The sequence below is a fragment of the Ochlerotatus camptorhynchus genome, unplaced genomic scaffold (assembly GCF_037179485.1).
Source record: "Ochlerotatus camptorhynchus isolate MF236.1 unplaced genomic scaffold, CSIRO-AGI_Acam_v1.1 ptg000041l, whole genome shotgun sequence".
In the NCBI taxonomy this organism is placed as follows: domain Eukaryota; kingdom Metazoa; phylum Arthropoda; class Insecta; order Diptera; family Culicidae; genus Ochlerotatus; species Ochlerotatus camptorhynchus.
In genome coordinates this window covers 2,014,481-2,223,837 of record NW_027040532.1, presented here as the reverse complement: position 1 = coordinate 2,223,837, position 209,357 = coordinate 2,014,481, and the positions used below count along the sequence as shown (strand labels likewise).

The 209,357-nt window shown below is 38.8% G+C and overlaps 6 protein-coding genes across 15 annotated transcripts; 3 read left to right on the top strand and 3 right to left on the bottom strand.

The window, feature by feature from the left end:
- Nucleotides 1–11,427: 11,427 nt before the first annotated feature.
- unc-104 (kinesin family member unc-104) lies at nt 11,428–178,435 on the bottom strand. Of its 9 annotated transcripts, none has more exons than XM_065236750.1 (21): nt 178,150–178,435; nt 63,857–64,086; nt 63,355–63,779; nt 62,970–63,225; nt 51,614–51,777; nt 51,401–51,540; nt 50,910–50,951; nt 43,015–43,407; nt 42,486–42,943; nt 42,309–42,423; nt 42,081–42,247; nt 41,801–42,006; nt 41,052–41,354; nt 25,975–26,112; nt 25,445–25,906; nt 25,293–25,383; nt 24,560–25,225; nt 24,295–24,484; nt 23,100–23,946; nt 22,928–23,029; nt 11,428–11,966 (listed from the first exon to the last, which is right to left on the bottom strand). In XM_065236750.1, the coding sequence occupies exons 2-21, from the start codon at nt 64,037–64,039 to the stop codon at nt 11,852–11,854; spliced, it is 5,463 nt and encodes a 1,820-aa protein (XP_065092822.1). In that variant the 5' UTR covers nt 64,040–64,086; nt 178,150–178,435; the 3' UTR covers nt 11,428–11,851. The 9 variants fall into 9 exon arrangements, with proteins under 9 accessions (XP_065092822.1, XP_065092814.1, XP_065092840.1 ...); XM_065236742.1 differs by lacking the exon at nt 178,150–178,435 and adding an exon at nt 109,400–109,820; XM_065236768.1 differs by lacking the exon at nt 178,150–178,435 and adding an exon at nt 109,400–109,820 and having other exon boundaries at nt 24,304–24,484.
- Nucleotides 178,436–183,840: 5,405 nt separating this feature from the next.
- LOC135713434 (protein Son-like) lies at nt 183,841–186,962 on the top strand. The gene is made up of 3 exons (XM_065236549.1): nt 183,841–183,925; nt 183,985–184,718; nt 184,784–186,962. The coding sequence occupies exons 2-3, from the start codon at nt 183,985–183,987 to the stop codon at nt 186,798–186,800; spliced, it is 2,751 nt and encodes a 916-aa protein (XP_065092621.1). The 5' UTR covers nt 183,841–183,925; the 3' UTR covers nt 186,801–186,962.
- A 5,757-nt stretch (nt 186,963–192,719) lies between these two features.
- LOC135713502 (zinc finger protein ZFP2-like) lies at nt 192,720–194,818 on the bottom strand. The gene is made up of 3 exons (XM_065236636.1): nt 193,712–194,818; nt 193,613–193,649; nt 192,720–193,314 (listed from the first exon to the last, which is right to left on the bottom strand). Exons 1-3 carry the CDS (start codon nt 194,679–194,681, stop codon nt 192,747–192,749), a joined length of 1,575 nt encoding a protein of 524 aa, XP_065092708.1. The 5' UTR covers nt 194,682–194,818; the 3' UTR covers nt 192,720–192,746.
- A 5,951-nt stretch (nt 194,819–200,769) lies between these two features.
- LOC135713519 (superoxide dismutase [Mn], mitochondrial-like) lies at nt 200,770–202,065 on the top strand. Of its 2 annotated transcripts, XM_065236653.1 has the most exons (5): nt 200,770–200,798; nt 200,871–200,931; nt 201,089–201,191; nt 201,262–201,637; nt 201,707–202,065. In XM_065236653.1, exons 2-5 carry the CDS (start codon nt 200,894–200,896, stop codon nt 201,847–201,849), a joined length of 660 nt encoding a protein of 219 aa, XP_065092725.1. In that variant the 5' UTR covers nt 200,770–200,798; nt 200,871–200,893; the 3' UTR covers nt 201,850–202,065. The 2 variants fall into 2 exon arrangements, with proteins under 2 accessions (XP_065092725.1, XP_065092728.1); XM_065236656.1 differs by lacking the exon at nt 200,770–200,798 and having other exon boundaries at nt 200,854–200,931.
- Nucleotides 202,066–202,083: 18 nt separating this feature from the next.
- On the bottom strand, nt 202,084–203,127 carry LOC135713511 (protein Son-like). The gene is made up of 2 exons (XM_065236643.1): nt 203,041–203,127; nt 202,084–202,975 (listed from the first exon to the last, which is right to left on the bottom strand). Exon 2 carries the CDS (start codon nt 202,960–202,962, stop codon nt 202,087–202,089), a length of 876 nt encoding a protein of 291 aa, XP_065092715.1. The 5' UTR covers nt 202,963–202,975; nt 203,041–203,127; the 3' UTR covers nt 202,084–202,086.
- Nucleotides 203,128–204,564: 1,437 nt separating this feature from the next.
- LOC135713424 (superoxide dismutase [Mn], mitochondrial-like) lies at nt 204,565–205,241 on the top strand. Its single transcript, XM_065236539.1, has 2 exons — nt 204,565–205,018; nt 205,084–205,241. Exons 1-2 carry the CDS (start codon nt 204,637–204,639, stop codon nt 205,239–205,241), a joined length of 540 nt encoding a protein of 179 aa, XP_065092611.1. The 5' UTR covers nt 204,565–204,636.
- Nucleotides 205,242–209,357: the final 4,116 nt, after the last annotated feature.

Sequence of the window (209,357 nt, the reverse complement as noted above, 5' to 3'; positions counted from 1 at the left end):
AACAAGTGCAATTACAAATCGAACAAATCCCAAACTAGGCGTTAAGAATGAAAACAACGGAGATTACAACACACTGCAATCCAATTAAATTTGGGAACAACAAACAAGTGATAAGTGCTATGATGTGTGATTATAGTAGAAATTTTGTGTTAATAGGCAAGTGTTAATTTCTGTTCAATGTTGTGGAGAAACAGGAATCACATTCCAATCTTGCAGAGCAGAGATTCCATTTCATGATAATAATTTTTTTAAACAAACGGAAAATCAAGACAAGCTGCTACCGATTGATATTGTTTCAGACGTTGTTGTCCAGTTATTTGAAAAGCAAAAAAAAAACTGAGCCAGTAAAACCCTCTAGATAATTGTTTTGTTTTAAGTGTTAAGTTAGTTTAGGTAGTTTAAACGGTAAGGTTAGTTAGAAAAGTAATTAACACACAAGATTGTACAATGGAACCTGAGTACGCCAGTAAAGTGAACGATTCGAAAGAGAAGATGGAAAAAGCGCCAGTATTTTACACAGTATGATGATTGTTTTTAGACTTCTCCCTCCAGCCCCTTCTTCTTCGAGCAAGAATCTCCCCCACACGATCTTGCAGCAATAGTAGCCAGTGTTTTGTTGAACAGTGTTTTTAGAGCAATTTTTTACTATAGTATTAAGGAAACCTTTCGAAGCTATTTTTTGTAATCAGAAAAAAGGAAAACAAATAAAATTTGATTTTATAGAAAAAAAAAGAAACGGCAACTGAGTTTTGTGTTTTATTACTTTTTTTTTATTTTACTTTTGTCCAAAGCATTTTCATAATAGAATGTGTAGTTTCAATAGCATGGTTGTTTTTTTTTCTTCTTCTGTTTTTCCATCTTGTATATATACTATCCTTTTGTGTTTTTTATTCCTTTCTTTGTTGTTTCTTGTTTAATTTTAGTGTACCTTTTTTATGTTCAATAAATAATGGTATAATAGTTTGCTGCTCTTTTGCCTTTTTTATATATAATGCTGTTCGTCTCGCTTTGCCAATATTCTCACGCAATTGTCAAAACCGCCCTGCGTTTCAATGGTTTGTCTTGGTTTTTTGTTGTAGTTCTTGTTGTTGTTGTTGCTGTCAAGGTCATTCATTTTATGCTGCAGCTCGCTCCGAAATTGTAAGGATAATACAATGCATCATTTTTTTTTTTCTTTTGCAAATATAGATTCTTGTTGATGTCTGCTTCTTGTTTTAAATACTTTTTTTTTTAAAGATTGATTTTACTTTTTTTCTTCGGAGAAAATTTAAATATGCATTTGTTTTCCATTCATAAATACTTTTACACATTTGTTTGCATTTGTATTAGTTGTTGGGGGATTTCTGACAATAATGTTTGCTTAGCGTTTGTATTGTTTGTCTGTTTTGTAAGAGATGTTCGAAGATTATTTTTTCCTGAAATCAGCTGAGAGGAACAAATATGGGATGCATATAACAAAGATGCGAGACGTTTTCTCGCCCGCCAACAGAAGGATTGATAGTTGCTGTTTTTAAGGTGCAAGAGTCACTATTGCTATACATTTAGAGAATGAGTTATGCATGTGTGTCTTGTGTGTTTGTATATGTTGTTTCTCTGCTCGATAAAATTGAAGTCCTACGCAGTTCAGTAATTATAGTACATAAATTTATGAAGAATGGAATGTGATCATACACGTGCTTCTTTATTTTTGCGCACCATCTGTCGGTCCTTCCAGCGTGGGAGAGCGTCAACAGAGGCCCTCACTGTTTCAGAGCAGAAAGAGGAGACCATTTTCCGTTTCGCAAGCCTACATTTGGAGGACTTCCACTGAATCTTAACATCGAAAAAGTGACATTCGAGCATCACTTTATGCAAGATTCCCAACGGTCGGTGTGAGATTCAACTTTGCATATATATAAACCGCTAGTTAACCAAAAAATATAGCAGAAATTGTTCAGGTGTAAAGCGTGTCATGAAAGATCGGGTTTAAAGTCGCATTCACTGTGTCTAATTCTATCTTGCCTCAAGCAGCATCATTCTTATCGCTATCTGTTTCCGATCTGGTTCCACTTGTTTTTAACTAATCTTTGGTATATATTTGCCTTTTGCCCGCTTTCTTTCTGTCAATTGTGTATTTCATCAAATGAAAGATTCGAATCAAGATTAAAAAAAAAAACCTCAGCATAACCAAAATCAATCACACTACCCTACCGCGGTCTGGTCTGGGTTTACTTCGATTGTCGATAAAGTAGAGTTGCTCGCTACTGCTCTCTGAAGCTGAACGACAAGCAGCGAAGGGAAATGTGGGATAAGAAGAGCATGAAAGCTAGCGCGAAGAGCTTTCGCATGCGCTTCGATGAGACAATTGTACAGTCTCGTAGAATACGAGGGGTTCGTCGATTTTTTTATTATTTGAAAATTGAAAGTTTTAAAAAAAATTTACAAGAAAGATAATTTCAAATTCAGATGCAAAATATTGCGTTATCCATACAAATATTATTATGTAAATAATTATTCTAAACAGTAAGCAATGGTTGCGTGAATCAAGCGTGTATTTTCTCTTCAGATTTGAGCAGTTCTACGCCAAATGACGAATCGATCTGCTGCAACCTTCTTCGATTTGCATGAAACTTTGCATAATTGTTTGCTATTGTCAATCATTCACATATGAGCCATTTTTTCTCTTAAAAAACGTCAAAATTACATATTTGATATGTTTCAACAAATCATAACTCGAAAACGTCACTTCCAGTCGAAATGACGCCTGAGACTAAATTGTTGGAAAAATAATTCCTTTTCAGTAAAAATATGCACAGTAAACAATTTGAAGTAAATTTGGGTAAAAAATAAAATGTTGAAGACTTAAATAACAAAAACAATTACTCTCGTCAGTATTTCAGTGTCAACATTCCAAAGGGGCGTAATTGTATTTGTAAACAATGACTATAGACGTCGATTTCTCTTGAATTAAAACTTACTCATAAAGTTTAATGACACCAGCAGGTAGAGTAATGCTTCCTTTACCAGCTAGCATTGTTAATTTGGAGGGAAGGACTTTTCTTTGCAAGAAAGCGATAGCTAAAGCCATTGTTTACAAAAGCAATTACGCCCCTTTGAAATGATGGCACTGATTTATTGAATATGAATGTTAACGTATAAGTGTCCAATAAGTGAATAATGATTTTTGTTAATGTATAAGTGTCCAACTTGAAAATTCCACAGCTAATGAAAAATACTCAAGAATTATTGAAGCGGGTTTAAACAAAATTTTGTTAATTTTTTACCCAAATTTACTTGAAATGTTTTACCGTGCATATTTTTTTGGAATTTAACTATATTTTCCCGCAACTTTGACTCAGACGTTATTTCAGCTGAAAGTGACGTTTTCGTGTTATGATTTTTTGAAAAATGTCGAATACGCAAATTTCAAGATTTTTGTGATATTCATAATGGTTGAATTTCAACTTAAATATGAATGATTGAAGATAACACACAACTGTGCTAAGTTTCTTTGCAAATTTGAGAAGGTCAATTTGGTTTCCATTTGACCTGGATATGATATGCACATTTCGCTTCACAAGTTCAGTTGCCAAAAACGAAATAGCTTTCAAAGTTAAAATATTTGACAGTTGCCAAAAACGAAATAGTTTTCAAAGTTAGAATATTTTAATATTTTAACTTTGAAAACTATTTCGTTTTTGGCAACTGAACTTGTGAAGCGAAATGTGCATATCATATCCAGGTCAAATGGAAACCAAATTGACCTTCTCAAATTTTCAAAGAAACTTAGCACAGTTGTGTGCTATCTTTAATCGTTCATATTTAAGTTGAAATTCGACCATTTTGAATATCACAAAAATCTTCAAATTTGCGTATTCGACATTTTTCTAAAAATCATAACACGAAACGTCACTTTCAGCCGAAATAACGTCTGAGTCAAAGTTGCGGGAAAATTTACAGTACTAAGCTAAAATAAACCAGCAACATTGTTGAATTAGTTTACATTCACCCAGCAGCGTTATTTTACCTATTTAGGTGGTTCGGTGGCAAACTTTGAGGGCACCTGCATTTCATGATGAAATTCTTTAAACCTAGGGAATCGGTTGAAATTTTCAAAGCAAGTTCACAAGATCCTTCCACAACAAAACAAATCATAAGAGCCTCAGATACCAAAGCAACAGTCGTTGACCAAATTCGAGAAAGTTAAACAGATCTTCCTTAACCATAGTACGGTGATAGAGGGTATGCTTCACCAAAGCGGCTGATCACCGTCCTAGTGCCAGTATGGTACTCTAAACAGAGCAGTGCACGATGATTCCCAAGCAACATAGGGGGTTAGGGCCGCCGTTGAAAATTGTTGACGTAGGACTACGTCTGTTATTTCTATATGGAACATGTAACATGTAACAAAATTATGAAAGATTTTGAACGTTAATAACTCAGCTGCCCCTGGGTCAATTTCAATAATTTTATCACCAATCGATCAGCAGCGAGCGAGCTGCAGCCGACATGAGCATCCATAGAAGGAGGAAGAAGCCGCACCCCTATTGATCGGAATCAGTAGCTCTTCGTGAGTCATTATAGGCCATCAGCTAGTATGTCAAGCGCGTCATACTAAAGAGTATAAACAGAGAGAACCCCGCTCAAATTCCTATTCCTACACAAAACACAAGCTCCTGCTGTAGCTAACAAATAAGATTTATTATATAACCCCACGTAGTCCTACGTCACCATTGTGTACAACCCCATAGGGCTGTACCTTGTAGTTTTTAAGTTGCAAATAATGAAGAAGGGAATACGGATCGGAACAATCGAAAAAGACCTACGCGATAAAAAAAAGCCTATGATTGGAAACTCGAAACATAGAACTGCAAATCCGCTCGGCTTCCCGGGTTACCGGTAGGTTAATCTATGACGAAATTCAACTACGCAACTTCGAAGTCGTAGCACTGCAAGAAATTTGTTAGACGGGACAAAAGGTTTGGAAATTTGGTATCGAGCGGCACCTTTCTACCAGAGCTGTGACCCCACCGACGAGCAAGAAACCGACTTTGTAGTGCTGGGTAATATGCGCCAACGCGTGACGGACTACCCATGCATCATTTGTTCATCGATTTTCAATCGACCAGCTATGGCAGATTATGCACGAATACAGTGACGATGGCTCGAGTGATGTGCGTTGTTCGAGTATCGGGGACGCTCTCGAGTTCCTTTGAATCTCAAAGGGGGTGACGGCAAGGTGATGAACTTTCGTGTCTGCTATTTATCATTGCCTTGGAAGATGCGATAAAAGTGCGGGCATAGACACGAGTGGCACGATCTTCAGGAAGTCCATTCAGCTTCTTGGCTTCGCCGATGATTTGGACATCATGACACGGAACTGTGAGATGATGGCGGAAAAGTACATCAGACTGAAGACTGAAGCCAGGCCGATTGGACTTCCATCATCACATCGAAGACGAAATACATGATAAGAAATCTTGACCTGCCCTGAGACTCTCACTAAACGTGTTTTGATTTTTTTTTCCGGAATGACTTCCAAGTTCCGTGAACCAGCCGTTAAAATCTCCTAAGCACACCGCAGCATCTATATTTTGAAACCCGAAGTAATAATAGTTTTTCGTAATGGGAGCTATAAGTCTTACGATAAAAATGCACTAAGTTATCGAACTTGAAGTAATACCGGATGTGTTCTTTAAGTCCAATGAACCAACGATTTTCAAAACAGGGCTACTTTGGCAATTTCGTGAAAGAATTCTTGTGCTGTTTTTCACAACATTTTTAGTATGTTGTGTATATGTTTTTGACAATAGTCCTTCGCACAGCTTTACTCATCACTGACATAAAGAACAATTTCATCACTGTCGGTTTATGCAACTGATTCGATAATTTAACAGTCAACCCTTCTTGGAAGCATTTTACCACCAATTTTCAATATGATAAAGGTGATCAATGGCTCATTGGAAGAATCATTGTAGATTTCTACAACAGCTAAAATTATTGAACAGTATTGACACTCGATTTAATATTTATATTGGTTAATCGATTTCGTCGGTGTGTTGAGAAATTTCTTCCACCGGGACGATACGAGTTGAATATGGAACAATCTAATGGCATCCCTTAATTCCAAATAATTTAAAAATCCATTGGATTTTCAGCATGGTTGATGTTCGCAACAGATGCCGCTAGTAAAAAAAATTACGGTGATTTACTTCGAATGCAGGAAACCGGACAATTTTGATGAGTGATACAAAATATCATTACACTCACGTGACACTCGTCTACGCATCAACCGACTATCACCAGTAATGGTCGCTGCTCACAAGCAAAACGTTACACTCGCTGCTGATGATGAAAAGCACAACGAAAACAGTGACGACTTCTGCAGTACGATCATGAGAAAAAGCGAAACGCCAGAATAAGATGGAAACAATGCCTACGCATTCCAAGTTCGTCTCGGCAGGCGCGAGTGTGTGAGTTACAAACAAAGCAGGCAACATTAAACGGAAGCTGATGGGCTCACTCACCAACACACTCACATAAGCAAACAAAGCAGCAACTGTTTCAAAACGAGCATAGATGAGTGTCGTGACTGTCGAATGACCAGATCGGTGATGGATCACAACCGAAGACGACATTCACCAGTTGCTTTTTACTTCTTTCGTCAACTTGATGGATGGTCATGGAGAGAGCTTCGACGAGCACATTGATAGGAATGTACCAAGCGTTACTACCATAAGCTGTTTGACGATCGTGATTGTGATAGGTCGCAACTCTGATTTTTATTTTCGTTAAATTAGATGCTTTTTCGAAAATAAAAATACATGGAACACCTAATAGCTTTAATTTTAACCGAACTGGCAATCAACCGAGGGGGACGACTCTATTTACGATGTAGAAAAGATTGTGTTTTGCTGTGGCTAGCTGCGCGCACGCTGAGTTGATAGAAAGAAGATTGATGACGATTCTGAAGATTTCCTGCAAAAAGATGATGCTCGATGCAAGTAGATGCGACAAATGAAAGAAGATTTTTCGAAGATTGATTCGCTAGTGTGAGATTTGTTGAGCATCCTAACTTGAGATTTAGGTGTGTCGCCCCCCTCGCGATCAACAGATGTTTTCTGTTTTTGCTTCTAAAGTCGATATTTTTGGAAATATGGTCAAATCTCCATACATTTTGTTTGTATATCTTTTAACCCATAGAAAGGTGGCACAACTGACAGCTTACATTAATCCATTATCCAATATAATAAGCATACATTCAGAGTACACACTCAGAATGCAAATTAACAGTATAAAACAATTAGGAACCTTCTGAGGGGGCACAAACCAAGCTGAAGCGGGTGCAAAACATCCCTGCCTCCCTCAAGGCCCAAGCGCAATGACGGCGGAAGCGGAACGGCAACGGCAGCGGAAAAGCCCGATCTGAGTAAGCCTATTTGCCGGATTGAAAACTAGTTAGATCCAAATCGACTTCGGTTAGGCATCTTGATGTCATTAGTGACAACTGTCAAACTTTCCGTTTCCGTTCCGCTTCCGCTCACATTGCGTTTGGGCCTTCACTTCTTATGCCAATGAGTGCGTTTCAGAAACTATCAATTGATTACCGTAAGCTGTCAGTAATGGCCGCACAATTATTGACAGCATGGCACCACCTTCAAATGGGGAAAATTTCTAGACCACAATTGAAATAGGCGGAACAACCAAACGTAAACAACGATAGAGTAAGTTTGCTCTTTCAGATGCTGGTGTTAGATTGCTTGAATGCGTTTTGGTTATCGAGAAATTTGCGTTTAAAGCCATTGTGTACGTTTGGTTGTTTCGCCTATTTCAAATGTTAATCTAGATTTTATTCAAAAAAAAAATGTATGAAGATTTTAAAAGTTTTGCAAAACCATCGATTTTAGCAGAAAAAGTAGAAAAAATATAAGGTCTATCTATTCTTCTTCTTCTTCGCTTTTCAAGCTTATTACATATCGCAAATTAGCTTATTGCGTGTTCTCAACTTAGTTTTCTACTAGATGCACTTCCACAGTTATTAATTGAGAGCTTTCGATGCCTGTGCCATTTTTGCATTGGTATAATTGTGTGGCAAGTCCAATCATACATACTTCTATGCCCAGGGAAGTCGAGAAATTTTCCAACCCGAAAAATACCTAGACCGGACCGGGAAATTGAACCCAGCCACCTCCAGCATGGTCTTGCTTTGCAGCTGCGCCTTTGCCGACTGAGCAAAGGGAGACCCCAAGGTTTATCTATATAGTTGGGTAAAAATTAAATCTATAAGTGTACCAAATATTTTTTTCGAATAAGGTCCTAAATCAATCACCGGAACTTTTTGATTTACTAGCGACATCTGTTGCAAAAATCAACCATGCTACTATTCCATTGGAAAGCAGCGAAAGGCGAAAATATGCTCGATTTTTGAAGTTAGCATCAATTAAATCCTATGCTCTCAAACTTCTAGAAGAAACTACTTCACCTATGTTGCCAAAAATGTTTCACAATTTAGTGCAAAAATGACCTAACAATAAGAATCAATACTCCCTAAGTGAATCCTGTTAAAAACTATTGAAAAAAATCTGTTTTAGAATATTTGCAGAGAATTCCTCGACGTGTGGTAAAAGGACGAAATATCATTTACAAATACCTCCTAGCGTGTAATTTCATCAAATGTAGCATAATTTTGAAAAAAAAAATATTATTTTGGTATACTTTCAGAAAATTTTAATCCAAGCATGCCAAAACCGCAATCCATCTGCGATAATTCCGGAGTGATTTGAGATTTGGGTGTAATTGCTTTTGTAAACAAACACGTCAATCGCCCATTTCTCGCGAATGAAATCTCAATTTCGAAAATTAATAGCACTATAAGGTGATGGAATTATTCCTCTTTCATTTGGCATAGCTTGTTTAACAGAGTGAGGCTTTATTCACGAGAAATCGGCGGTTGACGTGTTTGTTTACAAAAGCAATTACTACCAAATCTCAAATAACTCCGGAATTTCGGAAAACTTTGAGATTTGCACGTAATTGCTTTTGCAAACAAACACGTCAATCGCCGATATCTAGCGAATAAAAGCTCAATTTCGCGAACAAACTATACCAAATGAAAAAGGAATCATTCATATACCTGATTGTGCTATTAGTTTTCAAGATTGAGTTTGTTAACAAAAGGAATAACGCCCTAATCTCGAAATTATCCGGAATTCACAAAGCACATTGAAGTGTCTACTATTCGAAAATGAAATGAAAATGAGATTTACCATTTTTCAGTATTGAAAATGACGTAACATTTGACGACCCCTCGCCGATTGCAGTGAGCAGAAAGAATTCGCGTATGCATGAAATCCTATTGGAATTGCTGCATAATCTAATAAGATCGCCAATCGAAGCCAATCGAGTCAGCCAGGAATCGAGAGAATTAAATTGCATAACTTTTCTCCCACACTGATCGCAAGCTTTCAGCAACACTCAGTAACAGCACGTTGTGAATCACTTCACTCTTGAAATTGAAACCTTCCTTCAATTTGAAGAGTAGTTTATACTCAATTTTCGAAACCTCACCGACAATCGAGATAACACCGAACGTTCACACCGTCGTCGGTACCTGTCTATGTACATGCCATATTAAATGTAAACCGAAACGATAACGAAAATAAAAAAATTCTCAGCATAACTCAACAAAATCAACGAATCGAACCTTGATTGCTTTCTAAACGAAAACCCTATGCACTAAGCAATAATATTTACAGATTCTATACAGAGGAGATTCTTCTAGCTTATAGCTCATCATTCGTGAAAAACCCTATCCGTCAGTTGCTGACATTTTTTTTCGATTTTCACTTCTCCGACCTCCGATAAGAGCCACCCTAATATGTATTAATACGCACGCGTACGTTTCGCAAATTGCAGCGTTAATCTTACGTTATCGTCCCTATAAGCCATGTGTTTAAATCGAAGCGTGTGTGTGTGTGTGTATTAACTGTTTCGTACGTACGTATGTGTCTCTGATTTTGGTTTGAACTTGAAAGAAGCGCGTTTGTCTGCTCTCTAATAAACATTTGCAACAATTTGCCCACGCATGTTCCACGGGGTAAAATACGCATCGGTTAAAAAACTTACACAATCCAACATGAGGCAACTGTCGTCATTTCAAAGCATTTTTCTAAAGTTAGTTTTGGGTTCCTTTTCGGGCTTCCACTTCTCTCCCGCTGAGTAATACTTAGGTTATAACTAAAACATATACGAATGAACTGTCGTCTTTATACAATTTTCGGGTCAATTAAACACAACTCGCACTTTCTTAAAACTCGTTCCAATGCACTAACAGTTTCACCGATCCTGTGCAATTTTTTTTCTCCCTCCACTACCTTTCATTCTACAGTACTTGTCCTATAGGGTCCATTAGATATCGGGGGAGAGAAATAGTTTTGAATACTGGAGTGTTTGCTTGTTTGCAAGTGTTGGTATGTATATGTGTATGTTTGTGTTTGTGTAGGTTGATTTGTATGTGTGAATGAGTTTCCTTTCAACTATGTCACGCTGTTGAGTATTGGTTTAGTCCTTAAAATTTGTTGGTAATTAGCATTTTTGTTTTTAAGTTTCCTTTGCCTTGCTTGATTTGGTTTTAGAGAAAAGATATACACATATGACTATTTGAAGTTTCCTTCGCTTTTTTGTTTATACGTTGAATATTTTTTCTGTCTTTTTTTTTCATTTTTTGATTTATTTACTTGATCTAATTATTAAACTTCTATAATTAATATCAATTTTATTGTATTATTTCCTTCATTAATTTTCTGTTTTTTTTTTCGCAAGTAAACTTAGCTAGTCCGATAATAATAGTACAACGGAAAACGAAACATGAGAAGAAGAACGAACTTAAATCATCACCTACGGTCGATTGCATTTTCCGCGCCATTCTATGTGTCTGTGTGTTTGTATGCCTTTGCCTTGATCACTTCGGAGGGTCTTGAGCACCTGGGAACTTGTGGTAGTGTAAAAACTATTGACGAATTTCACCCGTTTTGAACTTTTAGTAGTCACCACTGTGAGTTGCATTGAAATTTGTTTTTTTTTTCTTGTTATTCACGAAATTCGGTTTCATTTGCTTTAGCCGAGGAATATCTTGATCGAAAAGGTTGCAATTTCCCTGAATGGTCAGCGCATTTTTCCTGATGCTATTGAAGTACCAATTTCAAACAGGTGTTCCCATTTTCCTTTGTTTTCAGAACCAAAATCCGAATAACTATCTACACAATTTGGTTAAAATAAAAAATGTATAAAAATATATATATATTTTCTCTAAAGTTCAAAAAATACTTTAGTATTAGCAGTCAATGTTTGCTGTATACAAACATTTTCAAAAATAATGCTAAGCTTCTCCAATCTACAGTCATAGTAGCATAGTAAAGTCTGACTTTTACTATTGTTCATTTGTCGCAATGTTTGCCTACTTAAATCTCCGATGGAGCCCCGTGTGTGTGTGTGTCTCTCGCTCTCTCTATAATATGTAGTTAGTAATACTCACTAGTCTGGATCGCTTCCCAGAAGCAGCTTCAACGTTCGTATAGCAGTTGGAAAACAAACATAAACAAGAACTCATTGTTGAGCCTGGTGCAGAACCAAACCAGCTCGTTAAAGTAACCGTAAAAAAGCACCTTCAAGCTGCCCGCTCGTCCGCCGGTGTTATTGGTGGTGGTGGTCCGACGGCGGCCGTAGTCGTTATCATTCGGATCGTACCCCAGCAGACGCCGCCGTCCTCGCAATCGCCTTGGTAGACGTGTGCCGTCGAGATAGAGATGCGATGATCTTCTTCTACGCGATTTGTGACTTAGTACACCAACACGGACTCCATCGTTATCGTATCTCATTTAGCAGAGCCCCCACTGTTGGCATGGTTCTGCTGCGACAGGGTCAACGACGACGAGTCGACGATACTGCTACCGCTACTGCTGGTGCCGGTTCGTCGTGCCAGGCGGGATCTATGCGAAGGAGATTATGAGAAAATTAGTAAGATGAAAAACGGTTCTCAAATCCAAATAAAAAATGAAGACCGATCGGAATGAATCTTCAGATGATTTTGTGAAAACGACTGAAAAAAGAAGCGACATTTATCTGAAGATTTAATTCACAGACGAAAGATATTTAAATAGGATGGCAATTATTTTTAAATCTTTGATTTTCCAAGGCCTGATAAATGAACCGTTGCGCGATAAAGTAATACATATCCATGGACCAAGGCTGAAAGCCCCCCTAATAAAGATAAATTAATTAAATTAATACATATCCACCTGAATAAATGTTACAGCAGACGCAATTATTCAAAATAAAGGGTGATACGGTCAAAATTTGGTCAATATCAACTTGACGTATTTCTTTCAATTTTGCATTTAAAAAACCTGAACACCCCTCATTTTGAAGGTGTGTGTGTGTAGAATGTTGCTCCTATTTTGATTTTGGAATTCACTCTTCAGTTGTCAAAATGCCGTCCAAGCAAGAAGAGAAGCGTATCAAAATTTTGCTCGCGCATCGCGATAATCCGAGCTACTCGCACGCAAAGTTGGCAAAATCGCTAAAAGTTGCCAAATCAACCGTTACAAATGTAATTAAAGTGTTTGGGGAACGTTTGTCGACAGCCAGGAAGTCTGGATCGGGGGGAAATCGAAAACCGGAAGCCGCTGAGGCGACAAAGAGAGTTGCCGGTAGTTTCAAGCGAAACCCTAACCTCTCTCTCCGAGATGCCGCAAATAAGCTGGGTGTATCGTCTACAACCGTGCATCGAGCCAAAAAACGAGCCGGACTATCGACTTACAAGAAGGTAGTGACTCCAAATCGCGATGATAAACAAAATACGACGGCCAAAGCGCGATCCCGGAGGCTGTACACGACGATGCTGACGAAGTTTGACTGCGTGGTAATGGACGACGAAACCTACGTCAAAGCCGACTACAAGCAGCTTCCGGGACAGGAGTTTTATACGGCAAAAGGAAGGGGAAAGGTAGCAGATGTTTTCAAGCACATGAAACTGTCAAAGTTCGCAAAGAAATATCTGGTTTGGCAAGCCATCTGTACCTGTGGCTTGAAAAGTAGCATTTTCATAGCTTCCGGGACTGTCAACCAAGAAATTTACGTGAAAGAGTGTTTGAATAAACGTCTGCTGCCTTTCCTGAAGAAACACGGTTGTTCCGTACTGTTTTGGCCGGATTTGGCATCTTGCCATTACGGTAAAAAGGCCATGGAGTGGTACGCCGCCAACAACGTGCAGGTGGTTCCCAAGGACAAGAACCCTCCCAACACGCCAGAGCTCCGCCTAATTGAGAAATACTGGGCTATTGTCAAGCGGAACCTAAAGAAGACCAAAAAAACTGCTAAGGGCGAGCAGCAGTTCAAGGCAAACTGGCTTTCTGCGGCGAAGAAGGTGGACAAGGTGGCTGTACAAAATCTGATGGCAGGGGTCAAGCGTAAGGCCCGGCAATTCGGATTTGAAAAAGCGGAAGCCTAACTGAATATTTTCCCTGAATTTTATACTAATTGAACTTGAAAAAGAAATTTAATTTGATTTTTTAAATAAACGATTTCACCGATTTACACGCGTTTTCCCTTGACCAAATTTTGACCGTATCACCCTTTACTCGAACAATTGATTATGTTCAACAAATTTCCCCAACTAAATTGGACCAATGTGATTACGTTGCGTTGCGTTGCGTGTGTAACGGAGTAATTCGTAGATTACATACTGGTAGCTGTCATGTATCAACTTTAACGTTCTTATTTCGATTGCTTAAGGAAAACTATTTGGGAGTGAACAGTTCTCCAATCAAAGTTCAGAACAGGAAAAGCATGACAATTACCATTGCCGGCCACGCCCATCTTCTCCGCTACGGGGAAAGCAAGGATCTTGTTGATGTACTTAACGGGAGGTCAGTGACTCACCGACGCCCCCATAGATGCTACGGAGTTGGGTAGTTTGGTAGGAGATGGGTCAGGATTCGCTTAAGCAGGCGATGCGACCAGTAAGCAATAGTGGTAGCCGCCAAGCTAGCCTGGGCTATAAAATGGTGAGTGACAATCTGGAAGGAGCGATATACCTTGCTCCGGTCCTCACAAGTTCCTACCTCCCGCCTCCACGAGTCATATGATCACAAAAGACTGCCAGCTGAAACATGGACACAGCTGGTTGGCGTAGCCTGGGCAATAGTGTCAATCCGACAATAGCAGAGTGAGGAGGTGCGACGCGAACACTGGCGCGGTAACCATAGCACGGTGATAGAGGAAATGCTTCGCCAACCCGAGCGTCTGTTCACCATGGAGGTGCGGCTCAAACAGCGTCTGACTGGCATCCAGCGGCTGAATAAGAAATGCTCTTCCCCGGAAGCTACACCTAAGATGACAGCCCCATCACGGCGGATAGGAGACCTTAGGCCAACCACCTACTGTCTCTGAAACCTTTACAATTGTTACAGAAACCAACTGAGAAAGACATCGAACTGATTTAACGGCAACGACTTTTAGCGCAAAACAACGGACACGAATTGGATCATGGAATGTATTGACGTTAGCCCAGCAGGGTAAACTGGCACAGCTCGCCAACGAGGCGCGACGCATGAAGCTAGAAATCCTGGGACAGAGTGAAGTTCGTTGGCCAAACTTTGGAGAACACAAACTGCCGTCGGGACAGATACTACTATACTCTGGTATTCGAGGTGAAAACGCTCCCCGCCATCGTGGAGTTGGTCTCCTACTTAGTGTTCAGGCAAGTGCTACGCTCATCAAGTGGGAGCCTGTTAATGAGAGGATAATCGTTGCCAGATTTAGAACACGGGTTCGTAACCTTACCATAATCCAATGTTATGCGCCAACCGATGCTGCCGAGCTACAGGACAAGGAGAATTTTTACAGTCAACTGAATGCCGTCGTGGATAAGGTTCCAAAGGGTGACATCAAGATCTACACTGGCGACTTCAATGCGAAGATCGGCTCCGACAACACGGACTATGAGCGTGTCATGGGACGCCATGGTCTCGGCGAAATGAGCGAGAACGGTGAGCTGTTTGCAGAATTTTGTGGCAATAACGACATGGTGATCGGGGGCTCGCTCTTCCCCCATCAGCCAGTGCACAAAGTCACGTGGGTTTCCCGTGATGGACATACCGAAAATCAGATCGACCACATCTGCATCAGCCGAAAATGGAGACGGAGCCTTCTTGATGTCCGGAATAAACGCAGCGCCGACATCGCGTCTGACCATCACCTTCTAATCGCGGATCCAGCGACGGGAGGAGAGACTCGGGCGGCAGTTCAACACACGCCGACTTGAAGATCCAGCGATAAAAAGGTCTTTTGTTGAAGAACTTGAGACTCGAGCTGCGGGCGTTCCAGAAGGTGGCAGCGTAGAAGAACAATGGACGGCCATCAAGAATGCCTTAATAGAAACAAGCGAGAACAACTTGGGTGAGCTGCGCACCCAGAGGAAAGAGTGGATCACAGATGAAACCTGGCGGAAGATTGAGGAGCGTAGAGAAGCAAAAGCCGCGATAGAGCGGGCGAGAACCAGAGGAGCCAAGAACGAAGCCCATCAACGGTGCTCGGCTCTAGAGAAGGAAGTCAAGCGCTCTTGCAAACGGGACAAGCGAGCGTGGGTGAACTCCCTGGCCGACGAAGGGGGGAAAGCCGCAAACACTGGCGATATACGCCTCCTCTACGATATCTCACGACGGCTGAGTGGAACAAGGATGAACCCGAGGATGCCAGTGAAGGACAAGACTGGACAATTGCTTACCGACCCCACTGACCAGCTGAAACGCTGGGTTGAGCACTTCGAACAACTTCTTCAAGTTTCGACGGCCAACCAGCCATCAACATCTCAGCATGATCCGCCTAGGGTGCGGCGCATCACTCGCGTCAATTCCGAGGCCCCATCACTGCAGGAGATTGAAGCAGCTATCCGAAGCATGAAATCCAACAAGGCTCCAGGGGTCGATCGCATATCAGCAGAGATGCTCAAAGCTGACCCCATGCTATCCGCACAAATGTTGCATCAACTATTCTGTAATATCTGGGACACCGCGACTTTTCCGGCCGACTGGATGCAGGGCATCTTAGTGAAGGTCCCAAAGAAGGGGGATCTGACTGTGTGCGACAATTGGCGAGGCATCATGTTACTGTGTATTGTTCTCAAAGTTCTGTGCAAAGTTATCCTGAATCGGATACAGGAGAAGATCGACGCGACTCTCCGACGGCAGCAGGCAGGATTCCGTGCTGGAAGATCTTGTGTGGACCATATTGTCACGCTCCGCATCATCCTGGAGCAGGTCAATGAATTCCAAGAGTCCCTTTATTTGGTATTCATTGACTACGAAAAAGCTTTCGACCGTCTCAATCACGAGAATCGGTGGGGCGCCCTGAGACGCAAGGGAGTCCCGGATAAAATCGTCAACCTCATCGAAGCGCAGTATGAGGATTTCACGTGCAGAGTTCTGCATAACGGAGCCTTGTCCGACCCTATGTAAGACAAGGATGTATACTATAACCGCTACTGTTACTCATCGTAATCGACGAGATCATGGTAGGTGCAATTGACCGTGTACCGAACCGTGGGCTGCTTTGGCAGCCTAACACCATGGAGCATCTCAACGACTTCGATTTGGCTGATGATGTTGCTCTACTAGCACAACGGCGCTCTGATATGCAGAGTAAGCTCAATGACCTAGCAGAACGCTCCTCTGCGGCGAGTCTCACCATCAACGTCAACAAGACCAAATCGTTGGATATCAACACGGGGAACCCTTCCAACTTTACGGTAGCGGGGCAAGCAGTGGAGAAGGTCGAAAGTTTCCAATATCTTGGCAGCCAAATAGCGTCGGACGGCGGGACCAAGAGCGACATAGGTGCACGAATCAAGAAGGCTAGGGCTGCCTTTGCGAGTTTACGAAACGTATGGAGATCCAACCAGATAAGTCAACGCACCAAAATTCGAACTTTCAACTCGAACGTGAAATCTGTGTTGGTTGTTATACGCCAGCGAGACGTGGTGTGTATCAGCCGAGAACACTCAAAAGCTGCAGACTTCTTTCTTAATTGTATAACTCTAGGTCACTGTCTGTGACATAATGTGACGGCCCATTATAAAATGCAAAACATGGAACGGGGGCCGTCTCAAGGTCTTCATTAACCGATGCCTGCGGTATATAATTCGTGCCTGATCGCCTCACAACTGGATCTCGAATGCCGAGCTCCATCGTCGATGTCATCAGAAGCCGATAGCAACAGAAATTCGAGAGCGAAAGTGGAGGTGGGTCGGCCACACACTTCGACGGGGCGGAAACGAAATCTGCAAACAAGCGCTGGATTGGAATCCGGCAGGACATCGCAGCAGAGGCAGACCCAGGGGCTCATGGCGGCGGAGCCTCAATAAGGAAATTAAGCAAGTCGATAGGAATCTGACCTGGGCCCAGGTCAAGGCAAAAGCGGCCAGCCGCCCAGGATGGAAGTCTTTCACGTTGGCCCTTTGCACCGCTGGTGGTGCACAGGACCCTTAAGTAAGTAAGTAAGCCAAGCTAGCCGAGTTCCTAAATTTAAATTCCAATCCAGTTTAAAATAAAATTAAACAAACAAAAAGGAACCGTCTCACCCGAATGATTCAATTTACACCCGCCATGTGTGATAAAAACACTGATGCCCTTTGGGGGGTCACTTCTGAGAACGGTCGATAGTCATGGAGATTAATTCGCACTCGCTGACACAAAACTATTGAAACTAAATTGGACTAATGTGATTACATAAAAAAAAATAATGAAATTTGGATGAGGAATTCGAAATTGTGAATTCCTGATGACCATGAACCACTTGTTCGCAGTAAATCAAAATGTTACTGTAAACGTTGAAGATCATATGTTACACATTTGTGATACTTCCAGCACGTGTATATCGATGATATCGTGAAACTGGCCATATATTCGGAAAAGGCCTTCCGGATGTTGGACAGATTACTTCGAGAACTTCGTGTATATGCAATATCTATACATCCTGACCGTTAAAGAAATTACTGTCTTCGGAAAAGTGGTTCAGGTGACCAAGGCCTTTCAAAATGCTAGACAATTTCTATTTTATACCACCCGGTCGCATGCCATTGCAGCGCTGCCAAGGTTTTTTTTTAAATAAAATTCATATGAATGAGTGTCGTTTCCCCTGTTTTGAAGTAATTTTTTTAATGAGCTATATTTATTCGAGACTTAGAGCCAGGCCTTAGTTCGGGAGTATTGCCGGATTCATCTACTTGAGAACTGTGGCGCAATTTTTGCTGTACCACTGTTTGGTGGAATTTGAGTAGTGGCAGCATGCCATGTCTATCCAGAATAGGCTATCCACCTTATGCTGCTCCAGAAAAGGCAGTAGTATTTTCCGTAGGCACTCCTCCTGGTAAATTTGCTGGTTCATGGTCCCAGAAAAAACGAAAGTTTCGCTTTTCACAACTGCAGATTGCTTGCCAGACAAGGAAGTTTTTGGGGAATTTCGACTTCTTTTTGAATTTATATTCTTCCGGGGCACTCTTCCGGTCAACAGAAATATGAAAACTGCCAGGAGCGGATAGACGGGATTTTTCGTTTCAAGCGTGCAGGATCGAATCGCGACGTGCTTGCTCCGGTGAAGCCATGATGTAAACAAATGAACTTATCCTGACTACCAATGCCTACTGTGATTCTATACACTCTTAGCTTGATTCAGTGAAATTTTGAAAAAAAAAATTGAAAAAATTTTCTCTTAAAATGCTTTAATGGCAGCATTTTTAATGTATACGGATTTTTCCGTGTTCAACCTTTACACACCCGTATTTTATTGGAAATACCTGCACAGTAATTTCTGGCTTCTCACGTTTACTCCATTCTGAAAATATCCATATTGTAAGTTATATGACGTTAGTCGGTTAATGCTGGGTAATGCGCAATACAGATCCCATTGAGATCACTAGCCTCTTCCCAGCAACTCCTATCCCTACCTCCCCGTGGTACCGGTCGGGAACTGTGAGCAACCTTAGGGAAGATCGGGTAACCAACCCCGGTGGGAACTTTGGTCATAGGCTGACAGGGAAGGGGGGGGTTTGCTTCGGCAAGCCTGAGCGTCTGTTCTCCAGGAGGAGCGGCTCACAACAGCGTCTGTTCCCCATGTTAGGGGCAGCTGTTCTTCGTCCGAGTGACAGTGAAGGACTCTAAGCACAACTGTGCACCTTGGTCCTCCGGAAAGTTAGAGGGTTGGTGTCAGGCCCTGCGAGCCAGCCGTAAAAAAAAAGCATTGCAACGGAAAATCAGCAACAGAGGAATACGAACCGAGACCAACGGCAACGACCCCAGCAACGAAATAGGACTTGCGATTGGAAACTCGGCACGTGGAACTGTCGATCTCTCAATTTCATCGGGAGCACCCGAATACTCGCCAATCTACTGAAGGACCGCGGATTCGGCATCGTAGCGCTGCAGGAGGTGTGTTGGACAGGATCCAACAAGATGGGCCCAGAAAAGTTGGCCACCTGCCTGCACCGGATGATAGTCAGGATCTGGGAAACAGAACAGCTAGCGGAGGAGTGGAAGGAGGGGGTAATCTGCCCCATTCACAAGAAAGGCGACCATTTGGAATGTGCGAACTTCAGAGCGATCACCATTTTGAATGCCGCCTACAAAGTGCTATCCCAGATCATCTTCCGTCGTCTATCACCTAAAATGACCGAGTTCGTGGGAAGTTATCAAGCCGGCTTCATTGACGGCCGATCGACAACGGACCAGATCTTCACCGTACGGCAAATCCTCTAGAAATACCGTGAATACCAGGTCCCAACGCATCATTTGTTAATCGACTATAAGGCGGCATACGACAGTATCGACCGCACAGAGTTATGGAAAATTATGGACGAGAACGGCTTTCCTGGCAAAGCAACGATGGACGGTGTGCAAAACTGCGTAAGGGTTTCGGCTGAACTATCCAGTTCATTCGAATCTCGCCGGGGACTGCGACAAGGTGACGGACTCTCATGCCTACACATGCCAGAACATTTGGAATGGTGGCAGAACTATACACCCGCCTGAAACACGAAGCAGCAATGGTCGGACTGGTGATGAGTGCGTCAAAAACAAAGTACATGCTAGTAGGCGGAACCGAACATGACAGGATTCGTCTAGAAAGTAATGTCACGATAGACGGGGATACTTTCGAGGTAGTGGAGGAATTCGTTTGCTTTGGATCCTTAATGACGGCTGACAACAATGTGAGTCGTGAAATACGAAGGCGCATCATCAGTGGAAGTCGTGCCTACTACGGGCTCCAGAAGAAACTACGGTCAAAAAAGATTCACCCCCGCACCAAATGTACCATGTACAGAACGCTAATAAGACCGGTGGTCCTCTATGGACACGAGACATGGACTATGCTCGAGGGGGACCTGCAAGCACTCGGAGTTTTCGAGCGACGTGTGCTAAGGACGATCTTCGGTGGTGTGCAGGAGAACGGTGAGTGGCGGTGAAGAATGAACCACGAGCTCGCTGCACTCTACGGCGAATCCAGAAGGTGGCCAAAGCCGGAAGGATGCGGTGGGCAGGGCATGTTGCAAGAATGCCGGACAACAACCCTGCAAAGTTGGTGTTCGCTACTGATCCGGTTGGCACAAGAAGGCGTGGAGCGCAGAGAGCACGATGGGCGGACCAGGTAGAGCGTGATCTAGCGAGCATTGGGCATGACCGAGGATGGAGAGCGGCAGCCGCAAACCGAGTATTGTGGCGTACTATTGTTGATTATGTCTTATCTTAAATGTGATGTTGTACAAATAAATGTATGTATGTTATATGACGTTACATTGCAAACCGGGAGTTGCCATACTGGATTCCAAAATGACATCAGACATCGATTTATGGCATCTACTAGTTGACACAACAAGTTAACAGCTTCGCAGTATTATAAAACCTATGTTTATTTTTAAATTTGTTGTCTTTATTTAAATAATTAATAGTTAAATTCAGTTCGAGTTCACAATACTTAAATATGCTAGTAGCTACCTATCTACATTCATCAAGGAACAATCAACAAATGTCAAAAATTTCCCGAATTCAGCGTGAAACATTACTCGTTTGTTCCATCTCATCTCTCTTAACTCTTTCTTGAAAATAATCAAATAAGACTCGTGAACCCTCAAGTTGAAAGAAACCGCTCTAATCATCAGCCACAAAGCAGCTTTGAAGAGTTTTGAATCTTCAATTGAAGAATATCTTCGATATCCTTTACCTTAACCTTCACCCGTTCTATGATGATTTGCCTGCACCAATCCCAGATTATTTTTGACTTCGTGCATTGCTTGATCCGATGTTCATTAGTATCACAATTAGTTGATGCAATATGGCCAATATTGTAAAGCTTGAGATTTTCCTTATTTAGAACAAGATCTTTTACAAAAAAGAACAATTTTGCACGGTCTTGAAGAGGCACAAAGTTAAAACTTAAGTTCTCCCATACAAGAGATGAACTAGCCCCAGGCTAAAAATCTCTATAATAAAGATTAAAAAAAAAAAAAAAAAAAGTTCTCCCATACGGTTACCCAATCAAATTGGACTTTTGTTTTCTACTACAGACACATGATTATTTCTAGCAATAAAGAAACCATTCAAAAGCTTTGTTCTTTCAAGATTATAATTGCTCTTTATCAAGACTCCTTCCTCTATCCACTCCCACATTTCATTTATCTTCTGGATCCACAAGGCGGAGTCCTAATTTTAAATAATCCATGTACAATTGATTCCTGTTCAGTTTAAAAATGAAACTGTTCCAAATAAACTTCCCGCAGGCGGACTTTATCTGGTCTAGATGTCGATTTGAAGGCGGAATAATCTGTGCGACATACCATAGTTTTGATAACACAAAGACATTCAAAATTATACTACGCTCAAAAATATTCAATAGACGAACATTGTGGATTTCTAGAATTGCTTTAATACTCGAAACCAAACTACCATAGTTTGAATCCACCATAGAACTCCAGTTCCTTTCAATACAAACTCCTAAAATTTTAAGATTATCAGCTTCCCCTATTTTTGAGGACCAATCCTAGCATTATTCAAACGAAGGAATTCTGACTTCTGCAAATTGAGTCGAATGTGAGCAAACCAGCTATGAGAATCAACAATTGAAAATAGACGATCAAATTCCAAATCATTCTTAATAAAAACAACTATATCACACTGATGAACTTGTCATAGACAAGCACACCAGGAATGTTGTCTGCAATTTGTCTTAACAAGGGCTCATTGTAAAGAACAAAGAGCACCATGCTCATGGTGCATACCTGACGAACAGAACTTTTAATTTTAATTTCTTGAGAAAGAAACCCATTAATCAAAATTCGAGAGGAAGCAGCCTTGTAAATGTTTTTCAAACAATCAACAAAAGTTTGCAGGAACCCATATTGCCCTAAAACCTTCCACAAGTAATCGTGATTTACTTTGTCCTACTTTGAGCGTAGGATCCGTGTACCGCTGACTTTATAATTATGTTTATCATTTTTCTCTTAACTAGCACATTATAGCAAATGATGATCAATGATACTACTGGTATTAATTGTAATTATACTATGTATTTGTTGTTATTCTATGTAACTAATGATGATACATATGCAGTGAGCGAGTGAAGGGAGCATGACGGGAGCATGAACGGTGAATGGCGACCTTACGTAAACAGTTTATCTGGCAACGAAATGGCCATTATGGAATAGTGCATAACATGTGTTTAAGTTACCAAATTTCAATTTTTTGATATTATTCTAATAAGTCCTTGCCGTTAATATAAAAAACCCAAAAATGACATAAATAGCTTATGTACCACCTTTAACTCTCAACGGAAAGCTTTAGCAGTCTCAGGCATTGGAAAATCTATCATTTGAATAATATTAGTAAAAAACACTCTCACTCACCTGATTTGACCAGCCAGCAGTGGATTGATGGCATACAGCCAATCGTGCACCTCCTTATCTCCAAGAGTCTGCAGCAAATATCCACGGTGCTTTGTGACAACGCTGGAAGCATAACGGAATTATTTTCAACTTCCTTCTTCCTCACCTGTGCAGCAATCCAAGATCTACTAACCTAAATGTATTGGGCACCTTCACCATCGCCGCCTGGTCCTCGCTGCATTCGACTTGTGCGGTCGCTAGATTCAACACCGCCCGCTCGACCGGATCCTTGTCGGAGCGGAAGATAAACACGTACGGACGACGCACCGTGACCCAACGCTTCTTCCAACCGGAGCCACCATGTTCCAGTACGTTCAAATAGCCCTTTCGCGCAACGACAGGACTCACCCGGATCTCTTCCAACTCCGGAACATATAGCCTCAGTGATATTTCCTGCGATTGCGGAGCCGGTGCAGGGGCTTCCCAGCCATTCGGGATATCCACCCGATCCGGTGAGCACAGCTCGATAGAATTACCCGACATGTAGCTGGCATTCATATCAGCACAACCTTCATCACCCGGCGAGGCATCCACCGCAAGCTGATTGCTGGTGTCGGTCGGGTCACCCCTGGCACCGATACGTCCCTGGACCAGTTTGACACACTTCCAAACCAGTTCCGTTTCACGTGGGTTAAGTTCTCGTTCGGGCAGGGTCGGTGTTTGCTGATCTTTAACCGGTGTTTGCGGGGAAGGTGAAATGACCATGTGAACCGGCGAAGCGCTTGCTCGCTGGGCTAAATTGCATACGTCCTTCTCGGTTTTGGTGGTCGGGTTCGGCGTTGTGTCCATGCCGAGCCGCTCGCGGAGCATCAACAAGTGTCTGACTCGACCGACCTCTTCGAGGCGGGTCAGTTTCTCCAGCTCCCACTGATGATCGAAGATAAGCGAGTCTCCACGTGGACGCCAGCCGTGCAGGTTCTCTTCACCGCGAACGTAGGTCGAACTGGTGTCCAGCACGCGTCGTTGACGTCTTTGTACTCCTGTTGGCAATAAGATAGTTGTTTTTTAAGATACAACCTCGTTCAAACATGCAATCAGTTTTTAGAAATAGTGCGAAAAGTGGAACCCGTATTGGTCGAAATAAAGAGCAGACTAAATGCGTCTGCAAGCAAAGCAAATCTCAATCCCAATTCCAGTTGAAACTACCAATAAGCATTGATTTTATTTGCACTGGTGCATGTTGTAGTTACCATATATGGAGAAGTATTCTGATAACTCTGGAATAGTGTTCAAAGGCAAAAATCTAAATATTCAAACAAGTTTGTGCATAGCGACTTATTTTTTTTTTACTTGCAATATTAGCTCTCTACACACTAGCACATTTCTACCTGGACTACCTGCTTCGGAAGCTCTCCGCAGTGACAGTTCATATACGCCGGACAGTCGGTTTGCCTCCGGATTGCGGTACTGGCCCGAGAAAAGATGCTTGAGCGAGCGTGGTCCTGTGCGGGCATCTCGGCCGTAGATGATCATACTCAGGTCCTTTGTGATGATGGCCGGACGGGCGCAGTTTTCGAGCTATTTTAAAACGAGATATTCAATACTCCGTCCAAATTCAATCCAAGACTACGATTAAAGCGAACTGATTATTACCTCTAGATATGCACTTAGCGTGATAAAGATCTGTTCGCCGGTTTGTGTGACACGGTTGAGCAATGCCGAGTTGTGTAAGCTGGAATCCCAGGCGGCTTCGAAGCGGAAGAACGACCGATCATCACCAGGTACTTCCAACACTTCGCCCGGGAACAGTCCCAACGACAGAACGCAAGAATCCGTATCGTCCAGTTCATCCGCCGGTTCCGGCTGATTACGGATACGTCCCACAACCAATTCCCGAATGTCTTTCCACTTTACTTCCGGCGTCGGTTCATGCACGATGGTTATCCTTATTCGGCGTTGAATACCCTGATGCAACAGGTACAGGCCTCGACACGGTAGGTCATCGCTGTGATCGACGACTGCCGGGACGTATTCACCATTCGGAGCCAGCTCGCAAATTTCAAACCAGACCAGCACGTCGTGCTTGGCTAATACTGTTGACGAAGGGGGACACGGCAGCGGACCGAACTTCGGACTGCGTACCGGTTGGCTAATCGGAATGCTCGGAGGCAGCATACGTCGCGGAGGTGGGCGCGTAATCTGACAATCCTGTTTAGCGTCCTTGTGCAACGGGTGATGCTGATAGTGACCGAATACTTTGAATACGATCGGCTGTGTCTTCAAGTATTCGATGAAAGATTTTGTGACCGGAACCGTAATCTGTTAAATAGATGTGAAATGCCATTATTAGAATCAAGTCTGTCATCACACCTGCACTTCAACTTACATTCTGTACATGATAAAATCCGAGTGGTGCTCCAGAGCCTGAATTCTTGACCGGTTCCGTAGAGAATGCTTCCTCGTGGCGATGCAAAAAGCTACAAACCACACATGTTTGATTAATACCGCAAATTTACCCAAACATTGCCCCAAACTTACTTAAACTGACAGAAAATATCCGCATATTCCGCCGCAATTCCAGTAGCCTGTAAAACCGTAACCCGGAAGGTGAACTCCTTACCCGGCTGCAGATGCTCGCCCGGTTCCTGTTCGTTCGATTCATGCAACTCGGAAGCCACACTCGAGTCACCGCGACCCGAATCGGCATCCTCCTGTTCCAATTCCTCCAGCTTCATAATATCGTTCGATCCTTCAATGTACTTTTCATCCTTATCGTGAATTGTACGGATCTTGGGAATCTTGTGCCCGCCGTTCTGCTCCTCGTCGAATACAATACGAGCCGATTGTTTCACACCATTGTTGAAATCGGCATTCTCTTCATCCATAACCGGCTGAACGGCGACCCTTAGGTATCCTCGCACATCGCCACGTTCGTTTACAATCGCTACCTTGTGCACCAACGGAACCGGGTAGAGCAAGTTGCTCAAGTATACGAATGATCTGCAGACAGACAAAAAGTTTCCTCGAAATAACTTCCCCAACGATTGGGACAATGCCAAAGATCTTACCTTCCTACCATGCGGAACCACGGGAAACGATCGTAGAATGGATCTCCTCCGGTGAGGCTTTCCACGTTGTAGTCTGGCGATGTTGGGCTAAGTTCAGCCTCGTTGTGATACATTTCGCGCATCAACTCCAAACGTTGCCTGGAACGTGAGAAATTCAAATAAAACTAGTTACATTTCACTGACTCACTGCACTGAGTTTCCACTATATGTGTGTGTGTTTAAAGCTTTGCTACACCAAAAAAATTGCGCAAGTAAATATTATAAAACCGAAAAAACATATCCACATCTAGTAACAAGCGATATTGCATATTTCTTAGATAATATTTGCTGGGATTTCCATTCAATATCATCTTCCAAAGACTTAGTGCACGCGGTGTTAAAGTGGGAAAATAGAGGCAATCGCGGATTTTACGAAATGGACAAAAGCTATTATGCAAAACGCGCACTACTACATATTATTACGTGGAGACACACTATCCTCAAAGGCGTGGAGTTAGATTTTTTTTTCCGAACGTTCAAATCTAAGAATTCCGAATTTATGTTCTGTGAGGTTGATGAATGTGAGTGTATGAACTTACTGGGGAAAATGTAACGAAGGAAACTATTTTGTTTCCGAATGTATCTAAATAAATTGAGACTGAATTGAATGGAAATGAATATGATTATAATATGTGATTAAATATGCTTAACTAGAGTAAGTTTTTATATATAAGATAGGAACACCAAGAACATACGAAAATATAACAGAAATGGTAAACAACTGAGCATGAGTTTAAAAAAAAACAATGAGACATAATTTAAATTTGAACCCCAAAAATTCTATGAAAGAATATATATTTTTATACAAAAAGTTTCCCAAAAATGTCGAAAAATTCTGGTAAATTATCTTTTTAGGCCACTAAAATAAAAAATCAACATATTTGTCCCGGTTTTATATAAATATCTAAATATGGTAAGAAGAGGAATATGGTTGATTTTAGCAATTGATGTTACTGGGAAAAAAACTACATTTTATTTTGAATGAAGAAAACCTGAATAAAACCCTCATCCAGTCCTCTATTAAGTAACAAAAATAAATTTTCAGAATTTTTATTTCACATTTTTATTTTTTTTTTTAAGTTTTAAAATAGCATCAAATTATCAAATTATGTTTCATAATATAGATACTTTTTTAAGTTTGAAATTTGAAAAGTTTTTATAAGCCTCAGAAATATTAAACTTATTAAGTTACATATAAATTAATCACAGGGCACTCGGCCGAATTCATAGATTGAGCTTTGAAATTCTATTAGAAACCAATTCTCAAAACTCTACTGAAATTTTTTTTGACGATTATATGAGAAAATTTTCAAGATTTTGGGGCTAGACAAGTTTTTTACATTTTTGAGCTTTGCGAGATTTCTGACTTCAAATAGGTCGTATTTAAAAGATCTCATATAAAAAAAATCAGGCCTTTGGATTCTGATACTGAATAGCATGAAATGATCATGAGAATACCAAATAAATTGAGAAGAATCGTAGAGGAATTCCACGGATAGTTTGACTAGAAATTTGACGGAAAATCGACTAGAATTTTTTTGTATATTTTAGTTGAATTTCAAGAAAAGTTATGTCAAAATAAATATGAATTCTAAACTACACACTTAGAAATAACTAAGTTTACACATGACGGAATCCATCTTTGACATAAGATGAGACGTAAACAAACATGTCATGTAATACGAAACTGAAACGAGACTGAAAAGTTCGTTACTCGACGAAAAGTACGTTTGATTGAGCTATATTTCGCGTCTGTTTTGACTCAAATTTATGTCAAAATTGACGCTCCTATATATCACTCTCAGAGCACCTAAATTTACATTAATTTTTCTAAGTGTTTAGTTCTGAAGACTATTATGGAAATTGTGACTAGAATTCGCGGGAACTCTAAAGAAAATAGGAAAGAAGGCCAAGGAGCATTATAAGGATTCAAATTCAAGTAACCTTATGGCTGAAACTTAATGATGACGTAACTCTACAATCTTGAAAGTATGACAAATGATCACGTACGTTTGAAAATCTCTTTAATGTTGATAAATCAATTTAATCAAAGTGAAAATTCTCTTGGAAATGCTGAGCTAAGGTTCAAAAAAGCAAGCTTTGAATCGATCTTGTAAATCATGATTTCTTGCGTCACTTTTCAACAATGTAACATATTCGCCTTTTTGATAAAATCGAAGTTAAAGATCGACAGATTATTATTTTAACTGTTTAGAAACAATACATTTTGCAATACCATTTTTAATGCAGTCAGTAAATGAACAACGTCGATCGGATTCATATCAATGTTGTTCATTTGTCAACTTGTCACTCCCAACACAGTTTACCCATTTTTGGGTAGGTTCACTTTTGACATATCTGGGTGGATTCTACCCAAATTTGGGTAGTTTTGAAATAGCGTGCGGACATTTGTTACTTAGGACCTTTTGAAAAGTGACGTGAGATTTGTTCAAACCTATGCAATTTTTTTCAATCTCATCATGCATGATTCACTTCACACAGAAAAATTCTGTATTGTAACTATCTATTGCGTAAAATCTACCTTCGTTTAATTTTAAGCTATACTTGGCATAAACAGCGAAATCGTTTACAAGCTTGCATACAATATTGCTAACCTATGCGATATTGCGCTTAAATTTACACGAAATATCGCATAAATTTATGCCAAATCTAGCGTTAATTTTATAAATAATATAATCTCGCAGACATTCATATGAATTTTTCAAACGGTGCATGGATCCTATCATGGTTCCAATTAGAGTGGGTCTAGTAGAAGAGAGAAGCGGATTAAAACAAAATGCATTAACAAGCTATGCCTAAGTTATTTCTAGCAACACTGCCAATGCAATCAAGATAGGCGCTGCTCGATTGGCTCTGACTTTGACAGTTCGTTTGGGTCAAAACCAGCCAGTCCACTAATCTCTTATAGCGAATTCGTTTATTATTCAGTCCAACCTGGATCGGGTATCAAGATTGGGTCTGCTTGTTTTCTGATAAACGTCAGTTTGATCATTTGTTTTAAAAACCTACCTCAAGTTGAGGTTCGCACTGACAAAAAGCTCGGTTTCGCACTGGGTTGGAACTAGTTTCAACCCCGATAATAAACGAATTCGCTATTATGCTAGACTCTCTCTAGTTCCAATGTAACTGCTTTACTGCCGGTGGAAGCATAACTGTCCCATGTAACAAAATACAAAAATGAGAAAACTGCAGTTAAAGTTTGAACAGACGTTTTGCTGTTATCGTAAAATTTCACGGAAAAATTTGGTTCTACTTCGAAAAACTGACGTAATATAACTATTCCATAGAAAGTTTGTCAAAATTTAGCAAAAAAAAAATATTTTTTCCATTAAAAAATCTTCTGTGACATTTATGCCGCGAATTTCTCTGACGAGTTGAAAAATGTACGCATATCTGTCCCACTGTGAACAACTTCTCAGTTGCTGCCACTTCGTGGGTGACGATTGGAGTTTTTTCTTAAAATTGTTGATTTCAGTGCCAACATTTCAAAGGGGCATAATTGCGTTTGTAAACAATGGATAGCCGTCGATTTCTCGCGGAAAAAGCTCACTCATTAAAATTAATGACACCACAGAGACACAGGATAAGGAATGTTTCATCGACCAGCTAGCATTGTTAATTTGGAGGGGTGAGCATTTATTTGCGAGATACCGACGGCTAAAGCCATTTTTTTACAAAAGCAATTACGCCCCTTTGAAATGTTGACACTGATTTAAATGTGGGCCGGAAACGTTTGCCATAGAATATTTAAAGGAGTACGGTGGTTCCAGTGATAGTGATAGCTATTAGTCTTTACGAAACATTTGCTCCTGTTGGCGCATACGCACGATCATTTCCAGTGTCTGCATGTATTAGGCCCGAGTCGATCAGTGGTCGCACTGCCAATGACATTCTTAGTTGTTTTTTTTTTCAGAGTAATTAATAAGCATGCTCACCTTAACAAACTTACATTTTGGTTGGACAGTTGCTCATCCCAAAACAAGAATTGGAATTTGTTTCAACACATCATCCTTCTGACAAACAGTACGGAAATTCAAGCTGAGTCAAGTTTTTTGAATCAAGTCATAAAGGGTGTCCACGATGAAATTGCCACACACAAAATTGATTCGCAAAATTCGAGTTTTCATTCGATTGCCATCAAATTTTCAGGGATTGAGAAATAACTATTAAACTTCATTTTACCATTTTACTCGTATTTTATTTACAGTCCATACGCAAATGCCCACACCTTGGCCTTAACCCCGGCCATAAGATTCTGCACAACCTGTGAATCAACCGTTTTTTGCATGTAAACCCATACTTTCTTCAGTTCCTCGACTGTCTTCACTACCTTAGGTCGTTTAAGAAGGTGCTGCTTCATAATCGCCCAGTACTTCTCGATGGGGCGGAGATCCGGAGTGTTGGGAGGGTTGAACATTTTCGGCACGAAATTGACCTTATTGTCCGCATACCACTTCAGCACGTCCTTGGAGTAGTGGCATGAGGCCAAATCCGGCCAGAAGATTGTTGGGACGTTGTGGGCCTTCAGGAGAGGAAGCAGCCGCTTCTGGAGGCACTCTTTTATGTACACCTGTCCGTTCATCGTGTCCTGGGTCACGAAAAGTGCACTCCGCTTCCCGCACGTGCAGATGGCTTGCCAAACCAGGAATTTCTTCGCAAATTTGGACATCTTCTGAGTGCGGACATGCTCCGGAACGCTGAACTTATCCTTGGCCGTGAAAAACAGGTTGCCGGGGATCTGTTTGAAGTCGGCCTTCACATATGTTTCGTCGTCCATGATGCAGCATTCAACTTTCGTCAGCATGTTAAGGTACAACTTCCTGGCACGGGTTTTGGTGGACTTGTTCTGCTTCTCGTCGCGATTAGGGGCCTTTTGTACCTTGAACGTTCGAAGCCCAGCCTTAGTTTTGGCCTTCTGGACAAAACTTCGGCTTAGGTGCAGCTTCTTAGCCACATCCCTAACGGAGGCGTTCGGATTTCGGTTGAAGGCCCCAACTACGCGGTTGTGATTTTTGGTGTTGTACGGAATACTTTTTCCTTCACTTCTGGGCTTCCGATCGGTGGTCAACCGTTCCTCGAACCGCTTAATCACTCGCGACACCGTGGAATTCGCGATTCCCAACGTTTTAGCGATGGAACGATGCGAGAGATCCTTGTTCTCGTGATGAATGCGCAAGATTTTATCACGCACGACCTGTTCTTTCGACTCCATTTCCACGAGTTTTGATCACAGGACTTTAAAACTTGCAGGATGTAAATAATGTACCATGAACTAAATCCACCCAAATTTTCATTAAATTCTACCCAACGGTTAAAAAGTTAGAGCAATTTCATAGTGTGGCAATTTCATCGTGGACACCCTTTACTTTAATGGCCGCTCATTCCTTTCACGCAGCGGTTGAAAAAAAAATGCGTCTCGAACGTGTCGTTCCAAGCCAAGTTTAATGTCTCACAGTACACGTTGAACTTATTCAAGCCATCGTGGACATCATGAGAAAATTGGTATTTCAAAAAGGACGTTATGAGCTAGGATACGCAAGCAACATCAACAGTGAGGACCTTAAATACTGCAAACTGTTTTCCAAGAAACAACTCCAGCTGATCGAAAAGGATACGTTCTCTACTGAAGCTAACGTACTCTGGCAAAAGTCTTCTTGTTGAATTGAAGTAGATAGGCAAGCCTCTCTGTTGGCAGTTGTCGTACCTGTTATTGGAGAAGACGAAACATCATTTTTAGTTGGCCTTCCGACCAAGCAACATGCATCGGAATGATAGTCCCACACATTTAAGGTTAACCGTTGTATGCATTTCTTTTATTTTTTAAATATCTCATCATTTTACTCCATAGTTTTTCAATACCAAATAATAATATGTGTCACAAAAAGGTAAAAATAGGGTAAGGTGTTGCAAGTTGATTAGTACATTTTTTAATTTGTTTGTTTGTAAATAGTAACAGCATTCTCAGTTCTGTTTCCTTAAAAAAGTGTTAATGTGCTTACGACGTTATCGAGGTATCATCCAATTAATTAATTGATTAATTTTACCATTTGGGCAATCGTTTGGAGCTTGTAATATGTTTATGATGTATTATTTGGATAGCAGACTGTATTTTTTGAATAATTTCTTATACGTATTAAAAATTGGAGCAGTGGGACAGATATGTGTCCATTTTTGCAATGGGACAAAACGATTTCACATTTTTTTTTTCTAGAATAAACAGCATGCTTGAATATAATATTTCAAAAAAATGAATTGATTTATCCCGTTAAGCATCATAATCCCAAAAAAGTCAAAATATCACATGGGACAGTTATGCTTCCACCGGCAGTTTATTAATGGGTGATTATTACTGTAATGAATTTCTTTAAGCATTGAACCCATTAAAAAATCCTCATCCTTTAAGTTCCTCAAACAGGTATAAGATTGAGATTACTGAGAAATTAATAACATATCACTTATTCTTGTACATTTTTCGGCAACAATTTTTTTTCTGGGAAAGCTATGCTGAACACAGAAAATCAGGAAATTCATTATAATTATCAGCATGTAGATTTCTTTCTTATTAGAAAAACGCATCGATAAAGGGTAAAACAAGTCAAAACGCACCCCGGCGTAAAACGCACGATGCGGTTTTCCGTAGCATTTACATTCCCAATTAAGCGATATTTTGGAGAGAAATGCTAGTTTAAGTACTGAGTAGGTCCTTACTGTTTGTTAAATTCACGAATTTGGAATGGAAATCCCGTGAAAAACCGCATCGGGCTTTAATCCCCATCAAAAAGACATCAACTGGCTAGCAGGTCGGTTTAGTTATCCGGCGCCAAACCACCACCGACGATGATTGTGCTACATTTCCCCGAATGTCGTTTCCCCGAATGTCACTTCCCCGAAAGCCATTTCCCCAAATGCCATTTCCCCGAATGCCGTTTCCCCGAATGCCATACCCCCGAGAAAAAAAAAGTTAGGAAATATCCAACCCTAATTGCTGGCAATTTTCATACTATATTTTGAGCATAGTGAGCAGATTGCAAACCAGAAAGCCATGTTAATGGAAGGTTTATGAGATTAACCCAACAACCAATTAATTTGCTTCGAGTAGCTAGAAACCCATTGCCAAAGCACAGGATGCTCACTATGCCCCTCTTTCCACTATATTAATGTATTGAGCCGTTAAAAGCATTTTCATGTTTATATATAGAACAATAATCCAAAACCAAAAAGACAGACCAAAACCAAAAAGCACAAAAAATTTGGCAAAATATCGTCGGTTTGACAAATTGGTTATAAATTTTAAGGAGATTTTGCCTTCTTTTATTTACGAGCAGTTCTTTCGAGAACTTTGGAAAAACATGTGAGATTGATGGTTTGACAAAATAGCAAAATATTTTTAATCCTACTTTTTCACATAAGCAGTTCTTTCGGGAAATTAAAACAGAAATTATGGTGATTTGCTTTGTATGCAGAAAACCGTAAAATGTTTATTTTATTAAATTAGAGCCTTTTTCTTGGCCCTTTAAAAACAATATTGGTACAGAAGGTGGCTAATATTATGGCGCAACATCCTTACCAAATATTTTTTCTCGTTTCGCCTCCACAAATGATAATTTAATAAAAATGTTGAAATCTGCATACATTATTTTTCGGTTTAATTTTTTGTCCATAGAAGGTTGTGCAATGCTGTCAGTAGTTGTGAGTGTAAAACTCACAGCATTCCTCGATTCATTTGTCAAATCATATATCTCACAAATTTTGCCAAGTTCCTCGATTTGAATTTATAAAAGAAAAAATCTCGTAAAACAATATTATCAATTTTAAAATCCATCGACCTCACATATTGTCTAAGTTCTCGGAAGAACTGCTCGTTTATAAAAGAGGGAAAAATTTCATCAAAATACATTAGCTATTTGTCAAACCGTCAATCTCACAAGTTTTGAGAAAGTTTTCGATAAAACATTTATAAAAGAAAAAAAAATACGGCCTTCGGCTGAAAATCTCCTAAATAAATTTAAAAAGAAGGGAAAATCTCCTAAAAATATATTAACAATTTGTCAAATCATCGTTATTAGTTTTGCCAAAGTTCTCGAAAGAACTGCTCATGTATACAAGAAGGGAAAATCTCCTATAAATATATTACCAATTTTTACACTTCCACTTCTGGTACTGCCACCGCCTCACTAAAACTCTCGCCCCATTGATTTACTTTGAACAGAGATTTCCCTTCTTTTAATCATTAGCTGTTCTTTTGGGATTCGTGGAAATGGCATTCGGGGAATTGACATTCGGGGAAGTGACATTCGGGGAAGGGACATTCGGGGAAATGTACCACAATCCCGACGATACCACCCTTCAGGGCATTTTAAGCAACAATGCATATATTCAGTCGTGAAGGAACGTACCACTGAAAAAATACACTATTTTGCAGATTAAAACGCAAAAAATCATGCCAAATATCCAAACGAACACAGATGAAAGGTAACTACCTTTAGTTTGAACTCAGTATCCCATTCTTCATTTATCATCTAAACAAGGAAGACGCAAGAGGTTCCTTCAAGTTCTATGGAATAAAATATTCCAATGAACTTTAAACGCAAACCCTAATAGTAAATTCATTTTCTTTCGACTCAAACACAAAGGGTGGTAGTTTTGAAGCATCTTTTGACCTAATTTTCAATCAGGATCATAATTCCTAGAACATGGAAGTGATGCCATGAATATTTTAAGCTGAATATGGGAGATGGAAAAAATGAAAATTGAAATTTCTTAGAAAATTGCATTTCTTTCGACTTAAACGCTGGTGGTAGTTTTGAAGTATCCTTTGACCTAAATTTCAATCAGGATCATTATCAAGGACCCATAGGACAATTCCTGGAACATAGAAGTGATGCCATTAATATTTGAAGCTGACTATGGGAGATGGAAAATATGAAAATTGAAATTCCTAAGAAAATTCCATTTCTTTCGATGGATCGATGAATGAGATCGATCATGATCCGACAAAAATGAATCCAAGCTGTTCTTTGCATGATATTTTTTGAAGACTGATTCTGAGAAGAGCTCTGATAGGAAATATTGGTAATAGTACCAATGGAATTTAATTCTTAATATAGCGCAAACAATTTATTGTAGAATTTCAAGCTAGTTTCAAGAGAATTGATAGGAAATTTGAGAGAATTTCAACGAGTTTCCAGGAGGGTTTCGAAGGAAATTTTAAGCATATTTCTAAATAAACTCTGAGTAGTTTTGACGGGCTCGGTAGCTTAGTAGTTATCGTTTCTATAGACGCTATATTCTTAGTCTGGCGGATAGAATCTTGAGAACCAATTGAGTAGCGAAGCTAAGCGAAACCAAGGCTCGCCTACGTAAACTAACACCATCTTTGGGTTGGGGAAAGTTTCCCCTATCTGATGATGCCGGTAATTTGCGTGTGATTTGCGAGGAAAGAATTATCAACGTTTTTTATAAAAGTTGATAGTATGCACTTATAAAAAATCATGTAAATTTAGGTGCTCTGAGACTGACATATACGAGCGTTAATTTTGACATAAAATTGAGTCATAATGGATGCAAAATTCAGCTCAATCAAACGTACTTTTCGTCGAGTAACGAGCTTTTTAGTCTCGGAGCACTTAATTTTACATGACATGTTTGTTTGGGGCCTCCCTTAGCTCAGTCGGTAAAGGCGCAGCTACAAAGCAAGACCATGCTGGAGGTGGCTGGGTTCAATTCCCGGTCAGGTCTAGGAATTTTTCGGGTTGGAAAATTTCTCGACTTCCCTGGGCATATAAGTATGATTGGACTTGCCACACAATCATACCAATGCAAAAATGGTACAGGCATCGAAAGCTCTCAATTAATAACTGTGGAAGTGCATCTAGAACACTAAGTTGAGAGCACGCAATAAGCTAATATGCGATATGCAATAAGCTTGAAATGCGAAGAAGAAGAAGATGTTTGTTTACGTCTGATCCTTTATGTCAATGATGGATTCCGTCACGTGTAAAATTAGGTATTTCTAAGTGTGCACTTTTTCAATTGTTGGTCTACAATATATTGGTTCCGATTTTTTATAGATTGAAATTCTATCCGCCAGACTATAAATATAGCGACTATAATCGTTTCTGGTTACTGGTCAGACGGTTGGGAGCACGGTTTACATATACCAGGCTAGCTACTCCGCTCTTGTCATTTTGTGTGTGACGTCATTAGAATCGGTAAAATAAACAAACAAGTTTTCATTGTCAATATACACGGCGAATGAGAACGACCAAAATTTGAGTTTAGTTAACTCATAAATCACTTAAAGTGCAGAAACTCAATGATGAGTAAATTTGCCTCATGTTTCCCATATATCCCGAATATGAGAAAAGTAAAGATTGGATTCACTTAGTCGATTGGTCTATTGGTACTACTCCTAGACTGAATAAACTTTTCGTCCATTCCCTCATTTTCCGGCAGATTTTTAAGTTTTTCCATAGGAAACCCTGAGGCAAATTTACTCTTCGCTGAGTTCCTGCACTTTTGGCGATTATGAGTGAACCAAACTCAAATTTGGGTCGTTCTCATTCGCCGTATACATCCATTTTAAAACTTTTCTAAGGAAAATTATACATCTGTGGTCTAAAAATCAGATAAACTTTATGAGTACCACATTAAATTCAATGGAAAATAAAGGGCGAACACGAAATTATTGCAACACATTTAATTTGCTCTAATTTTTTACGTATTTATCAGATAAAAAATCTGGTTGACAAAACCTACAAAAGCTCTATACATCATTTTGCGGAATGCTGTTGAAAAAAAAAAGTTAGAGGCAAATGACTGTAAATGAATACACGAAATGAATGCAAATGATTTTCCATGCCTGGTTGTAAGTGTTGCAATAATTTCATGTTCGCCCTTTACAACAATGAAATCGCCGGTTTAAAAAGCAATCGGATTGTTGCCTCTTGCCTTCGAATGTGGCGACCGTGGTGACTCGGCTTTCCACCCCTTTTCCCACCTCGTAGGATCTCATCGGGTACCACCCGAAGCGAGGGACCGGCTACGATACTCAACCTTGTGTTGGATATTCAATGTCAAAGAAAGAGAACTGCTGCCGCCCAAATGCTATTTCTTAGAGCTGCTTGAGTTCCGGGTTTGCCACCATGTGCCAAAACCCTGATGAATTCAAATCCCGTCTGGTACGTCTAAAAACCGAGAGCTGTGAAACAAATGTATCCTTATCTATTTACTTTAACGATTCTGATGACGTCACTTCGGCCTACTTCGGTTTATGTTTACTCTCTAATTAGCTAGCCTGGTATATGTAAGCCGTGGTCGGGAGTTCAATCCCAGCAGGCCAGGTGTTTTTAGAAAAAATCTTCATCGAAATTGGCAAACTGTCTTCAAATGTCTTCCCTACTAAAAATAACCATAAAAGAGAGGCTAACAACGTGTTCGGGGTATCATCCAAACCATTTTTCGGATGGTTTACCCATCCGGGATACAGTTTATTTATGGTATTTGCTTATTAGGGTTAACTTCTACTTGTCAAACTAACGTCCAGGATTTGGAGGCGAACCAGCCCAAGGCTGAAAGCCTCCTTAATAAAGCTAAATAATAATAATACTAACGTCCAGGTGGGAGTTGTCTAGATTTATTAAATATACAGATTAATAGAAGTTCAAGAAAATTAAGGAAACATCATTTGATTTCAGGGAAATCCTTAATAGTTTGGGGAGCATCTAATAGTTCGAGGAAGATCGTAAATGTTCAGGGAAACTCTCTAAAAGTGCAGCAAATTTAGTAGCAGTTCATCTAACTTTTTAGAAGCTCATCGAAGTACTTAGAAGCACTTCAGTTAACTTCGTAGAAGTGCACGGAATGTTGTAGAAACTTCGTGGAATTTCGCGAAAAAAAACAACGAGGAACGTAAAAATACAGCAAATTTCGTAGAAGTGCCACAAACTATTTGGAAGTTAAGCAATACGAGGAACTTCGTGAAATTTCATTGATGCTCAGCGAATTTTGAATAAGTTCTGGGGATTTCGTAGTTCAGCCAGCTTTAAAGAACATCAGCGATCTTCGTTTCAGGTTGGGAGCTTTGTAGCAGTTTGTCATAGATTTTAATTTAAAAAAAACTCAATGAACTTCGTTTATCATGGAACATTCCAGATGTTCAGTAATATTCGTTGAACATTTAAGCGTTTTGTAGAAGCTCGGTTAGCGTTGGAAGAAGTTCAGGGAACTTCGTAGAAGTTGAAAAAATCTTTAAGAACTTTGGAATTTTGCAAATGTTCTGGGAACGTTGCAAAAGTTATAGGATATTCTTTAAGATATTATCCATAAATGGCAGGTTGATCAGGAAATATACAACAGATCTCCAAATAAACGAAGATTTCAGTAAAGTCCTGTAGATATTTTTTTGAAAACATTGTTTGCATTATTGATAATTAACATCCCGACAGAGCTTAAACTTTGAAGTCAAAACCTTCATTTTTATACAACAAAAATGTGGATGAATATTACACAGAAACAGATGCACATACGTCATTCCATCGGATGTGTAATATTACGTTGTATGGTGTACACAGAATTCGCGAACAAATTTACATTCATGAATGTAATATGGTTTTTGATTTTTACAATAACATGAATATGTTATGCGTCAACATGAATTACGTTGTTACATATTATGATATGCTTTGCTGTGTATAGCAAAAATCTTCACTTATCTGCTTGAAATTAAAAAAAAAAAATTTCGGAATTCTCCTTCGATTTCAACAAGTCTTCAACAATCTTCACAAATCATTGAATGTCGTCAAAATGTTGAGGGAAATGACTTCACAGAATTTCAAAAGTCTTTAAAATGAAGACATATCTTCAAATCTGACATCCCTGAATCCCAGCCCGCCCCTTTCGTGCATTTTTTTCACTATGCCTTATTTATATCCCCATTGCTATTATAAATCTACCAGCAACGTTTACTGAACGTATCCTATGGCTTTAACCTGCCCACTAACAAACATCCCAACTCCTGTAACACTTATGAGACGTCGTAGAGTTCTCTGCATTTCTCTTAAGTATATGTCCAACTAACACTCCTTCCCATCCCCACCCAGGTAACAATTTGATGCTTAACTAGTGTTGTTTCAACGATTTTAATTCAGCCGTAGTTTGGGTAATTGTTGTACATAAACCACGTTTACCTTAGTTCAGCTTTGAAACATCTAAATCTGGTGATTTTTATCCACCGAAAGCCAAGCAGCTCTCAAGTAACAATTCAACCTGAACAGTAAGAATAGAAGCTGATTATTGGTTAATTTAAGGTGAACAAAGCTGATTAACACCAGGCTGAATATATAGTTGATTAGTAATGCATAAGTGCATAGTCTACATCTTCCTGAAGATATTCCTAAAAAGCTCATCTTCCTTGTCTCTACTGTTAGCTTTGCTTGGGATGAGAAAGGTAGGCAGTGAATTTAGAAGAACTGAAATGCCAGAATTGCTACGCATGACACTGACGACATGGAACAATATTGTGCAATAGATTCTTATTGTTCTGCCATGCTATAACAATATTTGTAGCGCATTGCTGATTTGTGGAGTAGTGTTAGGCTTAAATAAGTCTTTAGTTCAGCTAACTTAATGAGGTCAAATTATGGGGATACTCATACTATTCGCTTTATGTACTACTGTTTAACTATATATTCAGCCTGGTGTTAATCAGCTTGGTACACCTTAAATTAACTAATAATCAACTTCTGTTCTTACTGTTCAGCTTGAATTGTTACTTGGACAGCAGTTGCAAGGACGTGATTTTTCCGGTGGGTGGTTACCCTGATGCTTACATTCTGTGATTGACTGGTTCAATCAAATTATTAAATAATTGGCGATTTACAGCACAGAATCGATCATTTTAGAACATTGTAATGAAAAATAGTATCCTTAAAAGGTTACAAGATTTTCAAGCAAATTGAAACCAAGCATAGAATAATAAAAATTCACGGAATTAGTTGCATTAATGAGCGGAAATACCAACATTGCTCAAATCAGTGCGCGGAATTGTGTGTACCGTCAGTGTGTACGGTCCGTCACAATATTTCTCAAGACAAATTTTGAAATGTTGGAACTGATTTTTTTTAAATCTTATACATTTTTTCAACAAAAATACGATAACAAAACTATTTAATGACTTTCTCTTCGTCTAGAATTTCTGAAGAGATAAAGTACTCTCGCCTTAGGAGCACGGAATAATCCACCTTCACGGCAATGGAGAAATGAAGTCTTGAAATATCAACGAATCGTGCATAGCAGCTAGGAAAGCGTCCTTTTTGCTATCCACCCAAAACCAACGAAGTGCAGAAAAATGATTCATCTTCCTCACATCCAAGAGACTCTTTTGTAACATCAAAGAAACTTTTCAAATGGGATTTTCTGGAACAAACAAATCCACAGATAGCATTTCCAACCAACTCTGAAAATTCATTGAATTTAGATGTCATATGAAAAAATTATAATTGATTTGGTATGCTTCATGGAGTCGCGTGATGTTCCATGCAACACTTCGATGTAGGTGGACACAATGTCGCAATGTGCAACTGAAATATAATCGGTTCGATCAGTTGGTTTTAGGTGTTCGTTGAGTGAATAATGAATAAACAATTAAACTGGATAAAAATACATATAAATGAAACACCTATTGAATAAAATATCAGACGGAGTACGGAAGGCAAAAAGAAAAAAAAAATCAATACAAAAATGTGGAAAGTATCACAAAAAAATAAACAAAGAAAAACACCGAAATGCAACTTTTAGCGTATGGCAAAGCTTGCGTATATCATTGATTGGTATATATTGATAGAAAGCTGCAGCTGATGCAACGCGGACAGACTGGTTTGCACGTGCTCTATTCAATACTCTGTACAAATCCCTATCTGCCGTGACTGTATCGGTTGCTAAAAATTCGACTGATGCGTGTTATATACTCTCTCTCTCTCTCTCTCTCTTTCTGAGGGTGACACATGTTCGCTTCTAACCTAGAGGGCATTAAATTCGCCAGCATAAGCCGTCCACTGTTACGAAATCCATTGTTGCCGCCAGCATTCGCCAGTGACGTCAAACAGTCCCCGGAACAATCATCGTCCGTTGTTGACCCTAGCACATTATGAACGTCGCAATTTGGCACAAAAGCAGCAATTGCAGCCGATTGCTGTCGTTGGTAATTGTTTGCACTGTGTCCGATGGTGTCCTGTCCGGGATGCTCTAGCATATTGTAGCGCAAAATCTCCGGTGACGATTCAGCGGAATTGTAAATCTGGCGCATCAGCTCGAGACGATAGCTAACGGGGAGGCGGGAAGCCAGCCAAAGGATTTTGTTTGGGTTCGATCGGTTTGGATTTAGTATTGTTCGGTTTTTTTGTTTTTTGATTATAGGATTAGTAGTTAACAGTGATAGTGATACAGATGAGTGGAAAGAAAAAAAGTAGAAAAGAAAATCAATCAATTGCTCTCGTCTGATTCTAATACAGAGGATACAGGATGAAACGAAGAAAACTAAATAGAATTCGAAGAAAATGTACAACTGAAAATGAGCGATAGTGTACAATGAGATTTAGAGAGAAATGTTTCAAGTTTTGCCTTTGAGGATTTTTGCATGCCAGTATACGCGTTCCAAGCACAACTGGCGTACGGAAGAATGTGAGTGATTTTTTTTTTTATATAAATAAATCAATCTAGAGACGAAACACATAGAATGAGTGGAAAAAAGATTGCTGGTTAATCATACCGTAGCTTATCCAAACTCCAGTGGTGCGTTGCCCCATTCTTAGTGTCGGTGACTTCAACGGCAACGATAGTGCGCGGAATGGGTGCTTGGCCAAATTCATCCTCTTGGCCGTTGGTGAGAGCTCCGCCGATAATCGGAGACGGTGCAAGTTCCGGCGGAAGGGGTGAGTACAATGTGTCGGTTAGCAGAGTGAATTGGAATTGAACCTAGAAGGAGTGCAACGTGTAAGCTTTGTTAGTGACACTTGGATTTCAAAAGATTTATTTTTCGTTAACCCTACCTTCTTCTTCAATTCCACAGAGATGGCATTTGCTTCTTTCAAGAAAATCGCATTTCCCCAGAGATCATCTCGAAGAGATGTAAACTGATGGTAGCGCCATTTGCGGAAGGCCCAAGCTGCCAAACCAGCTTCACGAGCCGTCCAACATGATTCAAATAATGGATTCACTATAGAAAAACAATGTTTGTTACTAATCGGAAACTCTACTACGCTAGTATGATTACTTACCAAAAATATCTTCTTCCTGATGGAAGTCCTCCGGACTATAGCTGCTGTACATTGACATGGTCATCGATTGCTCTTCAACTTGCTTCTGCAGAGCATTGATGCGTGCTTCGTATGTCTAACCATTTGAAAGAAAGCATTAGAATTCATCTCATTCAGTTACCCCAGCTGACTTCTTACCTTGCGCTGCTCTTCAAACTCCTGATCAGCCGCCAGCTTTTCGCGCTTGAATTGCTCTTCCAGTGCGCACAAACGCTTTTGCATTTCTGCCTTCAAGTCAATGCCTTGCTTCTCCAGCAGTTCACACTGGGCAAAGTTCCAATCGGCCGCTTCGCCATTGCCTCCCGGATTTTCGCCAACATCCTTGTCCTTCGGTTTTTCGCGCTTTTCGCGAGCCTGTTCCGGATGAGTAAAACGGAAAACATGGTTTTTGCCTAAGATGACACGGGATCCCGTTTGCAAAACTTCCGGTTCGACAAGTTTTCTACCGTTCAGATAGACCAATGCATCCTTATGTGGGACCAACGTTACGACGCCATCCTTATTCTCAAACACGCAGTGCTCCTTTAAGATGTGTGAACCCGACAGCTGTATGTCCTGGGGGACATTGGCTTCCGATGTGCCGAGGCGTGTTAAACCTTTATGAGAAAAGTTACATAGAGTGTAATTACGTTTCCCAATTTATGCACACAACGAGAGATATTTTTACCATCTTTGATGTAGTACAGCAAACACTCCGACAGCGTTGGGTCCTCATTCAAGTTTACCAAGTGGGGTGATTTCTTCGGCGAGAATACGCCCACGGTAATGCCATCCTCCTTGACGGCAACACCCATCTCGGCAAACACGGCTTCCCGCTGCAGACGGATCTGTTCGGTGCGCTTCAGCTTCTCCTCCCACGTTTCGTTCAGCTCGGCAATCAGCTTTTCGCTGGCCTGTAGCTGATCCACAGCCATCTCGGTGCTGGAACCGGTACGTTTGCGCAACCGATTGGGTGAGCAGATCTTTTTCTCCATTTCAGCCGGGTCGCCGTCGGCGTTCGTCTCCGTCGGTCCGTTGCTGACACCGTTTTCGCCTTTTTCCGCTTTGATGCATTCATCTTCTGGAAAGTGAAATATTAAAATATTGATTCCGATTTGTGCCGTGGCCTCACATGTGTGTATTGACTTTGTTAGCAATGTGGGAGAGCGTGTACTGTTCGGAAGTGGAAACCAATTTGTTCAGCTGCACAGTGATTCATGGAAGGGAAAACATGTATTGTTTCGTTTATGCAGATTCATGAATCTGAAACATTCGTGGATATTTGGAATTCCGGTATATTTCAAAAGGGATGAGCTACTTGTTCCTAATGTTTCCAATCCGATATACCGTGGCATTGCACAGTTGGACGTTATTAACAAATAAGACAGAGACAAAGGGTTAAATTAATTTCAATGCCTAACTTAATTTGCTTTTTTCTTTTTGTTGTTAAAAAAAAAGGCATTCTGGGAGTTATTTGTAGAAAAATTTGTATGAACAACTGTCTGGCTTACTTAAAAATATCTACGTAGTTTATGGACACCCTTCAAGATGTATAGGGAGTTTAAAAAATGCTTTGAATTGTCCAAGAATCTCCGAATTTTCGGGTATTACCTTCAAGTTTATTACATACCATTCCAGCAATTCTCTGCAGGCCACTCGTTAAATTTTCTAAAGAAATTAAAGAATTCACTCTAGAGCAGTTCCACGCCAAATGACGATCTGGAAAAACTTGACCATTTTCGATTTGCATAAAACTTTGCACACTAATTGTGTGTTATGAGCAAAAATTCACAATCTTTTAAATTTTTCGAACCTCTTAACGGAATCCCTTTATGAAGAGCTTTTAGTGTGATGAAGTCTGCAAGTAGTAAACGAAATACGCGTATCTGTCAAAAGATAAGCAAATATAACGGAGTTTACAGGAAATAAACCAACACACTCAAAGCTCTTAATAATTCACATTTTTTACAAAAATTCAGCCATTTTGGATGTTGTACTTTTTTCAAAATGGCGTCTTTGTCATTTTTCAATAAATTGTAGCACGAAACGTCACTTCTGATCAAATCGACGTCTGAGACAAAGTTGTAGAGAAAAATAAAGTTTTTTTTTTTTAATATTCCAAGTACTTCTGGGATGATCCGAGAATTCTTCAACTATTCAAAGATTTTCAGGGAAGTTCCAAGAATGCTATTCTTAAATTTTCAGCGAAGTTTCGAGAATTCCTTTTTATGCCTGGAACTTTAGGGGAGTGTCGATAAAATTAGAAAAGTCTCGTGAGCCTCAGGGAAGTTCCGTATATTTGAGGAATGCTATGGAAACTTGTGGTAAGTTACGGATTCTTCAGTGGAAATTTACGAGAACTTCAGGCACGTTCATGGAACTCTTAACGAGTTCAAATACGGCCAAGATTTTTAAAGACCTTAAAAGGGGTTTTGTAGAGAGCTTCGAATACTTCTGTAAAATTACGGGAACTTAAGGAAGTTCCGAGAACTTTGAGTGAGTTCTTAGAAGGTCATTTTATTTGGTAAAATGCTAACCTGCTGTTTCGAAATTTAACTTAAGTTATCGAAACTCCCCTAAAGCCTCGCCTTAAGCTTCCTGAAAATCAATGACCTTGAATTATTCTTAATTTCAATGGTTTTTTCGGTATTTCTTTAAATTTCTTGCAACATTTTCAAGTTCTCGGAACATATCTGAAAATTTCAGAATAATCCAGGAGTTCTCGCTTTCCTGAACTTCTCGGAGCTTCCCTGAATTTCCGTCAAATTTACAGTACATCTAGCATTTTAAAGTTTTGAAGAACCGAAAGTTGCCATATTGGATTTCAAAATGGGGCCATACAACGATTATCGACCTCTACACGTCATCACAGTTCTTAGAATATCCATATTGTAGGATACTTAACAGGTTTTTAGAGCCGGAATTTGTCTCTTTGGATTCCAAAATAAAGTGAAATTTCCGGCCTTTACACATGGTCCGCTCCCGGAATATCCATATTGTTCAGTTTAGAAAAAATATCTATATTGTCAGTTTAAAACAGTCTGCAAGTCGCCATTTTGGACTTCAAAAATCTGGAAGTCGCTATTCTAGATTAATAAAAAAAAGCATCTAACGTAGATTATCGGTCTCTTGATGGGTATTTAATTTTTTTTATATTAACCGGACGATGCTATTTTAGATTCCAGAATGGCGCCAAACATCGATTTCTGGCCTCTGTACGTCGTTTTCGTTCCAAAAATACCCATATTGGAAGTCACCATCTTGAATGGCGTCACACACCAATTTCCGCGCTTTTCTCGTCGTCCCCGTTCCAAAAATACCCATTTTGTTGTTTCACAGTTCTAACAAACGATAGTCGCCATTTTGAATTTCAAAATGGCGTCAAACGTTGATTTCCGGCCTCCACACATTGTCCCCGTTCTCAACATATCCATATTGTTGTGTCACAGTTGAAAGTTTTCCACAAACCAGAAGTCGTTATATTGGATTTTAGAAAACCTGCAGTCGCCATATTGGATTCCAAACTGGGATCAAACATCGATTTTCAGCCTCTACACATCGTCTCAGTTTCGAAAATACCCATATTGTTTAGTGTTTGACAGTTTTCCACAAACCGGAAGTCGCCATCATGGAATAAAGAAAACCGGAAGCGTGAATAATGTTATCATTAGGTAGATAATTTATAATCTGACAACTTTGTAGAACATTCCAAAGCTCTATCTATCGATCGTCTAAGTCTTTTAATTTTGTCGAACCTCTTAACGGAATACCATTATGAAGAGCTTTTTGAGTGTGTTGATTAATTTCCTATTAATTCTGTTATAATTGCTTATATTTTGACTCGCGTATGTCTTCCACTACTAGTTTGTAGACTTCATCAACTGCTCAACACCTCTGAAGAATCTATCTTTTATCTACGACTTTTATACTAATCATTAGGTACTATAAATCAACAGGTATCCAACTGCCATGTCACATTTACCTAACCAGTTTGGTTGGTACCTTAAATTTATATCCCCATGTATCCCCCTTCCTGTCTGAACCTTTCATGGCTAACTTGGAGACAATCCTGAAGGAGAAAGGACTATTACCAAACCGTTGGTGGAGGTTTGTCGATGATATCTTCAGCGTAGTTAAACGGGAAACCCTTCCACAAATTTTAGACGAGATGAACAGAATTCACAAGGATAGACGTAGAGGTAGAAAAAGACAGAAATCGATCTTCTAGTCATCAGGGAATCGTCATCATCTTCTTTGCTTCAATACGAAATTTACAGAAAACCAACAAGCACCAAAAAAAGTTATCCCCTATGCACGTTCCAGCAGAAAATGGCCGCCTTTCATGATTCATCGGATACAGACTCTTCCACTCAGCGAAACGGGAAAGGTTAAGGAAATACAGTATATCTTCGAAACAGCGAACCAACGACACTCATTTCTTCCCTCAATTGTGCTCGAGCTGGGCACTCCACCAATAGATGATTTACATCTAAAACCGCACCGCATCCCTGGTAGTAGGCCACACTGCCGCTAAAACGAGGTCCATGAGTGAGCCGTGTATGACCAATCCTCAGCCGAGTCAGAACTTTCTGATCTCGAGAATTGGGTACATCTTTCCACTCTTGTGTAGTGTTCTTGATTCTACGCAGGAATGCATCACGGTTGTTATGCCAAGATACATTCCATGCGTATCGCGAAGTCTGCTTCACCTAGCGGGTAGCGTCACTAAAGGGCACCGAAGTGACCTCTAGCTGAGCAAGACGACCCTGATTAGCTAGTCTATCAGCAGCCTCATTCCCTGGTATACCTGCGTATCCAGGTACCTATACAAAGGTTATGTTAGCGTACCGGTGCACCTCCAACAACCACGGGTGTCCAACCTGCCCGTGCTCAAGGGCAGAAAGACAACTCGCAGGTCAGAGAATACAACGGCCTGAGACCCGTTTGCTAGCAGGAGAGCATAGGCCTCAGCTGAGAAGATACCACAGAGAGCAGATAACCAGCCGCAGCGGCTTATGACCTCCCCAGACACCCCATAGCCAACTTCCTCGTCGAACAAAGAACCGTCCGTGTATAGCATTGGTCTTCTCTCGAATGAGACAGCAACCTTCCTGAATGCAACTTTCGCCACACCAGAACTGGCCCCCACCCCGCACATAGCTTTAACCCTCCAATCAACTTTCGGGGCAGTAGCATCCCATGCCCGTTGCCACAACCTAACTCGCTGGGTTAACGTGGGACAATCTACTCCTGTTAAGTCGCTTCACCATCCTCTCACCCTTGCAACCGTGGGCCTGTCATTGAGGATGGGATCACTTTCCAATAACTTCAGCGCCTGAGTGGCCAGGTCTTCGGTGATAACATTCACCAAAGGTACCTTGCCATTCTCCACCAACAGGGAAGGTATTGGTGAAGACCTCAACGCGCTGCAGCGCTTCACTACAAATTATGTACGCCTCATTGTACTGAGGTTCCAGAATCTTGAGCAGGGAGACACCACCCCTGCTCCACAATTCCGCACCGTAAAGGATGCTAGGGACAACCAGAGCCCTAGCAACCTTGGTCAATGTACGACGAGAGGCTTTATTTCGAAAAACATTTTTTATAGCGAAGTGAGTGGAAGTAACCCTGCTACCAGCCCTGTTTTTACCTCACTTGTTTACTAGAGCTCTCTGTTGCAAGCTCAATATTTTATGAATATTGTTTTTATAAAAACAGTAGTAGTAAAATACAAAGCGTAAACCACTTACTTCATTGCTTACCTAATCTAATACATAAATGTGGGAGTCCACGTTTCTATACTGATCGCAGACTGTGCATGATTTGTCCCGTAGCATTAACGTGAAGATTTTTTTGAGTGTAAATATCATTCTTTGCGTGAATTAGGAAAATATTGCGTGTGGCAGGATAATTTCTCAGAATGGGATTATACCACATGCTTTCTATTTATGGCCGTACGACTGCGCCCATTGATTTAACACACGGCGGCTATTTATCCAGGATTCGCTCCTCAAGCCGCTGCCATAAAATACTATCTAAGTTACACACCTGTGTATAATTCTTATGGGCGGGATTTCATCGCACTTATGAGCGGCGCGTTTCGACCGTCACCAAATGACATAAGCGCAATAATAATAAGTGTGTTCGAAACCGACTACTATTATAGATCATTGCACGATGATGTCATCCCGACAGTTTTGACAGTTCAGGGAGCTTGTTCCACAGGGACTTAAGCTTTTTTTATGGCATCGCTAGAAATGATCTAAATTCAAGTATTACAACCTGAGGACATCCACAATTGCAAATTTTACAAGAGTTTCAAAATCAGTTCGACCATAATCTGAAAAAACGACAATGAAAAAAATTCTAAACAAAATCTGTAAGCAAGCACTCAGAACTGTCAAAAAGGTGAGGTTAAATCATTCCGTGCCATTAACTATTACTTCTCAAAAGCGATGTAGTAGGGGAATTTACGTATTCTCGGCAACCTAAGCAGCGACTTTCTTTCTATAGCCTTTTTCTCTAAGGAACGCACACATATGCAGTATTGGTTTGTTTACAATCTTTTGCTGCCAGCTGCTCTAACAATTTCAGTCGAAAGAATTGACAAAAACTGTTTTGAAACGCTTTTACAAAGCTCCAATCTTCTCTAGTGAGAGCGAGTATTGTCGGCAACCAGTTTTTCTTCGGCAACCGTTCCATTTGAACTGCATGTAAATCTGCTGTTCTATTATCGGCAACTCGAAATCAGCTACAATTTGTAGTGCGTGTGTTGCATTTCAAGAAAACCTTGCTAGATTGCTTTTTCTCAGTGGTAAAAATATAGTCAAATTGAAGCTGAAAGCATAAAGAATCGTTTGCATGCATTCAGCGAAGTGTTTTCATAAGAAAATCCAGTGAAAATAGTGTTTCAATTTGGGTTGCCGAAAATAGTCTGTCATGCCGAAGCCGTCATTTCCCCTATAATGACTTGCATTAATAAAATACACCGGTAGGTATCTAAGAGGAAGAAGAGACAACTGGCTTCTTACTCTTTTGAAAAGTGGTTCGTTTTCGCCCCCGTATTGTCTCCTCTTCTCTTAGGTAGTTATCAAAATAGAACGCAATGATTATGTCCCGAACAGAAGCAGGAAACGCATCCTCGAGAGCTACGATAGCCAAGATAACATTACAAATATTCTATGTGGTTTCCATTGCGACGAATCACTGTGCAGCTCTCGGATTTACGCGACCCTGTATGTAATTCAAACAAATAGTGAGCCTAATGGAAGCCGTGTAACCATGTGATTTTATATCGGAAGCATGGACGATGCAGCGGAAATTGGCAAAAAGCATGTAAAGCCACATCCAGTTATGTACGTATGTCTTTATTTTATCATTTGCGTGGGTATTTATTTGAATAGGTATAGAGTAAACGATATTTATGGCTATTTATAACAAATAGATAAACAAAAATGGAGAATAAGTAAAATGAAACCAAAAGCCATCATGTTAGCCGTGAGGCGATAATAGTCTTTGATTGCGCCAAGCGCGGAACAGGGAGAGGAACAACAATAACAGAAATGATAGAAACAGACAGGAAATTAAGAGCTGGAAATGACATCGCCGATATAGAAAGCGAAATGAATCCTTTACGAAAGCTAGAGTATACCTTAATTATCATTCTTATGTGTTCAGAAAGCGTAACGTAATCATAGTTCAATGCTATGTGGTTGGATTATCAACCATAATATTTGATTTTTTGTTTCGACTTATTATGTACGCAGTTAGGGTTGATCAAAAATCTAGCATTTATTATTAGAAATGATTTGGATCGGTTAAATTTTGCGAAATGAATGCCAATAATTGTTGATCGCGTATACTAAGCAATAATTTGGAAATGAACCAAACATTTTCAAATCGATATGTGCGAGGGGATGAAGCTGGAATTTTTGTCCAACCCTGATTGTGATCGGTTGCTGTTTATCTATATTGTTATGGCTGATCGATATTTTGTTTTGTTTTCGGAAACAATAAATTATGTGTTTATGCGGAAGGAACACCGATTAAAAACGTATGAATGATTGAGTATACGATAGCCAAAAAAATGATGGTATTGAATAATTTACAAACACAAACTTGCGAAAATTATAGCGCTTACGGTACGGCATGAAATTGTTTATTAACATTGACAGCATTGGTTATTGTTATGAAGATATGATCGAAAGCTGAAAAATAAGATAATTTTCCAGCAGAACGTCGATAATTCTAATATTGCTAGTTTCTGCAGAATAATTTAACCATAAAGTTGTTTTTAAATTGGCAAACCTTCAGGTGTTTTTATATTATAGCAATTTCCTGAGTAAGTTGACCAATCATTTATTGGTAGCATAAAAAAAGCATACCGACAATAAACGCGCTTTGTTAAAACCAAATAAAAAACAACATATGATTATAGTACTGTCGAATTGTACTTTGAAGGATGACATAATAAATAAAAGTATACAAAAAAAACAAAAACTTTGTGGAAGCGAAACCAACGAGAATGTATAATAGTTGAGTGGTTTATCGTGTGATTTGCTTAGCATTCGACGTTCTACTTACTATTAGCATCTCGCTTTTCACAAACCACTTTAACGTCCGGTCCTACAGGAAAAGTGTACGTCAATGTGTTTAATTCGTTTGAAATTTAATAATTTACTTTGAAATTACGTGTTACTGAGTGAACCCTAACGAATTGAATTTTGCTACCAATGAAAAATAAAATAAATTTATTTTTTCAAGTGATCGGTGATGGTAACTCATAAATAAGGAAATTTTAGGTGAGCGATTCGTCCGGAACAAACAAACAAAAAGGAAAGGGCCGAAAAACAGTCAACAAGAAAATAGAACCAAAAGTTTGAAAAGAGGTTTCAGATTCCACTACCGCGTGTCTCGATCAGATCTGGAAACGTTCCAGCCCGGACCGAGCATGTTCGGTTGGTGGATGGATGGGTGGATGGTGGTAGTGGTTGGTGATTCAAACTAATAGATTTTTGATTGTGATTTTGGGTAACATGACTCCAAAGAGCAACGATCAATCAAAAGTCACTTACCTTCCTGCACTTCGATGCCCTCGGCTTTGAGCAGTTCGCGAAGCTTCAGAATCTCCTCTTTGAGTTCGCGGATAAGTTTCGCATTGGCGTCCTCGTTGACGACGGCCTTGCAGACAATCTGTTTGGCACGGTCAGCATATCTGTCAGGATGGCACACAAATGGAAAATGTATTACAATCATCGATTGATTTTCCACTTTTCCGACTGACTCACCTCAGCGTGCTCAGTGTTTCGTCGTAGTTGATATCGGCCGGCGATATCGCGGCAATCATGGCCGTTTTCGAGTTGCCACCGAGATTTTCCCTCAGCAGCCATGTCAAGACTGAGTCACGGTAGGGTATGAAGTCGGCCTTTTTGGATTTCTTGCTCTTGGAAGCCTGCGGTTAGCGATTGGCACGTGTATTGATCGAAGAAGGTAGGAATGTCGATTAGAATGGAACAGGTTTCAACATCCACATACAGAAATGAATTGATAGGTGAGTGAAGTACACGAAATACATAAAGCGCGAAAATTTTCCTTTCCGGTAGGAGGCATGAGTGATTGAGAGCGGGCGAATGATGATGGTGATTTGGATGTGAGTTATGTGGACGTGACCACAGTTTGCGTTTGCATTATGGGGAAGCGGCTTTCTGCGTGCTTTTGTTCAAGGTTATGCCTTCGTTTGATTTGGAAGCGAAAAAAATGGCTATAAATATCGGGCAAAGATTGGAAGCCCACCGTTTCATAATTAATCAGGTTGAAATGGAAATGATGGATATTATGGCATGCATAGCTTTGTTACCACTTGCGGCGATCTGAACTGGATGATGTAAATATAGCTTGGAATGAATTTTGTATAGATATTTCATAAGATGTCGCCATAAGACTAAAGCTCAACGAAAGTGAACTTGTTTAAGTTCTTAAAATTATGTTAGCTACACTGCCGTTATACGCATAACTGTCCCATGTTCTATGCAATCCTTAAGCACCGTGGGACTCTTATGCGTATAACGGCAGTACAACTGTTTCATAAAATTCTCAAATGATTATGATAGTGATAGTGGTTTACCACCTAAGCCCGACAACAGTGGGCTCTCTTCTTTGTTTGTCTTAATCAAGCTTAATAACCTCTGATTGTCCTGAACATGCCGCTGCACAGTGGTCTAGAACTGTGAAAATATGGTCAAAAGTCATTATTTCATGATTCTTGCATTTTAGACTAGTGGTGTCTTCAGCAAAGTTTCTGGATATAAAAGGCCCTTCTTTTGACATTGACAAATCAATGATTAATTCTCCTAGAAGTGATATTCAAAATTTATTTTTCCAAAACTTCCATATTTCGGTTCGGTGTCTTCGGCAACCTGTTAGAAAATATCAAAACAAGAAAGTTTGCTGAAGACACTAGGTGGCTATTTCTTCATCTCATTGAAATAAGGAACGTTTTTGGTGGAAAAACTCCTAATAAAAGTTTCTACTTAATAATTTATTTCTTTAAACTTCTACTGGTTTGAAATGTTCTACAAAATTGTTCAAAACATTAATACACATAAGTTTGATGAATATCATATCACACTAGATCGCTAAGTAGGTAAGTTATTATTGGATTTGCTCCAAAAATATAATTTTTTAGCCACATAATTACGATTTACTACCATTTCCCACCACATCCCACGATTAGAAGTATATAAGTATGTTTTCTTAAAAACATTCAAAATTTCTTGCAGAAACATGAATTATATGTGAAATACTGCATGATTTTGGATGTTTTTTTTTTTATGGAAAATCCCTTAAAAGTGATTTTTCCTAGATAAAATATTCTTTGAACCGCTTCGAAGTAGGGTCCAACTCGATTTTTTTTATGCATTTTCCCAGTTGTGCGATATACATTAATATTATGCAGAATTTTGAATGTAATTTGACCGAAAGGATCACAAGGTTGAATGAGTCATTACAAAGGCAGCAAAATTTGTCTAAGCATTTATTACCTTGAAAATTCGTATAGAACTCTCTTTATAATTTATTAAGAATTGTCACACGAATTTACTATAAAACCATGATTTTTCACAAAGTTCTTTAAATCCATTAAATCCATATATTCAGTCTATAAAATGCAGAACACTTCTAAAAAATCATTAGATTCATCCTAAGATTAACTTCGAATTTTTAATAATTGTGTCAAAAATTCAGTGAAGCTTCCTACCATAATTCGCTTGACTTCCCCATCGAATTTTAATGAAATTTTCCTGAAAATGTATTGAAACGTTGAACAGAATTATCTATATTCTTCTCGAAATGCCCTTCGAATTATCTTCGGAATTCCCATAAAAATAAATATAATTTGTAAGCTTCAATTCGATTGCCGTGGTAATCTCTTCAAAAATAACTTGAAATTATTTTTAGAATTACCTTGGAATTTGTCATACATTCAATTTGGAGCTATCTTCAGAATTCAATACCGTCGTAATTTTCACTAAGAAAATATTGACGTGTTCGGTACATCTTAACAACAACAAAATTAACCTTCATGTTAAAGCGTACCCAAGTAACCATCAAGCACTTATAGGCTGCACATTTTCAGCATTACAGGCGCATTTTTCGTTCATTTACAGCCGTCCAACTTTATAAAATTCTCAAATGCCGGTTAAAGTCCGAGAAAGGAGAGAAATGTCAAACCAAGAAGAAGTAAATGCATGCTTTTGTTTTACCGACATAAAAAGCAGCAAATCAAAACAAAAAAAATTGGTGGCTTATCCCTCCATCTCTTTCATTCATACACTTGCTGTTTGGTTTATATAGATTTTTTTACTGTATTGATTTTAAGATTCGAACAGAGGACCAAAGTTTAGTGATTATTTTTAGCTAGGTCAATGAGATCGCTGTCTATGATCGTACTAGATGATATTAAAGAGTGATATTGATGTTTGCTCTTTGATAGTCAGATACTTGGAATGGGAGAAGATGCGATGAAGGCTGTTTTAGATTGGCGAAAAGCATATATCAGGTTTAATTAAGGCGACTTGATGGAATTACGCTAAACAAAATAAAGAAGGATAACATCGAACACGGAGATCCCACCCGATGATGTTAAATTCTTCTACCGGCAAACCGCAAAACTCCTACAGCAACGAGTTATCGAATCCAAATCATTCCGATCCTTCGGCTCCGTTACCGGAAGACTTTTATCCACCCATTCTAAGGAAACTCCTTTCGCCACGAGTTTCGTTTCCACTTTTTCTAGACGGCCTTCCTGCTGAAGTAGTGATGATCTGTTCCTGGTTTTCTCCTTTTTTAGCGGTGGAGATATTCTGCAGTTGTGGTTTTCCCTATGATTTGTTTTCAGAAAAAATGAACCCGACTTGAAATGACAGATCATAACATCAACTCGGTTTTATAGAAAGCTTTCAAGCAACAAAAGTTCTCTGACTTCTAAGCCTCAATTACTTGCATTATATGTGATTATAGGGCCAGAAAAACTACTTGGCGGCACTTGATTAACATAATGCTTGGTGGCATTTGTCATGCTGTGAAATTGCTTGTAGTTCAGATAATTGCTGATCTACGGTTTCCGGGTATAACGAATGCTTGATTGAAGTTGATATACAGTTAATTATTAATGCTTATGGTTACTTGGGTATTTTACTCAAACATAATTTCAAAACACGTTCAACCTTATTCAAGTGAAAAAATCTTGCCATGGAGTTTTAATTTTGTGTAGCCGTAAAACAATGGTGACCAGTGAATCCCAATTGTAAATTTCTCTGGTTTTTCCCGTTTTTCCCAGAAATTTGGAATTTGAATTATTCTTCAGAATTATTTTTAAAGAAATAGGGGAATTTACGTATTCTCGTCAATCTAAGCAGCTTCCGCACTTCTATTAGCATTTTCTCAGTGTCACGCACACATATGACGTGTCTGTTTGTTTACATTCATCTGCTGCTAGCTATTCTATCCATTCCAATCAACAAAACTGTTCAAAACGGTTTGAAAACGTTTTTAAGGCGCTCCAAACTTCTCAGGTGAGTGTGACTATTGTCGGCAGCCTCTTTTACTTCGGCAACCTTTTCGTTTAAACTGCGTGTTAACCAGCTGTTCTATTATCGGCAACTAGAAATCAGCCATATTTTGATGTGCTTATGTTTCTTTTGAAGAAACACCTAGCATAACAGGTTTGCTGAGTCGTAAAAATGTATTAGGATTGAAGCTGAAAGACTAAGGAATCGTTTAAATACATTCAGCGAAGTGTTTTAGTGAGAAAATACTTCGAAATTAACGTTTAAATTGTGGTTGCCGAAAACAGTCGATGGCTGCTGAAGCCATCATTTACCCTATGAGATTTTCTCATATAAAATATAAAATTTCATTTTAACAATCCAGAAATTCTCTGCGGAACAATAAAAAAAATCATTAAATTAATCCTTAGATTTTCATTGAATTCATGACTTCTTGGAATTAACGGAAGCTTCCTTAAATAATTCTATTTAAAATTCACTTGAATTTGCTTTAGAATTTTCATGCCATAGTCTAAATTCTTCCAAAAATTCACTTCCATGAATTTCGCCAAAAACAATTCTTCCCGAGATGCCCTTGAAATTATCCTCGGAATTGACTTAAACTTTTCTCAGAATTCTTTTGTAATTGTACCCTCAAAATTCGATTCCATTGGTATTTTCACGGATCCTGGAATCCTCTTCACTTGAAATTTTTCATGGAGCTACTAAAAACTCTACTCTAAACTCACACAATTCACTAGGAGTTCTAGTCAAAACTATATTAGAGTTCTTCCCTAAACTCTCTTGGAATTTTTACCTTGGTGTTAACCCTAGAATTAATTCCAAAATCTCATCAAATTTCTTTTGAAAAACATATCCAAAATTTTAACTATAATTCTTCAAAGAACATCTCACACATAGATAGTTTTACTGGAGACATAATTTTCACTGGTTTTTGCATAGCAGAAAAAGTTTGTAGAATTTCAAACTCTTTAATGAATCAATAAAATTGACATATTTTACCGAACAGTTCAAGTGCTGCAGTGTTAACTCAGCTGTCGACAGAAGCAGACCACTATCGATGTGTCTCACGTGATCGTCTGTTTACTCGGCAGCAAGCATTGTGTGGTCCGTCTCATTGTTCTCCATCAGCAGTTCTTTCGATCGATGCGTCGTCGACTTTGGAAAGCAACCGTTTAGTGATGAGTAAGTGAGTACTGACCACGTTTTGCGTCTATTGCTGCAATGGTAGTGCTCTGCCCCCGTTTGCGATACTGCCATACAATGAAACCACTAGAAGCTGATCCCGTTCTGATGGAGGAGGCTTATTGGATAGCGGAAGATAAAGTGTTTATTGTGTTGTACCTTTTGACTATAGTTTTAAGATGTTTTGTATAGTGAACAAGAATCCTTGGCTCTGTAAAGTTAATTCGATTGAGCCTTATCAAATAAATTAATTAACAAGTTCAGCTGTTGAGATTTCGGTAAAAATTACTGAGGTCCGCGATAATTTCCAAATGTGCAGATCTCTGTAGCAATTCTTCTTAGAACTTATTTGGAATATTCATTAGATTCCAGTCTAAGGAGAATAAGAGCTTTATTTTTTTTTTGAAGATCCTAAGAATAATAATAATTTGCGTTAGAATTTTTAATTAACCTGGGTGTTGGAAACTAGTAAGCCGTGAGGAAGACTTCTATCAAAACATTTCATTATCGTTACAACCACTGTTGATTCAAGTTCAATAAAATCTGTTATCCGATAATTATCGCTGTGTTTGATTCTCCGTTTATAAGTTAAATAAAAAACCAGTATCCTTTCAAGAACCTTTAAAAAAAAGAGTTCCTATATGGTAATTCTTGCGAATAAGATTCAGTCACGTCCCCAGGTGAGCAAACTGTCTGTGTGATTCCGAACCAGCCGCCTGAAACATTGGTCCTTCTTCCCGTCCTCAGGTGTGCGAATTGTCGGTGTGATTCAGAACCAGCCGACTGAAACACTGGGATTCGAGAAAAAAATACAAACAACAGTAAAATCCAGCTCAAGAAATAAAATATTTTTTACAATTCAATGACTTGGAACAAAGTTTCAATTTTAAAACTCTAGTTTACCATGTACCATGTTTAAGGTGTTTCCTTGTAGAGTCCTTTTTCTTATCAAACTTCGAAATTTCAAGAGCACAATTCAAACATTCCTTGCTTCTCCGCAACAAACAACAAGTGGTAGTTACAGCTACGTGCATTCACAAAAACCTTCATGTATTGACTTGTGAAATTGCGAAGTGTAATCCCTAATAAAATGTGTATGGTTATTTTGCTTAACGACGTGTTCAGAGTATCATCCAAATCATTCGTGGAATAGTTCAATCATTTGGGTTATCGTTCAGGTATGGTATTTTTATATAATGGATGTGAAAAAGGGCGCTATAAGGAATCACCATAAGAGTAACACCACGAAGAACTAAAAAAGGCTTATCGAGGCATTACGGGCTCTTATAAGCAGAGTCTTGAATTAATTTTAATGTTGATAATCTTGTTAATTCTCACAAATTATTCTTGTTAACTCTTACACATTCAATTCAGTATGCTTTGATTATTTTATTTTCTCTAAATGACATATTCCAAAAAATTTTCTTGGTAAACTTCTGTTATTCTGATCTTGGAACACTCAGTAGAAATTCTCTTGAAATGAACTGTATTTGAAAATTGCTCTGAATTTCTGATCTTCCTTGAAAATTTTCCACAAAATTTGAGAAAAATTCTTCTCAGCTAAGTATTGTTCCAAATTCGTTTGAAATTATCCTCAGAATTCCATGAATTAGATATGATCTTAGAATTTTCTTTAAATTCTTTTCAGAATATGCCACTCCTTGAATTGTTTTGCTCCCAGAGATTTTTTTCAATTGCTTATCAGTAATTCTTCAAAAAATTTCATGTAATTCGTTCTCCTAGAATCATTTTCATTTGTTTAACAAGTCTTGGAATTCAGTACCCTTTAAATTCTTTTTGGAATGCTTTCGAATAATCTTTAGGATTATCTAAGGTTGTTTCCAAGTTTTTGATTTTATTTAACATCCAGATGATTGGTAGTGAATTTCTTCAAGCAATTGTGTGCTTATTCTCAAATTTACTAATTTGCTAATGCCAAAGAAAAGGATATAGACAGAGGCAGGCTTGCCAAAAGCTCCATCAAGAGTCATCAATAAGCTGAGCTCAAGCATATATTGATGATGATATATTTTGCTCTCTCAAGCTGGGCTCTTGCCAACCCGCACCGCTGAGAGAGATGCGGAGCTCGTTCTCGGGTGTACATCGACTCTGCCTACCGAGCAGAAATTTTAGCTTTGTGATGCGCTCGCGCAAAGCAGTAAACTTGGAGCTTCGTGATGTGTTCGTAGAGGCCTAGGCTATTGATGGCTTCTCCCAGTGCGCATGAATGAGTGATTTTGTATTGTATTCAAGAAAGAAGTGCACAACCAAGAAAAGAAAAAAAAACATTATGGAACGAATGCATATATGCATAAAATTTGATTTGCGTTTCTGCAACATCTTGTAACCAACTGAACGGCTATGAATGCTGAACCAACAATTTAAATAGGCGGTACAACCAAACGTAAACAATGGCTTTAAGGGGAAGTTTAACGCCCCGAAAAAAAAAATCGACACGTTTTTATTTTTCTTAAAATGTTGGGAAACATTATCAAAAATCCAAGAAAATCAGTTTCTTCCTTAGATTCTGGAAAAAAAATTACATGTAAACATATTTTTTCTATCTCATCATGAAAAAAAAATGGAATCTCAGCAAAACGCAAAAGTCGATGTTTTGTGGTTTTTTGAGTCCAACTTTATGATGACTTAAAAATATATTTTTTTACCTGAATTTTCATTAGAAAATTAGAAAAAAAATGATTTTTTTAGATTTTTGATATCTTTTCCAAATTTTAGAAAAATCGAAACGTTATTTTTTTCGGAGCCGTAAACTTCCCCTTAAACACAAATTCCTCGAAAATCAAAGCACATCCAAACAATCTAACACCATCATTTGAAAGAGCAAACTTCCTTTATTGAATGGCAATTTTAGTTTACGGGGTAGTGTTTTGATTCTCGAGAATTTTATGTTTAAAGCCATTGCTTAGGTTGGGTTGTTCCACCTATTTCAATTATTGATCCAGAAAGATTTTCGAGCTACCGTATGTGCAGCGAGGGCAGCGAATTGAATCAATGACATGTTAAAAGGCAACAGGAGAATACGAAAACATCACCAAGGGATAATCGATAAACGGAGTAATTAGTGCTTTTACTTGTTTTTCCCTCGCATATTCTAAGTCAGAAATATAATTTAGTTTATCCACTCTTAAAGCACTTAGCGGAAAAAACGATCAAAGATTTTTGTGACTAAGTTTGAGTAACCCAAAAAGTGATCCCCAAGTAAACAAAAAAACATCAATATGTCAAAATGTTACGTTCTCTGGGAATGGTCCTATAGTCCATTGAATGTATTGTTCTGTACCATAATATTGAATGGAAGAATCGGGCATCAATCATAGGCCGTGCGTGCTCTCTCCGAATGCATAACGAAGCTCTATATTTACGGTTTCATCGAGTCCATGCCGAAGTTCAAAATGTTGTTTGGTGAGCAGAGACGAAGTCATCGTGATGCTTGTTTGTGGAAGTCCAGCTTGAGCATCAATCTGAGCTCGAGCTCTTTTGCGCTCTTTGGATTTGACATCATTGCCCTTTATATGTGAGGGATGAACTAGCTCACGATGAATGAGCATCTATACGGCATAATCCCAGTTCTAGGAGTTTAGACAAGCCTGGACAGAGGAAAACAAGCTGAAGATTGTTGATCGCATAAAAAATAAAAAATTCTCTTATGAAAGCCTAAGAAATTATCGCTAGAATTCACCTAGATTTATCCTTATAATTATCATGAGTACTCTTCAGAACTATCTTGAAATTATTTTTAGCAGTTATGTGCGAAACTCCCGTGGATTGATTTTTTCACAATCCCTTTGATTTAGTCCACGAATCGTTTTTTAGTTGTCATCAAAGTTCGCCTGGAATTTTTCTCAAAACTTCTAAGAAAATTCTTCAAAAAACTACGTGCTTGAAAAAACTTAAAATTCAAAAAATTTTCAAAATATCCGAAAGTCTAGATTCTTCTATTCCTATGTTTAAAAATGCAGTTTCTTTCCTTTTTTGCAATGTCAGACACCTGAAATATTTCTCTAAGTCGCAATTCTTGGAAAATTTTAATAAACCCCAGAATCTTGAAGATTTTGTCTGCAAAATGTTTTTTCGTTGTCCGAAGTATTGAAATGCTTTTCCTTAAATTTTTATGAAGAGCTGTGAGTGTGTTGGTTTATTTCCTTTAAATTCCGTTATAATTGCTTATCTTTGGTCAGATACGCGTATTTCGTCTACTACTTGCAGACTTCATCAGTGCCAAGTACTCAACATCACCAACACCAGTGGTGTTGAGTACTAGGCTCTAATGAGGTCTGCAAGTAGTAGACGAAATACGCGTATCTGTCAAAAGATAAGCAATTATAACGGAATTTAAAGGAAATAAACCAACACACTCAAAGCTCTTCATAAAGAGATTCCGTTAAGAGGTCCAACAAATTTGAATTTTTTAAATTTTAATTAATTTCAAGTATTCCAAAAAATATCTTAGATTTATCTATACTATAATTAATCACACTATAATTATTTCACTTGCAAAGTTTTGAGTTAAAGCTTGAACATTTGTCAAGAATATTGAACTTATAAAAAAAAAAACGTGTTGATGAGTTAAGGGAGGGGGTGCCGTGGCCCTCCCCTGTCCTCTCTGACTGCGCCTATGCAGGTATTTCTGAGTAAAAGTCCATGAAAGCTTTGATGAAAATTCTAAGGGAGTGCTACAGAGAATTAAATGAAAATTCTGAGGATAATTCCAAAACAATTATGTGGACTATTGAAAAGCAATTCTGAAGAGTTAAAAAACCGAGCCGGGGAGTTCAATGAAGAAATGCCAGCGAAATTCAAGGAGCATTTCATAGAATTTCTGGGAGCATTTCGAAGGAATTCTAAGCAGAAGTTAAAGGGAATTCTGAATATAATTCCATGAGAATTATGGAAAAATACTTGTTGGAAATGTAATGACAATTTTCATGAAAATTCTGAACAGAATTCTAAGAGTCATATTAAGAAAATTGAAGAAAATTATTACGAAATTAGAAGATAACAATAAAGAAATATGAATAGAATTGCAAAGTGACTTGGAATAGATTTCTGTAGAGAATTTCTAGAAGCTTATGAAGAACATTATGAGGAAATACAAGCAATACATTAGGTAAACGAAAAACGCGACGGGGGGTTTGACTTCCCTAAATCTCACGTGCCGTACTTAATGCATGCTCCCTATTGGAAATTCCTAGATGCTGTTTGATTTAATGATTCAGATTTATGTTTACAGCGAATTTGTTTTTCCTTTAAAGAAAATTTCGAATTTCATTATTGTATTTACATCAGCGTAATTAAATGTCCGATCTGGATTCAATTCAATAAAATTCTGAAGCACTCTGTTACCGATAAACTAGGACCGAGAGGTATAGGTATATTTTCATAGGTATATCCAAGAGGGATGATTTCAGCATTGGATTATTTTTACCATACAAGTAGAACAGAATATCATTCTTATTTTCAAATGTATAAGCTTTATTTGTATATGCTTAATGTCCCTAATGTCAGTCTAAGTATCCTTAATATTGCGCCAAACCTAAATTTCGAAGGATAGCATTTTTTTGTTTTCAAATATTAATTCGTACTATCCAGATGACGTATTTTTCTAATACAAATTTAAGAGCAGAAGATTTTTATCGATGGCCCCATCGATAGATCCATAGGTCAACATTAGAGCCGTTTCCCCTATATATCAATAATTGTTAACAGCATAGCAAAGCAAAACAAGGCACAGAACATGTCGCACCTCAACACTTCTGAGCTCTTTTAATTGCTCTCGCAGTAGGTACCAGGTTTCCCGGTGCAAAAGCAATTAATTTCACGCAAAATAAAAGTTGTTCCAAATAGCAAAAAAAACCAAATGTCAAAAGCACGGCAGAAGCGATGGTAAAAGCCAAATATTTGCCCATTTGCACAAAAAAAAAACAGTCTGCATGATGCAGCTTTTGACTTTTGCTTGTCCAATTTCTCATTTTTGTGCTTCTGTGCAGTGCGGCCCATGGACGTCAACGAACTTTTGCCAGAATGGAAAAAATAGGTGGATGTCTCTTCCGGATACTTACCGACTGCAGTAGTCATCGGAAGAATGATTCATGATGGTTGGGTAAAGTTTTTTTTTTAATGTGTTTATGTGGTGATGGATTGATTTTTTTTTGGTTGGAGCAAATTGCGGGCAAAAAGAGGGGATAAAGTTGAGAAATTGTTAAAACATGTGACCGTAGGTAAATTGTTTGCATCTATGTATGTGAAATTAATTGGAATTTTGAATGAATGAAGTGATTGTTTTACTGCTTGCCACAGTAAGTAAATGGCGAATGTACGATTTAAAACGGAGAAAATAACATCTACATAAATGGTAGCAGGACGGATGACTCACCATTTCAGCAAGAGCGGAAATGACCTTGCCTAGGGTGGTCAAGCTCTTGTTGATGTTGGCACCTTCCTTGAGGCGAGTGCCCTTGGCACCGGTCGAATCCGCCCGCTCGGAGCCGGCCAAATCGACCAAACTGATTTTGGAGACCTTTTCCGTCTCTAGACTAGTCATCTTATCGAGACGCCTTTGTGTAAAGAATATTGTAAACACAGCATGCGAACGGGAGCTCGTTTCATTCATATTGGTAGCAGCAACAGTTCTGTTACGTTACCATTTCGTAGTGAACCAGAGTGAGAGCAGGAAAAGAAACATCAAATCACCATTAGTCGTTCGTTAGTTCAGTTAGTGGATATAACTCAAACGACAACGCCAGAGGATGATTAATTACCTTGCTTTGTTGCCTTCGTCGATTAGGTCGTGTATGTCCTCATAGGATGTCACAGCTAATTTCGACAAATCCTCTACATACGGCCCGAGTAGTGGATGTTCACGCACTTTCAGGTTTCCTTTATTCTTAGGGTTCAACAAATCTCGCACCCTTTCGCAATAGATCTCCATATAGGACACTTCAACCGAATACTTCAGATCTACGGTTTCTGTGTCCTGTATCCGATAGAATAGGTCTTTGCAAATCATCGGAATGACACCCTCTTGATTTTCCTCCTGCTTGCCCATCATTGTGTAGGACTTTCCAGCACCTGTCTGGCCGTATGCAAATATACATACGTTGTATCCATCGAAGGAATGCTGAAGCATCTCTTCACCGATATCGGAGTATACCATTGCTTGGGTCGAAAAGTCTGAATCCCGTGGCTGAAAACAAGGAAGGGAAAAACACTCATTAATTCCATATCACCGGAGGCACACCTCTTTCCCTTGTTGAAACCTACATCATGTGACCAGTACGAGTAGTCGTAGTTGAACCGTTTGACCGATTCGCTAGTACCCGGTGGGACCTTTGGGTTCGTGATACAGGTCGTATTTCCGGTCATTTCGATGATACATTTTGAATCCCGAGTAATCTCACGAGAATTGAAGGGTCGCACTCGGACCGCCACCTTTACGGACGACATGACGGCGAGAGGGCCCCTCCTAGGCCCGCTAGGACTCCTTTACCGAACTGTAAATACAATAATAAGAAGAAACGGACAAGATGAGTAATACAATTATATTTGATTGAATTTGTAGACATAGAAGATTTCATCCTGTTGGAAGAACCACGCTGCTGCTAGCCAACCGTGTGAATAATTAGATTGAAACTTTTTGTGTCCGGTTGCAGCTATTTTTAGCCGCTTGATGGGAGCCTGTAGCCAAATGAAATGAGGATAAACAGACAGCGTAGACTCCATGTCTGATGGAAGATTCGATAGCGTAGACACATGACGTAATAAATTAACCATAGGAGATATGTTGCCGCTCAAATTGACAGCGATTGTGTGGAAAGTGGATCCCCAATGTGGAAATTCAATCAAGGTAGCCCATCTTTTGTTTGCTTTCCATTAATTCTATGTTTGCGCGAACAGTTTCGCAGACTGGACCCAACTGAGATGGTATCGATTCGACCCGAAACGGAATGAGAATGCTTTCAGAAGAACTGTAGTGAGGTTTGAAATTATAGGAATCGTTTGAGAAAAATTTGATTTTTTTTTATTTCAGCCAGGATTAGGTACTTACTCGGTTAAATTTCTATCCAATCTTTTATATTTTACGGAAAATTACAAGACAAAAAAAAACAACCAAAAAATCAATCAGACAACCCACACCGTTCGTTTTTGCTCACTCTCTCACATATTTAATAGTCGCTATCGACCGAACTGAGCGAGATTTGAAGACTGTGATTTTAGATCCATTTAAAAAAAAACACCGGTCAGTTAATAACACAAAAGAGTAGCCAATAGTCAAAACAAAAATAGTTACGTTACGCATTTCTCACGATCTATAACCTGTGAATTTTTCTTGGAATTGATGTATTTCTTTTAAGCGTTCATCACTGTTGGCTGACATGAAAGAGAGAAAGGTTATTATGTTGAAAACCAGACAAGTGCTCTTCTGTAAACAGTTTCTTATTTTACCGTTAGAATAGTGCGATTGGACGACTACGAAGAAGAAAGATCTGAAAGTACGGATCGGGATTACCGCTAGGAGAGTGCGATGGGCCGTCCATTCGAAAAGATCTGAAAGGCCATAAGGCCGTTAGAAAAGAGCAATGATACATACTATACGACGTCCACATGAGTGAGTCAGCATGACCACTTCAAGAGTGCGATACGTCGTCTACTAAGAAAGATCAAAAAGAGCGAACCAGGATGATCGCTAGACGATTACAATGGGATATCCATTTGGAATGATTTGAAAAAGCGGATCGGGATGACCGCTGGAAGAGTGCAATTGGACGTCCACGAGAAGGATTTGAAAGATGGACTTCACACCAAGAGAGTGCGACGTCCACTTAGAAAGATCTGAAAGGGCGGATCGGAATGACCACTAGAAGAGTGCGAAAGGACGTCCACTAGCAAATATTTGAATTAGCGTTTTGGGATGACCACTTGAAGATTGTGGAGAGACTAAGTCCCCAGCAAGGTGACAGATAATCTTAGTTTCATCTTAGTGGGTACTTGCAAATAGTAGATGTCGCCACACAACGCAAACAAAGGGATTGTCCTTCATTGTATTTCTCTATGGGAAACCAATTTTTTGTTTCACCATGTGTGGATGACAAGACAGCAGGCAAGAATACTATATGAAAAGAGCGAATTTATGATTTTCGTGGTGAAATGAAATAAATCCAAACGAATTTAAACAGATTGATGGAGGTTCATTTTCTTATAATAGAACGTCAATAAAAACACTTAGCTGTCTTCTATTTTAGTTTGCTCTTGAATATAATCCGTGCTGGAAGATCCTGTGTGGACCATATTGTCTCGCTCCGCATAATCTTGGAGCAGGTCAACGAATTCCAAGAGTCCCTTTACTTGGTTTTCATTGACTACGAAAAAGCTTTCGACCGACTCAACCACGAAAACCTGTGGGGCGCCCTAAGGCGCAAGGGAGTTCCGGATAAAATCGTCAACCTCATCGAAGCTCAGTATGAGGCTTTCACGTGCAGGGTGCTGCACAACGGAGCCCTATCTGACCCTATTCGGGTAGTCGCTGGAGTGAGGCAAGGATGTATTCTATCACCGCTACTGTTCCTCATCGTAATCGACGAGATAATGGTTGGTGCGATCGACCGTGTGCCGAACCGTGGGTTGCTCTGGCAGCCTATTACAATGGAGCATCTAAACGACCTAGATTTGGCGGATGACGTTGCTTTAGTATCACAACGGCGTTCTGACATGCAGAGTAAGCTCGACGATCTCTCCGAACGCTCCTCAGCGGCAGGTCTCAACATCAACGTCAGCAAGACTAAATCGTTGGATATCAACACGGGAAATCCATCCAATTTTACGGTAGCTGGTCAGGAAGTGGAGAAGGTTGAAAGTTTCCAATATCTTGGCAGCCAGATAGCGTCGGACGGCGGAACCAAGAGTGACATAGGTGCACGGATCAAGAAGGCAAGGGCTGCTTTTGCGAGTTTACGAAACATCTGGAAGTCAAATCAGATTAGTCTCCGCACGAAGATCCGAATTTTCAACTCTAACGTGAAATCTGTACTGCTGTCCGCTAGCGAAACATGGTGCGTATCAGCGGAGATCACACAGAAGCTGCAGGTGTTCATCAACCGATGCCTGCGGTATATAATTCGTGCTTGGTGGCCTCACAACTGGATTTCGAATGCCGAGCTCCATCGACGGTGTCACCAGAAGCCGATATCGACAGAAATTCGGGAACGTAAGTGGAGGTGGGTTGGCCACACTCTACGGAAGAGCGGAAATGAAATCTGCAAACAAGCGCTGGATTGGAATCCAGCCGGACATCGCAGCAGAGGCAGACCCAGGGGCTCATGGCGGCGAAGCCTAAACAAGGAGATTAAGCAAGTCGACCGGAATTTGACCTGGGCCCAGGTCAAGGCGAAAGCAAACAATCGCCCAGGATGGAGATCTTTCACGTTGGCCCTTTGCGCCAGAGATGGCGCTCAGGACACTTAAGTAAGTAAGTCTTGAATATAATCAGGCTTCGCATTAATTTTTTTGATCATAGTTGTGTGATAAAGGCTTTCCATGAGACGTATGAATAAAAATAGTTTACTTTCCCGTGTTTCTATGTTCTTGTGTTCTTCTGATATGCAAGATTTCTGAAACTGAACTGAAAATACTCATGAATCACCAAAAAAATTTCAACGTTGAAAAATTTTCTGAACGGCTTAAAAATAGCATCCTTTAAGCATCTGCAGCATACATCAACATGTTTTTTGTAGCTATCAGGACATATTTTGGAGCAGGAGGCAGTAAACAATCATCGCAATATATTGATAAAATTGTGCATCGATTTTTATTTAAAAAAAAACCGGCTTGAGGAATATGCCATAAACATAGGAGGTATTAAGAATTCCATCCGTAACAAAATTACAAAATTGATTTTATTTTGCGGCGAGTAGCTGGGTGAAGACGAACATTTTGTAAATCCATTTAAAATTGAAGAAATAAATAAAATTATATTATCTTAATCTAAACAAAGGGTCTCACAAAAATATTCATAATGAGCTTCCAAAACGAATAAATTTAAGTGATTGTCTTTTGTTACACACGTTCGTATAATTAACGTTATTCCTCACCAAACTTAAAGCCTCAAGAAACAGATGAGGCCATAAGTTTGTATGTTCTATTATTTGATTACACAGTTATGAGAATAGTGACAATGACAACTCAAATACCATGAAGAACTCTGGAAAATTTAGTGATCATATAAGTGAAGTGGTTGTTAATCAGAATTTCTTAAAATATCAGCTAAAATTGAGTTTTGACCAATGGTCGTAGATCCGTTGTCTCAAAAAATTGAAAATTTGGTTAAATTGAACAATATAGGGGAAATGTATGTAATGTCAGCATAAGTGTCCCTAATTTGGGCCCATACAAAAATTAACCAATCGACTAAATGTTCAATAGCAACCAAAAATACCTATTAGTACCGTCCCAACAATTGAAATAGGCGGAACAACCAAACCTAAACAATGGCTTTAAACGCAAATTCCTCGAGAATCAAACCACTCCCACGCAAGCTAACAATGCCATTCTATAAACGAAGTTTGCTCTATCAGATGGTGGTGTTAGATTGCTTCGATGTGTTTTGATTATCGAGGAATTTGCGTTTAAAGCCATTGTTTACGTTTGGTTGTTCCGCCTATTTCAATTGTTGGTCTAGATGTTAAGTAAACTTCTTTACAACCAAAACCAGTCATAAAAGAGTTATACAAACTGTTGTAAGAAGGTTATAAGATACTGAAAGGTAAGCACATATCATTGCCAAAGAGACGCGTGTGTGAAAAAAATTACGAAAAACTGTTTTAAAACTTTTGTGTTGCTTGGGTAAAGACTGAAAACCTGCATCTCCACATTTATCATGAGAAGGAAATTGAATTATTGGTGGCACGGTAGCAGATCAGGATTTACCATGGTATGTGGTATGACCGTTTGTTTGAATTGAGACCCTGACAAATTTCTAGAACGAAGGAGCTGTGGATTGAACCCAAGGTCTTATGCTCAGTAAGCAGAAGCGTTCACCACTAGGCCACCGATCTCCTCACTATAAATCCATATAAAACAATTATAGTCGTGTTTCGAGATGTTGTTATTATCGTTAAATCTCAGTAGTGGCTTCAACGACAACGACAATGACAGCAAAGAAGCAATTCCGGATGAATGACCTTAGTTATGGATTCAATCATGATTTCCAACCATTTTACTGCGAATAACAGTTCTTATACGAATCTGTTCTGACAAAAATGGTCGAAAATCGTTTATGGAAAGCAAGTATGTAAGCATTTGGTCTCCACTTTGCAAATCTGTGAACCTTGGCTGGTATATGGAAATGATTTTAATAGTAGCATTCTTTGTACATGCTTGACTGATGACATTTCAATAAGTCCTGAATTTTTAGCAAAAGTTATTTTCATAACATGTACAATCGTGATTTAGGCATAGAAATACTGAAATGGCCTTTTGATTTGCTCAAGGACCACACATCCGAAGTAACAAATCTAAAACTGTTGGTTTTATTTATATTTTATAAAGGTTTAATGGCAGCAACAACAATTTCTTATAGTTTTATGACGGTCATACACATTGTAATAAAAAATAAGCGTATAACATCCCTAATAAATCATATTATGAAAACAACTGATGCTCATACTATTTTGATTTATGAAATGTTTTATGTTTGCTTTATAGTGTCCGATAAAGCCAATTTGAACAACCAATATCAATGTTGATTTATAAGCAGCCGCAATAAAACTAGTTGTACAGAAGAATTTCATCAAAATTGTAAACTTGAGCCCACTTCTGTTAAATGAAGTGCTTTAGCTGGAAACTTCCGTGAGTAGCTCTTGCCTTCGCAATGCTGACGATGAGGGAAAATATACTAGAAGATTAAACATTCATTTTAAACAAACTCTATTGTTTCTTTTAAATCTGCTTATGTTCTAAAACTGTTCATTGTTGATCCTTCATAAAGCCACAAGGTTTTATTTCTGTTACAAAACGTAGATTTTTTAAATCTTCTTCCTCAAGATACAAAATTTTACTTTTAATATTCAATTTGAAACAATCCTTTCGGTACCAAATCTATCGAATTTTCCACTGAATTTGGAATCATAAGTGACGATTTTCTTAAGGTGGCCAATCTGCTCCATTTTCCGCTATATGTCATGTGAATATTATTGAAAATGCCTTGGAGGCGAACCAGCCTCAGGCTGAAAGCCTCCTAAATAAAGATAAATCAATCAATCAATTATTGAAAATGCCATCTAAGAACATGATTGAAAAACGTTAGTGGAGTTTTATTATAGTGGATTTGAAACGGAAATATCTTGACCAAGTAGATTCATTGCTGGCATGATGCAGAGAAATTAGATATATTTTTGAAAACAGTATTGCTTTCCGTAATTTCTGCCAACTTCTCAGTGGTGTTATGGAAATTTTCATGGAATATTGTAAAATGACACAATATTGTTATGATCAAAAAAGCTATACATACATACATACACATGTGTCATTACTAGATAATGGGTCACTTAATCTAAATCTGTTACTAGAATTGCTGTAGCACATTCAATTTTGTTATTTGGATCTTTCAATAGGAAGATATTATTGTTTTAATGAACTGCGATGAATTATATAAGTGGAAAAGTTTTTTATTATTCGAACTATAAGTTATTATTAATGCATTCATTTGTCGGTTATTTTTATCAAAATAAGTGACGAACCTTAGCAAATTAAAATTTCCGCTTCAAATATTTAAGCAAACTGTGTGTGTGTGCCGATGAACCAGCCTGCGACTAAAAATCCAACCAGTCTATCTAATAGGAAAATGCCTAGTACACAGACTGGCTTGATCTTTGCAAAAAAAAAGAAGCAAGTGCCTCCATTTCTCGAATCATTTCAATATTAAATTTATATTTTTTAATCTTGTGATGCATGATGCCGTAAAGCTACTAAACAAACCAGTTTATTACCAGCAGCTGTTATTCACATATATTGTTTTCAAAGCAAAAACATGCCTTTTTCATAACAATAATCCCAAACTGCGTGCCTTCGATTATGTTTACCAACCAGAGGCAGATATACAATAAAAAAAAAAACATCCTATTTCTTAAACCGCCAACATTCATTCCTCGCACGCATACTTTTCCTGGACATAAATCAACCCGTACGACACCTGTGTGGATTCAGGCATACACTAATGTTTCTTTCATCCACATATTTTCCGGTATTAGCTTCCACTAACGGCTACTTAGAGAAAGCCTCTATACCAGCCGAATCGAATACATAAATAAACTGACTTTACTTTCATTCCGCTGGGGTATATCGGCAGTGCTAATGGAAGTTTATCGCTTACGGTAAATAACGAACAAAAAAAACCCCACCCGACCCTTCCCCGCACGACCACTGTGCTTCCTCTAATCTTCATTTCGCAACCGAAGGCAGACAACAATTTATCACCTCCCAGGCATGTTTGCCCTTTTCAACAAGTTTGACACGAGGTCGAGCGAAATGGAGCCTCAAGTCAGGACCATCAAATACCTTTCCAATTTTTCGGACTTTTTTCCCTCTCACATCACCATTCAAACGCCAACAACGCAACTAAGTTACTCACTTCGAAAGTTATTTATGCTCGTTAATTTTATCCTATTTCAAGAGTCCCAGCCCAGACGGCTCCTTGTCGGTGGTGCTGTCATCAAATTCAACTACCAGCCAACCAGACGCCATAAATTAAAGTGTCCTTTACGTTTGCACGCCTTTAAGCCAACCTGTCAGAGGTTCTATGTTCCAGTGCAAAGTAATTTAAGTTTCAAAATTCAAATGTTCGTTCATATTCAAATGTATGCATACTTGCTAAAACCGGAAGATTATGGTTCGGTGTGTGTAGCTCATACCCCGTACATCCGTGTCGTGTGACATCTGGTGAGTGGGTGTCTAATAAAACTACCCGCGCGGCGTACCGATGCGGTCTTGTGAAGTTCAAGCCTTTTACCAAACGATCGTAATTTTGGGTGCCACAGCCGGAGGGGGCTTGCTGGAGCTGGAGATACACAGCAAGCAAAGTGGTAAACATATGCAAAACGCAGCGGGTGTTTCGTTTGATCAAGGATACGATGGTGTGTACGCAGGATGTTGTGTGAAATTGAAAGAGAAAATTTATGCTGTACATTTCCATGAATTTCAAAGGAAAGGGGCATCATTAAAAGTTGATTGAAATAATTGAAGTGTTTAGGGTGTGAAACCGTAGATATAAGGACTATTCGAATAGCATTTTCCGAGCTTCAAGTAGTCGTTACTCGTTACAATGATTACCGGTTTGTTTGTACTTTCTTCAAACATATAGTTTTTGGATTATTTTGAATACACTGTGCAGCAACACTACTTTCTAGAATAATTCTACCATATTTGACTATCTTGTGATCTTTTGCCGTAACACGTCACGTTTTTTTTCGGTACCGCTCTCTTTATGAGGCTGTACCGCCCTACAGGCGTGTATGAGATTAGCGAGTTTGCCACACGGAGGTGATGCGCGTTCTGAAAGACACCGCGCAAGTATTATAAATATCACGAAAATGAGGGGCGAAACATCGAGATAGCGTTTTCATATGATCTGGACAAATGATCCGTGAGTTATTCGTTACAAATGGTTCTAGGACAATAATAATGCCACATGATGAGGTTGACAATAAATGTTTAATCGTGGATAATATCCCAATTCATACCTTAAAAACGTGACGTGTTAGGTAATAATTATATCGTAGACTTCAATTCAAGGTACAACAATAAAGTAAAATAGGGTTATTTTTTTCTGTTCTAGGAAAATATATTCCAGTGATATCAATCATTTATTTATTCATCGTCCAAAAACATTTGAAAAATTCTGGATAACATATATTATCGCAGATTTTCAAAATGCACTTTCTTCTTCCTCCTGTTTTATGACGTTCCAATTGGAACTTATGCTCAGAGCTGCGACCTATCACAATCACGATCATCAAACAGCTGATGGTAGTAACGCTTTGTACATTCCTATCAATGTGCCCGTCGAAGCTCTCTCCATGACCATCCATCAAGTTGACGAAAGAAGTAAAAAGCAACTGGTGAATGTCGTCTTCTGTTGTGATCTATCACCGATTTGGTCATTCCTGACAATCATGACACTCATCTGTGCTCGTTTTGAAGCAGTTGCTGCTTTGCTTGCTTATGTGAGTGTGTTGGTGAGTGAGCCCAACAGCTTCCGTTTAATGTTGCCTGCTTTGTTTGTAACTCACACACTCGCGCTTGCCGAGACGAACTTGGAATGCGTAGGCATTGTTTTCATTTTCTTCTGTCGTTTCACTTTTTCTCATGATCGTACTGCAGCAGTCTTCACTGTTTTCGTTGTGCAGCGAGTGTAACGTTTTGCTTGTGAGCAGCGACCATTACTGGTGATTGTTGTTTGCCATGGCTCTAACTCTCACTGCGTGACAAAACGATCTGTCGGCGATAGTCGGTTGATGCGAACACGTGAGTGTTATGATATTTTGCATCACTGCTTATGCTTGCTCTCAACAAGTGTTCTTTAGAAACATCCACAGTTGTTAATTGAGAAGCATGAAAGTTGATGAGTCGATTGTGAAGCAAAAAATAGTCCATTCCGCTTTTCAAAGAAAATAAATACAATTTTAAACAGCAAACGATCCACGATGCAGAGGCGGCTAAGCTTGGTGATGGAGACAGTCTAATAAGTTAAGGCTCGGATATAAAACAATACCATACTGGATATCACAAGACCGATTTTTGCATGGGTCTAGGAAAATTCAGGATTGGACATTTTCTCGAGTTCGCATATTTCGATAATTCATTTTACCTACGGATTGATGAAGTAAAAATACAGGAATTTTAAGTCGTAAGAGAACACAATTGTTCACGGGCTAATATCAAAGTCGACATTACAGTATTTGAATGAAGTACAATGATCACTGCCCCTTGTGATTGTAGCAGGCAAACGAAATTTCTTCACGTATCTAAAGTACTCGGATTGTTTCTGTAGTTCCCAGAGCATATTTGAGTGGTTAAATTCCTTCATAACTTTGAAAAATCTAAAAACTTTCAGAACTTCTACGACCTTATGTATATAGGGGAAAGTCTGTAAAAACGGACACAGTAGGAAAGATGGACACTTGCTATTTTAAATAAAAAAAAAATCTATGTGGAATAAGTTTAACATAAACTAAGAGAAGATTGTTCATGCTAAAAGTATGCAGTGCAAAATTTATTCTTAAAATATTTTTCGATTTATAGCAGCAAGTGTCCATCTTGCCTGCTGTGCCCGTCTTTACCAACATCCCCCTACTCATGCGAAGGTAGTCTCTAAACTCTTTGAATTCTTCCGACGTTTTCTTTACAACTCTGAAGATTGTGTGGTATGCGCAAGCCAATTCTACCTTCCTAGAAAATAATCGTCAAAAAAGAACAATCCGGCGATATACCGCATTCCTGAATTTCGTGTAATAAATTCTTCTAATTTATTTTATTCCAAAACGGACGCAGCTGCATATGCATCTGCGTCATCTTTATCTATTTTACTTTCCAAGCGCATTTTTTTTATCTAGTTCGTTTATTTGGAAGGCTCAATCGCGTTAGCTTTACGGAGCCGATAATTCATTGTTCACTGTGTGTAACAAAATTCACTTGATTCTATGTCTAGTAGGAGTTGGGCCGATTACTCGCGGCTTACTCGAGGTTAGAAGGGTACATTTTCGAAGGATAGGATCAGGGGAGGAGCTTAGGGTAGGGTTTCGTTGTCTCATCAGAGCGTTGTCGCCAGTATGAACGGTAGTGCTGTTCTAGCTTCGTCCGGAGTTTGACCGGCTATGGTGGGTGACTAGTGGGCGACGATGAGACTCATCGAGACGGGGGGACAAGACAAACAAAAACTAATAAAGAGAGACAAAAGACAAAAGGAATTAAATTCTTATACTAGACATTTGAAGAAAGACATAAACGAACTGCATATAGCAGAGATCACGGGTTGCCAACACGTCTCTGATAGGAACATAGGGTTGTCTTCCTTGGGCCTCGAGGGTATTCAAAAGTCGCTCTCTGGCAGCGTCATTATCCGTACATTGCCAAACTGCGTGTTCGATGTCCAAGCGCATTTATTTTCCATCCTTTTTATTAACGAGCGCTGTTCCATGAAATGCGGGGATATAAAAACGGATCGCCCAAACTAATAAAAAGCAGGAAATATTATAGATATATGCCAATTCCTAGAAGGAATAGGATGATTATCACGTTCCCACGAAAAGACGGGAACGTAAGAAAGGAATAGGTTCATTAGAATGTGAGAATGTTAAGGTTTCGTAAGGACAGAAGTAAGAATAAAGTTTATTTATTTATTTGTCGTCAATCAGTGTAGACCGTTTTACAATTGTTGTCTTAAGTGCTATTTTTACAATTTTGTCTTTGTTTATATTTTTTATAATATGTCTTAAGAAAAAGTTAAAACATTACTTCTAGTTGACGTTATGCGACGAATTAAAATATTGCTTTAATTTAGTTTTTGTCATTGTAAAGTCAATGTTATCGCAGTGCTTATTATATGTACCCATCATTTGGTTCAAGGGTCCAAATTTGGCATAATTCGTACGATGACGATTTGTAGCAAATATATTTCTGTTTCGTAAATGCCTAGATGGTGTATATAAATTTAAGGATGACAATAGTTCTATTGAATCAATTCGATGTGATACGATATCGTTTACGAAAGAAATCATAGCAAATTCACGACGTTCTTTTAATGTTTGGATATTTATGAGCATACACCGAGCTGTGTAAGATGGCAGAGGAAATACAGTCCAACCTAACTTGCGGAGTGCATACAATAGAAACTGCTTTTGAACGGACTCTATTCTTTCTTCGTGTGTGATTGAAAAAGGTGACCAAACTATGCTGCAATATTCTAATATCGACCTTACATAAGCAATGTACAATGTTTTTATCGTATACGGATCGTGAAAGTTATAGCAGAAACGTTTTATGAAACCAAGCATGTTGTTAGCTCTGTTAATAATTGTGTTATAATGATCGGTGAAAGTAAGTTTTGAGTCTAAAATAACACCTAGATCCCTGACTCTATCACACTTTTCTACGATCTGGTTTCCTAAAGTGACTGTTATATCGGGTAGCTTTTGTTTTCTACTAATGGTAATGGAGTTACATTTTTTTATATTTAATTGTAGCAGGCTTTTTTGACACCAAGTATGGAATATTTGAATTTCTTCTTTGAATGTGATGATGTCTTTGGCATCTTTTATTTCTAAAAAAAGTTTGATGTCGTCAGCATATATTAAAACTTTCAATTTCTTAATAATGAAAGATATGTCATTGACGAAGAGAATAAATAAAAGTGGTCCTAAATGGGAGCCTTGAGGAACTCCTGAAGTGACATCAACGGGATTTGATATCTTTCCTTTGTATTTTACTATTTGATGACGGTCAGTTAAATATGATTCAAGCCACTTGAGGAGTGCGTAATGAATTCCCATTTTTTGAAGTTTAAAAAGAAGCATGGGTATGTCAATTCGATCAAACGCTTTGCTGAAATCTGTATACAACACTTCTACATGGTTTCCGTTATCCATTGCATTCAAGGAATAGTTAATTAATTCGAGCAAATTCGTAGTTGTTGAACGGCCTTTAAAGAAGCCATGTTGCATAGTAGTTATTCTGTTTTTAATTTGAAGAAAGAGTTTTTCATTTACAATCGCCTCGAAAAGTTTCGGAATGCAAGAGATAATAGCTATACCACGATAATTACGTATGTCGGATTTTTTACCCGATTTAAAGATAGGCACTAAAAACGAGTTTTTCCATATTTTAGGGAAGTTTCCGGATTCCAGTGACATATTGAAAATCCAAAATAATGGAGCAGTAAGTTCAATTGCTAAAGTTTTCATAAAAACTGGCGGAACACCGTCAGGGCCAGGACCTTTAGATGCATCTAAATTGTTTAAACCCTTTAAGATATCATGAACCTTGATTTGACTTACGCTGATGTCACTTGAAAATTCTGGATATGATTCAAAATATTCACGGTCACGGTCCTCTTCTGAAAACGTAGTATATATTTCTTGGAAGAAATTTGCAAACAAATTGCATATATCATCCGAGTTCTCACCTATCCTATCGTCCAAATGCATCTTTGAGGGAAAATTATCAGATTTTAATTTGGTTTTCACATAATTGAAGAAGTTTCTAGGACAAGATTTTATTTCAAGTTCAGTTTTTAAATTATACTCCTCAAATGCCATATTAACGGCCAAATTTAACTGATCGCAAATGTCTAAATAGTATGCCAAAGTTTCTTCACTATTATATTTTTTATAAAATTTGTGCGCTTTTTGCTTTCGATTTTTTAAATTTTTCAGTTCCCTGTTGTACCAAACTGGATGTTTTGCATGACTCTGACGTCTTCTTCTTTTAGTTGGCACTTCTTCAAGAATTATTTCAAGCAACACATTGTAGAATACGTCAACTGCACATTCAACATTTCCTGCAGTTCTTAATATTGCTTGCCAATCGACAATGTTCAATCTATTTCTAATGTTATCATAATTTGCTGAATTGTAATCAAAGATTTCATCAAATTCGCAGTCGTTGGTTCTTTCACTTATGTGAACGAATAGAGAATATTCTATTGCTGTGTGAAACATTTCATTTCTCCATATGGGACTTAACGATTCAGTCACACAGAAATCTTCATAAGTATTTGTTAATAAAAGGTCTAAATAACAATTTTGTTGATTTTTGACATGGTTAATTTGATAGAGTCCTAAATTTGCAATTTTGTCAAAAATGAAATGGAGTGTTTCATTTTCCCCAACGACTGGAAGTAAGATACTTTCATTGTCCATATCAGAAATAAAGTCAACATTGCGTTGGTTAAAGTCCCCATATATATGAACTTTTACTTCAGGGGGTAAACTAGACAAAATTTTTTCCGCTTTTCCAAAAAACTTATCATACGTGTCCTTATGAGCATTGTTTGGAGGAAAGTATACCGAAGCAAAGACATGTGTTTCGTCTGCTACCTGCGCTTTTACCCATACATGTTCGAATTCTTTAAATTTAGTAGCCATAATAATTTCTGAATTCAATTGGGTCGAAATCGCTATTAATACTCCACCTCCCGATTTTTTTCCAGACCATTGAAAATTGCGGTCGTCTCTATAAACGTTATAATTGTTACCAAAAACTTCTTCACTTCTCACACTATCATCCCAACTTGTTTCATTAGCCATTATGACAGAGTAAGTAGAACTTAATATATTTTTGTTAATTTCATTCATTTTACCGGCGCTTCTCATGCGGTTAACATTTTGGCAATATACCAAAATTTCTGTACTGGTCTGAAGATTAGGTGAAGAAGTTGATGGTAACCTGTCATTCATAAAGCTATTATCAACATTATTTACCCCTGATCCATGTTCCGAATTTGTTTCGTTCTGCAAAGTGTTGTGATCTTCGTTATTTTCTTCCTCTATGTGTCAGTGTCAGTGTGTCAGTTTTGTAGAAAAAACGAGTGCCTCTCCTTGATGTAGAGAAGTCGTCAAGTCCTGGATAATGTCGGGGTCTGCCGGATCATTGTCTTCCTCCAAGGGGTGCGTCAATTAAGAATAAAGTTTAGTTCCAACCTAACCTCTGTCGAATTAACTTCTCTCATATCACAATGCACAATTGCAGATAATCTCTTAACCACTTATAAGATCTTCACACTTCGCCGGTAATTTTCCCGAAATCTCAACAACTGAACTGTTCCAGGGTGTTGACTCAATGATGACAAATAAATTCCTTCACAAACGTGACTGCCTTTAACTCCAAAGGGCCTGGGTTCAATCCCAGTCGGCGCCGCCAGGATTTTCTGAGGCATAAAATCTCTGAAGCCGTTGATCCCCGGTCCATGCATTGATGGGTCGATAGGTAGGGTCCAGGTGTGGGAGCTGCCTTCCTGGCGTCGGTAGCATTGGTGCTCAGTACGGAAAACAAGATCGATGGAAAACAAATCCAGGGAAAAAACGCCTCCCCACCGCTGTCACTATTTATATTCCTGTTACAGACAAACACAGACGTTTTAGAAGCATTCGTATAGACCATTTCCATAACTATCTGGCATCCCTGATTAGAAGATGACCGGTTACGTGTGTTGTGAGTCAACTTTCACAAAGTGTTGATTGAGTTCCTCGACAAAATGGCACCAATAACCGAGTGTTTTGTATTTACTACACAGTTCGAAAAATTAGTGTTAATTTCTGTCACTTTGATGCACATAAATGGAGCGTCACATATCAAATTCACATTACAGATCGTGTAAATCTATGAGTCATTTAATGAAATATTCTAAATATTGTATGCAACCATCCATCTTTGTAAGCAATATTTCTTGCAAGTTGCTAGTTTACGTGAAAAGGAAGTTTACATGCTTCAATTTTAGCATGCATGGATATTTACATCACCATTAAAATTCATAATTCTTTGGTGTGTAACTTTCAATATTATTCCTCGGTGTCAGTGGCGCAGCGAAGTGATTGGAAGGGGGGGGGGTAGATTGTTATTGGGTTCACAGGACAGGGTTTGCTGATTTCAAACATTCTGAAGTATACTGTTACAGTCGATGTTGCCGGTTAAAATGTCCAAGATGTACAACATCTGGATCATCAACCGTCTGTTCTCTAGAGTTTGCATTCCAATAAGTGCACACCGTTGATCGTAAGGTGGTAGGTTTAAGGGATCATTCCAAGGTAGATCCCGCAAAGCGTACCTGTCACGAAGCATTTCTGAACTCATTCGAATCTTTGGACATGAATATTATGATATGGAGTCCAAACCTGTACGGTATATTGTAGAACACTTCGTACTAATGAGCAATACAGCGACTTCAAACTATAAACGTCGTCGAAATGAGCTGTATTGCGGCGTATATTTGCAAGCATCGCATACGCTTTAGCAACTATTAACGAGATGTGTCTACTTGCTGTCAAGAATTACTCCTAAATCCTTGATTGAATTGACTCTTTCTAAGGGTGAGAGCATGTAGTCGTTCACAATTGGAGACCGAGTACGCGTTAATGTGATGACTTTACATTTGTCAACATTCGTTTGCATTCCATTTTCCTAGCACCATATAGATAGCCACTCAATGTCAGCTTGCAGAGCACAGCAGTCCAGATGTGAGTGTATCGCACGAAAGATTTTCAAGTCATGCGCATACAATATCTTTTCGGAGCACAGAACATTGCAAAGGTCATGCACGATTAACACAAAGATCAGAGGACCTAAATGACTTCCTTGTGGCACACCCGAAGGAATTGCAAAATCATCGGATTTAGGATCATGAACCTTAACGAAAGCTTTACGACGATAGATATGATTCCAACCAACTTATGGTCCAAGATGGTAAACCAAGGCAAATCCATTTTTAGAATGGCAAGTTCGTGGGGCACTTTATCGAAGGCTTTCGAGAAATCAACAGCTTACCTGAGCTTATTGGTATACGATATAAGATTCGAGGTAGTCGAGCGTTTTTTCCACGAATCCGTGCTGATACTCCGAAATCACAGGCTGCACAATCGGATACAATGAGTCGTGAATCAAACTCTCCAGAACTTTGACCTAATAGTTCAGAATGGACATCGAACGGTAGTTTTCTACATTGTTTTAAGAATAGGAGTTATCGACGCAAGCTTCCACGCTTCGGGAAAGATATCATCACGCAGCCGTAAGTTGAAAATCTTTGAAACGGGTCTGGCGAGCACCGCTGTACAATTTTTGATAAAGGTAGTCGGGATACGGTCAGGACCGGGACCTTTCTACGCGTCACCCAGGCTGAGTGCTTTGTGAACCATGTTTTCGTCAAAAGCAAACAGTGGGAGCCGAAGATTATAGGCTAGCAAACTATCAATGAACTGAGGTGACGGCTACGGTGGGTTATCTTCGGTTTGGAAGAAGACAGCAAATAGATTAGCAGATGACAGCGGCGAGGAGGAGGTACGAGACTGATACGTTGTCAGGGATCCTAGCAGAGTTCTTCCGGCTCTTTATGAAACCCCAGAATGATGACGGGTCGTGCTTGAAGGTGATTTGGAGTCTATCGACATACGCACGGAAGCAGCCGAGCTGCATGTTTTTGTAGTGCTCTTAAGCCTGTTGAAGTTCTCTTATGTGCGTGAAATTTTTGTTGCGAAAATAGCGTTTTCTGGCTTTTCAAAGTCGATTACGAAGATTTTGGAGCTGTGGAGTCCACCAGGGCTGATTGAACTGTCTAGTGCTGGTCGGGCTTTCAGCGGAACTGAAGCTTGATCTACTAAACAGTTCCAGTCCAGGGAAGTAATTCGTTCGTTTACGATACGGTAATCACACCGAGTGAAATCAGGTTCCAGACGAGGAGTGTAGTCTTTCATCAGATAACGGGTGTCGATAGTTAAAACGAACGGCTTGTGATGCGTTAAGTGGTAAAAACACATTAGATTCCTCGTCCAAGGTCCACACTTAATTAGGCAGATTATAGTCACAGACGCATGGAAAATCATTTGCATTTATTTCGTGCATTCATTTACATTCATTTGCCTCTAACTTTTTTCATCAACAGCATTCCGCAAAATAATTTACAGAGCTTTTGTAGGTTTTGCTATTACCTGCAACTTTTGTTAAAAACTCAAATCCGCATCTCTTATGCATGACGAACCAGAGCGAACATAAGCCACTACTGTTTTTCAGATAATGTATTTTACATTCACTGAAAAACAGTAACAAGTTCTGCACGCTCTAATTCGTGATGCATAAGAGATACAGATTTGAGTTATGGGCAAAAGCTGTAGCTAATAAAAAACCTACTAAAGCTCTAAACAACATTTTGCGGAATGCTGTTGATGAAAAAAGTTAGAGGCAAATGAATGTTAATGAATGCATGAAATGAATGTAAATGATTTTCCATGCCTGGTCACAGAGGACCATAATGACGTCATTTGAGCTAGTGAATTTGAGTCATAGATTCCACTTGACTAGCGTAGTCAGTTACACCAGCGTGTAAGCCAACTGAATGGGCCATTAGACCAAATTGTAAACAGTGAGATTTTGAATTATGAAATTGTTTTAGAAAGCATGAGCTTGATACAAATAAAATCTAGTAAAAAATCTTGGAGCATGTATTTCGGAGGAGCAAGTCCGTAGTCTGTACTCACAGAAATCTTGAAAAATTGAAATTGAGAATATTTCCAAGATATACAGTGCTTTTTTTTTTGAGTTTTGTGACGTATTAAAATTTTCGCGCTCATGAAATCAGATAAAAATAAACAGAATTGTAATTTTTTTTTTCCATCAATATAAAATTAAGAAAAATACTCAAAATGAAAAATTTCCAATATTCGAAATTTTACCCTGAAGAATTCTTATTGTTTTTAATGATGTTACTGAATTTTTGGGTAAAGGAATTGCAGTGATCATTCTAAATATGTACTGAGAAGGTTTCTTAAAAAAAATCTGGGAAAGCAGAACTCCATGAATATGTTGAGAGAAGTTATACTAAATTCTGACATTTCTGGGAATAAGAAACGAAGTTCTGAATTAAATTCCGATGTGGTTCCGTGTGAGAAGAATAACAGGTGAATTTTTAGGAGAATTCCACCAAGAGAATTCAATTCGAATACTAAACAGAATTTAAGGGGTGTTTTGGAGGATAATTTCAAATGAATACTGAAGAACGTTCAGACAAGAATTTCAAGGGTATTCCGAGAAAAATATTTAAAGTATCATATTATGAGAATAATTAAAAACAAATGGAAAACTTAAAAGAAATTCTTAGGAAACATTCAATACAAGAATTCCATGGAAGAAGAAGGAAGTAGAAAATAATTCCATGGAATTGCTGAGGTACGGTGATATTTCCCAAACATGATAGTGGTGGTAGTTTGCATGGGTGAGCAAAAAGTATCGATTAATCGACGATTCAATCAAAATTGTTTACAAAATCAGATACGTCTATTTTCAAATTCATCCTAGAATGTCAAAGGACTTATGAGAAGAGAATTAATGAGATTTGTGGGTTCGAATCTCATCGGTTACACTAAATTTTTTCGCAAATCATTTGTGCTTTGTTTCTTAGTATCTTCTATTTTTAACAAAGAGAATTGAGTTCAAAAATTTGATTGAGAAAAATTTCAAAGCAATTTTAAATTTTTGTAAATAATATTATTTTTTTTTAACTATCGTAAATTTTTTTTAAAAGAAGTTCAACGGAATTTTACGAAGGATTCCAAAGACATTCTTAGGAGTTTATCAAGGGAATTCCAACGATAATTTACTGGAAAGTACGAGGAGAATTCCGAACTAATTTTCTGGAAAGTTAAAGGTGAATTCCATGATAATTATGAATATGATATATTAATATTTTTCCGACATTTCATGTCAAAAGAGCAGATTTTTCTTCGAAATGTTAAATAACAGAACACGAGTAAACATAAACCTCCATATAATTTATGAAAATTAGATAAAATTTCTGCCATGTTTAGTCTAGAGAACTGTAAAGTTTAATAAGCGATTTTTGTGATACTAGAGGGAGGGTCTTCATGGACTCAGTTGGTAAAGGTGCAGCTACAAAGCAAGACCATGCTGGAGGTGGCTGGGTTCGATTCCAGGTCCAGGCTAGAAATTTTTCGGGTTGGGAAAATTTCTCAACTTCTCTGCGATTATACTTGCCACACAATTATACTAATGCAAAAATGGTACAGGCATCGAAAGCTCACAATAAATAACTGTGGAAGTGGATCTAGAACACTAAGTTGAGAGCACGCAATAAGCTAATATTCAATATGCAATAATCTTGAAATGCGAGAAAGAAGAAGAAGACTAGAGGGAGTTCTACAAAATCATGATAAAACCAGGATAAAACCAAAACTGTCACTTGGGACATAGATAATAAATTCAGATAACTGTTCACCCTTTTAGGAAAGCGGTCGGTATTTGCGAGATAAAAATAGGTTGTTTTCAAAAAAAATCAAAAAAGAATTGCAAAAAAAATCTTAGGAAAATCTTTAACAAAATTTGAGTTAATTTCAATGGAACTAAAATTAATTCTAAAATCAAATGAATTCAGAGGACAATTCAAAATGAATTGTGGTAAGTTGCAGTTTTGAATGCTAACCTGAAGTTCAAAGAAATCAATTCAAAGAATTGGAAAAAAATCCTGGTGACAGTTCGGTATAAATTTCCAAGGAAATTCTTAGGAATATTCCAAGCGTAAAGCAAAAAGGGGGTTTCAAGTGAATTATGGAGGAAAATGTAAGCGAATTCTCGCGAGAATTATTGAGAGTACTAAGGTAATTTTAGAGTTAATTTAACGAGTTTCCTCCTAAAGTGATAAGCAGAAAATAACAAAGGCTGTTATGAATAAAATATTTAAGGGAATTTGAGATAGAATCATAAATATTACTGGCACCATCAAATATGTTCAATGTCTAAATTAAGTCGATAATTTCTAGATTTCTGAAAGATAAATCTTCATAGGACACGTATAGTATATCAAGAATTTCAAGATGAAGACATCTTTGGCTTGGGATGAATACAAGGAAATTCTTGATATACTATGCGTGTCCTATGAAGATCTATTTATCTTTCATAAATCTAGAAATTATGTAGATAATTTCTAGATTTCTGAAAGATAGAGCTTCATAGGACACGTATAGTATATCAAGAATTTCCTAGTAATCATCTCAAGCCAAAGAAGACATCTTTGGCTTGGGATGATTACAAGGAAATTCTTGATATACTATACCTATGAAGATATATCTTTCAGAAATCTTGAAATTATCTACTTAATTTAGACATTGAACACATTTGATGGTCCCAGACACAGAAATTCAAGATTCAGGATTTGGTAAAATTTTAAAAACTCTGAGACTTTGAACAGTTTTTAAGATTTCATACTTACAAAAAAAAAAGGTTGAAGAAAACTCTTCAAAAGGACCAGTCTGATTCGCACAACACCCCATTATAAGTCTGATCGGTACACCAACTCAAGACTATGATAAAGTTTGAGACTCCAAAGTCACTAGGTTTTGTTTTAATGATATGCAATTCCGGAATAAGGAAAACCATGTTGTAAAATGTTGTTCATCTCGAAAAAGTACATATCACTTTGCATACACAGGTTGAGCAAAATAAATAAAACAGAGAATAAAAAGTACGAACATAGTTTGAGGTTGCAAGCAAGTTCCCGGTTCTCCCGGGTTTTTCGGTTGAGTGGCTACCATTCAATACATTATCAAATGTTATCAGTATTCACGAAAAGTTTGTGAAAAATATATTTTTTAAACTTCAACTAATCATGTTTATATTACTTCATGCGTGAAGTTCACGATTTACATAGTTGGAGATGCTTAACGTCAAATATCAGGTTTAAAGTGGTCATTTTAACGATAGATGAGGAGATGAAAGTATAGAGTTGATAGTTTCGTTAGAGTACGGCAGTGTGAAAATTGTGTATATAGAGAGTAGAAAGCGAGCAAAGGTTGATTTTGAGGAAGGCACGAATCGGGTTGATCATCTCCTTTAACAAACTCCCCTGTTTGGGAAATATTGTGAGGGGTATCTCCCCCAGTGGTGGCGTTAAGCATCTCCAACTTTAAATTTTTATATATTGACGCTGACGTAGTGGGAAAACAATTTTTTGTAAGTTTTTCACTATTAAAGGCTCTCGTTCACGAATAAGGGAATGTGCCTGTTGGAAAAAGAGCTTGAAAGGAGCTCAACTCCCATGGGTTTCCTTTTTTAAGGACAAATGAAGTAAGATTGCCGTTATTTTTAGCTAATCCTATACACATAATCCATACTATCCAATAGTGAACGCTCTAAAACATGTGATTTATGAATCCTAAATATCGACATGTCAGACAAATGGTATCTTCACTATCATTCATTGGCATCAATAAAAATCAACTGAAAGTGAAAACAACATATCCGCCCTACTATTGCGAAAACTTTTCTAGTTTATTTGCTTTTCTCCATTTTCTCCCTCCCAATTTTCCAATCATTCGAAAACCAAAGTCATGTGTCACCCGCGTCAGTATGTCTCCAGCAAATTATTGTTATTAGCTTAACATCGAAATTATTCGGATCGCAGTCGTCATTCGAATGACTGGCAGTCACGCAAGCTCTGGGACTCCACTTGACGCCTTCATTCACTCTGGCAGTCTCAACGACGACCACATAATTTTCCACCCGTTCGTTCCTTTTCAGGTGCTCTAGAAGGGAAAACTTTTCCACGTAAGCCAAAGTGTATTGCTAGGCAAAAAAAGAGAAAAATACTTCTCCATATTTTCCAAGATATTCGGTTGGATTGTTCCTACCCGACACAGGTTTCCGTTTGTTTTACGTGGGTCAGTGGCGAACGGAATGGGATGGGAAAATTTCCCTCCATTGTTACGACTATAGGCGTTAGCTAACAATATTTTCTCAAGGACACCGCATACTTCCTTAATTTTAAAAGCGCTTTTTTGAAACAATGGGTGAATGAAAGGAAAATAGTGTATCCCTCGCCTTCTTGCAAAGGCTATTGTTCAATGAATAGTCATCATCTTTCCAAGAACAGACACCAAACCACACTGATTATCTATGTGACCACAATAAAAAAAAATCCACTACGGGACGGTAGCTGCAAGAAAGAAGAACGAGAAAACACAAATGGCGTCACGTTTTCTATTCCACTCTAAATGTGGACGAGATGAAACCACAAGCAGGAAAATGGCTGCCAAGCAGCAGGGACCGCAAATAGCGGAAATTGTGAAATCTGCCACACCAGCAATGAATCCGAAGAATTTGAAAAAAAAAATCTTCGTTGCTGCCACACGGAATGCCGGGTGAAATGCCTTCGTTAATATTGATGAAGTTTTGGCAGCAGAGTTGTACTCAGTTGGATGAAATGTTAGATTAGCCCATGAACGGACTGAATTTATGTTGTCTTCCGAATCAATCGAATTATATTGACTATCCTAACAGTTACAATATTTATATGTGTAATCAAGGATGCAAATGTTAGTCTATTACTATAAAGCCTAAGTTCGCAAATGCAAAATCCATGTATTTTAATGTTTTCAGGAGAAGCAGAGAAGCAGGACCAGCGGGTGGTTTAAAGAGTGATTTTTAGTTGTTAACAAAAACTTCACCAAAATAACACTAAACACCACCAAAATAATTCACCACAGTATTGCAAAAGTTTCGCAAATGTATTGCATGGTGAAATTGATGAGACTTCGTGATATTTTCCAACATAACATGCAATATTTAAATACTTACAAAAACTCAACTCCCAGTAATCAACCACTTTGATCTTTGCCTTACTAACACCGATTTCAAAAGCACATTTTATCCACTGAACAAAACCTGAGTCATTCCTGTAAAATCTACACATTCACTATGGGTCGTATGGGCACTACAAAACTATTCCAAAACACTTTGTGTCAATCTCTCTCTGGAGTAATATTAACCTGAATTATGATGCATGCTTCCTGACTAGGTCGGGCTGCCCGAAGTCGACATAAAAATAATCCTTCTATATAGCTGGCAAAACTCTACCCTGCTTGTATGCTATTTACATACATAAGTTTGGTCAGCGTCTGTCCATTCACTAACATACGTTCGAATGCAAACAAAGCGCATTTACCGTCAGTTCTTCCAACACCCAATCCGCCACCCTACGACCGCCGTTCGGAAATCGGAAAAGCCGAAGAGAGATCCCATCGCGCCTTGGCTCTCTTGACTTTTCACCATCTCTCTACTTCTCATCGAAACGACAACAACTAGGAGACGGTTTTGTTTCGAAACTCATCCTTGCCCACGTGAGCCGATTGTGATCGACCGACCCACCAACGGCAGGTGCCACACTCTGACGTTCGTCCGTTTTTCCCATCCCCCAAACCGAAGCCGTACGTGACGTGGGTGTATACCAAACAAAGTGTACCGCAAATCCGCCTCCAGAGCTTGTCGGGACCGAATTCGATACAGTCGCACAGTTGGTTCATTTAACGAACGCCTCTTCGACCAGGGAGAAAAGGTAAATCCTGTCCTGTACGTCTTTAGACGTAGACAAACCGTAAGAATGAGTCATCTTTTGCGTCTGAGTCGACAGTGTTTCCATATCGCTGTGTGTATGATACCAACAGAAACGGTTACTTGTTGTATGATTCCAAACGATTAAGCTCAAATAGCTAGAAAAGTTCTCCCCCTGGTATAATTATTCTTCTGTTGGCCTTTCCCGATATTACGTTCATTGTGCTGCGAGACTAGTACAACGAAGTGCCGACCTTGATGCCATGATGTCTCTCGCACATCCCATCTAAATATCCAATTTAGATGGGGAGTGTTGTTATCACGAGAGCGCAAGATATTAATGAAGCTGTCGGCGCCGAGTAATGTGAGTAATTTGGCACTGAATAATACAGCCATGGTAGGGAATCCAATTTACTTCGGGCTTTGGCGTACCATTTATTCCGGGTTTTTTCACGAGATTCGTCGCAGTTTCCAGTTTTTGAAAAGTTTATTGCTTTTATAGAATGGTGGAATATGAATTTTTGATTGGCTATATTGTTTATTTAATGTCGAATAAAATGTAGATTTTGTCTTAAGTAGTGTTGAGGTTTGCGGCATGATCATGAGCATGATTTTTTGAAAAAAAAAAAATAAGTGTTTTCGAACGAAAGTGTACCAAAAGTGCTTCTGAACGTGTTTCGTAGTTGAATATGGAATGGAATATTCTGAGAACTTCCCAAATTTTTCCTGAAGTTAATGAATCTGCCTTGAAGTTCTTTTGTAGTTTGAGAAACGAGCCTGACGCTCACAATACTACTCATCAAATTCTTAAACTTCCTTGAACTTTATATGACTTCCTAAAATTTCCTTAATTTTTCTAACGATCATGAATCTTTTCTAAAGGTTTAAAAATTCGCTGAAATTCTCTAAACTTCGTTAAACTTTATATGATTTCTCTACGGAGCTGCTCTGAGGTTCTCTGTTCATTTATGAAATTCTCAAAACTGCTCTAACGTTTTTGCAGTTCTCATGAAGCTTGTTGTAATGCGCTGAATTTAATTGAACCGTCCTTAGAATGTTTAAGCTTCAGTGAACTTCTGAACTTATGCGAGGACTTCAATTATTTTTTTTTACGTCACTGAAGTTATCTGAAAATCTGGTAACTGCTTTAAATTTCCCACTTATTTTCTGAAACTAATGGATCTGACCTCTCCCTGAAATTCCTCCAATTTTCGGAACTAACTAAACTTCTTTCAAATGCTCCTGCATTTTGCTAATGTTCATAAAAAAATCCTGAAGTTCGCGGATCTCCCCTTAAGCTCCATAGATTTCTATGAAGTTCTCGAAATGTTTTTGAAGACCATTGTCCTTCTGTGAAGTTTTCGAAGTTTTTCTAAATTTCTGGAACTTTTGTGCTTCCGCAATTTTCATGGAATTAGAGCGAAATAATATTTTTTTCTTGATTTGTTTTCCGTCGATCTTGTTTTCCGTGCTGAGCACCAATGCTACCTAAATAAATAAATAAACCAACGGGAAGGAAGGCGTGATCAGAGATGTTATGCCTCAGAACATCCCGGCAGCGCCGACTGGGATTGAACCCAGCCCTGCTGGGGTGAGAGGTAATCACGCTTACCACTACACCACCGGCGCCGCTAGAGCGAAGTAATAGTTTTATGATTTTCACTCAAGTTTTCATGATTTTTCTGAAGTTCATGAAACTTCCATTAAATTATCAACACTAATTTAAAACTTCTTCAATAGTCTAGACTTTCCTGGTGTTATGAAAACTACCTAAACGATTATTGAATTTCTTTTAAGTTCTGTAGACAGCCCTGAATTGATCAGTATATTTTAAGAACCCGCAACTTTACTGAAATTAATTGATGTGCCTTGAAGTTTCAACAATTTTCCTTAACTATTCTAACCATTATGAACGCTCAGTTATTTTCCCTGAACTTATCTATGCCTACCTGAAATTCTCTTAATTTGTTTAATAATCCGGAAAATTTTCTGATACCTAAATATTCAAAATTCCCTGACGTTTTTAAATCAATCATAGAATTCTTGGAATACCCCATAAATCCACGGAATTCCTTGTAAGTCCCTGCAAATTTGCTTATGTTAATGGGATTATTCTAAAGCTATCTGATCGTCCTCAAAGTACGCGGAACTTCGTAGAATATCATGGAACTATCTAAATTCTAAGTTCTCTGGGATTACTTGAAGATATTTATCGCAGCTTTCTAAAAGTTCTAGCTTTTAATTTAATTTATAGAACTTCATTGATATTCTCTAATCAACTTCGTTAAATTTTCGCATTTTTGAAAGTTCTTGAAAACTCCATGATATAACACCCTTAAAATACTCTCAAGTTTTCCGGATGTTCATATAATTTTTATCACGATCCAGAAATTCGATCGGAGCTTTGCTGAAGCTTCCGGAACTTCTTTAAGGTTTCTACCATTTCCTTGAAATTATTTGAACTGCCCTTTGATTCTCTGATCTGTCTTGATGTTCTCGAAGCTTCCCTAAAGCTCTCAATTAAAATTTCCCTGAACTTCTTTGGACTTCCTGAAATATTTCTGAAGTTTTCATTAATTCTTTGATGGTCTCTGTTCTTCCTTTTTCTCGGAACATCTTAAGGGCTCTCAATTTTTTTTCTAAATTTACGATTAAAGATTTTTAAACTGCTCCAAAAAGTCTCAACTTAAGTCATGGGAACTGCTCTTAAGATTTGAAATTCCCCAAAAATCTCTAGATCTAGCTTTTCTGAGGTACTTAGAACTTTTTATAAAATTTGCACAATGCCCCTCAAGGTTTCTATGTTTCTCAAGTTCGCTTAACACCTGTGATGTGGTCTGAAATTCTAGGAACTTCATAAAAGTTCCTGAAAAATTTCGGATGTTAAAAGAACCGATCTGAGGACCCCGCAGTTTGTTTATGGAGCTTCACTGAAATTGTCAGCATTTTCTTTCATTCCTCAGAACTTTTTCAAAGTTCCTATAATTGTAGTGAAGTTAATGGGACTGCAATAAAGATCTCTAATCTTTCATAAATTACATTAATTATGAACTTGCAATAAACATTGTTTTCCTTAATTCAGGCACTTTGAAAATTTTCAATATCTTGAACTTGTACATGGAATACGAAACTTCTAGACATTGAATATTTTTTAATCTTGGACTTACTCAAATTAAGTACGTTTTTTTTTAACTTTATTAAAGTGAGAAATTAAGTAAGTGCTAAACTTCAACATTCAATGGATTTGATTTTAAAGTTGTTTCTTTAAAACTGATTACCATGTCTTAAAAACGATTGGGTTAATTTACTGTTGTTTTATATCTTCCAGAAAAAAAGCATATTTTGAACGCATTTTAAAAATGCTTTCTTATTATTTTATAAGCGTGGAATTTATCCGTTAATGTTCTGGAAAAACCTGGTAAACTCAGGAAATATTATTTAGAAAAATGAGTAGACACCCTGTAGATATAGAAAAACGATTTAAAGTCACAAAGCAAAGAATTGTCAATCTTGAAATAAATTCACGCTAAAAAAGTTTAAAATAGTAACTGATTACAAGAAAAAGTGACCTTAAAAAATGAGACTTTTTAGTGACTGGCTTGAAAAAAGTGACCAAGTCACTAAAAAATGACTCACTACCAGCGCTACGTTTATATGTTAGGCTCAAATGTCGTTGAACTTTGCGGAGCCGAGGTCTATCAAAATACAATAAATCATAATTAAGATACATTATTTGAAAACCTTATGTTTTAAATCATTTTAGAGCAACTTTGGTAAATGGTTAACAACAAATTTATGTTTTTTTTTTCAAATTTACTCAAAATTAATAACTACTTTTTCTAAATTATTTCAATGCCTAGTATCACTCAAAACAGCAGTAATTAGTTTTGGCCAGGTTTTTACTCAACTCCTCTGTGCGCTGATCTCATTGACCTCTTTTTTTACGGTACCATAAAGCGCATAAACCCCCATTATACGTGATAGGAAATAAATTCTACCCATACCCACCGCTATTAGTCGGTTGGTTTCTTACCAATCGATCTGATATTTATTATGTGACTAATGGATCAGATAGATTGGCTACAAAACAGCCGATAATAGCGGTTGGTAGAATTTATTTTCTACCCCGTTGAGCTGTCAAATAGCGGAACCAATCGAGCAAATAACGACCAACAACAGAAAAGAGCACATCAGCTATGGCGAACAAAACTTCGGAAACCCTTTTCTCGTGACTCAAGGCTCACCTAAGCAAACTAACACCATCTTTGGGTTGGCAAAAGTTTCCCCTATCCAATGATGCCAGTAATTTGCGTTCGATTGGCGAGGAAAGAATAATCATCGTTTTGTTTATAAAAGTTCATAGTACCTTTTCAATTGTTGGTCTAAAATATATTGAATTGGTTCTGCTTTATGATAGATCGAAATTCTATCCGCAAGACTATGCATACAGCGACTATACGTATATCGGGGGATTTGTGTACATTAGGGTGGGTCAATTTTACAACCTACTGCTCCCCACTGCTCTGTCAATCTGTGTTGAGGTTCCAACACCTGTGCCAAATTTGAACGAATTTGGTTGTTATCTGGAGTTGTGAGAGACCTTTGCTTGTCAGAAATACGAACATAGCTCAAAATTGACCAAACTTGAGGCATAGATTGGGCAAACTATGCAGATCAACTTTGTCGAAAATCGCAAATCGATTTGAATTATGTGCTAAAAATTATTAACATGCTGTGGCCTAAAGTATCCAAAATCGTTTGAACGGTAATGTCGATAATAAGGTCTGTATCCATATTAATCCGGACACCTTTAAATCAATGTAACTTTTGAAATATTGCACGTAGGAGTGAAAAAATCCACTGAGGTATAGCTGGGACTCATTGATTAAAAAGACCATGATGGGTGTTTAAATTCAATGTTTAGTATTCAAGATGGCGACGAATGAAAAACACGTGCGAAAACCCGAATCTCTTTGGTGGCTCGTAAAATAAGAATGTCAACTGGTTTTGTCTAAAAATCACAACAGCGTTTGGAGCTGAAGTCGTACAAAGTAAAAACAGTTCCAAATCACAACAACAAACAGAATTTGACAGCAAAATCACGGACTCGATGTTCGTACTGCGAATATTTGACGAAGTGTTCATGCATTGTTATGGATGATAAAACTTATGTCCTGGAGGATTTCAAGCAGCTTCCAGGGCTGGCTTTCTATTCTGCTGTGACCAAAAATGCTACAGCTGAGTATTTCAAGATGAAGAAGGCATCGAAATTTCTAAAAAAAAAATACCTTATTTGGCAAGGAATTTGCACGTGTGGCCGAAAGAGTAAATCTTTCCTCACTACAGGCACAATCAACAAGGAGATTTACCAGAAAGAGTGCCTGCAGAAGCGATTTATCAAAAGCCACAAAGAAAACCCTTTGTTCTGGCCCGATTTGGCATCATGCCATTATGCTAAAACTGTGATGGAGTGGTAAGAAGCAAATCAAGTGAATATTGTGCCAAAACCGCAAATCCACCAAATTGACCAGAGTTACTTCCAATCGAGAGATATTGGGCTCTGATGAAGTGGAAGCTTTTTTGAAAGAAATAAGGAATCAAAGATATCAAACACTTCCAACAAATTTGGACAAATACGGCCACCACGGTATCTGAGTCTGTACAAACACTAATGCATGGAGTTAAGCGCGAAGTTCGACAATTTTATGCAAATACTGAATAACTATGTTTTGATTTCGTGAATTAAGTTTTGATGTGTGAATACAGACCTTACAAGAATGTTCGAGGATGATTTTCGAACTGTCGCCAAGAAGCTGAGCAACTACTGACGAACCGGCATGATACCGGAGCACAGGTAATGAAACTCTTCAAACTCACATGAGGTTAGCTACTCTTTCCCAGTGAGTTCAGGTAGCCCTCACCATGACTGACTACATAGTTGAAAGAGATTCAATGCAGTTCCCACAATTTTCTGCGATTTTCAAGCAAATTCTGCGAACTATGAAGAATTAGAGCGAACATCAGGGAACTGCAGTGACCTTTTAGAAAAGTTCTTCAAACATTAAAAACATTCTGCAGTTTTGTGAACTTCAGTGAAGATTTCCAAACTTTAGGAAAGTATTGCGAACTTCAGGAAATTGTACGAGCTTCAAAGAGATTCTGAGGGTACTGCTTCAAACTTTTTTCGGGAAGTTCTTTGAACTCAAGTGAAATTCTAAACCGCAGTAAATATCTGCAAATCTTAGGATATTTCAAGGAAATTCTGCGCACTTGAGAGAACTTCTGTGAACACATGTAAGTTTCACAAACTCAAGGAAAGTTTTACGAACTTCAATCTCCGAACTCAAGGAAAATGTTATGAATTTCAATTAAATTCTGCGAAATTATTGCAAACTCCAGAGAAACAGAGAAGGTTAACAACCTTCAGAGAAGTTGATTGAATTTCAGGGAAGTTCTACAAACTGTAATTTTTAAAGAGGTCCTTCGAAGTTCAGAGAAGTTCTTAAAATTTCAAGAAGTTCAACAAACTTCAGGAAAATTGTGCAAACTTCAGGGACGTTTAGCGAGCCACAGGGTAGTTTAATGACGCCCAGGTAAATTCAGCGAACATCAAAAGAGTTCTATGAGCTTTATGGATTTTAATTTGAATGCAGCTTCTATGAGCTGTCTTGTCGGGCGTCGGTAGAACAACTTCCACTCCATCAGTCAGAGAAATTAGGTATGATAGCTAGAATTTGTTGCTATTTCTCTTCCTCTTTTACGCTACCCTTTTGGAATGTGATGAGGGCATCGTAAAAATGAAAGGAGGGGGGAGGATGCAAAACATGACAGTTCGCAGCCTAAAAAAAATATCCTGAGTACGACTCTGATAACTGCTCTTGATTGAAACTCTGAATGCGATGCGCTATATAAGCCATCCGAGATAATGACATAAAGTCAGCCGTGTAGGGAAGTTGTCCCGAGCAAAGTCGGTTAACAAAATGAAAGCAAATCGATATTAAAGTTTGCAGTTCCTATCATAATGAAAACTTATTTTGATTTCAATTGTCGAGGCATAAGTCTGATATCATTTTGTGCTTTCATTATGCAGTCAAGCCTTTTTTAAATGAAAGCAACTTAACTTGAAGTTTTGTTGTTAACGTCTTGTTTAAAAGTTAATTTAAGTTCATCTGTCGTTGAACTAGCGATTATTGTTTATTTGTTTTGTTTGACACATTTTAGGTCATTCGAAACTTGCCTAGGGTGAGCTTTAAGCTCAAGTCTTTCAGCATGAGAAGCATGGATGCTAACCATTTACACCAGACCCGTATTCAGTTAAACATTATGAATTCAAAATCAGAAATCAAATTGATTTTATTGAAAGCAGGATTAGTTTTCCGTTTGATATTCAACAGTGTAAAATTCTGCTCTCATTTTTGCTGTGTTAACCGTTAAGTCAACCAAAATGAGATCAACTTGAGTATTCAAAATAAGTTACATTATAACAGCAAAATTTGATTTCAATTTGATCTCAAGCTTTGCTCGGGGTGCCATACTAATGGCTATACGTTCCTATTTTGGTGTGTTCTAATAATAGCCTGTGTTAATTTATTAAGCAATAAGGGGCTGTTCATTAACTACGTAGACAGTTTTTTGGGATTCTTGACCCCCCTCTTCCTGCGTAAACAATTTTCCATACAATCTTTTTTTAAATTTGTATGGGCCGTGGATAATTGTCGGGGGGTTCAGCTGTCTACGTAGTTTATGAACAGCCCCTAATTGGAACACACTAAAATATAAACGTATAGCTATGACTATTGTTCAATTACACTAGTGAACACACAATCAAATCAACAGCGGTGTTCGCTCAGGGAACTCGGTACCGGTTAGCTGGGACCTCACTAAGCTCAGTCGATAAAGGTGCAGTATCAACGCATTCCAAGTATTAATTTGACATCGATTCAGACATTAGTTTCCTTACTAAACCAATTTCATTCGTCCAGTGCTAAACAGTTTCGAAAACAAACAACCACACCAAATCACCTCTTCCGGTGGCGTTGAACTCCCACCTCACAACAGAAAAGGTGAACGAACTTGAAAATAAAATAAAAATCCAAAGAACTCGTAAAAATCCACACCCCACAGAACTAAGCAAGCAAAATCCAGTCGCATTAAAAACAAACTGCGACACCACTTGGATTCTCACCATAGTATAATAATCCCACTCCTAGCTATTATTGCTCCGTCTCGTCTTTATTTTCAAAACATCCCGGAAGCAATACTATTCGTAGAACGAAATGAAATACGGCAAATGATAAAAACGAACTTCCCTGCACTGTCATAAATTTCATATAATAACCGAATCTTCTCTAGCAGAGGAAAATCAGCTGCATCCGGAATGAATGCTTTTCTTTGCACCAACCAACCACCCGACGAAGAAAGGATGCACCACCCCGCCCAACGAAATGAGGGTTGAGGTATGGCGCATACTAGTACATGACACGAAAACCGACTGCACGATGATGAGTCATTCCTAGATCACTTCTGTTGTACGTAGGAAGGAGCCATGTGAGAGTGGAAGAGAAACCATTTCAAACTGCATTTTCAAGATGTTGTGATTCTCTCTCCCCAAAGGAATAGCATACGAACACATACCGGTAGGTGGGTAATACCAACACCAACACGCTACCCATGTGATAAACGTCAAGATACGGGAAAATCGATAGCCGCACACGCTTTTCCGGCTGCGAGCGAGTACGAACGTCAAGACATAAATACACGGCCGATTAAACCAACTCAAAGGTGAGTTTCGTTCACTCAAATTCGCAAAAAAAAACGTAGAGTGAGTGAAATTTTCCTCGATTTTCCAGGAATTTTTATTTTTCGAATATGAGGAAAATCGAGAAAGGATTCACTATTAGTATACTCCTAGACTGAGTAAAATTTTCATCGATTTTCCTCATATTCGAGCAGATTGCGGAGGCAAAATTTACTCTGGTTATGTTTTTGCGATTTTGAGCGAAAAACCACTCAATTTCGAATCAATCTCATTGGCCGTGTTGGCCGAGAGCAGTGGAAAGAAGAATGTTTGTTCGTGTGGCAAGCAGGTTCGTGCGAGGGTACTTGAGGTATGGAAGGAAAATGCTTCACGTGCCTCACATTCAGTGGGCAATGTTCTGTGGCTTTGGTTGGAGGGCAAGATAGCCATAGATAGACATAGATAGTGTAGAACAAAGGGTGTCATATTTTGGATGAGCCCTACTACTTTTTAATGGAATGTTAACAGCAGTTAGGGGTCATCCACAAATTATGCATGGGATTAGGGATGGTGATTCTTACAATGGGCGGAGGGCTGGTGGGATCTGACACTTTCCTACATAAGATTTAGTAGCTGAAAGAAAATGATTTGATATTTACCGATTTTAAATAACATGAACATACACACTAACATTGTATTATCACAGATTTTACACAAATTTTACAGTTGAACAGTTCAGTGATTTCTCACAGTTTTCCTGTATTTTTTCACAGTAAAAATACAGGAATACTGTGAAAAATCGCCAAACCGTTAGGCAAACGTTCAGCTGTTGAGATTTCGGTAAAATTTTCCAGAAATCTGTGAAATATTCTAGTGTGTACATGAAATGAGCATATGATAAATTATATTTATGTGTGTGTGTGTGTGTGTGTGTGTGTGTGTGTGTGTGTGTGTGTGTGTGTGTGTGTGTGTGTGTGTGTGTGTGTGTGTGTGTGTGTGTGTGTGTGTGTGTGTGTGTGTGTGTGTCATCCTCTATCACTCACCCAGGGCGTTGAACAAGTAGAACTGCGAATAATTTGATCAAATCTCATGCTCCGTAATGGTGCCCTTTATGTTGTGAAGACTAGTACTTCAAAAAGGATAACTTTTGAGGCAAGATAGGGTGTCCTCAACAAGTTAAGGGAACAGGATGCACTAAATGTCCACAACAGGTACAGCAAAACATCACATAGACGCCCTTATTCCCACAAACTACTCAGGGGGTAGAAGGTCAGGAAGAGCCACCGCCGCGAACTAAAGCTTGAACCGGGTACCTGGGACTCCCACGATATACCCGCGGCAATGGCCAGCAGACGATGCCCTGTGCGTATTTAGTATGTAATATGTTTTATTTGGATACACAAAATGTTTGAAGCCATGTGTCATCTAAACCATAATTTGCATCACGCTTTTCAACAATCTTCAACTGGAACGAACTCACCAAATCTCTTCACCCGGGAGCGCATTTCCGATGCTTCCACGCATATTTTTCTCTCCACTCCAACCACACAACAACCAAATATCACTTTTCTTTTTCAAGTCACTCCGTGCACAAAAGCAATGCACATCGCAAAACCCTAACAATATATCAGCGCCGTTCTCATCACCGCGTAAATAAACAGAAATTAAAATTTTAATTCGCGATGCCACAAATTTCTGGTCCGGGAGAAACAATCAAACCACGCAGCGCCAAATCTTCTGATGCCTGCAATTTTGCAAACATGATGAATCATGTTTTCTTTCTCGATTCTAAAACTTCTCGGAAAGCGAGAAAACCACCACTCACACACGTATAACCGTCCGGGAAGCAGAGTGCAAGCGCTAATCCGGCAAATGCAGCCGAAAACTATGGAAGCGAATGCACGCACAAAACAGAGAACAAACTTAAAACACAACCGTATCCAAAGGCGTTCGAAACTCGACTCAAACGATTACGAGTCAAACTATCATAAACATAAATTGTTACTTTTCAATTTTTCCAAATTTTCAAACGTGACGGAGAAAACAAACGTCAGGTCCGTTCTCACGCACAGCCTACTTCATGTGAGCAACACTGTATACTGCAGTGTGAAATAGCAGCCAAGATTTTTGTGCTCTATTTTACGCGCCAGAAAAACCGATCTGCATAAGATAAATTATATTTATTTATATAAAAAAGATCCCAACTCAATATTTATCGATTTCCTGAAATTTTTAGAAATTTTAATAAAATTTTAGAGGGGGATAAGGGGAGTCAAATAATCACTCAAAAACCCTTACATAATTTGTGGATGACCCCTTAACGATATGGAAAACGTAGTTTTCTACTCGAAGTAACTTGAGCCTGTTCGTTTTTCAGGTAGCGAGTAGCATCCACGCGGATCTGAAAGCTGACTCACACTGAGCAGCATTTAAAATTGTGTACATCAACTGACAGAACCACAAGGGTGCAAAGTCCGTGGCGATGCTGCGAATAAGCACGCTTCTCGGCAACGGGACAGCACGACTGTAACAACGTAACAACATCGCTACGACCTTTGCACCCTTGGGGTTCTGATAAACTAGAAAACTAGATCGTCAGTTATGTGCCTGAGAAAATATGAAGTGGCACAAATTGTTTTGAGAAAAGTGTCAAATCATAAATGTCACAGTGGAGTTGAAAATTGCATAACTTTGACACTTTTTTGATTTATTGTCACTTATCCGGGGATAAGATCCAAACTAGTGACGGTACTCAGAAAACAAAACCCATGTGATCAGTATTATGAAGAACACAAGCATTCATATAAATTTATTAGCATATATTCGTACCTCATTCGTAAACAAATACATTGAACTTCTATTTCCATAACCATTTCCAGGAAATTTAACCAAACTCACGTTTCCATACTCTAGTTAATTTCCCAGGAAACAGCTTATTTCTTTCAGAAGGCACGCTAAACATGCTTTATACTTATTAATATATGTACCGTAAAAAGGGGTAGCTTTGATAGTTTTTAAGTATATTCTAAATATGTTTTACAACAATTCAATTGATTTTTTTAAACAAGTACTGAGGTGCCTGCGATCAATTTGTTAGTAATATCTTTAACGAAAATTACTGCATTTGCACTATTTTTTTTGTCTTGTGACCGAACATCAGTTTTTTGTGTTGGGGTTACTTTGATAATGCTCGATGAATGTAGAAAAACAAGTGCGAATCTCAAACAATTTAGTTTAAGAAATATGAAACTTTGAATGAGTACATAATCAGAAACATCTTAAGCAATAGGAAAACAAAATTGAATTTGTTATGGCTATGTTGGAAATACATTACATGAGTGATTGTTTGAGTGCCTTTTTAATCAGGCGAAACACAAGAAAATTTGTTTTTGAGTATGTTTGGAAAATATGTAACACACTAAATGGGAAATGGATGTAATGTCGGCCTAAATGCCCCTAATTTGGGCACATACATAAATTCTAAAATCGACTAAATTTTCAATAGCAACCAAAAATATCCATAAGTACCGTCCCAATGTCGCGTTCATCTAGATACAATTGATAAATAGCAGATTTTCAGCGATGGGACCAATCTTAGATCCATAGGCCAACATTAGAGCTATTTCCCCTATATAAAAACTCTTTATAATATCAAGTGCAATACCCTAAGCTACAAAATGGAACCAGTGTTTACAATTCGGAAATAATGCAGAGTAAATTTAATCATTATATTATACTATCACAGTTACCCGCATTTGGAAAGAAACCCGTTTTACGGTACGTTGATTACATTATGACTGAATGTAAATAATTTATATTAATTACTTTATCCTAATATTTATTATTACTTTATCACTAAACATAATCTGAAATAGTCGGAAGAAACTTCAATAGGAAACCGATAGAAACTTTTGTGGATATTTGGAAGAAATTTCCGCAAGTAGTCCGAAATAATTTCAGGGAAAGCCAGAAGAGGAATTCCGGCGAAACTTCCGAGAGAAAACGGACATCCAGAAAACATCTGCAGATTGTCGGATAAACCTTTTTGGCAATCCTGGATGAAACATCCAGTGAAATTTTAGGAATTTTTCAGAAGAAGTGGGAAGAAATTCACGGCAAAGTATGGTCAATTTTCCTTAGGAAAAGTTCATGGATTGTTGGACTGTTGAATGCTACAAAAAATTAAGTATCCATCCGCTTGAATAGCCATATGCTACTTCCAAATTCTCGGGCAGCAAAACATGGTCGAAATTAACAGAAACTTCTATGAAGAGTTTTAGGAATGAATTTAAGGAAAATTACTCAACCCACTCCAAAAACTCGTCAAAATATAACATATCACCTTATTCTACCCTCCATTTTGGAAGTTAAAAAAGTGCAGATACTCTCTAAATCTCGTCTAAAAAAAACTTGAAATTCGGATTTTTCAAAGTTGAATGTATGTATTTGTCTCCTCTGAGATTAACATTCGTATTTTTTTTTTTTTTTAAAGCTTTACGAAATAGTGTTAGGTTTTAAAGGCTTATAACGCCGAAGATATTTGAATATCATTAAATCACTTGATTCAGATTAGTATTATTTGTATTTTACTATTTCGTTCAGATTGGCCAGTGGATGGCTCTAATAGAATCTTGTAAGACATTTTAGCCTTAGCAAATAAACTAATTTAAAAAAATATATATAATTGTTTATCACTGAAAACGTATTGACAAAATTTTGAGACTAGAATGGACCCATCATGTGATGATTAGTGTAGAGAGAATGACGAACCAATAGCGAAGTTCTAGCACGGACATCAATTTCACATACCAAAATGGTTCAAGGAGCAACAAGTTCAGAGTAGTGACTGACAAGCTCGTATAATAGCGTCAAAAACCAGTAAGAAGAAAAATGCTTCCAATGTTTGTTGGAACATACATGCATAGTAATAGTGAGGGTCTGGGGGATCAGAGAAAAGTGTACTGGCTCGTTTTGAACAAATCAAGCAGAGCATATTTTGATTGCATTGGCAGTGTTACGAGAATCCACCTAGGCTCAAGTCGCCAAGACAGTTTCTTATGAATCAGTTGCTTTCCTATCTTAAGACCCTCCCTCATTAATACATATAATATTGGTCGCTCGATAACAAGGACATTGAAGAGTGCACCTGCATACAGGTATGCAATTTCTACGAAAACTTCTGTAGATTTACAGAATTGATCATTTTCTACGGATTTTTGGACTTGTGTGTGAATCCAAAAATTTCTATGATTAGTATCACCTATGATTTTTTTTTTTTTTTTAAAAAGAAATAAGGTTTTTTTTTTCCTTTGGTTTGTTTTTTTCCGTCGATCTTGTTTTCCGTGCTGAGCACCAATGCTACCGACGTGCCAGGAAGGCAGCTCCCACACCTGGACCCTACCTATCGACCCATCAACTCATGAACCGGGAAGAAATAAGGTTTGGTGTAATTAATAATATTGAAAATTGAAGCCATTTATTTTCAATTCCCTTAATTGGTATTTATAAAATACTTATGCAGTACCTTTAACGTAACTCGGAAAATAACTCACCCCAGAAGTCGCTACCTGTCCTTTGGAGTTATCCTCATAGTCCCAAACATTTTTATAGACTAACCTTGAAAGTTCTGCTAATCTACCCTGAAAGTCCTCTGGAATCACATTCAGGATGGCCATTGAATTTAAGAAATGAAACTCCCGTTTTTTCCCGGCTGTTAAACATATTCTTCCCGGTTTTATACAAACAACTAAATATGAAAAAACGAATACCGGCATGATTCATTTCAGCAAACCATCTCACTGAAAAATAATCACGGTCTTTTATTTTAAATGCAGAAAATCGAAGAAACCTCTTCCCACTATTGAGAAACAAAGAAGATTTCCAGAATTTCAAAAATTTCATACGTTTCATAATTAGCATAATATAGATAATGTTATGAAGTCCGTAATTTTCAATGTTGATAAATATCCCGGATTTTGAAAATTTGTCTTCGTTACATGTACATGTAACGAACGGTGGCACTAAGCCGTATTTATAGATTGATGTTTTTTTTATAAAATAATGAGATATGAGATCCATGTAATAATATTTAAATTTTCGGACAAACACATTTTTTGAAGAATACATTGGCAAATTTTCACATCATTGACTTCAAATATGGTGTATTTTAAAGATCACAGTTGAAAAAAACATGGCTCTTGAACCAGGATAACATTTTAGGATTGTAAAATTTGAAGCATTGGATACAAAATTGTGATGAGTTTTTAGAAAAATTGTTGAGGAATTCTAGAGACGATTATAAAGGAATTCTGGGGACCCTTCCAATGAATTGACATTTCAGGCAATTTTGAGAAGCATTTCAAAAACAACAGGTTGATCTGAAGAGACTAAAGGGTGATACGGTCAAAATTTGGTCAATATCAACTTGACGTATTTCTTTCAATTTTGCATTTAAAAAACCTGAACACCCCTCATTTTGAAGGTGTGTGTGTGTAGAATGTTGCTCCTATTTTGATTTTGGAATTCACTCTTCAGTTGTCAAAATGCCGTCCAAGCAAGAAGAGCAGCGTATCAAAATTTTGCTCGCGCATCGCGAAAATCCGAGCTACTCGCACGCAAAGTTGACAAAATCGCTAAAAGTTGCCAAATCAACCGTTACAAATGTAATTAAAGTGTTTGGGGAACGTTTGTCGACAGCCAGGAAGTCTGGATCGGGGGGAAATCGAAAACCGGAAGCCGCTGAGACGACAAAGAGAGTTGCCGGTAGTTTCAAGCGAAACCCTAACCTCTCTCTCCGAGATGCCGCAAATAAGCTGGGTGTATCGTCTACAACCGTGCATCGAGCCAAAAAACGAGCCGGACTATCGACTTACAAGAAGGTAGTGACTCCAAATCGCGATGATAAACAAAATACGACGGCCAAAGCGCGATCCCGGAGGCTGTACACGACGATGCTGACGAAGTTTGACTGCGTGGTAATGGACGACGAAACCTACGTCAAAGCCGACTACAAGCAGCTTCCGGGACAGGAGTTTTATACGGCAAAAGGAAGGGGAAAGGTAGCAGATGTTTTCAAGCACATGAAACTGTCAAAGTTCGCAAAGAAATATCTGGTTTGGCAAGCCATCTGTACCTGTGGCTTGAAAAGCAGCATTTTCATAGCTTCCGGGACTGTCAACCAAGAAATTTACGTGAAAGAGTGTTTGAATAAACGTCTGCTGCCTTTCCTGAAGAAACACGATTGTTCCGTACTGTTTTGGCCGGATTTGGCATCTTGCCATTACGGTAAAAAGGCCATGGAGTGGTACGCCGCCAACAACGTGCAGGTGGTTCCCAAGGACAAGAACCCTCCCAACACGCCAGAGCTCCGCCCAATTGAGAAATACTGGGCTATTGTCAAGCGGAACCTAAAGAAGACCAAAAAAACTGCTAAGGGCGAGCAGCAGTTCAAGGCAAACTGGCTTTCTGCGGCGAAGAAGGTGGACAAGGTGGCTGTACAAAATCTGATGGCAGGGGTCAAGCGTAAGGCCCGGCAATTCGGATTTGGAAAAGCGGAAGCCTAACTGAATATTTTTCCTGAATTTTATACTAATTGAATTTGAAAAAGAAATTTAATTTGATTTTTTAAATAAACGATTTCACCGATTTACACGCGTTTTCCCTTGACCAAATTTTGACCGTATCACCCTTTATTATGGAGATCAGTGTTGGAAAAATATCAAAAAATCAAATCTCACCAATGCCCAAGATCACGCTTGATTTTCGTAGACAAAAATCAACAAGCACACAACTGCGGTATTGATATTGCAAGCTGTGATGTTGCAGCTCGAAATATCAAGCTAACAAAACTCACCAGCTGCAAATCTCCTCAAACTGTGGTGAGATTGAGTTTCATGATTTTTGCTTTACACCCGAATGCAACCGAAATTTCCATAACGGCTTGCAGCAGTCCCTTTGCGTCTGCCATCGGTGAAGATTAAAAAGATATAGTACTATTAAACCTTCTCTTTCTAAGAAAACGAGGCGCCATGCAATCATTTTTGCGTCGATTCAACTTTCACCATCAACTTTACACGTTGTGAATAGTCAAGCAATATCGAAGGAGCTTGTAAAATCAATATCAAGCATTATATTTTGCTCCAATATCACGCGTGATATTGAGAGCGTATGAGAGCGGAAAAATATCAATTTGCTAATGATCATGCCATCACTGATGGAGATTATTAGAAGTATTCAAGGGAACTCAAAAGCAAATCGGAAGGAATTTAAAGTAGCATTCCAATGGAATTCTGAAGTGCAAACAAAGTGCATTAACCATGCACCAAACTTAATGATGATATGACTACAACCTTGAAACTACACCTAACGATCACCTACGGCTGAAAATCTCTTAAATGTTGATCGATCGATCAAAGAGAAATTCTTAGAGATTCAAATCAAATTCCCGGTTATTTTATCCCGAATTTTTTTTCGATTCCCGGTTAGTGATACAAATGTTTGGGACTTTGAAGCTAACTCCAGCTTCAGACAATTTGTGACGCAATCGAAGTTGCAAATTTTTTATTCGGTTGAAAATCTTATGTCTTCTAGACCGTCCCCAAAACGTTGTCAGTAACATAGATTTTACAACGTTGCTCGGGTGTTGTAAATTTTAAGAGGTTATAATTCAATTGGATAGATGAATTTGATGAGAGGTGGGCCGAACAACAGAATACTTGCCTGTCATCCTCAGAGAGAAAAAAATAATATTGGAACAAATTTAAAGAATCTTGTGGTACAATCACACATCTTCGGACAATCTACATTACACTCATTTCCTACCTCTGTATTTGGTTACATATATCTTATTCCTTAGCAACCATCATAAATACAAGATATATTTTTTAGACTCTGAAAACCTACCATCGCTCCCAGAGCAAGAAACAATAACTTATTAATACCAAATTCAGGTATGAAAATAGCATAACTGGCAACCTAAATATGGTATTAGTGAGGTAAAATACCAAAAATAATACCTCAAAAATGTTCTACGAATAACGAGCTTATAAATATAATAACAGACGGATAACAGACGCTTTTTTGATTCCAGAATACCATAGTTTGTTATTTTGAAGGTCTTCTAATACCAATTCAGTAACTCTGTAAGGTGTTATTTTCTAAAAACTGAAAGATCACAATTTGTTATTTTGGTATTCATTTGATATTTTACAAAATATTTCGATAACTAAATAATATCAAAACAAGGTTTTATACCACAAGCATACCGAAATCTGGTATCATACCACATTAAGATATTCATTTGTTACCGATTAGCTATCGATTCCTTCTGGGTACGTCTCCTACTCTTTTTTTTTTAAGTTACAAATGACTTGAAATCCTATGATTTGCTTCATATGAAATTTTCTAAATTTGTCCAAAAATTTCACCAAAATAGTAATTTTGGTTGTTAACAGCAATTTTGTTTGGGTGAATTTGGAGAGCTGGAGGATGGGAATGTTATAGAAGAACTTCAAATGAAAATCCAGGATATCAAAATCCAATGAACTTCTGTTCGTGTCTTATCTAGTCTAGCATGCTTACACGCAAACCAAAAATCTATTACAATGAATGTTAGTTCCGTTTCCTATCATCCTCTGTTCATGAACATCGCAGCGAATGTTAGAAGTTGACCTTACAGGCGATGTAATGGTTTTTTGTCTTTTTCATTTCGTGTTCTATCTACGCTTTCGACTATACCAGTAAGCTTGTAGAACGACGAACATTGTAGAACATTGTAGAACGACGCACACACTTGCCTCGAATCTCTCCAGCAGAAAAAGCATACGAAGTCGAGTATACGAGAAAATGAGCGCTTCATATTTGCTTTTAGGCTATCCATATTCAGGAGCATGGAGAGAGCAGTGGAGAAAGCATAGGTCTGATAATCGAAGCGTTCTTGGATCGAGTCCAGTCGGCAATCGGATTCCTATTTTTTTCGATATAACTAATTTACCTCACTAATACACTCTAAATTTTTCGGTCTCCAATTTTCTTGCATTGGACCGCAGCTAGGTACTCGCATCCTCGGTTCATGCGGTCTCCACTAACATCCTCTGATGATGAATCCCACATAATTGTAAGCGAATCTTACATCCCTCGGTTGGGTGTAGGAGTTCTCTGGGGACAATGCGGATGGATACTCGGGGTTTCGGTGGTGAGTTCCAATGGTGGGTTTGAAACAAGGCTGATAATCACAGATGGACTAGAACTCACGGTCCGCTAGTGTTGGTGAGTTATTTGTCGTTAATGTTCATGAAAAGTTTACTATTTTGCCATAAACTGTGCCAAAACAAATAAGTTTACGGGGGGATTTGGACTAATTTGGACCTGTTTTATACGATCGGAAGGTCTATGCTGGTCACAAATGCCTTGCCAAATTTATTTCTACGCAAGTGATGTGAATTTCGCGAATAAACACGAGGAGTGTTGATTATAGCAAAACTTGAAATATACATTCGTCTTAGTTCATTTAAGTAAACGCACTAACACTTCTTCCTTCTGTGGCCCCTTTGATTATCTGCCTTGGGGTTGAAAAGATTCAGTACCACTGCTTGAAAGTTCCCGGGTAAACATGTCCGATCTATGTAATTGACCTTAAAAGAAATCTGGCATCACTGCCTGTATATTATATGGCAGTTTAGGCCCACGCACATTGGGTACGTTGGTGATCGGTTGCGGCAAATCTGACAGTTAAAAAATCAATTTGGCTATCATTTTCCCGTAATGTATAACTAACTGTTACAATGTGCTTGCGCTTTAAATTTGTGGTGGCGGTATTGTTTAACGCCGAATTGAATGACTTATTTCAATATCCAATCGAGTTTCCATATCGAGTTTCCGTCTACCTAGAAGCTTACTGTATTTGGCAAAGCTATTGGCAAGATCTAATTGAGGGTGGACAGCTAAAACTTGATAACTCGGAAAAATGGTTCAGATGTATAAGACATAATGGATGATAGGTAGCTTAGTTCTGAATTCGGTCACTAGACGACGCATTTGGCTTATTATTACAAGATGGTCAGTCGGATTTTAACAGGTGGCGCTAGTGTGCCATTTGGTTCCTAATTGCTTAGTATGATTTGACATCTCGACTAGATTAAATTATGATCTATTGGATGGTGGACAGTTCAGTTCATTAGGCAAAAAATTGCTTATTCATACTTGACAGCTCGATTTCATAGAAGGTTGCAGACGTTGGAAAAGCTGTTCAAGTGGACAAGACCTATTGGATAGAGGACAGTTCAGATGAGAATTCATTCACCAGGCGGCGCTAGTATTCCACATGACTTCTAATAAATTGCTTTAACGTGACAGCTCTTAAAAATTGATCAGATGTATAAGACCTATTAGAAGGTAGATAGCTCAGTTCAACATTTGTTAATTGTTGATGGACAAGATCTATTGGATGATCAGTTTAAATTTATATTAGCCATTTGGCTTCTAATTGTTTACTATGATTTGACATCTCGACTACTGTTGCTGTCCTTGGCTAAATTGTTCAGATGAATAAGTTCTATACAGAGTTCTCCAATTTAGGCCCTACTGTGCCATTTTACATGTAATTGCTTGCATCAACTTGACAGCTCGACTTAATAGAAGGTTGCAGTCTTTGAAAAAGTTGTTCAGCTGGACAAAACTTATTGGCTGATGTTTCTCTCAGTGCAACATTCATGCACTTGGCGGCGGTAGAATGCCTTTTAAATTTGACCTAACAGGTTTCGGTCAGTTAAATAGTGTGTTTGAAATATGTTATGTTTAAACTATTAACCTAAACCTTCAATTTCATTGATTTATCCAATGCTTCTGGAATGCATAACGTATTCTGAAAATCGCACTAAATTAATCAACGTTTCAGTTTGTAAATCAACTAACCTTCCCTTGTGCAGGACCATAGGATAGTCCCACATAAAGTGAGTACATTCTGCTTCATGAAGTATCACTCAAAGCTACGACTAGAGATAAAAAAAGAGACATAAATAAGTCCTTTTTTCATTTCGTCTCCTCAGATGCAATGTCCACACGAATACTGCTGATGCTGCTACTGCCTGCAGACGAACATTTCTTTGTGACGTCTGCTGCATAGCGAGGACTAAACGGACCATCCTCCTCGTCATCCCCACCATCATTAGTACATATTCTCACCAACTGCTCCCAATGGGCGTATGAAGTGCAGGAGGAAAAAAATGCTTCACAACCCAATCTTTGTCATCTCATCACTGCAGAAAAATCGATTCAGGTTGAGAAATTGTCGCACCGTGTTGCATTAAACTCATATGAAAAAAAAAAACAAACCTGCCTACCTGACAGCCGACACCACAAACGACTTGTTTAGTTCATGTATCGTTGATTTTCAGTTCATTACGATATTAATTGATTTCGACATAAGTCCTTTTCTTCAGATTCAGTTCAGCACCGTCAATATGAAGAAGGATGTTTCACGTGAAAGGATGAATCATCCACTCTGGAACGACCGCAAAAAATACTCCTGATGACGACGATGTCGACGTAATGATCCTGCATGTGAGAGAGAAAAATGTTCTCCCGCACCAGATGCAAACCGTTGCGAGAGAAGTACGGAACACTGCCAATTCACAAAATGGCGATACAGAGTTTTTCCACTTTCAAATGATTTTTCACACAGTCCATATCTAACGAAATAACACGTAACAGTCCACACATCTATTGTTTTGTAAAAAAATAAAAACCAAAATCCATGATCACATTTTCCAAGATGGCGGCCGACTGTTTTTCACTACGAAGAAAAATCAAATATGGAACCCAACACAACCAGCCACAGACATGACCTTTATCAAGTTTTTCAAGCTGAATCTTCAGGAAAATGCTTTTCAATCACTATTCTAACAAATATACTACTCTAAACGGTTGGCGAGGAGCTACAAAGGATTACAAATATTTTTCACCAACTAATTAGCAACACTTACTGTAGAAAAGATTAGTTATTCAAATTTGCTTCTTCGACAAGTTGGTCCACTTTGTCGTCGCAACTAATCACGCTTTTCGCACTTCACTTCTTTTCACTCTATCAAAAAACCACGGAAAACTTTCACCAAATTGCACAATTTTCAACCGAAAATTTCTTTAGTTTCACCTTGCACAAATCGATTCCTGTGTGCAGAAAATGGGCTGCCACCACACACAGCAGGATGAGGGGCAAAAAACTATCAATAATCCACACACCGTTGTGCACTCCGGGTTTTCCGTTTACAAATCCATACCGTCCGAAGTTTAGTGCGAAACTAAACTGGAACAATCGGAGTTGGCTTCTCCGAGAGCAGCCAAAACCCCCGAGTCACTCGGGTGACGATGAACGAGGCGAGGCGAGTCTGGCACGGAAAATAGGAATGACGGTATGTTGCTGTTGCTGGTGCTTTCCGCGCGCGTGATTCGAACAGTCTGAAAGGAACTGTGGAAGGATATCGCGAGCTGTGTGATGGTATGATGGGGTCGTCGAAACATATAGAAGGGGGTCGCGTGAGCGAGTTACCGAAGACCGAATTCCGAGAGATGGCAAATGAATACGAAGAGAACGCGCTGCTGGACATGCGCCGTCCTGGCAGTCTGGTGAAGAGTAGGCAGCGATTTGCCGTTATCGATTCCAAACAGTGTGACACTACGATATCGCCTTATCAGGGTGTTGGAGGGCTTTCTGGTAGAGAGACACGGTGGAACAATTTAGGCTGTGAACCATTTGCTGAGTTAAAGTTAACTCGTGGTTAAAAGTGACATTTCGGAAGTTCTTTTCTATGTTCAAAAATCCCCGTGGTGTCGATCGACCGGCTTCTTTCGAGCCACGGTTGTCAAAGTTTAACTTCTTGTCTGTCAGAAATAACCATGCTCGGATAGCAGGGTTCGTCGATAACTTTCGATCTGTCAAATTTTAACCAACCCCCCGTCTCGATGAGTCTCATCGTCGCCCACTGGTCACCATAGCCGGTCGAACTCCAAACGAAACTAGAACCGCACTACCATTCATACTGGCGACAACGCTCTGATGAGACAACGAAACCTTACCCCGAAGCTCCTCCCCTGATCCTATCCTTCGACAATGTACCTCTCTAACCTGGAGTAAGTCGCGAGAATTCGGCCCAACTCCTAATAGACATAGAATTAAGTGAATTTTGTTACAAACAAAGAACAATACTATCGGCTCCGTAAAGCTAACGCGATTGAGCCTTCCAAATAAACGAACTAGTTAAAAAAAATTTAACCAAAAGTCAAAAAAATCGCCAAATGTTTCAGAGCTTTAATCTGGCATTTTTTTTTAGCATAGCTTTATCTGCAATGGAACGCCCGCTATGTGCAGTGGATGCATGGATCAGTTTCAGTAGGGGAGACTGGACACACTTGGTTTCTCGAAATTATGAGAATATTTTTTTCAGATATGATTTCACAAAGTTTCGTTTGTGCTGACATTTGCGTCAGATTATGGAAAAAACATATTTTTGAGAGCATTTCGTATGTTTTCACTCCTTTAAGTGCACCCCACATGACAGACGTTTCGACAATACTTCCATCAATATTTTCATGTCAATATATTCAACAATATTTTCGGGGGGTCATCAATACAGAGTCGCTCCTAACTAACATTTTTGTACCCGATGGAATATTCTGAGTCAACTCACAACCATCTTGACAAAAGTTGCCGAGGAACAGACCCCATCTGCTGCTATAGTCAAACAGAAGGGGAAAATGAAGGCAAATTTTGAAACTTGAAATCATTTTTTTTTTTCCGTCCATATATTCATCAATATTTTTGTCGGCAGTATTGATAATACTTTTTTCCCGTGTGGTGCCTGTTTTAGACTTTTATTCAATAACCTTTTGGATTTTCATTCAACGTATAAAATGTTCACAGCGTAAAGCTGTTTGACAGCTTGATTTGAAGTTGAAAGCTCGGTTAGGGGACACTTTATCTTCCGCCATCGAATAAGCTTCTTCCATTAGAACAGGATTCACTTCTAATGGTTTCCAGATATGGCAATATCGGCATAGTGCTTCCATAGCAGAAATGAAGGCAAATCGTGGTCTTCACTTACACACTGTTCACGAGATGTTTGCTTCCAAATTCGAATGGATCGACCGAGAAAACATCAGATGATGAGCAATAAACACCACACAATGGTTGCTGTCAAGTATACAGACGATCGCGAGGTACGTTTGCTTCTGTCGACAACAAAGAGAATACTGAACGTGGTTAAATGCTTCGCTTTATTTTTTGATTCGATTCTAAAACTTCAATAATACCGATTTTCGTCGTCTTCACAAAAGAACACAACGTAGGGCCGCTTCTCAGCCGAAACAGTGACTATGTGCGGAAAACAATTTTTAATGTCTAAGGTTCCAATGCACATTACAAAAATGTAGCACGAAAAAAATGATAAAATATTTGACTAAAGGGTGATACGGTCAAAATTTGGTCAATATCAACTTGACGTATTTCTTTCAATTTTGCATTTAAAAAACCTGAACACCCCTCATTTTGAAGGTGTGTGTGTGTAGAATGTTGCTCCTATTTTGATTTTGGAATTCACTCTTCAGTTGTCAAAATGCCGTCCAAGCAAGAAGAACAGCGTATCAAAATTTTGCTCGCACATCGCGAAAATCCGAGCTACTCGCACGCAAAGTTGGCAAAATCGCTAAAAGTTGCCAAATCAACCGTTACAAATGTAATTAAAGTGTTTGGGGAACGTTTGTCGACAGCCAGGAAGTCTGGATCGGGGGGAAATCGAAAACCGGAAGCCGCTGAGGCGACAAAGAGAGTTGCCGGTAGTTTCAAGCGAAACCCTAACCTCTCTCTCCGAGATGCCGCAAATAAGCTGGGTGTATCGTCTACAACCGTGCATCGAGCCAAAAAATGAGCCGGACTATCGACTTACAAGAAGGTAGTGACTCCAAATCGCGATGATAAACAAAATACGACGGCCAAAGCGCGATCCCGGAGGCTGTACACGACGATGCTGACGAAGTTTGACTGCGTGGTAATGGACGACGAAACCTACGTCAAAGCCGACTACAAGCAGCTTCCGGGACAGGAGTTTTATACGGCAAAAGGAAGGGGAAAGGTAGCAGATGTTTTCAAGCACATGAAACTGTCAAAGTTCGCAAAGAAATATCTGGTTTGGCAAGCCATCTGTACCTGTGGCTTGAAAAGCAGCATTTTCATAGCTTCCGGGACTGTCAACCAAGAAATTTACGTGAAAGAGTGTTTGAATAAACGTCTGCTGCCTTTCCTGAAGAAACACGGTTGTTCCGAACTGTTTTGGCCGGATTTGGCATCTTGCCATTACGGTAAAAAGGCCATGGAGTGGTACGCCGCCAACAACGTGCAGGTGGTTCCCAAGGACAAGAACCCTCCCAACACGCCAAAGCTCCGCCCAATTGAGAAATACTGGGCTATTGTCAAGCGGAACCTAAAGAAGACCAAAAAAACTGCTAAGGGCGAGCAGCAGTTCAAGCAAACTGGCTTTCTGCGACGAAGAAGGTGGACAAGGTGGCTGTACAAAATCTGATGGCAGGGGTCAAGCGTAAGGCCCGGCAATTCGGATTTGGAAAAGCGGAAGCCTAACTGAATATTTTTCCTGAATTTTATACTAATTGAACTTGAAAAAGAAATTTAATTTGATTTTTTAAATAAACGATTTCACCGATTTACACGCGTTTTCCCTTGACCAAATTTTGACCGTATCACCATTTAAAGGTTAACGTTCTTCGATTTCGGACAATTTTAATGAGTTCATTATGACCAATAAAGGGTGTCCCCCATCAAATTTCCCATTGCGTATTTTCTCTTGAAAATTTGGATAGAAGTAGTTTAGAGTGTATTGTTTACACTGTATTTTTATCGCTGTCAGTTTTTCGAATGTTGGATAAAATGGCGTCACCCGAAAAGCAACGTAGCGATTTGCTTTTGCGCAGGCACCTGGAAAATCCTCAACTCTCTCGTCGGGACATCGGAAAACTACTCGGAATCGTGCAGTCAACGGTGAGTCGTTTGATTTAACGTTACTACGAAACTCTGAGCATCGAACGGAAGGAGAAATGCGGTCAGAATGGATGTTCTATTTGTGATCAGGATCACAAACGTGTCGTGAAAGCGAATCTGTCCAAGTCTTTCGTTCAGAGAGCCAAGGACCGGGAGAGACTGCATACGTAAAAAGTGCAGAAGGCTCCAAATCGCGACGAACGGCAAAATACGGTGGGAAAGTCAGCCAGATGCTGACGAAGCCTCATTGTCTCATCATGGATGAAGAGACTTACGTCAAGGTGGACTTCCGGTAGCTACTATTCTTCATCGCTCAGCACAAGTTTGATGTTCCGGAGGAAGTAAGGAAGCAGAAACTTTCAAAGTTTGCCAAGAAATACATGATTTGGCAAGCGATCTGTTCATGTGGCACACGGAGTGCGTCGTTCGTGACTACCGGGACTGTAAACGGGGAGATCTACCTCAAGGAGTGTCTACAGAAGCGTCTGCTTCCTCTGTTGAAGCAACACGAGGTCCCTACGATCTTCTGGCCGGATCTAGCTTCGTGCCACTATTCAAATGTTGTCCTGAAGTGGTACGAAGCCAACGGGGTCACTTTCGTACCCAAGGCCTGTTGTAACAGTCCTGCATTGATCATCCAAGATGACACAATGGACGTTGATTACTTAGAAAAGAAGTGATTGTATTGATTTTAAGTTATAACGAAGATGCTTCTTTGTTTTCTGTTTTACTGCTGACGACGAGGACTGCTTTGAGAGGTTCATGCCCAATCAACTTTAAACTAGTTTTAAATTTGAATCGTAGTGAGGTGACTTGTAACACTTTTCAGTTGCCGCGGATACACTTGTATGACAAACTATGAGCATGAGCATTATTTGTATAATAAATTATGAGCACATCCATGGAGCGGTTGTTGGATGTGCTTATAATTTATTACACAAATAATGCTTATGTTCATAGTTTGTCATACAAGCGTATCCGCGGCAATAATGTGACCATAAAATCTATAAAAATCTAAACGCATAATTTTATATTATTAGCACCTGTGTCGTGCACAGGTTGCACATGTGGACGCGACGCCACAATTACAGGCATAATATGAACAGTGTATTAGTTGGATTTTCACTCACGGCGGAGCTATTCGTGTCTCCTGTAGACAGGTAGGAACAATCATTTACATTCATTTCGTGCATTAATTTACATTCATTTGCCTCTTACTTTTTTCAATAACAGAATTCCTTAAAAAAATGCATGAAGCTTTTGTGAATAACTCAAATCGGTATCTCTCATGCATCACGAACTAGAGCAGGCAGAATGTGTTATTGTTTTTCACTATTTCACTGAGAAACGATGGTGGGATCGGTTCACTCTGCTTCATCATGTTTTCTTATAAGCTTCAAATTGTAGCTTATAAGAAAACATATAAAAGCTTAATACATTATTTAACGCAATTCTGTTAATGAAAACAGTTAGAGGCAGGGTTAGGTTTAGATGTAAATGAATGTACGAAATGAATGTAAATGATTTTTCATGCCTTTCTGTGGATCGTGTAAGTCATGCATCGTTTTAAAATTTTACGTCATCAATTTTAAAAAAAAACAGCACATTCTGAAAATATTAGGATGAAAGTATTCATTCGAAAAAAGCTATGGGCCTCACTTTTCTAAATTTAGGATTTTAAGAAATCTTTTTAAACCAGTTTGAGCATGGGAGAGATTTGCCCGAAATGCTTATTATAACCATATTTTTTATAAATAGAAAAATAATGGAACGAAATGGTAGCTAATTCTTTTTCTGGCAAACAGGGTTACTTCCACTAACTTGCTATAAAATATTGTGTTTTGGAATTATGAAATTATTATATGTTATAATGATAATTAGTACTTGCAAAATACAAGAAGATGTTGTAAAGTATGTGTTTGACTTATTAAACCTGTCAATTTCGCTTTCAGAGCGTCACAATAAAGGATTTTACGATTCGTGAGCGTTCACTCAGAGTGAGCGCTCACGAATCGTATTATCGCTGATTGGGACTCTCTGAAAGCAACAGGCTGATCTTATGTATCAAACACACACTTTACAACCTATTCATGTAACTTACAAGTACTAAGTATCATTATAACATCTAATGATTTCAAAACTCCGAAAACCATTTTTTTATAGCAAGTGAGTGGAAGCTACCCTGCTGGCAAAGTCTCTAAAAGAGAGCAAATTCTTTCTTAATTCATTACACCAAAGATACTATGCAAATCATGTAAAATATTTAGGCAGATATAGCTTTGATCTTTTAAAAGACAGAATCAAAATAGACCCGTAGGTTTAAAGCCTTACCTGTTGACTACACAAAGTTAAAGATGTCACCGTTAACTGATTCAGATTGGTATGCACATAAATGTTGTTTTTTATTTACCTGCAATAGTAAGAAAAATATTCATTTAGTAGTACTAATACAACTGCAAAAGCTACAGAAAACAATGATCAATTTATTAAGCCAGGTTTATTATAGAAGCGATATCAAGACATTCCTGTCCCATTGAAAACAAACATTTTAAGCTCGAATAGTGAACACGCTCTCCCTCTCTCTTTGCGGGTACGTCAGGATGAGAATCGACGATGGTTAATCTATTCCCCATATTCACTCCTGCCGCGATACTTAAACATAGGAAAAAGGACTCATCTATGTATGCGCCATCACCCACAGACCCACTCTCTGCCTCTGCGGTCAGCGAGCGGTATTGTGATGTGTCATGTTGCAAATATAATGCACACTCACACCATTTCGTGCTATCCTTCTAGCGATCGCAACGTCGATAGAAAAAAGAATGCGCGCGCATAAAACCCCTTTCCCTGCCACCCACTTTTCCCGGCCACACATGTCAACCTCTATAGTTCGCTGCATAAGAAAGTAGGTAAGCAAAATCGCGACAGTTCGGGCTGCGTGTGAGAAATGCAGTTTTCATTCATTTCCACTCGGTTCGTTTGGTGTTCGCTCGCTGGAGCCCGAAGGGAGAAAAACGGAGGTGTTTGGGATGATGGTGTTTAGGTGTTCCAACTTATTTTCTCTTTTTCCCCTGAAGCATTGCCTTCTGCAAAACAAGCGTGAGCTACCTTTGGTGTTTGCTCTTAGTATTATTGCAATTAATTTCCTTGTTTGCTTCGCAAATTCTGCAATTATCGTACTCTCGGACGGTATTGGCATTTTAAATTGCTCTCCACACCGGCAATAGATTTTCATTTGAAAGCTCTGTGAACAGGAGATGGCACGGATTTCCGTTCGCATTCTGAATCTTGGCTGACAATCCACGTTTTACGACTGAGCTTTGGAGTGGAAATGCAATCAAATGAGTGCCTCTTGGTGATGGTTGGACAATGAGAAGGAATGAGTTCCGTAACAAACTATGTGTTGTGTTGTTTGATAGCAGTGGCTAGAAAAGCTGTCTAGAGCAAGTAGGAGTGAGTAGAACCGTATGTTGGTAGGAGCATTTAATTACGCAATAAAATTCAATTGGTTGCTGCCATGGGGGATATTAGTTGCACCGTTCAATGCTATTAACATATGGAAGGAAAATTCAATCGGCTCAGGAAAAAGCACGGAGGAATTAAAGGTTAATTGATGCTGATCGGTGTCCATTCAAATCAAATTTTTCAATTCCCGGGGCGTTCAAAAATAACCGTTTATAGATAGGGTTTTTGATCTACTTTCCGTCCTACTAAGCACAACGCGCACTTTACGTCTCTTTTCTGAATGAGATTTAACTAAAAATGGAATATTTCTGTCAAAGATGACTTCTAAATTTATTCACCTTTCGATACGAACCGTTAGATTTGATAAAGAGTCACAAATTGTTGAGATATTGTTTAAAATCTAATACTGCTTCTGGATTCTAAATTCGTTCTACGAGTTTCAATTCCGTCCTAACGCATTGAAACGCCATTAGATTTTCTTCTTCCTACGGATAAACGTAGAAAAAGGGGTTTCGCTAGCAGCGCTTCTTTTGTTTTGAGAACAATGAGCGTAAATATTCATACAATGCGCTCTAACAGGATTTATGTTGTAGCTAATGAACTAACGCATCGGAACAAACCTATTTTTGATTTCTGCACGGTGAAATCATTGATATTATTGATCTTTTCTGATCGATAGAACGGAAATGGGCGATTACGACGAAGTAGCGATCTACCCTAATCATATTTTTTTCAGCAGAATTGCTCTGCAATACGTTTTCTTTTGTAGAAAAAATATGTGATTAGATTAGCAGAGAATTCGTATAAAATCAAAAAGTCTCCTACAAAAAATGAGCCTAAATGTTGTTTTGGTATGTCGGAAAAAGAATATGTCAATACAAGGTACCTGAGCAGGAGAAACGCAGTATTGCAAGTTCTTCAAACTGAAGAACTTGAAATTCTATAAGCCAAACAACATTTTGTGGGATACAAAGATGTGTTATCAAAATATTTATCATTCTCCAAATTGTCTTGGAGATATTTTACAGGTTAATCAAAAATTTGAGCGTATCGTTTAAAAAAAAAAATCTGTTCAGATTATATATTATTAAGATGAAATTTATTTTTGAAGTTAAGAGCTATTTTTCAAATTTTCATGCAAATCACAGGACGCATTTTTTCAAGAGAGCTTTTAAGAATGATTTTTTAGCCGATTTATTTCAAACGTGCATGCAAATGCAAATGTAGTAAAATAACCATTGGCACAGTGTTTGTTGAAAAGCTCGAATATTTTTGTCCTAACTCTATGAATTCATCCCGCAAAAAAGTGGACTTGGTCAGTACAGAGTTAAATTCGTAATTATCGTGAATTCAGGAATAAAACATGTGCTGTTCTTTTAAAATAAAAAAATAAACAAGAAAATATGAGTGTCAACAAGCTTTCGAAGAACATCGTGAAATCATATTGCGTAGATCTATGTGTTTTGGAACGCACTGAAAATTGTGACAAGATATATCCAAAATCCATCCATGAGAAGCTACGTGACAAAAAAAGGAATTTCGATGCTGCATCAAATTCAACGAAATCTGACAAGCAAACCAAAAGTGAGCTCTTCTTCATTTCTTTATTTAACGTCAGTCTCTGTTCCGCAATCTAGTGCCAATCATCGACGGACATCGATTGCCATCCATTGACGGCAATCGAATGTGCAGGAAGGCAGCTTCCACACATGCGTAGGGGTGTCTGGCCATTTGGCCGAATGCCGTTTAGACGAATGCCGTTTGGCCGTATGGGTCGTTTGGCCGAATACTTGAAAATAGATTTTCAATTTTTGAGCACTACTAGATTCCTAAATGGCAGCCCTAATAACGATCCATAGCTTAAATTCACTACACTATCCTTCCGCTTATCCGACACTCGACAATCCAACGATTCGAAAATCTGGACCCCGCTAATCCGGAAAATGCCGGATTGCAAAATATTAACACCCATTTGAATACAATGTGCTGTCAGTTTTCTGATTTATGCTTTGAGCATGCTGTCTGTTTGATTTGATTTCGGATTCGGATATGGACGGTCGGATTAACTAGTCAAAACCCGATAATATCGAATTTGTCGGATGATACTGTATGATAAAGTCAAACAAAAAAAGTATCGATGAAATGTTCCATAAACTGTGTAACCTTTTTTTAGAAGCTTCTAAAAGAAGTTACTATCTTTTAGAAGTTCCTAGAAGACGCTTGTTCGTCGCTAACTAAAAAAACACGAGCAGAACGGTAAATCTGAGGACTACACAGTAAAACATTTATTCAATTCTCCTGAATGTTTCAAAACTCTTGCTTCACTGTAATTTTAAGATCCTAGATCCAAAGCTTAGTAGAATGTTGCATTTTTTTTTTTACATTCCACCATTCTGGTTTTTTACATTATAAGTATGGGATTTTTTGTTAATTTGTATTTTGTGTAAAACTGAAATTTTTTATTGGCAATGGATTCATTATTCTTTTAAAGATTAGCTTTAAGTTATGTAATTAGTATTTTTTTAGCAACGCTTTTTAAGATCAACAGTTCTTTGGAGTTTTGACGATCTTATTATTTTTGGCACAGTAAACGCAGCTTTTCAGAAAATTAAGACCAATTTTCCTTCTTTCAAACATGACCAGTTTTTTTTAGTTTTAATGATATTATTATTTTTTTGCACAGCAAACGCAGCTTGTTGTAAAATATAATTAAAAAAAATATTTTAACAATTTTAATAAATTTTTCCATGTTTCATACATGAGCAGTTCTTTGAAGTTTTGTTGTTCTAGTTGTTCACAATCATAAGAAGAAATAAAATCGAATTAATCTTCGTTTCATAATCGTCTATCAATCATCGAATCAAACCAATCAGTATTCGGCTAAACGACCCATTCGGCCAAATGGCATTCGGCCAAATGACCCGGAACCTGCGTAGAATATCACCCAATCAAACACACATGGGCCGGGACCAACGACTTTACTTCGCTTCCAAAGGAAGACGTGACGTATGCCTCAGTGAGCTAGATCTAAACATATCTTGGTACGCGATTCGGCATGTTTTTGTAGAAACTCATTTGTCTATCTAAAGTCAGCAAGGTAGAAGTTGACAAGAGACAACATGAATAAGGACTTTACATGAATAAGGTTCACGAAAAAAAAAACGGATAAATACTTCAGAAATTGTTTAAATACATTTCGCAACATACAATTGCGGGTGGAAGCTTTATGGTATGGGAGGCATTCTGCTCCAGTTGAAAACTAAAAATGGTTTAGAATATCATTTTGTGGTCTTTGAGCCACTTAATAGTTGGTACTTTTGTCGAAAAGGCAGTATTACTCAAAAAATATACCACTTGAATAGCAGTAGGCTAGCTCCAAGGTAATTTATGTAAATTTCGCAACATAGCAATTGTAGTTGTTTATTTCAGATATCATATCAAAAATATCAAATAATATCAAAAATTCACGAAGTCAAAACATAGTTATTCGGTATGTTTGATATCTTTGATTCCTTGTTTCTTTCCAGAAAGCTTCCGTTTCATCAGAGCCCAATATATCTCGATTGGACGTAATTCTGGACAATTTGGCGGAATTGCGGTTTTTGGTACAATATTCGTTTGATTTACTTCGTACCACTCCATCACAGTTTTAGCATAATGGCATGATGCCAAATCGGGCCAGACGAAGGGTTTTCGTTATGGTTTTTGATAAATCGCTTCTGCAGGCACTCTTTCTGTTAAATCTCCTTGTTGATTGTGCCTGTAGTGCCGAAAGGTTGACTCTTTCGGCCACAGGTGCAAATTCTTTGCAAAAAAAAGGTATTTTTTTGGAAAATTCAATGCCTTCTTCGTCCTGAAATACTCAGCTGTAATATTTTTGGCCACAGCAGAATAGAAAGCCAGCCCTGGAAGCTGCTTGAAATCCTTCAGGACATACGTTTTATCGTCCATAACAACGCATGAAAACTTCGTCGAATATTCGCAGTACAATTATCGAACCCGTGATTTTGCGTCAAATTCTGTTTGCGTCAAATCAAGGTTCGCCAATGCGGTCGTCTTGAGTTCGATTTCAGGTTCCGGTACATTGTAAATAATTTAGTGGTGTTGCTTATAACTAATTTCGATTAATTTGATTCGCAGTAAAATAAACATGATAAATTCCCCCAACAAAAAAAAATTGCGTAAACAATATTCAACCTGGTGTCAAAAGAAAGCTGTGTAGAGACTATTGGATAATCGGGTAAAGGTTGAGTAAGCGCCTTTCAAGTTCACACACAACTAAACAGCAGAATAACAGCTGTATAATAGAAGTGTAAATGGATAAGCAATAAGAGCTTGTTCAGATCCAGAACGTCACAACAGCCATAAGTAGCTGACTAAGTTCGCCAGATTTGCTATTATAGAGGTTGAGTAAAGGTTTCCTCATATCGTATAACATTTGAAATTAGTAAAGCGTTTACATTGCGAAAATTGTTAGCTGGGTTATTTGTTTATTTCGTTCATACGTGACAGCGAAAATTTTCACTACTCATTGCACGCGATGGTAAATGATAGAAACAGAGACTGCTGCTCATGTTTAATAGAAGGAAATAAACTCGATGGAAAACTTCTAGGAATAGAACATGAAAAAAAACTCTAAGTGCAAAACATCGTAAGAAAGAACTGTTATTTAACCCTCCGTTACTCGCGCTGTTGTACTTTGTACAACACACATGAGTTTTTCATTGCCATTTTGTTGCTGAGTTACCAATCGATCTGTAACCAACGAGTATTCCTCAAAAAACTTGTTTTGATCTAAAGAAGCTTAACTTTGATTACAGTAAACACCTAAAAAATGCGGATAATAGGGAAAATGTAAATGGAAACCACATGACTATACTACGTGGGATTTGGCTTAATTGAGAAAATTCTGAACTTCTGTTCACCAGCCAAAAGACATTGGCCCCCTGAACAACTTTGCCGAAGACAGTAGCATTCTACCAGTACCACATGCGAGAATTTCACGTGTATTCTAGCGCTACGTAGTGAGAAAATTTTGAACTACTGTCCACTAGCGAAATCTATCTGATCAGAATCTCGAGATATGTTACATGCAAGAATTTCGCGTGTATACTAACGCCACGTAGTGTAAAAATTCTGAACTATTGTGCACCAAGCGATAGGCATTGACCTCATGAACAACTTTTTCGAAGACAGTAATTTTCTACCTGTTCAGAATCTCGAGCTTAGCATAGTCGAGAATTGTACACGTTTACTAGCGCCACTTGGTGAAAAAATTCTGGGCTGCTGTCCACCAGCCAAACAGTTTTGACTCCCTGAACAAGTTTGCTGAAAACAGTAACCTTTTATCTGCTCAGGATCTCGAGCTATTGTATATGCGAGAATTGCATTTGCATGTGTATACTAGTACCGAATAGTGAGAAAATTCTGAACAACTGTCCACCAACGAAAAGATCTTGACGTCCTCTATCTGGCCAGGATCTAGTGATGTATCACATGTGAGAACTTAACATGTATACGAGCACTACCTAGTGAGAAGATTCTGAACTACTGTTAACCAGCAAAAAGGCTATGATTTCCTGAACAGCTTTGCCTAAGACAGTAACTATCTATCTGGTCAGGATCTTGAGATATTTTATATGAGAATTTCACGTGTATACAGGCGCCGCGAAGTGAGAACACTCTGAACTATTATCCACCAACGAAAAGGCCTTGACCTTCTGAACAACTTTGCGAAGACAGTAACTTTTATCTGGTCAGGATCTCGAGATATTTTATACGAGAATTTCACGTGTATACTAGCGCTGCGTATTGAGAAAATTTTGAACTATTGTGCACCAATAAATAGGCTTTGATCTCATCAACAACTTTGTCGACGATAGTAGTTTTCTATCTGATCATGATCTCGAGATATATCACATGCGATAATTTCACATGTATTCTAGCGCTACGTAGTGAGATAATTCTGAACTACTCTTCACCAGCAAAAAGGTTATAATCTCTAGAACAACTCTGCCCAAGACAAAAACTTTCTCTCTGGTCAGGATTTCGAGATTTTCCATGTTGTAACCAATTAAGTCAAATCCCACGTAGTACGGACACCGTTTACGCGGTTTCCATTCACTGTTTCTCTATCTATCTCTATATGTATCTCCTATCCACAAAAAGGGCAGCAAACGGGATGTGGACAATTATCGTGCAATTACGTCGTTGAGCGCAGTTTCGAAGTTATTCGAGTTAGTCATCATGGAGCCTCTACTCTCTCATTGTAAGCAGTATCTAAGTGGTGATCAACACGGCTTCACTTCCGGTCGTTCTACTTCCACAAATCTGCTGTGTTTGACATCGTATCTTACGGAAAGTATGGCAGAGAGGACTCAAACAGACGTCATATACACCGACTTGTCAGCTGCCTTCGATAAGCTAAACCATGCCATCGCGATTGCCAAGTTGCATAGACTTGGGGTCAGCGGCAACCTCTTGCGATGGTTTCGTTCATATCTCACTGATCGGCAACTGATGGTTGCCATTGGTGACAACCGGTCCAATATCTATCTAGCTACGTCAGGAATACCTCAAGGAAGTCACCTGGGACCTTTGATTTTCTTACTCTACTTCAATGACGTGAACTTGGTCATCGAAGGCCCACGACTATCGTATGCAGACGATCTTAAAATCTACCTACGAATCCACTCGATTGATGACTGTCACTTCCTTCAACGTCAGTTCGAAGCCTTTTCCAGCTGGTGTAATTTGAACCGAATGGTGGTTAACCCCACTAAGTGTTCAGTGATCACTTTTACTCGGAAGAAAGAACCAATCACATTTGAATACAAACTTATCGGCACTGTAATCGACCGTGTGAACCATGTGAAAGATCTGGGTGTTATTCTAGATTCTCAACTTACGTACAAGCAGCACATCTCGTACGTTGTCGACAAGGCGTCTAGGACGTTGGGATTTATCTTCAGGATAGCAAAGAATTTCTCCGATATCTACTGTTTGAAGTCACTGTACTGTTCCTTGGTGCGACCCATTCTGGAATATTGTTCTGTGGTCTGGAGTCCAAACTACAACAATGGTGCTGAGAGAGTTGAGTCCGTTCAACGCCGTTTTCTTCGATTCGCTCTGCGGAAGCTGCCTTGGAGAGACCCATTTCATCTACCCAGCTATGAAAGTCGTTGCCAGCTGATTGATCTGGAGCCTCTCCGAACTAGAAGAGACACCTCTAGGGCCCTGTTCATTGCGGACACTTTACAAGGTAGAATTGATTGCAGTGCAATCTTGGGGCAAGTCAACATTAACGTCCAACCCCGTGCGCTACGTAACAACGTTATGCTGAGATTGCCACTTCAGCGCACAAACTATGGCATGAACGGTGCAATAGATGGGCTGCAACGAGTGTTCAATCGAGTCTCGGGCATCTTCGATTTCCATATGCCTCGACACCTGCTACGAAGATACTTCTCATCGTTCTTTTCTGGCACAGTTAACCGTGAATGATTGTGTGTTTTATTTATGTATTTTATTCTTAGTTTTTATTTTTTGATTTGATTTTTACCTTAAATCATCATTGGGGCTTTACACAGCCTGTTGATGCAGACAAATAAATAAATAAATAAATTATCTGCATTTTTTGGGGGATAACTGTGGTAAAAGTTTAGCTTGTTTAGTTAAAAACAAGTTTTTTTTTTAAGGAATACCCGTTGGTTTCATATTGATTGGTAGCTCGCCTGAAAAATGGCAACGGAAAAATCACACTGTTGTACAAAGTATAACGCGCGAGTACTCGTGTTACAAAAGTTGGCGCGAGTAACGGAGGGTTAAGCATGAGAAGGGAAAACTCCTAGAAAATAATGCATGATAAAATAAATAAAATAAAAACCTGGAGTACCAATAATTCAGAAGAACAATACTCTTCGGAAGAACAGTTCATGTTTTTAAAGAGAAGGATTTTTTTTCTTGAAGTGATGCTTGAAACAAAGCCCAAGTACCTCGAATCAAAAGTACAGTATCCTTTGAAAAAAAATGCTTATTTTTTAAAGGGATTACAATTTCGGCCCAACGTACTTAGAAAGCTAACTAACAAAATATATCAATTATTTATCGTTTGCCAAATATAAGACACTTTTAGACTGGACTTAAAGTTTTACAGAGCACTTTAAAACCAATTTTAACAATAGTTGACTGTGAATATAATCGAACTAGCTATAACTCTTTTTTGTCTTTATTAATAAAGATGTGATAGGTGATACAGAGGTATGATTATCTCGATTTCCGCTGAGTCTTGCGGAAGATATGTTACGGACGTGAATTATTGTTTGGCATAAACAGCTCTCAATTAATAACTGTGGAAATTGTATCAAGAACACTAAGTTGAGAGCCGGTAAAATGTTCGGAAAAGAGGCGTAGAGGAAGAAGAAGCGTGTCTACAGTCAACTCTATCAATTGGATAAAAATAAACAGGTTCCATCGACTGAGAGCAGAATTAAATGAGAAATTTGTGTGCAAAACTTTACATAAGAAGTATGTCGAGTTCAAAATTATTGAGATGCTCAGTTAAAAGTTTCAGGAATGTTACGACGTGATTACCTTTCATTTACATTTCAAAACAGACTACCGAGAAAAGCGTTCTCATATTACTTTTTCGAACTCAAATGAAATATCGATCGATATATGGCAGGAAGAACTTATAAGTAGGTATGTGCATCTCAAGCGAACCTCATTATACAACAGTCTGCTACTTTCAACGATAGCAAGCATTTTAATATGACGCACAACCTACGATAAAGAGCAAATATTTATCCTGAGGTAAGTGGATGGAGAGGATCATAAAGCTTAATAGAGTGAGGTCCCACAATCACATCGTAAACAGCATTCTTGACAGCAACTTATATTGGATAGAATCGCAATGGATATAAGTTCTGCTTTTTTAGGACAAATCCGCCCGATTGACCATGCACGTGTACGTGACTAATTTTTCTTTACATTCGACACCACCGGTTAGAACAATTTATAGTTAGCCATGTTGAGAAAGGTCTTGCGAAAGGATGCCACCCACGCCGCGAAACGGTAGAGTAATTAACATTATGTGCACGTACATTATGACTTTATTGTCACATTATGATTGTTTGTGCACTCAAGGTCAACGAGCACATATGATTGTAGAGAGAAATTACCAGAATCAAGGATTCTGCCTGCAAAGCTTTCAAATCATAAAACGTGCAATGAAATTTTAAAAAGAACCCCTACTAAAAATAACCCCCGTACACGCGCCAACGGATGCTTCTCTTTCTGTCTGATTGTGCAGCCTGTTTGCTTACGTCTATATCATCGTCACCGAGCTGTTGGGGCTGTTGTTTGTATATATAGGTGCAACATAAATTGTGCCCCTAAAGTTGATATTATGCGACGACGGTGACGGCACAACGGCAGGAGGATGACTAGTTGGAGTTCAATTGCGTCGCTAGCAGAGCGAAACGGCTTTTGCTCTGCAGGACACCTACGCACTGTGCTACATTTCCATTTCGTAATTTTCCACCCAACAAACGGGTTAACCCTAGCATGACAGTTACGCGAAAATAGATCTGAATACGGACAATTTTTCAGTGGAATCTTGAATCAACTAAGTGGGATGGTGATCTGTTGGTTATTTCACATTTTTCGAAATTAACAAAACGCTGAATAAATTGCTGAAATTTAAAAACATTTAAGCATTTGATTTCTATTTCAACACTTTGGAAAACATCTTTGCTTATCCTGTTAAGTTAAATGCTAATGAGCATGGCAAGAAAGATATTAGCACACACTGGATAAGTGGGTGAGCTTTCACCGTCCAATAACCACAAATAACCCCTAAAATGAACGGATGCTCGGTACGGAGGGAGGTTAGTACGTGCGTGAAAGCGATAAAATGCTCCGTGAAAGTGGCTGGTTGTTAGACCGCACGTACCCCAACCTACATACATATATCGATGTTCTTTTACCGGGCATTAGATGAATGTGTTGACGTCGTCGTCGGCGCCTTTTAGCAGATCCTTGGGTGTGATGCTGCGTACTGACGACTGAAGGTGTATATTTATGGAGCTACCCACAGCAACCACCGAATGTGATGATGTGGTTTTAGTCACTACATAACTTTCTGATTGTGTCAAACGTTACATGATGGATTTTTGCGTTCTCGTAAAATGTATACGACCCCAGCGCTCAGAAGAATGGCCTCTAAATTTTCCGATACATGACCGAAATGTCTCTCTCTTCACTTCTGAAATGATTAATGACACGGTAAATAGTTGTAATACTTTTGTAATACAGAACACGTTGCAAGGAATTCCATACAATATTGAGGGTTGTAATATTGATTGTGACGTCTAATGTTTTAATTATTGTCAACTTATAGACCATTTATTTTCAATAATTTAAAACTTTCTTTATGCTAGCGGATAATGATGGTTGGTTGGATGTCTTTATTAAGGAGATTTACAGCCAGACGCTGGTTCATTTCCTGCAGATCATGATGAAGCCACTTGAGCTAATACATTTCTACTAGTCATAATGGCTGATGAGGTACAGATGGCAAGTGGATTATCCCTTGATAAGATGTTTGTTTGTATTTTTTCGTTTGAGAGCAGTTCCAGGGCCTGTCGAAAAAAAATGTGAAGAAAGGCAAACCTCTGATAATGATAATGATTTGCATTGCAGATGTGACTATATTCGTGTTGATGAACTGGGGTAAGAAAAAGACACACAGATTTTTTGACGTAGAACTACATCGGTGATTTCTATATTGGGGTACACTTTGTGAAAACCAAAAATAGAAAATGTAACAAAATTATGAAAGATTTTGAACGTTAAAAACTCAGCTGCCCCTGGACCGATTTCAATAATTTTATCACCAATCTATCATCGACTGTTGATTTTCAACAAGTAAAAGTGGTAAATGTCAAGCATTGCCCAATTACGTACATGCATATGCTGCTTCCCCAACAAAGTCATCAGAGAATCGTTTATAGCCGAAACAGGTCGATGTCGCATTACTGCTTCCCCAACACTATCATCAAAGAGTCGTTAGTAGACGAAACAAGTCAAAGTGGCATTCGCCTCCGATCTTCGGGCGTGTGCGAATAGGGAGGATGCAATTGCGTAACATTTTGCACACTCATCGCCATATTCAGAACCACACGCCCCCTACGATCACACAAAATGCTCTCCAGAGTTGTAATCTTGTAACCAAACTTCTAAGCAGAGGTGCAAGTGATTTTGATCGATTCTCTTCATCGTCTTTCTTTTTCGATAATAACTCGACGGCAAACACAATCATTGATACGTTTGTTGTTCTGGATGATAAAAGAGCATAGCGGAAATAGGGTGAAATAGGTTAGTGAAGCCATGGTCATCAAAAGAGGAAATCGATGAAGAGAATTTACGTTCACCCCTCTGCTTCTAAGCCCTTTAATTCAGTCGTCGACATAGCAATGAAAACTAACATCGCACCGCTTTTGGTTCTTGGGTTACACTTGCTGGTTGCAATTCTGCTGTTCGGCATTTTCGAAGGACCACCAAAAACATGAAATAACACTATTTTTTAGGGATGCCTAAAAGTCCAATTATTCGATTAACGATTAATCGTAAAGATTTTTCCAGCTATTCGATTAAATATTTATCGATTTTTCAATTATTCGAGCGCGTAACCGACATCCCTCCTTATTTTTACTCGTGTGATTTAGCGCAGTAGAGAAAATAAATAAGAGTACTAATTAATCTGAACAGGCACAGAGAAGAACCATGGCGTGAAACAAGATCATAAATTCGACGAAAAAAGTGTTAAGCGTCTTTCTGCTAAAGCTAAGATTTACCAACTTGTTGAGAGAAGGAGTTTGACGATAAAAACTAAAAAGGGTAGGGGCTTTAGCTGGGTGGACACTGATATTCTGCGGCCTTCCAACCTGTCGCAGACACCAGTTCAACCCCTATCCAACAGCAGACGGGCCGAGACTCTTGCGAGTGCCCAATCATTGAACCGAAGAATATGGGATAGTCCGGTCCGATTTGCCAATCCAGCTGCCTAAACGTCATAATCATCTTCCAAAGGCTTTAAGCCTATACTACCATCGACCCTTTTCAGGGTCACCAAGATTTTTCAAAAGAAATCAATTTCTGCACATGTCCCAACTGAAATTCATATGGTGGAGTGAAATCTTTCGTGTGTACAAGTAGAACAAATAGATAAGCTAGAAGAGCGTTATCAGTGATTGCGGTGGTTCAAGGAAAATTAAATAAAGCATTTCTGAAAACATGACGCTGCAAAGTCAGTAGGCCATTCGGGTGAAATCTTTTCATTTTATCTATTTACATTCCATTTATTACTGATTAATCAAAATCTCTGTATTGACGAATAGATTCACGAATCATTCAGCCTCCCACTAACACAACTCTGTGACATCTATGGAGGTAGTATGTGTTTCATGCACCTTCTTAAGTAGATGTTGGATTATGTGAAATTTCGTATAAATTTACATGAATATGTATGTAAAGTTATGCCAAATCTGAGGATACATTAATTATCTGTGCGCTAGATCGTAAAAAAATTATGTTTTTTTTTATATTGAACGGTTCAACACCTTTAGCGGGGCGGGACGTTTGGCCCAATATACATTTTAAAAATAAAACTCCTTCATCCATGATACAGTCGCTATAAATCGATGGAGACGATAGTCTAGTCGCATAGAAGTTTGAGCGAAAACAAAAAAGTTGATAACTTCAAAAAAAAACATATAATGTCGCTGATTTTTTTATATAATGTGTATAAAGCCTAAATTTTCAAAGAAAAAGATAAAAACACATTGCAACCTCTATCTACAAACCATGAAAACCATAAAAAAAAACAAATACAATCAATGTTTTTTGGTACAAAATTTCAATTTTTTAATATAATTCCTAAAAACAATTTTTAATTACCTTTCATTTGAAATTTTGATCTTTGAAATCGGCTCAGTGGTTCAAAAGTTACGAATTTTTGGAGAATTTTTGAAACCGATATTTTGAACCACCCTTACATGGAAATGGTCACCCTAATCAATGAAATAATTAGGTGCTATGATCATTCCTTGAATTGTGAGATACAAGAAGAGTTTGCAAAGAATGTGTTTGACATATTAAACCTGTTTATTTCACTTCATGAGAGTCACAATCAGCGATTTTTCAAACACACATTCACTCACTCACCCCCTCACTCACTCACTCACTCACTCACTCACTCACTCACTCACTCACTCACTCACTCACTCACTCACTCACTCACTCACTCACTCACTCACTCACTCACTCACTCACTCACTCACTCACTCACTCACTCACTCACTCACTCACTCACTCACTCACTCACTCACTCACTCACTCACTCACTCACTCACTCACTCACTCAGCAATTAGCAAATCGATGATTGTGACTCATAGAAAGCTAAATTTATAGGTTTTATGTTTCAAACGCATACTGTGTAACCTCTTCCTGTAAGTTTGCAATAACGAACAAAACTACCAATTTTTACGAAATTATGAGAACCACTATATTGTTTTGCTATGGAATGGCTAACTTTAGATAATTTTTTGGAGTACGAAATTTGAAATGTTATTAATCGTCTCAGAGTTCTGATATTTATCTAAGTTACATGTAAATTATTTGAATGGCTCGGGAGATGAGCCAGCCTGCGGCTAAAAATCTTGATAATAAAGAAATAATAAAAATTTAAAAAAAAATTATGGCACTCAACCGGATTGATAGTTTGAGCATATAAATCATATTAGAACACAATAAGATCCACGGAATAACATTTGAATTCTTGAACTAGACTAGGCCAGCTTTTTACATTCTTGAACTATGCGAGATTTCTGACTTTAAATATGGCATATTTTGAAGATCTCAGTTAAAAACGAAATCACGGCTCTAGAACTTGGACGAAATTTTATGATTCTGGCAGTTTAAGCATGATGAGAAAACCAAATGAGTTTTGAGGAGTATTGTCGAGGAATTTTAGAGATACTTATAGAGGCACTTTGGCGAGACTTTCAATTGAATTTTGATTAGTATTTCATGAAAATTGTAAGGATAACTACAGGTGATTAACGGCACCGGTGGTGTAGTGGTAAGCGTGATTGCCTCTCACTCCAGCAGGCCTGGGTTCAATCCCAGTCGGCGCCGCCGGGATGTTCTGAGGCATAACATCTCTGATCACGCCTTCCTTCGGAAGGGAAGTACAGCCGTTGGTCCCCGGTTCATGAGTTGATGAGTCGATAGGTAGGGTCCAGGTGTGGGAGCTGCCTCCCTGGCGTCGGTAGCATTGGTGCTCAGCACGGAAAACAAGATCGACCGAAAAAACATCAAGGAAAAAAAACTACAGGTGAAATCTACGGTAATTCTAGGGAACTCGGAAGAGGATTCAAAATTAATTAAATAAGGCAAGCTTAATTATGATATTACTATTCCAAATATACTGTATTAACAATACAGTTCACTCTCTGGTTTTTTTTTTTTTGAGAAACGATTTTCGGTCAAAAACACGCTTTAGCGTCAGAAAAGACAACTAATGTACTTTATAAACATTACGTACATTACGATACATTACATAAGTATCTTCAGGCCAAACAATGAGCGCAACTTTTTTCACTGATTGTAATAAATGTAATTAAAGCATATTTTTCATGTGTAATAATTGCAACTCACTCTCCACTCGACTGTTCAAATGCATGTTGGTTGCCTTTTCTGACGGGTCAATAGATAGAGTCCAGGTGTGGAAGCTGCTTCCTGGCGTCGGTAGCATTGATACACAGTAAGGAAAACAAGATCGAGGGAAAACAAAACAAGGCATTAAAAAATAATGCATAAGAACATTGAAGCACCATTGTTTTTTTTTTTGCATATTTCCAGCGAAACTCTGAGTAGCATTTCCAAAACAATTATAAGGAGAACTGCAAGTTAATTCCAGAAAACTTCCATGAGATTTACTATTTTAAGGAAATTGTGAGGAAAGTTTCTATGGAATTGTGACGTGAAATTCAAGGAAATTTTTGGGTATTAATTTTCTCAATTATAAATGACTTACCAAGAGATTTTCAGCAAAATTCCAAACGAATTGTAATGAACATAATGAAGAGAAGTTTTAACATTTTCTCGCAAAAACTTTTAAAATACAAAGATAAATGTTAAATGAATGGCAAGCGTTTTCTGGAGGGATCTTCTAAAGTGTTCTGCATAGGATTCTGATATTTATGGAGAAAATATACCGGACAGAATCATAAGCTTATTGAAGGGAATTCGGAAAGTGAAGACATTTTGAAATAATGGTATGAAAATCCTTGAGAAATGTGCGAAGGTATCCTGATATAAATTGCAAATAAATAGCTAGTTAAATTTTTGATTCCGTGTACAGAAATTCAAGATCCAGGATTAACATAAATTTTCAAGATTCGGAGTCTTCAGTTGAGAACAAATTTCAAAATCCTGGGCACAGAAAACTGTTCAAGAATATATGCTGCAGTGTACTCTTTGATAGAACGAAGAAACTTTGATGGAATATCGAGCCCCAACGACGGAGAAGACCGGTAATTCTATAAGCAAGAATACACTTCAGCAAGTCAATTTCTGATTTTAAATTCCTGGTTTTTTCGCAGTTTTCCTGGTTTCTTCTATAAAACTTGTTCAAAAGCTTTAAATTTATCAGTTTTGCAGATTTACTTTAATTCTTCTACATGAGAGAAATGTCTTATGTATAGTATATATGTATTAGTGAAATGCTTCAAATTATACGCTTCGTATGCAAACTAAACTAGTTTGAAAAAACAGAGGTAAAATAATTATTCCATTAGGTATATTCAACGTTCTCTGAGTTGTGTCGACTTTTCACCAATCAAAGGAATATCGCTAACTAAAATGCATACGTGTCAAACCTGATAATAAAAAAAAATATTTAAAATACATCAGTGCCCATCCGGCTCATGTCAACAAATTGAAATTAAATTTCGACAGGTAAATATCCATTAACTGAGGTTTTCCACTTAGCTAGCGTCTACTGCAATCAAGCGGCTTAAAGCCAATTTCTTCCTCCGCTCAAGCCTTAATCCTGGTTTAACTAAATGGGTACATTGGTCCTTAGCGATATTGGCATTTATATGTCATTAACACTCCGAACCCGAAACCTCGGTAAAATGTGTAACGGCAAACTTGCAATGTTTGAAAAATCATAGCTCAGTCATTTATTGACAAATTTCGAATTTATTGGCACCATCTGGAACTACATTTTTTTAAAATGTATTCGACATCAATAGATTTAAAATCTATCGATAAATTGTAAAGCAATGATTTTTCAAACATTGCCTATTTTCCGCTACTCATTTTACCGGTGGCATTGGCGGTGGTGTTCGGAGTGGTAAAAAAGAGTAATAGTTTTCAGTCAACAACGAAATCTAATGAAAGCTCGCACTTTCTCTTGTCAATCACGTATCCAACACCGGAAGCAAGATATGTTATAGATCAATGCACGTAGATGTCAAATTTGACAACTTTGGGTGATTTGTTTCGGTTCACATTCGTGTTATCTGTTGCCATCACATTTACTCTGGTGTTAAATGTAAGGCTTTCATCGTGTTTGTACTGAGAACATAAAGCAAAATTGCGTTGTCATGACAGCAGCGACGAAAGCTCTGATGCTTTTCTGCTCAATTATACAGATATATAATATACCTATATATACAAATATACAGATATATTATTTTGCACGCAACACACATTAATAGTAACGTCATCATTTCAAATCGACATGCATCTGTAAATTATAATTTTCCTGGTTTTGCTTAAAAATACCCGGTTTTTCCTGGTAAAACAAATTTCCCGACATCTTCCTAGTTTTCTTGGTTTACTTGCCACCCTGCTTCAGGTATCGATTTGATATATGAATGTATTCGTGCGGGGCTAATAAATATGAAGTCAACCTAAAAATGCACGTTTATGAGCTGTGAATTTTCTTGTCATTCTTGAAATAGGTCGTTGAATTTAGAATAGAGTTATCACCTTCCATCTTCAGGGCTAAATTGTATATACAATACACATATACACACAACAACTTGGTAAACCACTGACTTTGTTACCAATATTGTATGCATAAATTATTGTCAAAGTGAAAAACAAGTAACTAGAAAAATGTTTAGTGAGATTATTTGTGTGTGTCTACATTTCTCTCGAGTAATTTTTAGGCATATATAACTAAATTGCTGGTAAACTTGCATGCATGTATTCAGGGCTGGAAAGCGCCTCAGAGCATTTGTAAAGCAACTTTGTGCATCCATCGCACAACACTCGACAAAGAGTGTGTGGATGTCCCATTTGATTCGCACACGCACTAGGAAACCAACATATCTTTGAAAAAGCGATCCACACAATGAGCGGTGCACTCCATGCGGTGCAAGGAGCGAATAAAATACAACACGCAGCTAACGTCTTCTATAAGTTATTTACTGTCTTTGCTAACCACGATACCACATGAAAAAGTGCACAACAAACAAACAAAGAAGAATGTTGCCTTTATGCTAGGAATTCCATTTACAACCCTACACTTTGTGGCGCTCTTTGCGTTGAAGCAATTGAGTGATGGCTACAGATTGAGTTTTTGTTATTTATGGGTGTATGCAGGCATGGAAAATCATTTGCATTCATTTCGTGCATTCATTTACATTCATTTGCCTGTAACTTTTTTCTTCAACAGCATTCTACAAAATGATGTATAGAGCTTTTGTAGGTTTTGCTACAACTTTTGTTAACAAGTCAAATCCGTATCTCTTATGCATGACGAAACAGAGCGAACAGAAGCCACTACTGTACATTCACTGAAAAACAGTAACAAGTTCTACCCGCTCTAGTTCGTGATGCATAAGAGATACAGATTTGAGTTATGAGCAAAACTTGTAGCTAATAACAAAACCTACAAAAGCTTTATACATCATTTTGCGGAATGCTGTTGATGAAAAAAGTTAGAGGCAAATGAATGTAAATAAATGTATGAAATGAATGCAAATGATTGTCCATGCCTGGGTGTATGCGTCAGTCTTCTTTTCTCCGCTGATTTACACTCACGGCTAGCAAACATTATGTTTACTTGATTCTTACTTAGTGGATTTCAGAGAATCAGTGCATTTAGTGATCAGATGACAGCGACTAATGTAATATTTTGCGTCGGGATGACAGTCCAACGAGTTAGATTCATTCACGTGAGGATGGTTTGGGTACGGAATGGCGGGACCGTATGGTAACGGACGGTCTTGGCTGGCTCGAACGGAAACACTAGATTTTTCCGTGTATCTTTTCGTGCACTTTTGGGAGTGGGTTTTCTGTGGGGGAAATTCTGCCCTATGATTTTACATCGGGCATCGGGACAACGGGACGACCGACCGACCTCTAACTACACCAGACCTGGGCTTCCGATCGAGTCGGCGCGCTTTTCGGTCACTAAAAACACCACTCACTAAAGAATTTCCCCTCACACTATTCACACGAAGTGAAACAATTCAGATACACTGCACTTTAATTGGATTTACAACGCCCGATAGTAACTTTTTTCTTTTTGCTTTTTTCAGACTTCGTTCGAGAAACCGCGATCACCGTAGACTAGTGTTCTTTATTTTTGTCTTCACGACTAGAGAACGATCCGCATGTGCAGATGTCTTATATACCTTCCTCGCTCTCGAACTTCTCCAGCATCTCACTCACTCTCTCCAAATCTTGCAAATAGCCCATTTCCTTTTTCCGCCAGATTCAGAAGACGCCAACTTTGGAGGATCCCCATCGACAGTTTCTCGCAGATTCAGCAGATTCCGTGGCTCACTGATGTTGACGGTTAATAGGGTAAATGATGGCTTCGGCAGCCATCGACTGTTTTCGGCAACCACAATTTCAACGTTAATTTCGCTGTATTTTCTTACTAAAGCACTTCGCTGAATGTATTTAAACGATTCCTTAGTCTTTCAGGTTCAATCCTAATACATTTTACGACTGATAAAACCTGTTATGTCAGGTGTTTCTTCAAATGAAACATAAGCACATGAAAATACGGCTGATTTCGAGTTGCCGATAATAGAACAACTGGTTAACACACAGTTTAAACGGAAAGGTTGCCGAAGTAAAAGAGGCTGCCGAAGTAAAAGAGGCTGCCGACAATAGTCACACTCACCTGAGAAGTTTTAAGCGCCTTAAAAACGTTTTCAAACCGTTTTGGACAGTTCTGTCGATTGGAATGGATAGAGTAGCTAACAGCAGATACATGTAAACAAACAGACACGTCATATGTGTGCGTGACACTGAGGAAATGCTGATAGAAGTGCGGAAGCTGCTTAGATTGCCGAGAATACGTATATTCCCCTATTTCCTCACTACTTTTGGGTTAATTTATTTTGAGAATGGTTCCAACGCCACTTTTGTTTGTAACTATATCTAGAATTTGTAACCAAAATTAATAGTAACTACTTAAATGTGTCATCCACCATAAACATCCATAAACAAAACTATTAATTTAGTTTGGGGTGTTAGTATGGGTTGATTTTCATATTGATAATGACATGCTACACTTTACATATTAAATAATAATTTGATATGATTTTCCCACTATTCAGGGATATTCGAACCACTCTCACGTTCATGGACAGTAACCTAACCGTTACTCGAACCTGAGTCCCGAAGATTCCGCGATCTGCTACATGATTAGCATTGGAAACGCACCTCAAACTCGGTCGACGACAACACTTGCCTGTGTTAGGTAAACGACCATGTATTTGAAAAAAAAATGATGGAGACAAACTCGTTCTGTGAGGTGACAGTTGAAATACATTTCAAGTTCTCAACATGCGTGATGCTACGTAAAAAATTTAGTTTGCTAATATTTTTTCTTAATTTACGCGTTGTGAGATAAGATCATTAACAAAGAAAATCATGGAAATTTCTCTTCGTTTCCTAAGTGTTTCAATGTTTATAAACATGCAACGGGACTCTTAAGAAGGAAGGGAAAAAGAGGTCCAGTCTAGTTTCCTAAGAGCAAATAACAAAAACTGTTTTTGAATTGATTCTATACGATTTATCTAAGTTTCATGGTATGAAGCCCAAACCATACTGCAGACAGTTGGATATTCAGCTTCGCGCGGAAAGTATGCCCGGATTCGGTGTCGGTTCAAATCAACGTTTGTGATAGTCCGTCGGGTAGTAACGAAATAGATTCTCCGTTTTCGATGGTGGAATTCTCACTTGCTCTCCTCTCATGTAACAACTCAGCTCCAGGAATAGATAGAGTCAAGTTCAACTTGCTCAAAAATCTCCCAGACGTCACGAAGAGACGCTTGTTGAACTTATTCAATCAATTTCTGGAGCACAACATTGTTCCGGATGACTGGAAGCAAGTAAGAGTTATCGCCATTCGAAAACCCGGTAAACCCGCGTATACGTTGCGGAACTCGCAGCTATATTTTACGCAGTAGAGCGAATTGCCTCACTACCTTCTGACCATTATTTCATTTCTACGGATAGTCTTAGCTCATTGGAGGCTATTCGTTCAATGAGGCCGATGAAGCACTTCTCGTATTTCCTGCCTGAAATACGATCTAAACTGAGTGCTTTAAAGGGTGATACGGTCAAAATTTGGTCAATATCAACTTGACGTATTTCTTTCAATTTTGCATTTAAAAAACCTGAACACCCCTCATTTTGAAGGTGTGTGTGTGTAGAATGTTGCTCCTATTTTGATTTTGGAATTCACTCTTCAGTTGTCAAAATGCCGTCCAAGCAAGAAGAGCAGCGTATCAAAATTTTGCTCACGCATCGCGAAAATCCGAGCTACTCGCACGCAAAGTTGGCAAAATCGCTAAAAGTTGCCAAATCAACCGTTACAAATGTAATTAAAGTGTTTGGGGAACGTTTGTCGACAGCCAGGAAGTCTGGATCGGGTGGAAATCGAAAACCGGAAGCCGCTGAGACGACAAAGAGAGTTGCCGGTAGTTTCAAGCGAAACCCTAACCTCTCTCTCCGAGATGCCGCAAATAAGCTGGGTGTATCGTCTACAACCGTGCATCGAGCCAAAAAACGAGCCGGACTATCGACTTACAAGAAGGTAGTGACTCCAAATCGCGATGATAAACAAAATACGACGGCCAAAGCGCGATCCCGGAGGCTGTACACGACGATGCTGACGAAGTTAGACTGCGTGGTAATGGACGACGAAACCTACGTCAAAGCTGACAGCTTGTGCAGCTTCCGGGACAGGAGTTTTATACGGCAAAAGGAAGGGGAAAGGTAGCAGATGTTTTCAAGCACATGAAACTGTCAAAGTTCGCAAAGAAATATCTGGTTTGGCAAGCCATCTGTACCTGTGGCTTGAAAAGCAGCATTTTCATAGCTTCCGGGACTGTCAACCAAGAAATTTACGTGAAAGAGTGTTTGAATAAACGTTTGCTGCCTTTCCTGAAGAAACACGGTTGTTCCGTACTGTTTTGGCCGGATTTGGCATCTTGCCATTACGGTAAAAAGGCCATGGAGTGGTACTCCGCCAACAACGTGCAGGTGGTTCCCAAGGACAAGAACCCTCCCAACACGCCAGAGCTCCGCCCAATTGAGAAATACTGGGCTATTGTCAAGCGGAACCTAAAGAAGACCAAAAAACTGCTAAGGGCGAGCAGCAGTTCAAGGCAAACTGGCTTTCTGCGGCGAAGAAGGTGGACAAGGTGGCTGTACAAAATCTGATGGCAGGGGTCAAGCGTAAGGCCCGGCAATCCGGATTTGGAAAAGCGGAAGCCTAACTGAATATTTTTCCTGAATTTTATACTAATTGAACTTGAAAAAGAAAATTAATTTGATTTTTTAAATAAACGATTTCACCGATTTACACGCGTTTTCCCTTGACCAAATTTTGACCGTATCACCCTTTATCTAACTGCTCCTATACTATCACCTTAGCTTGGGTCCCATCTCATTGCTCAATTCCGGATAATGAGAAAGCGGACTCATTGGCTAAGGTGGGCGCTATGGAAGGCGATATTTTTGAGCGACAAATCGCCTTCAACGAATTTTTCTCCGTTGCTCGCCAGCAAGTCCTCATCAGTTGGCAATAAACATGGAATGATGGTGAATTGGGAAGATGGTTACATTCTATTCGCCCACAGGTGTCGAACAAACCATTGTTCAAAGGGTTGGACATGAGCCGCGACTTTATACGCGTTATATCAAGGCGTATGTCCAATCACTGCTCGTTAGACTCGCATTTCTATAGAGTTGGGCTCTCAGGCAGCAATTTATGTGCGTGTGGCAGTGGTTTTCACGATATCGAGCATGATGTTTGGTCGAGTACCTTACACCGGGTTGCCAGATCTGAGTTATCCCGAGGAAAACAACCCGCGATACCCGTTAGAGATGTCTTGGCGAGCCGAGAACTCGACTATTTGAATGTAATTTATGTGTTTTTAAAACGGATAGATTTGAGCATTTAGTAGTTAGTGTCATCTTGTGTTCCCTCAAGTTGTTAGCTGCCCATCGGTGTACCCCCATGTTTGTCTTTTTCATCAGAGTGTCGCCTAGTTCGAGATCAAGAGCATATTGCTCTCCAAACCTTGTGTTCACAATCCCTACTCTGCCATCCATTTGTTACAATTTGTTACCCCTAACCTCGAGATAGCCGCGAGTAATCGGCCCCCGCTTTACTAACGTTAGTTTTAAGTAATTTTGTTATCTAAACAATAAATAACGGCTCCGCAAAGCTACAGCAAATGAGCCTGGAAAAATAAAATCAATTTTATATCGTCAGCATATATGAGCACATTTAGGCGATTTAACACAAACTTCACGTCATCTACAAATAAAATAAATAATTAAGGACCTAAATGAGATCCCTGTAGAACTCCCGAGGTAACATTAACTGGCGAGGACATTTTTCCTTAGCGAACATTCTGTCAAGTATGATCCAATCCATTTTAAAAGTGTACTTGTCATACCTAAACATTTTAATTTAAAAAGAAGTAAGGGAATATCTACTCTGTCAAAGGCCTTACTAAAGTCAGTGTTTAAGGTTTCAACGGTATTACCTCTATCCATTGCTTCAATTTAAAAAAATATAAATACCAAAAGATTAGTAGACGTTGACCAACCTTTAAAAAACCATGTTGATTATTTGAAATGGATGGTTCTGATTAACAATTGCTTCAAAAATTTTAGGAACGCATGATATAATTGCAATACATCTACAGTTTTTAATGTCTGACCGTTGGCCAGATTAAAATATTGGGACTAAAAATGATTTCGTCCAAATTTTTGGAAAATCACCTGTTTTGAGAGATAAATTGTAAGTCCAAAACAATGGTTTAACAAAACTAGTTGCTAATTTTTTCAATGAAAATGGAGGTATTGCATCAGGATTACGTTCTTTGCCGGCATCGAGACTTTCAAGAGTCATAAAAATTTATTGAACAGTGATATTATCAACTGATACGTCATTTTCCCCTTCATTTAGGCAAGAAAAATAGCTCAAATCGAGAGCATTACTGGATTTCTTGTATAGGGGAAATGAATGTAATGTCGGCTTAAATGCCCCTAATTTGGGCCCATACATAAATTTAGCAATCGACTATATTTTCAATAGCGACCAAAAATATCCATTAGAACCGTTCTAATGACGCGTTTATCTAGATAAAATTGATAAATAGCTGATTTTTAGCGATGGGCCCAATCTTAGGTCCATTGGCCAACATTAGAGCCATTTCCTCATTGGTTACACATATCCTCACTATCAGTGCTATCAAACTCTTCAAACTGCATGCGCAATGGGAATGTACATGACCTCATTTTTTGTTCCCAAAGTTAAATAACGTTTTGGGATCAGATTTTATATTGTTCTCTACTCTTGAATTGTAATTCTCATATCAAGACCAACCACATAAAATTTGCTCAACTCCATTTTGTAAACAAACATTGTAAGACCATTTTTTCGCGAACCAAAGTCCGCAAACGCAAACCAACAAAATAAACAGGTAGAGGAAATTCTCTTCTGCCCTATTGTGTGTTAGGTTTGCGAATGTAGGTTTCGGTTCACGAGAAAGTGACCTTATAAGACTTGTTTATAAAATGGAGTTGAGGCCTTTTCAATTTTTGGTCTGGATATGCTGACGATATTTCTGCAGCAAGTACTCTGCAAATATCAACGTATTTTTCCTAAATTTTGTGAACTTTTGTTTTTAACTAGTGGAAACTTCTGACATTTATCAACACTTCTAATTTTTCTGAGTCACAAAAAATGTAAAATGATAATTTGAGAGCAACATTTGTGTCAATAAACGACCATCTTATAAAAAAATTAAACTGTTGTAAATATAAAAAAAAAAACAAATGATAAACATATCAGTTGAATTGAATCCTTGTCCATGAACATGTAGGGTAAACGTTCCTATAGTTGCGGTACGTTAGAAGCGTTAGGTTCCTATAGTTGTGTATTGAATCTCCATACACAACTATAGGAACCTAACGCTTCTAACGTACCGCTACTATAGGAGCGTTTACCCTATCAGTTTGAAAAAGGTTACCAAAAAAAAGAAGATATTTACTAAAATTGTTCAAACTTCCGACAGACTCAATTAATCAAACTCAAAACTATACAGATAGAAAACTTTAATTTTAATGCTCGCCCAGAATCATAACACCTTTTTGAACTTTTTAGGAGAAAATAAAAACCAAATTTAGACATTTTTTATACAAAATTTTGACCTAACTTTTCATATAAAACTTTTGAGTCATTTTTCCAAAAATAGGATTGTATTTGTTCCCTACGCCATGTGAACTTTAACTCTTTTTTTTTTGTAATACCAATTCCGTGCTTGGCTTCCTCGGCCTTATAAAGGATTAACGAGCTCTTTGGTTTTCCAAGATAAGCTCAAACTTTAACGTGTAGTAAAATCCACGTGACGGTAAAAATCATTAGTTTTTTCTGTGTACAAACTTTAATGGAGACGCACGGTGTATATTGTTCGCTATGTTTTCGTAGATCTACTTCAAGATTCAAACAATTTTCCTCACAACTGTTATGAAGTCATCAATTATAGTCTTAATAATCTTGCCGAAAACAGAGCGGTCGTTCCGTTTTCAGCGTCAAGTTTCATGCACTGAACCAATGGGCCTTATTTCCACTGTACAAGGAAAACGACCAGCCCTGTCATCGGTGGAGGACGGAAAGCATATACTATACTATACTATACTTGAGTGTGTAGAAGCAGAAAAAGCACAACAACACCAACCACTCTTATGGTCGGAATGGTGCCAGCCTGTCCGCGGTCAAATACATAAAATCGTCGCTATATTACTGCTGCTGCTGCTGCCGTCTCTGCTGCTATAGTCGAGCAGCTCCTTTGGCTACTACCGAGCAAACTTCAAGTGGAAAATGGTTATTTCATTTTCATTTCAACGACAAGAAATGGCATAGACCACTGACTGGTGTGTAGGGTCGCACCGACTACCAGCGGGCATTGTCGTCACGGGCACACAGTCTACACCAGGGGTTTTCAATCGGGGGTGAATTGCTTGAGAAAATATGACATGCTACTTTAAGTTGTTCGTAGGAAATGTTGACAAAACTTTTTTTTTTGATTCATCCCAAAAGTATTCTCTCCTTCAATTACGACTATATTGTGTTGCTTCATAAGCAACATGGATGCTTTAACAATATCACGCTAGTTAAGAAACAATCTAAAAAAATTGCAATTTCTTGCTTCTAAATTCATTTACGCTAGTCGTAGTCCATCCTTTTGCAGAAATTATTCATCAATCTTCTTTCTATCTACGTGAGCATTTCACAACAGCAAATCGAAATCTTATTGCTCCTTGGTAATATTGTGGAATTAGCTTTGCGAGTGCTGCTGTCACTCCTATCATTTTTTTGTATGGTTCTGGATTTTCTGCAATGTTGCACATGGAAACGAAAGAGTTTATTAAACTAGACGTCGAAGATGACATGCGCTGTGCTTTGTCAACCTCAGCTCCAAAGATTAAGACGCTAGATGAAAGTATTCAGTCGAAGGTTTCTCATCGACTTTTAATTTAAAAATTGAATAGGGGTTTTCATATAGCACATCGTAAACGAATAAACCTTTGAAAAAGCGTAAGCTTTATTACAATTCAATGGAATCTAGTATTTTTACGACAGTGTACGTAAGTATGTATTGTAATGCGTGTTAGCCTTATTTGTCTTGAATTTAACTATCGAACTTTTTAGGTGGAGGGGAAACGGTGGTGAGCAATTTTTGAAAAGGGCGGCATGGGACAAAAAAGATTAAAAACCCCTGGTCTATACCAAGCAGAGTGGCGATGGAAACTTTTCGTTCGCTGAATGTGATGAGCAAAGTTGGTCTTTTTTAAAAGCACAACTTTTTCCTTCTGTCAATGTACCGGAGGATATATCGTGAGAGCACGAACGGTATGCAGTTTATGCCAAAGCTAACTAAGCCGTGTACATGTGCGTTTGTGTACCTGGATGGAACGTTTCCAGTTTTGTACTTTCCTGGTACGTGCAATTTTCCTTTCTTCGCCAAGATATAATTTTATGAGCAAAAGTACTCTCCTCTTTCTGGTTCTGCATGTGTCTCATCAATGAAAAGATAGTCCTTGTGCTCTCCCGCAAGAAGTGATGACTTGCTGATCAGGTTACATTAGTGGAAACATGAGCTGAATGTCTAATTATGGGTGATAATATCATCCCAGCGACAGCGAGTAGGTAAGAGAGTGTGAAAAATTGTTCAGCTAATTAGGCGAGCGAAGGTGTGGACGTAGACTGAGAAAAAACTAGCCCTAGTTGCATGGAATCGATTGACGTCGAGTGGTTGAGTTTGCGTCAGACTAATTAATGACAGTAACTAAGTCTTACGAGAAGAGCTTTATTCTATCCCATTGGATCCAGGGGACATGATAGAAAAAAAAAACAAGAAAAAAGTTTATTGATTACATGTTCGCAATGAACTATAAAGGAAATTTGTTTGACATCAGGGCGGTTTCGACGATGAATTGGTATCAGAGAGAAAGTTAGTTTCTTGTGTCGTTTAGATAAGAAAATCTCCCCTTATGCTACCAAGCTTTTAATAATGGCAGCATAGCTTCTATTTCCAATTTGCGAGAACCATCGTGTAAGATAGAATGTATAGTTTATCTTTATATCTCTCTTTAAAGCACTTCTACTTCCACAGTTGTTAAATATGATTGTTTTCTGATGCCATTTTATAATTCATACATCTTATGGCATACTCTGAAGCCGCTTTGACACGTCTTGAAGGGATTTTATTAAGCTTTCAAATTACATCGTGAAGGAATAAATTACATTTCTCCAAATCGAATAAATTGCAGTACTTTACTTGGGTTCGATAGCATCATAATTTGCACAGTTGGTGGTGGTATCAGCGTACTTGTTCCACTATCAATGCATCTCCATAAATAGTGTAGGCCTAATTCCCTACCGCCGGAGCATTTCGATGCTTTGCATCAGAGATGTTTACTTCTTCTACATCTATCGACTATACATGTAATTAATTGATTTTGAAATATTTAGAAGATACTGAGAAGTAAAGTGTGTGAATTTGAAAAATTACGAATGTCCCATGGTTGTCGTAGATTTTTTCGCACATTTTCACATACACACGTGTCCGTACGATGTGATTAGCTTCTCAGTATCTTCTAAATATTTCCAAAGTAATTAATTACACGGCTTACATTACACGTTAGAACAGATAATATTAGCTGTATACCACTCTAGCATCGTTTAAAAGTAGCAACTGTAGAAATAGGCTACATTCTAACGCCTTGAATCAACTAAAATATTTACACTTTCAGGGCTGGTAGAAATCACTACTGTTAAAAATAGTGATTTTAGTGACCATGTTCATGAAATAAGTGACCAACTAGTGAATTACAGTTGTAAAAATAGTGACTAAAAAGTGACCTAAGAGTAGAAGAGTAGTCGTTATGATGGCACACCAAATAAATGTTTGATGTTTTAGACTTATTTAATTAGTATCTCATGTACTATATGAACCTTTAAAGCGAAAGATTCAATAGAAAGTTTATGGCTAAACCCACGGTAATAGCGAAGACAACAAATCACGAAGACTGGCAACTCTTCCATTTTCTCATACGAACGCTATGAGACAGGCACAATCTTGTCATCTGTCGCTCGAAGGTAAATGCATCGAACGAATTTGATAGCAAAGATTACATCCTCAGAAGAAGGGTTTGTGTATTTGCTCATTTTTCTATGCGTTGTTTCCACCTTCACTCAAGCGCAGCTCCATTGTATCTGTCGGTTGGATTCTGCTAATGTTGTCAGTCTTCTTGATTTGTTGTCTTCGGTATTAGTCATGGTGTCTACTAACTTCAAAAACCTGGAAAACCGGGAATCCTCAGGAAATTTATTTTTTTCTTAAAATACCTGGAAGTCTTAGAGAATTTAATAATTTTCTTACTACAGGGTGTCTACTCAATCCAAGGAATCAATTATATCCAAGGGTGTAATATTGTATTTGGTTTTTGCAATCACATTAGTTATTCATACAGTAGCATGCATTACGTCATTCAATATTACATTCTTTTTTGGTATTTGTGTAGTATTTTTTTAATTCAAGAATATAAATATAAGTAAGAAACCTTTTTATACTATTTCGATAAAACGATATATCAAAATTTGATAACAATATGCTATCAAAAACAACATATCATTTTGATAATATGTTTGAGTTCAACTCTGTTTGGAAGATCAACACAGAATAAATCATGGTTTCACATGTCTAAAATCTCTTAAGGTCCGTTTAGACTATCTGATTTCTTGGTCTGACTTTGACCGCCGCCACAATGAAAAATCTGCTCGAATTTACTTTCGACACACTTTGTCGAACCCCCCTGTTTGCTGGTGTTCACACTGCTTGCACATGTCGAAAGAACTGCCAATTTAGATTTCAAAACAAAACTGTATCAGGAATCAAAAGTAAATACTTCCATCATGAATTACCGGAAAATTGCTCTAGTTTCGGCAGACGTATTTGCTTTTATTATTTTAAATAAAATGAGGAAGAGAAGGTGAACTTTGTGGAGTAGAAAATAGTTGCTCAGGAGGAACACCTGCAGGGATCTGGCTCATCTTGTCCATCAAGCGCTGCGATATGAAGATGAAAATGGATTTCAAAACTTCGCCAGGATGTCGATACCAACTTTAGACAAGCTAGTGGGAAAAGTTCTCACTAGATATACATGATTCCTTGAGTTCTGAAAATTTCTGTTAACAACTCAATTCTGCAAGGTCTTCAAACCTTCTGACGTCCCTGAAGTTTTGTTTCTGTTCTCGGGTAAAATTTCTTTAAAGATCAACAATCTTTCCTGACAATCTGTAAATTTCTCGGTTGTTCTACAGATTTATTTGAAGCTCTGTGTGTTCTTCAGAAGTTCTGCAAATTTTCCTAAAAATCTACAAAGTTCCTGAATCCCTGAAGATTTAAGATCCTTGAAGATCAACAATTATCTCTGATGTTCACAAAATTTCTAATAATCTACAAACTTCTTGACAGTTCTGTAAGTTTCTCTGCAGATTTTCATGATTCAATGAATATCTGCAAATATCTCTGAACATCTATACATTTTTTAAAGAATTAAAAGATTATCTAGAAATTTTTGAGCTTTCCGGAAGTTTTAGGAAGTATTCTGAAGTTTTTCTAATTTTTCTGAAGCTGTGCAAATATCTCTAAAGATCAGCGAACTTACCTGAAGTTCTGTAAATGTCTTTGAAAATCCAAGAACCGCAGTAAAATTCTGAAAATTTATTTAAACATCTGCTAATTTTTCAGTAGATTTACGATCTATCCTCTGAACTTTTCTGAAGATCCTAAAATTTATTTCAAATTCTGTAAAGTTTTCTGAAGTACCGTATTTCTGCTCTAAAGATCTACGAACTGCCCTAAAGTTCAATAAATTTCACAGTAGATCTCCGAACTTTTCTAAAGTTCTTTAAATTTCTTTGTGGATTCTTGAACTAAAGATCGGTGAACTTTCCCGAAGATCTGTGAGTTTTGCTGAAGTTTCGCAAATTTTTCTAAAAACGTACGAACTTTCTGACGTTTTACATACTTCTCTTAAGGTCTACGGACTTTTTTTTAAGGTCTACGGACTTCTCTGAAATTCTTTAGATCTACACAGCTAAAAAAAAGTAGTGTAAATTTCCGTTACTATGATGCACCTAAATGGAGCGTCATATATCATACAAGTTTAGATTATAGATCGTGTAAATTTATGAGACATGTCATGTAATATCCCATATATTGTATGCAACTGTCCACTTTTGTTTGCAACATTTCTTGCAAGTTTACGTGAAAAGGAAGTTTACATGTATGAATGTTTGCATGCATGGATGTTTACATCGCCAGTAAAATTCAGAATTTTTTGGTGTGTATCTATTTCCGACTTCCATGGAGTTCTGCAAAATATTGTACTTTTGTACTTCGCTGCGATTTGTTTTTGGAATTGAGGTGCTTTTCTGACATTTAACGAATTTTTCTGAAGATCTCACATTTGTGTGAAACTGTGAAACTTTCTGTCAAATTCCTGCAAATATCTTTAAAGTTCTGTAAAGTTGTTTTAAGCTCCGTAGCTCTATTCCCAAGATCTACAAATAAAAACTTGAGGCTCAATAAATTTCTGCAAAGGTCTGTAGATCTGCAAACTTCTCTGATGTTTTGTAAATTCCTCTCGGGTTACCCTGAAGATTTGAAAATTTCGTTGAAGATTACCTCAAGTTGTCAAAATTTATCTGAAAATATTTGAGCTTTTTTGAAGTTTTAAATGTCTCTCTCAAAATCTAAAAAATTTTCTGAAATCGTGTAAATATTTTTTTTAAACCGCCAAACTTCCCTGAAGTTCTGCAATTTTTACTGAAGAGCCATTAACATTTCTGAGATTCTTGTGATTTTTTTCAGAAATCCAGTAATTTTTTTCAAAGTTCTGTAACTTTGTTCTGAAGATCTACGAACTTTTCTGATGTTGAATAATGTTTCGAGGATCTCCAAACTTCTGTGAAATACTTTATATTTCACTGTAGATTCTTGGACTTGTCTGAAGTTATGCAAATTTCCCTGAAGATTTGCAAAATTTCGCTTATAGTTTTACAAAATTGATTTGAAATTATTTTTGCTTGCTTGAAGTTTTGAAAATTTCTTTGAACATTTATCTGAAGATCTACGACCTCTCTTGTGATGTTGTTTTTTATGAATTTCTGTTAATTACTTTTAATTTGTTTGTAGTTCTGTTCTCAAGATCTACGAACTACCCTGAAGCTCAACAAATTTCTCAGTAGATCTCCGACCCTCTCTGAAGCTCAAAAAAAAAATTCTATGTAGGCTCTCAGACCTGCTGTCTGGCATGCAATATCAATACAATACATGCTTCGTATGCTTCCTTTTGCCAGTCTCTCTTTTTCGGCTGTTTCCTTTTTACGACGATTTTGATCCTCCACATACAAATCAGCGAAGAGCGAGCGTGACAAGCCTCTCTGAATGAACTTGTCTTGTTCGCACACGTTGTCTTAGATGTCAGATGCTTGTCAAATCCAGTGTCCTTAAGAAACGTTTCGAGAAACTGAACGAAAAACTTCTTTTGAATCACGAATGGAGTGATAATTGGAAAATTCCCTGAGTGGAACCAAAATTCCCTGAATATTCCAGGTTCTTCAGAAAAAATAAAATTCCCTGTAAATTCCCGGTTTTCCAGGTTTTTCCAGGTAGTAGACACCCTGACTAAGGATATTCTAAAGAAAATAATGAATTTTCTCGTCATTTCATTCACATTTTAAACTTTATAGATGGATTAATCTTCAGTAGCAAATAAATTTAAAAAAATTTATTTCCTAGTAATTTTAAATTTGAACTCGTTCTGAAATTAAAGTCGAATTCCATGCACAGTTTTAAAGGCTCGTGGAATTTTATTATAATTACTAAGCACCTAATTCCAAGGGAGTTCTGGAAAAAAATGGAAATTAACATCAAGTGAAATCTGCTTTCAAGGTAGTTCTGAGAAATTTTAGATTTCAATTGACACCTGATAGTTCTAGGTATTTAAGAAACCCTTAAAGGCAAATTTTAATGAAAACTCTTAGGAATTTCTGAGGAGCACAACTCCTGTGAACTTCAGAGGAAAATTCCAAGGGTATTCTGAACATAATTTAAGTTTGTGCGAGAAAACGAATCCAGACCATAAGTCCTTGGATTATTTTTTGAAAATACATTACATTCGGAGAATTCCAAGGGAAGGAGTGAGATTGAAAAGGAAATTTGAAATGAAATCTGTAATTCCAAGAAAAAATAAAACAAAATTGAATTCGGAGGATAGCTTCATCAAAATTTTGAGGAATATTGCAATGGAAATCTTCGTTGAATATGGAATGGACGATTCTCAGGTTTTAAGAACTACTTGAAAGTTCCCAAATTTTTCCTGAAGTTAATGAAACAGCCTTGAAGTTCTTTTGTAGTTTAAGAAACTAACCGTAGCCTCACAATACTTCTCATCAAATTTTTAAACTTCCCTGAACTTTTTAGGTTTTTCTAAAGTTTCCTAAATTTTTCTAATGATCATGGATCTCCTCTAAAGGTTTAAAAATTTGCTTATAAACTTCTTTAAAATTTATGTGACTTCTCTAATGTTAACGGAACTGCTCTGAGGTTCTCTGTTCTTTTCTGAAATTCTCAAAATTTCTTAAAGATTTTTCAGTTCTCATGAAGCTTGTTGTATTGCGCTGAATTTAATTGAACCGCCCTAAAAAATTTTAAGTTTCAGTGAACTTCTGAACTTATGCGAAGACTTCAATTAACTTTTTAACGCCTCTGAAGGTATCTGAAAATCTGGGAATTGCTTTAAATTTCCCACAAATTTTCTGAAACTTATGGAACTAAACTCCACCCGAAATTCCTCCAATTTTCGGAGCTTACTTAACTTCTTTGAAATGCTCCCGCATTTTGCTAATGTTCATTAAAATTCTTTACGCATTTAAAACTGAAAAAAGGTTATTTTATTAAGAAAAATGAGACACCCTGTACATATATAGAGAAAGGCGATTAAACGTCACAAAGTAAAGAATGATTGCAGCAAAGAATTATGAAATTCACGCTAAAAAAGTTGAAAATAGTGACTGATTACAAGAAAAAGTGACTTTAGTGACTTGGCCTTAAAAAAGGAGACTTTTTAGTGACTGGCTTGAAAAAAGTGACCAAGCGAGTAACTCGCTACCAGCCCTGCACTTTAAGAAAAAATAATGAGAAATATCAGTGATCAGCGGCGCCGGTGGGATTTTCTGAGACACAAAATCTCTGATCGCTGGCAAATGACTGGGATAATGCGTACCACCGGTACTTCGCGTACTTGAAGGTTATAAAATAGACCCGTCACGCAAGTGAAAGTGGTCCTTAGCCTCTTGCCCAGTAACTCCTATCCCTTCCTACCCGCGGCGCCGGCTGGGATACGAGTAACCTTAGGTAAGATCGGGTAACCAACCCCGGTGGGAAGTTTGGTTGTAGGCTGAAGGGAAGGGGGAGCTGCATCCTTTTCGGAGGATGTGGCTTACAAAACCCGAGCGTCTGTTCACCATGTTAGGGGCGGCTCAAACAGCGTCTGACTGGCATCCAGCGGCTGAATACGAAATGCTTCTCCCCGAAAGCTATATCCAAGATAGCAGTCCCATCACGGCGGATAGGAGACCTTACCCAAGTAACATTTTAAGTTTTATGAAATACTACAAAGCAACTATAAAACGACATTCATAAAACCCTGGTCAAGGCTATTTTGTCATTAATGCATCCACCAAAACATCATTAAGACTAGAATATGTCTAGTTGTCCCACCCTGGAGAAGGTTCTGAAGGGTGTATTCTCGAAGCTCTTCAAGATAGATTTACTGCAAAAGGTTGTATGACAAACGCATTGAGAACCATTTGAAAGCTACAATAAAAGCTATTTAGCAACAATAAAAACCCTTTCCGAGCCATTTCCACTAGCCGCATGCTGAATCCACTAGGAAAGCATCAATCAAGATAGAAAAGGATTTATGAATTCGATCTTATCAAAATAATTAAAATAGAAACTGATGGTATTAAAATCTTGCTGAAAATAACATGGCGGTGGCATAAAAGTTGATTTTCATGGGTCATTTGTGAAAAAGTTGTTTTGCTTTCAAGAATTCCTTAAAAAATTAATAAGGGTTTAAAATGGCTTTTATGAAGAAAACTTGCAGGCTGAATTGTATTAATCTGGCTTTATTTTGCTTGATCCTAACCCATTCAGATTTATGGCAGCATTTATGAAGGCAAAGTTGCCTGCAAAAAGTTAAACGTCAAAGTTTTTTTTTATCTAGTTCGTTTATTTGGAAGGCTCAATCGCGTTAGCTTTACGGAGCCGATAGTTCATTGTTCTTTGTTTGTAACAAAATTCTCTTAATTCTATGTCTAGTAGGAGTTGGGCCGAATACTCGCGGCTTACTCGAGATTAGAGAGGTACATTGTCGAAGGATAGGATCAGGGGAGGAGCTTGGGGGTAAGGTTTCGTTGTCTCATCAGAGCGTTGTCGCCAGTATTAACGGTAGTGCGGTTCTAGTTTCGTCTGGGGTTCGACCGGCTATGATGACCAGTGGGCGACGATGAGGCTCATCGAGACGGGGGGACAAGACAAACAAAAACTGAATTACGAATGTTTTACACTTTTATTACTATATTTAAACTAATTGGATTGTTCATTGCCGTTATAAAACCATCATAAATCAGAGTGGATGCTAAATGGTTACTGGATTGTTACTTGGATAGGCCCACCACCTACTGTCTCCGAAACCTTCAAATTGTTACAGAAACCTATAGTGAAAGATTACGAACTGATTTTATGGCAACGACTTTTAGCGCTAAACAACGGCAAGAATTGGAACATGGAATGTACTGACGCTAGCCCAACATAGTAAACTGGCACAACTCGCCAGTGGGGCCCGCCGTATGAAGCTAGAAATCCTGGGACTTAGTGAAGTCCGCTGGCCGAACTTTGGAGAACACAAGCTGGCTTCGGGACAGGTACTTTTATATTCTGGTATGCGAGGTGAAAACGCTCCGCGACATCGTGGAGTTGGCTTTCTGCTTAGCGCCCAAGCACAGGCTGCGCTCATCAAGTGGGAACCTATGAATGAGAGAATAATCATTGCAAGATTCAGAACACGGCTCCGAAACCTTACCATAATCCAATTTTATGCGCCAACCGATGCTGCCAAATTGCAGGACAAAGGGAATTTTTACAGTCAACTGAATGCTGTCGTGGATAAGACTCCAAGAGGTGATATCAAGATCTACACAGGCGATTTCAATGCGAAGATCGGCTCCGACAACTCGGACTATGAGCGCATTATGGGACGCCATGGTTTCGAAGATATGAGCGAGAACGGCGAGCTGCTTGCAGAGTTTTGTGGCAACAACGACATGGTGATCGGGGGTTCGCTCTTCCCCCATCGCCTAGTGCATAAAGTCACATGGGTCTCCCGTGATGGATATACAGAGAACCAAATCGACCACATCTGCATCAGCCGAAAATGGAGACGGAGCCTTCTTGATGTTCGGAATAAACGCAGCGCTGACATCGCGTCTGACCATCATCTACGCATTGCACGGGTTCAACGGCGGGAGGAGAGACTCGGGCGGCGATTCAACACACGCCGGCAGGAAGACCCAGCAGTGAAGAGATTGTTCGTCGAAGAACTCGAGGCTCGCACAGCTAATATTCCGAAAGGTGGCAGCGTAGAAGAACAGTGGACGAGCATCAAGAATGCCTTTATTGAAACAAACGAGAACAACCTGGGTGAGCTGCGCACTCAGAGGAAGGAGTGGATCACCGATGAAACCTGGAGGAAGATCGAGGAGCGGAGAGAAGCAAAAGCCGCGATAGAGCGAGCAAGGACCCGAGGAGCCAAAAACGAGGGCCGTCAGCGGTATTCGGCTCTAGAGAGGGAAGTTAAGCGCTCCTGTATACGGGACAAGCGAGCGTGGGTGGACTCCCTGGCTGATGAAGGGGCCTCCTGTATGATGTTTCACGACGCCTGAGCGGGCAAGGATCAACCCAAGGATGCCTGGGAAAGACGCGACTGGACAGTTGCTCACCGACCCCACTGACCAGTTGAAACGTTGGTTTAAGCACTTTGAACAACTTCTCGAAGTTTCAACGGTCAACCAACTATCAACATCTCGACATGATCCGCCATGGGTGAGGCGCGTTACTCGCGTCAACACTGAAGCGCCATCATTGCAGGAGATAGAAGCAGCCATCCGAAGTATGAAGTCCAACAAAGCCCCGGGGGTCGATCGCATATGTTGCATCAACTATTCGTCAATATCTGGGACACCGCGAATTTTCCGGCCGACTGGATGCAGGGCGTCTTGGTAAATGTACCGAAGAAGGGGGATCCAACTGTATGCGATAACTGGCGAGGTATCATGTTACTGTGTATTGTTCTCAAAGTTCTGTGTAAAGTTATCCTCAATCGGATACAGGAGAAGATCGACGCGACTCTTCGACGACAGCAGGCAGGATTCCGTGCTGGAAGATGCTGTGTGGACCATATTGTCACGCTCCGCAACATCTTGGAGCAGGTCAATGAGTTCCAAGAGAGTCCATGTACTTGGTATTCATTGACTACGAAAAAACTTTCGACCGACTAAACCACGAAAACTTGTGGGGCGCTCTGAGACGCAAGGGAGTCCCTGATAAGATCGTCAACCTCATCGAAGCGCAGTACAAAGCTTTCCCATGCAAAGTGTTGCACAACCGAGCTTTGTCTGACCCGATTCGGGTAATCGCGGGTGTGAGACAAGGATGTATATTATCACCGCTACTGTTACTCATCGTAATAGACGAGATCATGGTTGGAGCCGTTGACCGTGTACCGAACCGTGGGTTGCTGTGGCAGCCTATACCCATGGAGCATCTCAACGACTTCGATTTGACTGATGATGTTGCGTTATTAGCACAACGGCGCTCTGACATGCAGAGTAAGCTCGACGACCTTGTGGAACGCTCCTCTGAAGCAAGTCAACGTCAACAAGACCAAATCGTTGGATGACAACACGGAAAACCGTTCCAATTTCACGGTAGCTGGGCAGGCAGTGGAGAAAGTCGAAAGCTTCCAATATCTTGGCCAGATAGCGTCGGACGGTGGACCAAGAGCGACATAGGTGCACGGATTAAGAAGGCGAGGGCTGCTTTTGCCAGTTTGCGAAATGTATGGAGAGCGAATCAGATCAGTCGACGCACCAAAATCCGAATTTTTAACTCGAACGGTAAGTCTGTGCTGTTATACGCCAGTGAAACATGGCGTGTATCAGCGGAGAACACTCTGAAGCTGCAGGTGTTTATCTACCGATGCCTGCGGTACATAATTCGTGCCTGGTGGCCCCACAATTGGACTTCAAATTCCGAGCTTCATCGTTTGGACTGGAATCCAGCAGGACATCGCACCAGAGGCTCGTGGCGGCGGAGCCTTAACAGTGAAATTAAGAACGTTGACCGAAATTCGACTTGGGCACAGGTCAAGGCCAAAGCTAGTAATCGCCCAGGATGGAAATCTTTCACAAAGGCCCTTTGTACCCCTGGAGGTGCGCAGGATCTTTAAGTAAGTGAGTTTACGAATCGGTACATTGGGAAAAAACTTAGAGCATGTAGAACTTCTAGATAAATTCTCCAGTACTATTTGGAGAATGTAATATACCACGGATATGCTGTTATTTATATGAAGCTTAGATCACATTTATTTCGATTATATCCCAAGTAACCTATAATTCCATATCAGTCCCATATGGAATGCAGGTATAGAAAAACCATTTAAAATACTGAATTACCAAGGCAGGAACAATTTAAAAACACTTAGATATGTATCATATCATATATATATTACTGGTAAGATACTGTAGCAGCTGCAGCACCTAGTTTAAAATTAAATGTATTTGTTTATTTTGAATTTAAAACACAAATAAAGACTTTCGTGTGGATTTTTGTCAATTTTGAGATTGACTTTCATATTATGTGATAAAAATTACGGACTTTGATACTGAAAAATGTTCCTACTTTTTCCATATGGGACTAATATGTGGTTATAGGCAGTACAGGACGCTCATAAAACCAAAATTATTATTTGGTATGTCCTGTAAGTCTCTGTGTGATGGAGTAATACGACATGCACTAAACTAAGGACACGAGATATACTACAATAGATCAACTTACTGGTCGCAGTGGTGTTAGGTCCCGAACAGAGGAAAAAAAAGAGTCTCTGTTGAACCTGTACATATGAGGATCAGAACTCCAGAATGATAAAAGCGTCCTAGATCATCGAATTACGCTGCATATATTTGATTTTGTTAATTTGAACACCACGGTTAGCTTGGAATCAGAGCGAGGATTATACGTGGTCTTTAGTTTCAAAACGCGTTGAAATGTTTACCAGTTACTCGTCAAAGTATAGTAAACGAAATACTGTCAAAGTTTCTTTATTAAAAACAATAATCTCCATCAAATCGTTTTTTAAATATGGAAACGGTCATTTCTAAGTATTCTGATCCAGCGACCCAGAATTGAATACAGGAGGCTTTAAAAGATGCATGATCCATCAATTTCACAAAGTTATAAACTCAAAGTGGTAAAATACATTACTTTTTCCAAGAGAAACAATGCAAAAGAATTATACGATTCCATTTGGATAAAATTAAATGGTGTCGTGATCAACACTCCTCCGTTTAACGAAACCAACCATAAGATTCAGAATGTTTCAAGCAACTTGAAATTTTCTCAACCCGTAAGCGCTTCTTTTTGCCTTGGTTTGAAAACGTAAATCGTCTTTCCAGCAGACATATTTCATTTCATGTTCCATATCCGGTGTGCGAATTAAAATCAAATAATTTATGTGTAATTCCCCTGAGCACTCATTTAAATTCGAACTCGTTGGAACTCCCTTTGCAGCAAAACATACAATCTTTGGATGCGTTAGTTAGTATTACAGCTGAAAACTACGACGGTTGGTCATATCTCCAAATTACACCAACTTCGCCTTCAAGCAATTGAGCTAGGCAAAAGAAATGTTTACGTTGGAGACGGTGAGGTGCTCCGACGGTGGTGGTGGTTGGTAGCACTGGCAAGGCAACAGAAGGATAAGAATTTACCTCCAGCAGTCCTCGACCGTCGCGTTTTTACTGCCCTCGGTGAATGTGCTGTAAAGGTTAGCTATGGAGGTGCCACACAGCGCATTCGAAGGAGGCGTTTGGGGAATATAAATATCCAACACACGAACACCGGAGCGAGCACCAATGACTTCTGAGAGCAAATGAGAGTAAGAAAGCTTCCAGAAAAAAAAAGTAGCACAACGTTTTTCCCTTGACGGTAATTTAACATAAACACAGTTTGTATGGCGGTGAGGTTCGGGGGCGTTTTGTGTAAGAAGGCAAGGATGGTAATTTCCATGAGGGAGACATTTCACGTGAAACATCTTTGAGCGTACCCTCGAGAAGCAGCCTTGGTGTGTGTGCCAGCAGCAGAAGATGAATGTTTAAGAGGTTTCAACCGAGGCAGTTGATTGTCAGGTGGAGCTAGCTGTCTTGCGGCTTAATTGAGTCACAAAATTTCGGGGTTAATTTGTTTGGGTAGAATTATGGGCTTTCGGTGCAAAGACAACATTCAGTAATTTTCAATGACGTTTAGAGTGATTTACAGCGAAACGTATTAGATGGTTAGCTTTCGTGTTAATATTTTGTTCGAATGATTTTAAATTTGCGTTTTGAAAGGTTTTAAGCAAAATTTAGATGAAACGCTGGGCTACAAAAGGGCGGTTTGACCGGTCTCCACAAGTTCCTATCATAATAACAAATTCTTCCATAACTCAATTTCCTACCATTATTCCTACTTCGAATCATATGATGACAAACGACTATCAGCTGAAACATGGCAACCCCATCAAGGTGAATAGGAGACCTTCTTAGACTAAACACCTTCTGACTCCGAAATTTACAAAATGTCACATAATCCAACAGAGAAAAAAACAAATCGATATAAAGGAAACGACTTTTAAGGCAAAACAACGAACAACAATTGGAACATGATACGTATAACCGTCAGCCCAAGACGAGAATGGTGAAAAAATGAAAATGCCATTTTCTTCAGCTTGAATTGGTGGACCCGTCGCTTGACGAGGGGCCAAACATTTTTATCACCATAAATCTCTAAAACTTGCTATGGAATCCTCTTTACAACACGACAATATGAAGAGGAAGATTAGAGCTTTCATTTAGAGTGAACCAAATTTTGACTCTGCAATTAAAAACTTCAAACTCTATTTAATATTTTTCGTATAATTTTAAAGCAGGGGACGTTGCAATTATTAAAACCTATGGAAAGCTAAGAATTCAAAATGTGTGTGTTATGGCTATAGGTTCCTATTATGGTGTGTTCCAATTATGGCCTATGGGAATTCCATAGGCCATAACTGGAACACATCATCAAAGGAACGTGTGGCCATAACTGGTACACCTACCCGGTATCTAATTTTGCAAAAAGGGCTATTTAAGCGGCGTTGGTGGTTACTTGGGATTTTTGTACATCTCTTAAACCTTTTAATCATGCTAAAACAACTAACCTTTTTTTTTGCATTCAACAGAAAATCAAACTTCGCACTTGAAAATGGGATTACGCAAGTGTGCGTGTTGTAAACGCCAGAAAGCTCAATTAGATGCTAGATAAAAGCTTCTTTTATCAATCTGTGAACTGAAAATACCAAAGAGAAAGTCGACGAAGAAAATCTGTCAATGTTACTTAGGGCTTAATGCAATGTTAAGCTTGATTTACTTTGTTTCCCAATCAATAGTTATGTACTAAAAAAATGCTGCTACTGTGTTACCTGACTTAAAACGAATAGATTAAATTAGACGAGTCATACGTTTTTATTCGGGGTACTCATATACAACGTTGTTTGGCCAGGATACGACTAGGCCCTACGTTGTGTTGATGATGACAGGAGGAGATTGGCCAAAGGGCGATTAGTTTACGGCGGACACAATTCTATTTTCTTCCGTAGACAAACACTAGAAATTTGCTTTAATTCACTTTTTATTACCACCGCCAGGCATCAGGCCTGGCCGGAGGTTAGAACGTTACTTATATCTAAGTACAAATAATATTTCCACTTATATACTAACACGAAACAATCAAAACGAATCACAGAACCATATTGTTTCAGTACGTACATATAAAAAGTATAAAAGTACAACAAAACATACAAAAACACTATCACAAAAGCAAGGAGCAGCACAGCTGTCATTGTTGCTCAGTATGCATCGCTTCGCTATACCATCACGCCGGGGGGCATTTCAGGGGAAACATGTCAGCAGGGTATAACTCGAAACGTACACAATGACTTTGAACGTCGATTTCTCTTGAATGACCACACATCCACGGAATCTGATTACACTAGCTCATAGAACAAACATTTCTCTGTCAGATGATTTAGTTAGTTTGAGGGGGTTTGTAGTCATTCGTAAGAAACCGACGATCCAAGTCATTGTTTACGTTTCGTGTTAGACCCTTCTGACATGTTACCCCTGAAATGCCACCCGGCGTGATGGTAGCGAAGCGATGCATACTGAGCAGCAATGACAGCTGTGCTGCTCCTTGCTTCCAGCGTTGCCAGATTGTTTTAAAGCTTATCGGTATCAAAGGTATTAAAAAATCGGTATTTATCGGTATTTACTATTTATTTAATTTTATTTTTTTTTTTCGTTTTTGAAAGCGAAAATTTTAACGATTGTAACGACTGGGATTTGCGGGGAATTGCTTTGTTCAACAGCTTTCTCAGTCTTAAAACACTCTTTATTTTTTAATGTAATGTTAAAAATTATCGTTGTTCTCAAGTGGTAATCAAAATTGTGACCAAGTAGTGTTTTTTTCAATTAAATATCATTAATTGAAACCAAAATATGGAAAATCAGCCACAACAACGACTAAACTACTGACAATAACGACAAACAATATTTTCCCTTGAAAAAAGCCACAACCCATGGCCGAAATGTCGGGCAGATTACATCGTAGTCGTTGCAGTGTATTAAGACTGAGCCGTCAATCAAAGCAAAATTTTAGCTTTTGAACTATGATCGGAAAACTCCGGGGAATGTTTGAATTAGCTTCCGAATGGAGCTGAAAAATACATCCAGAGAAAGACGAAAAAGCTCTCCTGGATGAAGTTCGAGAAAAGCTGGATTAACATCCGGGAAACTTCCAAGACACGAATTGAGAAATTTGTGGCGAAAATTCAAATAAACAATCGGCAAAAAAAATTGGATATCACATCCAAAGGAAGCCAGAAAAGTTTAGGAAACCGGAAGTAAATTTCCAGAAGTAGCCATTTCCAGGGAAAGTCAAAAGAAGCTCGGAAAAATCTTCCAATAGAAGTTAAACCTTTGGCTTATGGTCAAACTTCCAGAAGAAGACGAAAGAAATTTCTGGGAGAATTAACTGAACTTCCTGGAGAAGATGAAAGAAACTTCCTAAGGTAGATTGGAAGAAACATCTGAAGAAAGTCGGAAGCCAGAGCGCTTACGCAACAGTCGAAAGAATCAAGGACATAATTCCGGAAGAAAGAGATTCCTGGGGGATGTTATAATGATCCAGAAAGTTTCCCTGATATTCATAAAACATCCCTGAAGACTCCGCAATTTCCCTGAAGTTTTCGGAACATTCCTGAAATGCACTTAGGAATATTCCATAATTCCTTGAAATTCCTTAAAAGTTCTAGTAATTTTCCTGAAATTAGGGGCTGTTTTGGAGCTCGCTGGTCATCCTAGAAGCGCTCGGAACTTCCCTGATTATAATAAGACTACCGAAATATCTCTAATCATATTTGAAGGTCTCTGGACTTTCTTGAAGATTACGAGATCTCTTAAGTGCTCTCACAATTTTCTTGAATTTCTTGTCAGATTGACATCAGCATTGAAGTTCTCTGATCTTCCCGATTTTTTTTTTAATTTTTAAATGTTATCGACACTACCATTCAAAAGCATAGAACTTCCCATAAAATGTTCTCACAATGTTTTAATGTTCATGTAACTTTCCTTACGCCCCTCAAGACATTGCTGAAGTTTTCGGAAAATGCCTGAGTTTCTCGGAACTCCTTTATAATTTCAGCAATTTCATTGAAATTAATTGATCTGTCCGGATGTTCTCTGAGCTTCACTAAAGTTCCTGAAAACCATTTCAAAATTGGTTTATATGGTTTATATATATGATGTTTCCTAAAGTTCACTGGAGTTCGTTGGACTTCTCTGAAATTTCCGGGTTTTCGAATTTTAACAGAAGTTTAACTTTTTAACAGAAGTTTCATTGACTGTCTTTAATTTATCGAAATTTACACGAAAGTCTGGGCTTTTCTGAAGTTTCTTCTTAAATGTTTCTGCAGCTAGTGTGGATCCGCAATAAAAATCTGATAGCATCCTTGAAGTTCCGCGAAAGTTGAAAAAACTGGCGGGAGAAGATGACAGAATCATTTGAGCGAAGGCTGAAGAAGCTTCCAAGATACGGTGAAAGAAAATTCCAGGGAAAGTTCGATGAAACTTCAGGAGATTTAAAAATGAATAAAAATTTCCGGAAGTTAAATAATGTTTAAAAAATATCTCTCAATTCCCTAGGAATTACCGGAAAGAGCCATCGGCTATTTCTCGATTGATGGGTAGCCAAAAACGGTGAGGAAATGCATACATTAGTCGAAAGAGTTAGGGGAAATTGATGTAATGTCGGCTTAAATGCCCCTAATTTGGGCCCATATATAAATTCAGCAATTGACTAAATTTTCAATAGCGACCAAAAATATCCATTAGTACCGTCCTAATGACGCGTTCATCTAGATAAAATTGATAAATAGCAGATTTTTAGCGATGGGCCCAATCTTAGATCCATAGGCCAACATTAGAGCCATTTCGCCTATTCAAAAAGATACAAGTCTCTCACAAAAATTTTCTCCGAAATTCGAGTGCGGGCAGGCATTATAATTTAGATTATTAAAAAAAAAAACGGTATAAATCGGTATAAAATCTCAAAAATCGGTATTCTGAGGAACCTTATCTGTATATCGGTATCTAACTCGGAAATCGGTATAAATACCGATAAATCGGTTTATCTGGCAACGCTGCTTGCTTCTGTGATAGTGTTTTTGTATGTTTTGTTATACTTTTATTTCAAATGTTGCAGAGCCCGGCACCGATGGTGCGATCCAACAAACGTATATTCGTTATAAGGCATCCCGGAAAAAATAACCAAACAATTACCATAAAATAAAATACAGTTACAAGTAAACCTATTGCCAACAATCGATCTTATTGTGTGTATATAGTACACGAAGTTTTAACATATTGTTATTACAATAGATGTACAATACGTCCCATATAGTAAGAGTTTTCAACAATAGAACAACAATACAATTAATGGTAAATGGTTCAAGTTTGTTCGGGAAAAAGTGATTTTTCGTATGGTTAAGATACATAACGACCCCCTTAATCTATTGTATATTCCCCCATTTACCATTGATTATATTGTAGAAACAATACATTCTATTGTTATTTTATCGTTGTGGAGAATACGATTTATTGTAAATACCATAAACTCTATTGTATGGTTACAATACATTTCATTGTACCTCTACGGTTCTTTTTTTTACGGGATGTAACACAGTAGAAGTAAAAAACTTCGTTATGTGACAACGCGACCTAAAAATAGCGTTTTTTCGACATTAACTCTGTTTCAATCGAAATAGGGGAAATGCCTCTAATGTTGGCCTATGGATCTAACCAACCAATTTTATCTAGATGAACGGTATTTATGGATAATTATGGTCACTATTGAAAATTTAGTCGATTGCTGAATTTATGAATGGGCCTAAATTAGGGGCATTTAGGCCGACATTATAGCCATTTCCCCTATTAAGCTGAATAAAAATGTTTCGATTTTACTCACAAAATTTGAAACATGTTTGTCAAGCTTTGTCTAAAGAAAACCTCAATTTTAACGACACAGAAAATAAGAAATGTTGTTGGTAAGTCGTGGTGAAGAACTTCATGGAATGTGATTACATTTGATTCTACTTATTCAAAGTTTTGGGTTTTGGAAATTTTTGTAAACAAAAAGTTGTTAAACATTATCCTGCTGACTAATATAAAGTGTGGTAAGCGTGATTGCTTCTCACACACTCTCCGCAGCAAACAACAAGTAGTTGTTTCAGCTACGTGCATTCACAGAAACCTTTTTATTTCTACATGTGAAATTGCGAAATGTAACTCGAAAAAGGACGCTACAGGGAATCACCTTAAAGGTGATTCCCTGTAGCGTCCTTTTTCATGTTACACTTCGCAATTTCACATGTAAAAATAATAAGGTTTCTGTGAATGCACGTAGCTGAAACTACTACTTGTTGTTTGCTGCGGAGAAGCAAGCAATGTCTGAAATTTGCGGATATATAAACCTCTTAGATTTTGAGTTGTGTGCTCTTGAAATTGCGAGGTGTGATGGAAAAATGGACTCTACAGGGAAACACCTTAATAGAGATCGAAGAAACGGGTACTCGAGACTCTTTAGCATGCTACCTAAAACCACACATCGTAGCATAGATGAGTGCACGGATGGCTTTGTGTTCACTCACTCCACAAAAAGTGACACAACAGCGGGGTTCTGTTTACTAAAAATGAACAAATGAATAATAACATTTGAAACGGGCCTATCAACTTTTGTACACAAAACGTGTTAAGTCTTTTTCGCGCGAACCGAATACGCCCACGCAAACAAACAACACCATCGGGTAGGGGAAATTCTCCCCTTCCCGATAGTGCTCTTGGTTTGCTTGGGCGTACTTCGGTTCTCGTGAAAAGAACCTAGCAAATTGTTTACAAAAAATGATAGGCCCCTTTCAAATGTTATGCGTGCACTCGTCTATGCCTCTACCAGTTGGAAACGAAATTTAGGTACCACCCAAATTGGTAAGATAAAAGTGACATGGCAGTTGGATACCTGCTAAGAAGTTACAGCTGTTTATGTTTGGGCGCTGTTCCACGCATACACCCTTTAGTATTATATATATAGAGAAGAGAGCATGAGAACAAAATTCCATTACTTCATGACGGAAAATCCGCACACACCAAACTGCGCTGGTTACAGAAGGGAAAATTATGAACTACTCAAAGTGCGCGAAAACTAGCTGAAAACCATAAATATTAAATGAGAATAATCGTAGAAACAAAAATGAAGAGCCAGATTGGCTAATCAATTAAAATGTTAAATCATAATCAACAGAAATAAACGTAATTTTACTACCTTTGTATCGAATCATTCCAATATTTTTGATGAGACAATTTAAAAGTATAACAAGGCATGGTAAATCATTGCATTAATTTCGTGCATTCATTCACATTCATTTGCCTCTATCTTCTTTCATCCGGTAAAAAATTGGTCAATTATGATTAAGTGCACGCTGATTACGTTATTGTATAAATGATCAAACTTTATTTCATTTTAAAGTACAACGACTACAAACTAGAGGAAAATTACTTGATTAGGCTTCCGATTTTCCAAATGCGAACTGTCAGGCTTTACGTTTCACACCCAGTGCTGAGATTTGTCATTGTCATTGACAGACTTTCGCGCGTTATTGACAAAATTGTTCGTCACATAGTCACTGACAGACTTGATCCTCAAAAAAAAACCTTTGTCAATTTCTCATTAATTTTTTCATCAATGATTCACCTGTTAACAAAAAGTGTAATTTCGTAAATTCTGTGTTATTGTTATCCAAATAGTTCAGGACGTAGATGTTTGTTCACTTTAGCGGCTCCATGTAATTGTTTTGCTCAAGTCATTGAATTTCGTTTCAAATTTAGCTAATATAAAAATATACACATGTTCGTCACTGACAGCATTGTCATTGACAGTTGACATGGTTTGCCTGGACGATGACTGGTAGCTCAAATGAGTGACCAAAGCATAGAGTCGGTGTATAATGAGTCACGCCAAGAGAAAAAAACAGTTGAACTCACATCACGGTTTTCGAAAGATTCCCTTTCCTTTAACTTGGCAGCAGAGGACTTCTGCATCAACTTCAAATAACTTTTAGCAAGGAAAAAAAATTTACGGCTGTAGTAAATCATTATATCAGAGATTTTGTCGAATTATCTTAAAGAAAAATAGTAGAAATTGTAATTACTGATCATTACAAAACGTACCGCTGACAAATGTAATGCTCACTACGTGTATATGATCATTTCTTCGATTATATTTTATATTTAATAGCAATACCTTTCGTGGATCTTTCATAGCATCGTAATGCTTGTTTACTTTGCACGATAGGTAGCCGGTTTGACAGTTCAATAGGTAGACTTGGCTTCACTCTTGGCGTGACTCATTATACACCGACTCTACCAAAGCAGAATTGTCAATATCACCGTGTATTGTTGAGATTTTGCAGCACTGTTCACACCTTCCATCAGATTTTGTACCGCTATTGAACCATATTTGATTTTGAACGTCAATTTGCTTTGAACTGTTTCTCATTTCCAACTGTTTTCTGAGTTTTCTTTAGGTTCCCACGAATGCCCAATATTTTTCAATTGGATGCAGCTCCGGCGAGTTTAGAGGGTTTTTGTCCTTGAGTACGACTTGCACGTTGTTGGCGGTATACCATTTCTGACCCATTTTATCGTAGTGACAGGAAGCGAGGTTTGGCCAAAACAGCACGAAACAACTGTGTTTCTTCAAAAAAGGCAAACATCGGTTTGGCAAACATTTCTTTTCATAAATATCTTGCTTGACAATGCCAGTTGTCACGAAAATATCGCTTTTCAGCCCACAGGTGCAAATCGACTTCCAAACAAAGTATTTTTCGGGAACTTTGAGAACTTTTTCTGCTTGAACTTATCTTCAACATTTCCTTTTCCGGTAGCCGTGTAAACTCTTGACCTGAGAGCTGCTTGAAATCCGCCTGGACGTATATTTCATCGTTCATTGTAACGCAATCCAATGCAATCAATCTGCGTGGGAATAATTTGAATTTCACTTGTGCGCGAGCAAAATTTAGATACGCTGTTCCTCTTGCGTCGACGCCATTTTGACAACTGAATGGAAAATGGCAAAAACAAAATAGAGGCAACATTCCGTTCCGTGGCACACAGACCTACAAAACCTACATTTCTGCTTTCAATCATGATTTCAGCATTTCCTGATCTATAGTGACAACTTTAGGATGCTTACGGAATTCGTGCTTCATTATAGCCCAGTATCTTTCGATCGGCAGCAACTCCGGTGTGTATGGGGGATTGAGATCCTTCGGCACGAAATTAACCCCATTCGTCTTGTGCCACTAAAGAACGTTCTTGGAGTAGTGACAAGAGACTAGATCCGGCCAAAAAATTGTAGGAAGGTTGTGTGATTTGAGAAACAGAAGTAGTCTTTCTTCAGGCACTCATCCAAGTAGACTTGGCCACTTACGGTTGTAGTTGTTAGGAAAGGCTTGCTCTGTTTTCCCCCACGAACAAATCGCCTGCCAAATCATGAAATTCTTGGGGAACTTCGACATTTGCTGTTTCCTCAGGGACTTTGAAACATCGAACTTGTCTTTCGCAGTCACATACTGGTTTCCCGGAATTTGTTTGAAGTCCGCTTTTATGTATGTTTAATCGTGCAGTAGTGTGTGCTTCCAGAGTTGGTTTGAAATGCTGTCTAACATGAAGCTATAGTGTGATAATTTATTATCTAGAGAATGGTCTTTAGAAGAGGGTAGATGGCATGTTAGATAGCATTTCAAACCAACTCTGAATATCGCTAGCTTCACGTATGAAGTAACATAAAAACACTTTGAATGTAACAACTCAAGGCGGGAGTAGCCGTCAACAATGCTGATGATGGTAGAGCACGCAACAACCACCCTACTGCTTTCTCTCTTAGGCTCTGAACCATTTGGCGTTTTTTTTAACTTTTGGTTAAAATTTGACAGTTGGAAAGTTATCGATTAACCCTGCTATCCGAGCATGGTTATTTCTGATAGACAAGAAGTTAAATTTTGACAACCGTGGCTCGAAAAACGGTCGATCGACAGTACGGGGATTTTCGAACATAGAAAATAACTTTCGAAATGTCACTTTAAACCACGAGTTAAATTCAACTCAGCAAATGGTTCACAGCCTTAGATGACCACGTTGGTCATGACGAGAGGAGCAGCACAATAGCTGGGTAAAGAAGAATTGCATTATAACACACCATCGACTGGAAAATGCTTTCGGAAACGTGGGGCTTTAGGTAGTAAGTAGTTAAATTCTTCTTTATTTTGATTTGTTATGTGGTTTACAATTGCTAATACAGGGCAAGAGGTTAGCCAGAAGGGCTCTTCATCTTTGGTGAACTTTTTTGATTTTGTGTTGTACATGTTGTGATTTAAGGCCCAAACGCAATGCGGGCGGAAGCGGAACGGAAACGGAAAGTTTGACAGTTGTCACAAATGACATCAAGATGCCTAACCGAAGTCGATTTGATTCTAACTAGTTTTCAATCCGACAAGTAGGCTTGCTTAGATCGGGCTTTTCCGCTCCCACTGCCGTTCCGCTTCCGCTGTCATTGCGCTTGGGCCTTTACTGTGTAATTTTTTATTTGTTCCAAATTCAAAATAAATTACATTTCATTTTAACCTAGGTGCTCCTGTTACTACAGTAACTTACCAGCCTTAATTGTTATGATATATATCTAAGTATTTTTACATTGTTCCTGTCTTGGCAATTCAGTATTTTAAACAGGTTTTTTAAACCTGCATGTCAGTATAACAATTGATATCTTAAAACTAAAAACTAAAACAAAATCTTATCTAAGTATAAAGGGGATTAATCGTTATAATTGAGGATTGCAACGATTTTTGCCTGAAATTATTAATAATTTTGTTGGACATTTGTTCTAAAGTCTCAACATTCGAAATTCTATGTACTTCGGTAGTACTGTACCAGGGAGGCAACTTCAAAATCATCTTCAGAATTTTGTTCTGAATCCTTTGAAGTGTTTTTTTCCTGGTAGTGCAACAACAAGACCATATTGGCACAGCGTAAAGCATAGCCGGTCTAAAAACTTGATTAAATATTAGAAGTTTATTCGTCAGGCAAAGTTTAGATTTCCTGTTTATAAGAGGATACAAACATTTTATATATTTGTTACATTTGGCTTGAATGCCCTCAATGTGATCTTTAAAAGTTAATTTTTGGTCAAGTACTATTCCAAGATATTTCACTTGGTTTGACCAGGAAATTGGAACTCCGTTCATAGTGACTATGTGACTACTACACACAAAGAACAAAAATTGTTGCTATAAAAATATTGCATGATCAAATTAAAAGTATGCCAAATTTCGTAGTTTTAACTATGAAAATTTTCAAAATAAAACATATTTTTTTGGTTTAAAAGTGTTGCTTTCACTTTCGGCTTGTAATTTTAAGAGTGTATTTTTTAGAATAAAAGTCGAAAACTGTCAAAAACCTCTTCATTGCAAAGTTTTTGACAATACTGGACCACCGTTTCCCGCCAAATTAGACATGTGAAAAAGAAAGTAAACCAGCAGCTAACATGCATGAGCAGCAGCAGTTTCCCACATTTTCATCCGCCGGCGCGCTTGTTTCTCTTCTGACGCTATCAAGTGGAAGGATCGGAAGGATATTCCAGTTACGGGATTTGGAGGTAGGTTGATGAAATTTTCGAAAACTTTCGATCATGCTTCCGATTTTACTAATTTATGTGTTTTGAGCAGCCTCGTCAGTCTTGCCGGAAAGAAAGGCTACTCCCACCATCACCATCACCAACTGTATCATTTGCGTAAAATGCTTCTCATGGAAGATTCCACAATTCAGTTCCCTTTCAGTCATCATCAAAAATATAAATAAACGAATATATATTAAATAAATTATTTCTATTGTTATTTTCTTCAAAGCATATAGCAGTCGAATTGAAAAATAATTCATATTTGAAATGAAAACATACATCGTTGCGTTAAAAATGCCCATCTTTTAAATTAAATCCTTTCGTGAGTCTATTTAAAAACATGGGTTTTTATATTGACAGTTCTACAATTTGATTTGAAAGTTTCTACTTTTAAAAGTAAAAATTTGGTTGTTTTTGAATTGAAAGTTGGCTGACTTTTGTTTTGAATGCTAAAGACTTTCTACCAAAAAGAACCAACGCAAACTTTTAATTCTACCAATGGTTTTTTTCAATTTCATTAATGATAATTTTTTGTGTGTACTAGGTTTCAAAAAGGAAGCTCTAGGCTTATGTGGAAATATTATAAGTTGAGTTTTGGAAGCGTTGGGAGAAATCTTCCATTTTTGTAAATAAGAAGAGAAAATATCTAAACTTTTCTGCAGTCTGCTGCAAATAACACGAAGCCTTCTTCCTTTAGCGGAAATGCCTGTGGCAAATCAGGGAGGTCCGAAGTGAAAATGTTGTACAATATAGGCCCAAGAATGCTACCCTGAGGAACTCCTGCACTAATAGGTAGTCGATTGGATTTGGAATTTTGGTAATTTACCTGCAGAGTTCTGTCAGTTAAATAATTTTGAACTAATTTCATAACATAAAGCGGAAAATTAAACTTTTTCAATTTAGCAATCAAACCTTCATGCCAAACACTGTCGAATGCTTTTTCTATGTCTAGAAGAGCAACTCCAGTTGAGTGGCCTTCCGATTTGTTTGAACGAATTAAATTGGTAACTCTTAAGAGTTGATGAGTAGTTGAATGCCCATGGCGAAATCCAAACTGCTCATCTGCAAAAATTGAGTTCGTATTGATGTGAAGCATCATTCTATTCAAAATTATCTTTTCAAAAAGTTTACTTATTGAAGAAATCAAACTTATTGGGCGGTAGCTAGAAGCTTCAGCTGGATTTTTATCCGGCTTCAAAATTGGAACAACTTTTGCATTTTTCCATTTATCAGGAAAGTATGCCAAATGGAAACATCTGTTAAATAATTTTACCAAGAAAGACAAGGTACTCTCTGGGAGTTTTTTGATGAGGATATAGAAAATTCCATCATCACCTGGAGCTTTCATATTTTGAAACTTTTTAGTTATAGACCTTACTTCGTCCAAATCAGTCCCCCAGGAATCATCAAAAATATTTTCCCGAGAGAAAACATTCAGATAATCCCGAGCAACCTGATTCTCAATAGACCCAAAACTGAAATTATGGGAACTCTCGAATTGCTTAGCAAGTTTCTGAGCTTTTCCAAATTTGTGACCAAAATTTTACCACCTTCTTTAAGCGCTGGAATAGGCTTTTGAGGTTTTTTCAAAATTTTTGTGAGTTTCCAAAAGGGTTTGGAACTCGGGTCTAATTGAGAAACATTATTTTCAAAAGTTTTGTTCCTCAGGGCAGAGAATCGCTTTTTAATTTGTTTTTGCAAATCCCGCCAGATAACTTTCATGGCAGGTTACTACGGTTACATTTTTAAGACGGATCAAGAGCTGAAGATCATCGTCTATTATAATTGAATCGAATTTAACCTCGCATTTTGGTATTGAGGCAGCTCTTGCTTCAACTATAGAAGTAGTCAGAGATTCAAGAGCATAATTAATTTCATCTTTGGTTTGCAAAGGAATGTTTGGATCGAAGTTATATTCCATAAATGTTCGATATTGCTCCCAATCAGCTCTATGGTAATTGAAAGTAGAGCTGTTGGGATTAGAAATTATTTCTTGGGATATTTCAAAAGTTACTGGAAGGTGATCAGAACCGAAGTCAGCATGAGTTACCAATTGGCTACAAAGTTGACATGAATCAGTTAAGACCAAATCAATAGTTGAGGGATTTCTTGCAGAAGAAAATCATGTTGGACTGTTTGGATATTGAATAGTGTAATAACCTGCATAACAATCATCAAACAGAATATTACCATTGGAATTGCTATGAGCATTATTCCATGAGCGGTGTTTTGCATTAAAATCACCAATAATGAAGAATTTAGACCTATGACGGGTAAGTTTCTGAAGGTCACCCTTGAGAAAATTCTTTTGCTGGCCTACGCATTGGAATGGCAAATAGGTAGCTATAAACGTAAGTTGTCCAAATTTTGTTTCAACAGAAACACCCAACTTTGGTTTCAAATGAAGAAAGAATTTTATCTCTGATTCGTCTATGAACAATGATGGCAACGCCACCACAGGGTCCATCAAGACGATCATTTCTATAAATTAAATAATTTTAGTCCTTCTTAACCTTATGGCCAGGTTTAAGGAACGTTTCAGTTATAACGGCAATATGTACGTTATGAACTCTCAAAAAGTTAAATAGCTCGTCTTCATTATCTTTAAGACATCGAGCATTCCAATTTAAAATATTGAAAGCTTTAAAATCCATTACTGAATTTTAAAGTCATGACAATATTATTAGCAAATTTTACTCCAGTTTGAATAGCATCAAACATGGAGTTAGATTTAAGCATATCAGAAATCATGTCAATTAATGAATTCTGTAAAAATTCCATTTTAGGGCCAGTAATGCTTCCTAAGTCGAGGCGAACCAGCCCCAGGCTGAATTGGCTGAAAGCCTCCCTAATAAAGATAAATTAATTAATTAATGCTTCCTAAGTCAAAATTGTCAAAATTTCCGTTAGAACGTTGGTTAGTATTTTGATTTCTACCCGCTGCAATAGCAGCATAGGTAGCTCCATTAACTCGCTGAACATTGTTAGCAGCGAGGGGAGTAGGTACAGATGAAACATTTGAAGCAGGGGTGATATTTGTACCTACGGGTACGAATGTAGAATTTGTTCCTCGCTGACCGTTGTTAACAGCAGAGGAATTTGTACCTGTTCGGAAACGTGGAGCGTTTCCTACCTGATGGTTAGAACGAGATTGTAGGATCGCTTTGCGAGTCTTACATTCCTAAAAATTGGATTTGTGGTTTTCACCACAATTTGAACATTTAAATTTCTTAGGATCTTCCTTAACAGGACAGTCGTCCTTTGCGTGAGAGGAATCACCACAATTCATGCATTTAGCTGGCATGTAGCAATTTTTAGTTCCGGGACCCCATACCTGGCACTTACGGCACTGAGTGAGGTTTTGGAAATTTCCTCCAGTCTTCCTGAAGTGTTCCCACTTCACTCGGACATGGAGCATAAGGCTAGCCTTTTCTAAGGCCTTAAGGTTGTTTAGTTCACTAGACTTGAAGTGAACTAAATAAAAATCATTAGAAATCCCGTTGCGCGAATCGCCAGGACGGGATTTCATTTTCATTTTGATTACTTGGAGTGGCACAACTCCAAGTAATTTTGCCAGTTCATCTTCGATCTGATCCAGGGATTCACCACTGGGCAGTCCTTTCATGACAACATTGAACACACGTTCAGTTTTGGTGTCGTAAGTAAAAAATTTGTGCTTCTTCTCAGTAAGATACTTGAGCAGACATTTAAATCCGTCCAAGGTTTCAGCCAATACACGGCATTCACCCCGACGTCCAATTTGTAGTGAAAACTTAACTTTCACGAAATTCAAAAGTTCCATGCGAAGAGCATGGAAATCGGAAGTGGTTATCACAATAGGGGGAATCTTTTCCTTCATGGCATTAAGCCGGGAAAGTTTACTAGAATTTTTCTTGGATGATGGATCATTCTCATCATCCGTGAGCAAATCAAATTGATTACTCAAATTAATTTCATCAGAAGGGGGGTCAAGAGTTTGCCCCTTTCTTTTGCGTTTAGGCCATGGCGGCAGTAAATTTTTATCCAAATCGACGTCCAAGCAGATTACTATAAGAATCTGAAGGATCGAAGAGGAATTTTCCAAATCGATATCCAAGAAGGATTACCTCGGGTAAGGTCCAAACAAGGATCGAAGAGGAATAAGAGTTGAACAAGGTAGAAAATGTTTTACAGCTTGAGCACTGAAAAGTGCTGTTTAAATTTGTTGTAGTTTTAGGTAGTAGTAACACTTCCTTAAGCAAAAAGCAAATAGATCCGCACGACAAGAGAGCACGATGCGGACTGATTTACTGTGTAATGTTTTTCAATTTTCTTCTTGTGAAGTATGTTGTTTGAATGTTTTAATTTGTTATTCTACCTACTTAACCTAACTTAACCTAACGTGCCAGATCCCTGACGATCTGTTGATCGGATCGCCTACAGCAATCTCTGAACCTTACGATGGAGTCAGCTCTCCGTAACTCCAGTGTCTGAAGACCAGCCAGGCGGTGGACCTCAAAATTTCTAGTCCGCGGGGACTGTTAAGGATTATCAAGGATCTTGTTTTGGATCCTTTGGAGTTTGAGGTGATGGCATTTGGCGCAACTCCCCCAGATTGACATCCCGTATTCTATTACGGGAGCTTATTTTTCAGGGACAGGGTAGACCTCCTATTGAGGCTTTAGGTAGTAATGAAACGTCACTAGAACTATTCCACAGCCGCAGACAGTAATGAGCAAAGGCTGGCGCACACTTTTTGCCTGTAGATTTATGATTAAGTGCACACTGGCAAAAGGTGTGCGTTTGACTTTGTACTGTCGCATTAATAGCCCTTCGCTGATTTTCAACTTCTATTCAATTTTCATACTGCCGTACTCTAACAGAACTATCTACCTATACTCTTCTAAAGACCATTCTCTAGCTAATAAATTATCACACTAAAGCTTAAGGTGGTTCGCTGTGAGATCCTTATTCTCGCTACCACTTCGAAACTTTAAGTGCACAAATATCAGCTTCCACGACACGTACTACAATGCAACTGTTACTCCACGTTTGCTGCGCTGCAGCATACATGCAGTAGCAATTTCAGGTGAAATGGAACTATAATTTCCGAGATGTGTGTAATTGAAAATTCGAGGTGGAAATGCATTTATAGCCTACGTGGTGGCCATTTGTGGACTCTACAAGGAATCACCTTAATGTTAGATAGCATTTCCATCCAACTTTGAAAATCGCAAACTTCGCGTATGAAGTAACATAAAAACAGTTTGAGTGTGTTTGTCAACATTTGTGTATACAGCTTACGTGCCCGCGTTCTAGCTGTCCTATTTTTTCGCGGTTTGGTGCTTTCTGAACCTTGAATCAACGTAGTCCTAACCGTTTCTTGGCTTTCTACACGAAACTTTTTGTCAGGTGCATTTTTTTAGCGACATCCCGAACTGAATAGTTGGGTTTGCGTTTGAAGGCAGCAACCACTGCTTGTAATCTTCAACGCAATACGGAACACTTTTTCTTGCACTTACTTGCTTCCGATCGCCAGTTCTCCGAAACGTTTTATGACACGAGAAACAGTAGATTGTTGGATTCCCAACATCTCTCTGATGGGTCGGTGCGAAAGATGTGGGTTGTTGAGGTATTTTCAAAACTACTAGAAATTTCACAATGCAACTCACGCAGTGTAAACAATACACGATGAGGCCATTTCACCCAAAATTGCATTAAAATTAACCCAAAATGTTACAGCTTTTAGAAAGTGATGCAATTTAACTGTGGACACCCTTTAAGACCAAACCCGAGCGTCTGTTCACCATGGAGGTGCGGCTCAAAACGGCGTCTGTTCTCCCTGTTAGGAGCGGCTGATCACCGTCCTAGCGCCAGCGTGTGACTCTAAAGAGAGCTGTGCACGATGGTCTTCCGACGAGACAGTGGGTTGAGGCAGGCCCAACAAGCCGCCCTGGAAAAAAACTTAAAGTTGCAAATACTGATGAAAGAAATACGAATCGGATCAATCGGCTTAGAACTACGCGACGAAATAAGGACTACGATTGGAAACTCGGAACATGGAACTGCAAATCGCTCGGCTTCCCGGGCTGCGATAGGTTAATCTATGACGAACTTCAACCACGCAACTTCGAAGTCGTAGCACTGCAGGAACTTTGCTGGACGGGACAAAAGGCATGGAAAAGCGGGCATCGAGCGGCTACTTTCTACCAGAGCCTACAAGGTACTCTCCTAAATTCTATGCCACCGCCTGTCACCATTTGCAAGAGAGTTCGTGGGGCAATACCAGGCGGGATTCATGGGTGCCCGCGCTACCACGGACCAAATTTTCGCGATTCGGCAGGTCCTGCAGAAATGCCGCGAATACAACGATGAACATCATATGTTCATCGATTTCAAATCCGCATACGACACAATCGATCGAGATCAGCTATGGCAGATTATGCACTAGTACGGATTTCTGGATAAACTGACGCGATTGGTCAAGGCGAGGATGGATCGTGTGATGTGCGTTGTTCGAGTATCGGGGACACTCTCGAGTCCCTTTGAATCTCGAAGGGGGTTACGGCAAGGTGATGGACTTTCGTGTCTGCTATTCATCATCGCGTTAGAAGAGCTGGGATAGACACGAGTGGCGCGATCTTCAGAAAGTCCATCCAGCTTCTTGACTTCGCCGATGACATCGACATCATGGCACGGAACTTTGAGACGATGGCGGAAACGTAAATCATACTGAAGGCTGAAGCTAGGCGGATTGGACTTGCCATCAACGCATCAAAGACAAAATACATGAAAGGAAGAGGTTCTAGGGAAAACAATGTTAGCCTCACACCCCGAGTTCAGATTGACGGTGACGAAATCGAGGTGGTCGCCTAAAATGATACCAGCATAGAAATTCAAAGACGCATTATGTCATCGTGCCTACTTTGGACTCCGGAGGACTTGAGAGACTTGGTGTTTTCGAACGGAAGGTATTGCGTACCATCTACGGTGGAGTGTAGATGGATGACGGAACGTGGAGGAGGCGGATGAACCACGAATTGACCAGCTGCTGGGAGAACCATCCATCGTCCACATTGCGAAAATTGGGCGATTATGGTGGGCTGGGCACGTCGTAAGAATGCCGCACGACGACCAAATGAAAATGGTTCTCGAAAGCGACCCAACAGGAACAAGACGAAGAGGTGCGCAGTGGGCAAGGTGGATCGACCAAGTAGAAGGCGACCTGCAGAGCCTTCGCAGACTACGAGGCTGGCGAAGTGTGGCCATGGATCGAGTAGAGTGGAGACAACTTCTTCGGACAGCAGAGGACAACAAGGCCTTTGCCTGATTGGTACGGTAAGTAACCCTTTAAGACCTAAATCAAATTTCAAATATGGTAAAATATGTGTTCTAACTTTGTATCGAAATAAATTTTGAAAAAAAGGTGAGGAGCAAATGTGAAATTTCAGATACGGCCAATTAGGGGACCACTAGGCCTAAAAGCTGATCATTTAGAATAAATCACCCAGAAAATTCATGCGGATTCTTAGCGTTTTCAAAAAAAAAAAAGACGCTAGAAAAATTCTAACCTTAATCCCTTGGCCAGTGATTGGAAGCCAGTGAGTGGAGACCCTCATCTAATCAATTTTAGACCAACAAATTTCTTTCAGCGAACAACACCCATGGTATGTGCTCGTAGTTCAAAATCTTTTTATCGGAGCCGCCGAACCACTTGGTACCTTTCATATATCTAAGATAAAGAACAGAACATACCATCTGCTGCCGCGCTCTATGGAGGAAGATAACAAGCAAAACAGAACGAATTTACTCCTGGGATCGATGCTGGAGCATCTTGTTGTCCCGATATTCGCTGCTCACGTACCACTTTTTCCTTTCCTCAAGTAGGTATGCATGACGGAAAGAAGCAACGTTCACTATCGCGATTTCGCGATAAGCAAACCAGTTTTCTTCTTCCTAGATCCTAGCAGATTGCAACCTATCTGTTTCTTCTTACGTAAGTGGAAAACCTGCGCTAGTGTTGAGTTCAATAATGTATAACCTTGTGGAAACTAGCAAGGGAATTTGATTCGATAGAAAAGATGTACGTGTGTTTTGCTTACAAATGAAGAGAATTATTGTTCTCCAATATGCATTAAAGTAACCAACGTTCGCTAAGACTTGGATTTTTTCTTAGTAATACCGTTTCTACTAGAGGTTATGTCAACCCTCAAGCAGTGTGCAATGATCAATTTTGAAGATGATAATTGAAAACATTCAAAGTTTACCAATGCATGATTTTGTATATCGAGTGGCCAAGTTCTACGATACGCCCAGGGAAATTGAGAAAAATTCAAACCAACCGAAGATCACAAAAGTCGAAATACACATGTATCATCTTAACAACGTCCATCCACCACCAACATAAAGTAACAAAGCATAAAATTGGAATCGCTATAATCTGGTTTGGTTTTTGGCACAAATTGTGTTCGCTATTGGAAGGGAATGAATTTGAGCAATAAAATTGAGCAATTTAGAAAAGTGTCTTCCTGTTCCTACCTACAGCCACCCAATCCCGGTGGAAGATGTCGGGTATACCAGCATATCGATGTGTCCGCTGCTGCTGGTGATATATTTCATTTTGCTTCCTTGTGTCTAGTCACATGAAAGTTTATCCCGAACAGTGAGTCAGTTTAAAGCAAATGTGTTTGAAAACCAACATTAACCGCCTTCTATTCAAACTCCTTGTGACGCAGAGCAAATTAACATAATAGTATTATTAAAAATAGCCGTCAGCAATTTTACCCTTTTGATATGTTGACATCCAAATGTCCGTTGAAACGTACAAAAATCACACCAAAATCAAAAGCCACTCCAGATGTATGGCGTACAATATACTGTGTACGTTTTGTATGAATATTAAAAATTACTGGATATCATGAATTTTAAAACCATTTGTTATGAGAGAACAACTGTAACTACGGAGTTTTATTGTTTGACCAAATTAAAGAACCAATAAGACATATTTTAACCAACAGCTCAAACAGTATCCACTGTGCTCTTAGTGGATGCTGCATTCGGATCAACGCCAACCCACCATCGATGACGACACAGACAGGAAAAAGACTAGACCGGGAAATACGAATTATGGCCTGAACAAACAGATCGCCGTCTTCCCATACACCTCCCACATCTTGTCTTGGCACAGCGGCCAACCTAAATTGGCATCATATTGTTGTTCACTTATACGGGCGCAAAGACGACTAGGGAGGAAGCGAGTGCAAGTGAATAACAAATCCTTCGGGAATCGAATGACTAATATTTTTATCCGCCCAGTCGGAATGTAAAAGTTGTTTCTTCGTTTCGTCTAGCTCCAGCACGGTTCTGCTTCAATGTTCAATGTGGATTTTCTTTTCGAATCTCAGAGCCATTCGCGTCCGAAGTGCGCCGTGCCTGCCAGGCGTGAGTTCAAAATTTTCCATTATTTTCCACCTGCTCCTTCTGTTTTCATGCGCCTCGGAACCTTCCTGCTGGTCGTCAAATGAGGAAATGTGGTAGTGGAAATGGAATTGCCGAAGAGATTTGAACAGTACGTGAGGGATTCTTGTGATTTCCGCGAAGGAAAATTCTATCGTTACCAAGAAGGTAGATAGAGACGTTTATCTACAGAAGAATAATTTTATAAAATTGAAGGATTTAGGAAAGGAAATTCAAAGCATTACTTTTAATGACCAACCATGCGCCTCCGTTTCTGTTTGGCATAATGTATGTACGCTTTACTAGCACAACACTGATCTATTGCAGTTTATGATCTATGGTTGCACCACCGTTGACGAACCTGATAAACTTGATACTTGAAGGAAAATATTACCGCACAACTTTTAGAAAAGCCTAGCTCTATAGATTATTCCAGCCATCCACTAAACGATTCTCTCCATGCACCATAAACCATACAACGGACCATTTGGTGGTCAATTATATAACCTTGCATGGATACCCCGAGTCCTTGCGCAATAAAATTGATTCTGCATCCTCTCGAACGTTAGCCGTTCTCGGAGCCGCCAGAATGGAACAACGTTCGCTATTGCTTACCTACGCTTTCCCCCTAGGTACCTATATCTATACACACATATGCTCCACGAGAAGAATAATTCGGGGTGGATAAGAGAAGAGTAAGCAGCGCGGGGATCGATCGATCCGCGGAAGAAAGAATTCGCATAAAGCATACCTTGCTTTGAAAGGCTAATTGCGCTGAATCATAAACGCAAAAATAGATCTTCACTGAACGTTACCAAGATTTTTGTTTGAAGCCCTACATTATTTATAAGGTTCATACCCAAATTTGCACCAAACGTCCAAATGCAAAAATTTGTCGCAAGGGTGGATTCTCCCCACAGAAAAACTGTATTGCAAACATATTGTCCACCTACCTACCTTGAAACGGAAGTCCTTGAGAACTAGTTACTTTATAGAGCACGGTTCACAGCTTGGAATCTTCCCGAGGACACCACTTATCACTACCGATGATTCACACAATATTCACCAAGCACCAAGAAATTCCTCTTCAACCAACGACACTGGATAGCAGGCAAAAATGTCCTGATTCGGGAGTGAAAACACTGGCTCAAACGGGGCGCTACAGTATTGGGAAAATTCGATTTTTCTATCTCTCCTGCTTGCCTTCTCCACACACACTCACCCACTTTGCTCTTCTGTGCTCTTCTGACACTGGCTGCGAATCTGCTCTGTTATCATTTTCCCGTGGTGGAAAACGCAAACCAAAATGTGCTGTCAGTTGGGTGTTTACAAAATTTGTTATGCTGTCGCTTTGAAGACGATGCAAAAAATGGGCACAACTGTCAATGCTACACGGAAAATTGCTGTTAATCACGCTAACAGTGGGAAACTCAGCTCCAACTTGGATTAACTTTTAATATTGTCGGTACAGTTTACTTATAGCATACCGAAAAAAAATAACAACAAAAATACATTAAAAAACAATGTAACAATATGACGAAAATTATTGTCTTAACAATGATTAATGTTGTTACGGCTTCAATAAATTTACCTTGATTTATGTTGTACAAAACAGTAAATTTCATGGTACATGGAAAATTTGCAATAAAAAAGGGGGGTTGTTAAGTATCTTAACAATGAAATTTTCCTGATTTCCCAATATATATTTTTTTTCAATAACATTATATATTATTGTTATTTTACTGTTGGTTGGCGAATTTATTGATTAAAAAAAATAACAGTGTACTTTAGAGTGAATGTGTTGGCTTGACAGATCTACTCTATCGACTTTAAAAATAAATCGAATAAATAAAACATCGCCCTGGGAAGGGAAGGGGGTGGTATGTCTGTTACGGGTGAGTCCTTTTTTTAATGGTTATGGATTGAGATTCGATCCGGAACTTGTGAGAAATGGAGGCCAACTCCCCTGCACTCGATCTCTCTAGGTCACGTCTCCTTGGTGGTTGAGCGTCGTTGATAAGTTAATGCATTCTACTGGAGAGAATCGCCCATGAAATATGCTTCCACCTGAGAGTTCCTTCCTGACATCTTCAAGTGATGGAATTTTTATTATTATATTGTATGATTATTGACTGCACGGAAAAGGTCTGCATTAAGCGGGATTTAGATGAGGCAGGTGAGTTGAATTCAACTCAAACCGATCTGGTCGTAGGCGTTCAATTTACTTGGCAACGAATAGAGCAAGTCTGATATCGGTCAGATTTCTGGACGTTCATTTCGCAGTTCAAACGTTCAAGTGAGTTGAACGCTGAATTGAACCATCTTAACCCAGCTTTAGAGAGGGTCTAGGATAAGAGATGAGTGGACGCGGACTGGCTGGTTTTGAGCCAAACGAACTGTCAAAGCCAGAGCCATACGAGCAGCGCCTATCTCTATTACATTGGTAGTGTTGCTGACCCTCTCTGCATGCTTCAATCAGATTTATTTTTATTGTTCGTGAACCACAATAAAAACACACCAATATTTAATGTAACAACAATTTTTATTGTAATAGATTTGTTCATTATGACGAGGCTCGGTAGCTCAGTGGTTACCGTTTCTGCTTACTGATCCCAGGCCCGTCCCCTTCCTTGCAATTTTTCACTTTGCCTTATTCTATACCCACTAGATTTTAATGAAAACAAATTCTTCTTTAACACCGATCGCATCACTTACCTTAGTGTGGGTACTGATCTAAAAATAGAAATTGGATGAGTGCGCGCGCGCGTGTGTGTGTGTGTGTGTGTGTGTGTGTGTGTGTGTGTGTGTGTGTGTGTGTGTGTGTGTGTGTGTGTGTGTGTGTGTGTGTGTGTGTGTGTGTGTGTGTGTGTGTGTGTGTGTGTGTGTGTGTGTGTGTGTGTTTGTGTAATATAATCGCTCTACCAAAAAATGATCCCTGCGTGTGCGTGTAACCTTTCCCCACATCCAACATCCCAGTGATTTCTCGTGGAAGCGCAGAGGATTTCTCGGTTTCCTTCACAGCGAGTACCACGTCAACACATTCCTTCCCATTCCCTAGTTGACCCGAGGGGGCGACACATCTAAATCTCAATTCCAGATGCTCAAAAAATCTCACACTAGCGAATCAATCTTCGAAAAATCATCTTTCATTTCTCGCATCTACTTGCATCGTGCTTCATCTTTTTGCAGAAAATCTTCAAAATCGACATAAATCTTCCTTATATCTACTCAGCGTGCATGCAGCTAGCCACAGTGAAACACAATCTTTTCTGCATCGTAGATAGAGTCGTCCCCCTCGAGTTGACCTGCATTCGGACACGGCCGGCGCTGGTATTGCTAAATATTAGATCTCCAGTCCTTACACATTGAAGATGAATGTTAGTCCCAAACATCATCTGTTGGGAACTTTTTTCTTACCGTGTACACGGAAAGATGAAATCGACAGTGAGCATTCATAAGGGCGTATACGCGATGATCGATTCTCTTCATCGAATTTCTCTTTGCATTGCTACAGCTAAGCGAAACAATTTTCTAGAATTTGTTCAATGCAGAGCTGTAACAAGTTGTATTAGCTATCAAAAGCAATAGCAAACGTACCGAGAAACGTTAAATCTAGCGAGTTATTAACAAAAGAGAAAATCGATGAAGAGAATCGATCATCGCGTATAGGCCCTTATGCATGCTCACTGTCGAAATAACTCAAAATCGAGATGAAAAGTACACTCAAAAATATTATTAATCTAAGAATAATTAAAATTTATACATTTTATGATTAATCACTATATATACATTGATTCAAATATATATTTTTTCAAAATTATACTAAGTCTGAATACCGGTGAAAAATTCATTCAGTATATATATCGCTGACAGCAAAGCAGTGGAAAATAATTCGAAGTGATGAGTCCATCAATCCCCTCGCGTGCGGAAAGTGCTGAGTGATTGGAATTCGGAGAAATCACCCGACTAAAAGACCGTTGATGCTCGTGTTTGGATCATCAGTCACAATTGTTACTGGGGAACACCGATCCCACTGTGGATTTCTTCCGACGGCTAGAATGTTGTGTGCTTTAGGATCATCGAAGAGGTTCTCGTCAGGTTGTTCGTGGAGACTTGATGAGAGGTCGTTTACTGATCTCGACGACAGAGCATACATTGAACTGCGTCTGAACCAACGCATTCTGGTGAAAGGTATTTCTTTTTATCTAACCCTACCTAAAAAAACCAAGGCCACTTTATATTTCATCTAAATCTTTACAGGCAAACACATCTGTATATTTTAAAAATCCACTTCAAAAGGAATGTTTTTTTGCTTCCGAAAAACGGAACGTTCAACAAACGCAAATAGCTTATCACCATTATCAATCACCGGATACTCGATAACGGCATCATCAATCGACAGATAACGGATTGTGTGCAGCAGTTACTAGTGACTGTCTGATGACAAAACTCCAGAGGCAATAACGTATTCCGGAGCTTATTAATTAAGGAAAGAGATTTATCCCAGCGAACTAAAATCAGTGAAAATTAAAGTAGCACCAGTAAGTAACCTAAACAAATAAAACCATTCACACATTCATTCCACTTCTAAATCCAGGGCAGGTAAATTTGAATGTCGAGTTGAAAGTGCTCATCAATTGTTCCCTCAACCATAACAGACGAAACTGTGAACCTGTTCTGTTGGAACCACTGGAAGGAAATCATATACCGTTGATGGCCGCTGCGGAAATCATTTACCCCTGAGGCCGATGCACGACTATGATGCAATTGGTTCAAAAAAATGCTGCTTGCTGGTTCTGGATTGGTGATATGAAGTTCGTTTTGTCTTGGCTAATAAAATTAATTTGACTTTTATTAATATTTTATTCTATGTCCATGAAAAATACCACTGATAAGAACTGACAGCATCTAAATACATTCGCCCGAATATTCCAACATTATACATTCAACCAATAATCCCAAATTATACTATACCATATATAAACGATTTTTATACTAAGTTCGTATTCTCTCTCTTTATACCGACCTATGCGTCGGTCAGGAGAGTTGCGATTTAGCGTAGCTTTTATACTATTTAGATTTGAATATTTTTTGAGTGTACTTAAAAATAAGTACTTCTCTATCACTACTGTTTTGCGTACAATTTTGTTCTCATTGATGATTACTTTAAACTTAATCTTGAAGTACAACGATAACTCTTACGCTTCGTTAATTGTACTCAAACAGTAGTCTTGAGAGAGTTCATATTTTTGCGAAATTTTTATCTCGATTTTGAGTTGTTTTGTTTTCTTCACTATGAAAGTATCCGAAATCAAGTGTTGCGATTGCACTTGGTTTTGGATGAAAAATCGCAGCGTGCGCCATATGCATTTTGCGTTTTTTGTCGCCTGGCGAAAGCAAAAAACCGACAATTTAATTTAGTGAATGTTGTTCGAAAAAATTTGATTAACTTAATAACGGGCTATTAAATGTGGTAGGTTTACATCTCCCATATGGAAAGTTAAAAAAAAATGTATACATGTATTGAAATTTTTAATTTCTAGGATCTCAAGAGATATAGATGGTGTCCGGATCTGAAGATGTCAGTTTCCCGTGTACTTGGGCATGCGTAGCTAGTCCAGTATTCGCGTTAATTATTCCGAACACATTTGCCAGCGTGATCGGCGAAGGATTGCTGAAGATTGGGAGCATCTCACATGCTAAGAGAGCTAAGAGTAGGTGGATAGTTGATTGAATTTTGCAGTACAAACATTTATAGTTAAATTCATTCTAGATTCTAACACTGGACTGGTTCCCCGACTGATGCAAGCTAAATTCCAACGTCCTATTGGATTTATCGGAACATAGAAAGGACATCGAGTTTGCAGCAAAGAAGTGTGAAATATGCAGCAACAGGGAGTACTGGTACTATTCTCACCAAGATTTTGTTTTAATAATTTTAAGTTCTATTAGTGTTTATAAAAAATCAAAAATAGAACTACTATAACTGATTTGTAATGGTCAATATAAACATTGAAGAACAAAATTAACCATCCAATTTTTATTCAATATTTTCTAAATCAATACTCGATTTTAAATACTTTTTATCCAACATTCGCTCTTCATGAAACAGTTACATTTCACACAACACGAAGTTTTCGCAAAATACTCAAAATTGGATACTTCGCAATGAACTCAATTTTGACTGGTTGCACTTAGCTGTCAAGATGAGTACAAAAGACTTAATTTTGAGTTGTTTCGTCTTTCCGTATACGCCCTTACACGGTAACCGCAAAATACCCAATAATGACTACAAAGTAAGCATTTTCGAGGGAGACTGGGACTACCCATTAAATGAGTAAACAGATTACCCATTTATGAGTATTTGTTATTCAAAAATGAATACTTACTACTTGTTTTTGTAGTTGTAATTACTCATAAATGGGTAAAATTTTACGCATTTATTGGGTAGTCCCAGTTTCCCTCGAAAATGCTTACTTTGTAGTCATTATTGGGTATTTTGCGGTTACCGTGTAACGAATCAATCCGGAATTACGATTCAATGTGTACGTTTTTGGGCACAACTTTACAACTTCTTGGGCACATCAGAAATACCGAATTCTCAAAACTTACAGCATAACAAATTTGTTCGTTTGACAGATGAGAAGTTCTAGAAGAAAATGCAGCAAATGCCGTACAATGTTTGCAAGTTTGATTGAAATTATACTTTAAAATCCATCATTTTGTGCTAAAAGTGAGTAAATCGTACTTATTCTATCATATTCCTTATATTGGAAATATGTTTGCCTTCAGATGAATGAAAGCGAGGACCCAAAGGAAGAAAAAGCTTCCAGCGCCACCACCACCACAAGTTCGACCTCGATGACCACGGCCGAAATGTTCCCGCTGAACATCAAAATCAAGCAGGAGAAAACGACCAGCTATGAGGATTCAAGCAAGTCCGAAACCGTAGACAAACTGTCCATTGATTTGAACTTGTCAAACATATTTTCGTCAACAACGACGACTAAAACGGCACCGACAGCAACCGCAGCAGAAGCGGCTCACGCTGATGAAACAGAAAAGGAAACCAAATCTGTCGAACCGATCAAATCGTCCAACGAGATATTGACGGAACTGTTCAAGGTGTTCAATGCGGCCCCACCGGAAATCGTAGAGGACGATTCCAACGAAGGCAATGAGAAGAAAAAGAAGAAGAAGAAACACAAGAAAAAGTCCAAAAAGAAGAAAAAAGGTGGCAGTGAAGGGGAATCCTCTTCGGCTTCGGATACGGCCGAGGAAGGAGAGATAAAGAAAAAGGTGAAAAAGATAAAGAAAGAGAAGGATAAGGATAAAGAAAAAGACAAGGAGAAGCACAAGAAACATAAGGCGAAGGACAAGCTTAAGGAGAAAGTGGAAAAGGTGCCCGTTAAGACGGAGATGTCCTCGGTGGTGGTGGTTAAGAAGGAACCGAAAGAAAATAGGTACTACTCGCGGGACGGTAGAGATTCCAGGGAGCCCAAGGATTTGCATCATCCTCGTCACAAGTAGGATCAACCCGTGTTTGATGGTTGATTACTTCATGGAAACTAATATTTGATTATTTTTGCAGCTCGCGGGACGACTATCATGTGCGGATTAAACAAGAGAAGGAAGATCGTTCCTATAGAGATTTCTCATATGAAAAAGAACGGGAACGAGACTGGGAACGGGAACGGGAACGAGAAAAAGAGAGGGAGCGAGAGCGGGATCGGATTCGCGAAAATGAGCGCGAGAAAGAAGACCCCAAATCGAGAAATAAGATTCAAATCAAAAGTCTGAAGGACAGTGCCGTTTTTAAGGAAGCTGCTTCCAGGGAAAAGGAAAAGGAACGCGAAAGAGAGAAAGAGAAAACGCGGGAGAAAGATAGGGAAAGAGACCGACGTCCGGATCGGTCGGATTCGAGAGAGCTGAGAAAAAGGCGATCGGATTCGGAAGTTTCTTTGTCCGATGAAGAACCGTACCGGCAGGGCCGGTATTATGACTTTTATCAAAAGAAGTACAACTCGTTCTACGCAAGCTATAAGGAGGAAGAACACTACAGAGATCGGAAGCGAAGGCGAAGTGAGGAGAGGGATAGACATCATAAGACTAGATCCAAATCGAGATCTCGTTCGCCGCAATTTGATAAGCAGAAGTTGTTAGAGATTGCAAGGAAGAATGCGATAACGATGCTTAAAAAAGGAACACTACCAGGTGCTCAAGGATTGGATAAGGAATCTAAGGAGATGCTGATCATGAAGATGAAAACCAGTGGCAAGAGTATTGAAGAATTGACTGAGTACTGTAAGAAGATTTCGGATAAGGAAAACTTGAACGAACTGTCGAGTGTATCATCCGATGACAGTGATCACGATGCGGAAGGGGGATCGAAAGCCTTCCACCATCCTTTCCAGATAAAGGATCCTGGTCCGATTGTGATGAATATCAAGAATTCCGTTCCATTGCAACCGAAAACGGCCGAGCAATCAAAAGCTTTGATGTTGCAATTTCCTGTTTCATCTGGTGCTCAGCACAAGAAGATGGAAAGTGATTGGATGCCAGTAGAACCGAAACCAGCTGCTCCAGTAGCAGTAGTTCGTCCGGAAAAACCTCTTCCTAAGTTTCTACCAACCTCTGCTACGTTTGTCGCATCATCAACGCAACAGCAACCTGCGTACACGCCAGTTAATCCCCCACCCGGACCACAGGTCCTTCCTTCGGATGTACCGCTACCCGGTCCATCTATTGTACCACCTGTCGCTCCAGTTCCGGCACCTGTTGTTTCGGTCGCTCCTGTTGCTCTTCTAGCAATCGAGGCCCCACCTCCGTGTACAACTCCTGTGGGAGTACCAGCAGTTGATACCCCCCTTGTATTTCCGACCAATCCAGAAGCGAATAAACTGGACGTTTCCACCATCATCTCTAATCGTCTGAACGCCATGCGCAAGCTGCAGGATAACCCGGCCGATGCCGAAGCAATCAAGCTGCTCTACAACACCCAGAAGGACATGTCTGCTTGGGCTTCGTCGAAATTCACTCCCGGGCAGTTCTTTGGTTCAACTGGCGTCCAATGTCTCACACCTCGTGAACTTGCCGAAGGGTACCAACCGTGGGCCAAGCGAGACTCCATGAAGCATACCGCTCCCGTTACCGGTGGGATGGGAATGCATCTACTGCAAAAGATGGGTTGGATTCCCGGTGAAGGTCTCGGAAAGGAAAAGAACGGATCGCTCGAACCTCTGCTGCTGGACGTGAAACTGGACAAACGAGGTCTGGTGGCCAGCGCCGAGGATCACCAACGGCAGGTTCAATTCCAGATTCAACAGCAGCACAGCGGACGCCGGGCACGATTTACCAACGTCAAGATCAACACCGACGGCAAGCACCCGGTTTCGATTCTGGGGGAGTACTCGAGCAAGCGCAAATGGATGCCACCGCGGTACGATCTGGTGCACGAAAGTGGTCCCGGCCATGCGAAGAACTTTGTGTTCAAGGTGATCGTCAACGGTCTGGAGTATCAACCGGCCATTGCGAACAATACGAAGAAGGAGGCCAAGGCAACGGCGGCCAAGTTCTGCCTACAGCAGCTGGGTATTTTGCAGTCTTAGAAGGTAGGTGGAACAGGGTGGAACGTGTTTTATTTGTACCTTTTCAGTAAGTTATCCTTTCGCTGTATGTATGCGTGAACAGTGGTGGAATTACTTCTATTACACAGCGGGTACTAACGTCGAACTTGAGAACTTGTATGTCTCCTCAATAAACTAAGTTAATGTGCAGTCCTAATAGTAGACTACTTTTTGACTCATAGAAAGTACGAGAAATGTCCAGTCTAATGTGATAATAAATTAGTCAACGGTAGCTTCTTTACTCATAACTAACTATTGGTACCTATCTGGTCGTCCTGTTGTCCACTTTCGATATCTAATTGTTGCTACTGCCGGTAGATGGCATAACTGTCCCATGTTCCATATGGTTCTGCTATATCTAGAAGAACATTTTAAAAGGTCCTATCTGCTTCGATCGATTCTCTTCATCGCCTTTCTCTGTCGTTAATAAGTGCAATGCTGCAAACGCATTCTCCAGGCAATTTTTGCAATCTTGATTATTCATCAAAACGATTTTTTTCTCTGACATTTTTGCATGCCAAAGTCTTCTTGAAATGCCTGTCCCTTAGTTGAGGCCCTTGAGGACTTTTAGAATGCCAGTTCCAATAATACCACAGAAGAAAGGGTGAAATTTATGGAGTAGGAACTGTGCAGTAAGATTTATTCTTGGGTAGAGCGTCGGGTGGACACCACGTCGAACTATCAGCTTTAGACATAGCAAAAGCTTTTATTGGAGCTTGGATGTCAGATGTCATCTGATAAATGGCTGATTGGGGCCTTGGCGGGCACCTGATGCATTTCGTGAAGAATCTCTTGGCAAACCGCACCTTTCAGGTACTTCTGGGAAACCACCGTTTCGCAACATTCCGAGAGGAGACTGGCGTACCACAGGGTTCGGTTATCGCGGTCACTAATTTGTATAAATGGGGTTTTCGTTAACCTTCCTAAGAGCAACCGTAACGGTACGCTGCTAAACTCATTTTAGCAGCCCTCATCATAGCGCAGCTACCGTATCGGGGGTTGCCATACGAGTAACTAAAATAGCAGTCGGCTTTTCGGTGAGAAGCGCGGTACCAAATTTAGCAGCGCGGGAGAAATGTTGCTATTCGTAGAAATGTCAAAATGCTCACTACCGGTACGAACTACGGCGAGTAAATTGATAACCGCGACAACGACCGTTACGGTTGCTCTAAGGAAATTTACATCTTTGTGTACGCTGATGACATTATCCTCGTGATCACTCACAAAACCATAAAGGCACTACATAGAAAGATGGGCGCTGCCACAAGGGCAGTCTCCCTGTGGACGTCACTGACTGGCTTCCAACTCTCAGCCGAAAAATGCACACTGGTGCACATCTGCTCTCACCATCATCTTTACACTCCCGTCTGTATCAATGGTACAGCTATTCCCATCAGGAGGTCAGCCTGTATCCTCGGAGTTCGAATTGACCGATATTTGACCTTTTCTGCCCACTTCGACGAAGTCAAGAACGCCTGCAAGACACGTCTTAATCTGCTACGATCCATCGCGGGTCGACACCCAGACAGTAACCGGCCCATTCGGCTTCGAGTTGCTAGAGTAATTTTGGAATCACGTTTCCTTTAATGGAATCGAAGTTACCTGTCTCGCTCGCGAACAACTTATTACAAAACTAGCCTCTACATACCATCAAGCCATCCGTATCTCATCCGGCCTACTACCATCCACACCTGCAATTGCAGCTTGCGTGGAAAGTGGAGTACTACCATTCAACCTTCTAGTTACTCAGACCATCTGCAACCGATCAATTGGCTTCGAGGAGTAGACAGCTGGCTCAGATGAAGGAGTTTTCCTCTTTACCGAGGCCAAACAACTCCTTTCAGTGTTTTGCAGTTGGGTGTGGTGAAATTCGTACATACCCGGTTGATTGTGGAAATCCGTATCACAAAATTGCCCACCGATTCCTAGATGCGACCCTCCTCCCAGATGACCATGGCAATGCAGGAAGTATTACAACAAAGGTAATTGCTATTAGGTATTTTTGCAAACAGTGACAGATAGCGGACATGAAGAACCAGTGGAGGTGCCGGGCAAAGGCGTTATATCCCAGACAAATAGTAAGTTACAAATTCACTGTTGTCGTTGTCGTAGGCGCCGTCGTAATCGCCGTAGGCAGTACCGTTAGTATATTTAAAATTAACCATCAACCGCTAAAAATATGAACTATCGCGTATTTCTGTTGTTCATTACATGCCAAGTGAAATTCTAGAACGTAATTTCATTTGAATAGCTTGTTTAACCTGGTCTTAAACAATCGTCACGTCGGTCATAGCTTGTTATGATTGCCTGAACCATGCGTAAAGAGAAAATCGAAATATTGAACGTCGCGTCAAAGTGGATCTTAATGAAGGCCCAAGGACAACCAGAAGTCGTATAACAATGTACAGACAGTATTGTAAATTGCTACAGTTTAAGTCAAAATCGCATATAAGAATGGCATACCTCGCATTATGTTTAAGTTAAATCGTATAGAATGCAAATTTCCAACCTATATGCGATGACTCATTTTTCCGTCGTACTGTATCACAAATTAAATCGGATTACATCGTAAGACTTTTCAAAATGAATTTGTTATTACATATTAAAACGTATATGATGTTAAATCAACTCGTTTAAAATTAAATGAAAATATGCACATATATGGCCTCCACTTTTGTACGTATAAGCCATTTCTTTGCATTCTATACGAATTGTTTGTTTGTATATCACGAAAACAACTTTGAATATACGTGCAATCTGGTTGTCTGCCCAACAAACAATTTTAGCTGCAGCTTAGCTTATACAGACAAAAATTAGCTGCATAAGGCAAATTTTGACTGTATAAGCTTATCTGCAGCTAAAATTGTTTGTTGGGTGGGTACTCTTTCGTAGCTTTTAGTTTTAGGATTTCAATGATCGTCGATTGCAGTGGCTTGCTTACTAAGCAGAAAAACGCGGCCCCAGGTCCTTTCATATTAAAAATGTATGGTAAGATCGCTTATTTATCGTGTATTTTGTAAAACTTTTCGTTGTCGTCGGTGCCGGGTTTGAATAGTTACAAAAACTTGAGTAACGCTATAATGTGATATGAGGGGCTTGGTGGCCTTAGAGCAACCGGTTTTGCTTACTGAGTAGAACATCATGAGTCTAATTTCAAGCCCATCCACATTCAAGATTCGTCAATCGTTTTATTTGTTAGCATGACTACATGGTAATAACAGCAACTCGATGATAAAAAGGGAGCTCGTCTGCCTAGTGGCAAATGTATTGAAGACCGTGGGTTCAATCCCAAGCTCCTACGCGTTATGTGATTGTTAGGACATCAGTTCAGCTTATCGTTTACCAAAACGAACCCTGCTGCAAACCCAACCCAATTACCCAATATCCCAGTGATTTCTCGTGGAAGTGCAGAGGTGTTCTCGGCTTCCATCAAAGCGAGTGTCACGTCAACACAATCCTTCCCCTTCCTTTCTTGACCTGTGTTCGGGCGCGTCCAGCGCTGGTATTGCTTAGTTTGAGATCACCAGTTTTAACACATTGAGGATGATTGCTAGTCCCATGCATCGTCTATTGGTTCTCTGTGTAATTACAGCTGGTCTGGCAATAACAGAGTAGCAACCGTGGGCGGTCAATCATGCTCATGCTTACCGAGGCCAAACAACTCCTTTCAACCATCGCCAATCTGGAGCTCCCCCCGGTGTCTAGCATACATAGGTGTGGAGTCAGAGATTGGAACCTGCCCGGGCCCATTATCATTAAGTTCAAGGCATGATCCAACTCTACGGCACTTGTGAGATCAACTCCAGAAAACCAGATACTGTAACCACTGCATCCGTTACTCCGATGGATCGGTTTCCCGTGAAGGGGTTGGCATCGGCATCACGGACCCCCCAAATGTGCGTACTTCATCGACTTTCAGACCAGTACACTATATTCTCGGCAGAAGCGGTCTCTGCTTTTAATGCTGCTACGACTCCCTCAAACGGACTCCGCAAGTGTAGTTCTAGCCCTCAACTCAGACACTATCAAGCACTCATGCATCCAAGCCATTCATCGGCATGCTTGGCATACACAGTTCTGCTCACGAACTGCTCATTTGCACAGAGTTGACGAAACATAGTTCTGTTTGAAGCAGTCGATAGAATAGAGTTTAAGCTTTTTAAAGATATGTAAAAAAAAGAAGGAGATAGTTGAAGATGCTAATTTCAAATAACAGACTGTAGTGGTAATTTTTATACGATAGATGGAGTAGATGAAAGCATAGAGTTGATAGTTCCGTTAGAGTACGGCAGTGTGAAGGTTGTATATAGATATTAGACAAGCGAGCTAGGACAACTTTTAAGGAAGGTACAAATCGGTTTTTTTCATCTCTCTTTACCAAACTCCCCCTTTCTTTTTGCCAGTGGTGGCGGGGGGGACACCCCTCACCATCCCTCTCCAAAGGGGGAGTTTGGTAAAAAGAGAGATGAAAAAACCGATTTGTACCTTCCTTAAAAGTTGTCCTAGCTCGCTTGTCTAATATCTATATACAATCTTCACACTGCCGTACTCTAACGGAACTATCAACTCTATGCTTTCATCTACTCCATCTATCGTATAAAAATTACCACTACAGTCTGTTATTTGAAATTAGCATTTTCAAATATTTTCATCTGCCGCCATTTTGAACAAAAAAATACACAAAGACATTTTTCACACTATGAGGTCACTTAAAATTTACATGAACTTCACTTAACATTTACCAGTATGACACTTGAACTCCATCAGTCAATCTAGTGGAATTTATTATCATGTCATTGATATTTATGTGCAGCATGTAATTCTTATTGTATTCCTATTTTTGAAAGGTTACCTGATTTTTCAGGTGAAATTTACGTTTCTCGTTAGTTCAGTGTAAGACTGAATTAAATTTTTCCAATCGATAAAAATACACTTAGCTCTTTCTGCAAGCCATCCAAACTGTTTGCCCCGCATCGTACGATGGTCACGTCGGTCGTCCGGTGAGAACTACTTACATCGCATCGCTCGTCGTTAATTTTGGAAGTCAGCGAATTCTCTATGTCGCTCGGTTGCTGACTCGCGTCCTACATCTCTCCAACCTTAAAATTGTTACAAAGAATAGAATCCCAATAATACAAATTTTGGCCCTGAATTGGCCATACAAGCACAGACAACAAACATTTAACGATTAATTTAAAAGTATCGTAGTTGGTAGTATCGCCACCTGTGGTGCGTGTAGTCATTTCCCTTGAGATTTACGTTTACACACTACCGCCATCTTTTCAGCGTACTGTTGTACGACAATGTTTTATAGTGAGAAATATTTAGTGCATGTCGTAGTACCTCTTTACTAGAAAAATAATGAGGTATTCCTCTTCGATGCAGTTAAATCATAGATGCACTTTTCACAAGAAGCCTAATTCATTGTGATGTTCCGCATGATTCGAAGCGTTCTGGGACCTTTTCAAAGACGCGGCCTCTCATCAATCAAAATAGGTCTTACATGATTCCTCATTCAGTTGTGATGCTCCGTACCATTTGAAAAGTTCTGGAACCTCCACAAATATGCGCCTTTTTACCAATCAAAATAGATCTTCTTAGTGACAAAAACAAGCGATGATACTGATATTTGATTATGCAGCAGAACCCTGTCCAGAACGTTTTCTTGTATCCAATCCAATCCAATCAAAACCGAGATTCATAACCGTCAACAAGAAGAGCGTACAGCCAGAGTTCGATGTGCTAGATCTTATACCAGTAACGCACCACGAAAACGTGATCTACCAGCGTTACTGAGTATAATGCTGCAGATGCTGCTGTGTCAGGGAGTCCGTCATCATTTAAGAAGTGCACATATTTAAATGAGTAATTATTTTCCATAATACAAAATCCGCTCCTAACACGACAAACACTGAAAAACAAATACTTTTAACAGTCACCTTCTTTTCCATCAGCTATCTTATCCTGTTCTTTTTGATCGTCTTCTTCTGCTTCTTCTTTCTTCTGCCCATCAGCTATCTTATCCTGTTCCTTTTGCTCGCCTTCTTCTGCTTCTTCTTTCTTCTCTCCATCTTCCATTTCCGCATCTGGTTCGCCCTCTTCATTAGTATCACCCTCAACCTTATCCTCGCACTCGCCCTGATTTTGCTGCTGCTGCTGTTTTTCCTCTTCGAATCGTCTGCCCAGAGCATTAACAATGGTGAAATGATTCATAACTTTCGCCTTGGCGTATTTTTCATTCAGCTTGTCCAGGAGCTCGTTTGCACCCCGGTTGCCCGGTTTAAAGTGCACCTTGTAGTGATTGCGAAGATCCGTTAACAACCTAAATGAATCCTTGCAAAGCTCGCACTTGTATGGCTTATCACCCAGATGGTTCCGGCTGTGTTTAACCAGATCGTTACTCTGAGCAAAGGCACGGTCGCAATAGTTGCACTTGTACGGTTTTTCGCCAGTGTGGGTTCGCATGTGCCGCTTCAGATGGCCGGATCCGAAGAACCTGTCGAAGTAGGTAGCAACTATTAGAGAGTGTTCATCAAACATACTTGGGGTGGAGGTGGAGACGAAAGCATCTTCTATTCTGATTCAGGTGTGGGCCTCTCTGCCGTTATACTAGTAAGTGTCCCATGGTCCATAAGGATTGCATGGGAAACTTATGCGTATAACGGAAGTTCTGAAGTTTTGTTTCTGAATTATTCAAATTTGGGTTATTTGCATTTTTTTTTTCTCTAAAAGTATGTCGATTTATGTAAAGCAAAGTGCATTTATTTCAAACTAGACTAGATACTGCTACTTACCTCATGGAACATTCAGTACAACCATATGGACGCTCTCCTAAAATAAGCAAGTAGGTTACAACATCAACGGAAACTCCCAAAATATATTCTCTGCCATACCCGTGTGCTTTGCCGTGTGACTAACTAACGAGTATTGCGAAGTAAACCGCGACCCACAGATATCGCAGGCAAAATTCCGCTCCCTGGTGTGTGTCTGCATGTGCTTTTTCAGGCTGCTCTTCGAGTAGAATCGCATCGGACACTGTTCGCAGATCACATTGCGCTGACCGGTATGCTTTACCACATGCACCTGTAACGCAGCGGAACATGGAAATGTTTGATCGCACTGATCGCACTTGAACGGGGTATAATTGACATGGTTACGGGCATGAAGCCGGAGACCCGTAGAAGTCGAAAACCGCTTCTTGCATACTTCACACGAGTGCTTTTTACCCGTCCGATGGAACAGTCGATGATCTTCCAGTTGGTTATAGCTGAAAAATACGTCGTCGCATTCCTGGCAGGGTTTGATCGAATTTGCATGATTGGTTTTCATATGCTTTTGGATTGTCTTTTTCGTCTTGAAGGTGGCATCACACAGTTCGCATTTTCGAATTGGGGCACCGATGGGGTAGATTCTTCCCGTTACTTTCAGATAGTCGTTGGTTGGATCTACTTTGGTTGATTCAGTCGATCCAGAGGTACCGCCGTCCTCAGTTTGAGGTTTATCTTCAGCCGTTTCGGGACATGGAATTGCAACGTCGTCTTCCATCAATTCTCGCTGAATAATAATCATCTCCCATAGCTTGCGATCGCTTTCGATGCAAGTCTCATGTAGTTCATATGCTGCTAAAATTTTTAGCTTACAATTAAAGCATACGACCTTGGGCATTCCAAATGATTCCCTTGCCACCTGTTCGTGGATTTCTTCACTGTCGAATACCGATGCACAGATTGCACTTAGCATCGTGTGCAGACTTGGCCGAACCGGGTCCGGCGATTTGTAGATGTATTCCATATTTTTGCCCACGGCATTCTTCACGCAAACTCGACACAGTCTGGACGCGTCAGTGTCTACCTGGAAGTTCATTGTACCCACAGTAGTAAATTCCACACAGATTTATATTTAAAACTTAATGAATTCTAATCGATCACAACAACACAAGTTATTACAATTCACACAACACGAAAAAGATTTAAAAAATAATATTTTTTTCTAATGTGCTTTGTATGTTTTCTTTTTGTGCTGGACTGCGCTTGTTGACAAAAAATAATCATAAACAGGGTGGCCAGATATTTTTTTTCATTATCGGTAGCTTCTCAAAACGTTTATCGGTAGTTATCGGTAGGCCATCTTAAGAAGGTTTTCCCGATACTTGAAACCTTTGTGAGCGGGGGGGGGGGACTCTGCTTCAGAAAAATATTCTGTCCTTTAGTTATTCTGCTTTAAACTAGTCGAAATCAATATTTATAATTCTAATGCTAGTTCTGACTACACGGAAAACAAAACATTGGTATTGAACATTTTTCAAGATTACAAAAAATCTGTGATTCTCGGTAGGAAAAGTGAAAAATCGGTAGTTTTTAACCCTTCGTCTGTGAATCGGTAGGGATCCCGAAAATCGGTAGGACTACCGATAAATCGGTAGGTCTGGCCACCCTGATCATAAATGTCAATGCAATTAGGGATGTTCGACTATCGTCTAATATCAAATCAATGGATCACAGTATGCTGTCAGTTTTGATCTCACAACTACCACAGATAACAGACATCCAAGCTCGGTCAGAAACTTGTGTAAAGTTAAGTGGAAACGTCGCCGTTACGTAGCGCTAGCATCTCCTGATTTCCTCTATAAATTTTCCACTTTCGACCAATTTGACGCTAGTATCGATAAATTTTCGGATGAAAACTACCACTTGGCGCTACCAGCACTTAGTGTCTAATGTAAGTTGAGCAACGCCAGCGCCATCATGTTGTCAAAGAGGGTTTTTAAGTAGGGAAGTCACCGTTAGTGGCCCTTATGTCGAATAGGAATCTTTACACAAGTTTTTACAGAAATTTAGTTCGAGCCTCAACGTCTGTTCTCTGTGCAACTACTGATAGTACGGTGCCACTTCCCGAAAAAAATAACAACAAAAATACATTAAAAAACAATGAAACAATAAGACGAAAATTATTGTCTTAACAATAATTTATATTGTTACCCTCCCCTTGGCTAGTTTTTGCACCTTGTTGTTGGTGGGCGGGCTTAATTTCATGCTTTATAGTGGAGTGTTGGAGACGGTAGGTTTATGGTCGGCGTTGCTGGCTCATGCCGCGATAGAATGGCGTCATGGGCAGGCAATGGGGATTACTAAGCTTCCCCTCTCTGATAAACCACTGCATGAGAGAACCAAAGATCTAGTCTAGCAGTGATAGTATCACACTTGTTACTCCTTTAATTGAGAGACGCGTCGTAGTACGCTTACGTATAGGCACTGACGTTGGGTACGATACTGGCGGGTTTTGCCGCAAATCACTCTTATTTTATGAATTTCAGTTTATTTACGCGCTGCAAGGTACGTGAAAGAGCTCGGCACAATCGGTGTTGATGTTGGCTCGCTTGTAACTTTTTTTGTTGGGTTTTCGAAAGAAATTGATCGAAATTGTACCAAAAGTGCTTCTGAACGATTTTCGCAGTTGGGTGTGGTGAAATTCGTGAATTCGCGGTTTATGTTCAGTGAAAATTCCGTGTCACAAAATTGCTCACCGAGTTTCCTTTTGTGCCGTTCGACGACGACAGGTTTGCGAGAGAAAAATAAGCATCGGGAATTTGCTCCCGGATGTATTGATTTGGTGAGTACGTTCCAGTTGAAGATTGCTCTTATACATATCTCGATTGCATTTTCGAGGGGACGTTCGGAGAGCTTTGAGATTTAGTCGTTGTTGCATTTGCGGGCAGATGAGTTGGTCGCCGGTAAGGGCCAGTAAGTGCTGCCAGCAGATGAATCAAGAGGTATTCGAAACAAAATTGATAAGAAATGTCCATTCAAATCGATTTAATACAGTTGAAAAAATTTCAAAACTATATACGTGCCAGATTTGGAAATAATATTTTTTGAATCTGGAAGTGTGTTTGTGATACCATTATCCATTTGATAAAGGTAGAGTGAACATGCGGGGCTTATTGTAAGTAAAAGTGACCTCGGAGTGGTCGTGAATTACCAGGCATTCTGAAATGGGTCACTGGAGCTGCAATAGAGCTAACACCTTCTAACTCCCGGACTAAACCTGCTTTAATTTAAGGGTAATAAAAAGCAGTTTTCTTCCATAATAACACTGCCGGACAGTGGGGGTTAGATTGTACACACACACACAAATCACTCTTATTTTATTTATTTTTACGCAGACAGATTTATTTGGGTTTGCAAGGGAATTATACTATTGAAATATTTCAGAAAGTGCCCAACGGTGCTCCTTCTATTTGCGTGACAAGCTTTCATTGTTGTTTTCATTGAAGTATTACTCAGGAAACAATGTTAAACATCATTTTTGTAATGGTATTGTAACTAATCTTATATGTGCTTCATTTTGATTTGGGATAAGTGTTTGAACTATGGCTCGAGATTTCCACTGTGGTGTGCTTCTATTGTGACTTACCCATACATAATTTTGTGATGTGACATAGTGGAAGCGTGTGAACATAGTTGGAGCATATACCCTATATAATTTAAAAAATCAGCTTGGAAACTAACTTCAAAATGAAGCATTTTAGTCACATGAAGGTGTTACGTGGGTCGAACTAAGATATAATAAATAGGTATAGGCTTAAATCAAAAGTACTTGAAACACGTTTAATTTTAGATTACAAGCACAAGTGCAGGTACTTAATAGAGCATGGGTTATGATTGATTAGGTGAATTAGAGCTTTTAATAATTTATTAAATTAGACTAATGAGATATCATAATCATCAAATGAACTTAAATAAGAAACTTCAGAAAGTCTAATGACATTAAGTAGATTAACAAAAGAATTAGGATGCGGGGGGTCCGCTTAGGGAGGCAACTAACCTTTAAAGTTGTAGAATAAATCTTCTTATTTAGTCTTGAACTTTAAAAAGAAAACGCAGGCAGACCAATAGCATTTAGCAGATTAACAAGGAGAGGAATAGTAGTTTAGGAAATAAGTAAAAGTAGAGGTATGTGACAATTAATAGCTTTTAAACTTTTGGAGGTATTGTACTCCCCTGAGTTTTTTGTACTCGATTACTATATAATTCTCTCAATACTTATGGTTTAGATTTCAGTGATTTTTTATTACATTTTGAAGAGGTTATGTCTACAGTCATGTACAAAAACTGAACACACTAATCCAGGCCTTTGTTGATTGGTAATTTTTGGACTACCAAAACCTAGTTAAAAAACTATTTTTATTCATAAGTTTTTATTTATACATTAAAATATCATAATAGCTAGCCTAATAATGGATAACTAAACAGCGTATCGAAGAAATTACATAAAATTATGTGTTTCCGTTAATTTAGAGTCCGTTTTCGGCAGCACATGTCTTTAGTTTCCGGAATATGAATCAGAACTGTTCGGTAAAACACAGCAAAAAAAAATGTAATATCGATCAACGGTATTCAAGCTGATGTATGAAATAAGTAAGTAATAGCAAAAAAATAGATGCATTATTATATCTCTGGATGTGATTTTGTTCGCAAAATCGATGTATTACGTACAACGTAATATTACACAACAAGCGGAATGACCTCTGTGCAGCTGTTTGGATGTAATATTCAATAACTGTTTATTTTTTCTATAAAGCTAAAAAATCAGTGAAGTTTTCAAAAAAATCATACATTTGTTCCGAACATGTACAAATTTTATTCAGTTAATGTCTTTTAATGACAAAAATTTAATTTGTCAATTTGATTGATTTCTCACTTTTAACGGTCATTTGAATATTCTACCGACTTGTTAAGCTGTTCAAAAACCCAGTGAAATTCTACCTACATCGGTGATCTGTATTCACTGTGAAGTGGAAATTATTCGAAAATTCAGCTTAGATCTGCTCAAAAACTAAAACAAATTCTAGTTAATAATAATGGCGCAAATTTCTGACCTTCTAATATTTGTTTTATTTTTCAGATTCTCAAATATGCGCAGTGATCATATTACTTAAAAACTTGTTGCCTCCTTCTAAAGTGACGAAGGATTTCAAACCAACGGCATTGTTCGGACAGGAAGATATAGTTGTATTCGTGGAAACAGAAGAGGATATCCCACACGAGATCCCACATAAGGTGGACGAAATCAACTCAAAGTATGCAGAGTTGGGATTCACACCTGTACCACGACTTGTCTTCGTTGGATCGTCTGCTGCAACATTGAAAGGGAAATACTACGTTGTATTTAAAGATCTGGCGTATTAATTGGACTCAGTTGCGAGAGCTATAGACGTACTTGTCAAAACGACGCTAGTGTTCGGTGCTGAATTTTCACGAATTACACGCCTCGTATGGAATTTCATCTGTACCTATATTTACGAAATTCCAGATCTAGCAAACTATGCACTGGTTTTGAAACTGGTCGCTGAGCTGCACGAAGTTAATTAGCTTCATCATGTTCAGCTGCATGATTAACGGTTGCGAATCCATTGCTGAATCGTCAAGTGCCTACATAGATCACCTAACAAATCATCACAAGATTCCACGAGACTACCGATATCAATGTAGTTATCGAGGGTGTATTCAAATAGCATCTAATTGGACCACTTTCAAACGCCACATATACACGCATGGTAAACGTTTAAAAAGTTGCCAGCAACATATCAGAGCACCAAGGATTGACAACACTCATGCTGAGATCGACAACATGCATGTTGAGATTTCTGTGGAGGGAACATCAACTAATTCTACGAACCCATCGATTTTCCAGTCCACCACTACAAGCTTCAAAGAAAATTTATTAGAAATAGATGATCAGTCAGTAAATTTAACGCTTTATCTTCACAGTAAAACTAACTTGACAAGAGAAAATGTTGTGGATATTCAAAAAAACATTGGTAAATTGAATTCTCAGACAGTAAGCAAAATAAGAAACCTTCCTTTAAATATCGATGATCCACAAACGGAATACGAGCTAAATACCTACCTGAATAAATTAGAAAGCGGATTCGATTTTATCAATACAGACTATAAAGTTTTCAAATACCTAGAAGAGAAAAAACTATTTGAAATGCCTTCTTTAGTTAGAATTGATGAAGCATCAACACTAGAGTCTGAATGCCGACTTCAAATTGAGGATTTAAGTATCGAAACTAGTAAAAGTTATGTAGTAATTAGCTCTATTGAGTTTCAAATTCAAACTTTTTTTCAAACTGACAATATTCTAAGAGATACGATCAAGAATACTTTTGATTTACAACAATCTAGTTCAATTAAAAACATCGTTAACGGAAAAGTTAGGCAGGAAATTATTGGCAAGTACCATTCAAATACAGTAATACCAACAATCAATACGAAACTAACGATTTTAAATTGGCTCACCACTTTAGTAGCCTATTGGTCCCAAGCAAACGATTAACGTACCCTATTCTAGTTGAAATTCTATTACTACACTATGTTTGTTTTGATTCGCTATGAAAGTTTGACAGATAACATCAGGGGTGTGTGGATTCATGCAGAACATGCAGGGGTGAGTGAAATAGCTTGGGACTGCTTGGGACCGTTGTTCTGGTACTGAGTGAGCCAAAAATAATAATGATTTTCTTCGGGACCCAGTGGTCTTAGAGTTACCTCTATGATTGAAGCCAGGCCTGCTGGGGTGAGAGGTAATCACGCTTACCACTACACCACCGGCACCGCTCTATTGATTAATTGATCTTAGTTGGTTAATTAATGGCACCAAGAATTGTGCAAAATCTTGCGATGCACTGAATTATTATTTTGCACGTAAATCGAATCAAAAATAAAAGTCATGTGAAGCAAGGGTTGCAAGATAATTTAAATTCTCCGCCCATCTGAGTATTCCTAGTTAGAACCAAATCGAAATGAATACACGGACACCCCTAACGATAACACTCACAGTCTTTTCAAATCTATAACCAGAACGCAGCCAATCATTATTCTAATTAGACATCCAGCTGACGTTCGACTAACCGGCAGAACAGTTAGTGAGAAGCTTGTGCTCATCGTGCACAGACATTGGATTTCTGTTGTTCAGGTGCATATTACAAATAATGCAGAATTTTTATTTCTAAAAATACAGTTTAAAAGTATCTCCTTTCCATTGCAGATCGATAAATCGTGCAGTTGAATATGTTGGCTCTACGCAGCGCTGTTTTGGGAACTGCCAGGTAAGAAAGATGTCGACTTTCCTCCAATATGCTGCCTGATAAACCATTATCGCCGAATGTTATGTAAACGGTTTGAGCGATTATAAATACCCATCAGTTGCGTCTATATGTACCATTCGGGGATTGATTAAAATGTTTATTTACTTTTACTTTGTAGAAATGTTCCGGCCGTGTTGGGATGCCGCAGCAAGCACACCCTGCCGGATTTGCCGTACGACTTTGGCGCTTTGGAGCCGGTCATCTGCCGTGAAATCATGGAGGTTAGACTTTGGTTGACGACACAAAGCTTTTCAAATTGATTCTATTAAAGGGGGCTATTGTTTCTTCAAGGTTCACCACCAAAAACATCACAATGCCTACGTCACGAACTTGAACGCCGCTGAAGATCAACTGAAGGAGGCCGTGGCCAAGAATGATACTTCGAAGATTATCCAGCTGGGCGGTGCGATCAAGTTCAACGGCGGTGGTCACATTAATCATTCGATCTTCTGGAAGAATCTTTCACCGGAACGCTCGGATCCGTCGGCTGAGCTGAAGAAGCTGCTGGATCGGGACTTGCAAGGTTTGGAAAACTTCAAGAAGGAAATGAAGGCCGCTGCCGTTGCAGTCCAAGGTTCCGGTTGGGCTTGGTTGGGTTATAATAAGAAGACGAAATCTCTGCAGGTTGCTGCCTGTCCAAACCAAGACCCACTGGAAGCCACTACTGGTAAGAAAGATTTGAATGTCGCTTGGAAACCTATTATAGGTAATGTGATTTTTTTTTTAATATTTATAGGCTTGGTTCCACTTTTCGGAATCGACGTTTGGGAACATGCTTACTACTTGCAGTACAAGAACCTGCGACCAAACTACGTCGATGCCATTTGGGATGTCGTCAACTGGAAGGATGTCTCCGAGCGCCTGGCGAAGGCACAATAAAACCGAAAAACGTGTGCTTAAATATGTGCTTGTAACGATTAGGTAGGGGCCCTCAAAATTTACATTGTACACACAAAAAAAGATGTAACTCAAAAGTAAAAAAAAAAAACATTAAATTTGGGCCACACATAAGGGTAGTTCATTTATTATCATATAATACGGGATAACATGAAAATTTATCGAGTAATTTGATGCAAATTATCCATTAATCACAAACAAAATTTAAAGCTTTACAGCTTATTCCTTGGATAAAATGCCCAACTCCACCAAACACTTTTTGGCCGCCTCCAGCCGAGCAATTTTTTTCACGTTGCTTCCCTTGTCAGCCGTGTAGTCAACTCCGTCAACCGACACCTTAAACACAAAGTTCTTGGCATGGACCGGTCCTTCATCAACTACTGCTTCGTACTTGGGAGCTTCCAGCTTGCGCTTGCTGCAATATTCTTCCAGAATCGAAACTGGATTTTTGCCCTCGGTGACTAGCTTGATCGATGCCATCTGTAGCTTTTGGCCGCCTTCCGATTTTACGCTGACCGGAACCTTCAGCTCCTTCTGCCCAACATGTAGTCCCCGTTTGTTCATTTTGATATCTGGAAACGATGGCTCCAATTCACCATTTTCGCATCGACCGAGACCCTGGCCCGGATTCCAACCCATCTTCTGCATCAGGGTCATTCCACGGTGACCCGCGTAAGGAGCCGGTCGCTGCAGCGAATCACGTTTGACCCATGGTTGATATCCGCGGTTCTTCCTCTTGCCGCTGTTAGATTCATTGTTAGCATATGAAAATGGGACGTGCGAGCTCGTGTCCGATGAGATAATGGGATTGTACTGAAAGTTTAATGCAGATTGCAACTGCGATTCGTATTCGTAGGAGTTTGACGGATTATTATTGTTGGCCGAGTAGGATCTACTGGCGGAATAGTTGTAGTTGAAGTTCGACGAATTATTTCCCCCGCTGGTAGATGAATTGTACATGTAGTATGGGAGATTCGAAGAACCAGATCCGGAGTTATTGTAATTAGTATTATTGGAACGACCCGAGTTCATGTTGTATTGAGTGTAGTCGTTTCTCGATCCGGATGTTGGAGACACTCTGGCAGTCGGCTTCATTTACTGCTTTTCGCTAGGAAATGAAATAGCTATAACGCAATGGTAAACTACTAGTAACTGTTGTTTCCTGGACCTTACCTGCAATTTTATCAGATCAAGTAAGATTAAATTTGTTTATCGGGTTTTGATTTGTTAAATCGATACACGGTAGATGCTATCAACAGCTAGCACCAGCTATACACTTCAAAATAACAATAATGCAAAAAATACATTTTTTAGGACTTTCTTATTGGAAAATGCTGTCAGTTGGTGTTTAAAAAGTACGCTTATTCGAAACATATTACTTTTTGAAAGAATTTATCCTTTTCATTTAACAATACCGGAGAACTTTGAAATTTGGGCGTAATTGCTTTTGTAAACAAACACGTCAATCGCCGATTTCTCGTGAGTAAAAGAACAATCTTGCAAACAAACTACACCAAATGATAGAGAAACCATTTCTCTACCTGTTTGTGTTGTTAATTTTTTATTCTGAGCTTTAATTCGCGAGAAATCGGCAAATTATGTGTTTGTTTACAAAAGCAATTACGCTGGAATTAGGGCATACAAAAAATCTAGATAGAGCTGGAATTAGGGCGTAACAGCTTTTGTAAGCAATGACTTCTCTCGATGATTTCTCGGAAGCCAAATCGACATCACCATCGAGTAGAGGAAGACTTCTCCTCCCCGATGGATATGTTGGTTTGTGTAGGCGTGCCTTGAATTCTGAGAAATCAACGAGAGAAATCATTGTTTACAAAGGCTGTTACGCCCTAATTCCAGCTCTATCTAGAATTTTCAGCTTTATAAAAGCATTGTCAAAACTCGTAAAAAACTACAGTGGAGGGCTAGGTGGAGGGCGTATTTTAAAAACCATGCAGGTTGCCATTCTTTAATGCACGGGTCACAGTGTGGAGCTCAGTGTGGAAGCTGGAATAAAAATAGTCCATTTTACGAAATACCAGGAGCCAGTTTGTCATACAGAATATTCATGATATCTAGGATGATATTGACAGTCGTTAGTTTACTGGCTCTTGCCAAATGTCATAAATGAATTTGAAAATCAGGTGATCAGAAACCAATGAGGTACAGAGAGAGGTGGCGCAGATCGTGAAATAGGGTTGTATTAGTAAACCAAAAAATCAACGTAAACGCAAGTAGTGACGTCACTACTTGCGTGTACTTGCGTGTATCGTACAGTGGTTGTGTGAGTGATTGCTTCACCTCGGTAATCCAGCTCATTGATCAGAAACGTCTGGTCTCGTAATGCTTCATGATCTTCATTATAATCATAGCAAACATTGCATTATCTACTGTCACGAATCACTGCCAGTTGAAAAGAATTTTTCTATCGCTTACCGAGTCGCTTATTACAATGTTGAATTTTTTGAAAGCTGTAAAATATTCAAGGTAAATCTCGCAATACTTTTAGGGAACATGCATAAATGACGTAGCATTTGAGGGAGGATTTATTAGGCTTATTAGCTGCAAACGCTAAGGGGGAGAGGTTAGTTTAAAATTGGCCACACATCTGCTACGTCATTTAATGGATTTCTCCTTGGCTATGTGACCTGTTCCATGATCAGTTCTTTCAACCATAATAGAATCTTTGGTCAAAACCTTCGATCGAAGCACACCCTCCCGGAGCTTCCGTATGAGTACTCCGCCCTGGAGCCGACGATATGTCGTGAGATTATGGAACTTCATCACCAGAAACATCACGCTGGCTACGTAGATGCTCTCAATGGCGCCGAGGAGCAGCTGAAAGATGCTCTCGCCAGTGGGGACACATTGAAGGTTATTCAGCTGGGCCGAAACTTACGGTTCAACGGTGGAGGTCACATCAATCATTCCTTATATTGGGAAAATCTTTCACCGAACTGTACGACACCGTCCAAGGCCTTGGAGAGTGGTCTGAAGCAAAATTTCTATAACAAAGACGATTTTAAGCAGCTGATGCGGGAGGCGGCGTTGGCCGTGCAGGGCTCCGGTTGGGTTTGGCTCGGATGGAACAAACAAACGAAAACGATGAAAGTGGTCGCTTGCGGCAATCAGGATTCACTCGAAGCGACTACTGGTAAGCGTTTGGTGCGGAAGTTCCCATTATGGAGCATTTTTGAACGTTTTTAATTCTTTTGAAAGGTTTATTACCAATGCTGGGCATTGACGTTTGGGAGCATGCTTACTACATCCAGTACAAGAATGATCGTGCCAAATACTTCGATGCTCTGTGGGAGATTATCAACTGGAAGGAAGTTTCCAAGCGATACGAGAAAGTTCGGTGCGTCATTGAGAAGTAGATGGTATGTTACTGAGAGTCAGGGAGGGCATTTTAAATTTTTATTATGAAAATATAAAAATAGTGGTTGACATCATTTGAAAAAGTTGCGTCTATTGTTATTTGAATGTACCAATACGAGTTCCTATTAACTGATTGAAGCCGCTTCTGTGCTCACCTACATTGCGTTTCTCTTATAATTTATACTGGAAGCTTAACTTCTAGCGTGACTACCACAATCAGAATAATAGATCAATTTTTTTTGAATGGCATATTTTGGTTATTTATTTCTCCTGATTCTAAAAGAGAAAATGGGACATTTATGTAAGGATAATCGTGGCCCTTATTACCGGCCCTTCACGGTGAAGTGGCAACTTATCACTCACGGTGAAGTGAATCCTGTTTCATTTACACGGCAATCACTTCACCGTGAGTGATAAGTGGTTAGTTCCCTTCGTTTTCACCGTGATGTGACACTCGTAATAAGGGCCCCTATGTCGGGTTAGTACCCAAATTCGTCTGATGCATTAGGTTGCCAAAAACTGAGTAAACGAGAAATATCACACTGAGTAAAAGCCACTCAGTCGGCCAAATCCGGGACTATGCCAGCCAGCGTTGCCAGATTGTTTTCATGAATATCGGTATCAAATGATTAAAAAATCGGTATGTATCGGTATTCCCTATTTCAATTAATTTTAATTTTTTCAAACTTTTGGACTAAAGTCAAAAGATGTAATTTCCATGTAAGTCGGAAGAAACATCTGGGAAATATTTGAATAATTCTCTTAATGTTACCGACCAAACTTTCTAGAGGAAGAATAAAGAAGATCTTGTAGAGGAATTTCGAAGGAAGTTCTAAAAAATGTCTAAAAAACATCCGATGGGGATCTACCAAGAAATTTTTTTAGAAAAACATTTTAAGAAACTGTGAAAAAAATCCAGAAGCCAGAAATGTTTGGAAATCGAAGGCCAATCCCGGAGTAGTCATTTCCAGGGGAAGTTACACACAAAAAATTATCGTTAATGAAATTAAAAAAACCATGGGTAAAATTAAAAGTTTGCATTGGTTCTTTTTGGTAGAAAGTCGTTAGCATTCATAACAAAAGTCAGCCTATTGTCAGTTCAAAAGTTACATGCCCCCTACTTTTAAAAGTAGAAACTTTCAAAATAAATTGTAGAACTGTCAAATCAAAAGCTTGACAGTGTTAAATTTAAAAGTGTATTATTTTTTATTCAAACTAAACTTTCAACATAAAAGCTTTGTATACTTATATTGACATATGTGCCACTTTGATTTAAATATATAAAATATGTTTAATTTAAATAAAAGCATTTTCAACATCAAAATATCATTTGTCATCTTTTTTATTGTATACTGAATATCAAAACTTTTAAATAACTGTTTTTATTTTTCAATGTAAAATATTGTTAACATTACCTAACATAATGATATGTATCCATATCGACGCACCCATTTGTCTTTCAAATTAAGCTGCAAACCCAACATACTGACAGATGCCTCAAACTGACCATTTCCCTGCTGCTGTTGTTTCCTGCGGGACTCCTCCATTACGTAGATAGCAGCAGTGTTTGAGAAATGTACAGTTGCTGTTGTTTATGCTGTTCAAACGCAGGGGGACAAATCAAAGTCCATGACGGTGAGTTCATCCAAACATCCACCAACAGCAACTGGTGCGGACTACGTAGACCACGATCCTTCGCATCCACGCTGTGACTTGACGACCGGCTTGGTCAGTATAAGTAACGAGCATTCCAGTTTGCTCAATATGACTTGGATAGCAGAACCAATCCGGATTAACGTTCCATTAGTGGTACTTACGGAAGCGATAAAACTAGGGTGAAAAAGTAACCTGAAATTGTGCAGAAAAATCATGTAATAAATCAATTTTTTTGGATCCAACAAAACTCAATAAAATTTTAATAACCTTTACAGGAACAATAACATTTTTTTCTAAATGTTCACGCAAACCTTGAAAATGGTAGCAGCAATGCTAGATTTCAGATAGTATATATATTTTATTTTGCGAAATTTTGCCACTTCTAATTTCCACTAGCGGTCAGAGTGACAAAGGCGGGAAATGCAAATGAGGGTTCAGGGCTGCCAGTAAAAGTTGATATGAACACATATTATTGAAAGTTGAACAATTTTTCTTTCAAATAATGAACTTTTAAAATTACAAGCCAAAATTAAAAGAAGTTCTTTTAAACTCATAGCGTGACTTTCATTTTGAATATATTCGTAGTTAAAACTACGAATTATGAGAAACTTTCAATTTGAAAATACATTATTTTTATTGATACAGTTTTTATATTTTGTGTGTAGGAGAAGATCGAAAAAACCTTCCAATAAGTCGGAAAAAACCTACGGAGAGTGATATATGGAGAAACTTTCAGAGGAAGACAGACGAAAAAAAACTTCTGGGAGAACACACGATAGACACATCCGGTAGAACTTTAATTGAACTTCTTGGAGAAGACGGAAGAAACTTCCAGGAGACACTGGGAGAAACTTCCAGGAGACACTGGGAGAAACTTCCTAAGGTAGATTGGAAGAAAATTGTGGAAAGTCGGACGCCAGAGGGCTTATGGAACAGTTGAAAGATACTTCAAGGAGAAGATGGGAAATATCTGGAAGAAATAGATTTCTCGAGGATGTTAGCACAATATTCCCTGAAGTTTCTGTCATGCTCTATTGATTCAGCATTTTGCTGATATTCATAAAACATCCCTGAAAGTTCCACAATGTTCCTGAAGTTTTCGGAACATTCCGGAATTGCACTTCGGAATATCCCATAATTCTTCGGAACTCCTTGAAAGTTCTTGCAATTTTTCTTAAGTTACCCGAATAGAAATTTACATTAGCCCAACGTTTGATTTTGATGTCTACATCAGCATCGAAATCAAATGTATGCCTGATGTCAAACATTAGAAAACATTATGATTTAGTTGTATTTAAGCAACGTAACATAGTGTATACATCAGAAATTTTGGAACAAAATTTTGCCATTCTAATGTCGGTCTGACGTCAAAAATTTCAATCTCTTGACATTAGAACCAAACGTTTTAAGGATGTTTTCTGATGTACATTACGTTAGAACTAAACGTTGTTCGGATGTTTTTATATGTAAACGTTTTCTGATGTTTTCTAATGTAGATGTTTCCCGATGTTAGAACTAAACGTTTTCGGATGTTCTCGGATGTAAAAAACGTTACAACTAAACGTTGTTTAAATGTTTTTATATGTAAATGTTTTCTGATGTTTTTTAATGTAGAAGTTTCCTGATGTTAGAACCAAACGTTTTTGGATGTTTTCGGATGTAAAAAACGTTAGAACTAAACGTTGTTCGGATGTTTTTATATGTAAATGTATTCTAATGTTTTCTTATGTAGATGTTTCCCGATGCTAGAACCAAACGTTTTTTGGATGTTTTCGGATGTACACAACGTTAGCACTAAACATTGTTCGGATGTTTTCAATTGTACTTCCTGTTTGTTGTTCTCTGATGTTTTCAGATGTACAAAACGTGCCGATAAAAAAACAAAGAACTTCCTTTAAAATGTTCTAAAAAATTTCTAATGTTCATGTAACTTCCCTTACGTTTCCAAAATTTTCATGAACCTCTCGGATCTTAGTGGAAGTTTTCGGAAATTCCCGGAACTCATTGAAAGGTTCAGAAATTTCCTTGAATGGAGCTATCCTGAAAACCATTAAAATTCTTTGAAGTTCTTTGGGCTTGTGAAGTTTCCAAAATATTTCAGTTTGCTTAAGTTCATTGGAGTTCTCTGGGCTTTCTTCAGATTCCCGGGTTCTCGTATTTGAACAGAAGTTAATGAAACTGTCTTTAATTTATCGGAACCTACTTAAAAGTCCGAACTATTTTGAAGTTTCAGAACTTCTGAAAAGTATCTGTCGTTTTCCTGAATATAATGGAACCACAACAAAACTCTGGAAGCTTTTCTAAAGTTCCAGAAAAATTGAAAAAAACTGACGTGAGGAGACGGAAGAACCGAACGTAGCCAGAAGAAGCGTCCAAGGGAAGTCAAAATAGTTTTTCGGAAGGAATTGGAAAATCACTTACATGGTCTTACAGGGTAAGGTTGATGGAAATTCCTAGGG

Bases quoted from the DNA above. Each gene is read 5' to 3' on its own strand.
- unc-104 (XM_065236750.1), bottom strand. From the start codon at position 64,039: ATGTCGTCCGTAAAGGTGGCGGTCCGAGTGCGACCCTTCAATTCTCGT. The intron at 25,384-25,444 runs GTAAGTTTGGGG...TGTGGTTTGTAG, and splicing joins GATATTTTCTGTCAGTTTAA to CTTTTTGCATCGCCACGAGG. The intron at 23,947-24,294 runs GTAGAAATGTGC...TATTGCCAACAG, and splicing joins TTCCGAAGCAGGTAGTCCAG to GAGTACAAAGACGTCAACGA.
- LOC135713434 (XM_065236549.1), top strand. From the start codon at position 183,985: ATGAATGAAAGCGAGGACCCAAAGGAAGAAAAAGCTTCCAGCGCCACC. The intron at 184,719-184,783 runs GTAGGATCAACC...TTATTTTTGCAG, and splicing joins TTGCATCATCCTCGTCACAA to CTCGCGGGACGACTATCATG.
- LOC135713502 (XM_065236636.1), bottom strand. From the start codon at position 194,681: ATGAACTTCCAGGTAGACACTGACGCGTCCAGACTGTGTCGAGTTTGC. The intron at 193,650-193,711 runs GTATGGCAGAGA...TGCTTATTTTAG, and splicing joins TCACACGGCAAAGCACACGG to GAGAGCGTCCATATGGTTGT. The intron at 193,315-193,612 runs GTAAGTAGCAGT...CTACTTCGACAG, and splicing joins TGTACTGAATGTTCCATGAG to GTTCTTCGGATCCGGCCATC.
- LOC135713519 (XM_065236653.1), top strand. From the start codon at position 200,894: ATGTTGGCTCTACGCAGCGCTGTTTTGGGAACTGCCAG. The intron at 200,932-201,088 runs GTAAGAAAGATG...TTTACTTTGTAG, and splicing joins GCTGTTTTGGGAACTGCCAG to AAATGTTCCGGCCGTGTTGG. The intron at 201,192-201,261 runs GTTAGACTTTGG...TGTTTCTTCAAG, and splicing joins TCTGCCGTGAAATCATGGAG to GTTCACCACCAAAAACATCA.
- LOC135713511 (XM_065236643.1), bottom strand. From the start codon at position 202,962: ATGAAGCCGACTGCCAGAGTGTCTCCAACATCCGGATCGAGAAACGAC.
- LOC135713424 (XM_065236539.1), top strand. From the start codon at position 204,637: ATGGAACTTCATCACCAGAAACATCACGCTGGCTACGTAGATGCTCTC. The intron at 205,019-205,083 runs GTAAGCGTTTGG...TTCTTTTGAAAG, and splicing joins TTCACTCGAAGCGACTACTG to GTTTATTACCAATGCTGGGC.